This window comes from Microtus pennsylvanicus, chromosome 2, assembly GCF_037038515.1.
Source record: "Microtus pennsylvanicus isolate mMicPen1 chromosome 2, mMicPen1.hap1, whole genome shotgun sequence".
Taxonomy (NCBI): Eukaryota; Metazoa; Chordata; class Mammalia; order Rodentia; family Cricetidae; genus Microtus; species Microtus pennsylvanicus.
The window spans coordinates 56,352,841-56,641,198 of record NC_134580.1 but is presented as its reverse complement, the minus strand read 5'-3'; the positions used below and the strand labels follow the sequence as shown (position 1 = coordinate 56,641,198).

At 35.4% G+C, this 288,358-nt stretch overlaps 1 pseudogene; it reads right to left on the bottom strand.

The window, feature by feature from the left end:
• Positions 1-115,330: 115,330 nt before the first annotated feature.
• Positions 115,331-124,458, bottom strand: LOC142844218 (ataxin-2 pseudogene; annotated as a pseudogene).
• Positions 124,459-288,358: the final 163,900 nt, after the last annotated feature.

Here is a 288,358-nt window from a genome sequence, read left to right as displayed (position 1 = left end):
CTTTCATTACAACATTGCAAACCTGGAAATATGTATGATCACAACCTACACAGAATTAGTGTTAAATGTACTGAGCAGGTCATATTTCAGAATATGTGCGTGCACACGTGTGTGTGTGTGTGTGTGTGTGTGTGTATGTGTGTGTGTGTGTGTGTGTGTGTGCAATAGCAATTAGTGAGAAAAGAGAAAATGATTTGAAGACAAGTGGGGATGAGTATCTGGAAGGGATGGAGGAGGAAAGGAAAGAGAAATGTGGTAATTAAATTTTAATCTCAGAAAGTGTTTATGATGACTTTTTTCAATCCAGTTTATCTTGAGATGGCTGTGTTGTAATAAGAAAGGAAATGAAGATACTAAATCATAATCAGACCTTACATTCAACAGATGAACGGACATTAATAATACCTGACTATATAAGTAACTGATAACTTAGAAGTACATAGAAAGAGAATTTAGAGATTATTTGATTTTCTTTTTGCATTTTTAAATCGCAGTGAGTGAAATTAAGACTGAGTGATTGCTCAATATAACATAACTAACTTGTGATGGCTAAATTCATTCTGTAGTTTTTTCCTTATTTTGTAATTAATCATTAGCCATCTAATGAATTATATATGGTATGAATATTCTTAAGTTCCCTCAAGTAAAGTGGAAGTTATTACACATATGAAATACACTTTTTTCTGTATGCAATAGGTACTGCCAGCCAAAGAGTATTCATAAGTTATCTTTGCTATTTTTGTATTACATTTTTCTCCCCAATGATATTTTATTTGTTTGTATTCAATGAACTAAGAGGCATTTTATATAAAAGATAGAATGAGGAAGAAAATTCCATTTCTCATCATGGAAACACTCCATTTACCCAATAAAGTGAATCAAGAGCTGGAACCCTGGTTTTGTAAGCTCTGGAGTAGTCCCACATAGATTCGTTGGGTTTGGAAATGTCAGGTCAGAAAGAGATTGTGGATTTGCCTTGTGACATGAAAAAGAATGTTGTAGCTGTAGCTCCTGTAGATGGAATTCAGGTGGGAAAAAGAGAAGGAACAAAAAAAAAGTTACTACAGTTTTGCTGTTTAACATGAATACATACATTCGAGTTTTGAAAAGGACAAGATATTCAAATGTGCGGCATATATCAAAATTAAAGGGAAATATGTGTAATGAAGAGCAGGATTTGTGTCTAATTGTACAAATTATATAAAAGCCTGACACTCAATTTTGCATAATTAAAAAAAATTGATGAGGAAAATACCCATTAAGATATCTCATCAATTCACCTAATGGTGCAGGATTATTACCTATGGTATATTTTTGAGTGTTTTAGTAAGCTAAATTTTCCTCATCAAAATGCCTGCTTTTCTGGTGCTTTTGTCAATACACTGAGATTTTTCCAGTACTCTACCCAACTCTGACTTCCTTTTATTTCACATCCTTCGACACTCAGCAGCTTTAATTAAAGTAAAATCAGAAATTTCTCAGCAAAGGGGAGAGTTCACTGCGGTTACCTGTGTTTATTTCTAGCCTTGTGACATACTTGTTATCTGTCTGAAAGAAGATAAAGTGTTGTCCAATGACTTTTCAAACTGGGGGAAAGTCACTGTTATATTTTTTAATTTTGGTTTGTTACACTTTTGACCATCAAATTGAAAGGCTATATGTCACTCTTTAAATAATTTTGTAATATAGATGGCAAAAATGGAAAAGGTGGTCACAGACGGTCAAGCTAAAGTATCAGTTTTGTATAATGCCATCTGTTGGGAAATCAATGTTTTTCGCAAATTTCCAACTATAGTAACTATAATTAAAGATAAAATATCTTAAAAAGCACTCACCCCCAAGGGCACCAAATTGCGAATATATCAAGAAAAATAGATCGATGTAAGGTAATTTCCAACATCATTCTTGTTAATCAAGTACAATTAATTACTTAAAGTGGAACTCAGTTTTAAAATGTTCTGTATCACTGCCAATGTGAAATGCATGCTATTTTTATACGTCTATAAATATTTTAAAACTTGATTTTGTTCATTCTAATTTCATCTCAATAACCTAGCCTTCTCTTACCATTATTTAAAAAAAGTTTGATACATAGTTTATAAAGCATGTAAGTAAATTAGTATAAAATTTTTATTAAAGTAATATTACCCAAAGTAAATTTAAATCATCAAATTTTGATGTGGCAGCCGTAAGATTATTATAGTCTTACTCTAAATGTAGGAGGAATTTCAGAAAAAAACAGAATTATGACCTCGAGTTTTGTAATTACAAAGTATGCTTTTAAAGATAAGGATTTTTTTCTATCTACCACCCATAAAATATTAGCAAAATTTGATTGCTTGTACTTCTATCTTTATTTTTGTAGCTCATCACGCCTGTCGGTGCTCTATGCACTACTATACAGTTCATGAACTGGGCAAGGGGCTGGAGATTGAAACACACAAAGACGCACACAGAGAGAGATACAGACATGGGTCATCCTTGTGCAGGAATGCCCCCTTTATTGTGTACCAGAGCCACTTATATAAAGATCCTTAACTCATAGCCACTCCCCAGCGAAACCCACCAGAAACCACTCTCCTGCCATTAGGAACTTCTGAGGGTCTCGTGCTCAGAGCAGCTGTAAGCATTAGAAATTGTTTACCAGAAATTCAGGATCTGGGGGGTTCACAGCTCACAACAATTTTATCAATATTTATTTGATGTGGCCACATATAACAGTCTTTTTAAGTAATATTTTTATGAATTCTTGGAGAATTTCCTACTTTCAATTGTGCTTATAACTCCCAGATCTTCACCCACTCCATATCCACCCACACTCTCGTTCTTTCTATTTCTACTTAAAAAAAATTAGTCTAACTTGTTTTGTTCAAGAACTCTTGGGTATACGGTCTGCCCTGGACCATGATGGATCTACCATGGTACACATCATCAACCTCTTTCCTTGGTAGCCCATAGCTCCACAGCTAAGCTAAGGGTGGGACTTCATGACCACCTCCCTACCTTCATTTCTGTCACCTTTGTGCTTCTGCAGATCTTCCACAAGCTGTCTCAGTCACTGAATGCTCACATGTGCATCTGCCCTGATGTGTCGAGAAAACACTGTTTGGCAGTAGTTACTCACCTCCCCTAGCCTTTTTTTTTTTAAAAAAAAATATTTATTTATTTATATAGTATGTATACAATAGTCTGTCTGTGTGTATGCCTGCAGGCTAGAAGAGGGCACCAAACACCATTACAGATGGCTGTGAGCCACGATGTGGTTGCTGGAAATTGAACTCAGGACCTTAGGAAGAGCACGCAATGCTCTTAACCTCTAAGCCATCTCTCTAGCCCCCTCCCCTAGCCTTTTATATATTTCTCTTCCCTCTTCCTAAATACAGTTGAACCTTTAGGGCATGGATATGATATTATTGCCTTATGCAAGCTTGAACACTCCACAGTTGCTTATATCTACAGATTAGCTGTCAGTGGTCACAGAATGTGGCATTCTTAAGAAGTGTTCTTCATTTTAATTGCTGACTATTGAGGGAATATTTTCCCCTTAAAATCTATACTTACATAATTCCAAAATTACTCTGATAAAACCTATCTGTGCCTTTAACCCTTCAAATGAACATGGCATAATAATGTTGGTATTGACAAATGACAGATTTTGCAACTTTATATATAAAAAAGACAAGAAACTCCAAATTTCCAGTTAGATAGAATTAAAATATTTGCAATTAAGAGACACAACCATTCTCTTGTTTACTTTTATTTTTTTCATAAAAGTATCTACAATTTAAATAATTCCACAATATGGTGTGGGAAATTATACATGTTCTTTTTATTTTGTATATGTATGTGCCTTTGTGTTGAAGTGTACAAACACACATGCATATGGACATGTAGGCTCAGAGGTCACCCTTAGGAATCTTTCTCTGTTGCTCTCCATATTAATTTTTGAGACAGTTTCTCTCACTGAACCCAGAGATCACCTACTTAGCTAGACTAGCTGGCCACAATCAATAATTATCCTCCTGTCTCTTCCTCTATAGTACACGGATCACAGGCATACTGCAGTGTCTGCATCTATTATCTTGGGCTCTGGGTATCTAAACTCAAGTCCTCATTCCTGTACAGCAAGTGGTTTATTGACAGAGCATCTCTCTAGCACTGATGCATATTTGACTTCTAAAGGATGATAGTGAAATGACTTTCATTAATTTCAAGTAAATATATCTGTGCGAACAAATGCTGGAGTAAGAAAATAAAGTAGTAAAGTCAATTTGCTAACTTGGTAGGTCTGTTTTTTTTAAAACCCGTTCAAGAAGGGGAAAAGACTACTCTTCTAATAAGCAATTAAAATATAGGTTATTACTAAATGACAAACTTTGAAGATTGTAGGAACTACCTCTACTTAGAAGATTGTTAGAGCATATCCTAATAAATATTTACCTATGCAGATATAATTTATATGTGAAGTAGGGTTAAACCTGAATAGGAAAGCCAAGCTATTTATTCTAGAGAAAAAAATGAGATGCTGAATTATTCAATTACTATTGGTAAAAGCTGTACAATGAGTCTTTTATTGCTTACATAAGAACAATCCTACCTAGGCCTCTTTGATGGCATCATACATACCCACATACAAAATGAAATTGATATAGTAGAACCAAGAAATGAGGACCACTAACAACCCTGACATTGAGTGCAGATTCTGTCTATTCTTCTTTCTTGTTCAGAAACTAAGAAACCCCTTTTTGGGTATTGACAGCCTCAGTTGGGGGTGGTAGGGAAAAGAAGTTTTTTGTTTTTTTTTATGTTTTTCTTTTATCAAAAATAGATTCTTTTCTCATACTTATATTGTGATTACAGTTTCCCCTCCCTCTATCTACTCTTTCCAGTTTCTTCCCACATTGCCTCATATTTGGGTCTATTCCCATTATATTTCTCATTAGAAAAGAACATGCTTCTTCTATAACAACCAAACATGGCAAAAATAAACTATAATAAGATAAAATAGAACTATCACATCAAGAATGGACAGGCAATATGACAGAAGAAAAAGAACCCCTAAACCAGGATCAAAAAACCACCCATTCACACACTCAAGCCTCCCATAAAATACTAAACCAAACTAGAAGCTATAAAATATATGCAGAGGATCTGGCGTAGATCAATGCAAGCCCTGTGCTTGCTGCTTCTGTCTCTGTGAGTTAATATGAGTTTTGCTCAGTTGATAATTGATTCAGAGGGTCTTGTTCTGGTGCCTCACAGTAGTAACTCTGATATCTGCTTTGTGCAGGGTCTCCTCTTGCTAGCTGTCTCATCTTCCATGGGTTTTCTGAGCTCTGAGGAGAGAGATTTGATGGAGATATACCATTTGGAGCGATGTGTTCCAAAGACTCTCTGATAGTTTGACTGTAAGCATCTGCATCTTTTCTCATCTGGTACAGGAAGTAGTCTCTCTGATAAGTGATGTGGGATTTCCCTCTGTATGGTATGATTTCCATTAATGAATAAAGAAACTGCTTTGGACCTATAGCAGGGCAGAGCTTAGCTAGGTGGGAGAAACTAAACTGAATGCTAGGAGAAGGAAGGTGGAGTTTGGAGACGCCATGGAGTCCCACCAGAGACAGATGGCAGAACATTAGCTTAGAATATTATTTAAATAAACAAAAGTGCATTGCAAATAACTTCTAAAACCTCTAGAAATGGCAGAGACATCTCACTGCCTGGACAGTCACTCAGAGTTCCTTTGTAACTTTGGGGCATCCATCTTCAGCCTACAAGCACATCGTATCTAGCAGAATTTTCAATGGAGCAGGCAATTTGAAAACTGTCCTGCATGTATTGACAGTGTGTCAGTCACTTTCTCTGTGCCCTTCAGAATATCTGGCAGTTTCTTCTGTGACGCAAGAACCCTGGGTGACCATCCTGCTTTGTACGGACAAAGTTTACAACAGTAACTTTCTTGTGAGTCCTGCATGTCCAGTCTGCACAGCACATGGTCAGCAGTCAAAGGCAAGAGCAGTTTCTTTGCTCAGTGGCTAATCTTGCCACAGTGAAATCAAACTCCATAAGGAGTTTCTAAATGCCCATATCTTCTCTGAAGTAAATTGAACAGATGTATCTCATTGTCATAACAAACTTTAAGTTAGCAAAACATTTAAAATGCCATATTCTATAGGTTTTGAGGAATTTGAAGACTGTCTATCCAAAATATAATTCTATATGATCTGGAAAATATACCTAGCTAGCATATCTACAAATTTGATTGTTATATATGACTAATTACTGACCTGTGCTTCTTGATTATCCTAAAGAGTTCATAATAATACTTTTCAAAAACTAGAATTATACTTTACATTTTAAATAAAAAGAATAGGTACAATATCTCAAACAAGAGCAAAAACATATATAAAATATGTCGTGACAAAAACAACCTTAAATTGGTATCAATATACAAAATTCTTTAATGAAGAGTAAACATATATATGGTGATGTAACAAAAATTATCTTAAATTTAATTTATCAAGAGTAAAATCTTATATACAGTATAACAAAGTTGACTTTGAATTTGTACCCATATACCAAATTTCATGCCAATGCAAAATATCTGAGATTAATAGTTGTCTTTTTACCCTATATTCCTATAGCCTCCTAAATAAAACAAACATCTATACTCACAAAATAACCAAAGACCACCCACACCCCCTTTTCTCTAGGGAAGGTAGACGATGTGTTCTCTAGACATCTTCCTGCTGAATGTGGGCAAAGGTAACAGAGAAAATGGAAATAGTGGCCAAGCTCTGGAAAGAGCAGCTGTAACCTTTGTTGATAGATATCAGCTCTCAAGTTCTGGAGGTCTCCCCTGATCAACTAGATTCAAATCAGCCTGGAACTAATCCAGAGCCTGTGGTTTCCTGTGTAAACAAAAGCAACACTCTTTCTCTAAAGCATTTTTGATTTCAGTTTGACAAATACATTTTTTGACTTTTTTTTTCAAAGTTAAAGCATTCCTAAAATATCTAGGCTGGTTTATTCCAACAGTCCCTTTTTCAATTCTAGGTCTCTTAGCAGCCGTCCTTTGCTTTTCAGCAATCAACAAAAAAATTCAAAACCAACACGATACTATACAGAATTAATATTTCCTGTGTGTTTCCCATCTTTATATGACTTTTTATTATTATTCTTACTGTCTCTTTAAAGCCTTTACTTATTACTTTTAATATATTTCTTTCTATGGCAGCCAACAACTATTTTCTCTCTTTCTTAAGAGAGAAACACACTTGTAAAACACACTGAAACCTGTTTAGAGACTTTTTTCTGCCTGGGCCTCTTACTGCATATCTTTTAGCCTTTTTCACTTCAGACTGTTAAGCTACACCTGGATACTTTGCACGTTCTAGCAGCTGGCTCTGTTCACTTTCAGATAGGATTGTGAAACTCAAACTCAAAGCTTGGCCCTGGTTGGAGGTATGTGACCAGGAACTGCACTCAACTTTTCTAGCTATGGAACCTGGTACTTGCTTTGTCAAAAGTTGTTTTATTTAGCTTGTTATTTCCAGTTTCCATTTAGCTATACTGGCTGAGCAGTAGCTCCTCTTAAAGGAGCAGTGTCCTATTTTCTTTCTGTTGCTCTTTTGTTTGTTCATTACTCTCTTACTTCCTTTCTTCCTTTTTTAATTCTATCTTTATTCCTGCTTTCTTAGATCCTACATGGAAATTCAACCCCACATTAAAATGTCAAGTTGTTGTGTGGTGTTTAACTCATTTGGTTTTGTAAAGGGCCTACCATCCAGCTCCCACATAAATCACACAGAGGCTTATTCTTATTTATGAATGCCTAGCCTTAGTTTGGCTTGTTTCTGTCCAGTTTCTCTCTCTCTCTCTCTCTCTCTCTCTCTCTCTCTCTCTCTCTCTCTTCCTTTATTTCTTTCTTTTGTAGTGACTGGCTGGGTGGCTGGCCCCTGACACCCTTCTCTCCTTGTTCTCTTGCTGCTCCTCTTCCTCACTTCTTCTATTCACACTCTCTTCTGCCAGCCCCACCTATCCTTGCTCCTGCCTCACTATTGACTCTTTGGTGCTTTATTAAACCAAATGGTGTTTTAGACAGACACAGTAACATAGCTTCAGAGCTAAACAAATGCAGCGTAAACAAAAGTCACACACCTGAAAATAATATTTCCCAACATCAGAGCTGGCTCACCTGACAACAGAGCTTTAGTGTGCTGCGCTGGTAGGGTACAGGGTCCACTTTCCAGTGTGCTGCAGCTGGTGAGGGGCAGAGCTAGTTCTCCTGTTCTCATGACCTAGAGCCAACTTCCTAGCATGCTGCAGGCAGTAAGGAGACAAGAGGATGATATAGAAATGAATACTTTACATTGATATGGATTTTGGTTTATTGATACAAACTTAAGGTTAATTTTTATATGTATATTTCTACTCTTGTTTAAGGTATTAATGTTTATGTAGTTCATTTAAAATGTAATGCATAATTTAAAGATTAATGGTTAGTCATTTTTAATAGTCAAACTTGCAGTCATATTAGTTAGGTTTCCTAGAGATACAGAGATATATTTTAGTTAGATAATCTTCAACACTTCAAAGACCTACAGAATATGGCGTTTAAAATGTTTTAAGACTCCGTGACCCTTATTTATGGCTAGAAACCAATTATGAGTGAGTACATCCCATGTTCATCTTTTTGGGTCTGGGATACCTCACTCAGGATAGTGTTTTCTATTTCCATCCATTTGCATGCAAAATTCGAGAAGTCATTGTTTTTTACCGCTGAGTAGTACTCTAATGTGTATATATTCCATACTTTTTTCATCCATTCTTCCATTGAAGGGCATCTAGGTTGTTTCCAGGTTCTGGCTATTACAAATAATACTGGCACGGGGTTTTGATCCTACATAATGTGCTGGCTTTGTGGGAGCCTCGCCAGTTTGGATGTTCACCTTCCTAGATATGGACGGAGGGGGGAGGACCTAGGACTTACCACAGGGCAGAAAATCCTGACTTCTCTTTGGACTGGAGAGGGAGGGGGAAAGGAGTGGGGGGAGGGGGAGAAGGGTGGGAGGAGGGGAGAAGTGTGGGAGGAGGGGGAGGGAAATGGGAGGCTGGGAGGAGGTGGAAACTTGTTTTTTTTTCTCCTTTTCTCAATAAAAAAAATAAATAAATAAAAACAAATATAGGTTGGTACACAGGGCCCTGGGGTAGAAAGAAAATGGTATCTTTCAGGTGTTTGGTTGGTGAGGGAGAATTGTCTGTATTCTGTCAATCATGTTATAAATAAATGCTGATTGGCCAGGCAGGAAATATAGGCGGGAAACCAGACAGGAAGTAGAAATGATGTAATGAGAACAGGAGAATTCTGGGAAGGAGGAAGTTGATTCCTCCCACTCCTGCCCAGATCACCAAAGCAGCAGGATGTGATCTGCCCCGCTGAAAAAAGGTACGGAGCCACATGGCTAACATAGATCATAAAAATGGGTTAATCAAGATGTGAGAGTTAGCCAGTGAGAGGCTAGAGCTAATGGGCCAATCAGCTTATAATTAAAAAAAAATGTTTTAAGAACTTAGACTTTTCTCAACAATGAGACATGTCTTTTCCTGGAAACACCAATTACTTCAAGAGAAAGATGGGCTTCAAAGAGTCTCCTTATGGAGTTTGCTAGCAATTTAGGATAGAAAGTGCTCTTGCCTGGATTGCCTGAAGGTATGTTGTATGAACTGGACATGTAGGACCCACTGCTGAACTTGTCTAAAGGTTCATCAGAATTCCTATTTCATGAAAGAGTCTGCCAGACATTCTGCAGGCACAGAAGAAAGTGACTGACAAACTGCCAATATAGGCAAAACAGCCTTTCAAATTTCTTGCTTCATGAAAAAGTCTGCAGGATACCATGGGCCTGTAGGCTGAAGACAGATGCCCCAACATTACAGAAGAACTTTGGGTGACTGACCAGGCAGCGAGATGTCTTTGTCAATTTTAGAGTTTTAGAAGTTATAATGCATTTCCTGTTTACTTAGGTAATATTATATCCTTCTGGAGTCTTTGATGGAGTTGTTGAGTAGATAGTTACAATTATAGTTTTCCTTAGTTATGACAGAGGAAAAATTGGATATAAAACTTTAGACTCACAAAAATAAGATAAATGATAGAATTTTTCTTTAATTTTGCCAGATACAAATAGACTAAATATTTTAACTATAATTATTGCTTAATAACTGTTTTGTTGTATGTAATTAAAACCTTGCTTTCTATTTTTGACAGAAAAAAGATGATGTGGGATTCCCCTCTGTATGCTGTGAATATGTTTCATTACCATTGTTTAATAAAGCTGTTTCAGCCTGTGGCAGGGCAGAATAAAGTGAGGCAGGAAATCTGAACAGAGATATACATAGAGAGTAGGTGAAGTCAGGGAGATGCCTTTAGTGGCCAAAGGAGAGAGACACCGGAATCTTACTGGTAGCCCACAACTTTGTGGTGATTCACAGATTAATAGAAATTTAATACATAAGAGCTAGCTAGAAATACGTATAAATTATTGGACAATGTTGTAATTATTATAATTTCTGTATGATTATTCTGGTCTGGGTAGTTGGGAAATGAACAAGCATTCTCTATTTACAAGAAGAGGGCATCTTTCCTGCACCCATGTCACCACATGGCAGACAGGTGAGCAAGAAGGGGGGAGTGTCTTCAGTTTTATTCCACTTATCAACATATCTCTTTTTATGCCGATACCATATAGTTTTTACTACTATAGCTCTGTAATACAACTTGAAATCAGGGATGGTGATACCTCCAGCATTGTTTTTAGCTTTATTGGGACTTTGATGTCATTGTTGTTATTTCATTTTTCTGCATGAAGTTAGTTGATAAGTGTCCTTTCAACATCTGTGAAGAATTGTGTTGAGATTTTGATGGGGATTTCATTGAAGCAATAGATTGCTTTTGATGGGATGACCGTTTTTACTGTGTTAATACTACTGCTTCATAAGCATGGGAGAACTGTCCATCTTCTGATATCTTCTCCAATTTCTTTCTTCAAAGACGAATTTTTGTCATAAAAGACTTCCGTCTTTCCATGACTTTTATCATGACAGGGTGTTGGATTTTTCAAAGGTCTTTCTATATCTAATGAGATAACCATATCATTTTCCTTCAGTTTATTTATATGGTATATTTATTGATTTTTGTATATTAAACCATCTCTGCAAGTGTGGGATGAAGCTTACATGATCTGATGGATGATCTGTTTTATTCTTGGATTCATTTTGCCAGAATTTTATTAAAATTTTTTGCTTCTATATTCAAAAGGAAAATTCATCTGCAATTCTCTCTTTTTTTGATGAGTTTTTATAAGACTTGGATATCAGAGTAACTGTGACCACTTGAAATGATTTGAATAATGTTCCTTCTTTTTTGTGTTTTGTGGAATCATTTGAGAAGTATTGGTATTATCTCTTCTTTGGAAGTGTGGTAAAATTCTGTGCTAAAATCATCTGTCTCTGGTCTTTTTAAAATGTTGGACATCTTTTAATGATAGCTTCTATTCCACTAGGGGCTATAGATCAATTTAAATTGCTCATATAATCCCTATATAATTTTGGTAAGTGGTGTCTATGGAGAAAATTATCCATTTCTTTTTTTTTTTACATTTTCCCATTTGGTATAATACAGATTTTTAAGTGTTTCTCAGATGTGGATATGCAAAGAAGCCACAGGTCAGAGAGTTTGGGACTTGTTTTTAGTTCAGTCAAGGTTATTGTGCTCCAAACTCAAACAAAAAGGTTCCACTTAGTTGTAAATCAGAGCTCTGCTCTCTCAAGGCTATTGTCAACAGGTGTGGCTTGTTGCCAGACCCGCTTGTTCCTGCCTACAACAGAAGTCTAAGGACCCAACTAAGTCCAGTTCCCTTTATGGAAATAACTTGGGACTCTACCTAGGGAGAAGTTTCCCTACTGAGTGTTTGGTCTAGGGCGTAAGGTGTGAATGTAGCCTGTGACTTTAAATTTGTAGGTTATTTCAGTCTTTTGTTTACTCCTATGTTTTAGGGTCAGGGGTATATTAACCAGTTGGAAATTAAACATGGGTGAATTTTTAATACTCACTGAAATTCCTTCCTGATATTATCCTATATGTCTCTGTATTTTATTATTTTCATTCACGTCTTCATATTCTGTACTACATTTCTATTCTCGCGCCTCCTCTGGAAGGAAGGTATTGGCCCCCAACACTCACAATTTACTCTCTATCTCCTGTCATATTCCCCTTTCATTTCTGACTTTGTTAAATTTGATATTTTATCTTTGCTTTTTAGTTAGTTTGGATAAGGGTTTGTCTATCTTGTTGATTTTCTCAAAAAAAAAAAAAACAATTTATTTCATTGTTTCTTTGCATTGCTGTCTTTCCCCCCATTTCATTCATTTCAGCCCCCATTTTGATTGTTTCTTTCCATCTCTTCTCAGGTCTGATTATTTCCTTTTGTTCTTGAGCTTTCAGATGTGCTGTTAAGTTGCTAGGAAGAGATCTCAGTGTTTTCATGGAGGCACTTAGTGCTATAACCTTGCCTCCTAGTACTATCGTCATCGCGTTCTTTATATTTGGTTATGCTACATCCTCAATTTCATTGAATCTTGAAAGTCTTTAATTTCTATGTTTCTGTCTTGACACATGTTTCATTCAGTAGAGAGCTGTTCAGTTTCCAGGAGTTTGCAAGCTTAATGTTGTTTCTTTTGTTAATATCCAGCTTTAATCCTTGGCATTTTGATAAGATTCAGAGCATTATTTCAATTTTCTTGTGTTATTTTGACTTGCTTTGTATCTGACTATGTGGTTTTATTTGGAGAAAGTTTCATAAGTGCAGAAAAGGTAGGGGCATTGTTCTTGTGACCCTGCATTCTATATAAACAGAAAAACATATCTAATCTTTATTATTCTGGAATGTCTCCCTATATAAACACTGCCAAAATGCCTGTTCACACTTTTTTTTTTTTAGGAGGAACTGAACTAAAGAAATATCAAGTATGCATTGAGTTGTATTCAGGTGCCTAGAAATGGTCTCAGGGTTTTTCCAAGTTCATCACCAGTGTTTCCTCAAGAGTAATGTCTTTGGATGGTCTCCATGGCAAAGGCTTCTGATGTCTGATTTGCAGATTATATTTAGCAATGTGCTGATTTCTTTGTCCAGAAGTAAAGCCTGAAGTAGAAATTTTAGAGCAATTGCTTCCGCTTTTTCAAGTGTCTATTATTTTGTATTGTATTTTTTCCAGAGAACTTCAGAAAAAAGATGGCCTTCTTTTGTAGGTCAGATATAATTTACCTTTCGTTTTCTGTTTCTTTCTTTTTTTTTTTTTTACTAGGTACACACATTTAGGGGTACTGTGTGGTATTTAAACATATAATTATATTACACAGTAATAAAATTAGAATTATTAGCATTTCCATCTACTTTTTAAAAAATATTTGTAACATTCCAAATCTTTCTAGTTTTTCATAAACTATGTCGCATGCTATTGTGGCCTCTCATTATCCCACTGTGCTACGAACTCTAAACAGTTTTTTATCTGTAAGGATCCTTTTTAATCAACAAGTCCATTAATCAGTAGTTCTTCTATTAGTTAATATCAAGTGCCAGATATTATAAAGCTAATAATTATATAAAAATAAATTCATTACTGTCTCTGTTCCAAAGAGATAATAGTATATGGCATGGAAAGATCAACTCACACATTAATTATGATATGCTAAAAGTTTCTAGAGATTGAATCATGTGTGATGAATTTGATCATGCCACTTGGATGAGGAAGATTTCAATGAGAAAATTATCTCTGGAAGAAAAATACTTTTGATCTGGTATAAAGAATTAGGAATGGTGAAAAGAGACGTTCCAGGCAGAAAACCTATGTGACGTAAATCATGAAGGCCAAAATGCAGTGCAATAATAGGAAAATCATGAGAAACTCTGAATGTTGAAAAGGAGGATTTAAGCAGAAATTAGATATGAGGTAGTAACCTGGACATTAGTACGTACATGATTGTCAGGGTCTTAGGGCTCTCTATTTAATCCAATGGAAAGTAGTTTTATACCAGTTTGTCAGTGAGGAATTATCATTAAATCTTTAATTAAATCATCTCACAAAATAGAAACAGAAGGAACATTTCTCAATTCTTTTATGAGGCCATATTTATCCTGATACCTAAGCAATAAAAATAAACAAAGAGAAAAACAATTAGAGACCATCTTCCCTTGTGAGCACAGAAGCAAAAATTATCAATAAAATACTTTCAAACATCAAAAAGATCATCCAAAATGACTAAGTTGTCTTCATCCCAGGAATGGTTCAACATACATAATATCCACGTAATTTTCACAAAATTAATCTTGTCAAAATCTTACTTGGAATGGAATGGCCTCACAAAATGCCATTACTAACTGAGGGGCTACTGGACATTGAAGACAGTGAGAACAGGGAGAAATATTTTTGTTTTATAAATGTGGTCACTTGTAGTCTGCTTATGTTGGAGTGGATGGCCCATATTTATGTTTATTAATTTCAAAGTAGAATTATTTTATCAAGACTATTATAAAAATGTAAACTAATATGTAATGTATTCCCACAAATATTCATTATGCTAATAGAAATTTCATCAATTTGAATGTTCAACTTTTTAAATAAGATACTGATATTTATTCTAATTGCATAACATGTTGATAAATATTTAAGAGATGGAAGTATTTTTTACATTGATAAAAAGAACTGCTAAACAGAGATATTCAGTTTATGTATATAAAAAGGAACAGTAGTATATGTGTTAAAATATATCTTCCACTGATTTTCCAAATATTATTATGGTCCAGAAATTAATTTTATTAATATGTACACATATGTTTTTATGCTTATCCTTTTTGAATCAAAGTTTTAAGATATATCATGTTTATAAGGATGGATGTCTGTCTCCTAAACCTTCATGAAATGAAATTTCACTTTGTTTCCAAATCTAGAATATATTTTTAAAGAGAATTTACAAAATGCACTTTGTAAAATCCTTTGTTGGTGTCTCACCCTTCTGGTGTGTCAATAACGTTTTTTTTTCTTACTGAATTATATATTTCATAGTTCTATTGAAGAAATACATGAAGAGATTTCTGGACATTTTTAATCCTCTTTTTGATTACATATGTTTGCACTGTAGGTAATGTCTAATCTTTTCCAGTGCCATGGAGTATGATTTTATATAGAAATGTGTCTGCATGAAAAAATACAGGATTAAAGTAATTTGATCATAAATTGAACCTTTCAGTAACTATCAGATTTTTTCTTAAGGATTTCACCAGTAAATACAACTACTAGTAATGACTATAATTTTTTATGGTGACTAATGATTCTTACAAAAACTTTTGTAGTATTTTCAGTCCATTAAATAACAGATTGTACTTCATTCTTAATTTTTCTTGTAAAATATATTTTAATTTAATTTTAAAATGATTTGTCTTACATGCAATCAGTTTTCTTTGTTCCCAATTCTGAAGCTTGCCTTTGCATTTTCTTTTGTCCTGTAAAAGAACCAACAGGCATACACTCTAAATAAATGTTAAGCCAAAATTCCTATGTAAGCTTAATGCTTCATTGCACTTCTTCTTTAAGCAGGTTATTCTAAAACAGTATTTTGGAAGTGGTAAGGAGCAGCCTACAGTTCTGCTGTTCTGAATCTTTTGTGAAGATATGTGTAGATTCCATCTTACATGGTAACTGCTATCCTATAGAATAGAACTAAACAAACCTTTGCTTTCCATTCCTTCACATTGAATAGTTTATTATACTTACCTCCAAGGAGTAAAGCTGGAGCAGCCTGATAAGTGTGAACACCCTGAAAAATGCAAGCCTACACAGTATCCATTCAATTACACATCCTGGGAAGGGTGATATGTTATGAATAGTAATACCATGATCAACTTGAGTGCCATGAGATTGTATTACAAGGTTGGGATATAGGTCTTCCATAGGTTTTGAAAATGTTCTGCAATTTGTAGATTTAATTTTATATTAATTGTTACTGCATTGTCTGATCTCCATTCACTGCTGCCAAAATATTCACCACAGCTTTTCTTAAGCTTGGGTATTCAAAAACACACTTAGACAATTTTTATGTCCTACCCTCCCTCCATCATGCTCCTCTTCCTTACACCTTCATCTTTTACTTGTTTCAAGTAACAATAACACAATAACAACAATAAAAACATTAGTTTGTATGGATAATTAGCTGAAGAGACCATTGGGAATGACGTAATACCCAACTCATTTCTAGGTAAGAAACCAGTCACTCCCTAAGAGGGGGATGGTTGGCAACAGTCTCTATAGGTATACAATTTAAATGTTTAAACTGGCATAAAATCTGGGCAGATTGATTTTATCTCTGAGTTCATTTCACCAAACACGTGCTTGTTAATTTTTTTTAAATGGCCTTTTTCTATCTTTCATGAGCTATTGATCTAGACTTCTACTTAAGTATGAAAATATTGTTATAACAGAAATAGCTAATACCTGTACAGTATCGCTATGCATTAATGGTCTATCTGCAGTATGAATTCACTTTTTATACATAGTTAGATTAGTTTTGGTACTCTCCACACCATCCCAGGTGGAGAATTTGAAGAAGACACAGCAGCAGTAATCAAAGGTATTAAATACTTAATAGATGTTATTATTTATAGATAATGAGTCTATGAAGTGTGATTTTGTTTAATATGCTGATAAAATTATAACCATATCCCAGAAGGAACATTGAAGATCTCAATTACTTTTACATCAGTCATTGAAAAACCATTTATTTTATATACAGTCCTGCCAGCTATGGTACAGTAAATGTTGTAAATTGACTATGGAGACTTCATCAGAAAAACATAGGTGCAGACATGTTCGCCACACTGAACTGCTCTTGATTTCTGCTTATCAAATGAAAACTGAATTGTGTTTAAGATAAATATTTCTGTATTATGAAAAGTTAAGAAAAATCATACTTTCTCCAGATAATTAAAATATTTGCAATTTACTTAAGTACCGTAATGAATTCGCTATCCTAATTTTTATTAGTATGCAACATGATTTACGCCATCTGCCTTGGCTACACATGTAGTCATCTGATAGCTGCTCTCCCCTATGGCATGAAAGGCAGGATAACTAGAAGAATAAATTGAGTTTTATAAACTTGAAAAACTGTGAGATTTGCACATTGTTTTAATTAAAAAGTGCCTAGAAAGTCTAAAAGCAGTGAAATACACTTCATTAACCTTGCGATTTGTGCCTATTTTTATTGTTTGTTTAGATATTTTGTTCCTTTGCTCATGACCTCTGATCCTATAGGTCTGATAACAGTGTTTTTGTTGCTTTATTTTGTTTATATTTTTTTATGTTTTTATATTTTTTCTCTTCCCCAACTCCTCTGAGATCCTACCCACCTCCCTACTCACACAACTTCATGTTATTTCTCTCTTTCTCTAAACACAAAAACAAAACAAAATTTCCTCCTCCAATAAAACAATAGATAAAAAAATCGATGTGACAAAAATATGCAAACAAAATGAAACAGTTCCTCCATAAACTTCTGGTCTTTATTGTGTTGGTCAGCTACTACTCAGTGTGAAGTTTTCTTCTGAAGTGTGGTGGATATACCCCGTGTCTCTCCATTTTAACAAAACAGATATTTTTTTTCCTTTCCCAGGAGCAAATAATTGTGAATAAATTTTGTTTAGGGGTGGGCATTTATGTCTATCTTCCTTTCTCAGAGATGGGGTTTTGTCTTGTCTCAAACAGGGTGTCTAAATCACATTCCTCATCTCTAGGCTCAACAATGCATGCAGAAGAAGAGATGGAAAGATTGTCAGCGTTGGCGGTGCTGCATGACTCCAGGGAGACAATTTCTTCCAGACACAGCAACCTGATACACGTGTGAACTCATGGTGACTATGACGGCATGCACTGGACCCACACAGGTTCAAAACAAGCAAAGTTTTTTTTTAATATTTATTTTATTTTTTGAAAATTTTATACACTTACAAAATGTATTTTCCTTATGTCTGTCTATTATTACTGACCTCCAACTTGCCCTTGTGTGCCCCATTCTGTTTCCTTCTCAATTACATCTCCTCTAATTGTTTTGGTACTGATAACTCCTGAGTCCAATTAGTCTGCCTATAGGTAAACAGATGTGATTGATCATGATTCATTGATGTTTTTCTTCAAATTGCTCTTCTTTTTTTCACGGTGTTTTTATTAACCTAATGCCTAGAAAGATAAAAAATAAGACACCTATTATTTTAAAGGACTGTAAATAGAGACGATTGTTAAAATATGTGGTCAAATGACTTTCAACTATCACAAAAGAGAATGAGAGGTACTCAGTGGTAGTGAAAGACAGAGTCACCTCTTTCTTGGAATCTTGTGTTGATGGAGGGAGGATCACTCTTTTTCATTAAAGGTGAATCTCCACTTAAAAAAATGACAGCTAGAGACGCTTGACTAGTATATTTTTACATCAGTCATCAATCAATCCTATCTTAATCCATGGCGAAAGCAGTTAGAAGGGGATAGGAAAAGAATATGGAAAATGGGACTTGTCATAAACTGCTACTCTGATTGGAAGATACTAAAACACTTTAGGAAGTATGAAAACAATGGAATCGGAAACACATATACACAAAGTTTTAAAATGCATGTTCATAACATTAAATCTAACTGTCAAAAAGTGGAACTGACATTAATGTCCTGCAACTGCAATGAAAATAGAAAATTTAGCAATGAAAAAGGAAGACTTATAATCAGCATCATGACTGAACATATGTAATATTATGCTAAGTGAGTTACCCCAAACAAAAGGCTCCATATTGTATGATTTTGTTTATGTCACAAACGAAGCTCAGAGAACAGAAAAAGACGAGCAGTTTCTTGGAACTCAGACTATAACGGATAGCGCTAAGCGTAGAGAGGCAAGAAAGACTCAGTTTAAAGAAATGAAAACACCATAAATGTGATTTATGACAAGGATTCAGTGAAATTATCAATTGATTCATAAATCTGGAGTACAGTACTGTTATGATAATATATACAATGTATCTCAGGAGGTGGTGTTTATAGTTCTAAGGGTGCCATCTTGTCTTCACGGGCTTTTTTCCCAGATCTTGGTGATCCACATGCTTGTTAGGATGCTAAAGATTCTGGCCAATTTTATATATTGTTCAAATGATCCATGGAGTAGTTTAGTACTCTATGACATGAACAATCAATGCTTTGGGATCCTGGCCCCATGACTCCATCTAGTGATGAGTCATGAATTGAGAAAATTAGGGGCTCTAATTTATAGACCTTTAACACAAATTTGTCTAACATCTTTCCAGATAGATTACATCTATACTCTCTCTATTTTGATGAAAGTACATAAAGTTTTAAAACAAACTTTAGATAGTTCTAAAATGAGTAGCAATTAGATACTCTAATTTCTAAATCTATTCATGAGAGGAAAGCTAAGGAGCAGAATACACTCTTCTCATTCCCCTACCACTCAAGATTCAGGAAACTAAGCAAGGTCAATCTTTTGAAAAAGGAACAATTTTTATCACCAAACCCAAACAACACCAACAAAAAATATTATAAACAATGCTGAAGTTGTTTGAAAAATATTATAAGAATATTAAAGAACTATGTAGCTACTGTCTCCCCTTTAGTACTGTAAGGTAAATAGTTATATCTTGTGCTATAAAATGCTCAGTTAAAACTTGGTTATATTTAACAGGTATCAGTTTGGTCCTTATTCTTGAATAAGTGTTGTTTGATTATCCAAATGATGAAGAAGTTCATTAAAGCTATAATAACAAGTCATACTTTTAATATTTTTTCTTGAAAGAATCGCTATAAAACACTATCTTTAATTGGCTTGAGAACAAAAAGAAGGAAAATTACATAATTCACATTAAATCTAAAATACATGAGTACAATGTATTTGATAACATAAAAGAGTAAAAATGCATTGAACATGTGATCTAACTAGAAAGATCCTTGATTGTCCTCTCAAAAAATGTTTGGTCTTTAGGATGTGCGGCTGTGTGATTTGATGGCTGACTTGCTTGGATTGATGTCAAGCTGCAGTAATTACTGCGTTTGGGGGTTTTAGCATTCTCTTAAGTTTAGAAAAGTCCAGCAAGAGACTCTCTTGCAGATAAAAGAACTCTGGAGACACCGTTACTAAGGAGGATGTGCAACAGAGTAGCTTCATGGCTATTGTGAAGTGTATAAAGCACCTTTCAACAATCTCGTATTATAAAAGATCTGCTTGACTTCCTCACCTCTCGGTGCCAGAATCCAACAGCCTGGAACCTTCTCAAAGCACCTGCCGGGAATGACATCAGATTCTACTCAGAGAGTGCAGAAACACATGAACAGTGTGCATCTTGGTAGCCAAGAGACAAAATACTGAAAGACATAAATATAAATTTAGCAACTGTCTGAAAGGAAATATCCTGTTTGTCTCCTTGACTACAGCAGAAGAAAAGTGCGAAAGAGAATTGTATTGTTTCTCTATAGCACTATGTCAGGAAACCTTGTAGGCAAGGAAGCCACAGTACAAAATAATGAAAGGAAATTTAAACCAGCAGGAACATGTAGAGTATAAAGAAAATAATAATAATTTTGCAAATTAGTAATAATAAAAGCAAACCAGATTCATATGTCTTTTTATCCACTAAACCTTCCTGTGTTTTAATTTCTTAATGTGCAAAGGTCAAGATATTCTTAATTTGTTAATTCTGTTGATGGCAATGTGGTTAATTTTTGTGAAAGGTGAGAAACTTGTTTTAAAGAGAAATAAGATATGCACATTTATATATTTGTGCATATTGCTATGTTAATGCTCAAAAAGGGGATCAAACATGCATTAATAGGGTAGATGCTGGTTTAGTATGAATATATTTTACTAAATTAATTACACCTGCTTACTTCAGTAGATATTTATGTTTTTCATTGGTTGCTTTGGAGAAAAGAGAGACAGGTAAGAGGTGGTTGAAATAAATTACATATAATGTATCTTGTAAAAGATGAACTATCAGATGGCGTGACAGTGCATGCCTCCTTTATGATGGTTAAAGGGATAAGAAACAATGTTAGCACTGGGACACAGTGGCTCTTTAGGCCACTGGTGAGTGCAGAACAAATTGAGAAAGACTATATGACATCTATACAACGACTTCTGCTCCATCTATGTTGGTCAAATGGTAACATTGTATTTTTCATGGTAGAATAAGATTACAGTATTTATATCTAGCATATTTTCTGGTAACTAGTTATTCTGAGAAGTTTAAATTTGCCTGTTGTCTGTATATATATTTTTCTTTGAGAAATGTTTATCTGCTCATTTTAATAGAACCATTTGTTTTTATGCTGAATTATTATTATGCATGCATTATACATTCATATCATGTATATTAGTCCCTTGTCTGAAAAAGTACTCACTGTTCTATAGGCTATTTCTTTCTTCAAGTGAATATAATTGCCATGCTGAGGTAATTTGATAAATTCCCATTTTTCTGTATTTTCTTTTGCTTCCTGTGCATTAGATGTATTTGCTCTCAAAACCTCATCCATTCCATTACCCTAAAATGTTTCTGTTATATTTTCATTCCTTTTCATTAATTGTTTTAGCTCTTGCATTGAAAAATTTAGGTCCATTTTGACATTATACTAGGTAGGTCAGTTTTCACTCCTTTGCACTTGGATATGTACAGACTGTGATACGTGAGCAAGGCTTCATAGGTATGTAAACACACTCAAATACATTTAGGCTTTTAGACAAGCATTCCAGGACGATTCCATGCAGCACTCACAGTCTTCATTCTGTCTTTTCCTCAGTTCTTTCCACGGTGCTTCTGTCAGTCTAGAAGTGTCTGTTAATTAGGCTGCACAGATGTGTCTGGAAAGAGTTGCAATTTTAGAAAATCATATTCTAATATAAGTTCTGTCTCTGTCCTATTCCCTTCTGGAAGAAGGCTAACAATCAGAATTATTTTTTGTAATATAGAGTCAAAAATTAGTTTGTCAACAAGAGCTCTTCAAGGGAGGAAATGTGACACAGAGAGGCAATTATTTTGCAAATTCATGTTAATTACAACCCATTACTTTTTATCTTTTTGTCAGATGTTCTTAGTTTAGCAACTACAGGAGCTTGCTTTAACTCAATTGAGACAAAATACACTGTACTTTCATACCACTGTTGACTTTAATATAAAGCAATGATTTAAATCAGTGGCTGACCAGAATGCTGCTGTGTCTAGTCTTCTTAATTTAGAAAGTATATTAATGTTTCAAGCAGGTAATTTTTTGACATAAATCTAATATATAAAAATGTATAACATAGAAAACAAGGAAGCAATTGTTTGCCCTCTCTTTCCTTCCCTTTTTTCTTTTCCCTCCCTTTGTTCCTTCCTTCGTTCCTGCCTCCATTCCTTTGTTACTCCATTCATTGATTCTTTTCCTTCTTTCCCTTTCCTATCATCTGATCATTGACTAGTTTAGATCTTACATAAAAAATGAATTTTCATGTAGTAGCTAATGAAGAAATTACTTAAGTGATAGGAATTGTCATTTCTACTTTATAGGTATATAAACAAACTCAAATACATTTAGACATTTATGACTGGAGAGAATGCTCAACAATGAATAGAATGTCTTCTTCTAGAGAACTACATTTTGGTTCTGAGAATCCATACCACATGACATGCAGCTTCTTAGAAATCTAGCTCCAGGCAATTTAAGCCCTTTTATTTCACGTGTTGCCATCTCTCAACACACTGTGGATTTTCACATGTAAGTGGACATAACAAATAAACCTTAAAAATAAATAAATAAACAGATTCAGTTCTAATTCTCTTGCAATTCATTTCTCCACCTGATGTGGGGTTCCCTCTGGGAGCTGTGAATATGTTTTATTACCATTGAATAACAAGCTGCTTTGGGTCTATGACAGGGCAGAAAAGAGCAAGGTGGAAATTCTAAACAGTGATAGAGGGGAAAAGTAGGTGGAGTCGAGGAGGTGCCATGTAGCGGCCAAAGAAGAAAGACATTCTACTTTTGTTTCCATATAGGATGAGAACCTGTAAATTCCTTCCAGACTAATGTGGTTTGATGGACCAAGATCCCTTGGAAGGTCTCTGTGAATCCCCCAAAAACTACTTCACCCAACAAAAAGCAGAATCAGTTTTGAGAGAAGTATGCCTAAATTCCCAAATATTGTTTATAAATGTTTGTTTTCATTTAAGTGGGGATATGCCATAGAGATGGATATTTTGCATTGGTATGGATCTTGATTTATTGATACAAATCTAAGATAAATTTTGTAATATGTATACTTCTACTTTTGATTAAGTAAGGTATTGTGTTTGTGCAACTCAGTTAAAATGTAATGTATAATTAAAAATTACAGGTTAATAGAGAGTCATCTATAACAGTCAAGCTTGTGATGTTAGTTAGGCTTCCGAGGTGTACTGAAATATATTTCAGATGGATAGGTATTCTTCAAATCTTCCAAAGACTTACAGAATATGGCATTTAAAAGTTTTAAGAACTTAGACTTTTCTCAAAATTGAGACACACCTGCTCTGGTAGCACCAATATACTTTAAGAGGAGGATGGGCATCAAAGAGGCTCCTTATGGAGTTTTTTGGGCAAGAAACTGTTTTTGCCTGGACTGCATAATGGTATGTTGTATGAACTGGACAAACAGGACCCACAGAAACGTGACTGCTAAACTTTCAAAAGGATGAGATGGTCCTTCAGGGTTTCTGTTTCACAGAAGAAACTGCCAGATGTTCTGAAATATACAGAAGCAAGCAATTGATGAACTTTTCCATTACAAGGCAGAACATATTTTCAAATCCCCTGCTTGATGATAATGTCTGCCAGATACTATGGGCCTGTAGGCTGAAGATAGATGCCACAATAATACAGAAGAACTTTGGGTGGCTGTCCAGGAAGTAAGATGTCTCTGCCAATTCTAGAGATTTTGAAGTTGCTTAAAATGCACTTCTTGTTTACTCAGGTAATATTATATCCTTCTGGAGTCTTTGATAGGGTTGAAGAATAAATAGTTATAATTATAGTTTTCATTAGTTATGATAAAAGATAAAATAGATATAAATATTGTAACTGTAATTCTTGCTCAATAACTGTTTTGTTATATGTATTAAGTTTACTATGTTAAAGTTGAAACCTTCCTTTTTATTTAGACAGAAAAGGGGAGGTGATGTTGGATTTCCCTCTGTATGCTGTGAATATGCTTTATTACCATTTGCTAATAAGGAAGCTTCTTTGGCCTATGACAGGGCAGAATAGAGCAAGGTGGGAATTCTAAGCAGAGATAGAGGAGAAAGGTGTGAAGAGTTGGGAAGATGCCATGTAGGTGCTGAAGGAGAAATATTGTCTGCCATAGAACCATATGGGAAAAATAAGTCAACAAGCTGAGCGCACAAATATACAGTAAAGAGTTGGATTTTCCAGCCATAATATTCTTTGATTCCAAACACAGCAGTCTCATTTGTTTAGCTGAAGCAACTATGAGAAAGTCATGATGTTACAGAAACTCCAACTAGTGAAGAGTCAGCCATGAAATCTGATAAACAGGAAAAACTCCTCTTCATTCACACATGAGAATGACCCAGGCTAATGCCTCAAGCAGGTTAAGCAGTCCCCCACAGTTTCTTACAGATTTTCTAGGTCAATTTATCCACCTGAGGGTGACCTGAGTCCTAAACCAAGAATAAATATTAGGAATGTTTAGAGTAACATAAGTTTCGGGAACAAATAGTTATTTTTTAGGAAAATATTTGCATGTGATAATAGAAAATCATTTCTTAAAAAAATGGAACCTGCAATTTGATCATAGGATTGTGATAATCATTCCTTTAGGGAATTATTTGTTAAGGCTTGTCTAAGACAAGAAAGAGGAAGAGGGTTTAATAACCAGGAAAAACTTAGCATAGTTAAGTCAAACTTTAACTCATTCTATTTATACAATGTCCCATAGTTTAGTCAGGGATTTTAATTTCTATTTGGCAATTGTAACCTGGGATAGTGACAGGAAGCCATAATGTAGACTAGAATTCAGAAATATTCACTGGCACCAAGGGCTGCTGCAATAATGGTTTGAATGGGACCCAGATTTTCTTTGTCCTTTTACCTGAACATATTTTAGAGCACTTGCTTTTTTCTGTTTTCTTGTCTTTGGCCCTATGCTCCCTCTAACTTAGCCAGCTGTCTCCCTTGGGCCTCATGCTGTCTGACTAACACTTAAGACTTTTTCATTCCCATAGTTTGTTTCAGTTTTACTTCTGAATTTGTGGCAATAACTTTTCTGAGCTAAGTTTTGGGTTTGTTTATATTTCTTAGATCTTTAGCTTGGGAGTCCCATTCTTCAGGCTGAAAAAGTGTGGTTTGTTATGTTTATTGGGATGGGGGTCCGTAGTTTTCATTTTCAAAGCATAGAAAGGATGCATTCATAAGAAGAACTTCTCTTCACTGAAGAAAAATTTCCAAGGTTAATTGTGCTTTTTTTTTCCACTACAGAAGAAAAATAAAACGCTGTTAGTGTCAGAAAATGACTCATGACAGTTCCTACCATGTAACACTATGTCCAGCATAGTTATTAATATTTGAGGTCTCACCATCTCTATTTTCATCTCCAGAAAACTGTAGAGAGACTTTGACTCCCTGTAAATCTTAAGTAGCAACAAGTTTCGATAAAGCATTTTTTTGCTGTTGAACATTCGCGTGTCTGTTGTTTCTTAGATATGGTTGTTCTTTTCATTCAAACAACATGACCTACTATCAGGAACATAAGTCTAGCTCTTTAATGTGTCTCTGAGATTTGTGATTTTTACAGAGTCTGATGTGTTTTCTCAGGGAATCAATCACTTGTTTCACTGCTCATAAGGGTATCAACCATTTTTATGACTGATAGTTATGCCCGCCAGCTGATGAGTGTCCAGCCACTCTTCCTTTCTGGACATGTTGCTCATAATCCTGCCACACTAGACATAGGCACAAAGGAAGCTAAGGCATATAAGGATACTCACTGGGACTCTGTACTTCTGCATGGTTTGATGGTTCAGCGGGTCATAGAAAAAGTTGTGTTTTGGGAGGGGAACATTCCAGTGAGGTAGGTAACTGATTCTGTAAGTAATCTCTAGAAAAATCACCGAGAAAAAATGGTGGCTTTCTGAAGTAAGAAGAGCCCAAAAGCTGCCACAGCTTGTGTGTGTGTGTGTATGTGTGTGTGTGTGTGTGTGAGTGGTGTTTGCTAGTTCTTCCATAGTGGATATTTAAACACAATAGTGGATCTTTTTAGCACATGCTGTATGCATATATGTGAGTACTTGTGTAAGGCAACTATATAATAACAACAGGCTTAACTATGATAGAAGAGTTTTCAGCAGTCCTGGTTCTTGATTTATGTGATCAATTTATGCCTACCATTTGTAGAAAGGCGCACACCTAGTCTTTTCTGTAAGACATTAATCTAGATGTCAGTCTGGTTGTGTAACAACTCAGCTTACTCTCCCCAAAGAAGGCTTCCGTGACAGGGCTGCCTGCAGTGTGTTCTGGATCAGTGCTCACAGGGAACACGTTTCCTTGCCGCCCTCCTTCAGCACCATAATGACATAAACTGGGAGAGAATGTGTTGTTAGTGCAAATTATGGTGGCTTATAGAAACTTGGAACACTTTTGTGAATAATAGAACACTGTTTGGTAGAAACCCAAACCTCTATTTCTTAGTAGAAATACTGCTTCTTTCCCTTTTTTTCTTTTAAGGCATAAACACTATTTTATGTTTTTAAGTAACAGATATTTAAAATAGGAAATATATATAGAAGGTTTTTTGTGTAACTGTGTTGTCAAGCTTCCTATCCTTTTACAAAGGCAGAATTAAGGAAGCTGTGGAAATTAAGTCTGTGATTTTGAATAAACATTTTGGGTTATATACTAAAATTTAGCCTTTTTTGATATACCAGTTTTATGTGATTAGTTCTAGGAGGAGTTTATATCTTTATTAACTACTTTTTGACTCTGACAAAGGTAACATGTTAAATGTATAATCACAGCTCTGTGAAGAAAATCAATACAGGAAAAGGTTTATCTTAGTAAGGAAAAATCAAACCCTCTTTTGAGCTAGGGTTGGTATTACAGAAATGGGAAGATAATACCGCTAAAACCATATAAAACTTAAAGTAGAAACTTGGGTAATAAAAGACAGTAATCGCTTATTTTATGATGCAAGTAGTTCCTTTGTTTGATCACAGGAGAGCACTGTTCATCTATGAAACATTTTGTTCAAAGGGAATATGTAGAGCTTTTGTGGTCCAGAGTAGATTTGATGTGGCAAATTACACAGACCTTATTACAAAGTCATAACCATAAAAATGTTGCACATTCTTCTCATCGAAAAATTGATAGATATATACAAGATGCTGTAAGTTGTCAGTGCACACATCTTGAAATCAACTAGCAAGGGCACATGTATCTGACTATTTCTGGTATAGAATTGCAGGACTCTGAATGCTACCAATAATAGACAAAATGCATATTCTTTCAGAAACACAACTAGTTACATCAATATTTAGTTTTTAGGTGTTTTGTTTAGAAACAGATCTCAATTTATTTCAAGCCTATAAAAGCTAACTTAAATATTAAGCAAATGTAACGGTTAGTAAATCTCTAGTAGATCTCTGAGCTGACTTGTGTGTGTTACTTGAGTAACATTTTAGGAAGATGATTGAAAACTATGCTTTGCTTTCCAAGACTCAGGTGATTTTTGAAAAGATGGAATTACTTTTCTAGAGCATAATTAAAAAGAGATCTGATTGTCATCCTAACTGGTCAGAAACAAGCACTCTTATTCCTAGGTTTATTTATATTAATTATGTAAGGATGTTACATTCCTGCTATATCAATAAATCGGCAGGTGTAGTTCAAGCAGAAGTTTATTTATTGCTTTAAACTTATCCCACCAAACACTGTCAGTATACATTTGGTAGTCGAGTTCATTTTTATTAAGTTTTTCTAAAGTTTAATCCAAACGTGTCTGCTGTAGAGTTGGAGAGGGACAGAAAGATATCAGTCCTGTCCTCCCTCTTTCCCTTCTAAGATGTGTCTGACATTCTTCTTGCTTCTTTCTTAAGCCAGCATTTCAAGCCTTCATGGTATTTAAAAAGATGAATTCAATCTCTTAGTATTGGTGTATGTGTGCATATCTGTGTGAGTATCTGTCAATGAGTGCTGGTGGCCCCAGGGGTCAGAGGCTTGATGTTCTCCTGGAGTTGGAGTTAAGCTTCCTGATGTTGATTTTAAGCATCAACCTCAGATCCCCTGCAAGAGCAGTACCTGTCTTTAGCCACTAAGCCATTTCTACTGCCCCTGCTTTCATGGTTTTTTGCTTTTTTATATAAAAATATGCATTGATATTTATTGCAAAGTCAGCTAATTAGATAAAAATCCACATATTACCTCAATGACCTTCTTGTCTGGAAGCATGGAGGAGAAGGACGTTTCTTAGGTATGTTCAAACACGTGACTGCAAATAAGAAAATATTATCTGGTGCAAACAGAAAATATGAAGCTTCTTGCTAATTTACAGCAACCCTGCAGATGTCTCCACCGTTCCTGTCTTAGTCTTCATGACAATTTCAAGGTAATGTCCATCCTTGAAATAACAGGCAGTGAGCTTCAGGAAAGTTTGCTTCTAGTTGAATTTACTTCAAATACTCTATTAGTAGCATCCCACATATTTGTGAATTTGATTCACAGACCACATACTTGTGAATACCTAGAGTGTTAATTTTTATATTTTGTTGCAGCTGTCTCATCGTGGGTGGGTATAACCGGAAAGCAATAGATGAAAATGTTTTACCTAATAGATAAGTCACTTTACAGCTTTATACAAAATTAAGTAGAACAAGGGCAGACACTTTTTAAATAGCCTTGAATTCCCATTTTCCGAAAGAAGACCCAGTTCTTTTTGATGGAACAATGATAATAATGACTTTCCAGGCATGACTCTCCCCTGAATAAAACTATGACATTTGAATTTATTTTACTTCTGAAAATCTTCAAACTTTTGGCTTATAACAAATAATACTTTTTAATTTAGTATTCTCTTCTTTGTTTTCACCTTGATTTTCAAAAACAATGAAGACTGAGATCTTCTAAAAATATCTAATCATATGTGGATTGAGCTATTGGATGAAATCCCTCTTGGTAAAGTCTTCTACTTCCTTGATACTTTTCATTTAAGGCAAGATAGGAGTACTTTGTGTTAACCCTTGAACTAGAGGTTTAATGACTCTTTTACATTAAAGTGGCTTCTTTTTGCATCTCTTACACATGACACCTGTAGTTAATGATGTTTTTGTTTCATTTGTCTGTTTTTAAATGTTTGATGTTGATGTGTTTAAGTGCCATATTTGGTAACAGGCAGCGATGTTTATTGCTTGATTTGTAGTGTCTCAGATCCTTAGGCACTTAAAGTTCATAAACAGGATTTAATAATGGGTTCCCATTATAAATAGGATTTAATTAATGGGTTACTCAGTGGTAGAACAGTTGTGTTATGGGTTTCAGGGCCCAGATTCATTCCCCCAACTGTCCCATCCCTAAAATAATAACTACAGGCCATGTTTCTACATTTTTAAAATGATGTTGGTGCTCAAGGCTAAATAAATATGAATCTTGGAGATTTAAACTCAGAAATTTTCAACTGCAGAAAATATGTCCCAAATTATATGTCAGTCACTCTAAAGAAACACCAGCCGTTCCGATGACAAGTTAGTCACAAAATCCTGCGCTATCACCATGGTTAGTTCAGACTCTGGATAATATCACCATCTCCAGAGGCTCCATGACTTTTTCTTTTTCACTGTTTCCTCCTTTGAAGTTTGGCTGAGTCTATTTGATTAGTAGATCTAAGTCGGGCTTTTGAGCTTAAGCGCTTGAGCTAGCGGGAAGGTAAGCGTAGCTGTCCCCATTACAATCATGTGATGAACCAATGGTCTATGCCTTGTCAACACTTCTCTAACAGCCATCAGGGTGGGTCACTGGCAGATAGGGTGAGATAAGGAAGACTGAGCTACTCATGTAAAACACTACTGTGTGCACACTCTCCTCTTGTGAATCCCTAAGTATTAGTGTCAAATAACCATCTTTGTAATACTAATAGATGTTATCATACTCACTTTTAAAGATTACCATTTTCACCATGCAACATTTTATAAGTGAATGATCATACAATTGTCTAAAAAATTAACAAAAGGGAAAATCCTCAAATACTAAAGCAAAAGTAAACCTAAAAAAATGAAAAATAAATAGAAACATTACCAGAATATAAGCAAGATTTACAGAATATGGCAAAGCGTGTGCTTTTTGGGCATAAAATTTAAATGCAAGTTTTGTTAAGTAGAAGAAGATAGTGTCTTCCTACATTCAATGAGCTATCTCTGCTGAGCAAGATTCCATCCTTAAAATGTAAATGGACCTGGTTGCCCTTTTATGTCACTCACTGACACCCAGGTGTAAGATCTAAACTACTTTTAAAGCACTTGCAACTCCAGCATCAGTCTCTTTTCCTAAGTTGTGGGAGAAAATAGGAGAGGTAGGAGGTAAACAAGAGGAGAATTGCTGACTTCCTTAAGTCCTGTCCAGACCCAAAGTAGAGTTCTAGGTTGCCAGGCCACTGGCCAACATTTAGAATGTTTGACTTAGTTCTGAGTGTTTCAAAGTTATCATAGGATCATACTGAACACCAGGATAGGAGTGGTTTTAGAACTGTGGGGTTGCATTACTTTCTACAGTTTGAATCTGGAATATTCCTCAAGGCCTGTGCAGTAAAATTTTAGCCTCCAGTCTGGCACTGTTGGCTGGTGTAAACATTAGGCAAGGCGCCATTCTTGGGTAAAAAGGGCATGACCTAAAGGGAATGGCGAGCTTTCACTCCTTCCTCACTTTCTTTTGCTTGCTGACCATGAGCTGAATGGTTTCCTCCATGTCTCCCTCCATGATGGGCTGCATTGTAACAGCTCCCCAAACAATGGTATCATACAATTCACTGTCTAAATCATCAAAATGTTGGGCAAACATATCTCGCTATAGCATACAATCATTACTGTACTTATTTCAGTAATAGGAAGCTTCATAGTACAGGACTCTGTTTACATCAACTTTTTCCTTAAAGGCTTTAATGTGTTGGCGTATATGTGACCCTGAAAAACAGTGTCATATCCTAAGTTGGTGCGGTCTGCTTAGCACTCAGCATATTAAATCATGAGCCTGGGCATCCAAAAAGACTAGAACAGAGGATGGTAGAAGGTATAACTGAGTATATTTGCAATTCAGAGTTCGTCTCCCCCTACCATTTAAACTGTGTTTGAGTCACATTTATCCTAGCTGCCAGGACGCTACTGTTCTCACATTGTCAAAGAGTTCCCACAAGTCAATAAAAGATGCAGCTGTAAATCTCTGCAGACTGTGCACTTTATTGCTATAGACTTTTTTTTTTGCTAGTTTGATAATTCTGAAATACCAAGTAATACATTTCTCTGTTGATATTATAGTCGTGACTATCCAATCTGCTGCATTGGCGGTGACTGGCAGCAATGTGATCCATGCCATGGATAACTAGAACAGTGACTCCTGATGACAAACTTATTTTAAACTCTAGTTTAAAATAATTAATCTGACCTCTCATATCCTCTCAGGAGATCAGTGCAGATCAGCGACTTCTGGAGAACTGCATTTCTTTGACAATAGTGAATGTTTAACATTCACCACCTGCCTGTTTAGGGTTTAAAAGTTCCTCCCAGGGTTTCTCTCAAGCTGAATTCTATTTCAGAAGCTAAAGACCAAATCTACACTGCCAGCTTAAAGCAAATAGTTACAGCTTTGACATATATTAGAAATGATCTGATTTTTTTTTGATCTTCACTGTATTCCACTTAAATTAACTTTAAACCTTGGATAATATACTGAAAATATTTATAAATAAAAATATGAATAAAATATCAAAACAATGAAATGAAATTAAGATAGATTCTATTCAAGGAATTAGGTAATTTCTCTGAATCATTAAACCGAAATGGTTGACGTGAGTAGAAAGGTAATTAAGTAGATGAAAACAGCAGGTAGCCCAAGACCCAAGTATGTGGTAAGCTTTGTTATATGTAGGAAACTCCACCCCCATAGCCTCATGTCTTAGATGCAATGATAAGATAGACCTCATTGATATATTAGTATTTTTATTTTCGGTAGAAATTATACTTTTCATTATGGGCCATGAATGTGCTTGAATTCTTTACTGCCTAGAATGGAGTAATATGAAATTCACTTTTGCATTTAGTTCTGGATTTTATTTCCATAATATTTTTAAAACTTGTTTCACTTTAATGATACACCCAGGAAAAGCTTGCTCTCACGGTGTAATAAAATTTCAATTGATAAAGTAAATACAATGAAGGAAAATTCTCTGCTTTCCTTTACATGGGTCAAGTGGTTTCTTAAACAACCTTACTCCTATTATAAGTGACATTTTTTGAAAACTAAATGTCTGAACCAGTCATCAAAATCGAACTAGCGATAGATAACTCCTCTAAGTTTACTCAGGGTAATGTAGAAATGGAGATTTTTCTTTCATTTTAATAAAGTCATGAATTTCTACTATTCTCAGTAGGTGATCATAAATAATAACTGTAAGCTGGTTTCTGCTTTTTATTCTTTTGTAACAGGGGCTCACATCAGAGCTCTGGCTGGCCTGAACCTCACTGTATAGAACAGCCTGGGTTTGAACTCACAGAAATCTGGCTGTTTCTTCTACCTGAGTGCTAGGATTAAAAAGCAATACCACCACACCCAGCTCCACACACACATTTGTATGCATGGTTCAAAATTCCTCTTTCCATAAATAGACTGTACTAGATATTTTTATCAGTAATGTGACAAAATTCCTGAGAAAACAACTTGAGGAAGGAAGGGTTTATTTCCCTCACAGTGTGAGGATACAGTCATGGCAACAGGGGCACAGGCAATGAGTTCCATTGCATCAGCAGCTGTGGAGCAGATAAATGGGTGCTTATAGTCATTTCCAACTTCCCTCTGAGTCTCTCTTGGGGTCATCAGCTGCTATGAATGATGAAGCCCATTTTCAGGAAGTGCCCTTCCTCTTCAATAAAACATTTCTAGAAAAAAAAGTCCTCATATCCACATTTACAGAAACGTTTCCATAGTGATTCTATATTTAATCAAGTTGGCACAGAACATTAATCATCATATACACTGTACGTGTATAAGCATACATGCATATGTAAGCCCAAATATGCATGCATATATATAGCATATATAAATAATTGTTTCTAAGTCATTTGTCTAAGATGGAGTGTAGGATGTGTTCTTATTTGTTTAACATAAATATATATGTACAAAAATGTTCTTTAAATAACACATTTACATCTTGACAGATTATCACTCAACTTTCAAACAAATTTAATTTTAACAAGGAGCAAAGTGTAAACTATCAATATGCCATGATTTTAATGTGACTTCTGATATATTACTTGTCACTAAATTCTCTCCTTGGATAAAGTATCTTATAACTTACCATTCTTTATTGGAAGCATCACACCTACAAGACATGTACCTATTAAAATACATTTTTATGATGATAATGTTGACTGAAATGTTTCTGTTAAACCACTGTGCTATATATCACCAACCTTTACAGAACTCCCAAAATTTCTCTGTTAAGTTGGTCCTATCACTGTAGTTCTAAAAGACTGAAAACAAAAGTCTCTATTAATGTACTGACCTGTATGGTATCATGTATGTAGCAATGAGTGGAACCATGATTGAACCCCAAATATCTCTGGAGTAAGTTTCATATTCTGCCTGAATTCTCCAGGTTATGTCATTTATGGTTGAGATGTCAATGGTGTTTCTTGGTATTTATTTATGAATGAGACTTCAATGAACAGAGGAAACAATTACCAAGATTTCTAAGATTAATAGAATAATGCTACTGTATAATACATATTTTCAAGAGAAGAGTAATTTCAATTCTCACATCCTATCTCCGTATGTTAATAAATGTACATTGAGTAAATTTACTGACTACCTGATAGAGGAAGGAATATAAATTAGGATTCCCAATGGACCTTCCATTTACTTTATTTTCTTGCCTTTAAGAATTTGAGAGTTGTGAAGAGCTAGTCATGGTGATTTGCATAAAACAGTTGCTATAGTAACCTTTGAGCATGATACTAGAGGCAACCTACTAACAGTAACCTTTTTCTTTACGAGAGCAATATAATTTACAGGTTATGAGAATTGTGTGTCATTCTTAGCCTCAAGGTGTTTGGCTACATTATGAAGTCAGAATAGCTTAACTCTGAAACACAGCCTCTTATGAAAGACAAATTTTTCTGAGAAAATAAAAAATGGTGATTTCATCTTTACTTTAGACTGCTGGAGAATGAGATCTGAAATGACATTAATGGTATTTTATATGCCCTAAAAATTTACCATGGCAATAGATTTTCCATTTTGAATTTTTTACTTTTCCCACTTGAAATTACTCAAAACTGCCCTATTCCACTTTTCAATACTGTTCTCATAAAATTGGCAATGGAGAATCAAATTATAAAGCTTTATAATTCAAACAAAACAAATGTGCTTTACACATATACATGTATTTTATATTTCACTGTATTCTGGTGATGTATGATAGGTTTTAAATATAAAATCAGTCACTTAGGAAATGAATCTCTTAAAAATTTGTCTGATATTAGGTACTAATTGTTACTTTAATTCAGGATACTATCATTTAAAAATGAATAACCCAATGTAATATAACAATGCCCTCAGTGATGGAGCATGACTAAGCTTAAATCAAACTTTTCCTCTCCAAACTTGCTTTTTCCCCTGTCTTCATGTTTGTTAGACATGAAAGGAATATATTCCTCTCAGTTAGGAAGGATGATTTCTAATGTCCCTGCATCTTTGGTTATCATCTGTTTTCACATTGGAGTACCTTGATGTGTTGATTAGTTTTAAATAAACTTGATACAGGCTAGTGTTATTTTGGAAGAGGGACTCTCAGTAGAGAAAATACTCAGTAAGGTTTGCTATAGGTAATTCTGTAGTCCATTTTTTTGATTAATGACTGATGTGTGTGAGGGACCAGTGCAACCTCCGGAAAAGTGTTCGTTGGTGTTGAAAGAAAAACAGATTGAGCAAGCCATGAAGAACAATCAGTAAGCAGATCCCCCAGGTTTTCTGCTTTGGTTTCTGTCTCTGTGTTTGTGCCTTGACTACTAAAGTTGATTCCCTCAATGATGGAGTTGTAAACTTAAATCAAACTTATCCTCCCCCACCTTGCTTTTTAATCTAAGGTATTTTATCACAGTGGTAAAAACCTTAAGACAAAAATTGGTAGCAGAAGTGGAGAATTGCTGTAAACCTTACCCAATTGTTTTGGGGGAAGAATTGTGGAGAGATATTGAAAACTTGGGCTGGAAAAGTCATCAAGTTCTGAGAGCTTAATAAATGATTATTGTAGGAAAATAGAATATAATGCTGAGGGATATGCAGATGAGGGAGGGCGGCCTGGCTTGTGAAATTTCAGAGAGAAGTAACTACTCTCTCTGGAATTTTCTTATGTTGTTTGTATTAAGGTTTTATGGTGTCTGCACAGCTGCAGTTAACAAGAGACCCGAAGCACTAAAGTAAAATCTTTGCTTTGATGTGATAATCAGTATTGACCAACTTGAGCTGAAGAATCAGCTGTGGTTATGAAGAGACCAGCATCACCAAAACTAAGAGTTCTGATTAGGGTTTCTTCAGTATCACAGTATAGAAGTTGTAGTCTAGAGAGGGCTAAGGCTGTGATCCATGCTGGCCATTGAACTTGGTAATGTGTAAGAGTGTCCTAGGTCTTGCTGGTTTTGAAATCAAGAAGGGGTCTTGGAAAACTGCTGGGGTTTGGAACTGAGAAGTCAGGAGAAACCACTGATGAACAGTCTTAATTACATTAGAAGCTCTGGGATGGAAAAGGCCATTGTGAGAAGCTGAGGCTTGGTACCATGTGGTGTGGTCATTCTCTGAGGAAAACCCTGTAGAGCATATTGGTAAAGGTACAATCCAGCTGTAGTGGAGACCCCGGCATATTGGACAGCTACATGGTATGACCAACCAGGAAATCAGGTGTAGGCTCAAGCTTGCCCTAGTCCGAAGATAAGCTGCGTGTGCTGTGATTGGAATACCTGGAGAAGTGGACCTTTGTAGGCTCTTCGGAGCCCCAAAGATTCTGAATTCCAGTTGTTAAATACCGAACTTTTTGCACTGCTGAAGTTTTGTTTAACTTTATTTGATTGTAACTTAGTAAAGGAAAAAAAAAATCCAGAAAGGTGTTTAAACAATTTTCATCTGTTTTTCAAACAGAAGAAATATTAGATTCTAAAAATCAAGAAATGTACCAATGATTGTTTTAATGCATATTGTGGAAGACAGCAAGCCCCCCGTGATAAAATGTAGCTTCAAACTAAGTGCAGGTATTTTGGAAGGTACCTAGAAGGACTTCTAGTTCACCAAAGTCTTACTTGAACTAGTTATGTATCAAATTAACTCAAAATGATTAGCGATTGTTGAAAGTAATGGGTTGGCAAGATACCAAAGTAGTGACTCAATTAAAAGACATAATTTAAGTGTATGTTTTGGTTAATAATGGATTATTGGTCAAACAATCCACACGTCCACAGTTCAGAATAAAAAGAGTAGATGGCAGAATTGTTAAAAAGCAGAAGGTTTTCTGAAATTCTTGTACATTTGAAGAAACAAATCAGGCAAGAGACAGTTTATTAAGTAGAAGTTCATTTAGCAAAGAGAAGTACACACGAGACACTAGCAAGCCTGGACTAGTTTGCCTCAAACAGAAAGCAGAAAGCTCTTAGATTCATTATTTTACACAGAAGGTTCTCACAAATACTTATGTAATGTCTAGCATATTCATGAAGCAAGGTGACGTATTCCCTTCAACCAAAGCATGATAGATTGGATCTCTCTTTGGGGTTATATCTTGATCCTCCTGAAAATACAGCAAAGGAGTGGGGTCAAAACCACAATGCAAATGATGCCTGGCTTTCCATTCCACAATGTACTCTTTGCTAGGTTCCTTGTGTAACGGTTGAGAAAGTATACATTAATCTGTGCTACAACAGAAAGCGCTTAGCTATGGTCTTAAGTACATTTATCCATAAAGGGGCATTTTGATCACAAGTATACACAGCTATTATGTCACATCCCTGGTGTTTTTTGGTTATCTTGCAGTTAAGTCTCTGCTTATCCATTTCAGAATGAGATACAGGCAATAACCTGAGCATAGACCAAGAAAAGCCTTCTGAAATACTACTCTGAAGATGGTGGAGAATGTGTTTCAAGCATGGCTTTGTCATTTAAAATTATCGCATCCTTCAGGATTTGAGGCAGGTATGACATCAGGCAAGATTACTTAGAAAACTCTTTGAGTCATTTGGACTGGGAGAGAGTAAACTGAACTGAGAAAGCTGCGGCATGGTTGGAGAGAGGGGCTGTACTCTCATTGCGAATGCAGAATCACATTTTAGAGCTGATGGATGTGGGAATCCGGAAGGTAGGAAAGAAAGGGGTGGGTAAGATTTCTGGGCTTTGTGTTCCTTGGCAAAAGCATCAAGGGACTTGTGGTTAATGACGGGAAGTGCACACTAAAGTTACCTGTAAAGCTCAATATAAACCTCTAAGTTAGGCTATCAGTCTACTGAAAGAATAGTGATTGTTACAAAGATAGGAAACAATTTCCTAAATAAAATTGAATACTTACTGAGTACATGATACACTGATGACTGTAAATGCTATTCACTGGTAAGAAGAAACTGATATTACAATGTTCATGAAGAGGATAGTATATTAAATTTTATATGGATAGTAATACAACTAGAAAAATATGCAAACTAATAAAAAGGAAGAAAAGCAATTAAAATAATGATATTAGAACTTTGAGATGATATGTTCTATTCTTTATCATTGTTAGAATAATTTGGTCATATTTCTTCCATAGTTAGACAGCAGTATAAAATAAAATCACTGATTAACACGAAACCAATAAGGTAAGACATAAATATTAAATTGAATGACTGATTATTTGATAGTTTCTGGGCAAATAATAATTCTCACTATTTTGTTACATGATTTGAGAAACTCGTTTTGGTGGTTTTATAGTAGAGATAGTAAATTGGAAGCTACCTTGTGAGTCATTTCCATCATGATTTATTCAGGGAGTTAATATTCAGTGTTAATATGTGAGCTTGTGAAGAAATGGACCGCCCATATATCCAGGCTAAGGAATTAAATGACAGTTTTGCTCACACGCTTTGATGATAAATTACCAAAAATTCTTTAAGCGTTTTGGCTACACTTCTTGCAAAAAGACCTGTTGACAAAACCGGGCTCAAGAAATGCTGATTGAGACTTTCATTGTCTCTTTTGCTGTGAAACTGTTACTGTGTTCTGTGCAGTGTCCAGCTGATTCTCTTCAGTGACAACTGTAAATTTTATTGAGCATGAAATTTCATAAAATGGCTAATTGTTCGATCAAATTGCAGTTTCTAGATTCATGTTTTAATGTATGTGTACATTTCATTAGAACAGAGACAAAGGGATGAAGATTATTGCTCATTTTTTTTGTAAAATAATTACCACTAGGGTTTCATCAAACCACTTATTAGAGCATATATTTAAATGAACTATGTGGAACATACATTTTAATGTGGTTTATTTTAACCTAAATTTAAGTATATTAATTTATCTTGAAGATTTTCAGAAGAGAAAAAATATGAGAAGAGATCATATTTAAAGATGGCATAATATGTCATGACAGAAAGCTTTAAGATAGTGTCAGATAATTCAATCAAGAAATAATTTCCTCAATGAATATCTATCTAATTATACTAAACAGTTTAGATTTGGTTGAGGTTCAGTTTTTTTTCCATTATAAGATTTGTATATGTTCTCTACTGCCTATATTTACTTAAAGTTTTTCAAATGATAAATTGTGTTAAATCATAACAACACTTCTTGAAGTAGTTTGAAAGATACTTTAAATTTTATTTTGACATATAAATTTTTATTATGTTATGTATTAATACTAGTAAATTCTGATGGCCAGTCTCGTGCAAGGCACAATTTATTGCTTTTCCTACTTTATTTACATAGGCATGCTGTGCAGAGAATGGTGACATTATCTTCACATGGATATGTGCCATACATTAGAAAGATTCCAGGAAAACACTCAAAGGTTAAATTACCAGCACTAACTAATTAAGAAGTATACAGATAATACCTAAGAAATTCTTAGTGCTGATTTATTTGTTGAACAAGTAAACTGTAAGCTTTAGTTGTAAAAATTCAAAGACTATTTGTGCCTAATTTATATTTATTTCTTTTATAAAGGGGCCAATAAATTTGACAAATACATGTCTAAGAAAATAAGACTACAAACTGAACAACAGAAAGATTCTTAAGTATTCTGATTAAGTTTAGTGATTATAATTTATTTAAAAATATTCTTTAAATATGTTCAGCTTGTCTGTGTGTGTGTGTGTGTGTGTGTGTGTGTGTGTGTGTGTGTGTGTGCATATGTACATGTGTAGATGCCCATGCTGGACCACCTAAGTGGAGATCAAAGGAGAACTTGCAGGAGTTGGTTCTTTTTCTCTGTCATGTGGATTCTCATGCTTAAACTCAGGTCAGATGAACCATCCCATTGGCCCAAACCAGGAATTTTAACATAGATTCTGGGAAACAAACTCAAGTACTGTATTTGCAAGGCAAGCATTTTAGCAACTGAATTGTCTATCTAGCCCTGATTTCTGCTTTTATAATGCTCTATATTCAATTCAAGTCAAGCAATTTATATGACTAGCAATATATGCTTTATGTAATAAAATGGAATAATCTTTCAGTTTTAGGAATAATTCCACTAACTAATTGTGACTTATAAAACTCAAGTGCTTTAAAATTCTCTAGCTTGTTTGATGTTTTAGTTCCCCCAAAGTCACTGCTCCAGAAGTTTTTGCTCAGCTCTTGTTTTATCCTTATGTGAAAACCACTTTCAGCAGAGGGTAGCATCCAACTTGCTATAGATGTGTGAGGCCCGGGTATCTCTCAAAGGAAGTGGGATGTTTAACATGGACATTTGGTGAATATGGAATATACTCATAAGAGGTAGAAACCATGAAAGGAAGAGCAAAATATGTTTACATACTGTAGAGGATGTATGAATTAATCAAAGAATCTGTTTTTTTTTTTTTTGCTGTCTTTTTTTTTTTTATTTTAAATTTATTTATTTATTTATTAAGGATTTCTGCCTCCTCCCCGCAACCGCCTCCCATTTCCCTCCCCCTCCCCCGATCAAGTCACCCTCCCTAATCTGCTCGAAGAGCAATCAGGGTTCCCTGACCTGTGGGAAGCCCAAGGACCGCCCACCTCTATCCAGGTCTCCTAAGGTGAGCATCCAAACTGCCTAGGCTCCCCCAAAGCCAGTACGTGCAGTAGGATCAAAAACCCTCTGCGATTGTTCTTGAGTTCTCGGTATTCAGAGGAGCACGGGACAGAAATCTCAAGGTCCAAATCAGGAGCAGAAGGAGACGGAGCACGAGCAAGGAACTCAGGACCGCGAGGGGTGCACCCACACACTGAGACAATGGGGATGTTCTATCGGGAACTCACCAAGGCCAGCTGGCCTGGGTCTGAAAAAGCATGGGATAAATCCGGACTGGCTGAACATAGAGGACAAAGAATCTGTTAAAATCATGTATAATAGTGAGTCTTAGAGAAGACTATTGGGAGGCAGCATCTACCACAGGAATATATACTCTCATTAATTTAACACAAAACTCATTTATGTTTTTAAATTATTTCTCCTTAAAGCTTTTCCAGTATCAGAAAAAAAATTCTGTTACTCCTCAGACTACAGTCTAATGCTGTCGGCAGTCTTAATTTCAGTTTCAATGCACTTTTATACATGGATGTAACATAGAAAGCAGGGATCCTAGTAGGCTGTTTGAGTTCAGAACAACAGGATCAAGATTTATTATGTAATCATCAGTAAGCACATATTTACTCAGAAGTTTCTCAGGACAGATCAATTTAAACATAATTACTGAAAGGTACTATTAATTATCACTGAGAAAGCACAAAAGTGAGGTAGAAGGCATATCCAGATTCAGGGTACACAGGCCGGACTGAGTTCTACAACTATATTCTGACATCCAACATGGAGAAACATATCTTATGAACTGCATCTCAATGTTTGTCACAGGTGGTTTGTGATCACGTCCATGAACAATCCAGGTATCAAAATGCACCTGAGGTCAAAGCCCCTCTGCCTCGTTTCCTAGATCCTCTCTCACCGTTCCCAAAGGAATTGACCATGGGTCATTCTGTTGGCTATGTTCCGAGTTCCTACACTAGAGTTTTATCACAAAAAAGAAAAGTAACTAATCTTCCAGAATTAGAGAAAGTAATTTGTTTCTAGGGAATAAATCATATAAAACATGATGAATATAAATGCTTAATTGTTAGTCTAAAATTAATTCTTACATGCTAAGTTGGATAGTTTGGAAATCAGTTAATAGAAATTTTTATTTCTTGCTATTGGCAGCTTAAAATACAGTTAGATATATGCATATTTATTTATTTAAAACTTTTGCAGCAATAATTAAAAATTCTCTAATATGAATATCCCCACTTCTAAGAGAAAAGTCTTCATTCCAGGCTTTTCCAGTTCTTTCAAATTTTTGCCTGACTTTCTACTCAGTTCTTTTCATGTTTTTTCGATAGCTTCAGTTTCAGAAATATATCTGTTTTAGTTTCTAAAAGATGCTGTCTTCTCTCATTTTTTACAGAGTAACACATTCAGAGTTGTCCCTCACTTAATACTGACCTTGTATCACTTTCTGTATAATTTACTTTCTCATAAAAACACTTAGTAGCTCCTTCCTTCTGGCTTCTATTGACCCCATATATGTCTCCATCACAGTTCACAGTGCTTTATGTAGTAAATTTATTTGCATACATTTCTTCTGCAATAAACTTAAACTGCATGTCATACAGTCAACTCTAACATATACTTCATTTCTACCAATTATCCATAGGTGTATGGAATTATGTTGGCTACGTGTCTCCTTATTTAAATAACATAGATCAACATTTCTATTTTTATGCCCATAACATGCAGTCTTCATTACCCTGAGTCTACAGTAAAATTTGAAGTCAGGGAAGGTAATACCTCTAACAGTTATTATTATTATTATTATTATTACTATATAGGATTGTTCTAGCTTCCCTGGATTTTTTGTACATTATTATACGAATATAAAAATGGACATTTAATATTTGTGAAGAATTGTGTTAGAATTTTGATGGGCATTGTGTTGAATCTGTAACTTGCTTTAAGTAGGATAGCCAGTTTTATTATTACTCTGACTGGTGCTCTAAGCACTGGGACATAGCATGCATTTTGTCCAAACTGACTGTCCAGAAAATTCTACACTGGCCTTAGTTGCCTGGGACTAGACACCAAGTAAGGCTCATGAGTGAACATTGAGTGGAAGGAATGTTAATTATCATCTTACAGCTACCGAATCTCAATACTTTGGAATTCAAAAGGTAGGGCGTTTTCTAAGAACCGTGTCCTCCACAGCTTGACACGACTTCTTTACTCAAAAATCTGGTCTACAGGTTGATGCTTTCAGGCACAAACAAAAGAACTCATCCAATTCAAAGCTGAACAAACCCATATCTTAGGATGCATGAAACTCATTATCTCTATTTGTAAGCTGGTGTATTTACATTTGAAGTGTTTACAGGCTTTTACCATATGGATAAGCAGTGAGTTGTAGAGTAAGATCAAGCCTATAATGTATATTTACTTAATACATTTTTAAGGTGTGTCATTCCTTTATAAATTAATACTAATACAAAATTTTTCATAGTATTATAGGTATTAGTCTCGAAGTACTAGAACGTATGGATTCTAATATAATCCCAGTTAAATGAATTGAAAATGCAAATGCACTCTCATTTTTTTCTGATATCTTCTTCAATTTCTTTCTTCAGTATCTTAAAGTTTTTTTTCACCATTGTGATTAGAGTTATTTTATATTATTTGAGGTTATTGTGAAAGGTCTTGTTTCTCTGATTTCTTTCTCGTTCTGTTTTATATTTCTATACAGAATAGCTACTGATCTTTTTTTCATTGTTGTGACTAAAACTTGTATCCAGCTGTCTTGTTGAGAGTTTTTATCAGCTGTAAGAGTTTACCAGTGAAATTTTTAGGGTGACTTGTCTTCTGCAAATAAATATACTTTTACTTCTTTTGTTCTAATTTATATCACCTTTATTTCCTTCAGCTGTCTTTTTTTTTCTAGATAAGACTTCACGTATCAGTTGTCTTCTTCTCTAGATAAGACTTCACATAAGGTATCGAATAGGTATATAGAAGGTGAACAACTTTGCCTTCTTCATAACTTTAGTAGAATTGTTTTGAGATTCTTTCCATTTATCTTGATGTTAGCTATGGATTTTTGTAAACCGCCTGTATTATACGAGGTGCTGCCTACTTAAACTGTGTAGGACTTTTATTATGAAGGAATTTATCATGTTGGATTTCATCAAAGATCTTTTCTGAAGCTATAGAAATGATTATGTAGTTTTGGCTTTCGGTTTGATTATATGATAATTATGTTAACTAATTTATGTTTGTTGAACCATCCCTGAATATTTGAGATGAAGTCTACTTGATCATTGTGGATGATATTTTTCATGTGTTCTTGGATTTGGTTTTATGAGCAATTTATTGAGAATCATTGCATCTATGTTCATTAGGGAATTTCCTCTCTTACTCTCCTTTTGTTGTGTCTTTATGTGGTTTAGGTATTACAGTAACAGTGAAATCATAAAACAAATTGGGCATTATTTCTTTTCTTTCTATTTTGTGGAATAATTTGGGCAGCAGTGATAATACCCTCTCTTTGAACATCTGGTAGTTTTCCAAAACATAGGTTAAAATTGTGTTACCTTTGTCATTTTTGATTGTTAGATTTTTAATTACTCCTTATATTTTTCCAAAGTTTTGGGTCTGTTTACACTTTTTATTTGATTATCATTTAATGCTTAGATGGCGTGTATCTAGAAAATTATGTATCTTTTCAATTTTCGAATTCAATGGAGTACAGGGTTTAAAGGATACCTATATAATTTTGGTTACTTGATTCTCTGCATTGTATTAATTTTCTTTCTTATTTTTGTTTTAGAGACAAAGTTTCTCTTTGTGGTCTTGGTTGTCCTGGCACTCACTCTGCATACCATCTCAGCGATCTGTCTGTCTGTCTGTCTCTGTGCTAGGATTAAAGGCGTGTGCCACCACTGTTTTATTTTGGCTGAGTTTGATTATTTCTTGCCATCTACTTCTTTGTGGTGTAGTTTTTTCTTTTTGTTTTATTAGAGTTTTCACGTGTGCTGAAAAGATACTAGTATGGGATCTCAGCATTCTTTTTATAGGCACTTAGTGTATGAACTTGCCTCTTAGAACTGCTTTTAATGTGTTCCATAAGATCGGAAATGTGCTATCTTCATTTTCATTTAGTTCTAGAAAGTCTTTACTTTGTTTAGTTCATTTTGTCATGGCCCATTTTCAATTCAGCAGAGAGTTGTTTAGTTTCCACGAGTTTGTAAGCTTTCTCTTGTGTCTATTGTTGATATCCATCTTTAATCTGTGGAGGTGAGATAGCATGCAGTTGATACCCAGCTTTATTCTGTGGAAGGGAGATAGGATGTAGGACATTGTTTCCATTTTCTTGTATCTGTTGGTATTTGTTTTGTGTCCAAGGACATGATTAATTTTAGAGAAACTTCCATGAAGTTTGAGAAAATATTCTGTAAATATCTATTAAGTTCATTTGGTTTATAACCTCTGTTAGCACCAGCATTTCTCTGGTGAGATTTTGTGTGGATGATCTGTCCATTGGTAAGAGCAGGGTAATAAAATCTCCCACTATCACTGTGTGAGGTTCAGTTTGTGATTTAAGCTGTATCATTGATTCTTTTATGAACTTGGGTGCCTTTGTGTTTGGTGCATAGATGTTAGGAACTGAAATGTCCTCTTGATGTATTTTTCCTTTGATGAACATGTAGGGGCCTTCCCTATCTCTTCTGATTAGTTTTGGTTTGAAGTCTACTTTGTCAGATATTAAAATGGTTACACCAGTTTGTTTCTTAAGTCCATTTGCTTGGCATAACTTTTTCAATCTTTTCCCCCCTGAGATAATATCAAAGCTTGATAAAAGTTTATTTCTTGGATCCAGGAAAATAGATGCATATTTGCATATATTCTTTAAGTTGCTTTTTTTCTTCTTTTTTTTGTGAGGGGTAGCTGGTGATGATGTTGATACCATTCATGATGAGAGTCAAGAATGAGCAGTTTGGTTTTTGTTAATTTGTTGCTGTTCTTGCTGTTGTGGTGGTGGTCATAGTGATGATGATGATGATGATGTGTGTGTGTGTGTGTGTCTGTTTCTGTGTATTCATTTCCCTTTTGATTTCCTGGTGTGGGGTTGTTTTCCTTGTATTTTTGTGGTTGTAGTTAGCCTTTGTATGTTTAATTTTTCCTTTTACTTTACCTGTATGGTTATATTTTTAGATATATAGTTTAAATTGTGCTTTATCACAGAAAATCTTATTTTCTCTATGGGGATTGAAAGTTTTCCTAGGTATAGTATTCTGTGCTGTTATCTGTGGTCTCTTAGAATTGGCTGAATATCTTTCCAGACCCCTCTTTGCTTTTAAAGTTTTCATTGAGAAGCCAAGTGTTACTCCAATGGGAATGCCTTCATAAATTATTTGATCTTTTTCCCCCTTGCAGCGTTTAATATTTTTTCTTTGTGTTGTGCATTTAATATTTTGATTATTATGTGCCTATGAGGATTTCTGTTCTTATACAGTCTATTCGGTGTTCTCCATCTTTCTTGTGTCGTGTTAGGCATATCCTTCCTTAGGTTAGGCAAAATTTCTTCTATGATTTTTGGTGGAACATATTTTCTTTGCCTTTGGTCGGGGTGTCTTCCCTGTCATTCATACCTACTACGTTTAGCTTTGGTCTTTTTACAGTGTCCCAGGTTTCCTGTAAGTTTTGTGTCAGGATTATTTCAGGTTTCATATTTTTATTTAACTGAGGGATCCATTTCTATGATTGTGTGTTCAATGCTTGAGATTCTTCCTTCCCAAGCCTGAGGCTTGCCTATGAGGTTCCTAAAGTGTTTTGTAGCCACACTTCCCTTAGTTGGAGTTTTCCTTATTGGCTGTACTTCCACTGTCAAGTCCTGATTTCGTTCCATGGCTTCTTTGCATTTCTGTAGACTTATTCATTTTCTGTTTAAAGGTCTATCGTTTCTCTATCTACTCTTAAAGGCCATTTTAAGGTCTTTGTCTTGTGCTCCTGCTTTGCTGCTGTTCTCAGTGCCTGTTGTGGTCAATTTGCTGGGCTCTTGTGGAGACACATTGTTCTGGATATTGTTGATTGTGTTTTTATGCTGTCATCTAGGCTTCTGAGTTTGGGGTGATTGTATCTCTTAAGTGCGGATATTTGCTATTGTCTTTGTTGGGTCAGTATTTTGTTCCTTGATTTCTGTTTCCTCTCTTGTTCTTAGGATGGTGTGTTGATTCATAAAGAATTTTTCTGCAGTTCTCATAGGTGTGACCACTTGGGGTTCCAGGTAAAATATGTTTCTAGGACTTGGGATCTGACATCTAGAAATGGTGATAGTGTAGGAACAGCGGAACTGATGGGTCATGGGACAGAAGGAAGGAAAGCGTTCCACTTGTTTCTGCTTAGTCTTCTGGGAATAGGGGTAAAGTGAGGAGACGTTTGCTACAGAGTTTGGATGAATCTGGGGAATGGATTTGTAGGAAAGGAGGGAGAATAGATAACTGAAGCTTGCCTATCTGCTCTGTTGGCCTACTTGCTTCTCTGGCATGCTTGGCTGGAGGGTTGCCAGTTAATATCTATTGGGTTTGGGGACTGAGATAATAGGATGGGTGGGGAGGAAGTTATGAGGAGAAGACCTAAGTGATCATTTGAAAATGATGACAGGTAGTATAGAGGATCATGGTTCTTGTTCCCACAGAAAAGCATTAGGGAAACCAGGAATGTCAAGCATGCAGGCTTGTCTTTTCCTGGAGGAGATGTTTACCTATTTTTCCACCTGGAAGGCTAGGAATAGATGTAATTTATAACGGGATGATCTTTGCTATCTGTATGTTCAGACCTCACTCTAATCCCACAGACTATTATGTTTACCTTAGTCATTCTCCTTAGACCCTTATCTTGAACATTGTTTCTGGGTCAGTAGAACCCATCTTTGGCCATATGTACTTTGTAAAGAATTTCAGTGTAAACATACCTTAAGCTTTGTTGTACACACGGGATTGAGTTAATTAGCATCAGGAGATTTCTTCTAAAATTGTGCTGTGCTTAAATATGGCTAAAATAAACTACCCAGTGTCATGCTCTAGAAGTTTGCAACCAACATCAGCTCAGTCCCGTTGAGCTAGATTTCCTTCTTGTCTCAAGTGAATCATAATTCTACCTGCCCTGGTGTTCAGAGATTTCTTCAATAGAGGAGAAAGAAGTTGAAGAATGTTGTTTCTGCAGAACTGGAGGCAATAGTAGGGGATTGCATTTGGAGGAGAGGAGGAACACGTGAGGATCCACAGTTAGGGTATCTGCTTCCCTGTCTGTAACAGCCTGAGGGTTCCCAGGGAATGCTATCTGATTGGCAGCTGGGATAATGAGCTAGGTGGAGGATGGAGGAGTTGGAGGGGAAGCTCTGTGGGATCTGCTGAAAATGGGGGCAATTACGGAGGGGGTGTTAGAGCAAGTTGTCTGCTGTAGAGTGGGAGGCTGAGACTGGAGGATTGGATTTGGAGGAGAGGTGAAAATCTGCAGGTAAACTACCTGTTTCCCTCATCAGAGTAATTTTCTTTTTATAGCAACAACAACAGCAACAATAACTAATACAATGATTGTTTTTGATATACAGAAAGGGATTAAGTCTCGTTGATTATACCCCCAAAATGTTTTAAGGTTTTTTTTTTAAATAAGTATTTGAAAACTTCATCTATGTATTTAATGGATTATGATTACTATATTCCCACCAATGTCTTAAAATATTCTTTCCAACCCTACCATCTCTGCTTCCTCACACAATTCCCTTTCTCATGATTTTTTATTTTATTTAAAAATCCATTACTTTAACCAGGCAGGAATTCCAAGCATATAGAAGAGAAAAGAAGGCAGAGTCAGGGAGATACCATGTAGCTGACTAAGGAGACAGATGCCCTAGAAACCTTAGCAGTAAACCACAAGCCTTGCAGTAAAATATGAAATGATAGGAATGGATTGATTTAAGATATAAGACTTAGCCAGAAATATGTCTAAGTCATTGGCCAAACAGTGCTGTAATTAATATAATTTCTGTGTGATTATTTCGGGTCTGGGTGGCTGAGAGAAATGAATGAGCATTTTCTGACTACATTCCACCCTTTAGATTCTTTTAAAAAGATGCTTATTTTTTAATTTGAGTGTAAGATAGAAGGTTTCCACATGGCTTTTCATATGCCTTTCATTTTGTGTGACCGTCTTATAATCCCAATCTTCCCCATGCCCCCAAGCTCTTCTTGCTAAAATTTTGTGGTCCCAAATTTTTCACTATTTTATGTAAACTAGAACAAGAAATATTTCTTTCTTTAGTCTTAAGTTAACTCGGAGTTTTTCAAAAGTTTTAAAATTCTTTTCATACTGCTAGGCCTCAAGCTACTGTCGTTTGTTTCTTGGGTCACCCGTTGTTTTCCCAGTTTGATTTTCTTAGGTATTCTTTCTATTGTTTAGCGTAATTTTATCTTGCTATAATTCTAAAGTGTAGACTCTTTCCAACTGATCTGCCTTCACTTTAATTTCTTTACAGTAAATGAAGTAGCTAGGGTATTATTACATACTGAATCACTGTACTACCTAATTACCACCCTCAGCAACTCACAACTCAATCCTCATTTTTTGTAAAACAGCATTTTGTTCTTCACATATTGCTACACTAAAATAATGTAAGTCTTTTATACACTATATAAGGGGGACTATTTATTTACAAGTATAAACTGTCTTTGAAAGCAAGAACAAAATAAGCTTTTCAACGTAATACAACTCTTTATGAAAACCCCAGTTTTACCTGTCCCACAACCTTGTGCGTAGTCTGGTCCTGCCCTCTGCTGTTGGATTTACTCCAACTATGAGTGTCCTTTTTCCTCCCTTGCTGCTGTTTATTAGAAATCAATGGTAATAGGATGTTAACTCAAACACTTCTGTACATATTATCCATCTCATATGTGAATACTAAAACTATTCATTTGGAAGAGAAGATTAGACTTCTATCTTTCTAACACTGGAGAGTAAGAGAAAGGACGAGATGAGTATGTGTTGTCCAAAGGATAGACAACTTGCTGAGAAAAAAAGAATAATTTCAAGAAATTCAAAATCAGTTACATGTTGTTATCTCTTAAATATTCTCAAGAGTAGCTAAGTGACTTCACAAAGAAAAGGTAGTTGTTCCAGGCAATTCACTGGCTAATTATCCAGAATTAATTATCCCACAATATGACTATACTTCCTAAGATCATGTTGGTCAAGATACAAATACATCTCTTTGGGACAAGTTAAAAATGTTTGCTTTCTGTGTATGGATTGTAAACCCAAAGCCTTAATAGGTTAGCTTATTTAATTCCATAAACTTTACAACTTATATGGAGGATGAGTGGATTCAGACAGGAAAACAGTCATGCTCAAGGGAGGGCAACGAAGAAAACAGCAGCATAGAGTAAGCTATGGAGGCTCTACCTTCACGGATCTACTACCCCTCTTCACAAGGGATATATATATATATATATATATATATATATATATATATATATATATATATGAGAAAAAGATTCTGCTATTCTACCAACCTTGTGTTTGAGAACATTCTAATTTATCTATAATGATTTTAAATATCATTGATTGCAAATGTAATGGACTTGTTGTTAGAACTGAGGTAGTATCTAAAACCACATTCTTTTATTAAAAAGTTAATATTGCTTTGGCTTTGAGTGTTGTTGACTTAGATCTAGTACTATTGTAGTCCATATAAAGAAAATGTGATCACTGAGTGAGGTTGCTACATTACATGACATAGTTTCCTAATACATAATATACCTTCTGGTCTTGCATAGTATTTTCAAATTCAAAATAAAATAAAATAAAATGAAAAATCTTAACAATTTTTTTTCACAAATTAAAAGATATTGATACTTCAATTTCTGACATTGCCTTAATCTAAAATATCCTATTCTTTGGGCCACTTTATTTAAGAAAAAAGTGTTCACATGTTAAGAAAAATAAAGGACTTAAAATCAGATTAAACTACCATGCTGTATTAAAGTTATGTACGTTTTAACAAAATGTTGTAGTAAATTAATTAAGAATAACAAATTGTTTCTCTTTGCTTGCTGTTTTCACAGGAATATCTCCTATTACCAAAACTTGAGTGTAGTGTTGCTAGATAGTAAATAAAAATATATTTACACTTATTATGTCATTTCCATTTGAAAACATTCAAAATTTTTATTCACTTGCTAATGATTGCTAGAAGGTGGACAAATGATCATCTTGAAAGCTAAAGGTTTTCACTTTTAGACTGAAGAGAAGTTACAAAGACATCATTCTAATGTCACAAGTAATGGGAATCATTGCTAAACCTGGGGGAGATCAAACGCAGTTTTCAGTAAGAAAACTGCATTTGCTGAATCAAGCCTTTCAATATAATTAGTTTAAAGGCTCTAGGTCTACTTTATGACCTTTAGAACAGTTATCCATTTAAAATTTTTTTGCCCCTTAGACCTCTGTGAACTCTCTTAAGCATCTGACAGATTTAATATATAAATTCAGTCAAGAAGTCTGTTGTTTTTTATTAAATTTCTGTCTAAAATGATAGCACTTCATTTGGGAAGAATAGAACTAACCTAGGAATACAGCCTATATTTGGATAGTATCAAAATATTTTAAAAATCATTATATTCAGAGGAAAATGAGAAAAGATCATGGATCGGGCAATTGCAAAGAGGCTCAAAATCTTTAGTTCCAGTAGCTTAGGGATTTCTGAGTTGTTCAATAAATTTTTACCAAACTTAGACAGACATCAAAGCACAAAAACGAACCAAAACCAAACACAAGTAACACATCAGAAATGCCAAAAAATGCTCCTCTCTCTGTGTGTGTCTCTCTTTGTTTCTCTGTCTCTCTGCCTCTGTCTTTCTCTCTTTTTTCTCTGTCTCTGAGTCGAATATGTTCTAATACATTGATACAGAGCATAGCTAGACTCACTCTTTGGACTTTTTCACATTCATTCCCATGAGTACTCTTGGAAGCTACAAGGGGAAACAGGAGTACCTTGGGAAGAGGGATATGGGGAAAGGAATATCTCAAGGACAGACTTTGTTTAAAATGTCATTATAATATCTAACACATTATGTACTGTTTAGATATAAACATAGCTAGCAGTCTTCCTTCAAATATCTCCAAGGCACTAGGTTTGAAAAAATCACCTGAAATCATTTAACTTTCTTTTTGTGTGTGTGGGGGGGGCTTTTCTAAATCCCGTTGATGACAATATTTTGGAGCAACAATTTAGAATGCTAGACATATTGCCTAGATGTTTTAAAGAAAATGATTTCTGATAGAAAGCCTACAGTAGCACTGGAAGCGTTCATGTGAAAGTGTATTACTATAGTTCCTGAAAGCTGTGTGCATATCTCACATCTTCGGCTACCTTGCTGAATAGTCAAGATTGCTGTGAACGTAGGCCATATCTCTATGAATATGGAACACTTGTTTGTAATAAATTGGCTCTGTCTGGGAGATCCAGAAGTAATTAAAGCATTCATGGAATTGATTAAGCAGTACGCATCCCAACTGTGTTTATCCCTTTAACATGAATTAATTGATAATATATTAATCTATATGTATTGTCTTTCATCCATGCATTCATTACAAGCTTTCCTACCTCTGGTGCTCTCTGGATGAATGATACTAACATCTTCATGAGGCTGCACTAGAAAGACCAAGTTATTGATTTTATCTCAAAGAACTTTCAACAAGACCCAGACACTGAAAGGTCTTCACCACTCTCCATAATTGAATAGCTTTCAATAGAAAGCTTTCCTGAAAACAATTTTTTGAAGTCTATACAAAATATAAAGTCAACTCATTGAAAGATCAGAGAACAACCCAGGTAGCCAAAACAGGGCAGATTTTTTGAGGTTAGCTTCAAAAACTCTTCCATTCTCTGTGACTTCATTTTATTTTTTCACACGTACAAATGAGGCTGGAAGGAGTAGTCATGAATTGGCAAAGTTTAACTGGGCAGTGCAGCTAGGATTAGAACTAGCAATAACCCAGATAGGAGAGAAATGAGGTCTGGATTTCTCCCTGCTACTTCCTATCCTTGTGCCACTTCTTACCTGCTTTTACAGATTTGACTCTTAGAAGGAGATTAGGAAGCAGACGAATTAACTAAAGATTTAAATGTTGATGAAATGGGGAGGTAGGCTTCATCTCCGCAAGAGCCATAACTGGTCCAAACTGTCTGCTGAGAATCTAAAGATGCTGAAGATTATTTCACAGCTAATTTAAGTGCATTGCAATCAAAGTGCAGTAGAGTTCACAATAGAGAGATATTTTGGTTCTGATGAAATGTCACGTCAAATAATTTAATATCTATTGATCTGTGGATTTTTAGTGATTTTGCAAATATTTTCTTCATGTTTTGCTTTTTTTGTTACATTATGTGTTTATAAACACACACTTGTTCATGTGTGCAAGCATCTGTACAGCAGTGCATACACTTTTGTGTCTGTAACAGTGGAAATGAGAAGGTGATAGTGATGTCTTCTACCACTCTCCACCTTATTTTTCAATAAAGACTCACTGAACCTGGAACCCTGTGATGAAAGTGAACCAGATGAGTGAAAACTCCCAGCATTCCCTTTGCTTCTGCCTCCCTAGCACTGGTCTCACTGATACAGGCTGTCAGTTGTTTGTTGTTGTTGCTGTTGTTTGTAGGTCCTGGGGATCTGAACTCACGCTCAAATGCTTGTACAAGTGATATACCACGGATACATCTCCCCAGTCATTGAGAAATGAAAGGATAACTTGGCATAATCACGTGGACAAAGACTCAGTCACATTTGGATGATTTCAAAGCTGGGGAAAATACTTTGTTGTGTGTTGGTATAAGAATATGAAAACTGTGTTATCTGTGAGATAAAAGCAAAACAAAAACTTATGGGACCACATTAAAATAAAACAAAAACTTTTACACAGTAAGAGGAGTGACTAAAATAGAAATAAGAATATGACCAACTGAAGAAAATATTTGCAAACTATATGTCATATGAGTTACCAATATCCAAAATTTATAAATATGCATAAAACTGCATAGTAGATAAAATTAAAATGGGATAAGGATCCAAAGAGATCATCCTGTATAAAATACCTAATGAGTACACCATATTTTTGTTATTATGGAGACAATGAACCCATTATGAGAATTGAATTCAGGTTCATTAAAGTAGCTATTATCAAATGGTTGCCTAAACAACACCTGAACAGGTAGGAGACAGACATAAATGGAGCACTGAAGGGGGAAATCTCATAGAGTACCATACCTAGACAAAGTACTTCATGCAGTTAGGAATGCTAAGAGATGGAGGAATGGGCTTTCTCTGGGAGAAGCTCAATAATAGGTTATTGAATACCAGGTAATACAATTGAAATCATATACATATTTCATTATGTATATATTTCTCAAACTCTGCATAAAGGAAATCTTATATTTTACAATAAAATATTTATATGCTAGAGGACACTCTGCTAAATGAAAAGAAACATCCGGGCAAAAAATATTTCATAATTTCACACGTTGAATGCCAAAAAAAGTCAAGCATGTCAAGGTGCAGGATAAAGTAGTGATTCAGTGTGGAACATGAGTAGATGTAGGTCAGCTTTTAAAATGGTATTATTTAGGTAGGTTCACAAATCTGGGGTTTTCTATCAGCTTGGCAAGTATAGAGAATTGTGTTCTAGAGAATGCAAATGAAGTGAGTAGATTTTAAAGTGATATCCACAGGTAAATACACAAAAATTAGAGTGAACATGTATATTTGAGATCATGTAATTTTTTAATAGAGTGACCTTTTTATTTTCTGCATGCATTTTACTGTGCTGGATTCTTTAGATAGAACAGTAAAATTATTTCAGCAATATTTTGTTTGAAGAAACTGCATATATTTACTGGAAAAAATATGAATTTTGGAAGTAGATAATACATTGTGATTATATAACCTAAATAAAAAATATACATTTATCTCACATAATTATCAGCTTTTGTGATAGCACTTTTTATTCATGGTCTAGACATTTTACTAAATCACAGTGTGTACTTAACTATAATCATTATTTTATAGAACTTACATTGATCTAACTTCTCTCTGAGTCAAATTTTATATTATTCATCATTGTATTCCTAAATTCTCTTCCTTTTCTGCTCCATTCTTGATTGTTCTGTTCTTTCTTCTGGTTCTGTAAAAAGAACAATCTTTTGGAGGGGATTTCCTCTGAGTGAGATCAGGTGGCATTTAACCTCCTGTTTCTGGTTTATCTCATTAAGCACCAATTTTTCATATGTTTTCATGTGCAAACTATTTCTTTGTCGTATTTGAAAGATTTTATAGTTTCCCAACAAAACCAGAATTCTTACTGTTTCACACAACACAGCAAAGTTGTTCCATTTCTGTAGATTGTAATGTATGTTGAGAAAATATAACCCATAGCCTTTTGTCTCAACCATTTGTGTATTTTGCTCAAGGAGCTATTTCTCAAGAAAAAATCAAATCAATCAATAAATTGATAATAATAATTAATGATAGTTTGGATTTAAAATGTTCCCAGATTTATATCCATAGACTATTAAAGGACCAGTGTTATGGAGTCTGAAGTATGTATAATGGTGGTCTAAATTGCCTCACCTCTTACCACACATAACCTTCCTACCAACTGATAGATGGTCTTACCTGTCACTGTAGTGGTGCTGAACAGGGAGTTTAACTGGTCTGCAATGAAACTACTGCATCCACCCGCATTGAGAAGAAGCAGGTCCTCTCCTTTGCAAACATGCCTTTTCTGTCACATGAGGCTCCATCAGCCAGTTTCTTGCTGAAAGTTAATTTTAACAATTATCTTCTGCTGTCTTTTTGCCATACCATCTGGAGAAACATTGTACAGCATCACTTTGAAGACATAAGATGGATAAGGCATAAAATCCTTAATATTGAACAGAGCAGGAAAGGTTAAGGAAAACACATTTCTGTAGGGGTCAGAATCAGAGTCACACGTTTAGTGCTTTTCTTGGAAGACAGTATGCAAGGCTGCATTCTCCAGCTTTCCTGAGGTCACTACAGTCTGCCAGAGCTTTCGTCTTGAAGAATGTATAATTGTAGGTTAACATCTTTCATACAGAAACGTTTACAACGTACAAGTCAAACTGAAGAAATTTTTGATAAACAATTGCTTTATATTTTGTTTACCAAAGCCATCTTAAATTCATGCATGACCGTGTGCAATTTTAATAAGAATTTAAAAAATATTATCAGATCTCTGTAGCTGATATATTATCGCAATGTCTTGGCGTTGTAACAATTATTTTAGTGTATTTATCATCTTTATCAACCCTGCTGAAGAAAGATCAGATCTGACTATCAGATCAGGCCACATTTCACCATGTTTCTGATGTCAGGAAGTTAGATTTTTTTTTTTTTTTTGGTTTTTTCGAGACAGGGTTTCTCTGTGTCTTTGGAGCCTGTCCTGGAACTAGCTCTGTATACCAGGCTGGTCTCCAACTCCCAGAGATCCGCCTGCCTCTGCCTCCCGAGTGCTGGGATTAAAGGCCCAGCTCCAAATCGTAGTTTAACTGGAGGTTGCACTTAATGCGGAGAACAAGTTCAACCATACCCACAGTCCTCAGCTCTCTCTTATTGTTGAATCAGTAAGCACAATATCACCTCACACAACTAAAAAGAATAGAGAGAGGGTGATATGCCACAGAAAACACGAAAAGATGCTGTAAATTGGATTTCCATTTACTGTAATCCAACCTTTCTCTATATCCCTAAGTGCTGTTTACTCCTTTAGATTGTTCCTTAGCTCGGTAGCAGATTGTGATCTTTCCTTATCCCCATGACTCATTCATACAAAGAGCATTATTATGTCATAGCATTAGTCGTACTGATTCTCTTATCGGTCAGAGTGAGGTTTGTTTCGTGTGTGTGTGTGTGTGTGTGTGTATGTGTGTGTGTGTGTGTATTCGTTCACAGCTCAAGATTCTTGATTCTTGAAAGCTGTAAAATTTTTCTGTGTATTTGCACTGCAACACCGAGCTTTCTCTCATAGAGGCAGGTGCTGCCTGACAACTTTCCTGGCTTATTTGTGAAATAAAAGTGTAAGTCAGTGTTGTCTTTAGGAAAACTGAGGGAAGATCAATACTTGTTGAGGGCTATGTCTCTTGTCACATTACACAACTTTCATCCCAATTTCCTGTCTTGCCTTTACTCTCAAACTGATTCTAAGAAGCAACCCACATTGTTCTAGAAAATAAATCTGTCCCTTTGCCTTCACACAGATCGTTCCTGTGTCCTGGAATACCTTGATATGTGCTTGTGTACATGCATATGTGTGTATGCCTATCTGAATATTGGAAATATTAAAGAAAAGACCTTATTCTATAGTAAAACAAACATCTAACACTTATAGAATGTTGGCTCAATTCTTATATAGTCCTCACCAATTTATGATAAAATTTGATTCTCATATCAAACTTAGAGTATAGCTGCTAGGTTTATTTCCATTTAATAGGTATAAAAGCATGTGGGCAAGCAAGCTGTTATATTGTTCAAGATAATGCACTGTGTGGTTGGCAGTGTACAAGTTAGCAAAGACAGCAGCATCAGATTCTGACAGAGACCTGTATTACCTTAATCACGTGACAGGAAGTAGCAACCAGGCTAGTGTGGGCCTTCGTCATTCCTCTTGAACAAAGCACAGTCCACCGTTCTAGGTTTGTTGTCATACTTTGTAGCCCTTTCAAAACAGAAAATATTCAATATTTTCAAACCTAGGTCAGGTTGGAAAACATACTTTCGTTTTTATTTCTGGAGGAAAAGCAAAAATGACTATGTGTGCAAAGTGAAAATTAAAGAGCAAATAAACCTCCAAAAATATTTTCATGGAATTTATTTATTGAGAATATATATATATATATATATATATGTGTATATATATATGTATGCTTCTTTATTTTTTTAAATTTCTACAGAAATTTTAGGAAGTACTTATGTGAGTTATTGTTTCATCTTGGAATTTTATTTGATTTGCTTGCTTGCAAATGTGTTTTTATCAACTCTGTTAGATATAATTTATATAGAAATTTAAATATGTACAATTCAACAATGATTTTGGACTTAATCATTGGAGGATTATAAAATTTAACAAGTTGATATTTCAAAATCTCACTTTAGAAAAGATTTATAAAAACATATTGGAAAAGTCTTAAATGTAGATTATGGGGATCAACTACAAGCTTAACATTTCAATTTGGAAGTTCCCTAAATAACTGGGAAATTCCCATATTTCAGGGAATAAATGAAAGAATATGAAAATTTCACCAGTTTTGTCGATAGTATTTCATATAGAAAATCAAGATGTTTTAGTGAAGCATAAATTTTTAGTTAGCTAGTAGAAAACTAGCCAATACTTAATACTTAATCTATCAAGTAAAATTATGCTTTTATTTTAAACAGATCAATAACAATACTTCTTGCCTTTTTAAAACTTACTGATTTTTTTTTTAAATTTAAGACTAATTTCTATTTGAATTTTCTATTTTAGCTTCTTTTCTATTTCAGTTCCAGAAAGACCTTGGGCAAGCATAGTCTATAGTTATCTTGGTTTTGTAACTTTTGGAAAGCTTACACATATATTATATCTTAAAATGCACATTTAACATCTCTCCTTTTTCTCTGTCTAATAATGGCAATGCTAAAGATACAACATAAATAGATTAATCTTTCTGTTTGGTGTTTGAGGCATGTCTAAATCACTCCTCCACACCACCTGGTTTGCTAATTCAACTTGCTTATTATATTTGGATTCTGTTTGAATTTCTTTCCTAGAAGTCATGATCTGTAGATAAGTTTTTTTAAGTCCAGAATAAGCTGTGATGCTTAAGAAGTATTAGTTCCAGCTCAGTTATTGTGATTATTTCCATGTAATTAATTTTTCACTGACCCTCAAGGAGGGCTCCTGTCTCTTTGTAATATAAAATTTAAAGATTCATTTCCTCTGACTTTACCATCGGAAAGTCTATATTCTTTAAAATAATATGCACCATCTAAAGAATAAGTTCTCATCTAGCCTCAGCACCCACTGTTTTCTTTCATTTTTGGTTTTTGAATAGTATTATGATATGTATTCCATAAAAAGTGACTTATTTAATGTTAGAGAAATGGCTCAGCTGTAAAAAATATTTTCTGGGTGTGTTTTAGAGCTCTGATATGGGAGTTCACAGCCCTCTGTTATTCACGATCCACAGGATCCGATGATCAATTCTGACCTTATGGGTCATCAGGCATGAATGTCACAATACATGCATACATTCAGGCAAAACACACATGTGTGTGTTTGATATATATATATATATATATATATCATACACACACACATATATAATCTTTATATATCTAATGTATATTTTTAAAAGGTTTGACCTTTATATTTGCATATCTTGTCATGTTTCCTGCAACTTATTAACTCATGTTGTCTTATTATTGTCCTAGTAATTGTTTCAACTTCAGATTAAGCAATATCTTATAAGAAATTTAGCTAATTCTCTATATAATTGGTATTTTTTTTTGCTCTGCTGCCAGTATACCTTGTGTAAACTTGTATTTAAAAAATAATGCATAACAAATAATGAACTTATTTATGTAAGGATTTTATTTTCTTTACTTTTAATACAGTATCTCTTATGTATCAGTGCAATAATTCTGTAATTTCTATTCTACTTTTCTCAGATAACAGTATCAAGATTTTTTTCTGTGTGCATGTACATTATGTGTGCTGGTACACATGTGTGTATGGGGACACTGGAAATTGACATTGAGCATCTCTTTTCTTCCCTTTCTACCTTATTTTTAAATTATTTTTATTGAGTTATACAGTTTTTCCTCTCCTCTTCCTTCCTTCTCTCTTCCCTTTCACCCTTCCCTGCTCTCACACTCCCAATTTAAGGTTTTAGTGTCCTTAAACCTGGGAGACATATGAACTTCAGGTTATTATTAATCTCAATTTATTGATGGAAAATGTCACCATGCTAGACTTATTGGCCCAAGGTCACATTAAAGGGAGGAGTTGAGTCTCACCTTGAATCATGATCACGTGGCTCTTGACAGTCTCTTTCATTGCTCAACATGTTACAAGATCTGTTAGTTTGTTGGGCATTAATTTTCTAGAAGGATAAGCAAGACTTAGTGCATCAAATCATTAAAGTTATTAGATATATATCAACCATAGATCATATAAGATTGTCAGCGACCAAATGGTCTTTTCTGGAAAAGATTTTTTATCATGTTTTCCAATCTGGTACTGAATTCTCACACTTAGAGTGTCCTCCTACTTCACAGGCTTGTTATGCAAGGATTAACCAAACAATTTTTCTTCGGTTATGAATATTTTAAGATGGCTGATAATGTGGCATTTCCAGAAATAATGTGAACTTGATATTGCAACAGGAATTGGATGTATCTAGTTTTGATCCTAAAGACAAGAGAAAGGTCTTTGGAGTTTGCTGGAGTTATTGTAGTTACCACTGAAACATACAACTCATTTGTATTTAAACATGCAAAGGATGGATAAGGCTGTCCCAAGATTCTACTCACATCTCTCCAAGCATATTGAAGCTCAAAACTTACCAAAAATAAAACAGCAAAAACAAAACCCCTACTTGATGATTGATGATTAGTGATAAATTGATTCTTTGAAATCTTTTAAAGCTTATCAATCAAAATATCTTTATATATCCCAGTTTCCTATAGCATATATAGAAGTTGCAAATAGCAGTCATCAGTTCCATTTTCTGAAACTTAAAATTAATTTTCTACTAACTCTTTTTAATTGGTAGGAATAAGACAAAATGTTTTCTAGAATATATCTGCTAGTACAGAGAAATTTATAAGTATTCAGAGGCTGTTGTGGAGAAAAAAAACCAACAGAACCTTCAGATTCTGTAACATTGTCTCAAGCTAATTGACAATAGGAAGTGTCAATGCAATCATTTGCTGACTTTTATAAAACTTCATTGCTCTACCGTATTCAAAATAAAAAAAAAACTGCATCTGCTCACCATCAGCACCTATCTGAATGCAGAATGACTGTTACACCTATTTAAAATTTCTATCACGAACTAACTTAGACCATGGCTTTTGAATTCAGTCTCAACATTTCAGAATTTGGCCAGAAGATACAGAGCCAAGCATATAGGTTCTTACCTTATATGATAACCTTTAGTGAGACATTGAAAATAATTGTCAAGAAGCAAGATAGTAGCTAGTTGGGCTAAAGAGCAAAAGATCAAGGAGAGAGACATGGTGGGGTGATAAAAATATTACGGGACCAGACTGAGAAAGCAGTTAGAACTCATTGTGATTATGATAAATGCACATGAATTTCTTTACCTTCAAATCCCAAGAGGATATTTTTATAATATATATATATATATATATAAATAATAGTAAGGACTCCATTACTAAATTCGTTTTTAAGGAGACTGAGACATCAAAACTCTTCCAGCACATCCTCAGGTGGTGTTTTCCAGAGAAATTGTTTAAAACTTTCTTCGAGGTTGCTGCAGCTGTGGTCCAGGAAAGACAGGCTACATTTAAACCAAGCAGTAAGTTTGGCATTCAGACACTCTTGGTTTTGCAGTCTCTCACAATATTTAAAATTGAGTGGGGTATGGAAACTTTAGCCAAGAGTCCAGAAAACTGTGAGGCAAGGCAAGAGGCCTAGGATTGAATTCCCTGCATGAAGCTTCTGTGTGTGCTAAGAATGGAACGGGGAGGTGAAGTCTAAGTTGCAATGGAGAATTCAGAATGTGAGTGATGGAAGAAATGCAAGGCATTCACTGAGGAAAGTTGCAGGCATGATGTAGAGCTGGAGCATGAAAAAGGTCACCTGTGCTCTTGGCAATGGAGATAGAAGGGCATAATTAATCAACAGGCTACAATCCAGATGGTATCATCATGAGCGCTGAATCCTGGATGTGCCGCTGTAAGGTTTGGTATTTGCTTCACGAGGGTTTAGTTAGGCTTGGATCTTTTTTTCTTTCTTCTCATCTTTCTGTTCTCTCCTTTGGTAAGTGGGACTGTGTACTTGGTATCATTTTATAATGTAATTATATAAGTTGCTTTTGCATTATACATGAGATCACCGCTAAGAGTGTGTCTTAATCCCAGAAGAGATTTTGGACTGGAACTCTAAGACTGTCATGACTGTTGGAGTTGACCTAAATGCATTTTGCATTAGATGACAACAAACCCACAGGAACCAGGGGCAGAATGCAATGGACTTTATGTGAAATGCCCGTGACATCTTCTGTTTGAATGTTTGATCATCACATAGGTTTTTGTTTGTTTGTTTTGTTTGTTTGTTTTTTAAGAAAGTTTTTGAACTTTCAGGCAGTGGGTTGAAGCTGTAGGTACTAGGTTCTAGGGATATGGAGAATTAAGCCTTGAGTTCTGAACATTGGGTCTGTTATCTTTCTATTTTTAAGTTTTTTTTTAATTAATTAATTAATTAATTTGCTTTCTGATCTGCCCAGACATGTGCTCCCCTCACAGCAGCTATGAGCTCCCTTTACCGTGTTTTTCCCATCATGATGGATATATCTGTTTAAACTGTGAGCCAAATAAAAGAATCTTCCCTCCATTAAGTCGCTTTTCTAGGATTTTAAATCAGTGGTGAGAAAAGTCACGAAGACAAATGAGGATCATGCCGAGTGCTCTCTCATACCTCCTTATTTAACTCAATGATTAATAGTAACAGGTAGCTACAGATACCTGTATTTTAGATATAAAGAAATGGAAGAGAAATTCTGTAACTGCTGTATGATAACTTCCATTGTGAAGATGCTGGTGGAGAGTTTATAATAACTAGAATAATATAGCCGTGAAGCTGATGACGCAGCATCTGCACAGCATCTGTTCCATCTCCTGGTTCCCTCACAGTTACCTTGCAGTACAAGGTGACAGTTTCAACACTTGCTGTGTGTCTGGGTTTGTGAATGGAGTGGGAGAGGAAATAATGGCAGAGTACAATCCTTTCCTCCAAGGACCTAATCAGACATCGTATTCCATCATACTCTATTGCTCATAATAGAAATACAAGGTCCCACCCACTTGCAGGGGAACTGCAAGGATACTTTTTCATGGGTAGTTATCCTTTTATGCAAAACTATTTCTAGCGAAGGAAGGAGCTACATACTAAAGATGCCGCCCTATACCTTCTAAAGCAAGTTACTGTGTTCAGTCAAATGTTTACATATCCTTCTTCCAAAACCGAGAAGCCACTCACCTTTCTTTCAAGAAACAGTCCCTAATCTTTGGTTAATGTATCCAGGATCAAAGTTCATTAAGAAAGGACTTTCTATTATGTCAAACTATATTATCTGACTCACAATAAAATATGTCATCTAATGGCCCTTGCTACAGCCACCAGCATGCACTCAATATGGCCTAAGTATTTTAATAGGGCAGTTGCCATTGGGAAGAATAAGCTATAAACCCAGACATTAATCCGTCCTCCACCATAATCAGCAGTTCAGAAATCACTAAAACTTCCTTCCCGTTTTGCCATAGAAGTTGGATTATAGGCTTTCTTATCAGCTTTTAGGGTATCTGGATCTGTATCCCTAAGCCACAGTTCCCATTGTTAATGAATATGTCCTCTTCCCTTGTGTTTTAAGCTTCAAGATATTTTTATTTGCGAGACTGGGGAGATTGCTCACCAGTTACGAGTGCCTGTTGATCTTGCAGAAGAATTAAATTTGCTTCCCTTATCCTAGCTCCAGGATTTTTGATGACATTTCCATGCATGTGCAAAAACTATCCCATAAATATATGTATGTATGCAAATATATTTAAACCAAGAAATTTTTATTTGACTCTGAACTTGCCCATTGAACTTTCCTTTATTCTTGACGGAAGTGCGGAGCTTTAAATTTGCTTCTTATTGGCTCAGTTTTGTGACTTGGAGCTTGAGGTGACAGTGGCTTTAAATGCTTATACCTTGTAACTTTTGCAACAGATTATTTTTGCAAAATTGGGATATTTTCCTGTATTACTAAAAGGTTTCATGTGTACAAAAGTTTTCTTTTGCAGAAATGCTTCTCAGATCTGTTTTTAATTTTTGCTTGACACCTGATTTGAATACTGGGCAGCGTTCAGATGCATAGAAGCATCACATTCTATCTCAAAATAAAATAAAAACTTTAGTGTGGCAAAAAGTCCCCCTGGTTGTTGTTGTTTTTTGAAAGTGATTTAAAATCTTGATAACACCCTTTAGATGTAGATGTGTTTCTTCTTTAACTGTTAGCTCCAGGAACCTTCTAATACCCTATTTTTGTCTATCTTTTCCTTACATATACTTTCTCTTCACCCATTTACAGACACTTAAATTTCTTAATTTATTTCTTTTTCATTGAATACATGAAGTGTCTATTTATCACTAGTCGCAGTGTTATGTTAGGGAACAGAGAGATCATGATTAAAGATTCTATTCCTACTTTCATGAATCCTACATTTTCTGAGAAGACAATAAGCCAAGGGGTATTCTAACTTTTATTAAATATTATTTGAATAAATGCTACATGGAATATGTAGTGTAACCATTTGTTAGTGACTTTAATGTGTTGAGTATCCCTTTCAGGAAATCTTGGACAAAGGAAAACTTCAAAATTAGGGATAATTTAGCTTTTAAAATAGTCTACAAATATATTGAGATGACTTTGAAATGGAAAATGAGTCTAAATATCATACTAATGTGAAATATGTGTGTGTATGTGTGTGTGTGTGTAGAAAGTTATTTCACAGTTTATCAGCACTGATGGATGCATTCCTTAAACCACATATATATGAAAACAATGTATGTTTCTGATAATGGACTATTTGGGGGTTTGGGAGATAGGACTGCTAACTGGTAGTGCTTTTAACTACAGTTTATTTCTCGCCAATATAATGAATAAGTTATCTGACTTTAGCTTTATACCACACCTTGACCTCAGCAGTTTATTCATTATGTTCAGTTGATTTTCTAGTTGGAGACTTCGAATTCTCATTAATAAATACCAAAACTTCAAGGGCTGGAGAGGTGTATTGTAGTCATGAGTGGCTTCTGTTCTTAGAGTAGACCGGAGTTAGGTTCCTAGCATCTACCTAGGGGGCTCACAGCCAGGGCACAAACTTTAGTTCCTGGGCATCTGGCACTCTCTTTGGGCCACCTGGGTCCTGCACTCACATGCTCATACCACTCCCCTACACAAGCACACCTTTTAAAAATTAAAAGAATTATTAGAAAATGTGCTAGTCTATTTACTCACAAATTCAACAAAGCTCTTTGATTATTGACTAAAGACTGTAATATCCCTTTAAATTAAATTTAACTTGATTAAATTCTATGTGCCTTCTATCACATTCTTAGTGTCATGCTAAAAGACTACAATTACTGGTAGGTTTTTTTTTTCCTTCCTCTTTTTATCTTTGGAGCAGCACACTAAAATTTATGTCTTAGCAGGAATCGCCTTATGAGCTAGAATTACTGTCAAAGACTCTTGTGAACAATAGTCATACCTATACTTCAGTTTGACATCTACAGATATGTAGATGTTTTGTTATGCATTGTATATTCACTTGGTGTTTTTACACCTTAAGTGCCTTTTCCTTTAACTGCCTCATGCGGTTTCTATGGTTACATGCTCATTTCACTTCTATTTTTGCCTTAAGAGGCCAGACTGCTACACGTGGAAATAAAGCCAAGGACAAGCAGCTCAGCCTTAATGGTTCTCCTCCACCCAATGTTCTTGATCCACTAATCCTTAAGATGCAATTAAGTTCATGTTAATGAATATATTAATCATTATTAAATATAATCCACTTACACAGAAAATTTACATGCTTCTCTTTCTTCTGTTGTGAACATGGAGTATGTGCCTGGCCCTATTTATTCAGTAACATTCTATGTCTAACCTAAGATTCTTGCCAACAATGGGAAGTATCCTGAAAGCACAGTCAGGCGTCTACTGTTCTTTTTACTGTAAATCTGTCGCTTCTTATTTTGATAATACCAAACTTCAAAGTCATAGGTTTTCACTGCTTCATTCTTTGTGACCCCAATCACATATTTATCAAATAATTTGAATCTATTGTCTGATATATATCACTTTAGCTTGAGGCATGAAAGTAAACAAAAGTAGTACAGGTTTCGTGGGATAGATTCCTAGTGTTCCCCTCTCTGCCTTGCTTGTAGAGGAAGATTGTGCTCTCAACTACTGTTCAGGTGCCGTGCCTGTTTGCCTACTGCTATGATCCCTGCTATAATGCTCATGGTCTCTAACTATAAGCCCCAAATAAATTCTTCCTTTATTAAAAAAAAAGAAAATAACAGTAAAAGCAAGCCAAATTAGAATGCTGATGCAGTAGGTCCTAACAATAGGAGTTCAAGTTTATGGAAAGCAAGCAGTGCAATGAGGGGGAATTACATTTTGTAGTCAGGTATATGCTGCAGATGGCTAAATGTGGCAGACTCAAAAGAGCAGTTTAATATTTCAGCTTGTGTTTGATAGTTGGTAGCAACGGTACATCTCTGACAATAAGTTGACAACTTTTTGATGTGTGTATTTTCTTTTTAGTATGTGTCAGCTTCTTTGAATTCTTTGAACAAGACACCAAAAGCCTTAAAAACACAGTTCCCACAGAGACCCTGTTTAGGAAGGCTTCCCATATTTTTGGAACTCATTCCACAGCACCACGTTCATGGGATGACAAATCTGGGCTATAAGACTTTATATTTGATTTGCTGGTGCACAGTATTGGTTTGGCTATGCATTTTTTCCATGTTTATACCCCTCCCCTCTGGGATGGGGATGCTCATTCTACACCATTGGATCTTGTAAGTAAATAGTCTTTTTATTTTTATTTTACAAAGGTTCATAACCAATTGCTTGAATCTGAATAGAGACTCAGGACTTTAACCTTTGGCAACAGTGGATTTATGTTAAAGCTTGGTATGTAGATTTGAGATGCTCATGTGACTCTAAGAGTCAGGGAGTAAAATTAAGTTTTGAATATGATAAGAAGTGTTTCCTATAAGTTCAAGTTTCAGTGCTGGTTCCCAGGTGATAGTGATATTTTGGGAGGTTTGGAAATTTTAGGAGATGATGCTTAGCTGGAGGAAATAGCTATGGATAGGTGCTTGGGGGCATCTTTTTCCTTTTCTTGTCTCTATCTCACTGTCTGTCTGGATCTGTCTATCTGTCTACTTTTTTGTCATGATCTCATGACAGCCTCTTGTGCTACACATCCCTGTCAACCTTGCATCCTAAGTAAGCACATGATTTGAATCATCAGAGCTTCAACTCTCTGAAAAGAGTTATTTTGACCAAAATAAACCTTTGGTGCTGCTTTTTCTGTCTAATTTTAGGCTGTATTTATGCAAAAGTAAGTAACTGTTGAGCTTGGCAGGCTTGTCCAGCAACTGTCTTTGTTCATTTCCTTCTTTCCTATTGATCTTCTGTCTCACTCTTCTTTCCTTTTTTAAAAGTGGGGTGTTGAAGTTTGCTCAGTTGCTGGATACCTTTGACTGCTTTCCAGACTTTTGACAAAGTTGGTTCAGTTTGTACCTGTTTCTTGACATTTCTGTGAAGAGCTGGTGTTTGGTGCTGCTACGTCTGACATTGTGCTGATTCACTGCCTAGAATTCTTTTGAAAAGTTTCGCTGTGTATCTCACAAAGGGTTCACAGAAATGCCTAGGGGAACATTTATAACACTTTAGCAGATGAGGAATTATAGTGTATGATGAAAATCAAATAAAGGCACTGCATATGAGAGCAAACCTTCATTGGTGAGCATGGTTTTCCCTTTATGATACATTCTAAATAAAAGCCTCTTTTGCTTTTCATGAAAAGATATTTTATTTGATTGACAGAACAGATAACAAATAAAAAACACACCATTCAATTAACTCTGTGATGGATGGTTGTAAAGCTTGTGTAGAGGATTTTTGCTGATTTTTGTGTAAAATACAATCCAAACACAGGAGAAATGTTCAAAGAAATAAAGATTTTCAAAAATGACTAACACCAAGAAAATGACTAATAATTCCTACTCCTATATTCTCATAAACCTATTACTAACACCAAAGTGGAAATGAGTTACAGAAAGCTAGAAAGTAAGTTCAATATATTGTGTTTCCTAGTTAGAGTCTTAAAGTTGAATAAGGAAACATGGGATTTGAGCATTATTTTGAATTTGAAAGTTTAAGTGAGCACAATATTTTACATAATCTTATAAGGAAGAGGTCCTAATAACACTCTACTGTGACGTAAGCGTTCTTGAGAAGTGTCTGCTTCATGAGTAAAGAAATGGATGAATACACTATGGTTTTTTCATGCTGACCCCATAGGTCACTTGCTTCTTCATAGCAGGCTGAAAGATTTTACCCAACATGCTTGCTACTACCAACTTTATGCAAACATTTTTTTAGACATAGTGCAAATGAGAGAATAATTAGTGATTTATCACTGTTGAATTTTTGTGCCTAGTGAAACTCTGCCTACCATTTAATATCTATGGATTTAATAAATGTCATGGGTATACACATTCAAACCACTGCTGCTCTTCAGCTCGTTGAAGACCAGAAATTCCGGCTAAGGCAACATGATGTAGAGATGTCAAAGTTCTTTCTAAGAACCCTCTTTTCCTTAGTAGATATCTTTCTTTTTCCCTTGTATGGTATTCCCCTCTATTATAAAACATAATCAGTGACCAGCATCTCTCTGGAAAGTGGCCTTTTCCTGCATTCAAATCTGTCAAAGTGTCACCAAAATAAAAATGGCATGTGTTACTGCCTCTCCATATATATCTCTGTTATATGACCAGCCATATTCTGCAATGCCGTATTCCATTTTCTATTACATAGAGACTTCACATAGCCAGTTTGACGTTACAAAAGACAGGTACACAAGGAGTTCATGTTTGGGGTGCATGTTTATATATGTGCACATGCATGTTTGCATCAGGGATCAGCCACTTATCATTGCTTGGCCGCTGTCCACCTTGTTTTCTGATAAAAGATGGCACTCACAGTGCTGGAACTTGACAAGTGTGCTATGGCTGGTGGCCAGTGAACTTAAGACATCTGTCTCCACCTCACTTGCATCGAAGTTACAGGCACGGGAAATCACTTGAAGCTTTCCTATGTGAGCTCTGAGGATGGAGTTAAGGTCATCACATTGCACAGAAAACTCTACAGTTTTTCTGCTCTCTCTGCAGCACTTTTATCTAAAATGTTTCACACAGATACATCACTTGAAATTCTGCATCAAAAAGTGGCAAAATCTCTTAGAATCATGCTTCCTACCTAATTTCTCTGGGGTTCTGTATTATAGTCTGATTATCCTTTGCTTTTCATATAATAACCACTTATGAGTTAGTACTTGCTGTGTTTGTCTTTCTGGGTCTGGGTATCTCACTCAGGATGTTTTTTTTTCCTAGTTCTATCCATTTGCCTGCAAATTTAAAGACGTCATTTTTTTTAACCGCTGACTAATACTCCATTGTAAACACATCACATTTTCTTTATCCATTCTTCGGTTGGGAGGTATCTATGTTGTTTCTAGTTTCTTGGGTGCATGAATTGGCTTTGTGGAGTCCATGCCCTAGGATATGTTACTCAGCCTTGATACAGGGAGGAGAGGCTTGGTCCTGCCTCAACTTTGTATGTCAGACTTTGTTGACTCCCTATGGGATGCCTTATCCTTTCTGAGAAAAGGATGGACATGGGAATTGGGGAAGTGGGAGAAGGGGAGGGAGGGGAAACTGGGGCTGGTATGTAAAATGAAAAAGTTAAATAAAAATATTTAAAAAGTGGTGGTAATTCTAGAGCTTTGAGATATGACACTGTAGCTATATCAGAATTAGAGGCACTTGTGATTTTAGATATGACTAGCGTGTAAAGGCTAGACGATATCCTAAAATAGCATGATAAAGATGTTGTATGTGCCACAGGAAGCTAAAGAATGTTTTACTAATGAGGTAGCACAGTCTAATGATGGTATAATAGCCTGTCAGTGATGGTTTTCAAAACAACAAAAATTATCTATTTACAACAAACTAAGTAAGCTAAATACATCATGCTCAGACTAGTTGATCATAGTATGCAGGACAATACAGGCCCAGACTCAAGAGGCAATTAGAAGAGAGAAACAATGGGCTGTATAAGTTAAGATGATGAATTTGATGGAATTTGGTAGATGGCTTTGCAACGTTCAGAATTGCAAACGCTTGTGGAAACATCTTATTCCAGTCAGATCAGTTTTTGAAGTTTTAAGGTTGTCAGGCCTTAAGACACTCAAGTGGTGGTGCTGAGGAATGTGTTAAGTATAAAAATATTTCTTATTAGTGTAAAAACTTTTCTATAGAAGAGATTCCTCACAATACATATATTTGTTCTTGATTAAATGTCCCAGGAATGGAGATTTAAAATTTAAGATGTACATAATTGTAAATAAGTCACAGAAAATATTTTTTAAACAGAAGATAAAAATATTAAATTCTATAATAAAGAACTGGAAGTTTTATTGCAGGGAACAGGAAGCTACTGAATATTTGTGTAGGATTTGCCATATCAAGTTAGTAATTGATTCATGAATATGGGTCAGCATGTATTGAATGGCTTAAAAAGAAAACTGAAAATTAATTTCTATTGTTCTGTGGTTTTTGTGTTCAGAAAAAGGTAAGTAGCTTTCAAAGTCTAATTATTGCTTCGCATTGTTATTTGCAAGGTATATTAGTAAGGGTTGTAATAAGAAAGCAAAGAAGCTCATAAGATCCTGAAGCATGGGTAAATCCTGCACAAAACCATTGTATTTTAAATAGTAGAAATACAGTAGATTGCCAAACAAATGAAACAATATAGGTACCTAAAATAGTACTTTGGGACTATTAAAACCTCTGTGCATTTATTATGAAGAAAATACAGTAAATAAGGTGCTAAATAAAACTGAAGATTATTTATTTAATGGTAAAATTAAACTGGAAAAAATGATGTAGTGAGATTAAGAATGTGAGCCATGCATGGAAAGCAGCATAGTGAGATTAATGAGGTTTCTTTTCCCATTCTAGATTTTCAGTGTTAAAATAATGAGCAAAGATAATTAGCATATATATCACTTTAAATTTTCATCATTTATTTATGGGTTTTCTAATTAATCTAATTTACCATTATTCTATGTATATAAGAATCAAAACATCCTATTGTAACTCATAAATGTTCACACATACTGCATTTCTCAAAAATAAAATTAATGATCAAAATAATGACTACAGAAAATAAAAGTAAGTCACTTCTGAAAAGAAAAGGAAACTCATCATGGTGATGCATGACTGTAATCTCAGGCTTCAAGAAGCCGAGGCAGGGGAATTTTGACTATGTTGAGTGATCTCTGGGGAACATGGAGTGCAGTGACAAATAAAAATGATTAATTTTAGGGAAGCTGCTATGATGGTTAATTTCAGGGACTCACTTGTCTAGATTAAAGAATTCATAGCAACACTGGCTCTAGTTGGTGGACTGACTGAATAGGGAAAATCCACTCTCAGTGGATGGATACTAGTTAATTGTTGAGGACTCAGATAAAGAAGAAAAACAATGTTGGGGATACTGTGATGCCTCTGTCTTGCTCCTGGTGTAGACACATCTGTGCTTCTCCACTAGCTCCTCAGAATCCCAAGCTCAGGAAAAAGTACTTGTTTCAAGTATTACTAATACAATAGCCAAAATATCCATTTTGATTAGCTGATGAATAGAAAAAAATGTTTTTCCATCTTTCAAATTCTGTTAACTATGTCACAAGGGTAGCATTTAATGTTTAGCCATCATAAATTATATTTGATCAGTCCAGAAGAGGCTAAGTAAATATGACTACATTAACAAGGTTTCTGCTTATTGTAGAATGTCTACACATTTTTATAGCTATGCATGTGTCAAGGATATGAACTCTCTAAATATGGTGATATTCCTGTAGAGAGCACTTAAAAGCACAATGTATTTCATTCTTTCAGATCTTGTTATAAAAATTTCAAAATCTTCCTCTCAAAGAATCTCCTGTAGCCTAGGCTGGCCTTTAAACTTGTGAAATAGCTGAAGATAGCCTGTAATTCCTGACCTTCCCTGATTCCTTGGCCTCCCATGGCTGTCATCACAGCTGCACCGTCCACACTCAGATAAATGCATTTAAAATTGCAGTATAATTAACATATTTACTGAAGATCTTTTGTACATAGAAGGATTTTATTTTCTTTCTAACAAAAAAATTTTTGCCGCCTATCAAGAACACTGTACCCTCTTTGGTTCATTGTTTCCATGTTATTTAACTTTGCTCATTGCTTTATCAAAGAACTAACAATGGAACTGAAGGAATAAAAGAGGTTTTTTTGTGGTTCACAGTTCAAGAGTACAGTTCATAATGGTGAGAAACTCATTGTGGCAGGAAGCTTGGTAGCTGGTCACAATGTGTATTCATTCAGGAAACAGAGAGAGGTAAATTCAGGGCATCTACTTGCTCTCTGTTTTTCTCTGTCTGTCTCTACCTCTCAACCCTTTCTCTGTCCCGTGTCCCCCTTTTTTTCAGTAAAGGACTCTAGCTCATGAAATGAAACCACCCAAAGTTAGTCTTTCCACCTCAAATAACTTCCTAGAGATAATTCCTCACAGAAACTCTGAGTCTAGCCTATTATAGATAATCCTTTACAGCTGTGCAGTGAAGTTGTCAACCAACATTAAGTCTCATGTATCAATTGTTATATAATAATTGTTTCATAATATTTTACTCATCAATTAGGCATTATTTAGAAGCAAGAGGATGCTATCTGAGTTCATAGGGTTGAGTGTATTTATTTTATGTAGAGGATTAGTAATAAAATATACTTCCTGTGCAAAAATTTAGAGAACGTTGTCACTGGACAAAGGGAAAACAAGGGGGAAGTGATGCCTAGAAAATTCTTTAAAAATAACCATATCCCTTACACCTTTAATTTATTTGAGGGTGTGTTGGTATTGAGGGATAGTAAGTGCTCTACCGTTATCTTTCCTTTCAGTTTCTTTGTGGATGGTAATAAAGTTACATAACAGACACTTAAAAAACACAAATTTTTCAATGCCTAGAAGAGTGCAAAGTCAAAGATCTAAGCAGTTTAATGCCTAGGATTGGTTTAATCCTCTTCATCAAAATTTTCCTTAAAACAGAGGAATAAAATCAAACCAAAATAAGTAATTCATAAAATAAAACATCTGAGTTTTACTAATATACCACAGAGTCTTTATGCATGATGAATATATATAATCTTTGGTCATCCTGAGAAGATTTTGGAGTCTACTAATTTTGTTGTCTTTGGAGAACATGTGCCTCATAATAAGAAGCATGCCATTTTTTTTTATCACAGTAAGGTGGAAAATAAGTGTTTGTTTCCATGTATACAGTGTTCTGGGTTGTCAAATGATACTTAGTAGAATTACTGCATTTAAGGTTAGGAGCATCACAGTTCAAGTCCTTGCGTGATTATGAAATAGTCTTTGCTTATGTGGCTTGATGTGGGATGGATTCTCCTCTGTATGCTGTGAACGTTTTATTACCATTGGTTAATGAACAAAGCTGTTTCGGCCAATGACTTAGTAGAGCAAAGCCAGGTGGGAAATCTGAACAGAGATATAGAGAGAAAGTAGGTGAGTCAAGGATATGTCATGTAGCTGCCAAAGGAAAAAGATGGAAGCTTACCAGTAGGCCCACAGCCTTGTGGCAATACACAGCCTGACAGAAATGGGTTAATTTTTAGTTGATTTTATTGAGCTATACATATTTCTCTGCTCCCCTCCTTTCCTCTTCCCTCCCCTTCTACCCTTTCCCATGGTCCCCATGCTCCCAATTTACTCAGCAGATCTTGTTGTTTTCTACTCTGATGTAGAATAGATCCATGTATGTCTCTCTTATGGTCCTCATTGTTTTCTAGGTTCTCTGGGATTGTGAATTGTAGGCTGGTTTTCTTTGCTTTATGTCTAAAAGCCACTTATGGGACTTCTTGAAACTGAAAAGCTACTTTAAAGCAAAGGTACGGTCAACAAGACAAAATGGTAAACTACAGAAGGGGAAAAAAATCTTCACCAACCCCACATCTGACAGAGGGCTTATCTCCAAAATATACAAAGAACTCAAGAAATTGGTCATCAAAAGATCAAATAATCCAATAAAAAACTGGGGTATATACCAAAACAGAGAACTCTCAACAGAGGAATTTAAAATGGCAGAAATGGGTTAATTTAAGATGTAAGGAATATTCTAGAGTAATTGGCCAAATAGTATTGTAATTAATATAGTTTTTGTGTGATTATTTGGGTCTGAACAGTTGGAAAATGAACTAGCAGTTTTGCCTATAGTAGCTTGTGCCCAAATTTATCTTTTGAAAAATAAGCAATTAAACAATAAATTAAAAACTCAATAAACTGTTCTTTAAGGAGCTTAAACATTCTTAAAATATATTCTTTTTGTATATAAAATTGGTTAAAAGTTCTAAATTGTTTCTTAACATTCTAATTACTATGCATATCAGAATGTCAAAGAGGATGTAATTGTCTTGAGGGTGAAATTTCATTTAGCTAATGTAAATACTTATAAATCTCTTTGTAACTTCCTGATAATTAAAAATAAATCACCAAGGGCGCTATACAAAAACTTAGAAAATATTTGCATAGATTTTACATCCAAGAATGTTTCAAACTATCAAGCAGTGAGAAATGAATTTATCTCATAGAACTCTGCAGTTTAATCTTATTAGCCAATTTATTTATTTAGTTCTTCGTGGCTATTTCTGAGTATATTTGAATGTGTGTGTGTGTGTGTGTGTGTGTGTATAATGACAGTCCATAGGTTATTTTTGGTCAACATCCCAAATGCCAATTTTAAGTTTGAGTAACAGATATAACTCTAGGGGTTCATGGTGGAATGGTGGATGCTACCTATTGAGTTGCTAGTATAGTTTTTATTTTTATAATAATAAATGTGGCCACATGGGTACATATATTAGAACGTTAGTGAAGGTAAAACTTGGCTCAGTGAAGCATTTAATTTGTCCTCAAATTCATTTTACTTTATCTATAAAAATATTTCCACACAGTATTTTCTGTACATATGAGGAATGCAAATGAAGTGGATGAGATTTGTTCTTCCTAGGTGTTTGTGTTTGCAAGTCTGAGACTCGGGCCTGAGCTGAGCCACATAGACACTATAAACGAACATTCTATCTATTCAGCACTTTTTATGTACCTAACTCGACATTTTTCTTTTATTCTAAGGAAAACCATTCAGAGAGCTGAGATTTAAATCTGGAAAATGTCTTCAAAGAGAACCATGAATAGGTTCAAATTACTATTGCATCTTCTCATAAGTTATCTGAGTCATGAAAACCAGGGTCTTTCAAGGTAATTGATAAGTAAGTGACTGACATGATCATCTTACTTCTATGGAATTTGAAAATAATAAATTTAAAAACATAAAGGTCAGAAACTTTCATCATATTGACATTTGTATCTATGTCTGATACAAAATTACATTGAAATTCAATATGTATGTGATATCTCTGCATCTAATAAAACTCTCTTCCCACTTTGTTCCTTAATTATTCTCTGTATGATATTCTTTAGAGCTCTATCTCAATCATGCCAATATCATGAATGTGTGTTTTCACATCTTTCTTAGTATAAACCACCATTTCTACAATATGTCCCCAGAATACCTTCATAGACACAAACCACGGTTTTCGGTCCCTCCACCATGCAAACTGATTTCTTTTTAAGAAACTTCTCATTTCTGTTTTCTTTGGTTCATGTTTCTCTGGCTCACATACTCTGTCTTAGGGCTTGATAAATAATTACTCATTTTTTTCATTAAAAACCATTGCACGATTACAGAGCAGCAAATAATTTCAGCAGATTATCACATAAAGGTCAGAACAAAGTCAATGGAAAAGAAACAAAAGTTATGAACAACTTGTGAAAATGAATCGCTGGTTGAAGGACCAGCTATGCAGTTTAAACAATACTTCTTGATTAGGAATATGTGTCCACTTCCTTCTCACAGTGCTGGAACACTCTCTGGCTAGCTTGAACTTGTGCAGGTCCTGTGCACAGCCTCTGTGAGATGGTGTGTGCATCAGTCCTATTGTGTCTGGAAGACGGTTTCCTTGGTATTTTATATACCTCTGTCTGTTTCAATCTTTCTGCCTCCTCTTCTACCTAGCTTCTTGAGACCTGAAAAAAGAGGTTAAAAAAAACATCCTATTTAGAAGTGAGTGTTTCAAAAAGCCTTTCACTCTCTGTATGTTTTCCAGTTATGGGTTTCTGTGTTAGTTTCATCTATTGCAGTAGGAAGCTGTAGTACAACTAATAAAATCCCAGAGACAGATATTGGGGTTCAAGCAGAAGATCGGAAAAGCAAAACAGACAAGTCATTAGAGAGTTCTTAGCTCTACCAAGGCTCAGACAAACAAAGGCAATCCAGTCCTCAGAGTGACTGCAGACTGCAATGCTCTCCACCAAACCTCAGACTTCAATGAGCTTCTATTGCCTTATATACCTCTCTCAGCCCAGTCATACCACTCCTGTCTCCATCTGCCTACTGTTGGGATTAAAGGCCTGTGATTCCTGAGTGCTGGGAGCACCTCTGTATGAGTTCTATTTCTCTTTTTAGACAAATTCAATCTCATGTAGTTCAGGGTAGCCTTGAGTCCTGGGGTTAAAAGTGTGTGTTGCCACTGCCTGCTCTCCAGTGGTTTAGCTCTTCACTCTGATATTCAGCCAAGCTTATTTATTAAAACACAAATAAAATATCACTTAGGTAGCTTCTTTGATGATGGCAGAGGTAGATGCTGTTTTATGGGCATAACAGAATATAATTTGTTATTTTATATGTTCCTTTAGCAGAAAAAATAGCATTTGAATTCCTCCTCGGTCCCTTCCCTATCTCATCTCAGGTTCTGGCCTACCCAGTAGTGTAAGAGATGAGTTCAATCTCATAGAGTGGACCTTAAATACAACTAGAGAGTAATCTGTTACTCCCACAACATATGTGCCAAGTTGTACCAGCATATCATACAGACAGGTCATCATTGTAGATGAAAGGGCTTGTTGCTGGTTTGGTGCTCTGGCAGCATGGAGTGTACTTCCCAGTGCCAAGAACAGTAGGGGTGAGGAACCTAGCTAGCCACCACCCAACTTTTCCATGCTCAATGAGATATGTGCTTTTCTTTAATAATAGGGCCTTACCAGTAGATTTGTCAATACCTTTGACAATAGCCTGAGTTGTTTGGGATGGAGTTGATGGAGGGGGAACCATGATCAGAATATATTGCATGAAAAAAATCAATTTCAGAGAAAATTGCAAGTATATGAGAAAAAATGGAGCATAGATTTTTTTTTTTTTTTTGGTTTTTTCGAGACAAGGTTTCTCTGTGGTTTTGGAGCCTGTCCTGGAACTAGCTCTTGTAGACCAGGCTGGTCTCGAACTCACAGAGATCCGCCTGCCTCTGCCTCCCTAGTGCTGGGATTAAAGGCGTGCGCCACCACCGCCCGGCCCTGGAGCATAGATTTTGATATCTAAACTATTTGCCTTCATTTTGACTTTCACCTAGTATAACATACATAGGAACTATCATTGATTGCATGTTTCTATGTACTTAAACAATGTATGAGAAATGTTTATTGCCTTCTTTCCACTAGTAGTCACACCTGAATGTAATCCCTAGCCCATTAACTTATTTTGAAATATTTGCATATTGTAATAGTTTGAATTAGACTGCTCCCAATAGGCTCAGGCATTTTAATTCTTGGTCTGTAATTGGTTGCAATATTTGGTAAGTCTTAGCAAGTGTAACTTTGCTGTAGGAAGTGCATCACCCTAGGGCAAGTTTTAGGTTTAAAAGCATTACTTCATTTCCAGTTTGTTCTCTGCATTTTACTTGCAGTTTAAGAGGTGCACTCCAGCTGGGTGTGATGGTGCACCACTTTGATCCCAGCATTGGGTAGTCAGAGGCAGTTAGAACTCTGTGATTTGAGGGCAGCCTGGGTTACATAGTAACTTACACGAGGGGCAAGACTGCATAGAGAAATCCTGTCTCAGTCTCCTTCTGCTCCATACAACAGGATACACCTGGTGCCACACTTATCCATTGTGGTGGTGATGACACTTATTCCTCTGGGACCAAAGACCTGAATAAACCCTTCCTCTGTAAGTTTCCTGGGTTACAGTATTTAATCACAACAATAGAAAAGTAGCTAATACGTATATAAGCTTTTCTCTACCTGTACCTGGGCAATTTTTATATATATTCCTGGTGAGTAATCCAATGGGTTGTGTAATAATTTCATTTGTTGAGATAAAATATTTGTAATTTGAGTCTGAAGCGTGTCACAAAACAAATAATTAGCAATTCTAAGTGATTGAGGATATAGTTTAGTTGACAGAAAATTTGACTTAACAAAAAGCTCTGAGTTTGATGACAGTTCTTTATAAAGTGGTCATGGCGATAAATACCTCTAAACCTGGCATTTGGGAGTTGGTGACAGGAAGATCAAAAGTTCAGGCTCATTCTTGAATATGTGGGCTGTTAGAGTTCAGTCTATACTCAAGACCTTGCCTCAAAAAGTAGCTAATATTGAGTATTGTAGATTATTATTACAGGTGTCAAAAATAATCTGTTTTTAGCTATTCTAGGAATAGAGCAATAACGAACTGGAGCAAAGAAATCAAGATACAGGGCTTTAGTAGAACCACAAGGACAGAGAATAAAAAAAGTAATCTAGTGACTTCTAAATGAGAGTTAATGAGTGAATCTGATTGAGGGCGAAATGGGGAAGACGCAGAGAGAAATTCGAAGAAGAATAAACTGCATAGTCCTATGAGTAAGTACATAAGAGAGAGCTAATTAGAGCGAGATAAGTAATATTGATGGCACTGCTGTGTGCCTCCTTGGTATTCTAAAACCAAGCTGCCTTATCTTTATAAGCATACCCTGAAGGCGTCCCTTTTCTTGCGATTTAGAAATATTTTAAAATGAGGACTTAATACATTATTCTGAGCATTTTCTCATCAAGTAAAATTTGATTTTACAGTTGACTTGAGGATGGATAACTTATAATTCAAACCTAACATGTAAAAAAATAGTTTCAGACACAAAAACTTTGACAATATTAATAGTACTTTAACAGTCAATGGCCTCATAAAAGATGAGATATCTTAGTCATCAGAGGGTAATGTCGTGGACTTGATTCTGTGTCTTATAACCTGTGCTTTACTCATAAATGTTTAAAATCTTGATGTCAAATAAAAATAGAGGGGGGGCAACTTTTGTAGTTTGTTTTAATTTACATGCTGTAAATTTTGAGACACTAACATGATATTGGTGACCTGGACTTGGGACGAAGTGTACAATTAATTCTAAAAGCATATAACTCATAAAAACTAATTTCTTGGTATTTGGATATGTGCTAATTATTCACTTCCCTCCTTGTGTCTTTTTTTTTGTCTGTGGTATGCATCTGTTACCTGTTTGTGTTGCTTTTCTGTTATGAGTGTCTGACATCAATGTCCCCGAAGCCTGTCTGTCCCTGCCATATGGGTTTACTTTATCTTCAACGAATGACTTCAAAAACAGGGCATAAGAAAAGAATGACGAAGGCTTTACAGGAGCCTTTAACAGACTTCTGCAATTGAAGAACTTATTTTTCTGAACTAGTTGATCCAGACTATCACCCAAAACCACCCCCAAATGTTATCAAGATCTATCCACAAATCATTGTCAACATTTATGGGATATAATTCTTTTGTTTATGTAGCTTTTAAACCTTTCAGAAAATGTTTATCACAACATGAACACACACCCTCACAACCTCATGATATTCTAGGTGAAGGGAATAGAAAATTGTTGTCTTGAGTTTTCTGTTCTGCCTAGTTCCTGCAGTCGTTAAGTCCCAAAGAAATCACACGGAGGTCTACATTAATTATAAACTGACTGGCCCATTAGCTCAGACTCCTTATTAACTCTTACAAATTATATTAGCCCATTATACTTGTCTATGTTAGCCATGTGGCTCAGTACCTTATTTGACGAGGCAGTCACATCTTTCTTCTTCTGTGGCTGGGTTACAATTGCGGACTAGGACTTCCTTCTTCCCAGAATTCTTCTGTTCTCATTGACCTGCTTTTACTTTCTGTCTGTTTGTTCTGCCTATACTTCCTTCCTGGCTACTGGCCAATCAGTGTCTTATTAAAATACAATTGAAAGGGTATAAACCATTGTACCACACCAGAAGAATACCTATTGGAGAACAAATGATACATTTAACATACAATGTAAAAGCTGATTAAATGAGAGTACAAGGCATACTACCAAGGTTGGTTGCATGGCCTTAAAAGCAAGTAAAACTTAAGCCAGATGAGTACATAGTAGGATATTGAGTATGTGCTTTAAATGATCTCAAGGTATTTACACCTTGGTTGTAACGTCTGGCGTAAGTTCAGTCTCTTCAGAGTTCAGGATAGAACAACAGTAAGTTGTAGTGGTTCCTCTGTAGGCTTTATAGTCTGTAGGGGAAAGATCAAGGTGAGATAAGGATGAAACTCAGGTAAGCCCAATTTTATTGTAATAGGTGCTGGCCAAAAAAATCGAGTCTTTCCAGATGATTTTACTTTAGTCATATTTAAGCACAGCACAATTTAGAAAAGAAAATGTATTTGTATAGCAATTAACTCAGTTCCAAGTGCAAAACAATTTAAGACACCTTTTACATTGAAGCTCTTTTCAAAGTACATATGACTTCATCATCAAAATGGTTTCTTGTTGACTAAAAAAGAAACCCATAAAATAAAAATCAGAGAAGAAATTGTTCTTTAGAACACATGAGAATTAGATATAGCTAATGTTGTAAGTAATAGAGTAAATCTCCACATTTGTGAAAATTGCTGTATGTTATATATAAATGTTTATAAAGACACAGTACAAGACAAACAATTGAAAGTAAAAATATTCAAAGAAATTACAATGAATATTAAATCTTAGTCATGGAATAAACTGAGGGTATTGGGTCCCTGCATAGCTCAGCTTTTCTAGGCATTAATGTGACTAATCTACAGGTTCCTAAGTATTCTAAAGGGAGAAATAAAGGCTTAATAGAGTATTACCCTGGAGTCATTAATGTAATCCTTTAAAATGTATAGGTGTTTGATTTTTGTAGCAATCACTGAATATTTCAACAGTAATGTAAGAAATTTGCCTCTGGGTATCTTCTAATGACTTTTTATGTGACAGGATTGGCTATTGGCTTAGAAAATAAATTAAAAATCACAAGAACATTGTGAATATATTTTCCATACTAGTTGGCTTTCAGGCTATTCTCCAAATGCAACTGCCTTTTAAAGTTCTTTATGGGAAGAGAGAGAGAGAGAGAGAGAGAGAGAGAGAGAGAGAGAGAGAGAGAGAGAGAGATTTCAAAAGACCAGACTTGTTCAATATGTTCTAGCCTCTGTAAAGATCTCAAACATCATATTTTATATGTAATTTTCTCTAGTCCAGCTTGATGATTATTCAGAGAAGGAAAAAGGAGACAGAGACAGACAAACAAATGCGTGTGCGCACACACACAAATGTAGAGACAGAAAGAGAAAGAGACAAAGATAAATTGACACAGACAGCAGTCATACAGATACAGAGAGAGAGAGAGAGAGAGAGAGAGAGAGAGAGAGAGAGAGAGAGAGAATCCATCCAAACACTTTATCTCTTCTACAAGTGTAAAACAACTCTACAATGTTCATGGTTTTGTTTTTCATTTGTTTTGGTGTTTCATGTGTGCATTAATAGTAAATAGGCAGGGTATTGCTGGGCTATGCCACAGCTGCATTGCTTTGTCACTGACTTGAAGAAATATTCCCCTTTCAATTGAGGTGCTAGCACTACATTTTCAGGCTATGTCTTCATACCTTCCTCAAATATGTTAAGGCAGAAGTTCACAAAATGTCCCTGTCCAAGGAGACAAGCTGCCTTGCTGTGTGTGAAATGCAGGGAACTTGTGGAGGTGGCAAGACTGAGTTTTAGAACTAAGTCTTTCCCTTCCCCTCAGGCCTTGGATCAAAATCTAAAGGAGTTTTCTGATCATGATGTCAATTTCTGACCAATGGGAATACTAAAAGCCTCCAAATCAGAGAGGGGGGCCTATGAATTCATAGAGGAGTAAATATATAATGAGCACAAGGGTTGGCATTGGAAATAAAACTGAGTACTTTTTATTATTCTCATTATGGGTGTTCTTTGGAGATAAAGATGTTCATACAGTGAAACCCACTATTCCCAGGTGAGTTCCAATAAATGGAATCAATTCAGCTATGTTCAGTGACTTTCAGACAGCCAGTTTCAAAAGGCAATATGGGATAGTGAACAATGGGTGCTCCTCCTGTGTGCTTCATGCTCTAGTTTTACACAGAAGAAAAACACAACCTTACTGTCTAGCTTGAACAGCATTTCTATAGCAACTTCAATCAAAAATAAACTAAGTATCACAGGACCAAAGGGAGTTGAAAATAATGCTGTATTTCATTAAATGAAGTCACTTTTAAGGGTGATTTTCTAAGATCTAAAAATAGTGAATTTCTTTTTGTTGTGCCCTCATGGGTTTGCAGCACATTTTGTGAAATGCCAAGATTTGATATTGCTTTGAACAGATTTTCAAGTGCACCAAATACATAGCAAATTTGATCTCTCCTCTTTTTAAAATACCCCCATAAAATACACACACAGAAAGCATGTCCTACTTGTATTAAATAGTTGAAGACACACACAAGATTAATTTTGAAGAGCATAAGAAATGAATTGTAGATAAATTAATTGAAACTATTTGTTGAAAATAATAGGTTATATGAAATTTTTCTGCTGGCTCCATACTGTGTGTATCTTTAATTTGCAACTTTATTAATTCTTGGTGTCTGGGGTAATTACAGCACAGAGTATGTGGGAGGGGATAACTGATGTTTGGTTTAACTTGAGGCCCACAGCACAAGTGATATCCCATGCCCTATACAATCTGTGTGTCCAGGAACCAGAAACTGGATAGTCCAAAATCCTAGGGTAGAACCAAACATGCCTGATATACTTACATACCCAAATAAATAAATAAATAAACAAGCAAATAAATATTCTTCATGATATTCTGCTATACCCATAGATCAGTGTCTTATCTACTCATCATCAGACAGGCTTCCTTAGGCAGCAGATCAGAATGGGTGCAAAGACCCACATTTAGACATTGTGCACAGAGAGTGAGTCTAAATTATAGATCCCCATTAGGTCTTCATGCCACTCCCTCAGAGATCAGAGAACCTTGTGGAAGATGGGGAGGAAAGACTGTAGGAATCAGAGGCGATGGAGGACATGAGATCATGGTCCACCAAATCAAATAAGTCGGTCTCTCATGACTCATAGAGACTGGAGTGACAAGTCCAAGGCCTGTTGCATATATTATGGTCTTTACTAGGTACTTTGCATATATATTATGTCTGTACCTTGGTGTTCTTTTGAGACTCCTAATAGGGTGAGTTATTGTATCTGTATTTTTTATTTTTCTTCTTTTATACATCCTAAGCACAGTTTTCCTTCCCTCCTCTTATCCCAGTCCCTCCCTCCACTTCCCATCTACCCAAGAGATCCTCTTCTCCCCCATTTCCCTTCTTAAAAAGGCAGATCTCCCAGGAATATCAACCAAACATGGCATAACAAGTCGCACTGAGACTAGGCACATCCCTCATGTTAAGGCTGGATGAGACAACCAAGTGAGGGTAAAAGAAACAGAGACAGACATACTTCCACTGTTAGGGATCCCACAAGTACCTTGCTACACAAGAAGAAAGTCTTCAGAGTACTTACTACCATACAAGGTCCGTCATTGTTGCTTAAGTGTCTGTGATCCCCTACAAGCTCTGCTTAGTTGATTCTATGTGCTATGTTCTTGTGGGATTCTTGACCCCTCTGACTCCTACCCTTCTTCCTTCCTTCCACTCTTGCACAGAGTAGCGCAGCCTAGAGTTTTCCTTTGCGTGTCTGCATCTGCTCCTATCATTTGCTGGTGGCAACCTCTCTGATGACAATTGGGCTGGGAAAAAAATCTGAGTATAGCAGAATATAAGAGAGTATCATTAGGAATTCTTTAATTGACTTGTTTTGTGGGGGTGGGGCATAGAGATCTTGTTTGGTTCTATCCTGGGTCTCTGGGCTGTCCAACCTGCAATTCCTGATCCTCCCGGTAGTGTCAGGATGGGTTCTCTTTTGTAGCATGGGTTCAAAGTTGGACCAGTCATTGGTTGGGCATTCCTGTGAGTTCTCTGCTAGCTTTTGCCCCAGCACATCTTGCAGGCAGGACAAATTGTAGGTCAAAACTTTTGTCCCCCAATTGAAGAATTATTAAAAAATATGTGGTACATTTACATAATGGAGTATTATTCAGCTTGATAAAAAAAAGAGAACATGAAATTTGCAGGCAAATAGGTGGAACTAGAAAAAAAGCCACCACAAGTGAGGTAAGTCAGACCCAGAAACACAAACATGGTATGTTCTCATTTATAAGTGAGTATTGCTGCGGGAAGGTTTACAGCTTGTAACTACCCGCGTACTAAGGCGTGGCCTCATAGACTATTTATCCTAATGCTGAAGCATGCCCTGCCTTTTCTCTCCTCCCCCTGGATCCTGCTTGGTTAGATTGTTTTCGATCTCATCTCCATCCTCCGTTCAAGCAGAGAATCCTGGTTTTGTAAGTTTTCCCCTAAATAAATAAAGGTCTATTTTTCAATTCTGAGCCAGTGTGAGATTTCTTCTAAGCGCCCGATTTCTTCGCCCACCGGGGTATTAGCTGTTAATTAAAGGATAATCATGAACAATCCACCCACCTAGAGAGGCTAAGTTACAATGAGGACTCAAGCAGGAAAGCATGTGTCTTCATGGAAAGGGGAAATAGAATAGATTTAGTGGGTGAACTGGAGGACAGGAAGGTGAGGATCAGGTGGGGAGGGGGATGGAAGTTGAGTATACTGGGAGAGGCTACTGGAATTGGGGACCAATTGGAGGTTGGGGTAGAAATCTAGTGCAACGTTAAGTCCCTGGAATTTACAAGAATGACCCTAATGAAAACTCCTAGCAACAGGGGACCCAAGCCAGAATGGGTCAACTCCTGTGACCAGTCAAAGCTTCAGTGGAGGAATTGGGACAATAAGCCAGCCACAAAACCTTTGACCTACAATTTGTCTCTGACTCTTTGACTGCTACTGGGCCTCCTTTGCTCCTATTGGGTAGCAACATGAGGGCTTGGCCTTCTCTTGTTGTATGTTGTTTTGTTATATTTGGTTGTTGTCTCTTAGAGACCTGCTCTTTTCTAAAGAGGAAATTAAACAGGGAGGCAGTGGATCTGGGGAAGGGAAGAAGTGTGGCAGGGAGAAGTGGAGGGAGGGATGTGCTTTATGAGAGAAGAATATATTTTAAATATAAACAAAGCAAAGAAAATCCATTCACATTCTGTGCTTTTTTTAGATTTTTCCATGCTCTGTCTTACCATTACTAGAGATACTAATAATAACCAGAGGTGGCAGTTGAGAAAGTCTTTGAAAAATGCAAAAAAAAAAAAAAAAACCCAAAACAAAAAACAAAAAAAAAAAAAAAAAAGCTCTGTCATGGCAGAAAGCCCAGTCCTTAAGAACACCCATGTTCCAGAAATTTTAAAGCCCTGTTTTAAATGTTCTTGTAGTGGTTATTTCTGACCGATTTTTGGTGGATTCGCCTTAAGGATCAAAACTGTGATAATGTTTATCTTCCCATCTAGACTCAAGAATTGAAAAACTCTTGGAAGAGGCTACTCAAGCAAAGTCTGCACATCCTTTCTGAAATGGGCTCACTTCAAGAGCAAATGAAAACACAACTGCAGGAGCCAGGAAGAGAGTTTTTATCTTCGGTAGTGAGAGCCACTTGTGAAGCCCCAGAAGATGTTGTTGATGTCAGACATTTAGTTCAAGGGGAAGCAGGTGAAAGAGAATTTATTAACTAAATGGGTAATGGTGTTACTTACATTCACACCGAGTTTGGCAGAATAAAATCATTTAGTTTAAAATTAACAAACCTCATACAAATCTGATTTTTTTCCTGAATAGATAGCACTTCAACTTATATAAAAATGATTACATTGAATATATTCTTTTATACCATTTACACATCTTAATTTTGTTATTTTCATTTCTACTTTATGGACTCCATTGAGAATGGAAAAGAATAGGGAGAGGACATGAGAAGACATGGCTTTTTATTTTGCTTTTGTTTTTGTACTATCCTGGCTCTCATTGCTGGTACTGATGTTTCCCAAGAGGAACACCTTGCTTCTAAGGTTGATATTCCTGTGAATTTACATGGTACTAGAGGTGGTAATATTTCAGGACATGCTTTCTGAAAAATCATCTATAACGTAAAGCTACCTGAGGAAAAGACTTGTTTATATCATTTTCAGTAAAGAAGCTTCATCACCTCTGTAGATTATGCTGTGACTTTTAACTAAATAATTATTAAGGATTTAATTGCAAAAAAAAAACCCCAAAAAGACATATGTAGATTTAGAATATTCATTGGATTTGCATACAAGTAAAGGTTATAAGACTGAGTTTCTGTTTTTATCTGTGAAATTGGCATATGATTGATGGGAACACAGGGTCAGAGTTGAAGACTGAAATAAATTCTAAACTACCCCGGAAGAAATACCTTTTGTTCCAGCACAAATCCTGGCAAAATATATAATGCCTTTGATGACTTCTTATTCAGTGTTGTATGGTAGTTTAAAAAAAAATCTCAAAATGTTGACTTTTTCTTTATTCACTATATTTAATCTCTTTGTTTCCCATTTCATACACATTATCATCTTATCAGTAAATATTTGAACATTACCCAGCATAGTATGCATTGACAACACATGGTAATATGTCAATATGCACAGGTTTTATTTTATAATAAAATATTTATCAATCAAAATGATGGAGTCACTTAGGACAACTGGATCTAATCTTTTATAATCATCTTCTGTTTCCTCACTGATATACTTTCCCTACTTCTTTCAGGTCTGTTTAAATAAAGTGAACATCACCTTATCTCATAGCTCAAACTATTATTGAGGAGTCCTTTTATATCTGCCTTTTCTTAAGCAAGATCTTCTCTGTTCATGATTTTCAAGTGCCTTGGCTCACACTATTTTTAATTTAGTTTTCAATAGACCTTTTGGTGGACTGCACCTTTAGGAATGTTTTCCTTTAATATGTACACTACAGAGTGTCTTTCAATAAGCAAGAAATGACAGCCCTTCCCTAGCAGGGAAGGGTCATCAGGGTTGTTTGAATGTTGGCTGTAAGTGCAAAGCATTCTGGCTGGTCACCACCTGAGAAAGCGTTCCCTGCTGGTAGAAGTCAATATGTGTCGGACACATATTGTGAACATACTCTTGGACAGTCCTCTCATATGCAGGAGCTCATGATGTGTTTATTCTAAGTACAGTGTATTCAGGCTGTAGAAATGCTTTGAAATCTCCAAGATGCTCCTTACGGAAATAGAATGTGTTAATACTACCATTGCTGCTGTCATCATTTATAGTCTTTTGTAATTTTCTTTAGTTCGAGTGGGATTGACACAGGATGGCTGTCTTTCACTTCCTCTCAAGTTAGTCTTTGGACTTGTAATCCCTCATACCATAATAGATGTATGATATTGTTTGCCAATTTGCATTTCCATTAGTTCAACAACATGCTGCTAAACTACTATTACTCAGTGAACATATTCTGTGTGTTGAGAGATGCTGCATTAAAATGAATTGTATTTATCTACTTTTACAGTGACTACAAAATACCAAGTGGTTCTATTACCCTTTAATGACTAAACTTGAACGAGCACGTAAACGTTTTAAAGCTGTGTTTTCCAGAAATGGTTCTTAGACTAGCAGTGCCAACATTATCTGAGAGCCTGCCAGAAATGCTCCCATATGCATCAGACCTTTTCAGGAGGCTCAAAGATATGTGTTTTAACAAGGGCTCGGGGGATTCAGTTGATACTGGAACTTGAGATCCACGTTTTTATAGGATGCATGTTAGAGAGGTCAGTTGACTCTGGAGGGAACTGACGACAGGATTGTTGAGCTATAATAATATAAGTAGAAGATGAGAATGAAGTGATTGTTTTCACATTGAAATGAGGAGTCAGACAAGAACAACTCAATATGGGGATAAGAAAAAAAAAGGATTTTATTTAACATCTGAAAAGTGCACATACAAATATAAAGAGATAACAGCAATTAAAAGATGGGTTAAAAGCTATTGAAGTCATGCTGGTTCCCCCTGTAAACACTGAATTCAGGAATGTGAAGCCAAAGGACTTGAGAGAGTTCGAGGCTATTCTAGGCTATAGTGTGAAACCTGTAGGAAATGAGAGAGAGAGAGAGAGAGAGAGAGAGAGAGAGAGAGAGAGAGAGAGAGAGAGAGGAAGCAAACACAATGCAACTGAATACTAAGCTTACTTGTGTCATTCTTTTGTTCAGTAGTTGCTTCAGCAGTCAAGGTAGATGGCATCTATTCAAAACATTGCAGCACCCATGGTGCTTGCTACAATGTGTTCACTGTGGATGCTTTGGTGTCTTTCTGTAGATCAAACCTCCCCACAGCGGGCTTTTTTCTGAAATTTCTATTGTTGGATATCTTGTCTCACTGAAGATGCCACTTGCAGTATTTCCATACTACAAATAAAAAAATAGAGGTTGTTTTCTAGTTTTCTTTCCTTGAATTTATTCTCTGATCAAATGTTCCTTTAGGAATCTTCCCTGTTGCCACTTATTGAAGTATGTATGGTTGTGCTCAATTCATGCAACTATTACTCATTTTTCTAGCCTACCAGTATATTATGTGTTTATCATTTCTGTAAACATAACTTTGTGTTTAAAAAGTGACTGCTACACAGTACATGTTCATTAAATTGTTACTAAATGAAAAGAATTGGAGCAAAAATATATAATTGAGCAGCTATTTATTGTGAAATTATATAGTATGAATACATTTTAATTAGTACATAATCAGGACATAAATGACATCTTATAAAAGGTATGAGAAGGAAGATGACCGAGTAGTAGATGTGTTAGGAAAACTCTATCCAAGTTTCTTAACAAAATGCTAGAACATACACAAATTAGTGAATGGAACCTCATGAAACTGAAAAGTTGCTGTAAGGCAAAGGATACCATCATTCAGACAAAGTGGCACATCAACCCAGACTTAATAGGGGGTTATATCATGTTGTCGAGTATTTTGATCACACTTGGACACACCTAAGACTCCCAATGAAGCTAAACCTTGAATCAAAGAGCAGAGCCACTGACTGACCAGATTTGGCAGTAGAGAAACCAATAATTTGAGTAAAAAAACCCACAAGAAGGAAAGGGCAGAGACTTAAATTTGGTGCTTTTTTTTTTTTTTTGGTTCTGAAACAAGGAGAGAGGCATGTTTCTTATAGTGTCTCTGGCCAAATAGCAAGGTCAACTAGTTACTGCTCACCCTTTCTGAGTAGCAGGGTTTCACCCCAGTCTTTGACTCCTGAGTCTTATTGATAACCGAATGATAGAGACTTAATTTAAACCTACATATAGTATGTAGTTGACCATAAACCCTGTCAGTTCTCAATATGAGTGGCTGGTGGAGTGCAGATGTTGAGGGCATAGGGCTGCAGATAATAATTAAAATATCTATAGATTCATATGGAACCACTAAACTGACTGAAAACATCCATTTTTGGAATATATAAAGAACTCAAAAAATTCGGTACCAAAACCCAAAAACTTAATTTGTAAATGGGGTGCTAATATAAGTCGTGAATTCTCAAAAGAAAATATTTGGTTACCCTGAGAAACAGTTTGATAGCATTCAATATCATTATCATAAGGGAAGTGCAAATCAAAACTACTCTGAGATATCATCATATACCTGTCTGAGTGGCTAAGATTAATTCAATATATGGTAGTTCATGCTGGTGAGAATTTGGAGAAAGGAGATCATTCTTCAATTGCCGGTAGAGGTGAAAACTTGTACAGTTACTGTTGAAATTAGTGTGGTGGTTCCTCAGGAAAATGAACATTGATTTAACTCAAGATCCAGAGATAGGACTCGTGCAAAAACCCAAAGGAAGCTTCATCCTGACACAGAGATACTTGCTAAACAATATTAATTGTTACTTTCCTCATAAAAAACATAATTGGAAACAATCTAGATGTGCTTCAACATGAGACTGGATAAAGAATATGTGGTAATTGACACAATGGAGTACCACTCAGACATTAAAAATTAAATCATGAAATTTGATGTAAATGGATGGAACTAATAAAAAAAATCCCCAGTGAAGTAACACCAACCCACGCAGAGAAATATGTTATATATTTGTGTATATGTGGATGTTAGTTGCTAAGTGAATGACAACGACACTGCAATTCATAGAACCACAGTGGCTAGGTATATACTAAGTTATGAGGAAGGTTAGATAGGTCTCCTATGGAAAGGAAAATAGAGTCAATAATTATGGATGGGCTGGATTGATGGGGTCTGGAATGGTAGGATCAAGTGGGGAGGGACAGAGGAGAGGTGGACAAGAGAGAAAATACTGGAAGAAACAGGTAAGTTTTTTTTTTTTTTTATTGAGAAAAGGAGGGAAAAAAAACAAGTTTCCACCTCCTCCCAGGCTCCCATTTCCCTCCCCCTCCTCCCACCCTTCTCCCCATCCCCCCACTTTTTCCCCCTCCCTCTCCAGTCCAAAGAGCAGTCAGGGTTCCCTGCCCTGTGGTAAGTCCTAGGTCCTCCCCCCTCCGTCCATATCTAGGAAGGTGAACATCCAAACTGGCTAGGCTCCCACAAAGCCAGCACATTACGTAGGATCAAAACCCCGTGCCATTGTCCTTGGTGTCTCATTAGCCCTCATTGTTCGTCATGTTCAGAGAGTCCTGTTTTATCCCATGCTTTTTCAGTCACAGTCCAGCTGGCCTTGGTGAGCTCCCAGTAAATCAGCTCCACTGTCTCAGTGGGTGGGTGCACCCCTCGTGGTCCCGACTTCTTTGCTCATGTTCTCCCTCCTTCCGCTCCTCATTGGGACCTTGGGAGCTCAGTCCAGTGCTCCAGTGTGGGTCTCTGTCTCTATCTCTATCCATCACCAGATGAAGGTTCTATGATGATATGCAAGATATTCGTCAGTATTGGTATAGGCTAGGGTCATTTCAGGTTCCCTATCCTCAGCTGCCCAAGGAACTAACTGGGGACGTCGGCTTGGGCACCTGGGAGCCCCTCTAGGGTCAAGTCTCTTGCCAACCCTAAAGTGGCTCCCTTAACTAAGAATTGTGCTTCTGTGCTCCCCTATCCAACCTTCCTTTATCCCAATCCTCCTGTTTCCCCAAGTCCCCCCCTCCTTCCCTTCTAACTTTTCTCTCCGCATCTCCCCTTACCCCCATCCCACCCCACCCCCAAGATCCCAATTTTCTCCCCGGCAATTTTGTCTACTTCCCTTAGCCAAGAGGATAACTATATGTTGTTCCTTGGGTTCACCTTCTTGCTTAGCTTCTTTAGGTTCACCTATTGTAGACTCCGTGACCCTTATTTATGGCTAGAAACCAATTATGAGTGAGTACATCCCATGTTCATCTTTTTGGGTCTGGGATACCTCACTCAGGATAGTGTTTTCTATTTCCATCCATTTGCATGCAAAATTCGAGAAGTCATTGTTTTTTACCGCAGCATAGTACTCTAACGTGTATATATTCCATACTTTCTTCATCCATTCTTCCATTGACGGGCATCTAGGTTGTTTCCAGGTTCTGGCTATTACAAATAATACTGCTATGAACATAGTTGAACAAATGCTTTTGTCATATGATAGGGCATCTCTTGGGTATATTCCCAAGAGTGGTATTGCTGGGTCCAGGGGTAGGTTGATCCCGAATTTCCTGAGAAACCGAAACACTGACTTCCACAGTGGTTGCTCAAGATTGCATTCCCACCAGCAATGGATGAGGGTACCCCTTCCTCCACAGCCTCTCCAGCAAAGGATATCCTTGGTGTTTTTGACTTTAGCCATTCTGACAGGTGTAAGATGATATCTCAAAGTTGTTTTGATTTGCATTTCCCTGATTGCTAAGGAGGTTGAGCATGACCTTAAGTGTCTTTTGGCCATTTGAACTTCTTCTGTTGAGAATTCTCTGTTCAGTTCAGTGCCCCATTTTTTAATTGGGTTAATTAGCATTTTAAAGTCTAGTTTCTTGAGTTCTCTATATATTTTGGAGATCAGACCTTTGTCTGTTGCGGGGTTGGTGAAGATCTTCTCCCAGTCAGTAGGTTGCCTTTGTGTCTTAGTGACAGTGTCCTTTGCTTTACAGAAGCTTCTCAGTTTAAGTATGTCCCATTTATTCAATGTTGCCCTTAATGTCTGTGCTTCTGGGGTTATACATAGGAAGCGATCTCCTGTGCCCATCTGTTGTAGGGTATTGCCCACTTTCTCTTCTATCAGGTTCAGTGTGTTTGGGCTGATATTGAGGTCTTTAATCCATTTGGACTTGAGTTTTGTGCACGGTGATAGTTATGGGTCTATTTTCATTCTTCTACAGGTTGACATCCAGTTGTGCCAGCACCATTTGTTGAAGATGCTTTCTTTCTTCCATTGTATACTTTTACCTCCTTTATCAAAAATGAGGTGTTCATAGGTTTGTGGGTTAAAATCCGGGTCTTGTATACGATTCCATTGGTCGACTTCTCTGTTTTTATGCCAGTACCACACTGTTTTCATTACTGTAGCTCTGTAATAGAGTTTGAAGTCAGGGATGGTAATACCTCCAGAAGATCCTTTATTGTATAGGATTGTTTTGGCTATCCTGGGTTTTTTGTTTTTCCATATAAAGTTGATTATTATCCTCTCCAGATCTGTGAATAATTTTGATGGGATCTTGATGGGGATTGCATTGAATCTATAAATTGCCTTTGGTAGAATTGCCATTTTTACTATGTTGATCCTCTCAATCCAAGAACAAGGGAGGTCCATCCATTTTTTGGTATCCTCTTTAATTTCTTTCTTCAATGCCTTAAAGTTCTTGTCAAATAGATCTTTCACTTTCTTGGTTAGATTTACCCCAAGATATTTTATGCTGTTTGTGGCTATCGTGAATGGTGAAGCTTCTCTGATTTCCCTCTCTGCTTCCATATCCTTGTGTATAAGAGGGCGACTGATTTTTTGGAGTTGATCTTGTATCCTGCCACATTACTAAAGCTGTTTATCAGCTGTCAAAGTTCTTTGGTGGAGTTTTGGGGGTCGCTTATGTACACATATCATAGCATTGTTGTTGAATTCTATCTTTAATCCATGGTGATCTGATAAGACACAGGTGGTTACTAATATTTTTTTGTAACTGTGTAAGTTAGCTTTGCTACCGAGTTTGTGGTCAATTTTCGAGAAGGTTCCATGAACTGCAGAGAAGAAGGTATATTCTTTCCTATTTGGGTGGAATAATCTATAGATGTCTGTTATATCTATTTGCTTCATTACCTCCATTAATTCTCTAATTTCTCTGTTAGGTTTCTGTTTGATTGACCTGTCCATTGGTGAGAGAGGAGTGTTGAAGTCTCCTACTATTAGTGTGTGTGGTTTGATGGCTGCCTTGAGTTTTAGTAATGTTTCTTTTACGTACGCGTGCGCTTTTATATTAGGGGCGTAGATATTCAGGATTGAGACTTCATCCTGATGAATTGTTCCTGTTATGAGTATAAAATGTCCCTCTCCATCTCTTCTGATTGATTTAAGTTTGAAGTCAACTTTGTTAGAGATTAGTATGGCCACACCTGCTTGTTTCTTAGGTCCATTTGCTTGATAAGCCTTTTCCCAGCCCTTTACTCTGAGTAGGTGCCTGTCTTTGTGGTTGAGGTGTGTTTCTTGCAAAGAGCAGAATGTTGGATCCTGTTTTCGTATCCAATCTCTTAGCCTGTGCCTATTTATAGGTGAGTTGAGCCCATTAACATTAAGTGATATTAATGACCAGTGGTTGTTAACTCCGGTCACTTTTTTAGTAGTAGGGTTTGTGTGTTTCCCTTCTTTGAGTTGCGCTGGTGAAGGGTCTCTAGATGTCTGAGTTATTGTGGTCATTGTTGGACTCCTTGTTTAGTGATTTTCCTTCTATTATTTTCTGTAAGGCTGAATTTGTGGCTACGTATTTTTTAAATTTGTTTTTATCCTGGAAAATTTTGTTTTTGTTTTTGTTTTTTTGTTTTTGGTTTTTTTGAGACAGGGTTTCTCTGTGGCTTTGGAGCCTGTCCTGGAACTAGCTCTGTAGACCAGGCTGGTCTCGAACTCACAGAGATCTGCCTGCCTCTGCCTCCTGAGTGCTTGGATTAAAGGCATGCGCCACCATCGTCCAGCTAGAAACAGCTAAAATTAAGGACAATTAAAAGGGTAGTATGGAAGCATAATACAGTAGAAGTTTCCAAATAATATACTTGCATGAAGGGGATCTAAATAAAATTATCAAATAATAGAAGTCCCAATATGCCATTTCTTATCATCATCATAGGACATTTATTGCACTGGGATTGGTTTATATAAAATTATATTGTTGACCAAAATAGTCCTATAAGAATCCCCCAACACCTGAGGTTTTAACAAAGTCTATACTTTGCTCTCCATAAAATAACAGCAAGGCACCATTGCTAAAGATAACACCTGCACAACTATTTAAACATGGAGAAGTTAAATTAAGGCCTACATGTAGTCTTCACTCCTACATGCTAGTGATTGATACAGGAATGTAATTTACATACCACTAAAAAATGTTAACAGCAACCCAACCACAAACTTTTTGATCTACAATGGTGTATTGCTAGCAAATTATGCTAGTGAAAGGCAAAGTTTAAGGAATAACTAACCAATATCTGATTTGACTTAAGACCAACCTCAGGAGATGGAAACCACACGAGATAGTGCTTGTGTGACCAAAAACCTACAAAAAGATAATCCAGGGACCTAGAGTAAAACCTTTAGAAAAAAAAACAGTACAATTATGAAGAACAATTAATAAATCTCAAAGTCAGAAGTTGGGGTTCAATCTAAAGATCTAATAAGCAAAGCAACCAGCCCCTGGCTCTTACCTCAACCTCAGTCTGAAATGGTGGTCCTGCCCCCAGGAATATCAGAATAAGACTAAGACTGTGAGCTATCTTCTTCGGTTTTATATTGCTCTCTAAGGCTGGGATTGAAGGTGTGCACAACTGGGATTAATGGCATGAACTGCCCTGTTTCTGAGGCAGCTAGTGTTTCTTCTGGGAATAAAAGTGTGTGCTACCAGTGCCTGGTTTGTAAGGCTGACCAGTGGAGCTGTTTTACACTTTGCTCTTCAGGAAAGCATTATTTATTATAATACAAACGAAGCGGCACTACAAACTGACTCCTAATGATATTGTACTATGCTCACAGATCAGTACCTTGCTCAGTCATCATCAGAGAAACTTCCTTCTGAAGCAGATAGAAATAAATACAGAGACCCACTACAAGCCATGATACATAAAGTGAGAGACATCAGAACATTCAGCTACAAGCAGAATGTCTCTATGAAATCCCTCCTCTCAGGGCTGCAGTGAAGACTAAGTGTACGAGATAGAGCTCATGGAAGGACACCAAGAATACATGACCCCTCTAAGTCAACAGGATCAAATCTCATATGAGTTCACAGAGACAGAGACAGCGTGAACAGGACCTGCATGTGTGTATACCAGGTTCTCTGTGTGTTATACGATACTGTATTTATTATGTATAGCAATATCAATGCATATATATATGTGTGTGTATGATATATACTATCATATATTATAACTTCCAGTTTAGTGGCTTCTCTATGGGATTTCTTGAGTGTGTGAATTAGTGGATCTCTCTGGTGCCTGCTCCTTCTGTTGTTTGATTTGTATAATTTTGATGTGTTACATTTTGTTTTATTTTAGTAATATTTTTCATTTTCCCTAAGAAGCCTGTTTGTTTTCTAATGAGAGACAGAAAGTGAGCCGATAAGGATGAGATGGAATTTGGGAGAAAATAGGAAGGGTAGAGGGAGGAGAAACAGTAATCAGAACATTATCTATGAAAAAAATCTATTTTCAATAAAATGGAATAAAACGTTATAAGGGAAAAGGAAAAAATTTATATCTTAAAGTCAAAACATCTAATCTTTAATTTGGCAGTGAAAAACATTTCTTTTGATGTTGAAAATATAGATAATCACTGCTACAATGGAGGGGAACAGAGAATATTTGTTCTAAGTCTTGAATTTAAATATACCACCGAAAGTTTAGTGTGAGAACAAACACAGGGACATTATGTACGTGTATACATATTCCTTATTTATGCATATACACATATATAATAAAGATATTTTTAGGTATATAATATATTATTAAATACATATTGTATAATATGTAGTAGACATATGATAAATACATGTGTAATATATCTTTGTTATATATACATATATTTATACATATTTATTTATATATAGTGTAAAATAATCAAACAAACTAAAAATGAAATTCTGATCCGTGAGGTCCATTCTCAATGAGATAGCGGTGAGTATTTTCACAGAAGATCAAGTAGCCTGTCTTGACTTTCACAGGATTATGTGCTGCTGTTAAATCTTATTAACACAGAGCTTGGCAAGAGCAAGGAAAACAAACGCTGGCTCTCTCAGGTAAGAATTTCCCTGTAGGCTTTGTGTATCAGTTATTTTCTGTAAAGCACCAATAAGTGGAAGATTTATCTTTCATGTACCTGCTCTCAAAAGATTGGCAGAAACCATGGTTGTTTTAAGAGGAGCTTTATCTTCCTTGTTTGGAGATGCCTATGCATTCTTTGTATCGGCAGTTTTGAATGCTGGAGCAGCTTGTTTTCTGCGATTTCTGGAGATGTCATGACATCTAAAATGCTCTTTTACTCTGATTAGATCGCCCTACGTCCAAGTCCCCAGTAACTGAGGGATTCCTATTTCCATAAATTCAATCAAATCATCTTCAGAATTTGCCCAGCCCTAGAGTCTAGCAATATACAATCAAGTCTGTTTTTTTAACTACTCAATCTTGTTTAGCAAAACCTGATTAGATTTTATCATCCTACTCATTAAAGATTCCATCTGTTTAAAACCTCCTTTCTGTTGGAATAGAACTCATTTCTTTATCTATGCTTTCTTGATGGCTTATTCATTTGGGGATGGTGCAATTCAAACTGGGAGCTGCTTGTATTTTTATTTCATTTTAGCTTATTTAAATACATGATTTATCTTTTTTCATTTGGAGAAATTAATAATATTATTCCTTTAAATACAAAATTCTAGACAGTTTGTTTCAGTTTTAAACAGTATGCTGTGTCCAGTGAAATGAAATCTAAGGTCTCTACAACACAGGAGTTAACAGACTTAGTTAAACACACAAGAATAGTACAAGGACATTTGAGATGGGTGATGCATATGCTTAGTGTCATTGCTTCAGTGACATGTCATAAAGATGTGCATATGTCCAACCACATTAAGATGTGCGTATTAAATGTGTACATTTTACATGTTTCTATTACAGTTTAATATAACTTAGAAAATTACAACTAGTTTCAGATGTGTTGATTATGATAATTAGTACTAAAATACGTGCTAAGGGGAAATCTCTAAATTTAAGTAAAACACTTATCTGGAGGACAGATATTTTTAGGAAAGATTATGTCATAAAGGGAGAATAAAATATTCCTTAAAACAGTGTTTTTTAACTTGTGGCTTATAATCATTTTGTGGGTTGAAGTAGCAAAGATTTAGTGTTTGGGCTCACCATGCTTTGATGACCTGTATTACAATTCATAGCATTTGGAAGGTTGAGAGCTACTGCCTTAAAAGGAGGTGTGCAGGGAAACCTGAAGCGTTGTTAAGGGAGGCTTCTGAAATTTGTAAACAAATCCCACACTTTCAAAAATAGTTCTTAAGTCAAGTTAACCAATTATTTGGATTTTAAATAGCTTTTTTATGAAATAGAAATATTAATACAACTAGCTACTTCTGGGTTTAATTGTATAGTATGGAAACTCTTATTCAGTGGACTATAATGCAGCTTTAGGTAAACCGTCTGCAGTTGTCTGCAGTTTCTCACTCCTGACTCTATCCCATTCCTATATCACTTGCTCTCAGTGATTCGTATTTCAGCTGTATTGTATTTGCTTCTTGAGGGCGTTTCAGTTCCTTAACCTAAAATCTTTCCCATGTCACATGACCAACCTTATCAACCATTTTTTAGCACACAGCCCTCTCTAAAAACTCCCTTCTTTTGTAACAACATGATAAAATTTCTAGTTTCTATTCTTCAATCATCCATCACTATTTGAAATTATAGTATTCGTTTGTAGACATAGGTATTATCTTCCCCACCAAAATGACAGTGTACTGACAAGGTAAGCTAATTCTATTCCTATCCTAGTATGCCCTTAAGTCCAAATAAATCTTTTTAACAAAGTAAGCAATGGATAATTATTGAAATAACAACTAGCTTAATGAATATGTATAAATAATTTAACACTTATTTTATATATTATTAATGAGTCTCTGAAATGAAACATCAATCTAAGAAGAATATCAATCTTTTAAATATCAAGACAATTTTATTTGTATTACTCAGATTTGCAGTATTCAAACATATTGAAGATGCAAAAGAAGAAAAAATTCCTGGCCATTCCAGTAGATGAGTAAGAAAAATATAATATTAAGAAGTGATTGGAAAATATTATTAGAAGATACACATCATTTAAATGCTACTCTTCTTTATAATTTCATGAGAGTAGTACTATATAAGTTATTCTGATAAATCTGTTAAGAAAATAGTAGATAATGCAGTTCAATTCACAGACATGTTTTATATCAATGAAAAAATTAAAACCAGTAAGTTTATGTTGATCCACAGTTATATGCATAGAATATAGAATGCAAAATTTGTTAACTTTTTCTTTATTCTTATAAAGCACACAACCTAGTAGAGAAAAAAAGTACAAACAGTTGTAAAGGTGTTGGTGCCGTTGATTAAGAGACAGTAATTACTACTTGGGCTAAGGAATAGGCATGCTAAATGCAAGCACTCACCTCTTCTCCAAACTCATTCCCCCAGTTTGTCTCATCCCCAGCTTTGAAGCAGACTGCCTGCTGCAACCTCCCCTCCTCTTTGTCCCCATGAACCATGCTCATCAAATTTTTTTATTCCAAACTTCCTCTCCCCCATTCATCCTCTTATTGAAGCCTTCAGATCCAGTGTTTCCCAAAAGATACTCCACTCCAAACATCCCTCCCTCAACTCATCACTTTATAGTAGCCTCCAATCCAAGAGATAGTTCATGGGAAAGCAAAGGCCTCTCCTGTCAGGGAAGAAGGTAGCCTAACTGGTGATTTTCACATCTCCCTCTTTAACTCAAAATATAATCCCCACTCTCACTCCACACTCTGTAACAGACTCTGCTACAACCTCCCCATCCTATCTTCCGACTTCCAGTGGTTGATAAAGAGCAGTCTTTCCCCCCTGTCGTAATTAGGGATTTTATTGCAGTGAAGGGGCACCACGTCCATGGTAACTCTTATAAAGGAAAACATTTAATTGAAGATGATCTACATTTACACTGTCACAGGTTTATTCCTTTATCATCATGGTGGGAAACATGGCAGCATGCAGGCTGACATGGTGCAAGAGAAGGAGCTGAGGGTTCTACGGCTTGATCCATAGACAATAGGTAGCAAACTGTTTACCAAACGGAGCATAGCTTGAGTAAGAAGACCTAAAATCCCATCCCCACAGTAGCATACTTCCTCCAACAAGGACACACCTACTCCAACAAAGCCAAACATCCTAATCGTGCCACTCTCTTTGGGGGACTATTTTCTTTCAGACCATCACAACCCCAAATATCCTCCTCACTTTCCTGTTATCCCATTTCTCAATCACAACAGGTATTCCTTGGAAACCTACCAGCCACAACTTTCAGAGAAGTAAGGAGGCCAGAAAAGCAGGAAGACAAGCTTTAAATCATTCTTCCTCCTCTAGTTCTTATCCAATTTTTCCTGTCTCATCCTCAGGTCTTTAGCAGGATACGTGTTTTCTCTTCTCACTCTCTGTGTTCCTTGCCAGGGGACTAGGTACAATCTGGTGGGACATACTGTTTTTCTTCTATTTATGGACATATAAGGACATGGAAAATTTAAAAAAAGTTTGCAAGATCAAGAGCTGATTAGGACACCGAGTTCAAGTAAAAACCATAAAATGTTCCAAGATATTGCCACCCATCAATACCCAGATTTGTGGTCTAGACAGAAGCAGTAGTAACTGTTCAGGGGAGGGTGGGGGCACAAACAGAAGCAGAAGTAGCCGCTTAAAGAAGGAAGGGGGTATGCATAAGTAGCTCACACCCTTCGTCAACAAGACCAAATCCCTTTACCCAAATAAACCTGTCTTGCGATTTGTACCCATATACGTCAACCCCAAATGAGAAATGAGCTAGCTCTCCCTACTACACTGCATCTTATGTAAAGGATGAGCTCCCAGGATGGCTGGAGAATAAACCTTGTTCTTGCATTCTGGACTTGAATGGATTCCGGTGGTGTCTCTCTGGGCGACTCAACTTGGGCACAGCATTTTGTGCGTTGACTGGAAAGGTCTAGAGATTTATTCTAATGATGGTAAGATATGTGTATACATGTGCTAATTGTTTGAAACATTATCCCCATCCTTAAGTGGCAGCCACCAATATCTAGAAACACATTTTAAGGGAAGTCCCAGTAGTCTGATCTAGCAGATTCTAGAGAAATCCCCTGAAAAATAACACACAAACACATTACTCATCCCTGCAAGAAGCATAGAGGGTAAGAGAAACCAAGAAATAAAGCACCTGGTCAACAAGTACAAGAAAAGTATCAGAATCTAGAATTACAATCTTTGGAAACCCAGATGTCTAGGAAGCAGCTTGAAACACAATCAGTGTCAGAAAAACAGTATGTCTCTACCTGAGCTCAGGAACCATAGCAGAATCTAACCATTCCAATGTAGTTGAAGCTTAGAAAATACACTTTGAAACAATTTGAATGAACATAATAGATGTCTATAAAAAGAGAAAGAATAAATTGTCTTTCTGTATTAGCTCACTCAATATGATGTTTTGTAGCTCCATCCATTTGCCTGCAAATTTCAAGATGCCATTATTTTTCTCTGATGTGTATAATACTCCATTGTGTAAATGTATCACATTTTCTTTATTCATTTTTCAGTCCAGGGCATTTAGGTTGTTTTCAGGTTCTGGCTATGACAAACAATGCTGCTATGAACATAGTTGGACACATGTCCTTGTGGTATAATTGAGCATCCTTTGGATATATATACTGAAAAGTGGTATTGCTGGGTTTGAGGCAGGTTGCTCCCTAATTTTTTTTTTGAGAAATCTCCACACTTATATCCAAAGGAACTGTACCAACTTTCACTCCCACAAGCAATGCAGGAGTGTTTCCTTTACTCCACAACCTCTCCAGCATCAGCGTTTTTGCTTTTGGCATTTCTTATAGGTATAAGATAAAATCTCAGAGTTGTTTTGATTTGCATTTCTCTGATGACTAAAAATGTTGAGCATTTCCTTAAGTGTCTTTCAGGCATTTTAGATCATATGTACTCACTCATGAGTGGTTTTTAAACATAAAGCAAAGAAAACCAGCCTACAAATCACAATCTCAGATAACCTTGACCATAATGAAGACCCAAAGAGAGACATACATATATCTAATCTACATGGGAAGTAGAAAAAGACAAGATCTTTGAGTAAATTGAGAGCATGGGGACCAAGGATGAGGGTTGAATGGAGGGGAATATGCAGGGAGGCGGGCATAGAAAAATGTATATTTCAAAATCAATTAAAAATAAATAAAATAAGAGCACATATCAATTTTAAAAACAGAGAAAGAAATTTCTTAATGAAGGCACATGGGGACAGGTGTCAACAGAAAAGTGTGCAGGATTATATAGATCTATAGTGGTTGTGAACCACCACACAGAAGCAGCAAAATGAGACCATGCTTAAACAGTAAATAAAGAAGCAAGAAGAGTAAGATGGCATATAGGGTAAGAGCAAACACTTGCTGCCAACCCAAAAGACCTGAGTTCCATCCCTGGTGCCCAGTGGTAGAAGAAGAAAACTGACTTCATACAAGCTATTGTCTAATCCCACATACGTTCATGGCAAATGTTTGTGAATCTGGGCACAAACAATGAATAAATGTAAAATAGCCTACCATGACAAAAAAGAAGCATTTTAAGGCTTCTAACCCAAGGAATTTCAAAAAAATTGTTTCCATTTCCCAAATTTTGCCTTATTAATATGACTTATTTAGTATAAGAGCAATCAATTTTTTTCTTTTAGCATATTAGGAATATATATCTTCTCTGAAATTAATCTTTGTGCTTATGGAGAATAGTAGTTGTTATAGCCTCTTCTCAACACTACCACTAATTTATATTAATTTCCCTGTGAATTACAAAACATCCCTTTATATTATTATTTCAACTCTTCTAAGAGAGAGAATGCAATGTGAAGCCAACTGTGGCTCATCTATTTTCGGTGACAGGTTCTGGACATTATGACAAGTGTGCATAGATGACGCCTTTAGACATTCCTGTAAGAACAAATTGCACACCTATCAAATAACTTTATTGAGCCAAGCCAAAGAAAGATCAAACAGAACAAGATTTGCAAGATGTGAACAAAGGAAAATATTCATGGGAACCTTTTTTAGACTATTCCCATCTGGCCCCTGATACAGCAGAAAGGCATCAGAGACTGTAGCACTGTTTGGGGCATATTTTGTTGGCAGGCACCTCACACTTGGGGAATTTTATTTTATTTAACGGATGTCAGAAATAAAAGGGTCTGCATTATCACATTTTACAGAAGTGTAATTTGGAGCAACAGCTGCTAGCCTCTGCACACTGTTGGTAATTCTGCTTTTTCCAAGGTCCGCTAGGCGCTCATCTTTGATTCCTAGGATTTTATTACATGTGCTAAGTAGATTATGGGAGACGTGCAAAATGGAGGTGTAGTTTTTGTAGAGAAGCATTTTACTCAGAATAGCACTTGAATCTCAGGATTGTTACATTTCCATAGCTGTTTTTAAGAACTATATAACTGATGTGTTACGTTAAATTTTAGTTACTGCCTTGTTGCCAATTATGAAGAACATGTTTCAGATTGCTATTGTCTATTTTAAAACTCTTAAAGTATTTTATAAATTAATTGGCTTTTTATTTCTTGTTTTAACTGCCTCTGACAACCTGTTATACAAATTAGTAGATATGTGTTCAAGAAAAGATTGAAGAAACTTTTCAGCTTCCACTTTATAAGATTTCTTCTTTTAGTGTCTCCCTTTCTGCTTGCTTTTAGAGGGAAATCAAAGAGTAAGTTTACCTGGGGAAGTTGACCTGAAATTTAGACTGGTTGAAATATCCTCCAGTAAAAAGAAAAAGTTCATTTTATATTTTTATTCCATATTCTGTAAAATGAATTGTCTAAAATATGCTTAAAAAATCTAAATTTAATTTACATTGCATAATCACCCAAGTGGCTGAGAAGGGTTTCAATATTGTTCAGGTAAATTAAGATTTCAGGACTTTTGATTCTTTGGAATTGTATCCTGCATCTATAATTTTCTTCTTTAGTTTATGTATTTCTTTTATTTTTTGCCAATTATTTTCTCAGACAAAATGACCTGAAATTCTAACACTGCAATGGAGAATTCAACTATGAACTTTATTTCCTTTTCTCATGAAAGAGGTGAGGAACAGAGGAACATTTAGAGCGGAGTAACTTATTTCAAGTGAGACATTCATTGGAACATGAAACACACACTTTGTTCTGCCTTTGAGTGTATAGTTCAAAAAGAGATGCTAAGATCACAGATTTTCTAGATGCATAGAGTTACATCTGTGGAATACAGAGAGACATTAGAGTCTGTCCAGCATTGTCTTTGCATCTTGTCCATACATTGCCTGTTCATTCTTAGCATCTTTACCTATTAATAATATATAATAAATAAGCAAAAATTGAGAACTAAATCTTCAAACCATCTTACCATTTTGTATAGAACTTTGTTATTATATTAGCAACTAGTCTTCTGAATTAAAAAGAAATTTGTATAAACGTGTATGTTTTCATGAAGTCTAAACTCTTGACTGATGTATAGACTAACCTTTTCATTCCAAATTTAAATTTGAATAATTGAATTATTTCTATATCTTTATTATACACACTTTATAAAGAAATTTTCTAGAGTACTGTGGTTTTACCTCAAGGTCATGAACAACTCATACATTTGCTAGTGAGCTTTGTGCATAGCAATTATTAACATATGATTTCATTCTCTCAGTGACTCATTTTTAACATTTGTTCAGTTGGAGAAAATGTTGACAGTGTTGTAAATTAACTAATTAATCAATTAATTTTAAAACAAAATAGATGTATTTGTCATATGCTGCATGTTCATTTGAAATACATACATTGTGTTTTAAAGAAACGAAATGTAGTTCATTCATATATAGCATTATCCGTCTTTCTGGAAAATGTTTTTGTTTGGATGTGCATTCAGAAGTGTAGTACGGATGCACAAGAGATTTTTATGTGCCTACAAAAAAGAAGGAAATCCTGTCCTTTGTAATATAAATGTACTAGGAAGACACTGATGGTTGAAATAGAAATTTTATTTTTGTCTTCATTTTCATCATGGCATTTGATGAAATGTATCTAAGTACAGGAAGTTAAATTTAGTGGTAGGTCTTGTGACGATTATGGTCTTTATATTTTTGATAAAGTACAAAAAACATGAACATTGTATGTATTTACCTATCAATTTTGCATTGAATTTGTATTTTTTCCCTAGTAAATTGTAAGAAATGTCCAGTTTCTCAGAAGTAAGTCAAGTGTGATTAATTTGAGATCTGAAAAAATTGACTCCAACAGACTCCTCCTAAGAGTGACTGACTTCCAGAAATAGAACAATGTCAGTGGTGAAATAATCAGTAATAATTACAGTGTTGATAAGTCCAATAGCTTCTATTAAGCTTTTTTTACATTTTAGACTATATTAAATATGCTCTCTAAATTATATGATTTGACTTTTATTTCTTTTTTTCCCACTGAAATGGCTGTAACAATTAGACACACTAAGGAAATAGTATATGCAGAAGTTAAGCCATAAAAATCAACAGTAACCATATCTACCCATCCACACTTATAACTATCTGTTTCCTTAAATGTTAAAAAAATGGAGGGCAGGATAATATCTCTGTACCTAATGAGTTGTGGCCAAGCCTGAGGTTAGGAGTTTGGTCATCACTTCCTACTTGGTCATAGGAGAAAACCAATTTTCTCAAGATTTCCTATGACCTCCTCAAGCACACACAATAAATAATAAACAGATATTTTAAAAGGCACTGTAAATTAAATTAATTATAAAATATATCAAACCATAAAAAGTAAAGAATAAAAGAAAAACATATATATCTTAGCTACTGTTCTATTTCTGTGGCAAAATACCATGACTCAGGCACTTTTTAGAAGAAATCATGTATCCGGGACTTCCTTACTGTTTCTGAGAGTTAATCCATGCTCACCAGGACATGTCATTTCCTTCATTTCCTCACCATGCAAGTAGCTGGGAGCAGTAACTGAAAGCTTACATCTGATTGACAAGATGCAGGGAGAGAGAGAGAAAAAGATTGGTCCTGGCTAAGGCTTTTGAAACCTCAGAGTCAAAGCCTAGTGACACACTTCCTCCAACAAGGCAGCACCTCAAAATGCTTTGCAAAGAGTTCTATTGATTAGGGCTATGCATTCAAGCCTGTGAACCTATGGGGGCATTCTCATTCAAACCATCACAAGAGAAGTTAAAATCTATGAAATATATAAGTAAGTATTTGCTATTTAATAATGAAGATAAAACAAATTGATTTCCATGAAAAATAAAAAAAGACTGACCAGATTAGGCAGTGCATAGAAATGCAGACTCTAAATATAATATATAGCAACAAGAAAAAAAAAGGCAGTGCTTTCAAGAATGGGTTGAAAAGATTGCAAAGCACAACTGCCATAGTCTTCTACCTATTGGTTATTCTATACTCAAACATTTTTAAATGAAGAGACGAAGGACGTTTTTAAATGATGAGAGAAGTTGTTAGTTGTACCTAGAGTTGGCAAATTATTATTTCCTAAAAATAAATAGAAAACTAGATGTAAATCCCATTAGAAAAGTGGGTAGAGGATGAACAGAATAAAATCATAGATGGCAAACTGCAAAGTCATCAATGTCTATTCAGGTATGTTAAATGGTTAGTATTATCATTTGCCTTTACCCACTATTAGCCATAAAGGTAGCAAAGGAAGTTATTACACAAATAGTGCTTCTATTATAAAGAGCTAGAAATCTCACAGGTTTCTCTGAGAATAAAAATACTCAGGAGCATTTGTTAGTAATTATAGTCTCACCAACATTGAGAAAAATAGCTACAAGCTCCAACCTGTATAGAGGAGAGTCGAAGGCAGCTTCCATCACTGCCAGCATCTGTAGGCAATGATCGGCTTACTAGATTTTCTTTCAGTGAAATTTATTTTTCCATGTACCAAGAGAGCAGTTATTAGCTATCCATCACACTTACAGCTTCAGGCCATCCCATGATGCATAAAATTATCTAGCTTAACCTATTCCTGGACAAGCCTTATCCAGTAAATGATTAATGTAGATGAAGGAAACTCTGGGCAGTTTGTCCAATTAACCAAAGCACTGAAGATCCATTTCAGCTCCAGAATTATCTAAGGGGTTGCTTTGGAGTGATAGTGGCCTGCATTGTGGCTTGGTGTTTTTTCATTGTTTATGCTTCCTTTCCCTCCACTCATACCTTAATACATTGCCTGCATGTTAAATTGTGTAACTGAAATAAATTATAGGGATACTCAACCAGTCTGAGAGCAGTGTCCATAAGTGATCTGAGCATGCTGCATAGCCAAAAGTACAGAATTGGTCCTGAGTATAGTTGTTAATCCTGGCAGACTGTAACAAAGAGACACCAGAGTGGTTTGCTCATGCATGTATCATTGGATACATGAGCTGCTATTCTCAGTTAGGTACTCAAAAGCATTCATAAAGTACATGAAAAATATGATGATATAGGCAATGGTGAGAGCCGGCTCTCTGAAAATTGATAAAACTATGGGCCTATTTATAGATTTTTTTTTACTTCTAGTCCTTGACATTGTAGTCTAAACTAGTTTAGGTAGCATAATTTGCCTGGGAGGGATGATTCCATTCGAAGCACAAAACATCCACTGATTCTTCAAGGATTTAACACTTCTTACACACTCAAAGTTGATGAAAAAAGTAAGAGTCACTCAGTTGTTACCATGAACAAATAAAAATCCTTTAAAATAATGTGGGTAGAAAGTATAAGCCAGTGCTACCTTCAAAGGTTAATAGTCAAGTTAAATTACCTTGGACTACAAAGAGTTAGTTTACGATCCTCAGAGATGTAATTCTGGGTGTTCATGCCTTTGGTAGATAAGCTGCCACGGGTCTCGAATTAATTCAGTTCAGGAAATAACCAGGCTAGCTAAAAGATAAAACAATTATATTTTTTATTTATTACAAGGGGAAAATTCATGAAACAGGAATGAGAAGTCCAAACTCAGCTGTGTTGCAAGGGAACCACAAAGAAAGAATGCACATGGGCCATACACTGTTTTTCTCCAGCTCCCAGAAAGCCACACCATAACTTGGTCCCACCTCTTAAAGATATTTGGTTGACAAAGACTCTCCATCACCTTCCCCTTTGTCTAAATAAGAGCTACCCAAACCCAGTACAAAACTATATACAATAAGAACAGATATCAAGTATAAAATTACAATCAACACATGGAAATGTTTTAATAAATATTATATTCCAAAAGTCTAAGTCTTGCATCGGAAGTAGGCTTGACTAAATCGTAAGAGGAAGGTAACTGTAATTATCTAATCTCCAACCCCATCGAAGGCCAGAGAAGGGAGATATTACTTGAGTCAAGCAGTATATGATGGAGACAATTGGCTACGTAAGCAATTACCCGAAGTAATTTGCAATAGTGAAGCAACTAACATTAGTTAAAGACTAGCATAACTGACAGACCATTTTTAGAGCCAGGACAAATTTTAGAACCGTCTTACCCTGTCTTATCAAGGTTTGGCAGTTCTTTTCCTTGAGTCCCGCATATCCAGTCTGGATACCATGTACTTTTGTCAGTGGTTGAGGCATGAGCAGTTCCTTGCCCAAAGGCCAATTGTGCCAAAAAAAAAAACCTAACCAAAACAACAACAACAACAACGACAAAACTCCAAGTGGAGTGCCTTTGGTGCTAAACACTTTCTCAGGAATAGATTTGTGCTGTCAGGAGCAATCATGTCTCATATTAACAGAACCCTAAGTTATTTAAATGCCATGTTCTAGAGGTCCTTGAAATTTCTGAAGATTACCTATCTAGGCAGAATACAATCTCTATATATCTAGAGATCCTAATTTATCTGACTCTATGTATAATAGACATGCATAACTATTGACCTATAGTATTTAATACCTGTATAATTTAAAGATTAAGACTTTATTTCATAATATTTAATAGTCTGTAAACAAATGTGCAGCAAATGAAGACAATGACCTCAAAATGTAAACAATGTATAGGTATCTTGATCGGAGGTAAGAACGGTATATAATGCAATACGAAAATATATTCTAAAAGTTGTATCAAAATACAAAGTGTCCTAAAGAGAGGTAGAAACATGCATGTATACAATCTGAAAGAATAACTTTGCATAGGTGTACAAATATTGTAAACAGGAATAACAAATATAATTTGAACTTGTATAAATATATAAAAACTATACCAATGTAATTTATCAATAAATAATAACTCACAAGCATTCACTCTATTACCCACTGTTATTATTAGTGTGAATAAATTCACACTAAATTAACTATTATCCTATTCAATGTTTTTTGAGCCTATATAGTTTCATCCCAACCCCTCTACCTTGTATAAGTAATAATCAAAACCCTTCACATTGGGGGGTCAACTGTTGAATTAACTCGGTTTGGGGTAGCTAAAAGATAAAATAATTATATTTTTTATTTATTATAAGAGGAAAACTGACAAAACAGGAATGAAAAGTCCAAGCTCAGCTGCGCTGTGAGGAAACCACACAGAGAGAGGACACCAGGGCCGCTTGCTGATTTTTTTCCACGTCCCGGAAAGCCATACCCTAACTTGGTCCCACCTTTTAAAGACAATTGGTTGACAAAGATTCCCCATCCTGTGGGGACATCAATGTTCTTTCCCCGTGCTTTTTCTGAAAAAGAAGCTTCACTAAAACCATGGAGTAACTGTAGGAGAAATAAAGCAGCGGAAAGGATGAACTGACAGTGTGTATCAAAGAAATATGTGAGAGTACTGTCACAGGTGCTCGCAGAACACAGCTGAAGCTGGCATTGTCTGGAAAGATTACCCAGGTTACCCTTGTATATTGGGAAATGACCCCTACCTACCACATTAAGGACATAAAATTATAAAACTCTGACTAAATTGTCATGTGTTACTTAATACAAAGAAGACTTAAATATGTATAAATACTGGTGAAAATAATTGGCTAGATAGAAATTTCACACACCAGAGTTTCATACCATAGAAGATTTGGGCCATGGGCCAGTGAGGTACTGGAAAGGGCAAAGGCAATGGTCACCCAACAATGTAACATTTGAGTACAATCCTCGCAACACATATCAAGTTTGAAGTAAAGAACTGTCTCCACAAAGTTGTCCTCTGCCCTCTACATGTGTATTATGTTACACATGCACACACTCACACAGTAATAACAACAACAACAATAACAATAACAATAATAACAATAATAGTTGTTTCCTATTGGACCATATAAATAGAAAGATAAAGTGGAATATTTTTTAAAAATAATTACCATTTTCATAACAGAATTTCTAAAATAGCATCTGTAATAGAATAATTTCATTATAATTATTTAATATCATTATTTGAATTCTTTGACTATCACAGTAATTTGATATTACCATTATGTATTCAGTAGGATCATACTGCCCTCAAATTCAGATATCTGCAATATAAAACATGACTAGGAAAGTCCTTGTATTTTTTAAACAAAATTTCATTGTGAAATTTTGACTGATCTAGGTCATGGTTACTGACAGAACCTTTAATTGACTCAGGGATTTATAGAAAATGCAATTTCTTTATGCTGTCTGAAAACAAAGGTTCTTCTATCTGGATCACTGGGGAATGGGGCTGATTTGGATATGTGGGGATCCTGAATACCTGGCTCTCTTCCCAGCCACTTGTTCTCCTCCCTTCTGGTTAGCCCCGTTTCTGGTTTGGGAACTGATCCCATCACTGTTTCATGCCAATTCCTCCTCGGGTCCAGCTGGCCCTGTCGTGGCTCTAGCTGTTCCAAATTCGCCTGCCAGATTAACTCTTCTCTTCCAGTGTGGTTGGTCACAGGGTTATTTCACCTATTAGACTACACTGAAATTCACACAAACTAGAAATCTGAGCGTAGCTGAGCAGAAGTGGGATGGGTAACTGGGTGTGGACTTTAATCCATCAAATCATGTGGTACATTCATAATAATATAGCAGATAGCCTGCCTTTCCTGAAAAATTTTTGCCATTTGTTTCCATTATTCTACGTTCATTTTCACTGCCAAATGTGTGTGTTCAAATGATCTTGGGTCCCTTCAGGCAGACTGGCATCACATAATATTCCCAGTATTATATATTTGCAATTTCTGGAACGTACTATGGTAGACAGCATTTTTTTGAGTGCTAGTTTATTATCGAAGTAAATAAAAAATGCTAATTTGTAATTGAGAAAGCATCTAGTGCTTATTTTTCTTACATCAGGAAGTCCTAAACTCCAATCGTAAGCAGGCATTCTTTTTTTATTAAATAAAGAACAAAGCAGTAGATAGAATGACACCCGAATTTCTTATTTTCTATTGGTATTGAAACTATTTAACCAGAATAAATCAGTTTTGGACATATGGTATCATTTATCAAAACACAATAATTGTACAAATACAGTTATTCATTTCAATTATTCTAAAAATTCACATTGGAACACAAAGCTTATTTCTGTGACATAATTATAATGAAAAACAAAAAAAACACATAAGTTAAGTCAAATGATTTTATCTAAATATACTGTATTAGTTTAAAAAAGCAGCTTTTTCAGGACAGTCTAAAATAGATTAAATATAACTGTATCTATCAATTTGTAAAATGAATATATTTTTGCCCTCCTTGAAGCCAGGATGAATGCAAAAACAACAAACTCTAGCAAATACCAAAGCAAGAATTTTCACCAGCCATTTCTAAACTGCACAGTTGGTCACAAATTTGTCGATTGTAAAAGAATAATGCCTACTGTGATGTCCACAGTGTTCCTTAATAAGTGTCCGCTAAATCAATTGACAGCTATTATTTGCAGTAAATTCAGCTACATAGAAGTGATATCAATCAGACCTGATGAAGGATGTTTTCAACTCCAGCACTTTGGAGATAGAGGTAGAATTGATGAAAATTCAAAGCCAGACTGGGTACCATCATGAAACCTTGTCTCAAAACCCACAACCACAAATAAACTAACAAATTATAAAAAAATAAAGAAGTATTTTAAGAACTCACTAATCCACTCAGAATCTCAGCCTGAACTGAGTCAACTCAGGATGGGCTTATGCAATGTTTCTTGCAAAATATCAAAAATCTCATTGTATATTTTTGTTTATGATATCACAATTGAAACATGTTTTGTGTTAAAATTGTGATATCACATACCTGATCTACTAATATGGCATAGAAGTTAAATTTTTGTTAGTAATACAGTTATCTGTTAAGCTGTCCTATTACTAGATGACAGTGAAACCTAGTATTGGTTGGGGAGATGGAAGGAGGCCAGGGTCAGTCTGTAATAAAAATTGCAAGGCCACATTCTGTTACACATAATAGTTGTTATAAGTATGTCAGAAATCAGAAAATAGGTCTATAAGAGTTGCTGTGGTCATGGTGTCTCTTCCCAGGGATAAGCCATTTGACTAAGGCAGAAATTGGTGCCAAGGACTAGGGTATTAGTGAGATAGGCCTGACTATGTTTTGTTTAAAGGAATGTGGAGCAATTGGTGATTTTAGAGAGGAAAAGTATTGAAAACTTTAAGATGGTTAATGGGCTACCTAGTAGGAGAATGGAAGACAGTGATGCGAAGTGTGATTGAAACTGTGGAGTTTCAGATGGATCAAATATTAGTATGTGGCTTAGAGAAAGTTCTTGAAATATTTTAACGAAGAATGTGTCTCCTTTTTGTTCCTGTCAGAAAAGTATGCCAGGAATAAATTGAAGTTTTGGATTAATGGCTTTGGCAGAGGATATTTCAGAACAGCCCAGTAATGACTGTGTTGCCCTGGGTGTTAGTGATCAGCCTTATGCAGATCTACAATGAAAAAGAACGAACCGAGAAAGAAAAAATAAAAAATACAGAGTTTGAGGAGAAATGGGACACTGGGAAATGTAATACAGCTATGTCTTGTTTTCAAAAAGATAAAAACATTAAGGAAAAGCCTGATGCTAAAAGGAATAAAGAGAGTGGTGACATCAGGGCAAGACACTACCCAATTAAACTTCCAGCTTTTAAAAAGGAATTAAAGAAAAGCTTAAGGCCAGGTGTTTCCTCTCTCTATTCTAAGCACTGCAGAGGCAGACACATTTCTGAGGTCAAGACCAGCTTCGACTACAGATAGAGTTGGAGGTCTAAGCTTAGGCAGTGAAAGAAACCACCAAAAACCAGAAAGCTGATTAAAATACATTAGAAACTTGGGGGCCATGTTCAAGCCCTAGCAAACAAAATACCTTGACAGCTTCAGCCATGCGGTTCAGGTTTCAAGGGAAGGATACAAGAAGGGACTTATGGAATCTTCCTCTTAACCTAAGGAACACTACTGAGACTAAGCACATGTCAGTGAATGCCCTGCATGGAGGTCTAGAGGAGGCATTGCATGAAGTTCTGAAGGCAATATTTGGATTGCTTTAGAGACCCCAAGGTGTTGGAGAGGCCAGAGCTGTGAAATACCTGCCAAGGAAAGCTGCAGAGCACCTTAGAACCAGAACAAGAGATAGAAGTGTGTTGCGATTAACACAGCTGAAAGGAGTTGGTGATCTTAAGAGTGTTTTGATTTCAGACATGAAAATGGAGAGTTTGAAATTTGTCTCTCTAGTTTTCAGACTCATTTCAGTCCAGCATTTCCTCATTATGCTTCTTCTGCTCCCTTTTGCAATGGCTATGTGTGTCCTGTTCCATTGTATCCTAGAAATATGTGGTCTGAGTTTTGATTTTGAATTTTACAGGGGTTAGAATCAAGAGACTTCTTTGAATCTCAGAACAGACAATGAAATTTGGACTTTTAAACAGTGTGGAGATGATGTGGGAAGGTCATTTGTCAATCTGTTGTTTCATTGGTTAATCAATAAAGAAAACTGCCTTGGCCCATTTGATAAGCCAACCCTTAGGTGGGTGGAGTATACAGAACAGAATGCTGGAGAGAAGGGAAGTGAAGCAGATGTTATGCCTCTCCTCTCTAGGACAGAGGCGAAGAAGCTCCGACCCAAGATGGACATAGGCTAGAATCTTCCTGGTAAGCTACTACCTCATGGTGCTAACACAGATACTAGATATGGGTTAAAGCAAGTTATGAGAGTTAGCCAGTAAGAGGATAGAGTTAATGGGCCAAGCAGTGTTTAAATGAATACAGTTTGTGTGTTGTTATTTCAGGGCAAAAGCTAGCCGGAGCTGGGCAGGACGAAAAGCAGGCCTGCTTTCTCCTCACTACATGGAGACAGTGATAAACTATGGAGAATTTTGAGGATACACTGAATTCATTTCTGCATTATAAAATGGCTTTAAGACTATGAGGGCCAGAAGTGGAATATAGTGGTTTAAATTAGAATCCCCCATAAGCTAGCTTTTGGAGTGGCTTTAGGAATTGTGATATTGGAACCTCGGAGCAGTGTGGTCCTGGTCAAGGAAGTTGTCACTAGGGATGGGATGTGAGGTTTCAAATACTCATCAGAGGGTTAATCTCATACTGCCTGTTATCTTTGGATCTGAATGCAGAACTCGTGATTATTCTCCAACAACACGAGTGCCTATGTGCTGCCATGCTTTCCACCATGATAGTAGAGAACTAATCCTTTGAAACTATAATCAAGCCCCAGTGAGATGCTTTTAATTTTAAGCATTGTCATGGCCATGTTGTCTCTTCAAAGCAAGAGGACACCGACTAAGACAAGGTCTATGAGTGAAAATTGTCTGGTAAGTTTGACAGAGTTTTATGTCTATTGCTCCATTGGGAATCTGCTTCCCCAAATCAGCCAAGATTTTGAAAGTTTCATGTCATGAAAATCAGGTGCATTTTAGTCTTAGGAATTGATGAACATGTGCTTTTTTCTGGGGGAATTTAGGTCCTCAAAAATAGACAAATGACATTCAATCCTATAAGGTAATGCCTGTTTAATTTTCTCTAAACTTAGGGATCTTTGGTATTGGTAGAGTCTTATATCAATATAAGAAATGACCTTCCTATATTTTAGTCAGCCCAATTTTCTTTAACAACTTTTATTAAATATTTTAAAAATACAGAATATTGTTTTACTATATATAATAATAGTGATTCATTTATATTTTATCAAATATTTGCGTTTTTTGAGATAGGGTCTCACCGTGTAGCTCTGAGTGCCTAGGATCTGGCTAAATAGACCAGGTTTGCCTCTATTGCACAAATAATTTTTCAATTGTTATAGTGCTGGTTTTAAAGGCATTTGCCACCATTCCCAGCATTTCTATAATGTTTCTGGTGGGTTTAATAAAACTTCTGGTGATAACATTCAGTTTGGGGAAAACCTTCCTTTTTCCATTTATTACCACATGTGTATAAATTTCTGGTTGAAATCACTTATCCCTTGAGGGCCCAAGGCACACTGTGCATGTCTACTCTGTATATAGTGAATCTCATGCATATTAGAACTAGTTTTTCTGTCTTGGATTCCTATCAATTGGTATACCTCATACCTTTTCAAATAGTGACACACCTTGATTTTGATTTTTCCTGCTCTTTTCTGCTGTTGTTTATATTAAACACTGATAGATGAAAAGTTTCAACTTATTCTTGCAAGTTTTTGTGCTTCCTCAGAAAGTTTTCTACACTCTACCCAAACCTTAGCAAAGAAATAGAAGGCTAAAAGGTCATTCTAGTTACAAGGCTACCCTCATTATGTTTTCTCAGCTTCTGAGAATTTCATCTGCAAAACATTATGGAAATGCGATTGGGTTCAATTATTCTTCTTTGGCTTGTGTAATAAATGCATTATTTCATTCCTCTCCATAACACTAATAAAAGGACTTGGATTTTCAGCTAATAATTTTTTTTTTCAGTTTTTAAAACTTTTTTTATTTTTTAATTTTTTTTTTTAGTTTTTATTTTATATTATCTACAAAGTAAAAGTTTTCCCTTAACTTAAAAGTTGAACCACTGTAGACAGTGATTGCCTCATCAAACTTGATTTATAAATAATAATCCGTCAGTTTGGCGGTAAGAATTTACTGAACTTCGGTCAAGTTTAGTAAAAGGGCGTTCCAAGTCTTGATTTTTTTTTTTTTTAAAGCGGTAATAGCAGCAAGAATCACTCTTGTTACTTCTTTTGCTAGCTGATGTGTTCATGACTCTCAAGGGCCATTAAAAAATAAATAACTTCCAGTTTCAGCAAGCAGAGCTGGGTACTTGCGGGACCCTGCAACAGCACATGGAATTATGGAACAGCCACAGTCCCTACATGCCTCTACTCGGTCCAGAACATCCTCCACTGCAAGTGAACTGTTAGCATTCCTATCGGATGTTAAATCAGTGTATCTTTTTAAAAAACAAAATAAATGAAGTTCTAGTTTTCTGTGCTTCCAGTTGGCAGAAGCAGTAGAAGGGAGGAAGGAATTTGGCCTTTCGGTTCCTCCAGGGCAGCCTTACAACTGCTGTTGGTGGTGGGCTTGTACTGAGGTACGTGGGCCATGTGCGGAGGGGTGGTATATGCCGGCTGAACATGAGAAGGATGGATGGTGAAGACTGTTTGTTGTGCTGCTGGGAAACTGCTCTGTGGAGACTGTGTATTAGAGGCAGGTGTCATGGAAGGTGGGGTTGGTGCCAGCCCAGCGTGGTAAATGGCTGACTGCTGCTGTGGACTGGCCAGATGAAGCGCTTGGGCGGCCTGGTGCTGATGGTGCTGAACAGGACTGGGTGCAGGATGACTTCCACCATGCTGGCTTTGTTGCTGTCCAGTGGGAGTGGCCGAAGGCTGAGGGTGGGGCGTGTGTGGATGCAGGGTGGCACTAGGATGCGCATACTGCTGAGCAAGGGAGCCCGTGGAAATGGCAAAGTAGAAAGAAGGGCTTGTCTCCTTGTTGTATGGTAATTTGAGACATGCATACATGGCATGCGTCTGCTCATGGGCCCCGAACTCATGATATACATCCATGGTGCCTCTTTGAGAACATTTCCAGATAAATTGATCTGGGGAAAGAAGATTCATTCTGAATGAGGATGGCACTACGTAAGTTCTGGAATAAATAAAAAGAAAGCAAAAAGAAATACAAGCTATGTAGTACACTGACATTCATCTCTGTATTTCCAGAATTGCAGAAAATGTGACCAAGGGCCTCATGCTCCCATGACTATGCCTTCTCAAACTGATGTTCTGTGATCTTAATAAAAATAAATCCTTTCTTCTTTTGTTTGATATTTTTACAGGAGAGAGCAAAATAAATAGAATCTGTAATTTATAGAATCATCTGTAACTTATTGAATAACTAATTTTCAAAAGGAAGAATGTTTGCAGAGTGGTATAATAGACGATTTTCAGCTTATGAGAGAAGCAGTTAAATTGTCAGTATGATCACTTTTGTCTTTGTACTTCAACTCTGCTGCTCTACTGCACTGAAACATGCAAAATTCTTAGATTGTGCAGCAGGTTGCTTCTGTTCAATGTTGAGATTAAATATACACCATCCACAAGTATAGGAATGTTAAGTAATAATTATGGATCATATAATATATGTAATATTGATATGTAAAATTAATTTATATTTATTGATATAATATTGGTGTTTCTTCACATCAGCTGCAATGAATAAAGAAATCTGGAAAGTGACAATAAAGAAGCCACAAAATGTTTTTTTTTTTATTTTTTAACTTTAAGTAAAAGTTAAGTAGAAAAAAATGGTTAAAAATTATTAGCTGAGTTGCCGAGGAAGATACTAAACCAGGCTGTGCATGTGCTGGTGGTGCCATCATTCTGGCATTACCCTGTGTGACAGGGCTGTACACATGAGGATGCTGAGACTGATAATGCGGCACATGCTGAACTAGAGGCTGACTGGGAAACTGCTGAGGGCTGTAGGCAACGTACTGAGTGGAGTAAGCGGGCGGGGTGGCTACAATGGGTGGGCCTGCTGCTGAGGCAGGATGCATCATGGTGCTTTGATGATGCTGGTCTTGTCGCTGTTGGGGCATATTTGGTACTGCTCTATATGTCTTGGCTTGGTTCACTGGCATGGGCATCATAGGTATTGGGTATAAAGGCTGCACGCCTGGGCTCACTGGGACCGGATACATCATATTTGGTGCAAAACAAACAGGCTGTGTATACACTGGAGCTGGCTGCTGATGACCCACCATTGATGGGCTCGGCTGTGCTTGTGGCCGAGGCGACGTTGGGGTAGTAGAAGGTTTTGGCTGAGAAAAAGAACGCGGGTTGAACTCCTTTGCATTGGGATTCAATGTTGATTTCCTAACTTGCTCAGTTGCATCTTTTTTCTCTTCTCGGTCATCCTTCTCTTGTTTGCAGGCTGGACTAGAAGTCTGCACCCCTTGGGATATGACCTCAGGCCCCCTCTTATGCTCTGTGTTACTAAGTACAGAAGGGGAGATGCTAGGGCTGTTGGTCTTGCTGCTGCCACTGGTACAGTTGCTGCTGCTGTTGTCAATGAAAGCATCCTTAGCACTTGCTTCAATTTTGTCTTTAATCAAATCTCGTGACTTTTCTCCCTCTCTATTTTTGCTTAGAAGTTGATCCATAGATTCAGATGTAGAACTTGGCTGTAACCTAAAATCATTCTTAAACTTCTTTAAATCATCAATCTGTTTTCTATGTTCAGAAACAACTGGTGACATACCTTTGTTTTCAACTTTTGAAAAGCTAGGTGATGTTTCATTTGCTTTAATAGTTTCCTTATTCCCTGCAGGAGAGTTCTGCCTCTGATCTTGAAGCCTGGACTCTTTAGCCTCAATAGATGGGGTCAGAGCTCTGTTGGATGCAGGGCTGGCAGGAGTAGGAGATGCAGCTGGAACAGGCATGGAAACTGCTTCAGTAGGGATGATACCAGCTTGGGGAGAAGCAAGCACAGGCCCACTGGGAGTGTTTCCAATACTGTTCTGCCTGGGAGACCTGGGTCTGTGAGTTTTTGGAGATAACCTTGGAACCCCACTGACAACTGAGGACCACGTTCCCCCTGCAGGACTGGTCCTTGCCACTGGAGGAGCAGCTGCTTCACTTGGGGGGTTGTGGGATACAAATTCTAGGCCGCTAGACATGGAGCCTCTCCCAGCAGAGACTCTGTGATTCCGAGGGTGCCGCTGTGCCTTTGGAGACATCCTTGGAGGGCCTTCTGAAGACATGCGTTTAGGCACAGTAGAGACAGGAGCTGGAGAACCATGAGCAGAGGGGTGAGACGGGGGTCTGGATGGCCTCGAGGGGGGCCTGGAGGGCGGCCTTGTAGGGGTGGCTGCCCGAGGTGGAAGAGAGTTGGGACCTGACTGGTAGCGAGAAGGTGGGCGAGAGGAAGGAGATGGGCAAGGCGATGGCCAGGGAACACCTCCATTAACTACTCTTTGGTCTGAATGTGGTCTCTTATTTTCCAAATTTTAGGTTTTCACACCTGGACTGATATATGAATACATATTGATTTCCCAAACAGTAAGTATTCTGAGACATCAGAGAGCTATTTGAAGGAAAATAACACCATAAGTTGATATAATAGCATGTACAAAGACAAACACTATATTTTGAGAGAGTTTTGTGTTCAAGGTCTCCAAAGATAAAACGAACTTAGTTATAAGCTGATGTGTTGCAATTTTGGTGTACCAAAAGATCCCAAGCTGGCATTCCTACTTTCTTTTCTCACATGTTGGTAAAACACAGAAAAACAGAAGTATAAAAAATAATGTATAGAATCTAAAGTTCTCACTGTAGCATTGAAACAAAAGGATAAAAATTGCTTCTGAATATGCTGAGATGAGTATTCATGATTATAAAGCTTCTCTGGTAAGCTTTAAAAATCTATGCAAGGATATACGTTATGAAGAATTTATACCAAGATGTTAAAAGTGATTTAAAAATCCCAGTAAAGGAAATGACCCTAATAATCCACAATAACACTGCATTAATTATTGATAAATCTAATCAGTAGTCTGAAATTGCTCACATTTAATATTAATCAGAATAGGGAGATGAATTCCTAGCATGCTGACATGCTCTCTGTGCCTCTGACAACCTTTATAATGTTATTATTTACAGGTTTCTGAGTTGTTGGCTGAGTCAAAACCAGAAAGATCAGATCTTTCAAAAAAATGTCTTCATTGAGATTGGGTTTAACTCGCAAAATAATTTCATCAGATCATAAAATCTTATACTTTTAATAGATTTTCTTCTAGAATTCTTCTTTTTTGATATCAAATTATGTGTAATTTTCTAATATTTTCTCTATAGTTATGTGCAGAAATAGTCATACATTCAGAAAAGTATAAAGGCATTTGAATATTTATTTTCTATGTTTATTTTATTTTATTTCTATGTTTGCATTTCTGAATTCACTTCTATAAGCTAGTTTGCAAAAGGGAAGAGAATACATAAATTTTGTGTATGCATCTGATATGAAAATCAAGGAGACAGAATTACATTCTGAAGAGTAGTATAAAATATTAACATAATTCAGCTTAAGATAAGTCACTTAAATCCGAGAGCATTTCCAAAATCTTCCTTTGTTAGTCTCCCCATTTAAAACTGCAGCCTACTATTAGCTGGAATTTTCTTAGTGTTAAACAACACAACATAAATGTATACATATACATATATGCACATATACATTCACAGGCATATATGCATATATACACATCCTATATTTATTCTTTTATTTTTATTTTTAACTATACAAATTTTATTCATAATAATGTTGTCTTTTAGAAATAATTTATTGCTATAGAATGTTCTAATGTATACTTATGCATATTATAAAATCCGTCATTTAATTTGATGGTGGAAATTAATTTCCAAATTCCTGAAATATCAAATACTTCTATTTTAGGTATTCTCATGCATGTCCATAAGATAAGACATTCCAATGTTTCTCCAGGACAAAAAAAATCTAGAAAAAAGTATATTTTGTAACACTGTCTCAGTGTCACTAATTCACTCTTAAAAGCCATGGTACTGAAGTGTGCTCCCATTATCAAACCATGGTGCTGAAGTGTGCTCCCTTTACAAAGCCATGATGCTAACATGTGCTTCCATTATAAATACATGTGTTAAAGTGTGCTCTCATTATAAAGCCACGTGCTAAAGTGTGCTCCCATTATAAAGACATGGTGCTCAATATGCTCCCATTTTTAATCTGTGGTGCTAAAGTGTGTTTCCATTATAAAGGGATGGTGATAAAGTGTGCTCCCATTATAAAGCCGTGTGCTAAAGTGTGCTCCCATTATAAAGCCATGGGTAAAGTGTGCTCCCATTATAAAGCCATGGGTAAAGTGTGCTCCCATTATAAAGCCATGGGTAAAGTGTGCTCCCATTATAAAGCCATGGGCTAAAGTGTGCTCCCATTAAAAAGCCATGGGTAAAGTGTGCTCCCATTATAAAGTGATGGTGATTAAGTGTGCTCCCATTATAAATACTTAAAATTTTCAGTTTCTTTGTTTTCTTTCAGCATGGCTTTTTCTAGTCTGACAAATTTAAACAAGAATGAAAGGGAAAGAAAATCATCAGAGTAATCAATTAGACACAAGTTTAGTTCCATTCATAAATGTCAGCTTCTTCCTTGCCTCTTGCCTCTCTTCTTTCACTGAGAGTTTTCTTTGGAAGTAGTACCAATGTAAAAAAAAATAGAATAGAATTTAAGAATCTACCCCATTGGCCTTCCTTTTGAATGGCAGAAAGTAAAGCAAAGCATGGCCTTTTCTTCTTTTTTCTTATTATGCTTATGGCCTCCTTATAATGTACTATAATCTATCATCGAAAGTATCTGGGTTCCTGTTAGACAGTTAAACTAACTAAAATAAAAAATAACAATCAATCAAATTTCATGGTGCCTGAGAATGAGTATAATTAAAAGTTTTTATGTGTCTAAATATAGTTTCAGTTGCTTTTATCTTATATTTAAGCACTTGGCACACACTGGAATTGCTACAAAGAGATCATGTTATGAAGCCTGTTGGTAAGATATCATGGGTGTCTAAATGGAGTTCTCCGATTCACACACATTCATAGTAAATAAAAGGATATAGTAAAGGTATCAGTCTTTTTGCTTCCCTTCTATAAATGTCTCTGCTGTCTTAGATGAACAAGCTGGAAGCTCAAGATACAGTTGGATTGTGTGATTAGGTTTGCTTTTTAATTGTTCAGTGAAAAATTTCAGAGAGCCATGCAAATTTGAAAAGAGGCATTACAAAAGAGAGTTTACTTGAATTGTATCTGTCACAGAGAGAACGGTTGAAACATGAATAATGCGTGGATGTCCATGGTGTCTTTGAGTTAATTGCCTAGTGTCTCCTCTTTAGAAATACGTGTAGCTTAGGTTTCTAAGCTAAAAGTTGTTAGATTTGGGGGTTATTTAATAAAATTATTTTCATTGTCTTTCCATATAGTCACCCTCCCTTGATAAGGGAGCACAGTTAGAGAGAGAGAGAGAGAGAGAGAGAGAGAGAGAGAGAGAGAGAGAGAGAGAGGCTAATTGATTTTCCTATGACACTTTCTTGATTACTAGATACATATTAGCATTCTGGAAAATTTATAACTAAATCTTCAATGCCTGAAATATGATTCTTTTTAATGTTCATCTTTTCCTACCCCCAAAAGAAACCTGCTAAACATTGCAGAGCATAAAACAGATAGCCACTTTATTACCAACTTCTTCAACAGTCTTTATGAAAATTCTGGGCAGATCAGAAACCTTGGGTGGAGAACTACAGGAGATTCTAAAGGAACAACGTTTTACTTTTCTGGGTTCACAATCCTAAGGAAGACCTAAGAAAGGAGAGCTAACTTCACTGAGCCAAGGGACATAAAAGGAAATAACTGTCTCCCCTTTCTGAGTAATTGGTCCCTTTGAGCCTAACTCTGCACAAACCAGATATAATTTCAAAAGAAGGTACAAAACTCAGTGGGATACTTCTGTAGGTGATGTGAAGGGAAGGGTAGGGTGATAGTGGGCTGTATTCCTTGGAGAATTGCCTGTCATTGACACGGGGGCTCTACTTAGTTCCAGGGACATTTTGAACTCTTTTAAAGTCTTTTATATAGACATTTTACTACTGACTCCAGTTTATATAGAACCCAATTGAACAACTACCTGGAGGATAAATTCCAAACCTCATGTCTCATTACCAATACTAACAAGCAAGTATAAGATGCTACTGTGCCTAAAATATAAGGTATAGAGTTACTCAGAAATGTAAATCTATCTACTGTCTAGTTGTTCATTATAGAAAAAGAATGAATTTTTAATTTGAACACTTTATTTGAAATTTACGTATTGCTCTCCCCCAATAATGAAAAGAAAGGAAATACTTGTTAAGTATTAATCTAATATAGAGTAACATGCTGACTAATATGAAGGATACAATCACAAATCAGTGATTCATGCTTATGATAACCCTCAATTTCAATGACATAGGTACAATGACTGGAATACTCTGGCATAAATGTGTAAGTGCCACAATATGGTAACTCTAAGAGTATAATATTGATTTAGTGTGGTGTTTCAGGTAGTAACATAGGCATTAGACTAAAGTCTAGAACCTTATTTTTTAGAAATAATCAGATTCTTCACTTTCTAAAATAGACTTTGTATATATCCCTAACTACATTATGCTTGTACATTTACCCACAGATATTTATTTATGTAGGCCTTACTGCTCTTTAAATAATCCCTTAGAACAGATGGAGAATATTACCAGAAACTACAGTTAGTCAAACTACAGAGTTGTTTCTCAGTCTCAGTAGATACATCTACAAAACAACACCCACATTTAAGGTTCAGGGAACGTTACAGAAGAAGGGCAGAAGGGTTGCAAGAACCAGCAGATAGAAGACTTTCTTGTAAGACTTCATGTCTACTACTACTACTATCAGAAGGAACACCCATAAAGTCTCAGCACCCTGATTGTTTAAGCATTAGCTGAAGAACAACTGAAATACTGAAGTGGATGGTCGAAGGACTAGATGTCTTAAGCCCACATAAGAAATTACAGGAATCAGAGGAATTCTGAAAGTGGGAGGATTCATCCTCCTCATGAAATATATTACCAATTGATTATCCAAATATCAAATAGTTAGCCCTTAAAACATACATACATGCATACATACTTACATACATACAAAATACATACATCTCTAATCAGTTTATTTAGTGTCTCTCTTATATACCTGTATTTAGGGCTCTAGTTAGGATTGGATAATCTCTTACAAGGCTCGTCCCTGGAGGAGACTGATTGCCCCTCCTTCAGTAGTTGTACTTTGCTTATAGCTCCCTATCTAAAGGTAGAGCCTTGTGAATTTTTTTTTCATCTCTGTCACCATGTTGATTGATTTAAAGATACTGTCTAGGAGAAGGTATCCTGGTTCTCTGGAACTTTCTATCTCCCTACCCAGTCCAGTTCTGCAATGTTCCCTAAGCCTTAAGTGTAGGGCTGCTTGCAAATACACCAGTTGGGTTTGAACACACCATTATCACTTTTCCTCCGTACTTTAACCAGTTTGGATCTCTGTAATATTCTCCCTCTGCTACAACAAGAAGCATCTTCAATGAAGAATGAGAACTATATTTATATATTGAAAAATACTTTTATTTAATAAGATGTTATTTAACTCCCAAATAACAGTGCCACTATTGTTTCATTGGGGATATCTTGCCAGAACAATCATGGTCCATGGACTTTAAAATAAGGTAGGATTATGGTCTAACTTTCTCCTTTAGGAGTTTGTATAATACCTTTGGAAACTAAGAGACCTCATCCCCTTAAAAGAGACTTTCATGTCACTTCAGCTTGATTACTCCATGTTCTGTATCAGAAGGGCCTTGTTTCTTTAGAAACAGGGTCTTATTTTCAAATTCTATAAGGTACCAAAGGCAATGAGAATACCTTATATTCTTGTTTTTCTTCATTACTATTACTTTGTCTTTTTGCCATGCACTGCTTTTCATCCAAATTTTTACAAATGCCTTTGGTCATTGTGTTTATCACAGCAACAGAACACAAACTACTTAAGTGTGAAATAAACAGTAACACACAACAAAGAAGGCAAAATTAGTGCCCATGTCTTTCATTATTATGTAAACTGCTCTATACATTATGTTTGGTCCTGGCTACATCTTCAATTTTATCTAATTTCAATATTCACTGTTACTTTTCTACTGTACCTTTTTTTCCTGATTCTCATGTAGTGACGTAGTCTTATTCCATTATTATGAATCCCATCTGTGCTAATTTTTTGAATTTGTAAATACGGAACTGTCTTTTCGTGTTATGTGTACCACAGATCAAACTTTCACTTTGTGGGCTCAGAAATGTGGTAGTAGTCATTTTTCCCTAGGTGGTTCCAATGAGACTCTTCCCCAGTGCTGGATTGCATTTATCCATCCGGATCCTGCTTTGATTCCTCCTAAGACTATTCCCCGTAGAAGCAAAGCTTCCTTTTATACACTGCATTACCTCGACTTCCAAGCCCTGCGGTTTGGGAAGCAGAGTGCAACTTCCTGAAAGTCTGCAGAGGAAAATGTATTTGAGACTCAATATCATAATTTTCTAGATGAGAAAACTGTGTCATGTTTTTGCATTTTATTACATATGCATTAAAAGTGCTATATCTGTGAATTTCCTTGTATGCCATATAACTCATATAGAGAAATTCTGAACCTATCATTCCAAAAGGGCTTCCTGACTTTATAAGTCAAAATACATTGTTATCTGTTTCCTAGAGGTAAGAAAGAACAAAACACTACAGATGTGTCTTTAGCGAATTTCCCCTTTTGCTTAAAACTTTCTCATGCATATGGTTAGGGATATGATCTACTTTATGATATTAAGATGGCCAAATTGAAGCTAGATGTGTGAACATCCCCATTAAACTCGAGCAATCCACACTCTTTCCACAAAGCTATCTATAGCAGCAGAGTCTTTTTCGGTGTAGAATTCCATAGAAATTACCCACCTGTATCAGAATTGGAACTCAAGAAGAAAATTATATTCATCTTAAAAGTGGAAAAAGAGACAAGTCTGTGGCTAGCCATTAAGCAATTTATCTTATCTAGCTAGTAACAAACGGAATGTGTATGAATTTGTAACTATGATACTCATAAATAACACTCTTATCCTTTTCTATATCTTTGGGAAAATAGTAGGTTAAGTTAAGTTAAATTGTCAAAATGAAGTTTGAGAGAGCTCTAGATGCAGTAGCAATATACACTGCTTATCTTCCACCAACGAGAAAAGTCATAGGTTGAATTAATCAGAGTTATTTTTGTTATAGGTTAGAGAAATTAAACAGGAATGAGTTTAAATAAGAGGTCAAAATTCAACTTAAAGACATCAAACTCCAGAAATTCATGGCAATGTTCCAAATTCATTCAAACAACTAATTGAACCAAGGAAAAGAAAGACACGATGACTTTTGGTACCTTATTTATGCTTTTTTTCTACTTACTAGTTTCTTTCTGTAGCTCTCAAAAGGGCCTCTTCACAGGGCATGGAACATTCCACTAACATTTCCAAATCAGCACCCTGAAGTTTTTCAACAGAGACTGAATCTTTTAAGTTTCCTTTTAGTCCAACTAAACAATAAAACCCATAAAGCTTTAAAAGGCTTGGATTGGAACACGCCTTGTGTTTGGATATATTATTTGTTTAATTCTTCGATTAGTGTGAATAATGCTTGCAAATCAAGTGCTTTCGAAAATAGTAAATATTATTGAACAGATAATATTGACAAGACAGTAACCAATCTTCTAAATATTCTTTAGACAATACCAGCTTATTCTAAAGGTAACATTCTCTATTTGAATTCTAAGGAGATCAGTTACTTGGTATTCTGATCTTTTTCAATATTGTTATATAGCCAAACACAGTAAGGTTTCTATATTTACTCAAACAAAGTCCCTTTCCTGATTAGGTACTTGTTTCTTTTATTATTTTTATATGTCATTAACTGTCTTTGTATAGCACTTTCTTATATTCAACCACAAATTTTAGGAATAATCAGCTCCTTTGATTTCAGGATATATGCTGCTGATAGTCATTTTTTTATTTCCAAAGTTTCCAAAGGTATGCAACTTTAAAATTACTTAATAGACATTAATTAGCAACATTTGGATAATCATGAGTGGATGTGTGTCTTTAATACATGCTCTGAGTGTCTGTGGATGACATTTGGGGTATGTAATTCATTGAACACATTTTTATTATAAATGAAAAAGAAACTAGTCATTAGTTAAGAGCATTTATGAGATTTAAAATGGTCTGCATATTGTCCATCCTGGTTAAGAATAGTATCATGACCAATTGTGCGCAGTAATTCTATTTTGTGTGGACATCGAAATTCCATTCCATAATAGCTCGCTCTGCCATAGCTGAAATATAAAACACGTTCATTAAAATTGTGCATCATTTATTTCAGTTTCATTATCTTTAGTTTTGTTTGGAAAAATGTTTATTTTTTACTTAACCACTGGTTTCTCTTATTAAGCATGTCACTCCCTTCCGTGCTTCCAATATTAAAATCTCAGAGTTGTTTTGATTTGCATTTCCCTGATGACTAAAGATGTTGAGCATTTCCTTAATGTGTCTTTCACCTCTGTTTACATCTGCACTCCATTTTTAATTGGATTATTTTATATTTGGATATTTAGTTTCTTGAGTTCTTATTTTATTTTGGATATCAGCCCTCTGTCAGATGTGGGATTGAAGATCTTTCTCCATTTTTCAGTCTGCCATTTTGTCCTAGTGACCATGTCTTTTGCCTTACAGAGGCTATTAAGTTTCAGAAGGTTCCATTTATTCATTGTTAATCTCAGTGTCTGTGCTACTGGTGTTATATTTAGGAAGTGGTTTCCAGTGCCAATTCGTTCAAGGATGTTTACCACTTTCTCTTTTATCTTGTTCAGTGTAGTTGGGTTTATATTGATGCTTTTGATCCATTTGGACTTGAGTTTTGTGCATGGCGATAGATATGCATCTATACGCATTCTTCTATATATTGACATCCAGTTATGCCAGCACCATTTGTTAAAGATACTTTCTTTTTTCCATTTTATAATTTTAGTTTTTTTGACAACAATCAAATATTCATAGATGTGTGGATTAATACCAGGGACTTCAATTTGATTCCATTGGTCCATCTGTCTATTTTTATCCCAGTATCATGTTGTTTTCATTACAAGAGCTCTATAGTATAGCAGCTCTAAGGCAATAATGGTGATGCCTCCAGAAGTTTCTTTGTTAAAAAGAATTGTTTTGGCTATCCTTTTTCTATATGAAGCCAAGTACTGTTCTTTCAAGGTCTGTGAACAACTGTACTGAGATTTAGATAGATTGCATTGAATTTGTAGTTTGCTTTTAGTAAGATTGCTATTTTTACTGTGTTGCTCTTACCTACCCAAGAAAATAAAAGATCTTTCCATTTTTCTGGTGTCTTCTTCACTTTCTTTTTTCAAAGACTTAAAGTTTTTGTCATACATGTCTTTCATTTGTTTGTTTAGAGTTACCCCAAGATACTTTATGTTGTTTGTGGCAATTGTGAAGGGTGATGTTTCTCTAATATCTTTTTAGTTGTAATTATGCAAATAGATTAAGTTTTAATAATGTGTCAATTATTACTTTATGTTCTAATTGAAAAACACCCGAACATGTTGGTGATGTAAATAAATTGTAGTCTAATGTGCTATTATGTGAATTTGGCAAAGAGACAAGGAATCTTGGCTAGATGTGAAGTTTCCACACTCAAGATGATTCTGTTTTCTCCTTTTTCTACCATGGCTTACATGAGTTCTATTTTTATTGTTTTTATTGATCTCAGGCACCAATTCTAAGGAAAGAGTCACAAACAAACATCCCTTCATGGAAATACCCTTCATTGTCTGATTGTCTTATATTAGCTTTTAGTTGACAAGATGAAATTGTATTGGCATTTCTATATAATATGATATTTTGAAATTTGCATAAATTATAAGACAACAATATCAGGTTAGCTTTCTTGTGCCTTTCCATAGCCCCAAATTCATATTTTTATTAATTATTTGGAAATTTCATAAATGCTCACTGATTAAACTTGCTTCTTTTTCCATCTAGATTTACCTTTCCACTATTGAATAACCCCCTCAAAATGCCAAAGCAAAGAAATGATTCAAAGATATTATACTATTACACTATATTATATATTATTGCATTATCTTCACAGCAAAACCAATTAAACACAGGACAAAATACCTAATTTTGATAACAGAATCAACTTGACTTTAAAAAATTTCAATATCCTGTTCTGATCATTGAGACAATAGTATTGCCTCAATTCTGTACAGTGCAAACTCTATTATAAACTAAATAATAATTGTTCTCAAAATTTCATAATATTAAAGTTCAGATTATGACATTCTATTGTATTCAATATTCAAATATTGGAATTGCTGAAGTATTGATATGTTCTAAAAGATGTGATGTAAGGGAGAGATCCTTCCATTTTCTTCCATAAGAACATTGTCTCTCATCAAGCATAATGCAGGATGCCTTGATGTTCCTACGACCCCCTGTCCTTGCATCTACATACGCTGAATATAATACAGTGGTTTCTTTTTGTTATTACTCATAGAAGGTGGCATTTGAACCATATGTACAGTTATATTTCTCAGCTGTGTAAAAAATTTTCAAGAATTCTCTATTTGCTTTTAAAAGACAAATGTGTGTTATTGAGCTTAGTATATTAACTACTTCCCATGTTGCTCTAACCCAATACCTGATACAAAGCAGCTTTGGGGAGAACATGTTTATTTTTACTTATATTACAAAGGGATATTAGCAATCGCAGCAAAGAAAGCATTGTCAGAGAAGGAAAAGGTAGCTCTTCTCTTTGTGGCCACAGTTAGAAAGCAAGGATTAGATAGTATGCAGAACTCTGTATTAAAGTGTCCAAATCTGTACCCTTGGTGACTCACAGTGACCCACTTCCTCCACAAACATTCACAACCTTCTAAAAGAGGACCACCAGATCAGGACTAAATGTTCAAATAAGTGAGCATTTGTGGACTATTTTATATTGAATCATAATACTTACAAAATACTAAATCATTTGACTCCTGAGGAACAGTGGATTTTAAAACACGGTTTAAATAACTAGACTCAGAAACATGTATTTCTAACTTAAAATATTTTGTAAAACCATAGTAGTAATAACATAGCCTATAAAGAACATAGAAAACAAAATCATGAATGAAAAGTTAATTAAAGGGTAAGAAAAACATTGCACATGTGTATGAGTTTGAGAAAACATAAAATGTTGGGAATCTACAGTCTATAAATTATACAATATAGATATTTCTTGACCGAGGTTTCTGTCCTGCCAGGTCCCGTAGATTTTCAGCACCACAGAAACATACAAACATCTACATTAATTATAAACGGGTTGGCCTATTATCTCAGGCTACTCATTAACTCTTATAACTTACATTAGCACATAATTCTTGTTTGTACTAACCATGTGACTTGGTACCTTTTATCAGCGAGCTATTTTCATCTTGCTTCCTCTGTGTCTGGATGATGACTGAAGACTGAACCTTTCCTCTCCCCAGAACTCTTCTGTCCTCATTGACCTGCCTATTCTTCCTGCCTGGCAACTGGTGTTTTTATAAAAATACAAGTAACAAATCTTTACAGGGTACAAGACCATTGTCCCACAGCAGATATTCACAAATATATGAGAATTGTCTACAATGAAATATAATTTAAAATCTTAAAGCTAAAGGCTTAAGGGACTCCTTGTCTATTTTCCCCTCTCAGTTTCAAAACCAATTGAGAAGGACCCTGTGTAGCCCATGTTCATGTTGCCTCAGTCTCTGTGAGTTCATATTGCATCAATTCTGATGTATTTGTTTGCTGTTTTTAGGTAGAACAAGAAAAGGGCATACATTTGGGTAGGTAAGGAGATGAAATTTTCTTTGCAAAATAGGATTATTATTTTTAAGATTCAACAGTACTGCTCTTTCCTACTGATGAAAATTCACCTAAGCCCCTCTGCACATTCAGCAAATGTCAGGGGTATCTGATAAATATTCATAGTCTGCAAGGTTGAGAGGTAGGGATTCTATTTTCTTTGTTTTATACCCTTAAACCAGTAGTATGTATCAAACAAAAAATGCTAATATAAAGATATTTAAAAAGCATTCATTAGAGGGTCACATAGCAAGTTGTTAACTTATCTGAATAACTCTTTGTTTTAGACTTTCTCATGGGTATGTTGCTTGAAGTTATGACATAAAATTTTACAATATCAATTAGTTAAATGAGAAATATAGCCACTCTACATTGAGTTTGGGATTGTGGCCACAACTTAAGTTCTAGCTGCTGTATTCCCTGAACCCTTGTCTTTAGGTCTTACATTTAGGTTTCCTGTCAAAGAACAGGAAGCAGCCTCATGAGGAAACAAAGTTTCTATATAATGGATATAGAAAAGAACACACCTTAATAAATAAAGTGCTTTCTAAATTTTTGCTTATAACACTCACAGAAATAGTCTATTGACTAAAACACATTACCAAGTTGACTATGAAAAGGTGACAGCTGTACCCCATCTCTCTCATCAGAAAACTGAAATTAGTGCTAAAAGGTTTCTATGAAAGAAGAAGTAGAAAATTACAGTCATAAAAAACAAATGACATCAAAGATCAAAAGGGTTTTAGTTTTCAAGTGGTCTAGATATTGCTTTCAACAGAATTATAACTACTTGAAAAACAAAGCCACTAATATCACTAAATGGATGCTTCCTAAAAATACTTTACCAGAAAATAATTTTTTATAAAATCTCTTGTTGAATATACTCTCTGTAGTATTTTAATACTGATATCTGATATGCAGTTCTTTGGAGTACTGGTCCCATGTTCAGGCTATGCAATTCTGTCAAGATAACTTCTCCTTTCTGTTAATGGATTTTGCTGGATGGTCTATGACTCTTGCAGGGAGTATTATCAGCAAAATGAATTCTTAAACAAATTCTAACATTTGACATCCCATTGAAGATTAGGAAAATTTCCCTGGGCCCAACCCTTAAAAGTAGTCAACAATTTCTGAGAAAGAAAAAATTAGTCTCCCCTTACAATGAGCCCTTAATTTATTTTCCAACCCCAACACATTTGTCTGTCCTAAAAGCGTATCCATGAAGGCAAAATCACATGGACAGAGCAAGTTGTGTTTATAAAGTGAATCTCTTGTGTGTTTATGTAAGAACACAATAGCTAAAGAAGAGAAAAATATGAATTGGAGGGAGCCTATATATGGGAAGTGTAGAAAGAAGGAGGGGGCAATTTATTTTAAATTTAAGTAAAATTTATGAATGGTTACTACTTTTGCTATGACTTCTTTCCCATTTTTCCCTTCATTTTTGTTTGTTTCCTTTTATCATTGCAGGGTATTAAAGTCAGCATCCTTAACAAAGTAGTTAGAAGATTCACCAATGAGTTATACTCCAGGATTTTAAACTAGAGTTTTTAAAGTGTATTGCATGCAGGAGATAATAAGATGAAGCCATTGGTGCTGTAGAGGTCTCCTTCCTTTGTTTAATGAAAACAATTATAAATATAAATTATAAATGCTGTGTGAGGAGAAATCAGACTGATTAGTTATCAGAACCAAGTAGAATCGTGACCAGTGCTCACTAAACTGCTCAGTTTCTTATCTCACTTACCTTCTTATATCTGGCATTAGCCATTTCTGAAATTAACAAAACTTGACCATTATCAGTTGATTAAAAAATACTATTTTATAAATTGTAGGAATATTTTAAGAATGGATAGAAGGTTGGGTTAGCATTACATAACATTTACTTTTACTAAGAATTTTATCCTGGTGAAAAAACAAAATTAGGATTCCAGCCAGCTAGCCTCAGTTCAAAAATGTTAGAAGCACACATTTCCAGGAATAAGTGACACTCTACTGTAATTCTCAGTAAGAGAAATCAAAGTTGAATAATATCCACAAGAGCATTGCTCTTCTAATGCTTCCTGGTGTTGGTATGGGAGACCAAGGAAGCAGAACATGCAAGAAAAGTTAATTGCCTATGAGGCTTACAAGGAAACTTTAAGCAAGAGGGAAATCATTGCATTAGAATTCAAATATAAAGTTAAGACAGGAAATTAGTGCATGAATATAAGGTCAAATGTAGCAAAAGATCAATGAAATTCTACTCAAAAGTTATCACTTGAAATGGTTATACATGTATGAAATGCATGCTGTCGGGTTATTGACTTATTTATTAATAAATTACCCCCAGTGAAAATGAGGCTAATGTTGTTTAAACAATGAAGACAATGAACAAAGAGAACTTTAGAACTTATAGGTATAAATATCAAATCATAAAATACCAAAATTTCTGTAAGAAAAGACATCTATTGTGTGATAATTATTTAGTTATTAAAGAAATAGATAATGATTTGACATAGAAAAATTAAAACACACTGTATAAAAATTTTAATAGAAATTCTGAGAAGTTTTTCTTGAGTTTTATGTATATTTCAAATTTATATCTTAATTTTATGTCTTAAAATCTTTATGTATTAATAGTATAACTTATATAATCATTGAAAAATTATTTTTACATTTTTAACTTCATTCTTTTCTTATATAATCCTGCCCATATAAGCTTCTCCTCCTTCCAGTCCTCCCAGCCCATCCCCCCTCCAACATTTCAAGTCTCCCCCAGATTCATTGTTTCTCCATTTCCCTTCAGAAAAGAGCAGGCCTCCCAGGAATATTAACCAAACATGGGATAACAAGATGTACTAATACTAGGCACACATACTCATATCAAGGCTAGGCAAAGACAACCTAGCAGTAGGAAAAATGTCCCAAGAGCAGACAAAAGAGAGTTCCTACTCCCACTGTTAGGAATCCCCAAAATTCTTAGGCTAAAGAACTATAGAATGTGTGCAAAAGACCTAGCACAGACCAATGTAGACTCAATGATTGTCACCAGTCTGTGAGGTTTTGTGATCCTATGAATGCTGTTCTCCTGGTAGCCTCAGTCCCTCTGGCTCTGACAATCCTTTTAATAACAATTTAATTATCTCACTCCTCCCTTTCTGTGTCTTCTCTTCAATTCTATTACTATTATTATTACATATATAAGAATGTATATAAATAAATACATAAATACAATCTGTTAAGTCCATTTTGTATGGCTGTTTTTATATTATTTAGACCTGATCACTTCTTATTGGATATCCAATAAGGGAGCTTATATCCCTGTGATAGCCAATTCTTTCTGTCTCTTCAGTCATTACTTGCCTTTAGTTCTTTGTCTATAGGTAGGGGTCCAAGAGATCCTCTGATCTTCATTACTGTGCCTAATGATATTACTATTAAGTTCTTGTTTAGGTGGTCATAATGTTGAAAGATCAAGAATGAAGCATTCCTGTAATTGCTAGGAAATACAATTTTGTGCAGACTTTCTGGGTTTTTTTTCCATCCTCTCTTCCCCAGTATTCCTTGAGGCAGACAGCAGTATGATTACTCCCCATCGTAGCTTTTATGACATTCTGGTACTATTAAAGTTGGAACAAAGGAAGGAGGCTTTCAGGTTAGCTTTCAATTTTGATCTTCTAATCCTTTGCCCGACTTGTAGTGTCTTTAATAATAGGAACATGCCCTTAACCCATGAGACGCAACCCAGTGTCTCAACAATAGCCTATATTGTTTTTGAAGTCACTCCATTTATCCTGACCATGCCCTAACACTGGTTTATAATGCTGGATACTGGGAACTGTGTTGGATAGGTAACCTCAGCAAATCACACTTTAGTTTTTACTCTGCTTTAACTTTCTTAAAATCTTGCATCACTATGTGAAATTCAATTTGCTTTTTGATTGTTTACTTCCGTTCTTGGTTGTCGCACACCACTTCATAGATGGCAAAGAGAGCAAAGGGTGTGTATATTACTTCAACATCATTTGCTCACAGTTGTGCTGGTTAGCTGTTATTGTCAACTTTAAACAACCTAAAATCACCTGGGAAACAGGGACATCAATTCTAGAACTCTTTTGATCAGATTAGCCTATGGCCATGACTGTAGAGTATTGTTTGATTGATGAGTACGGTTAGAGGGCGCAACCCATTGTGGGTAGTACCTGGGTTCTTTAAGAAAGCTAGTTGATTCTGTGGGTTTTCATGTGATGTCCTTGGCTTCTCTGGTTTCCAGAATCCTTCCACCCCCACTTTCACAGGTTTACCCAAGCTCCTTCTAAAGTTTGGCTAAGTCTGCCCATCTGTTTCCCTTAGTTACTGAGTGAAACCTCACTGATGATAATTGGGCTAGGCAACAATACATGAGTGACTATGTTGCCTGCTTTGGGGACCCTTTCCTCCTACTGAGCAACCTCATCTAGCCTTCATAGGAGAGGAGCAGCTTAGTCTTACTGCAACTTGATTTGCTATGGGAGGACTGCACTTTTCTGCAGAGACAGAGCAAGACTAGACAGGGATTTGTGGGGATAGCCTGAAAGAAAATGAGGGAGGGAAAACTATGATTGGGATGGAAAAATTAATTAATTTAATCAATAATAAATTTTACAAAAGGCAAACTAGCTGAAAGAAACTAAGGAATAATGCAGGAAGCACACTTATTCCTTTGTTTCTGATCCTAAATCTTACTATCTCTTGACATTACTTCCCACAATGATGGGTTGTGGTCTACCAGTATAAACCACGTAACCCTTTCTTGCATCCAAGTTGTGACTGATCATTTTGCTTATCACAGTAACAGACAGCAAACTAGAAACAGATGGTATGAAAAAATGCTAAAATGACAAAATGACTAAATTGAATATAAATATACTTAGATGGGTGAATTAATTTTAGTGTTATATCATTGTGGGGTATTTGTTTACTCTGTAAAGATGTGTCTCTGCCTAAGGCTCCTTCAGATTGGTTTGAAAAAGAGTTGAATGGCCAATAACTAGGCAGGAGAGCACAGATGGGACTTCCAGGAAAAGAGAGAACGCTGGGAAGAAGAAAGGCAGATTTGCCAAGAGATCCCAGGGAAACACCGAAGATGTCAGATATATTGTATCGCAATTAATTTAGTTTCTGTGTTGTTATTTCAGTTCTAGGAGGGCGGGAATGAATGAGCAGCCTCTGAACAAAGGGGGGAAATAGTAGGTAGGGAGATGGGGCAAAGGATTGGGGAGAACGATTTACTAAACATTAAAGTCAGTTGATATAGTTTTCCTTGGACCTGTTTTGCCTGCATGGCCCTCATTCTGCCAGCTACCAAATAAGTTGGATATGTTGTAGATAGTGATGGCCATGGTGCCCACATCCAGAGAGTTTTCTGGACACTATCGAAAAGCTCAGTATTTTTCACTTTCTTTGTGTTTTATTGAAACAATTTGGACAAGCTTATATTAAATAAAGGCTCCATCACTTAGCTCTTTATTATTTGTAGATATAAAGATGTACATTTAAAATATTCACTGGGTTACATCTGCAGGGTATGCTGAAATTAAAAAGAGAAGATCATTGCTTTGCAACATGCGGTACAATTATCACTGATATATTTTTTTAAACAAGAACTTTTTATCAGCATGAAAGTCCAATGTTCTTTAGACAAATATTTTTCATGTGCAGTATACTAAAAACTTGCAATACCCTTTTTATTTGGCTCTATTTATTTAGACTGTTTTCCATTATGAAGGCAAGCTTGCCTGAACTAAATTACAGAGATGATATGTAAAGGAGTCTAGAAAGAACAATCCCACCTCAATAAAGCGGAAGTAAGTTTACACATTATGAGTGAGAGTCAATATCCTAGCAGTTTTTTTTATGCAGTTTGATTGTTGCTAAGCAACAAACAAAGGGTGGGAGGTTAAACTTCCAGAATCACTTACAAATTAATTACAAACCAGTAACATTAGAATAATACAATCTTTAGTTGTGACAGATATTATGTATATAGTCATACTATGCAATCTTTTTTCTACCCAAGAAAAGAAAGACCTGTGTGCTACCCGTCATGTTGAAATGGCATTTTATTAGGACTTGAAGGTACCAAGGGAGTATTTTTAGAAAGAAACAATTAGGCATTTTATAGCTATCTTTCCCTTTCTTCAAGGTTTCCTTTCCTAATTGCTATTGACTTTGCATTCTTTGAACTACTGAAGCTAACAATAGTTTAAGTAGGTATTAAGTTCCCTAGTTAAGTCTTCGTTAAAGGGTTTTGATGACCGATGACTGCATGATTGCCAAAGTATTTCAGATGCAATGGAATTAAATACCATGAAATGCAGGGAAATTAAAGTGTACATATTATTCCCTATACTTAATCTTTATCAGAACTTAATTTTCCCACCAGGAAATGTAGCATTCAGACATCAGGGCTTCTCAATCTCTTTTTTCAAAGAATTGGTATTACTCTGTACAGTAACTCCCGGGTGGAATTGAATTGGCGTATGCTACTCCTTTCCTTTCAAAAGAAAAAGCCTGAGATGTCTTAGCTCCAGCAAACACCCTTCTCTTTATCTTGTGTTAGTATATCAATATTTGGCAGTAAAGTGGCCTGTGCGATATTGGAAATGACGAGTGCAGTGAGCTGCTGAAAGTCTTATCTTTACAGAGTAGAAAAGCCTTGGCTGCTGGTCATGCACTCTGCGCTTCTCCGTCAGCAAATCTTATGAATGATTTTCGGTGTATTGTGGCCATGGGCTCCAGTCTATTAGAGAAGTGCTATGCCAACAGTGCTTTTGCCTTTGCACGTAGAAAAATCCTTTATAGACTGCAATAGTGGAATATGATAATATATTATATAAAAACTGACTCTGATTTCAGCTCTAGTGTTTAATATCTGTTTGGTTACAGATTACTATTTAACTGTTACCTACACTAAAGGAGTGCGGGAGGGTAGACAGTGACCTACTGCGCGCGCAGTTCGTGAGCTTCGGGCAAGGGGCTGGAGGTTGAGGAAACACACGCAGAGACAGACCAACACACGGACCTCTAATCGCTGGTACAAAAGCCCTTCTTTAATCGCACCATGGAGGTTTAAATGGCCAACAGGTGAAAATCCCATTCTCTGATCCCCCAGGCAAAGCACAGCGTTTAGCAACTTCAATGAGAATGCTGTAGCAGGGAAGAGTAGCTGAAGGCCAGGAATCAATTAGTCCCAACAACCTACTTCAAAGAATCACTGTGTGTCACAAGATGGACCCCTTTTCTTATTATCCACACCCATTGTTTGGAATCACTCACTTTATTTTTTATCAGAGTATTTATTATTGCCTGCTATGTACATGTTCATGAATACATGTTCTTGTATGCTTACCTGTGTATTTGTATACCTCTGTCTGGAGAAAAAAAAAACGTCAGGAGTGAATAAATGTAAATTGTAGAAAAGCAAAGAACATAAAATATAATCTGGCCGGGCGGTGGTGGCACACACTTTTAATCCCAGCACTCGGGAGGCAGAGGCAGGCGGATCTCTGTTAGTTCGAGGCCAGCCTGGTCTGCAAGAACTAGTTCCAGGACAGGAACCAAAAGCTACGGAGAAACCCTGTCTCGAAAAATCAAAAAAAAAAAAAAAAAAAAACAACCCATAACAACAACAACAACAACAAAAAATAATCTGAATTATCAATGAGAAACTATGGTTCTTTGGTGAAATACAAATTCTTGTGAAAATATTAAAATTACCTTCCTTTGTGTTATTATTACAATGAGACATTAAAGTTTGGAAAAACTTATATTTATCAAATATGCTGCAGTTTAAACTTACATGCTTCTGAATAAGTTGTTTGTTCCTTCACAGAAACACATCAAGCCTAGTTTGAAGTTTGCGTATCTGATGCACTTTCTTCTTTTATTTTGCAGATCAAACTCACGTTTGACATCTTGTCTTTCACTTACAGTTAATGCTCCTCTCTATATTTGGATGAGCTTTAGATATTCTCTCCATTCTGACTTTAATATCATGGAACATCTCCAACAGTCCTTGCCGAAAAAGAGGCGATGCCCTACGCTAAGTTACTCTTTATTGTGTAAAGCAGTACTTTCTCAGGCTGTGTTCTTCCCTGAGACTCCATTTTACACTCAGTTCTTGACTCTATTTTGATAATGGAGAATGTCAGTGATCCTGGGAAGCACCTTTCTGACAACATCCCTGTAGCAGATGCATAAATGATTGTTTTAAGAGAGGAGAAAGAGCATCACCCTATAAATGTTATCAGGGTGAATTGGGACAAAGCATGTAGCATATTATACTGATATCACAGAATTTAGGACCAAGACATAACAGGTGTGGATGCCTAGCACTGCAGTGGTGAGAACCCCTAATCACTTATCACCAGCCTAATTTCTGTGTCACAGATTGAGAGCCAAGGAACTCCTGACTGTCCTTAGAAATTTAGGTCTGCTTCAGCCCTGCTTTGACATGAATTACTTGATGTGTGCCCTCTGCTCATCTACTTGTTAACCTGTCTAGACTTTCCTCAGGCCACATGTATGCTTGTTCCTGCCTCGGCAGCTATGCTCAATTCCATAGCTCCCCATTCAAACCCGTGACACCAAGCGGCCTTCCTCATAGTAGTCACTTCTTAGCTGCGGTGGCTTTTGCTTTATTATTTTATCAATATAGATGTTATTACATTTTTATTAATGTACTCTGACACTTCTTGAACTGTGACTCATCCTCTAAATTTTTGTAAACATTTTGTAATAAATAATTATGTATGTTTAACAAATATATTACTATGTACATATATAAAATAATTTTAATATATATCTCATCTATCATATATAATATGATATAATATATATATGATATGACAGATGACAGGTATATACATATATAATATATGCACAACTATAGATTTCTTGTGTGACATGATATGAGTGTTAATATTTGTAATTAACATTTACAAAGAAGCTGCGGCTTAGGCAAGTTGCCAGAGAAAGAAGGATAATCTGGCAAATGGCTATCATTGAAATCACCTTATTTTGTAAATTGTCATTAATCAATAAATTCTGACACAAGCATTTCCCTCTCTTAGAAAGTGCTCAGTAGAAGGGTGTTTCTGTCCTGCCCAGTCCCACAGATATTCAGTCCCAAATAAACACACAGAGGCTGATATTAATTATAAACTATAAGGCCTATTGCTCAGGCTTATTACTACCTAGCTCGTAGAACTTAAACCAATCCATGATTCTTATCTGTGTTTAGCTATGTGGCTTGGTACCTTTTCTTTGTATGGCATTCTCATTTTGCTTCCTCTGTGCCTGCCTTGCCACTGCATCTCTGCTTTTCATCTTTCCAGAATTCTCCTCTTCTAGTTAGTGTGAGTGACACATTTTTACATTGTACAAGAGAATTATCCCATGGCGGTGCTCCCATGACATGATTCCATTTACATAAAAGGTTCTTTGTTTCACTTTCTTTTGTTCATCACTTACTGTCTGATCTTTATATAATTTTCTTCAAAGTCACTTTTCTCTTCAGGCCGATAGATTTGAACTGATTAGGTTCACCAGCACTATGTCTACAATATTGAAGGAAGCAGCGTCAACATGTCTGTAGTTGAGACTGTTTTATAGCATTTCACATTTAATTGGAATCTCATGGTTAGCATTATTATGTAATAGTAGATGGTAACATCCCTCCTTCAGATACTAAATTATAAAATGCTGATGTCAGTGTATAAAGAACCAGGCATGAAGTCATTAGTCACTGACAGAGGAAAGGGTATGTAATAGGTTACATGTCTGTGCATCAATTTTTTATGTAGACTTATCAGCTGGAGAGAATTTCAGATTGTAGAAAGAACCACAAGGTCCGAGGTGATCAGATCTATAAGGTGAAAATATGAACAACTGTGTGTTAGTGGTAGAATAAATAGTCAGGTTTCAAGTCCTAAGAAACAATGTTTTATTTTCTTTTTTTTTTTACTAGGATAGATAGTCTAGCATGATAATTTAAGGAGTTAGTAGGAATTTGTCGAAACATATAAAATGTTTATAATTTAGAAAAGTAGATATATGGCAACTTAGGATTCATCACTGTGGGAAGGACATAAGTCAAAATTGACAAATATCTTTGATATTCCTCTTGTTCTCATCCTAGAGATATTGACATAAATTAATAAGTACCTGTGGCTCTCTTTTTTCTAGGTCATATTCAGCTAGTCACAATAGTTATAAATTATAAATCATATGATTCATCGCAATTTTGACTGTGAGTACATTTTTATATGTCTTTACTTAAAAAGTATTATAAAATGTAAAATGGTAAATGATAACTTAAAATATTATTAAGTATTATATTAAAATGCAATACTTTATAAAGTATTGTATTATAAGAATATTATATTACATATAAAAGACTTATTATTGATATATTAATGAGTAGAAGTTAACTTCCACAAATATAAAGACATGAGTTGTTCATTAATAGCAGAAAGAATGTAAGAACTACACTCAATTAAATCCAGATTCAGTCTTTGTGAAATATATTGATTTGAGATACTTTTAACATGTAAAAATAGAACATGATAATAGTAACATTAAGAAAAGCATAGAAAGAAATATTCACAATTGTCTAAGAGAGTCTTAGCATAGTGACATGCCACTTGGCTTTTTGAAAATAGATTATATGAATTCAAATTTCAGTTATGTCACTTAATATATAATCATACAATAAATTTTGAACTTCTCTAGTCTTGACTCTTTTCTGAAAATGAGTAATAACATGATGTCTTAGTTAGGTTTCTATTGGCATAATAAAGCTCTGTGACCAAAAGCAACTGAGCAGGAAGGGCTTATTGCAGCTCAACAGTTGGGGCACACTTCATCACTCAGGGAACTGGGGGACAACCAAATAATACTGCTCTTTAAAAAAAAAGTAATGACAGAATGACTTCTAATAATATTCTGCTCTACTCATAGATCAGGACACTGTTCAGCTATCACTAGAGAAGCTTCCTCCTGCAGCAGATGGGAACAGATACAGAAACCCTAAATCAGACCTTATCTATACAGCGAGAGACCTTGGAACACTCAGTCTCCTTGGGATTTAATAATTCCACACTTCATGGCTGTATTTTGTGTGTATTCGTATGTGTATGCTTTTATTGGAAATAGGGTTTTTTAAAATTTTATTTTGCTTATTTTAGGGTGTAGTTTTACTTTGCTTTCTGGGGTTTGGAGGTTTTGTTGTTGTATTGGATATATATTTTGAGAAAGCAATTGAATTTGGGGGATAGGGAGGATCAGTAAGAACTCATGGGAAGTGAAGACTAAATACAAACAAAAGTGCTAATTTTTTTAAAAAAAAGTTAAAAATAATCCTTCTTCTTAGATATATCCAGGTTTGTGACAAGTTGGGAAAACCAACCAAAACATCTAGTAATAGCACAATAGCAACAACTTCCTGATGTAGATTTTGTAAACTTAATTAAATTAAAGCATTTATGAAACAATATTTAATGGATAGTAATTGTGACTATCTTTCCATATATGTCAAATCATGTTGAGGGAGCAAGTTGTATGTGTAATTACAACAGTCAAATTAGCAAACTCATGCTAGTGTTAGAAGTAACTTCTAAATCATAACCAAAAATATTATCTTTCCCTTTATAAATTGTAAAACTACAAAGATACTGTAGTTTTTTTATAAGGGTCGCAGGAATTATTTACTTGCAAATATACATAGCAACATCTTTGACATAATAAAATTTTTACAAATTTCTAACAAAATATCAACAAATGACTTAGCATACTGTTCCTTTATGTGTTCCAAAGATAAAATTCCAGAGAAGATTTTGATTCACATATTAGGCTTCTCCAAATATCAGCTAAGAATAGTGCCTAGGAAGGGCAGAGGTTAATATTGGCTCTGCACTTCCATGGCTTTAGAAACAGAAGAAGCTTTTTATTCAAAGCAAGTTGCTGTGGCTTCATTCTATGGTTGAAGAGGTAATCTCAGCTTCCTGCTCCAGACACCAGCTGGCCTTCCATTCTTTTCTATTATGGATTCTCTGTCTGGAACCATAAGTCAGAATAAATTCTTTCTTCCAGAATTTGGTTTTGGCCATTTTATCACCACAACAAAAGGTGTCGGTTGCAATGTACAGTTGCATTATTCAGCTAAATCATATTTAAAAAAATAACTGTCACTAGGTAGGTGAGAGTATTGACTATTGATAACAGTTGGGATAATAAAGGTTCTTTTTTTCTTTAAGAATAGCATACTGGTAGTTTGATAACACTCTAGTGGTCAATGAAGGTTTTGTTTTGTTTATTTGTTGTTTTTTTTTGTGAGAATGTAGTAGTTGGTAGATGGGAAATTGGAAGTAGATTTGGGATGAGTTGGTGAAGGGTAAATAAAATCAAATGCACTGTTTGAAATTTTAAAGTAATTAATTCTAAAATATTTGGCGTGTAGAAGTGATGCTAAGTGATACTGGGGCACATCCAACATCCCAGTGAATTTTACACTCACAGTTTGTCATGATAGTAGGCATGTTGTCATCCTCTATTACACTTTGTCAAGATGTTAACAAAGGTTGGATGGAATGACAAGGAAAAATTGATGTTTTGCTAAATGTGTTAATGATTCTGTTGCCTTACACATAGAGTCTGTCAACAGCTGCCTTCAAGCCAAATCCAGGCAACATTTTTGGCTGCAAAATTTTATTAGCATACAGTCAAGGGTATTTGGTATACATGTTCTGCTGTTGATTTTGTGTTACATGACCATAGATGAAGAGTTTTGACAGTGACTTTACAGCTCTCAGAAACTAAATTAATAACTACTTAGTAGATTGCAGAAGTTTTCTTACCTATTTTTTACATACTAGTGATGATGGGGCCTAGAATTAAATAGTTTCAACGCCTCCCCCTTAAGAGTCTGTCAATATGTCAATGTGTATCCCAGTAATTATATTTTTATTCTGTTGAAATGGTCACTTTTCTATTCATATATTTAAATGAAAATCATTTTTGTGAGAGATATTACAAATGATTTTTACTTAATTTCTGATTGTTAATTTCATTTTCTTTATGTTTTGATGACATTGAATGCTTAATAGTATCGAAACTTCAGTCTTTCGACATTATTATAAATTTTGAGATGTCAAACAGCCATGAGATGCAACATAAATTAATGAAAGTAATATGTCAGAAAGTACAAAGTAAATATTTTTATTTTATTTTATTAGGGAATGCAAACTGGTACAACCCCTTTGGATATCAGTGTTGTGATTTCTGAGAAAATTAGAAAACAATCTTCCTCAAGATTCAGCAATACCACTTTTAGGTATATATCCAAAGGATGTTCAATCATACCACATGTGCTTAGTAATGTTCATAGAGGCATTGTTTGTCATATCCAAAACCTGGAAACAATCTAAATGCCCCTCAACCAAAGAAGGATAAGTAAGATGCAGTCCATTTACACAATGGAGTACTACACAGCAGAAAAAATGACATCTTAAAATTTGCAGGCAAACTGATGGATCAAAACATCATATTGAGTGAGGTAACATAGACCCAGAAAGGCAAATATCATATGTACTCACTCATAAGTGTCTTTTAGACATAAAACAAAGAAAACCAGCCTACAATTCACAATGCCAAAGAAACTAGACAACAATGAAGACTTTAAGAGAAACATACATGGATCTAATCTACATGGGAAGTAGAAAAAGACAAGATCTCCTGAGTAAATGGGAAGTATGGGAACCATGGGAGAGGGTAGAAGAGGAGTGGAGAAGAAGAGATGGGAGCAGAAAAAAATACAGCTCAATGAAATCAATAAGAAAATTAAATTAATATTTACTCATCTTTTGAAAAGCAAACAAACTAGAATTGGAGCAATGTTTCAGTGGTTAAGAGAACTTTTGGCATTTCCAAAAACAAACAAACAAACAAACAAAAAAAAACAGACTTCAGTTAAGAGCATCTACATCATGTAGATCACAATGAACTGCCTGTATCTTCAGCTCCAAAAAAATGTGATGTGCAACTTTGCCTCCAGCTGCAAGTATATCTGTGACAAATTCACAAAGATATGCAAACACACAGACATACACACACAGAGACAGACAGGTAGACAATATAACACACGGCTACCCCATTCTTTCCCATACACATGCCAATTTAAGGCTCTGAAACCTATGAGTACTTACTCCTCATTGAGGTTCATGGGCTTTTCACAGTTTATTCCCCTAAAAAGTGGGATATATGTACCATATTCTGTCTATTTTAACATAAATTATCTGAGAGAAATTATTTTCTTCTCTTGAGTCCTCTAGTCAGCAAACTAAATAAAAACATACTATCTGCACATTTTTTGACTTTATGAATTTCTTTTCTTCCAGTCTGTTTATACATGCCAGGCACAAATTTATCTTTCTATCACCCACTTGCTTGTCTACATAATTATCTACATATCTACCAAATATTGAATGATTTGCATAATATTAGTTTCAGATACAAACTAATATTAGAAACTCTTCTTTTATGTTACCTCAACATCACATGCTAACTAACACTACAGCAATCTCAGAAAAATACTGTCTCAAGCTCAGTAAAATTATTCAGTAAAGTATCACTCAACTTTTTTATAATACAGTTCACATAATTGTTGAAATTTCAGGTAACTTAAATTGTTCTATTATTTTGTCTTTCCAAGTATAAACTCAATGGACCAATAATGGTAACATCAATTGTTTTGTGTTTTTTTTCCAGAAAAGCATTTTAATATGTTGATATTGTTGAAATATCATACTTTATTTGGAAAAGAAAAATGACCCTATTTATCATGCTAACTTCTAGGGTTCATTCTTGTCTCATGTAATCTGCGTGTGGTCAATCAAATCCTCTTTCTTCCCTAGCAATAAGTACAGGGATTTGAAATTATGGATTGTTCAGTAAGACATTGTAAAGATTATGTAACATCACAGAAGAGATGAAGGAATGTGGTAAGAATAGTAGAATGTGGAAGAATATTGTGAAATGGTTTTCAGGACAAGTCTTCACCTTTGTAGTAATGACTTACAACAGCTGTGATAACCTGCAAAAAACCTATAGCTGTATAAGATTAAGTAAGACATAATTCCAGCTTGTTTAAGACCAAAGTGTTAGAAGAGGTCAGTTGTTTGTTCCCCGCTGCTAAGCCCCGAAATAGTCACACAGGAACTGTATTAATTAAATCACTGTTTGGCCCATTAGCTCTATCTTTTTATTGGCTAATTCTTATATGTTGTATTAGGCTGCTTGTTTGTCCCAGCCACCCAGAACCAAAATAATCACACAGATACTAAATTATTTAAAATAGTGCTCGGCCCATTAGTTCTAACTTCTTATTGGCTAACTCTTATATCTTAATTTAACCCATTTCCATTAATTTGTGCATCACCACGAGGTCATGGCCTACTTGCAAAATTTCAGCATGTCTATCTGCAGCAGCGGCTCCATGGCTTCTCTCTGACTCTGCCTCCTTTCTCCCAGCATGCCACTTAGTTTTCCCCGTCTACCTAAATTCTGCCCTATTAACAGGCCAAGGCAGTTTCTTTATTCATTAATGGTAATCACAGCATACAGAGGGAAATCCCACATCACATATTAATTGAACCCATTTTTATTAATATGTATATCATCATGTGGCTGTGCCTTGCTGGCTAAAGTTTTGGCATCTGCAAATTTATTGGAAGTTAAGGGCTTCTTTGGGTGGGAGAATCATTTTACTTTCGTGCTTTAGCTACAAGTAAAGTTCTTTCAGTCCCCCCCCCACATATACATATATAGCTCTCATAGAAATCAATGATTTTTCTCCTTTCTTTCATAAGGAATATTCAAACTTGGGAGGCAGATGTGCTAGATGTGGTACATGAAGAGTTGGCAGGTGACATGGGAATGGGTTTAATCAAGTTAATTTATATACCTGTATGAAATTTTCAAATAATAAATAAAATATTTTAAAGAAAATTTGTAGTGATACAGTGATGGAGGAAGGTCATTGGTTAAAAAATAAAGAAACTGCTTGGCCCTCATAGGTTAGAACATAGGTGGGTGGAGTAAACAGAACAGAATGCTGGGAGGAAGAGGAAGTGAGATAAGATGCCTCAGACAGACACCATGCAGCTCATCGCCAGGGCAGATACTATGAAGCTCCGACCCACGATGGACATAGGCTAGAATCTTCCTGGTAAGCACACCTTGGGGTGTTACACACATTATTAGAAATGGGCTAGTCCAGGTGCGAGAGTTATCTGAGAAGAGGCTAGATATAATGGGCCAAGCAGTGTTTAAAAGAATACAGTTTGGATTAAAGGCGTGCGCCACCATCGCCTGGCACTCGGGAGGCAGAGGCAGGCGGATCTCTGTGAGTTCGAGACCAGCCTGGTCTACAGAGCTAGTTCCAGGACAGGCTCCAAAGCCACAGAGAAACCCTGTCTCGAAAAAGCAAAAAAAAAAAAAAAAAAAAAAAAAGAATACAGTTTGTGTGTTGTTATTTCTGGGCATAAGCTAGCCAGGCGGGCAGCAGGAACGCAACCCTCAGCTCCCACAACAATACAGTGTTTGTGATCTAACAAATAAAGCTTGCACAAAGAACAGAGTGCGGAGCTATCCACTAGTTAGCCATAGAGGTCAAGCAGTGGTAGTATACACCTTTAATCCCAGCACTCAGTTGGCAGAGGTAGACAGATCTCCATGAGTTCAAGGCCACCTTGGGATACACTAGATTGATCTAGTCCCAAAAAGAAACAGAGCCAGACAGTGGTGCCTCACACCTTTAATCCCAGTATTTGGGAATTATATGCCTTTAATCCCAGCACTGGGAAGGCAGAGACAGGAAAAGATATGGCTGGGCAGAGAGAGGAATATAAGACAGGAGGAGACAGGAGCTCAAAGCATTCATTCTGAAGACTTGTAGAGAGAAGATACCCTATTTGCTCTGAGTATTTCATAGAGGAGAGAACTAGTGTCTGGTTGTTCTGCCTCTCTGATCTTTCAGCTTTCACCCTCTAATATCTAACTTCAGGTTTTTTATTAGTAAGACAAATTAGAATTTATGCTACAGAAGTTATATATTTTCAACTGAAATTATTATCCAAGTAGTATAAATAAATAAGAATTACTGAGGCCTAAAGACTGAAGAATCAATTAATAGAGTTTGGTAATAGAGACAGAAAAGTGGATAGAGGGGAAGAAAGATTTATAATAGAATATTTTTTCCTAGTGGATCAGGGCGCCAGGCATATCTCTCCACCAACTCTTTTATGTAATATAAACTGCTTAATTTCCACTCTTAGAAAATGGAAACATTTGTCTGAGCAGTCTTATTGTAGAAAATACATTGAGTCTGGATTTAAGCCTTGTCACTAATTTTAATTCAACTCCTACTAGAACTGGAATGTGTTGCTTAATAAAAATAAGAAAAACAATGGTTGTCCAAGAGTGAAAAGATTGCTTTTGTTCTTTTTTTTTATTTTTAAGATGAACTTATTTTGCATAACAAAACCGGTTTCTTTTCTTTCCCTTTCTCCCTCTCCTCCCATCTTCTCCCTACTGCACCCCCATCTACTCCTCAGGCCTCCCATGGGGAGTTAACAAAGTCTGTCACCTCACTTGAGGCAGGAACAAGGTCCTCCACACCTGCTGTAGGTTAAGCAAGGTATTTTTTCAATAGGAATGGACTCCAAAGAGCCAGATTATGACTAGAGATAAATACTGGTTCAACTGCTAGTGTCCCCACAAACTTCCCATGCCACAGGACTGTCACCCACATTCAGAGGTTCTAGTTCAGTCTTATGCTGGTTCCCCAGCTGTCAGGCTCAGGTCAGTGAGTTATCTCACCCATAAGCAGCCAGTGCAACTGGAGGAAACCAATTTTTTGAGTTCCTCATAAGCAACTGCAATGCAAGCAAATTCTTATTGACACTGACATAAAATAGTATAAGCTGGATCTAATTCCTACAAGTATATTAAAAGTGGTGACCCCATTTCAGGTTTAATGAATGAAAAACGATGTTTAAGAATCTTTTTCAAAAGATGTTATACTCTTGGTTTTATTGTTTTATTAAAAATCCTATGATCAAAGAAATGATTACACACTTGATTTTTAGGTATAAAGTATGTAGAAATAAACACCTCTCAATTTTTAAAGGACTAAATATATTATCCAGTAAATTTCAAAATTTTCTTATATTTGGCCTAGTTAGGAGGTGTTAATTATAATCTTTAAAATCATTACTACTCAATAATAGACATATCGAGGAAGGAAATTTATCATTTAATAAATAATTATAATAAAATCTTCTGGCAAGCAGAGGTATGATAATTATATTTGTACTCCAGATACTTTCACCTGAAAATGCTGTTTATGCTAAGCATGGTGGTGCATGCCTTTAATCCTAGACTCTGAGGGGCAGAGGCAGTAGGTTGTCTGTGAGATCAGAACCTGCCTGGTCTCTATAGAAAGTTTCAGGCCAACATGCCCTCATGGTAGGGACCTATACATATGTATGAATTTGTGCATTTATGTGTGTATCTGCAAAAAACTGACGTGAGCTCTTCCCTGAAAGGCTCCTGGCTGATTTTCTCAAGCTAAGTCTCTTGACTGCCAGAAGACAGTGTGAAGATATAGAAATTTAAAAATCAACAATTTCAATATTCTAAATACTAGTAGCACTATATGAAAGAGTCCTACTCAGGCTGATTTTTTCCCCTAGCTCCATCCATTTGGCTTCAGATCTTCTGTCGTCTTTGTTTTTAACAGCTGAGTAATACTCCATTGTGTAAATACACCACTTTTTTTTTTATCTATTTCTCAGTTGAGGGACATCTGGAATGTTCTTAGGTTCTGGCTATTACAAATAAAGCTTCAATGAACATAGTTGAGCATGTGTCCTCGTGGTATGATTGAGTATCCTTTGGGTTTATGCCCAAGAGGGGTATTGTAGGGTCTTGTAGTAGGTTGAGTTGAATTATGGAGAAACTGCCACACTGACTTCTACAGTGGCTCTACAAGTTTTTGATCCCACATGAAAAGGATGAGCATTCCCTTTACTCCAGATGCTCTCCCAGTATAAGCTGTCATTGTGTTTTTGATCTTAGTCATTCTGACAGCTGTAAGTTGGAATCTCAGAGGCATTTTCACTGGCATTTGCTTGATGGCTAAGGATGTTGAACATATTCTTAAGTGTTTCTTGGCCATTTGATAGTCTTCTGTTGAGAATTCTCTATTTAGATCCATACTCCAATTTTTAATTGGATCGTTTGCTTTGTGGATATGTAGTTCTTGAGTTCTTTATATAATTTGGAAATCAGCCCTCTGTCAGATTTAGAGTTGGTAAAGATTGTTTCTCATTCTGTAGACTGCCGTTTTCTTCCTATTGACAGTGTCCTTTGCCTTATAGAAACTTTTCAATTTCATAAGATCCCAATTATTAATTATTGCTCTTAGTGCCTGTGCTATTGGTGTTCTGTTTAGGAAGTTGTCTCCTATACCAATGCATTATAGATTATTTTTTACTTTATTTTCTATCAGGTTCAATGTATCTGCATTTATAGTGTGGCCTTTGATCTGTTTGATGAGTTTGTTGAAGGGTGATAGATAAGTATTGATTTATATTATTCAACATGCCAATATCCAGTTAGATCAGCACCATTTGTGGGTGATGTTTTCCCCCCATTGTAAAATCTTAGCTTTTCTGTTGAAAATCAGATGTTCATAAGTATATGGATTTATATCTGGGTCATTGATTTGATTCCATTGATCCACCTGTCTGACTTTGTGCCAATACCATATAGTTTTTGATACTATAGCTCTTTAGTAGAGCATGAAATCATAGATAGTGATACCTCCGTAAATTCTTTTATCTTACAGCATTGCTTCATGTATCCTGGATGTTTTGTTTTTTCATATGAAGCTGAGTGTTGTTCTTTCAAGGTCTGCAAAGAATTGGGTTGGAATTTTAAGGGTATTGCATTGAATCTGTAGATTGCTTTGGTGAAATGGCCATTTTTGTGATGTGAATACTACCAATACTTGGGAATATAATTTCTGATATCTTTTTAAATTTTCTTTCTTTAAAGACTTGAAGTTCTTCTCACACAGTTCTTTTACTTGCTTGGTTAAAGTTACACAAAATATATTATTTGATGTTTTTGTAAAAGGTTATTGATTCTCTGATTTCATTCACAGCCCATTTATCATTTGTCTATAGGAGGACTATTGGTTTTTCTCTTTAATTGATCTCGTGTCCAGCCACTTGACTAAAGGTGTTTATCAGCTGTAGGAGTCCTGTAGCAGAATTTTGAGGTCACTTAAATATAATATCCCATCATCTGCAAATAATGATGAATAATCAAACCCAGTTGAAGCACAAGAAAATGACCTTAAAAGTAAAGTATGAAGATGCTAGAGGATATGAGCAAATTCCTTAAAGAAATTCAGGAAAAGACAAATAAAGAATTTGAAGAAATGAACAAATCCCCCTGCCCACCCCCCCAAAAAACAAACAAACAAAAAAGCCAAGACAAACAAGCAAACTGATAAAGGAAACTACTCAAGATCTGAAAACTTAAATATAAATAATAAAAAAAAATACAAATGGAAGAAATCCTGGAACTCAAAACAATATTTTAAAATGTATTTGTGCATAAGATGTTAATTGACACTTAAAACTGTCATAAAACTTGAGCAAAGATGTTTTACATGAAATAAACTCACAAATTCATGGAGATTTACAAGCACAAAGACTGGTACTGAACAGTGGAACTAGTTGTCATTATCTTCATTCAGATGCAGAAATTCATGTTGTCAAATCCTATTAATTTATCTTGAAGTTTGAGCATAATAGCCCATCGTGCCCTCTAAGTGTCTTATTTGAAAATAAAAGAATTCATTTCTCATCAAGAGAATGTACTTTGACAGGAAAAATGAAATTTCAAGAAAGAGAATAAAAGCAAGTCAAATTCTTTAATTTCATAATCTTAACTAATACAATTTTGCCATGGTTCTCTTTGATAGAAACTGCTGTATTTCGCCTACCCCTGTTTTCCTTATAAGTCTCTATCTGCCTGAAATTGAGCCAGAAGAATCACATAATCTTGGCCCTACTTTCTAAGACAGTGACAGATCTTTCTGGGTTCTGCTGTACAAAGATAAAATGTGTTCTACTAATGTCAGTAGAAAGAAAGTCAGTTTTCTTCTTTAAGTACCAGAACATTGTGGTTGAGCCTCATTCCTTCCTTTCATCTCCTGTGGACTGTGAAATCAAAATACTGACACAATGAAATGCCGACATTGAGAAACAGAATGACACGTCACTGGGCTGAGTGGAAAATGTAGATATTTTCTCTCCAATGTGAAATCTGATTTCTTTCAGTTAGTGGATAAATATAGCTGATGTTATCAATCTGATAGCTGAACATTTGCTTTAGCTACTCAAATGTCCAAGATTTCAGTGAAACTCTTCAAGCAGGGTTTTTCTTTTAAACAATTTGAAATCAATGCACCTAGAAAAATCACAAGACATACTAAAGTTACTAAGATGTATTGCTAAATTGCACTGAATTAATATAATATAGTCACAGTGACAAGTACATAAGTAAATCTTAGCAAATTTTTCAATCCTAGACCATTTGGTTCAGCTTTTTATTGAACTAATACACATTATTTATCTTAAGTATAACAATGCCTTTGTGTGGATATTTTCATTGCACCATAGAGCTGGTTTTCCATTAATTACCTACTTTTAGTGTAAAGAAAGATTATTTCTACTTGTAATCACTGAGCATTCTATAAGCTCTTGAACCTTTAATTAGGAAATTACTTTTTTCTAGGAAATATAGTCATTGAGTATGAATTTTCACCACCATGCAGATATTATCATGCAGTTTCTATCAATGGATATTCAATTTGTATGTGAGGTGTGCTTGGGAATATTGTTATAACTTTTAAACTTCATTTGCCCACAACGATGCAGATGTTTTGAATTACCCTTTTATTTCCGGCATGTGAAAGGACTAATGTCATGGCAGAGGCTTGCTGGAAGGGAGCTGTCATGTTTTCCATGTTTCAGCCAGTGGGATTCTCCTCCTACCTTCCTCAGGAGACCCAGGCATACCCACTCTCTTTTCTCACGGTGACTATTGGATGACTCCTACGAGGGGAAAAGAAATTGTAAAAGCTGACAAGATTAGAGATGAAAACATTGGCATCTTTAAAGTGCTTAAAAAGCAATGCAGGAAAAGAATAAATACCCCTTAGTTTCTTGTTGCCATTTATGTCACTAAGTTTTGACCAAATATGTTTGCATATCACTGACATCTTCTATCTGTATTTTTTTAATTACAGCACTTACTTAAATGTTCTTTTTGACAAGGTATCAAACCTTGAATTCAAGTTCTGTCTCATTTGCTGTATGGCTTTCACAGACTAACATGACTCTATTTTGTCAATAGTAAACCTTGCAATTCTTATGTCACACGAAAATTGTCAGAAACAACCTGCATAGAGCCTGGGATAAGTTCCCACTGAGTGCTTTATCAACTCTGAAAGTGTGCGCTTTTTAAGTTGCAATGCTCACACACCCAAAGTACATAAATCTAGTATGAATCATTAGGCATCAAATTTTCAAACAGATACATTTGTTCAGTTGAAGCATTGGTAGACTTTCTTGAACTACTATCTTTACATCTTGAATCATTCATCTTCCTAATAATGTTACTAAGAGTTATTCATTTCCCAATTTTCTGACTAAAATGAATATGGTCAAAAAGGTTTTTTTTAGTTTTAAACCTGATAGATGAATATTATTTACTCATAGTTTTATATTTCATTTATTTGAGAGGTTTGCTTCTTTTCAAACAAACATTATCAAATTTTCCCTCGAATCATGCCTTTGACCTGTTTTTATGGTGTAATTTTTCTGAGAGGTTTAAAAAGGAACTAAGAAATTCATGTAGGAAGGGAAAGATGGGGCATTTTTTAACTTGTGTATGCTAAAATCCTCTAAGGCTCAGTCTTTTCCTTGGTGCAATGAGGCTTACAGCCTTAAAGAGACTTCCCCCTTTCACAAATGGGCTAAGAATGGTCTGGAGACACACGATGAAACTGCAGGGAAACTGTGTCAAAAGCTGCTTTAGATTCTTCTTTCTACTGCTTCATTCAGTTTTTATTTTAAACGGAATGGTGTTGTAATAGGAGCGGCAGGGCTGCGTCCCCAGCACCCTGGCCGCCTGGCTAGCTTATGCTCTGAAATAACAACACACAAACTGTATTCTTTTAAACACTGTTTGGCCCATTTCTAATCATCTGCATAGCACTGCTAGGTGCGTTTACGGGGAAGATTATAGCCTACGTCCATCCAGGGTCGGACCTTCATCCTGTGTGCCTCAGAGAGCAGAGCTATCCCCGTGTCTGCCCAGGAGACCAGAGCATGGCGTCTCTCTCCATAGAGCAGATCTGTCGAGTCTGAGCTCACTTACTCTTCCTCCCAGCATTCTGTTCTGTTTACTCCACCCACCTATGTTTTAACCTATGAGAGTCAAGCAGTTTCTTTATTATAATTAACCAATGACCTTCCTCCATCAGAATGGAGTGGTCCCTAACAAATCTTAGGCTACAAGGACAGGCGGAAGATGCAGAGACGTTGGCCAAACGAATAAGGTGTGAATTATTCAGTCCCTATTGATATGAATGATGGTGGCAGTAATAAAATATTGAATCTAAAAAAACTGCTAATGTAAAATGTTTAATCATTTGATACATTGATGAAATGATGCAAATATCCAGTGTTCACCTTAAGGCAGGTAAGAGATAGCTCATTTTTGAGCCATATATGAGTGACCGTGGCCTGAGAACAGAAGTTTAATTCAACCCAAATATTATTAACCAACATGGTAACAGGTCAATAAAATTTTATAGTAATGGAAAAAACAAAATCGTATATCAAAACATTGTTCAGTTATGTTGATAGAAACTTGTAGTGGTCCGTTCTTTCCACCACATCCCTGAAACTGCTACTTAGTCTTACAGAAGGTTCAATGTAGGAAGTGGTTCTTTTCTTTAATGCCTTCATTTTTTTATATTATAATATGATTCCAACATTGCCTCCTTCCTTTTCTTTCCTACAAGCCTTTTCATAATATCCCTTTCTCTCTTTCAAATTCATGGCTATTTTAAAGTTTTTATTACATGTATGTGTGCGTGTGTATATACATATATTACACATTTACCCACATATTACAAATAATACTAAATACAGAAATAAACAGATCAGTTTGCATACTATTACTTGTATTTATGTGTTTTCAGGGCTGACCATTAAGTACTGGATAACCAACTGGTGTGCTCTTCCCCAGGGAAGACTATTTTCCCCTCATCCAAGGTTATTTAGTTGCATGAGCTACTTATAGTTTTTTCCTATGGTTGAGGTTTCAGAGCCTTCGCATCATCACAGAAACATATCTATCAATGTCCTCCTTGTTCAGGTCATTCTTTGGCAGCCATGTTGGTGGGACTTCATGTGTATGGGTCCTGACACTTCTACAAAGCTCAGTCTTAGAGCAAATTCTCCATTCTTCAGCTCTCACAATCTTTCCATCCCCTTTTCCACAACGTTCTCTGAGCCTTAGCTGCAGGAGTAGAATTAAATATATCAGTTGGGACTGACCTCCACAAATCTGTAATTTGATTGTAAATTTCATGGCCTTCCTCTATGGTAAAAAGAAGTTGCCTTAGTGAGGGCTGAGATCTATATATACATACTTGTGGCTTTAAGTACAAATATGAGAAAGCAGTTAGAGATTATGTTTCCTTAGCAAAGTGGGGGTTATACAATCTCCTCTAATGGCCATGATTTCACTGTATACATAAATTAGACAATATGTTATTGCCTATAAATACACCCCCAATATTTTGTCACTTATTATTTTCAAAAACACATACATAATTTAACAGTTTATAATGTCCAGAATTTATTCAATAACCAATACAACTCAATTTATTGAACATTACACTCTATGTGTAATAGTTTGATTTTTACTTAATTTTATTTATATAGGAATTTTGCCTGAATGTATGTTTTTATGCCACGTGCTTTCATGCTACCACCTAAGGGCAGAGATGTCGTAAATCACCAGGAAGTGCAGTGAAAAATGGTTGTTAAGTATAATGGGTGACAGAAATCTAATCTGTGTCCACCAGAAAAGTACCTGATGCTCTGAACTACTAAGCATCTTTCCAGCCCCAATTGTCTCATTTCATTATAATTAGTAACATGGACAGAATATATAATGTACCATTAATAAAACACATGGAAGAGTAAATGTTCCTCATAAGCATGCACTTCTTGCTTAGTGAATTCTATTGAATCTGACACAACCAGTTTTCAGATATCATTTCAACAAGGAGAAAATAGAGACTACTGATATCTAACTCTGTATTTACATTATTAAGTAATTCCATCCATTTATTTATATGGCCTTCAATCACATTAATAGATACAGATAATAGCAAAAGACTAAAATACAGATTATTGTTGCAAGAAAGACATATAATCCAAACTATATCTTCCCTAAAGATATGGTGAAAAATTATTTAGTCTATATAGGATTCTGAACAATTAATAATGATTAGACAGAACAATATGAAAAGTTAGATAAAACTAATTAATCATCAAATGTCGACAAAGACCATCATTACAGAAACATTTTCACTGAATAGCTGTCCATGTCCACAATATTCACATTGTCTTATGTTAAAGAAAGTTCATAAGTAGGTAAAATATGTGAAGGTCACCTCTATTATCTTTAGAAATAATTGTCAAGAGTTCTGCGTAGATGTTGAACTGTGTGGGCTGCAGATATTCTTAACTCTTTTTCTATTTGGCAACTTTGTCCTACTTTCTTTTAATGAAGAATGGCAAATTCATGCTCCTTAAAGTTTCATGTATTAATTGGTTATGAAAAATGCTCAGGGACTTGCCTTAGACTTTACAGTGACCTAGAGTGGTAATCACAGGCTGTCCTAACTGCATCCCTACAACTAAAAACTGGGTCTCCCTAGCATGTTCCATGTAGAGATCACTGTGAGGGCTCATGGTTAGCAGACATTATAACAACATAAAACCATTCCTGAAGACATTTACTTTTCAGTGCCAGAGATTATTTTGATAAAAGGCTTTAGAAAATATCAGAAAAGCATTGTTTTGAAAGTCATAAGTGATATCAATGGTAAAAGAAAAAATGGCCCTCTAAAGATGAAAAGGAACAATGACTTTTGTCATGGTGTATATTTAACAATACTTTATACATTAAGGATGGCCCAGAAAGTTAAAAGGAATACAAGTCTGTATAAGATTATTAGGAAAATTATTCTCAGTTTTAAAGTTCTTTTATAGCTATATATGAAATATTATTATTACTTAGAAAATATTCACCAATGTATATTTCCATAATATTAAATTAGAAAATAAATACTTTGTCACTGAAGAATATTTTAAAATCTTATTATAAAAAGCATGATGTAAAGAAAAAGACCAATGTCATGCATTTAAAAAATGCTTTAGACACATTAATCACTTTAAACTCTACAGTTCTACTAACATGAGCTTTATAAAATGTAAATCTCCTTTTTAATACTTTAATGGATTGCCTTTCAACATTCATTGAACCTTTAACAACAAAGCAGTCTTTATGTGCAGCTGCGTAATGATGCCATCTCCTCTAGTATTAGCCCTTGCCATTCTCCAAACGTCTTTGTTCTCTAAACGTTCTTGTCATGACTTAATCTCAATATTCTTTTTGAAAAATAGTATTTTATTAACTTTTTTTTAGAATTTCATGCAGTGTATCTTTGTTACTTTAATCCCTTCCCTATCTTCTTCAAAATCCACCATACCTCCCTGACCTAGGAAACTTTGCTCTCTCCCTTTTAAAAAAAATATTAAGTATAATATCTGTCTTTAAAGATGCTTCTGTGGAGGGCTTGTTTTAGAGAACAGTTGATTTACCATAGGTCACAGTATTAAAGAAAATTGCTCTCTCTCTCTCTCTCTCTCTCTCTCTCTCTCTCTCTCTCTCTCTCTCTCTCTCTCTCTCTCTCTGTCTCTCTCTCTCTCTCTCTCTCTCTCTCTCCCCCTGTGTGTGTGTATGTGTGTGTGTGTGTGTCTTTCTCTCTCCCTCTCTCTTTCTCGGCTTCTCTCTCTCTTCTCCCCCTCCTTCTTCCCTCTCTTTCTTTCCTTCTCAAAGAAGATTCCTGTGCCTTGAGTCCTAGAATGTGATACAGAAGTCTCTTATTTTCTGCATCTTGGCCAGTTGTGGGTCTCTGGGTTAGTTGCTTCAGTAGGCTCCATTTTATTATTCTTACTTCCTGTATAAATGCATATCCTATGTCAATATTCACTTTCATTTATCAGCTCATATATTATAGTTGATTTAGCCTTTGATAACATCTGATATGTTTTATATTTCAGCACTATACTATTATTCATGTGAAGGAAACATATTGTCTGTTCCTGGTCATGCTGTGTGATATAGCATAAAGCGGCATGAACAAAGTAGGATATTGAGAAAATGATGGCTCTGCACAATGCCATTTTATAAAAAAAGTTCATTTTTATAGGTGAATTTTTAGTTCAAGAATATTCCTGTGTCAGAAGGAAACAAGTCGATTGCTCAATATTCAATTCTTTTATTTAGATAAATCTGTGTTCCTTTGCATGTAGAGAAGTACTTCTTGATTTCTTTTCATCCAGCTTCTTTTTCAACTCTCAAACTCTCAAATAATTCAGTATTAGCAACTCCCATTCACCCGGATATACTTGATTATTTGAGTCCATGTATGGAAATATTAAAATCACAAAATCCAGAAAATGTTTATGTTCATCTATTCTATTCTAAAGTACTTTATAAAGCACATATAAAGTGCTTTGTTGGAAGATTATTATTTTAAAAAATAAAAATCTTAAAATTAAATGGCAGATAATAACAGAATAATCATTATTACATAATATATAAATTTGGCTTCTTACATAATTATGATGTATGTGTTTACCTTGCATTACACATATTTTCATAAAGGATTGTAAAGTGTAATGTGCATGTAATCTCATAAGCATTGATTTTTATATGAATATCATTAAAGACAATATTACAAATGTCACAAATTTTTGCATGAATACACTATGTGTGTGTGTGTGTGTGTGTGTGTGTGTGTATGCATTTGGTGTGCAACCACCCAGGTGTGTCTACATGTGGAGACCAGATTTGTGTTGGGTATTCTCCATTTATCTCTGTGTTATTGTTAAGAATGTTACTGTTTTCAACACTTGTAGCTTCTAAATTTAGCTAGACAAGTTAACAAGCAAATTGCTAGAATCCTTCTGTCTCTGTCCTAAAGTTCTGAGGTTATAGACATATGCCTCCTTTCCTGAAATTTATTTAAGTGATGGGGATCCAAACATAGGTCTTCATGTTTGTGTGGCAAGCACTTTACAGGAGATATTTATCATCACTGCTTCCCCACAATGTTTTAAATAAGTTAAGGAAATAAAACACATATTTATGTCTCCCCAGAAAAAATGGTACAGATTTGATTTTGTCTTTTTATATTAAACATCCATTTTTTTTTTAACCTCTGTGGATGAAACCACTGTCTTGTTACCAGTCTTTCTCAATCCTAAACATGATTCTGAGTTTGGGAAACCACAATATTTTTCTTTAGTTATTAAAGGTTTTTGAGCAGTTTTGCTTCCAAGTAATGCCTGCTATTTCATGAGATCAGATTGTGAAGTATGTTATCCAGATGGAAGAAATAGAATTTGAAATTGTGCTGTGGTGGCAAACATCTGTAATCCCCTGGCAATAGGAAGGGAGGGAAGAAAAATCAGAAGATCAAAGTTGTTCCAGCTATGAGGTGAGCTGAGGCCAGCATAGACTTAAGATACTTTGTACCAAATATACCAATGCCCTAAAGAAACTAAAACAAAAAGGAATGAAAACATATATTTCAACTTACCTTTGATTATGCTTGAATTGATGGTTATACTCATAGTCTTATTTCCTAGGAAATTTTAAGTATATCATTTATTTCAAGTATTTTATTTCTATGGATGTGAGCTGAAATTTGAAGTTTTCATATGATAGCCATATCATTCTTGTCATCAGCAAAATGAAGAAACAGTTTGTTAAACAAGAGAAACTATCGCCAACTTTCCATTTCACAGGGAATTAACACTCGGAATATATGCAAAACTCAAAGGTTTCAACAAAAAACCTGAAGAGCAACCACTCAGGGAAGAGAAACAAAAAGTTCCCAAAATAAGAACTGTAACTGGTCAAAAATCATATAAAGAATATTAAACATTCTTTGTCACCAGGAAAAGGTTAATTATAGCTATATTGTGAGATTTTCTCACTCCAGTAAAATGATTGGCTTATTATGGCAACAACAACAACAATCACAGTGAAGTAACACTATGAACACAGTGGCCTGTTATCCACTGTGAACATCTGTATGGAGGCACCTCAAATAGGAAAACAAGAACTTTTCTGATACATAAAATCATGTACTTATGTTGGGAGCAATGAGACCCCAGATCCTGAATTTCTTATAATCTACTGATCTGAGTGCCTACAGCTGCTCTGAGCACGAGACCTTCAGGAGTTCCTGATGGCAGGAGAGTGGTTTCTGGTGGGTTTGCCTGGGGTGTGGTTATTCTATATAATCTGCCCCTGAACACAATAAAGGGGGCATTCTTGGGGAATTCAAGGATGACCCGTGTCGCTGTCTCTCTGTCTGTGCGTGTTTGTGTATTTTAACCTCCAGCCCCTAGCACGAAACTTGGTAACTGGGTGCCAGAGCACAGAACGCAGACAACAGGGGCACGGTGCACGGCATACTTACACCCATGTCCTAAGTATGCAGGCTTGCGCATTCATACATGTATATTACACACACACACACACACACACACACACACACACACACACACACACACATACACACACACACCACCACCACCACCACCACCATGAATGTGAAGAAGAGCAGAAGAATTACCTAGGGAAGGGAGAAAGGAGAAATGAGAAAAGGAAATAGTGAGGGAGTGGTAAAGGATGCCACAGAGGAGTAAAACTTTTATAACCCCACATGCAAGCACACACCAGTAGTAAAGTTGAGTTCAATGATTGTAAAACAACATAAATTTGGGAGAGATATGGGAGGTATGCCCATTAATAATTCTGTGATTTTATTTATAGCAAGTTCTAAAAAGTGCATGGGTCTGGAGTTACAGATAACTAAAAGGATAAAGAAGAAAGATGTTGCAGAAGAGATATATGATTTCATGGTTGTTTAAATATGTCAACATTAATATACTTTATATTTTAAATATCTGCTGCCCAACTATGCCAATTATAACCTAACAAGTTTTCATATGTTTTCTAGAAATACATATTCAGATTTGACAGCCACAATTTAGATGCTAGTCATACTACTTTATGAAAAAGGACGAAGAAAAATAACCCACAGGCAAAATTTCATTACTTCTCGAATGCAAATATATGGAGTCACACTTACACAAAATGAAATTTTCCTCTGCTAAAATCCTCATAAAACTAGACTATATCAACAGCACAAGTGTGATCAATGTAATCACACATTTGATCTTGTGAATAGCTATTTATATATTTTTAAAGTATCTAATTAAGTGTTTGTATGTTTATAAGTTGGCTTGGTATGCTAAGTGTATATAGGAAAATTAACATAATATGATGACAAATGTGTTAATATAATAGATAAGTGTGTTCTAGCGACTATTCTAAATGGAGAAATATTTCTTTTTAGTCAGCAACTTGTGATTCCATTAAATATAGAATTTGTGATGAAAAAGGTCTCCTGGGGTGAGTATAGCACTATTAGTGGTGGTAAGAGCAAGATGAGCAATTAGTGACATAGTGTTGACGATGAGAACATAGAGATTTGACAAGGGTGGCAATAAGTTCAAGTGAAATAGAAAATCACTAAACATAATGTAGAGGGATTCTAAGTAGACTTGGCTATATAAAACAGGAAAAGAGCCGGGTGAATAAGATTTTCTAATTCCTAATATTTGAATAGTTAGATATAATGTCCACTCAATACATGGATGAACAAGTGTACTTCATGAAACCAAAACAATAGAAACAAGAACATCAAATGCTGTTGTCTATCATGTGTTTTGCACATTATTGTTCATTGAAATCTGAATAGGATTTGCTGATGTCTAAAACTTTAAAAACAGTGCTGGAACTAACTTGTGAAATATTGGGTCTAAGTTCACACTGTTTTAGTCTAACCTGAGAATGTCTGCCCATTCTCTACCTACAATTTGTAACTGAATCTTTGGTAACATACTCATTCTCAATATATAATTCTGACTACTTTATTCTGGTTAGTTTAGACCTCCAAAACAATGATTTTTAAATTTACTACTTTCCCTTAACGTTGTAGATCTTGCTCAAATTTCATCTTTAAAAAAAAACTTTGATAATATAAATAGTAACATTTAATATTTTTAATACAATCTAAAGCAAATGTCATATTATGGAACTAAAAAATAGCAATTAAAACAAATACCTACATCGACGTGTTGACTAAGAGTTCACATTTAGTCCAGCTGTGACTTGAATGTATTATGCCAGCAGGTGCCAGTCTTTCCTCACAGAAGTGAGACTGAAGGAGTTGTCCAATAGTAAATTCTATTAGAAGGACTTCAAGTTTTAAAATGTAGATTATGTCAAGAAAAATGTCAGTTAATGATGTAACAAATATGCACTAACTTAAAGAAAGCTGTCAACAAAGAACTCCAAATCTCTCGACCAGAAATGAGTTAATAACAGACACTCAATTTTAATAGTGTAACTTACTCTAGGGACACCCTCCGTCCTGGAAATAGACCATGTTCCCTGAATTTGACAGTAACTTTTGAGTAAAATTCTTTAAAATTATATTTTTTTTCTGTACTTTACTGAAACAACAGTTTTGTCCTTGGTTTCCTTTGGGGAAAGTAAGTAGTTTTGGGTTTTTTTTTTATATTATATTTCTGAGAATTTTTTCTGTGAATATAATATATTTTTATTATTATTGATTTTATTGAGCTCTACATTTTTCTCTGCTTTCCTCCCTTTTTCTTCCCTCCCCTTCAACTCTCGCCCATGGTCCCCATGCTCCCAATTTACTCAGATCTTCTTTTCTTCTACTTCCCACATACAATAGGTCCATGGATGTCTTTCTTAGGGTCCTCGTTGTTGTCTAGGTTTTCTGGGATTGTGATTTATAGGTTGGGTTTCTTTGTTTTTGGTTTAAAAACTACTTATGAGCGAATACATATAATAATTGTCCTTCTTGGCCCGGGTTACCTCACTCAATATGTTTTCTAGATCCATCCATTTGCCTGCAAATTTCAAGGTGTCATTTTATTTTTTTGGTGTGTAGTACTTCATTGTGTAAATGTACCACACTTTCCTTATCCATTCTTCAGTCGAGGGGCATTTAGGTTGTTTTGATGTTCTGGCTATGACAAAAAATTCTGCTATGAACATAATTGAGCAAATGTCCTGGTGGTATGATTAAGCATCCTTTTGATATATACCCAAAAGTGGTAACCTATCAGAGGCTTTGCTCTGGAGAAGACTGATGCTCCTTTTATTAGCTGCCAACAGTTTCCTATAATTTTCCTTTATGGATTATAAGATTTTCTTGATCCCATATCCTAAGGGGGATGTTAATAGTTGTTGTAATTGTGCAAATCTTGTTTGGGGGACATATTATTAAGATTTCAGGGGTGCAACTCTGTCATATGTAAAAATGCAATTACTGGGCTGTGACTCTAGTCTTGTGGTTCTTAAAAAATTTTCTCAAAACCACTTACAAAACCTAACCCTAAGGATCAAGAAACAATGTAACAAAGAAGGGCTGGGTTACTGGAGGGAAAACCATAATGATTGGTATAGATTTTGTTGACATAGTCAGACCTGTTTTTATTTATCTGTCGCAAGACTATCATCCATCCCTTTCAGCTCCAGGTGTGGCTCACGTAACTGATATGATCACATGTGTCATCTGGGTGCTGGTTTTCCCTGTAGGATAACATTCTATCATGGAGACCATTTCTTACAGTCCTGTGTCCATGACTGTTTTGTTAGAGAATGCTGAGAAGATGTAAGGGAAAATGTGAGCAGAGTTTTTTCCACTTGAACCCACTTGAATGTTGCTGTGGTAACTTTCCTCTGAATTTAAACTTTTTTCTTTAATCTTCAAATGCCTCAAAGAAATTGAAGGGATATTAAGAAAGCATGAAAAATAATCAAAATTCTGATATATAAAAGTAAATTTAACTCTAATGAAATTGTGTATCTTATGAAAATATTATGAGAGTATGAGAGCTATGCAGATAAATATGACAAAATGAAGCCTCATTCTGTGTTTGTAAATTCACTGTCTTTGGCAAAATCTCAGATCAAAAATTTAAATTTTGAAATGGTTATGAGAAATTTTTGCAGGAACCACAGGGTCAGGATTGCTACTGAGTAAAAGAGTTTCCTACTATGACAGGGAACTGAACCCTTGAAATCTTAGCAAGATGGCTATCAAAATAAGATATGTACAATGACCACAACATTTGAAATTTCCATATAGACCATGAAATCTCACAAGAACCACTCGTAGATGAGCTATATGATGAGATATAAATATATGCACACACACATGCATATATATATATATATATATATATATATATATATATATATATATATATATATATATATATATATAAAATTGAAAAGGTATCTCAATGTGAAATTGTCCAGATCAGGTTGACCTGTGAGTTTGTCTATTGGGAATGCTTTGTTTATATAATTGATACAGGAAACTTCAGCACACTGTGGGTGACATCATTCCTCAGATGGCCTGTCTTGGAGTGGAGAAAATGAGTGTACATGAATTCCTCTCTTCTGCTTGCATGTGAGGTGACTAGATGCTTTAACATTTCTGGTGCCTAAACTTCCTTTCTCTGATGGAATTGTGAGGAAAAATAAAACATTTTTCTCCTAGGTTGCTTTTTTTCCAGGGTATTTTATTGCAGCAACAGAATTAAAACTAGGGCATTGTATCGCTGACATTATGGCTGGGAGTATTTTTAGCTTCTTCCCCATGGAATAAGCTCCTGCCATCACTAACCCGTGTGAACACTTCCCATTACCTGTTTTTGAGCGCACATTCATGTGGAGCACCATCAATGATTGCAGTCTTGATGTTCTCACAAAACCTACCACAGAGCTGCGTCTTTATTTGTAAATTTGAATAAGACTAACTCTTTCAATGATTTCTCCACTGCTTTCTAATAAAATGTAAGCCCATGACATGCATATCAGCCATGGCAAAGTCTTGGTTCTGGTGTCAACCTGTGGCTCTTCATAAGTGTCCCTTCCTACTCATGTCTTACCAGGTGTTTCATAATGCGGAGTTAATAGAGATTGTTTGTTCCTTTAATATTTTAAATTATTTTTTGTTCGTCTAGAGTGGTTATGAACTTTTTTTTATCTACCTGTAAAACAACCTTTCAAAATATGTGTACCATCCACAAAAGAGAGAGAGAGAGAAAGAGAGAGAGAGAGAGAGAGAGAGAAAGAGAGAGAGAGAAAGAGAGAGAGTTCACAGTGGGCATACTGGGACTGGCATGCCTATGAGTATGTGAATTCTTCCATATGTGTGTGTGTGTGTGTAGAAGGGTTACAAAACAGTAGTTATTCTTATCCATATTAAATGTGACATTTCTTCCCTTTTCTATTTAATTATAATAATTAGTCTATTTGTTTTGCTGCAAATAATGCATCCTTTATATTTAATGGAGGGGTTATTTCATATGGAAAATTTAGAAAATAATGGTTTAATTTATTCAGGAACTTTAATTATTATTACTTTATTTGTCACTTTAATCAATAAAGTATGCATATCAATTGTTCTTCCCCATGATGTTTTGACATATGTATATATTATACAATACTTTCTAAAAGTTTGATATATTATTTCACAGAATTCACTTTTTCTTTATTATGAAAACTTTCAAAATCTTTTCTTTTACCTTTTCCACCTAATAGCTATTGTGTAACATTTTTTTTCATAATAGAACATACATTTCAAGTTAGGCAATCAAGAGAGCAGCTAAGTGACTTCTTTTCCAAAAGTTTCATACTAGGAGTGATATAATTAAATTATCCATGCTAGAATAGAAGAACCATGAAAAGGTGTATAAGGGAAGGGAATGGCAATACTTCTTTCTTTACAGATTCATGTCACTGCATGAACTATGATTCTCTTTGACTATTATCTTCAAGGAGAAATTCATACAATCAAAAGGTCTAAAGCAATACATATTACATATAATATGTACTATATTATACATATAATTAATATATTATTAATATCATGTTATACATATGTAATATATGCATAGCATATAATATTATTAGATAATATTAATATATTAAAGAAATACTTGATGTACACATTACAAACACAAACTTTATTTAGTTCTTTGTTTTGATATTTGCATTATAGACAATTGTACCTAATCTTTTCCTAAGCAACAAATGATATTTTATTTGCTGTACCACATATAAAATTTACCCCCAATTTATTCTGTAATGACAACCTCACCATATTCTTATGCATGCATGCATGCATACATACATACATACATACATAAACTTCAGATACATTTTAATTCGAATTTATCTTTTCTAGAGCTATTCATTTCCTACTCTTATTCAGCTCTCACATAAACTTGGTTTTGCTATACTTATAGTTTATTATTTTCTTGAACATATTCTTTTTCTAGCTTTTATTGTGACTTTGGTCATCACCTAAATCAGAGTCAGCAGTTAATCTTGCATTTTTATCATGTTTCGTCTCTAAATTGCTATGATGTGGAGCACATTTTAATTAATATAGTAATCTGTAAGAGGGTATGGCAAGGAATTTTGATTTTAATATCAGCTGCTAGTTACAGCTGCTGTGATTAAAAGACAGTTTGTCCACATGGGTGTAAAAATAACTTAGATCTGTCATACAAATTCATTTTTATGATCATTCCTTGATCCCTCATTTAATTGTCTGTCAACCTAATTTAGCCTGTTGCTTAAGCTCATAAATACCCAACTCTAATTAATATGCTCCATGGTTCTAATTATAGACATATCACATGTATCACACAAGCATTTCTTCCCACATTTCCATAAACCAACCATTGGTTCATTGGTAAGTCTTTGGATGATACTTAATTAAGAGGATATTTGAATTTTTCCCTATATGTATCAGCTTGTCAACTAGTATTGTCTTTATCTAGGCCTATTTTAGGAAACTGTCATGTTGAAGTATCATGGGCACATAATATATGTCAAATCTAGAATAAACTATGCTATGGAACATGTGTGTTTTGATCAATGCTGATGAACTAAATGCCAGCTTTCCAGTATAGTTCATTTTATTTTGCAATTTATTTCCTATCTTATATCTTATTTGTATGATCATTTTGTCTGAGATACTTGGGTATACAGTGTCTGAACCCTAATGAAGAAAAGCACGCACAAAAGTAGGTGGTTTCTTACAACATAGGCAGAAGCCATCTTAAAGACAGGTAGCCTTCTGGGGTGTATGCTATATCAGTAGGAGAGTGCTTGTCCAACATAATTAAAGCACTGGATTTCATTCTAAGAGTTTTAATAAAGATATATGTTGTATAAATTTACCTTGAACACAATAAAGGCCCCACATTTTATTAATTAAAATTATTCATTTATCTTATATCTCGACCACAGTTTATCTTCCCTACTTTCCTCCCATTACCTACCTCCAATGCTCCTCCACCCCACCCCACAATTTATTCCTCCTCTGTTACTGTTCAGAAAGGGGCGGACTTCTCATGGGTATTGGCAAAACATGACACATCAAGTTGAAGTAAGACTAAGTTCCTCCCCTTGTATTAGACTGGGCAGGGCAACACATTATGAGGAACAGGTTCCTAAAAGTCAGCCAAAGTGTTAGGAACGGTCTCTGCTCCCACTTCTAGGAATCCCACAAGTAGAACAACCTATGCAACTGTCAGACATATGTGTGAATACAATTGTTAAAATATGTTAGGAACACAACCAGAAAACAAAAACAAAAAACCAAACAAAAACATTTTCCAAATTTCTAATAGATTCAACATCTTAAAATTATAATTGACTGTTAAACAATAGAACATTTCATCTAGAATGAAAATGAAACCTAGTTTATTAAGCAAAGCATAGAAATTTAAATGTATGGAAATTAAATCGTTGTTTTCATGATGCTGGATATCAAACTCACAGCCTCAATGAGCTACATTCCCAGCTCTGAATATTATGCCTAGCATTTTAAACAGGTTAGATTGTGTAAGCGCCAGCACTTAGCTACCCAGCCAGGGTTACCTGGTTATGGTCAGAGGGAATGCCAATCAGGCCAGGTCAGAGGGGTCACAGCAAGAGTGAGGCTGAAACAGGTTTATTGCAAGCAATTAGACATTTAGAATTCAGGGATGGTTGTCAGGAAGAATGCAAATGATAATTGCCAGGATACAATGAGGATTGCAAGCTATACAGGGTCCATAAGATTAATGTCTAAGACTAATTGTTCTTCCAAGCTCTGTGTGCTTTACTGACTGCTAGCGAACACCAAGATAAACAGGTGGCCTAAATGCTTCACAGCCTGAAGAATTATCTCAGTTTCTCAGGAACTAAAAGGCAACCCGTGCTCCAGGTGTCAAGGAATCTAACCTGAAAACACTATGACACATATCTCTCAAGGCAGCTAGATCAGACCAGCTCTGTGATTCTCAATTATGTATCCCTTGCATGAATATATTTAAAAGGCTACACATTTTTGTTTCAGCCAATTTCCTTTAAGGCAATATATGGTGCTCAATGTAAAACTTATATTGTTTTTTTAAATTTAATTTATCAATTTATTTTACATCCTGATTGCAGTTTCTTCTCCCTCCTCTCCCATTCCCTACTTCTACCTTACATCTGTCCCTCACTCAAATTTGTCTACTCCTCTTTTGTTTCTTTTCAGAAGGGGCAGACCTCCCATGGGTGTCAACAAAAGGTGGCATATCAAGTTGAAGTAAGACTAACTAAGCAAATTCAGTTGTCTTAAAACTGGGCAATGAATATGAGGGATAGATTCCCAAGAGCCAGCCAAAGCATTAGGGACAGGCTCTGCTCCCACTCTTAGAAGTCCCACAAATAGATCAAGCTACATAACTGTCACATATCTCTAGAGGGCTTAGCTTGGTCCCACTGCAACTGGTTTAGACTCTGTGAGTTCCTATGAGCCAGGTTAGTTGTTTCTTTGGGTTTCTTGTGATGTCCTCGATTCCTCTGCCTCCTACAAATCTTTCCTCCCTCTCTTCAGCAGGATTCCCAGAGTTTGGCCTACTGGTTGGTTTTGGGTCTCTGCATCTGTTTTTATCAGTTACTGGATGAAGATAAAGCCTAAATTTTCTGTGCAATAAATTAATATGATTTGCTAATGTGATGAACAATAACAAACTATTTTATTATGTAATATTAAACTAACATCAAAAAGTCATATCAGAAATATTAGTATATACGTGGTATTTGTTTTTCCTTAAGAGATATGAGCATATAATATAGGATTATTAAGAATTTTCATATTAATACCATATTGTATTTATACATTTAACAATAGTAATTAAACAATAAGAGAACTTGAATTTGAAATGCTGAGGAATGGGATTTGTTGGATGGAGAAAAGAAGAGGGAAAATGATATAATTACATTTTAAATGAAACAAATTATAAAGAATGCATTAATTGTCATATTTGTGTGTATTTTATGAAGCTTTTTGTAAGCCTTCAAAATGCCTGCTTTCAATGAATGACATTTTGAGTAATCTGCCTTGTGTTATTCCGATTATTATTTATAGGTATAACAATTGCCTCTTAACAATAGAAAAGGTTCCATGTGCTTATAATAACCTTTTATCTGTGGTTTTGCTTCTGGTTGAATCTTTCACTCGTGTTAGTTAAAGCAAAATCTGAATATATTAAGTGAAGAATCACAAAAATAATTCACAATTTTACACTGTGAACTATTCTAAGCAATATAAAAAAAATTTCTGGGCTATGCTCCTTCTTCTATCCCAGAACATGAAACTTCTTTTTGTCCTGTATATACATCATTTGCCTATTTGTTAGTCTCTATCTCGAGCATCAGGTCAGCTTCCTTCATGGTGCTTTGCTGGTTTTCAGATCACTTTATCACTTAGGTATTGTAGCATCTTCCATTATCTTAAAGAGAAGAGTATGGCCGTGATGTCAACGGGTTAGCATATAACAAAAAATGCAGCCCTTGTACAAAATTGAGTTTCACTCAACAATGAATTTATGTTTTTCTAAGAAGATGGGTACAATTGGGGGACTCTATGTTAAGTGAAGTAAGCCAGTCTTACAAATACACATGCTGTGGAATATTAGTTTAGATGTGTTACATTTATGGTGTGGAATATTTATTTAATGATTCAAAGATGTGTTGCATTCCTTTATGTTGCATTTGTTTAATTGGGTAATGCTGTGCTACTTTGCCTATCTAAAACGCTTGATTGGTTTGTTAATGATCTGAATGGCCAACAGCCAAGCAGGAGACAGAAATAGGTGGGGCTGGCAGGCAGAGAGAATAAGTAGGAGGAGAAATTTAGAGAAGGGGGAAAGAGAAGAAGTGAGAAAAGGAGGAGAGGAGGAATCCAGGGGCCAGCCTTCCAGCTATACAACAAGCCATGGAGTAAGAAGCAAAGAGAGGTATATAATATAGAAAGGTAGAAGCCGGGAGGCAAAAGATAGGGTTATCATTTTTTTAAAAAACCTGGCAAGAAACAAGCCAAGCTGTAAGAACACATTTCCATGTATTTATTTTGGGAGCAGGGTGGTGGGCCTCCAAAGAGCAAAAGTGTTAAATAAATAAAACCCACATATTGTTTGATTCTGATATGTGGTCACTGAGTAGTGTTGTTGGAAAAGAGATTAAAGTATCATGAGAACTACCAGACTATGAGAAGAGAAGGGGAAAGAAGAACCATAAATGTTAATATCTGAATGGGTAAAACTGAATAATGTATCTTATATACATTGATGGAAATGCCATAAAGTAAGCTATGTGTACAATATGTGTTAAACTTTGCAATGATATGTGTTAAAATGAATAAAATAAATATACAAATAATGAATAAAGGCAAAAATTGAAAAAAGAAGAGTGAAAAAATACAATAATATATTTTGTGATAGAAAATATCTATAACTTTTTTTTTTGAGACAGGGTTTCTCTATGTAGCCTTTGTTGTTCTGGAACTCCCTGTGAAGACCAGGCTGGTCTTGAACTTCTAGAGATTTGCCTGACTTAAAGGCATGTGCCACCACTGTCTGGCTGTCTTTTATTAAACTATATTATCATAATAGTTTATGCATTATTAGTTTCTGTTGCTAACATATTATTGTTACTGATTTATAAAATTTAAGTTTATAATACATTAATGTAGGGAATAACATTGCATATACATGATTCAGAGTTAAACATAGTTTTAAACATCTACTGAGAGTCTAAAGATTCTCTACAAAACATTAAACTTCTAAAGGACATGTTTCCAATTGTCCTGATACTCCACCCTCCATTAAAAAGAACACTAGTCGTTCCTTAAACTCTAAACTATGCTTAAAATAGCTAATTGGCTTGGTTTCATGTTGTAAATGTGATATTGTAAAAGGGAAGTTGATTGGGAAATTAATGATATGAATTACAAATTTACTCTTTCAGGTGATGTGAGAAAAATGGTAACAATAACCTGAGCTAAGGAACAGAGTCATTTAGCTCAGGTCATTTCTGAACAGCAGCTCCTGGAGAGAAATGACTATAGCCCTGCAGCCTACCACACAAGTTGCTCTGACCTCATTGGAACTGCATCGTCAGCACCAGGCTGTGAGCTTTACTATTTCTCTCTCGTGTTCTGCTTAAGCTTGCAATATATCTACTGCCTAGGAAACAGGAAAAAAAAACTGATATGGCTTCAATTAGGACAGACTGACTATAATAAAATCATATGTAGTATATATTTACTATTATCCCGCCAACTATGCTAAATAAATTCTCAACTACCTTTCAGTATTTCACCATGAGGAAGAAATTTATTCATTCATTTTATTTTATTTTTATTTGAAGACAATAACCATAAAATACTTGTTTCAGCAAGCCAATTCCAATCTTACTTAAAATGACATTTTTAAGTTTCCCACGAATATGTGTAGCTGGTTGTTCTCAACATTGTAGAGTTGTTGACAAATAGCAAAATATCCTGTAGAAAATCATTTTTAATTACAAAGTGAAGTGAACACCTTCTTCATTGTTTTCTGATTGTTTCTTTGTAATTTTGAGGCAGAATGACTGTGTGTCTACTGCTCTCCAACTTCTGATTCTCCTGCCTCTGTGCCCAACCATTGGAGATCCCACATGTGAACCTTGCTTCCTTCAGAATAACTTCCTTTGGGGAGATCACCTGTGTTTCTGAAGAAATGTGTCCCTGAAGATATCAGGCACAGCACGCAGAGCTCAGTTCCCTTTTACTGCTCTCTGCTCCTTCCAACTCACAGATAGTAGACGTGGTGAAATTTCAGTCTGACTAAAGCAAGAAGACTCCAGCTCTGGCCTCTTGGGAGAAAAACTGTACATTGTGTGGGGAAAAATTCTTTTTAAATTTTGAGTGTAATGTATTATCATATACTAATCGGTATGCTAGGCATCTATAGTTAGACATTGCAACTACCTTATCTTCCCTAGAGTATATATTTATTTATGATTTTTTTGTGAATGTTTTAACCAAGAAAATGACTCATAGAAAGTGGAAAGCTATGTTTTTCCCTGTGCATTTCTTTCCCCAGTGGCATATCATTCTTATGTCTCTGTATTACATGGCATTGTCCTTCACATCTCTTGAATTCATGTTTTGAGACATATAAAATATGTATAAATATATGCATAAAATATACATCCTTGCTACAATTTCCCTTTCTCTCAGTCCCTCTCCTCCATGTCTGCTCTGTTCTCATGCCCAATCCACTCCTCCTCCTCTTCTGTTCAGGGAAGGGCAGGTCTCCCATGGAGATCAACAAAACATACTATATCAATGTGCAGTAAGACTAAGCACCTCCCCATACCTTAAGACTGGATAAGATGACACAGTATGAGGTGCAGAGTCCCAAAAGCCTGGAAATAGTTGGAGACAGCCCCAGTTCCCACTGTTAGGATTCCAACAGCAGTCCAAGCTACACAACTGTAGAGTACATATATCTACATATATGCAGAGTTCTAAGTCAGGTCCATGAAGGCGGCCTGGTTGATGTATCATTTTCTGGAGTCCTATGATACTAGGTTAGTTGATTTTGTGGGTTTTCTTGAGGTGCCCTTGACACTTCTGGCCACTACAATTCATTCTCCCCGTTTCTGCAGGATTCCTTAATCTCTTCCTAAAGTTTGGCTGTGGGTGTGCATCTTCTCTGATGACAATTGTGTTAGGCACCAGTCTATGAGCACAGCAGAATATCCCTAGGCACCATTACATTGTCTAAGCGGTCTTCTCAAATTGGACAGTTCTTTTCCTCGAGAGGCCATAGGTAAAATTTTATGATGGAGAGGGATAGAGGAAGACATCTAACAACAACTTCTGAGATCCACAAGCAACCTACTGCCATGTGTGTAGATATATACACACATAAGCATGCATACATTTATACATATAAATGTACACATAGAAAGACTCTACTGTCATAATGGCTGTCTCTCACCCACAATATATGCTTACCTCATGCCATTCATTGCTTATCACAGTGCTAGCCACATGTGAAGACTTGGTGGATTACTAAACTTTAAAAGTTAAAAAGAACATTAATTTGAGAAAGAAATGTTTTGATGGGTCCGAAGGAAAACTAGAAGAAAGTTTTTGGGGTAAGTACAGTCAAAATACATTTGTTGAAAAGACACATACACACATACAGTTAAACACACAGACACATACATGAAATTTTCAATGACTAAATAAAAATACTTTAAACACAACCATATTTCAAATTAATGCTTGTATAAATAAATGAGGAATTTGCTATATTTGAATAGATATTCTTATTCCATTGAAGGAAATGTTCCATTTGATATAGCTAGAGAAAATTAGATCAATTTGTGATCTACGTATTAATATAAAAATAAATTTTGATTATTTATTGTTAGATATTTATAGCTACATTATGTTAAATTAGAATGCATTATCGGTTGGGTGGTAGGTGTCATGTCTCAAAAAATGATCTATTAAATTATTTTAATAAGGTAAGCATGTTTTACTTCGTACTCATAGGCCAAACTATTAAAATGAGTACATAGGCAATTGAGAAACAAAACATACATCAGAAGGAAGAGTTATATCAGGTAGTTTATTTGCCTATGGGTATGTGACTGATTATAAACTCTAAAGGATAAAAAAGGAAAATGAGATACATTTTTGACTACTATCACAACTGGTTTCAAAGCTTTTTATAAATAGCTTTTCTGCGGTGTTCTTAGTTACATGCTTTATAAAGAATGTATGGAAGTTCCAATGTGCCCCACAAAGGGTTATATTTAAATAAAGACCCAAGAGCCTTCTAAGCAAGAGAGAACCCATGGTCATTGTTGCACTGTTTCTCTTGTGCCAAAGCTTGGTTCTGAAACTTTCTAAAGCAGCTTCTGTGCCTTAGTTTTAAAATTTGAAACATATTCACTTATTTCATTGCCTGGTCTTATCTATTCCTGATGACAGATGGGAGACTGTGCATTTCTTCTTAGGATGAATATTTAAAACAAACACAAATACAGCATTTTCTCCAAGAGCAGCTAAAATGGGACACAAACCACTCTTTCTCACTTCCCCTTTCCTTTTCCAAGTCCAGTCTGACTTTCCTCCTTCTATCGCAAGAGGTTTTGACCTATTATCACAGAAGTTTAGGATAATGCACACATCCCATTTGAAGATGACATTTCTGACACGTTGAGTTCCAATCCATATGAATGCCCCGTAAGACTGATACTCAGCCTGTAGTCCTTTGCGCAATGATTATAATGGTAGAATCTGTCCTTTTCATAGTTCCTGCAGCTGTTGCTTCTAGCCCTAAACTCTACTGGTTTTGAAAATAGAATAATTGTTTCTTTATAAAGAACGTCTGGGTGATTTTGAAAGTTCTGACAAATTTCCATTTTCCCATATCCAAATTCTGGGTTATTTTGGAAAAACTTCATTTTCTTAAACAGCATGATTTTTTTTGGTATGGTTTAAAAATTGCCACTATAACTTTTATTCCACTTGTTTTCATATTTAAATGTAGTAATGTGGTTAATGAGGTACACTCTTTTGGAGTTAGAGGTAACTTTTTGAGTATTTGAGTTTGACAGGCAATGGGGCCCTGGAGTGGGTGGCATCACTAGAGGAGATAATGAGATTCAGGGCATTATTGAAGTGCTCAGTCTGGCCTAAAATTTCTTCCAAAATCACAATGCTGTCTGGGAATTGTCTAATCCCAGTTTAGATTTGTGATGACTTTTCCTTTAGAAGCAGCCCAAAAGAGCAAGTAACCAACTGTGTCTGGCTATTCATTCTCTGGATCTAAGTGCTTCCAGAAATCAACAGATTCTGTTTACTCTCTGTCCTATTTATTCCCACTCACCTATTCTCCTCAGTGCAAACCTGCAAACAAGGACAGGTTTGACCAACTAAGCAGAGTCAGTTTCCGTCAAAGCTATCCCAACCATCTGAAGCTTTCCCTTAGCCATTGAAATCATGAGAAATAACTGAGAATCTTGTTCATTTGTTTGCTCTTGTTTTGCTTTGGGTATACTTATATCTATTAAAAATTAAATAAGAAGCTCCTTTCCGGGAGGGATCAATTCTCTCTCCCAGCAGTCATTTAGCTACCTTTAGCTCACTGTCTAAGGGCGGGTCCCTCAGCTTTTCCTCCTGCCATGTCCATATGCTCACTCCTTGAGACAATGCAGGACCTGTGATATAGATTAACCACTCCCAGGGGTGAGCCCCATCATTGACTGCCCAAAGAAGAGTGGTCAGCCTTGAAACTAGAAGCATACAAACAGCAAAGATTAACTTTAGGTTGTATTTATAGATTTGGTACATAATTGTATACATATGAATGTTTATGTAAATGTGTGCTTAACAACGTTAATCAAAGAAGAGTCCATATGTTTGGATGGCGGAGAACATGGGAGGAATTCAAAAGGAATTAACTTGGGAAGTTTAAGTGAGGAGAAGGTGAAGAAACGTTATGTAACTATGTTAACTAAAACATATTTGAAAATTAATAATAAATTAAATAGGAAAAGAATACATCAACTCTTTGTACCTAGACAGTAAAGCAAAACACAGCATTCAGCTCCTTCATTACAACCTGCTAAGTTTTTAAAACTCCGATGAAGGCATTAGTAGAATACTTCTCTCAAGAAGCCGAACGGGACTAGGTTATCCCTCACAGTGCTGGGAATGCAACTCTTCATCTTTCACATGCTCGTTAGGCCCTCAATCACTGAATTACAGACACACACTTTAATATCATGACAGTGGACTCGCCTTCAGTTTTATTTTTGCTCTTAGTAATGTTTGGAGAGGAAAGATACTTCTTTTTTTTTTTTTTTATTGAGAAAAGGAGAAAAAAAAACAAGTTTCCACCTCCTCCCAGCCTCCCATTTCCCTCCCCCTCCTCCCACCCTTCTCCCCCTCCTCCTACCCTTCTCCCCCTCCACCCACTCCTCTCCCCCTCCCTCTCCAGTCCAAAGAGCAGTCAGGGTTCCCTGCCCTGTGGTAAGTCCTAGGTCCTCCCCCCTCCGTCCATATCTAGGAAGGTGAACATCCAAACTGGCTAGGCTTCCACAAAGCCAGCACATTACGTAGGATCAAAACCCCGTGCCATTGTCCTTGGCGTCTCATCAGCCCTCATTGTTCGCCATGTTCAGAGAGTCCAGTTTTAACCCATGCTTTTTCAGTCACAGTCCAGCTGGCCTACCTAGATGCCCTTCAATGAAAGAATGGATGAAGAAAGTGTGGAATATCTACACATTAGAGTACTACGCTGCGGTAAAAAAACAATGACTTCTCGAATTTTGCATGCAAATGGATGGAAATAGAAAACACTATCCTGAGTGAGGTATCCCAGACCCAAAAAGATGAATATGGGATGTACTCACTCATAATTGGTTTCTAGCCATAAATAAGGGACACGGAGTCTACAGTTGGTGATCCTAAAGAAGCTAAGTAATAAGGTGAAACAAAGGAAAAACATATAGTTATCCTCTTGGCTATGGGAAGTAGACAAAGTTGCCGGGGAGAAAATTGAGATCTTGGGGGTGGGGTGGGATGGGGGTAAGGGGAGATGGGGAGAGAAAAGGGAGAAGGGGAGGAAGGGGGAACTTGGGGAAAAAGGAGGATTGGGATAAAGGAGGTTGGATATGGGAGCACGGAAGCACAATTCTTAGTTAAGGGAGCCACCTTAGGGTTGGCAAGAGACTTGAACCTAGAGTGGCTCCCAGGTGCCCAAGCCGAGGTCCCCAGTTAGTTCCTTGGGCAGCTGAGGATAGGGAACCTGAAATGACCCTACCGACAAATATCTTGCATATCATCATAGAACCTTCATCTGGTGATGGATGGAGATAGAGACAGAGACCCACACTGGAGCACTGGACTGAGCTCCCAAGGTCCCAATGAGGAGCAGAAGGAGGGAGAACATGAGCAAAGAAGTCGGGACCACGAGGGGTGCACCCACCCACTGAGACAGTGGAACTGATCTATTAGGAAAGATATTTTTTTACCCATGATTTTTCCATAGAATCAGTTGAAGCCCAAGTGGTTAACTTTGTCTGACTTCTCAAATGGAAGATTACAGGGTCAATTGTTAAATGAAGATGCTCTGATCATTTAAGATCAATGCATTTAATGCAGAGATATAACATGTTTTATGTTTTATATTTCATATTTGGTACACATGGAAGAGAAGGAGACAGGGACACACTTCATCTGGAATAATGCCAGACTCTGTTAAGAGAGTTAGATCATGCAGCTTTCTGTGTAGCTGGTTTAGGGATATTCCCTTTATGTGGGTGAGGTTTTTATCCCTACTTTTTCCCTCCCGTGTCTCTTATGAGAAATTAGCTGTATTTTTCATGAATTCTTCTCCATAAAATAAAAAGGTTTCTCTTCTTTTGTATGTACCCTTGCATATATATCTTCTACAGCATCTTCCTTAGAAACTGTAAAATCAATTCCACGCATTTTAAAATTTTATGTCATTTTCCTTTTGTAACACAGACCTTAGATTCATGTATGCACTGTAAAACTGAAGAAGTTATTTGTTATAACATGTAACATCAAACCTTCAAATGACCTGGAGATAGGGACGATCTTTTCTACGGGGCTGTGTGTTGCCATGCATTTCCTTGACAAGATTGCTATGTTCAGTCCCAGGTGCTACCTGAGCCTTGCAGCACATTCATAGCCCCTCTGGTTTCAAGGATTTTGTGAGAATTGTGAACCCTTAATTCTTCTCCTCCTCCTCTTCTTCCAAAGTTTATTATTCTTGTTCTGATCTATGGTTGTTAATTGCAAGGTTTGTGTTAATATTTAATTTTTCACTTGTTAATATTGCATCCCTATAACACCACGAGTATTTTCCCCCTTTTTGACCTATGGGAAGAAGTATGGAGAGCCACCTGTTTAAAGGAGGAAGCAGGAGGAGGCCTCACTTGATGTAGCAAAAATTGTCTGAACCTGAGCACTCAGCTTTGACATTTAAGTTCTGCATTTTGAAAGCTGACCCGAGGACAAAAAAGTTGCCTTAATCATGTGTTATTTCATAATTTAGATAGCAAAAGGATTTGTCATTTTTTTTCGTTACAGTCCCTTCATTTCTGACATTTCTGTCCTTCTGCTCAAACAGCGAATACACAGCCATGAAAAGCACTCACACTTACTTGAAAACCCCAGCTATATTTCTGCTATTATAATTGATTTTGGTGAAGAGTTTAATGAACATTCTCATCCTAATGTAATTAAAAATGATTATTCCCAATAAAAGAAGGGGAAAGGTTATTTAGGTTTCTTCTAGTGAGAGAATTTGTGGAGGATTAGTACCTATTATATGAGCCTACATGTTGTTTCATTGTACAATATAAGAAAACACACCTCATATTTGAATAAAAATTACCATGATCTTGAATGTCCTGGTAAGTTTCTATGTATCAGTGTACAAACTGATATTACCTCATTTATAAAATTGTATATTTTCATTAGCAAGCATTAATAATAAAACATTTGCCCATTATATGACAGAGAGTAAAATCAATTTTTATTAAAATGTTGAAATATATAATTAAAATAGTTTTATTTTTAAGTGCTCTGAAAAATTATTTGCCGATTTCAATGACACAGTTATCAATTTTAAGAGATATATTTTATTTTTAATTTTTTATTTAAAAATTTTTGCATTAAAAACAGTGTTTCTTAATGCAGTCGATAGGCACTTCATGTGAATAAGTGTTTAGCACTTAACATTTTAAAAACCTCAGGTTATCTTTGTAATTATATTTTAAAATTTCTATTAATTTAATTTTATAGTTATAAGTTTCATGGCATCAAGTAACTTTTCTGGAATCACATTATTGGTAGAAAAGGAGCATTGATATAATACATATTCTTTTTATTGTTATTGTCATTGTTTTTTATTGTTTTTATTTTTTTCTCCACTACCCTTCCTTCCTGCCCCTCCCCTTCTACCCTCTCCTGTAAAAACCATACTCCTAATATTCTCAGAAGATCTTGTCTTTTTCTCCTTCCTATGTAGATCTTTGTATGTCTCTCTTAGGGTCCTCTTTGTTGTCTAGGTTATCTGGGGTTGTGGGCTGTAGGTAGTTTTTTTCTTTGCTTTATGTCTAGAATCCAATTATTATCGAGTACATATTATATTTGTCTTTCTGGGTCTGGGCTACCTAATCCAACATGTTTTTTTTTCCTAGATTCATCCATTTGCATGCAAATTTTAAGATGCCATTATTTTCTACCGCTATGTAATACTCCATTGTGTAAATGCACCACATTTTCTGTATCCATTCTTCAATTGAGAGGCATCTAGGTTGTTTCCAGGTTCTGGCTATTACAAATAATGCTGCTATGAACATAGTTGAACACATGTCCTTGTATGATTCTTAGTTGTGCATACAGGACTATCTATTTTGGAGTCTTGTCACTTTGAAATACAAGTGTTAATTTTCTAACCCTGATATTTTTACGCATATTGATATCACAAGGAAGTGGAAAATTATCACTGAGATAGGCGCTGGCAGGTTGGGTCACCTTTGGATCATGCTATATCCCTAATAACTTTATTAAAGTAAATACTTTATGACTATGAGCTGTAAGTATGGTACTCCAAGGGAGGTTCTGATCCAATTATTTTTCATTTTCAGACAGTACACACTTGGTAGGTTGGTTTATTTAGTGGAATCTAAAATAATAGTTTAGTCACACAAAGGAAGCTAAAAATTTTGGATGTGTGTATATTGCTTCTGAATTGTTTCAGAATCTAAAAACACATCGCCTCATGAATCAAATATTTAATAACTAGTGCTCACGCCTTTGTAAAAGGCTCATTCGTCACAGTATCCAGAGCATTTGATTTAACCAAAAGCGTAGACAAAATCTATTCCCCGTGTCTGTCGTGTCGCATACACCATCTCTCGAATCACTAAAACACATACACATAAAACTTGGGCTTCGAAAAACCAAATTACTTCCCACGGCATGTTAAATATTCTTTCCAACATACCATTTGTAAATAAGTCCTTGCTCTATTATATAGATTCAGGGAGGTTTCTTTTTAAAAGAAGTGCTACAGGAATTTTTAGCAGCTCTTTGGATTATTCTCAGAGGACAGACAGAGAAAGAAGACATGGGTTCATTCTTTATAAATCATTCAACTTGTTCGTTACAGGTGGAGCCAGACAGACACCTCCGTCGAAAGAGCTTGAGTACAAATTTTATAAAACATTAGTTTTCTTTTTGTTGTAGCTTTCTCCGGGTTGTCTCAATGAATATATTTTTCATTTCTAAAATATATGTTCTTGCATTTTCCTATATGTGGGAGATAATAACTTTAATTAAAGGCAAACAGATTCTAGGTCCATAGTTATACACAAACTCATGCTTGCTTTATACATTTCTGAAAAGAATAACTTCTAAATATTAGTTATCATTACTTCCTCTGGACTGTGTGTGACTTGTCAGAAGATAAAATTTTTAAATTTTTACTTCAAAGTTAAAAATTTTTTTAAATATAATTTTGAAAATTTTTCATGGTTTAGATCTTGACTGTCTCTAGAAAGGCCCAAGGGTTTAACTTGCATCTCAAGAGATGTATTGGGAGTTTTTCTAGATTTAGGGGGTGGGCCTAATGGAACGTCTTTGGGTCACCCTAGGAGGATACATAAAACATCAGCTCCTTCTTACTTCTTGTTAGATCATTGCTCATTTGGAGAGCTGCATGCCTCACTGAAAACTCTCTGCAGTACCCTCTGACAATTTCACCAAAGGCTTAACAGCAATGGGCCCTATGATTATGAATTTGACTGCCTAAAATGTGAGTATAGTTATTTTATTTTTTTTAAATGTTGATTATGTGTGGGACACTGTTATAATAACGAAGAGTTACCTAACACAGTCACCGTGTTAATGACATAATGATAATTGTAGTCGTAGAAATAGAGGCTACTTATACGATAAATTGTTATAGGTTCTCAATCACAAACATTCATTCATACACTAACCTTGCTGAATATCTACTTCACGATCCACAGAGGCTCATCATAAGCCTGTAATTGAAAGCTTACCTTAAAAAGACAATAGAGTTATTTGACTGTATCAGACTGTGTCCTATGGGAATTGATACATAGCTCAGTTATGGATTTGTTTGTCTTACAATAAGGTTTCAGGCAGCAATTGTCCATTTATTTAAAGAGCATGTGATATACTGACATATGATGTGTCTTAAGATTGCTTATGACAAAGAAATTCATTTTTCAGCAAAGGATCTGTGACTGAGTGTTTCTCACAGAGAATACATGAATACTTTCAAAAATTCCACCACTCAGGAACTGTTGTCCTCGATGGTATTGCCTAGCTGACTTAGTTATACTGTTCTATTGCTCTCAAGAATATGACAACCATGGCAATTCTTATTACAGAGAGCTTTTAACTGAAGATTTTCTCACAGTGAAACTATCATGGGTGTTAGTCAATGACAGACACGACAAGAACCGGGGAGTTACGGTGCTATAGCAATAGCAGAGAGGGTTACATCCTGTTCATCATGCATCAGAGAAAGAGAGAAACACCAGTGCATATTCCATCCAATAAGACCATGCATTTTCTCACAAGCCACACCTTTCCAAAATAGTTCATCAAATGGGAGTAAAAGTGCAAATTTCTCATTCAAACCACCATCCTAGTCAATAAAAGGTAGAATGCATTCTTTATATGATGTTTATACTCTGCAGGGATTTATGCCATTTTCTGTGACACAAGATTCACTATTCAGAGTGAACTGGTATATAATACACTCACTGTCCTTCATAGATGTGAGACCAATCACAGAGTTTCAAGGAGCAGTAGCAATCAACAGTCCTAATGTCTGAGGCTTACATTTTTAATGCTTTCTAAGTTATCATATTAAAATTCACTATCATATTAAATTATCCTTCCTTATCATATTAAAATATCCATAAATTAGGGGATATTTGCAAAGTGTACAATATGAAGTTATTGCCCGTGTGTCACCCTGTGCATCTTTCTATGTTTGATGATGAAGAAGGGGCTGTATTCTGTGTAACAAGTGTAAAATAACATCACCTGTACTTGATGAGATGCTCTATGAATTGTTTCCCCAATTCTTTCCTATGGTTTTCAGTGTGGTGGTTTGAATGAAAACATCTCTCATAGGCTTATACATTTGAATGTTTGGTCCCCAGTTATTGGAACTCTTGGGAAGAATTATTATAAAAATGTGGCCTTGCTGGAATTGATTTGATCTTATTGGAAGAAGTATGTGCTGGGGATGAGCTTTGAGGTTTCGAAGTCCATTCCAGTTCAAGTCTTAGTCTTTCTGCCTGCTGCCTGTGGGTCAGGATGTAAACTCTCTACTGCTGCTCAGGCAAAATGCCTGTGTGATTCTCACCATGATGGTCATGGACAAGATCTATAAAACCATTAACAAGCAATTAAAGGTTTCATTTTATATGTTGCCTTTGGAATGGTGTCTCCTCACAGACATAGAACAGGAACTAAAGCATCAACTATACCGCAGAATAAGAATAAAAAAATTCCCGCCTATTTATTTTACTAATTCTTCTACTGGAGGTCACAAGAACTCACTTGCTCTATGACAGGCACTCTGGATGAGCTTGGGACTCAAGGTGTAGACATAGGAACCTCCACTTACTACAGCTTTCCGGCATCCATTTGCTGCTGGGCATTCTTTTCTCTTAGTTCTAGGCTCTGTTGGGCTACAGACAATAATTCTAAAAGAAGGAATACCAAGGCAGGCAGAAAACAATAAAACACATAGGAACACCACAAAGAAAGAATATGAAACCACCCTGGGATTTCAAAATCTCAAATCTGTGATATAGCATAATTTCTAGGAACTATTAGGCCAATCTCTTAACATAATTTTGTTTCTGCTTTTATACTTCAATAAACATTACATTATTTTTAAATAATACTGATTTTTACTTGTTGCTAGAATGTTGCATTGCTTTTGAACTGATGGATATAGGTTTAAATTATATTTTTATTTGAAATCAAACTACTAAAGGAAATAAATTTAAATATTTATTCTAAGACAGGAGAAACTTGAGAATGAAGATCCATTCTCTCTCTGTATGACATTCCTTCCTTTTACTATAGTCAATTTCTTAAAACCTTAATATATGTTTGCTGACTTGTATTAATTCAATTAACGAACTATTGCTCATTGATTTACCAAAGCAATCAAAATCATTATGGAAACTACTATTGATAAGCTATTTATAGACAAATCAATATATATATATATATATATATGTTTATACAAATTTATATGTTTATAAAAACGAAACAAATGTTTAAGAGTTTGGCTCCTGTATTTCTAGCTTAAAATAAATAATTCAAGGGAAACACCTCTAAGCAGCAATGATCTATCACTTTATTATTAAAATAAATCATTATGGCCTGACAACTGCATGAAAAACTTGGTCAAAACCAACAGAGAATATAAGTGGATGTCTTGCCAAAATCACAGGATTGTGAAATGAGAATTGGAATTATCCAAGAGAAATATGGCATGGATTATCAGATGGACAAACAGCACTTCAACGTGAAGTTTCCCTCAGTCTTGATGTTAGGGAGTTATGTACATAAGAATATAAACACTCTCTTCTATCTTACCCTCTGCACAACAAAGCAGAACTAAGACCCATAAAATCCTTTATCATGTTTATGCTTGACCTATGTTCTACCCAACTGTTTCCAGCCACATAATGTAGTGCATTCAAGCTTTACTTGGGATGTATAATGTCACTTGAAATCAAAAGCATCTTATTTATGGCCATTTAGCATATCAACAATATTAAAATAGTAGTAAAATCAAGATTGAACTCAATATTTTAATTTTTAGTAAGCAACTATTTTACTTTAGTGCTTATCCAAATAGAAGGTGAGAATACATAGGTCAGAAATATACATGTATCCATAGTCACCTTGTATAGGTTATAATATTTTTATCTCAAATCTGAGAGGCTGTTAATATTATGAATACAAACATTTGTGAATAAAATATGGGAACAAAGTTTCTAAAGAATAAAACTTTAAATTCAACTCTCTGATGATGTTTTGTTTGTGATGTAACAAAGAAAGCCTGCCTGAAGCTCAGAGTGCAGAGCTAAGCCACTATTTAGTCTTAGAGACCAGGCAGAGGTGCTACACAACTTTAATTCCAGAACTCAGGAGGGAGAGGCAGATGTGAAATCCCCAAAGAATTAATAAAAATTATGCTTACAATTTAAAAAATAAAAATTCAGAAGGAGCAATGCATTTTATAAAGAAGACAGAAGATTAATTGTGAAATATAACATCCAAGCTAAAAATGGGGCTGAAAAATTTAATATGTTAAAATAATATATGGTTCAGTATTATGGATTATTAACACTAAACTGTTTAAATTTAACTAACTGCTTATATTTACTGCTTATGAATTGATGTTGCTCTCCACATGAAAAGTTGTAACTTATAAAAATATATGAATGATGGTCAAAAAACAAAGCTTCATTTATACACATAGAAGGCAGTGGATGCTACTTTCCTTGGCAGCCAGCTAAGTTTATCAAGTTTTATCAAGACAATTATGTTATACTGGAAGAATGTACTTAAATTATTGCAAATTGTATTCATTAAGTTCTTGCTAGTCATATAAACATGAAACAGATCACAATATGCACTAATCGAGTACTCAGTAGCAACTGTTTTACTGCATGTATGCAATGTGCATTTGCTCCAAAACATACTATATACTTTAGATGTATCATATAATTAAAAGAATGAGCACTTAATCAGCTAATGCTAAGATTAGAATTTGCAATACTGTGTAGGCTAAACATTGTACATTTCAATAACTAGAATAGTAGCTAAAATTCTACTCCTTTAATTTATCAGTGTTTTATTTTCATCTGATAGTGGAGTTAGTACGAATAATATTTAAAATGTGAATGCAATACAGAGAAAAAATAATGATATTCTATTTTAACTTCATCTTGGAACAGCTTGATCCTCTAGAGTATACACTCACATTATGCTTTGAAAAAGAATCAGTCATGTCCTGAAAGAGGTTATTTGCCAAGTTCATTTAAGTGATACTTCTATGGAGTGAAGTTGGGATTTATCGCTAGGCCTACAAATTATATAAATTTTCTCAAATGTTATTTCAAGCATGTAGCCCTAGAGGTCACTCAATTTAACTGTCTCATGAAGTTATAATAATTGATTATAGTGGAAGTCAAATGGCTAGCACTTGGAACTCATAGCCATAACTGAAAGCCATTAAATACATTCACAATGTCAGAGTCAATTGCTTTTGGAGGTGCTATTCCCGTTATCATGTTGATCAAAAGGTAATGGGAAGTGACAAGCAATATCACAGACACTCCATCGTAAACAAAATATTCTTCAAACACTTAAGTGAGCATGGTGAAATCCCGCTTTCATAACCCACCAATCCTTTACCGCTTTCAGAAGCATCGCTATTTTATAGAAGCAAATCTTCCCCTAAGGATTTTTGAATCAAAACTGATAAACTGCCTGAAGAATAAAAGCAAAAAAAAAATATTAGTCTAAAAACCAGTGTACGGAGCCTACTTTCAAATGCAGCTTTCATTTTTTTCTAGTTGCTTTTTAAATATAAATAAGAATATCTGTGATGTGAATATAGAATCTTCTTCTTGATAGTATCATATATTTTCTGGGCCATAAGAATTTATTATTTTTTCCTTGCCTGGAATGACTACCTTCTGCTTCTTGTCCCTGAACAGCACCATTCCATATTTCATAATTTCTCTTGAATATTACATTCCTTTAGTTGCTTTATCTAAACTCCTTTACTCCTTAATGGTGGGTTTTATTTAAATTCTATACTATAACAAATCATGTAACTCATTTCCCACATATACAGCTTGCTCTGCAAGAACAGAATTAAACTAATATTTCTTTTTTCTCAAGGCCATTTGCCAATTCCTCAATCCACTTTCTGTTTGATCAATTTGCAAGTGATTATACCACTTTATATGTGTGGATGATGACTACAGACTGAACTTTTCTCCTCCCAGAATTCTCTTGTTCTCTGGCCATTCAGCATTTTATTAAAATACAATTGAGAGGGTACAGACTATTGTCCGACAGCACTATATCACTCCAACTTCTAGCTTCTATGTGTCTAACCTAACATTCTTCTGGCTGTTCCCTGTAGACAACTCTGCATAGACATTAATGTTATATTTATGTAATACAGAATTATCTCTTCTTAAGGTCTGTGATGAGAAGATCTGCAAAACAATGACGGTATACAATAACACCCACAGGTTCTTAGTATCAGGAGCATGATCTTTGGAACTGTCATTCTGCCACGCAAATCTAAATATCTTATACTAAGTGGAAGAGGGACTCAGAGTCTTGCATATAATTTCTAATATAACCCAAAAGAATCAGCTTCTGGGCTGCTAGTAGGGTTCAGAGAAAAACATCCACAGAGTCACAAACTTAGAACTTTTTAATATGAGGGATGTTCAACGTTTATGGTACCCCTAGTGCTTATTTGTGACGATAATGACCTTCTTGTTCCACACCTGATGACATGGGTTTGATTTTTAAGATCATACATCACATTCATAAACACGTTAATAATAAGGGAAATTAAAATATTTTGAATCAAATAACAAAGTTAGGTGTTAATGTTCTTCGAATTTAAATGTGAATATCATTAACTACTATTTAGCATATATACAGTACATGTTGGGTGCGAGTTGCTAGGCTTCCTGGAGCCCCCTTATTTCCCAGAAAAAAGGTGAGTGCACTATCTTTCCATTCTTTAGCCCCACAGCAGAGGACAATCCAACCTCACCACGCAGGACAATCAGATGTGATAGGGAGTTGAGTCAAACCAGGACCTCAGTTTATTACTGTGAGCATCTGCTTATAAAAGTTAAGCAATGTTCTGTGATGTGCAGGTACCTCCAGCCAATGAGAGGCGACTAAACCCTCCCTTTGGCTGGAGGGGAAGCTACCTAGATTTTGCTATCTCATCCTCATTCAAACTCAAGCCAGGTTTTTCTCTGTCCTACAGGCCTTGAAGTATATATAGGCCCTTAACTCGAACCAGGCTTTTCTCTGTCCTATAGGCCTTGATGTAAAGGCCCTGAGATAATTTTGGCCCAACATCTCCCCCTGTTGTTTTTTATCCCACCCTCTACCCCAGTCACCAAACCAAAATAGCCTCCAGAAAAAGAATATGGGTCAAGGTCAACCTTATCCAGAATTTTGGCCTGGACACCTCAAATTGAGAGTTCATCCATGGAGTGAGTTGTATTGAGCCCATCATAATGTACTCGAAGGGCCATGAGTTGTACCTGTTGTATCTGTTTTTTAAATGCTTGTTTCAGTCTTTAGAAACCACATGGGACAAAAAGACAGATCAATAAACAAATAGCCACCAGTCCAAGTAGGGAAGAGCCATGGGGAACAATTAAACTAGGTCTCATAGGGGGTCCTTGACTTAAATGAATAATATTTTTTCTTAACTCATCCAGGGTTCTTGTAACTATCCCAGAAGCAATATTTTTCCCCAAGTGTGCTGCAAATTTCTCCCTGTTCCATAAACAGCAAGTTTAAGCCTTTCCCATTTTGTGAGGTTACCCTTGGTGAGGAATTCAAAGACTATTGTAAATATTGTAATGCAGTCTCTGTCTTTTCTATTTATGTCCAGCCTAGTCTGCTCAAATCCCCAGGAAGAACAATAGTAATCAAGAGACCCCTCAGAATTTCTGATAGTGGAGGCAGTCCAGTTGCTTCCTGAGCATACATAAAAAGGTGTCTGCAGGAAGGCTTGTCTCCTAAGGACATGAGAACACCCAGGCTTATTAGGGTAAGATGCCTGGGGTAAGGTGTACCCCTGAGAGCCTCCACATTCAGGTCTATCTTTGATCCCCTAAATCCATTCTCCCATACCCATCTCCCATGCACCAAACTATAGAGGTCAAACATCAGATCAGGCCACCACGTCCAGGGTGTCATCATCCGAAAAGTCTGGTTTAGAATCTTTCCAGTGCCAACACTCAACAAGATCCATGTCAGGTTTGTGGTTGGTGGAGGCTTGCTGCCTGGACCTTGGTCCTCATGAGAATAATTTACATGATTGTCACTGGGAGGGCCATCTGAAAGAGATAAACAGGCAACCCTCTTCTCAAGAGTTAATCTCCCGGCTTCTATGTGTAGTTTTGGAGCCTGTCTTGATACTCAATCTGTAGACCAGTCTGGCCTCAAACTCACCAAGGTCTGCCTGCCTCTACCTTCTGTGTGCTGTAATTAAAGGAATGAGCCATAACCACCTGGCAAGCATTGAATTTTTAAGTACACTCAAATTTAGCTTATATTAGTTTTAGAAATCTAGAGAATCTGAAATTTCTTATATAAAATGTTCTTCAAAGATGAGTGGAAGAATGAAATCTGTGATGTTAACAATGCAAATTCACAACACCTTTTATAATTTCTGCAATTTTGTGAAGATATACTTGATCAAATTAACATAAATTATTTTGAATACAAGTTTTTAACACAATATTACAAAATTATGCAAACAGTTGATTGTGCCTCAAATGTATTATATTGTACTTATATGAAGTAAAATATGTTACTCTTCCAAAGGTACTGTTAAATGTATGCTGAGGTGTTATAGAGTTCTAATTAAATTAAAAATACATGCTCTAACCCTTAAGACAGCTCTTGTCCTACAAGCAAGAAAACAATCTGCACAAATTTGCTCATTTAATGATCATTTATTAATAAGTCTAAGCTTTCAATATTATTTTACATCATTAGCAGTTATAGATTATGATAGAAGACTTATTTTTTAGTCTCAGAGTTAGCTAAACCTAGAATGTATACCTACGCTAACAAACAAAATTGTAATGTCAGCTTTATATACAGCTTTATCCACAATTAAGGACATAATACTTATAAATCACTGGGTTGATTATCTACAGTCTAATACATATGTTTTACTACTATCATTTTTAGTGGTTAAGATATGGCAGAAGGAAATTACTTTAATGGAGTTAAATTACAGCAATGCAAAGCATAGCTCATCATGCCTTATCCAACTTGAGTATAGATACCAGAGGAAGCTTAATGGAGGTTGTGAAATGTCAGATTTTTTTGTGATAAGTGCCCAGCTATGGCTTTCTAAATTATCTTTCTGTTTTCAGTGATTACATGCATGCCTATCTTTGCTAGATTCTTTGTCATATGTAAATTTTGTATTGCAAAGAAATATGGAGAATTGTTTTAATTTGCAGATTCCAGGAAAACAAGTTATGAAAAACTTTCAAATTTATACCAAATGAACTAGTTTGACATCTTCACAGTGTGTAGTTTCTGGTATCCATACATAAACCCAGATCTGACAACCCACTCTGACTTTAATAAATGAGCAAAACTGACATTATCACGTGTCAGGTACATTCACATGCTGTAAAGGAAATCATGAACATTCATCAAGAAATAAAACTCCAAATTTATCAACCACAGCGAACATCTTAACATGATTGCCACTTCTTTGACATAATAAATATTTCAATAGCCTGTAGTCTATACAAGAAACTATATGCATATATACTTCCAATCCAATATGTGAATTACAAAGCAAAATGTAATACAATTAAAAATTAATAAAGTGTAAAATAGAACCAAGTAGAAAATAGAATGACTTTATGTTCCCTTTTAATATTATAATTGATCTATTGGTACCTTTTCGGTTTTCCTCTATTATGTTTTACATTTTCTTTTCTCTTTTTAGCTCATGTGATCATGACCCTATATATGATGGAGAAATAGAAACTTTGTCTGGATTATTACCCTGTATGGAGTTCACCTGTTTTAGTTGCTGAACCAATTTATCATTGGTGACCACTGCCTATGACATTACAGGAAGAGTATCAGAGAAGATCCTAGGTTTTATGTATATTCTTTGTGTACTCTACCTGTTTTTGTGTGAAATTATGCATTCCAGGTTGCACATAAATTTTTCAGATTCCTGTGTTCTACTGAAATAATAGGTCAAAAAGTCACAAAGTGGGGTTAATTATCAGTAGAGTCCAACTCTCACCGCTCCTTTGTTGTGACTTCTTATTCCTTGAGACAGAAGTTGAGTGAACCAGCACTCTCAGTTGAGAAAATAAATAAAATCAAACTAAAGGGAAAAATAAATAAATTCTAGGTGTGTAATCCCTTGCAGCACATGTCAAAACATTTCTTGCCACATTCATCTGGATTTATAAGTTTTGGTTGTCAACAAGTAAAAGACAAAATATATTTATTTTTGATGACAAAAAATGACATTTTGTACCAAAATACTAACATGAGAAACTCTATGAAAGATGAGGGAAGACTAGCTGGAGCAGAGTCTTTCTCACAATGGTGATGGCTGAGACTAATTTGTTTTTGAAGAAGCTTTGGTGTGTGTTGTATGGTGTGTATATTTGTTTATGTGCATATGACAAGGAAATCATTAAATAGCATTTATAACCTTTTCTGTGCTAAGTAAATATGAATTAGCACCTCCAATGTTACTGAAAAGATTTACAGATGATAACTAAGTGGCTGTCTCATCAAAGTTGTATACAAACACACACGGTCACAGAGACATCTCTCACCAAATTTGAGTAGTTTTACATAGCAATTTTAAGATTCTATTTTCTTTTTAATATTAGAATAATACATTATTATTGCTTACTGACATCCATCAGTTAAGGAGACATTAGAGACTCTATTATGACCATAGATGGACAAATTCCTAAAATGCTTCTGTAAAATGAAACTTGAAGATGTCTTGAGAGTATAAGAAATTTAAAAATATTTATGTTTGAGATCAATGTCTAAGAAATATGTAATATTAAAATGTACCAGTAATATTCTGGAGATAGAGTAACTGTTTTCAGATATGAATTCACCACGAATAGTGATTTTATTTTAAATAAAGAAGGACATAAAAGTATTTGCAAAGAGTTCAATACTATATCATCCAATCTACCTCTGACCTCTATTTTATTTCCTCCCCCTTAATTATCACCTTCCCATCTTCATTAGTTCATTTATTTTTCCCATTGAGACTCACTAGATTTATCCAGAAATGTCTATGCAACCACAAGAAAGGAAATATTAGCTCCTCACTGGGTAGGAAATTGAAAATAATGCTGCTCTTTCAGGATACATCAGTAGTTAATAATTCAGGAAGAAGAAATAACATTTGAAGCTCCTCCCTAATTCATGATGGAATGTTGATAAGCTCAGTTTTGTGTAGCCCATTGCAGTAAATAATAACTGTTGTGAGATCAAGACTTCATTAGTAATGACATGTTCAAAAGAGAGTATGTCAAAGTCCTTCTGTCTAGTTTCGACACATTGCACTCTGTTCTACTCTCTCTTGAAGAACCTGAATGGTATAAACATTCTGAATAGTTCTGAGAACTCAGGGGTCAGCTATTCTCAGGAGACCAGTTAAACTTTAACATCAATACTTCGAACCAATGTATAGGGGTTATTGCTCCATTTATTTGTCTCTATTTTTATCTCTTTCATCAGCACTAAAGTTTTCTTCCCCATGACTCACCACCACAAGCTAATGGATCCAAGTTCAGAACTCAGGGTATTTATGACATTTACTGATTATATAATAAATGTTTTATGAATGGTTTTCTGATCTTTGATAGAACAGTGACAGCTACAATAGGAAGATGAATCTAAAAACTTCTGGAGGTGGATTATGATAAAATGTGAAGGTGATGTTGAACATAGGGGGAAAAGAAAAGAAAAACACTGGAAAGACAGACCAGTGTTGGTTATGATCCCGCATTGCAGAGGCTAGCCACTGTTATTACCTTACCTTACAGATACATTTGTTATCTAATTTCTTTCTGTGTTGTTCTAACAAGACACAGTGGCAGTCTCGCTCTTCTACAAAAAGAGATTCTAGTCTTAGATTTTTAAGTCTCTAAGTCACCATATCTTGTGCTTGATCATGTTTCAGCTCAACTGTTCCTTCTGTAGTAAACTTTTTCTACCTGGGCACGTCCAAGCCACTTGAGCTGAATTTCTAAATAAATGAATGAGCATTAAAATAATTAACATTACATTGTATTATTCCTTTGACTGACCTTTAGTGGCCTTCATTCCCTTTACTAGCCTTTGAAAATCATTCATATCTACAAATATTCTTGCTTCTAATACCTACTAAATGGTATTCTAAATTCTCACTCATGGATGAAAGCGCAGCGGCAGCTTCCATGTGAAAATCTCCTTATTTTATGCAACTGTGAATCATTTTAAGCCATATATTTTCTCATTATAGGTTGTCAGATGATAAACATTTGTGCTGGCTAATCTTATGTCAAGGTGGGTCACCTGAAAGGAGGGAAGCTAAATTGAGAAAAATGACTCCATTGTATTCAGTTGTCAGGCATTTTCTTAATTATTGATCGATGGGGCAGGGCCAAGCCCATTTTAGGTGGTACAATGCCTTTCCTGGTGGTCTTGGGTTCTATGAGAAACAATAATGAGCAAGTGGTGGGAAGAAAGCCAGTTATCAGCACCCTTCCAATGCCTCCTCATCAGCTTGTGCTCCAGGTTCCTGCCCTGTTTGAATTCCTTTTCTGACTTACTTTGATGTTGATCACCAATATAGATGTATAATCCAAATAAATCTTTTGTTTCTAAACTTGCTTTGTGTTCACGGTGTTTTGTCACAGCAATAGAAACCCTAACTCAGATACCACCTCTCCTAAGTCCTGGTGATTACCATCACATGACTTGTAATCTTCTGCTTTCCTTAGTTCAAGTTATCCTTACTTTGCAGGGATGCTTCCTGCTTTTTTTAATGAAATATTTACTGATAAATATTTTATACACAAAAATGTGCATTTATACTAAATTAATTGTTTTTGATACAGTTAATATATAGGCTTGTAAAGCCATTATAATTTTAGAATTCAAAACATCTTTTTACAGTAGGCAGTCCTCTCGACTATCCAGAGAATGCTGCAGAAAAGGAAGCAGAAAGATTGTAAGACTTGAAATTAAGGATGGGGTCTTATGAGACTTTGTCTTCTGGGGAGGAAAGATTATAGGAGAGAGAGGGGTCAAGGACACTAGGAATCTTGTTATGCCCAGTTGGGTTGATATCACTGGGCCTGCTTTTTTTGTTGGGAAACAGAATCAGTAGTCTAGGTGGAGAGGGAAGGTAGAGGGAATTGGGAGGAGTGGATGAAGCAGAAATTGTGGTTGGAATGTATTTTGTGAGAGAAGAGTAAATGAATAAAATAAGAAGAAATGGGAAAATAACATATTTGAGGAATTCTACTTGACAACAAATTCAGAGTGGAGTGACATATTTGTGTTTGAGGTCTCCCAGGCATGTTCTGTACATATCTCACTTTGTAATTTTTAAGGGCAGCTTGAGGTCAGTGTGTATTTTTTTGGAAAATCCCTGTGGAGTTCCACATCCTGGGATGTATATAGTAATTCACATGCAAAGTCTCTTGAACTCCTAGACTTTGTCATACACAATTTGTCAGCAAACAAATAAGCAGAAGGCAGTAAGGCTGAGAGGTTGAGCTTCACTATGTATTGTTCATAAGAAAAGACAGAACAGAAGCTCGAGAGCAGTGCTGGACCTTTTTAAAACAAACAACTCTAGAGCAGCGGGAGTGGATCGTTTAGTATATGCTTTTCATCCCTTCAAATAGCTTACAAGTTACTGTTATAGAAGGCAAGAGTCAGAGAAAACACATGAATTCTGATCTCTTTTTGTAGGGAATGAGACATGAGTTAATCGCCAGAATCTCAAGGAAAAATTACTGAAAGACAATCCATAGGTTTTCCTAGGCCTGGATAGTTTAAAAATAATTCTAACACTTAAAACCACTTCTTTCAGGCCAAATCTAAATGGAAATCACAAAAAAAATCATCACAAATTAATGCATTCTTTGTTTTAAGCTTTCTGAGTAAAATTCGTTAGACACTTGAGATTCCCATGGAATGTCACTTTTCCCAAAATATTTATTTGAGGATTTTATCAGAAAAATACTGTTTCTGTTACTATGGAAAGCTAAATTGAACTTAAATTCCCAGAGTTGAGATCTCTTGTATATTCTCATGATAGCTGTTACTGGAAAAGAGTTTTCTTATAGAGAAGCTCAGCTCCTATGCCAGCTTTTATAGTCTTGACTAAAGCCATCTAAAAAAGAAAGAATAAAGAAATAATATGGTTTTCCTCTTTAAACCAAGAATATTTAAAAATATAAAGACAGTGTATGTCAAAAAGAAAGGCAAATATCTATAAATGTAGTATATTCTAAGTGTTGATTTCGAGTATTTATCTGAGCCTCCTCACGTACTCAAATTTTTATTTGAAACCTCCATATGCAATCACAGATTCATTGTGGATACACTGTGATTCAAGCATGCGAATTCCTCGATTTCATTGATACAATTCTGAATTTAAAATGATAACCTAAAATAGCATTTCAAATTTCTCATGTACTTTAAATTTACATGCTTTCGTTGCTACGAATCAGCAAACACCCATGTACTGAGAATGGACTTAGCATTTAGAATTTTAAATATGTCTACATAGAAAGTAAGCAGTGTGGAATTTACTTAAAGAACACAGAAACACTAGTGCACAATTATGGTTATTATTATAATGTCTTCACATTATCTTATTAATCTCTTATTTCTGTGACAAAACACCATGATCAAGGCAACTTATAAAAGACGGCACTAATTTGGGGCCTTGGTGACAGTTTGAGAGGGTTAGTCCATGACCACCATGGCAAGAAACATGGCGGCAGGTTAGTCTCTAAGCAGTGCTCAGAGCTTACGTCCAGATCCACAGGTAGGAGGCAGAGAGAAGTGAGAATAGGTCTAGTGTGGGATTTTGAAACCCCAGTGTGCACCTCCAGTGACACAACTCCTCTAGAAAGACCACACATCCTAGTTCTTCCCATGCAGTCCATGAACTGGGAACTAAATATTCAAATACATGATCTTTTTGAGGGCATTTTCATCCAATCTACCACATTGTATTACTATATCAAGACCAAAGAATGCTAAAAATGTATAATTGTTTTGCCTGACTGAAAACATGAGGCTTATCTTTCTCTCTGTGTAAAAGGCAAATTATCAAGATCATGAATAATATTACTTAATAGAAAATAAGTTAAATCACTAAAAATAAAGAAATATAGACGCAAAAAGACTCAAATAGGATGCTACTTTAATATAAAATAAACTTTATAATTTATGAGGTGATTAACAGTGCATTCTTTGGTCTATGTACATATAATTAGTCAAACAGAAATTTATTAATAGACAAGAAAAGCTACCAAGCAATACCCAAACTTTGATATTTTTATATTTTGACAAATACGCTCAAATGGGATCTTCAGTGTGTATTTTTGTTTTTATTGCCATCTTTCAAATGAATGGCAGGATAGTTTCCATAAAGCTTTATGAGGAAGCTTTGTCTACATATTCCCTAGTGATTATCAACATAAAACCTTGTCAAATAATTCTGTATAGAGGTTCTTGAGATTTAAGTTGTGACAGTCAGAGACATTGCTAATATTTAAGATGAGAGTCAAGATTCTCATAAATTTTAAAAACATGGCTCCAAACTTGACCCTGTCCAATTACTTTTCAGCATTGGAAGTGATTGCAATTCTAGGTCATGTCTAGACTGTTCAGTGTAGGTAAAATCTAAAAGACATTTTGCTTTAAAAATAAAATATGTTGCCTTTCCAGGATAAATAAAAAGTGTGATCATTTCTTTCCAATTGTTTGAAGGCACATTTAATCAGTATTGAAATAGAAGAAATGAAATATTCTACTTTCTTATTTTTAAGAGCCAAAAAACAATAAATATTAGATCTTGTATCATCAGAATGAAAATTATTTTAGAGCTGATCTCTTTACATAATAACAGATGTATCAGAAATAGTATTTTGGGTGAATATTTCTTAAACAGTCAGATTGTAATAAAAGGGAAATATACGAAATATTTTGGTTATTAATATAAACCTTGGGCAATAGCAAAAGATGCCAATGTGGACATTCATGCAAAATGAAAATAATAGCTGACTACCAATTAGACACATAAATCAAAGACAGTATGAATCAAGAACTTCTAATTGTGGTATTATAAATGTAGCTCAAGAGTTAAGAAAGCTTAGTGATGTCAGATGTTCCAGACTTATTTCCCAACAACTACACAGCAGAGCACTTTGTTTTTTTTTTAAGTATTTATTTATTTATTATATACACCGTGTTCAGCCTCCATGTATGCTCGCACACCAGAAGAGGGCACCAGATCTCATTACTGATGGTTGTGAGCCACCATGTGGTTGCTGGGAATTGAACTCAGGACCTTTGGAAGAGCAGTTGGTGCTCTTAACCTCTGAGCCATCTCTCCAGCCCTCAGCAGAGCACTTTGTAACTCCAGGGGACCAGACACACTCTACTGGCTTCCATTGTCATGAACTTGTTGCATATACCTATATGTGGATATGCCCATATACATAAAATAAAAATATCTTTTAAAATTGAATCTTTAATTATAATTAAAACCCTTTTTTTCAATAAATTCTGATTAGTTTCCCCTCCCTCAACTCTTCTCAGTTCCTCCCACTACCCTCCCATCAGGATCCACTTTTTTCTCTGTCTCTCATTAGAAACAAATAGGCTTCTAAGAGATAACAATAGAATACAAAAAAAATTAAATACAGTAAGATAAAACCGTCACATAGAATTTGAACAAGGCAAACCAACAAACAGAAGGAAAAAGCCCCAAGCCGACCAAGAGGAGTAACAAGAATCAGAGACCCACTTGACTACACATTCAGGAGTCTTCTGAAAATATTAAACTGAAAGCTATTATATATATATATATATATATATATATATATATATATATATATATTACACACACACAGAGAGAGAGAGAGAGGGAGAGAGAGAGAGAGAGAGAGAGAGAGAGAGAGAGAGAGAGAGAGAGAGAGAGAGAGAGAGAGAGGACCTGATGCTGATCTGTGTTTGCCCTGTAAGTACATAGGCACCTTGGTTAGTTGATTCAGAAGGCCCTTTTCTACTGGTGTCTTCTGTCTTCTCTGATTCTTACACTCTTTCCTTCTCCTGTTCTGAGCGGTGTCTTAAGCTCTGAGGAGGGGGATTTGAGGAGAAATCCCACCTACAGCTGTCTGTTCTAAGGTCTCACCTGTTGTCTGGTTGTGGGTCTCTGTATTTGTTCCCATTTGCTGCAGGAGGGAGTTTTCTAGTTATATATTTAAGCTAATAGACTGTCATATACCATGTGTATCATAAAAGAATTTGCTACAAAATTCTGATAATCGTCACCAAATATGTTGTAAGTGATGTTAAAGAATAGCAGTTGTTTGCCATAGTCATTAATCTTTGATAATTATCACACCAAATGTGCAGTCATAAAAAGCAAAATCGGGCAAAATATGATTAATTGCTGTCACAGAAATCTTTACTCATATGCCAAAAATCAATGAATTTTTTTCCTGTTTAAATTAAAGTTTCACTTTATAGGAAGAAATCTTAAGATTTATAGCTGTAACAAATATAGAATGTTTCCTCCTTAAACAGTGTTTTATATTTTCATCAGTATAAAACCACACAAACACATACTCTCATTAATCTGATAAAATGATATATGTATGAAAAATAATTTTTAAATTACAGCATCTTAGTAAGAGTTCATATTGCTGTAGTGAAACACCATGACCTAAAGCAAGTTGATGAGGAAAATGTTTGTTTGACTTACATGCCCAGATCCTAGTCCACTATTTTAGGCAATACGCAGGACTGGAATATGGAGGCTGGAGCTGATGCAGAAGCCACAGAGGTGTGCCACTCACTGGCTTGCTCAGCCTGGTTACTTTGAGAATTCAGAACCAACAGCCCGGAGATGGCATCAGCTACAATGTGCTGGTCTCTCCTTCATCAATCACTGAGAAAATGCCTTAAGGCTGAATTTTATGGAGGCATTGTTCTAGCCCAGTTTATCTGCTTTGAGAAAGCTCCAGCTGTGTCAAGTTGACATAAGACACACATAAGCTAGCACAAGCAGTGAGTCACTATGCTGGAGAGCACAAAGTGTTCACAGATGGCACTGCTCTATTAGAATACAGTGACATAAGAGAGTACCGGTGATTAGTCTTCATTAGTAAAGTGCCACGTCCAAAAGTATAGGATGGATTCTCAAACTGTTATTAGAAAGCTGTCTCTTTCATTTCTTCAGAGATTCCAGAGAAAACCTCAGATTCCAGATATCTACAGCAGAATAAAACACTGAAACATGGAAGTTTCATATTTTATATGACTCAGTACAACCCAGATTGAAATAAACCAATGGATATATATTTTTCATTTAAGGAGAAAATAAATAGGTTAGTGGCTCCATGGTGAATATCATAATCCCTTATGACTAAAAGAATGTTCTGCTATGGAGACATTTGCACATCCCTGTTCCTTGTCACTCTAATCACAGTAGCTAAGAAACTGAGTTGTCTTCAGTATTCATAACTGATGAATGGTAGTAAAAGTGTGGTACATATTCACAATAGAATATTATGTAACTGTAAAGAAAAATGAAACCACGAAATTTAAAGTTAAATGGATATAACTGGAAAAAATATTGAGTGTGGTCACCCAGTCCCCAAAAGAAAAACACTACCTATTATTAATCTACATCAGAGTCCTATCTTCTAGTCTTTCTTGTGGGCTTGTCGTGGAGTAAATATGGAATCAAAGAAACTAAAAATGACACATTTAGAAGGGAAACAGCAAAATACAGGTGAAATAAAAGTTCAGAGATATGAAATACTGGGGTAGAAGCACTTAAGTAGGTTTTGGAGTGATGGACGGGCGTAAAGGTAGTGTCAGGAAAAGGGTTAGACAAGATATAGTATATATGAAGAGGTTACTGAGGAACTGGAGATCTTTCAATTGGAGTAAAAATATAGAACATAAAGGGACAGTGGGGTAGATGAAAGAACAGTGGCAGAATACTGGGAGCTAAAAGTTTAAACTTGATAAGAAGGGAAGAAAGGGAAAGGAAGGGGAGGACTATGCTAACCCCAACGAAGGATGTATGAAGGAGCCTTAGAAAACCCAAATAGTTTGCAAGCTCATTAAAAATCTGTTTTTCCTAAAATTATGAGTTTGAACAGAAATATACCACATTAGAGAATGGCATTGCTCCCCGAAGACAGAGATTATTAAATGAACTTCTCCATGATAGGTATGGATTACTTCCTTATGAATTATGGATTAGAGAGGTGCTAGAGGAAGCCAAAACAGGCTATTCTAAATGCTATAACCCTTACATATAAGACGACTCTAATATGCTGAAGACACTACACTATTTGATTCCAGGTTATAAAGAAGTAACTTCAGAAATGACCAAGAAAATTTTCATGATGCTTATCTTTCATAGTGCTGGAAAATGCTGTATGCACTCTGAGCAGAGAAAAGACACTGGATGCTACATTTCCCACCTGTTAGATAAATTGAACGTATTCATACAACAGTGGCAAGACTACTTATAGAGGCAAACAATTCTTCTCTTTATTGGATTTGCTGCCTCCTCTAGAGAAGATAATTCTTATCTGGGACAGTGAACCTATTTAAAAATATAAAAGAAAAAACATGGCCCAGAAAATCTTAGGCCACACGGAGAAACTAATGGTGCTGTATTTTGCAATGGTCAAAAAGCCTCTGTAATGTATTTATGTATATTTACTGCTCGTAGACTCAGCGAGTGAGGTGTCTTTGTGCAGTTTACAATGGTTAATGCAGAAATATGTTACTGTTTGAAAGGCTGAGTAGAAGCCGCTGAGAATGCACAGCAGTAGATGGGACACCTGTATCACCACCCCCAAAAGTTTTTTTCTTCTCAGGCACATATAACACCTAGGCAGAGGGGACAGAAAAATAATTTAAAGGGTCAGGGGATGAAGGAGAATGTTATAAAATCTGTCCTTTGGTTAGATTATGACTATTTCACATTAGAATTTACAGTAGCTATTCAAGGTCTGCCTAAGATCAAGGTAGGTAAAATTTCCAGGTCTGAGTATGAGGGAATGCCTAGGCTCTACCCCTAGCTTAGGAGCTGCTGGTAGTAAGTGGGTTCAATTAGTGGAAGCTACTTATGTTTTCAAGCGTGGCACTGAAGATTCTCATGCACTAGTGGATGATAGCATTCCTATGCATAATGGACAGAACTAGTTAGACTCAGTTTGTAACTAATAAATAATATTATGAAAGAATTTGTGGTTGACAAATTCCATTAAATATATTGTCTACTACCACTGAAATAATTAAACATTTCAGGGCTATAATGACTAAATATGTTACATTAATTATTTAATATTTACTGTAAATCTGATAATGTGTTTCTGTAACAAAACAAACTTGATCATGATATTTTATATATTGCTTAATATTTAATTATGAATAGCTGACACATCACTTTACAACATCAGTATCTTGTCAGTTCATGTTCTCTTATTTCATATATAACAAAAACAGAATATATGAGTAGGTAGAACTATTGCAGCATGCTATTTGCTATTTGTTTAATTATAACATGTTATTTTTACTTTCCCACATAAGATACTTTGATTATTTTTAATGTGATCTTTGTTTACATTTGACTGCATATTCAATATTTTTTGTCTTACTTTTCTGTTTTTTACATTACAAGTTTAAACTATGGTCATTTTATAGCTTCAAGAAATTTATTCTCAAGAGTTTCCTTTAAAGATGCATTGGTGGTAAGTTCTGTTTCTTTTTCAATTAAAAATACTTCCATTGTTTATATATCTAAAAGCTGTGTTTTCTGGTCCACAAATAAAATTTCACCAGTTTCTCTTTGTATAAAATAACTCACAGAGCTTCTGCTAATTCTTCCTACTTCCCTTCTATTTCTTCTTTCTTTCTGTCCCAATTAGGGTTTTCTCACAAGGCGGCAGTTGCCTCAAACTACAGTAGAAATATGCTTAGTACTCTGTGGATAGAAGTCCCAGGCTTCACTTGCTGCTGGAAAATACACAGATTAGTTCATTAGCTCATAAACGTAAGAGTGCATTTAATCTGAAATTTATATGCATGTCAGTAAAATGACTTTATAAAAGTAATTCATTTTCTATACATCAAGAAAAAACTTATTAAAGTTTAAATATCACTAAAAGCAACATTATAAAAAACAAAATATTTTAAAAATGGAGCAATGTTAAATGTCTACAAGACTAGTTAGTTCGTTTTTTAAACATTTATGTCAAAGTATTTCTATAGATCTTAAACTTCCACAGATGTTGGTATATCTAGAAAGTTCCAGGATATGCACATATTGTGTAAAATGATAAATATCTGTAGAGCTTAATTATACAAAGAAGTGGCCATTTGGGATCATCTTCTTTGTCTATTGTGATAAGAAAATAATCTCTCTCATCAAATTATTAGACTTAGAATCACAGTAGTTTTGACTTAATGTTCAAAATGGGGCTAGCAAAAAACCTGGCTCTAAAGAAATTTCCAGAAATCCACAAGGATGAAACCAGCTAAAACCCTAAGCAATAGAGAAGATGGGGCCCGAGCTAACCTTGCCCTGTGTCAGATTGATGAATATCTTAAATATCACAATGGAACCTTCATCCAGACACTGATGGGAACAGAGGCAGAGACCCGCATGAAAGCACTGGACTGAGCTCACAAAGTCCAGTTAAGAGTGGGAAGAATGAGAATATGAGCAAAGAGGTCAAGACCATGATGGGTACAGCCACAAAACAGTCTACCTAACCTAATGGGAGCTCACCAACACCAGCCAGACTGAAAAGAACCAAGCATAGGACCAAACTAGTCCCTCTGAATGTGGTTGACAATTGCATGGCTGCGAAAGACTGCAGAGCCACTGGCCATGGAGCCAGGATTTATCCCCGCTGCTTGTACTGGCTTTTTGAGAACCTATTCTTTTTGGAGGGATACCTTGCTCAGTTAGTAAGGAGTAAGGAGGAGGGCATTGGACCTTCCACAATACAGTGTGGCTTACCCTATCTGAAGAGTGAATAGTGGTAGGGAGGGGTATGTGGAGGTAATGGAAGGAGAGGAGGGAGTGGGAACTAGATCGGTATGTATAATGAAAAAGAGATTGTTTTCTTTTTTAAAAATAAAATAAAGTAAAAAGATAATGCAGAAAAAAGGTGTCAATGTAATACCCTCAATGAATTTTGTGCAGTATAGGGAAAGTTTACTCATCTTATAATTTCTATTAATCATGGAGTCATTATGTATTTCCAGCTGTGAATAGAAGAACAGCATAGTAATACAAGCATTTCAAAACTGTGAACAATGGTTTAAGCCTTGCTTTTTATTTTGTGAGTTCATAAAGATGCACATTGTGATATCTCATTTGGCGGTGGGCCTAGGCATTCACTTGTCCTTCTTTTTCTAGTGAAGAGCCCTTGGTAGATTCTGCTTCCTTCTTTTCTGTATAATATCTTTTTATCCCAGCTTAGCTGTAGCTGCAAGAAAATGTAAACCTTCTATACTCTGGGTGCATATCAGAAAATATAAATATAGAAATTAGTATGACTGGTGACTTATGTGTATTTTAAGTACATATAAGACATCTTCCCAAGTTACTTACAATATTGGACAAATCTAAAAGATGGATTTTATGATTTCAGGGATTTCATTTAAATGAAGCTATAAGTCCTTCTAAGCTCAGCTGGACTGATGCAATATGAACTCAGAGACTGTGACAGCATGCAGAGGTCTGCATGGATCTGAGCACAAAGAGGTGCTGTATGTACAGAAAAAAGGGGACACAAGTCCCATCCTTAACCCAGAAGCTAACTATAATTGGTAGTTCTTGAAAATGAAAATTAGTTTTCTGTAACAGAATCCATCTGGATATATAAACCATTCTTATTTACTTGTTTATTTATTTTATGTATTTATTTATTAAATTTATTTATTAAAAATTTCCACCTTTTCCCCTCCTCCAATTTCCCTCCTACCACCCCCACTCCACCTCGCCCCTCCCTCTCCAGTTCTAAGAGAAGTCAGGGTGCTCTGCCCTGTGGGAGGTCCAAGGCCCGCCCCCCTCCATCCAGGTCTAGGAAGGTGTGCATCCAAATAGACAAGACTCCCAAAACCCAGGATGTGCAGTAGAATCAAAACCCAGTGCCATTAGTATTGGCTTCTCAGTCAGCCCCCAATCCAGCAATTCCACTCTTGGGAATATACCCAAGAGATGCCCAATCATACTACAAAAGCATTTGTTCAACTATGTTCATAGCAGTATTATTTGTAATAGCCAGAACCTGGAAACAACCTAGGTGCCCCTCAATGGAAGAATGGATAAAGACAGTGCGGCACATATACATATTAGAGTTTTACTCAGTGGTGAAAATAATGACATCTTGAATTTTGCATGCAAATGGATGGGAATAGAAAACACTATACTGAGGTAGGTAACCATTTTAGTTGAATTTATATATTTATTACTATAGACTATGTATCAATTTACAAAATGGTCACTGGCAGTATTAAATTAAATTACTCCCCAAACTGTTATGCATTTTTAAGTTTATAATTCTAAAAATTAAGACAGTAATTGGTGGGAGGTGAAGTTGAGTTTGGTCCAAATTAAGATTTCTTAATTATTGAGTGATGAAATCAGTTTCTGGAACTCACATTGACTTTCAAAAATAATGATTATTTCATACTGACTTAGCCATTATATTCAATGGATAGTTTTCTCTCTGATTTTAAATTAAGGAATATTCTAACTCTGAAAATGTTTGCTGATTATACTGCTTTATGTGGTACTTGTTTGATTGATTTAGGTAAAATTTGTTGGAACAGCTTTAATAATATTCACAACAAAAAACGCAAAACAAAATTCTACAGACTTGATGAACTTGATAACTTGCTATAGCTTTTTTAAAAAGTCATAAGTGAAAGAATAGACTAAATTATCAATGTTTCTCTCGTGCTCTACTCTCGATGGGCTCCGGGAGTAGTGGCACCGAGTCTCTCATTGGAATCTGATGAGCCCTCATTTTTGCTAGTACAACAGTTTGAAGTAGTTTTCCCCTTGCACATATGAAGCAGAAATCTAGGAAATTTCTTTTCCTTTGTTTCTCAGATATTATTTCTGTACAAAGCTGAGGTTATTATTCTCCATAAATTAAAACAAAAGTATAGAAATATAGTTTAATTATATTAATTTTAAAGAATTTCTGAGATCATTCTATTTTGACACTAATTTTACTATTAAGGATATTACCCATATGATCCATAGTCATATCATGTCTGGATTAAAACCCCAAATATAGTAAATCAAAAACAGATTTACATTCTCTTAACTACTACCCACATTCTTCTGGTTTTGGCCATTATAGATAAAGGTAATGAGTCTAAACTATTATCAAATTCTTAAATTGAATACAAATGTAAATGTATGAAATATATGTATATTCATATGTTAAATTAGCAAATCAAACCATCACATGTAGTAATTTGTTAATTTATCTGTTTCCTTAAATAAAACAATAATTCCTGAATGGCAGAACTATTTCTACTGTTTATTTTAGATTACTTATTAGAAAATATCTGTTTAATATAAGTTATTCAAGTCAATATGCAACAAAATATCTCTTTTGCCCTATAGCAGCCATAAAGAAAGAAGCTACTTCAAAATACAAGCTAACGAAAATTAAAACTTGTCCAGGGGGCTAGTTTAAAAACATGAAAATTGATTGTGCTATCTTTGCTTTAGAAAACTATGAACATGTTGGGACATAAAAAGGTTTCTTGCTCTCTGTAATCTCCTTTATATAGGAACTGAACTCAATCCTCAAGGCTTTGCCCTTGTGGACTAATTATGTTCCAAAGGGCTCATCTTTTAATATCATTTCCTTGAGGTTTAACAATTCAGAAAGTGATGGGGGCAGACAGGGCACAGGCATGCATGTCATTTTGCCTCCTAAGAAAAATGTAAAATTTTTCTACAGTGTACATAGTGATATTCAATTAGTGTACAATATTAAAGTTCATTTGAGTCTATAATACTTTTCCTTTTTAGTCATTATTTTTTCATACTTTGTGTTGTACTTATATTGTGAAAAAATGCTAGGTATAGATTTGATCATGCAGTTATATCATCAGCCATGTTAAAACCTTTTAGTTGAGACAAGATTTTGTGAAATGTCTCATGCTGCCTTGCACTCCATCCGTTGTGCATTTAGGCCTTGAACTTGCAGTACCAATTCCATGGCTACATAAGCAGATGAGATTACAAATCTGTACCACTAGTTTTGTCTTCTGTAACTCTGTTACCAATTTGATATTGAGCCTTCTATTGTATTCAACAATTTTCCCTCCTAAGTGGCTTCCTCAAATTTAAATACATAAAATACAATAAGCATAGGGTTGAAAGATAAAAATGAAAATCTTATTTATAGTCCAATGCAAAAACAAAAAAAATTGAGCAAAGGAGTAAGGACGTACTGTTGGTACTGCACAGTGCACAAAGAAATTCTACAGTCTGTGAATTTGACTTCTCCAAATGTTTGAGAGTCATGTCCATCTCATTGGCTCTTTGCAGAAAATGAGAGTTGTGAGCATGTTGGTACATCCATTACTATGAAGATGGTAATGGTTTATTGGTTGATTTTTCTGCCAAATAAAGTTGATAAAGATGTTTCTTTTGCTTTGGTTTGTTTTTGTTTTGGTGCTCTGGGAAATTTTTCTGTAGTAGAAACTTCTTGGAATCTCTGAGGGTGAATTTAGTAAGGTCTCCTAGTAATAGTGGACATTGAGTCTGAATTGATAATCTTTTATAGTCAGCCAAGGCTTCCAGTGGTGGGACTGGGTTACATTTGGTTGAGATTTTGACTGACTGGTTTCCGTGTGGACCTCTAAGCCACCAGACCTGATGCTAGGACAGAAGCTTGCTCTCTGCAAGCTGACAGCCTGGCACCACAGCTGAGGCCAATATCCACTCAGTTAACAAAGAGAGATCAAGCTGGTGCCTGGATGGAGCTTTCACCCTCAAGATCTAGTCTCCTTGTGTTGAAAAGACTCTGCTGGCTACTGAGAGAGAAACCTGAACACTACCCAGGTACAAAACCTTTGACCTACAATCTGCACAAAGTTCTGAGGTAATAATAGTGCATAACTTATTGGAGAGGCCAACTAATAGTTGGTTTAACCTGAGGTTCATACCACTGGGAGGGAGTCATGCCCTACCCAGCCAGGATAGCCAGAAACTAGAGACTGGATAGCTCAAGGTAAAAGCAAACATGACTGGCTAAATACATAATACATACATACATACATGCATACATAAATGGAAACACCAATGAAATTATTTCTGACGATATTCTCCTATACTTATAGAATGGGGCCTTATCCGAGAAGACTTCTCAGGCAGCAGTTAGAAGTAGGCACAGAGACCCAAACCAGACATTGTGCATTGAGAAAATCTAAACATGAGATCTCTATCTTGTCCCTCCCCTAGGGGATCACAAACCCTACCAAAGAAGGGGAGGAAACATTGCAGAAGCCAGAGAACTTATTCTTTGAGAATTCTTTGTTTAGAACTTACCCTAGTTTTTTTTTAAATCTTTTATTTTATATTATTTATTTATTAGTTAATCAATAGACATTTGACTATTTTCTTAACTTTGTCATTAAGAATAGATATGAAATACATTTGAAAATATAGTTAGTTCTTCTATGTAGTAACTTCATTATATATATACATATTTATGTACACATGCATGTATATACATATATTGTTTGTATGTATTATATGTACATATATTTGCATTTGTATATGCATGTAAAATTACTGATCCATGTATTTCTGAGTCTTCTGGAAAATAGAGCCTGACAAGACACCAAAAATGTTGGTGATTTGATCTCTGTTCTTTTAGCTTCTAGGTTATAAAGATTCAAGTTTTATTGTTGACAAACTATCCAGTATAATATATTCTGTCTTGATTAGTGAAACAGTAGAAAGATAATGAATCAAATAAATTTTAATACTTTTCATTCTGTTATTCAAATAAATGAAATATTCCAATTTGTTACATATTAAAATAAAATGTATAGAATTGCTTACACTAAGAAATGTCAACATTAAATACATTATTGAATACTTTTGTTCCTCATTTTGCATATCTTTATTTCATTTTTTCTATAGCATGATGATTAATTGCCATGGTGTACTCAACCATGTTATTAATCTTTAATTTCAGTGTCTGACCATAACGTATGGAGTAGTATGTAGGTGCTTCTATTTTATCTCCATACTTTTATAATTAAATTAGAGTTACATCCCATCTTTCATTCCCGTTATTTTTTCTTTCATTGATAGTAATTTATTTAGATGTCTATGTCTGTGTGTGCTTGCACAAATGTACAAATACAGGTTACTGAGTCTATTCTGCTGATTATGTGTATATGGTTTTATGACTGATCATTCATATTAGATGACCATAATGGGTCCTTCAAAATCATTTTGAATATATGTATTCCTCAGTCTAATTAATTAATATTTATTATATGACTATTTTCCCATTTGGAAAAAAGTTGATAAGAAGAAAGAAATGCTGTAATTTTCCTGAGAAGGGTTAAATATGATATACAAACAGATGCTTAAATTAGGTAGAAAATATTATTAAATAGTGAAGTTTTAAAAACAAGTCAAAAGAAATCATTCACTGAGTATGGGCATAGCAGGTTGGGATGATTTCAGGTAACCCACATTATTTAATAAAGTTTTTGAAAGTAAGTTAATAGTGTAAGTTAAGTTTAACCAATTACGTACCCTAAATATAATTCTATGTTCTTCTACTTAACAGAGGAAATGTTGTACAAAAGAAAATGTCCCTAGCCATTTTTTTTTGTTACAAAGGGTTATTTTTTCTTACTTAATTACTAGACATTTAAATTTTTAGTTTAATGTAAAACCAGCCTGTCTCACTATTGTAAAGGAGTAGTATTGTAAAGAAAATTGCTAATCAGGGATTTTTTCCTCCAGAAAATATAATTATAGTGATTTTTGCCTTTAAATGAATGCCTTCATTTTCCTATATTTACTTATCACCCTAGATTATAATATCGATATTCTTTCAAAATTGAACATTTTTAAATCAGCATGGTGAAATGCAGTTTTTAGCACAATAAATGCATGAAGAGAATAATAACTTCCATGCTATTAATTTTGAGTCTGCTATTTTGCTATTCACTGTGTAAGCTTTCATTGCTAGTTGGGGATATAATTCCTTTCACTGTTCAGAGAAGCCAAAGTGTAGAAAAAGTATGGTACTGGTCCAACCTGATCTTTAATTCGTGTTAAAGAGTATGTACATATTCTGACCCTCCTGTCGTCTCCTGTGCTTTCTGAACAAAAATGGTATCATGGATATTCAAAGTAGACAAAACCAACTTGGTGGTCCCAAACATTTGTAACTCTCTGACTTGAAGGTACCTCCTTGTTTCCTCATGCTAGACCAATGTAACTCTAAAAGCTCCTTTAGTTATGCACGTTTTTTCTGTTCAGTGTATAAGTACAAGTATATTTGTATATTGTATATATGTCTTTCTATGTTTAGTAATATAAGTATAGTTACACATATAACACTATACTTATGTCTCTTTTAGGTCAAAACATAATATACATATATTTTTTCTTTTACTTTTTGTGCGATTTCAAAGCAAGGCATTTGAACCCATCAATGGCACAGCAAAAGTTATATATGTTGGATGTAGTCATTAGTTTTATCTTACAGTGTGGGTATCCAATGTGCAAAAGGAAAATGAAGTCCTGCATAAATGAGTGGTGTGTACACTATTGATCTCTTAGACCATGGGAATTTGACAAAAGCTGCTGGCAGGTTTGAGCCCCAGAGAGATGGGAACCCTTCCCTTTTTCTGAGAGTGAGTGTTCCCATTACTTGGAATATTCTCAGTCATCTTGAAAAGAATGTGTATACCATTTTCACTGTTTAATTATAGCAGCACTTCCCTCAGAAGATTTCCTAGCTGCTGTGTGCAAAATGTGCTTTTAAGATACCATCTGTCACTCTGGAGACAAATCTTTCTTCGTGAAAAATTTTTTTCATTCTCTATTAATTGTATATATTTGTATAGTAGAATATCTTATACATATATAAAAATGTGTATTGATAAAATAGAAGGAGTTCCATTTCTCAAAACAAGTAATTTTTTAATCTTATTTTTATTTTTGGATATTGCTCCTTGGAGAAGAAATCGTATCTGGATGACTTTGACAGCTAGGATCTTTGGAAGAACATAGGTGGCTAGCTGACCAATGTACAAGTAACACTACAGATTTTTTGCTTTCAAAATTTGAAAACAGTAGATCACACACATAATTGGCAAGAAAAGATTTCATTAGACATAAAATTTATTATAATGACTAATTATCTCAGATGAGGCATCCAGGAACTTTTGTGTAAGCAATGTTATAAAAAGAAATGTTTTTCATCATACGATTCCTAATTTGACAATCATTTTGATGGGCCTTGTTTGTGTATTTGTATAGACTAAGTTACAGCAATTTACTTTGAACTCACTGTACTTTATTTCTGTGGATTCCTGGACCCCCAGGGAAGGCAGGGAAGAGAGGCATGCTTCAAATTCTATAAGAACTTTTTATCTCTAGGATTTGAATGCATTTTAAAGGTCATCATTATTTTAACTGAAAAAATTCCACAGATAATTATGCTTTAGATGTACCACGATAATCATTAGCAATGTGCACATCTTTTCCCACCATCATCTAAAGAATATGTTTGTAAGATATGGAGATATAATCAATGGTTTTGATACTTTGGTAAAGTTGCAAATCTCCAGGAAGCAATGTATGGCTTTAATGTTTTAGATGCTTCATGACACAAAAATCACCTCTGCTGATACACAGTTCTATGATGATTCCCATCCAGCTGGGTTACAGCTCTCCTTGGAGCCCTGATCTGCTCCTGCTGAGAGTGCCAGCCAATTGCTTTCTTAAAGACATCTTAGTGTTGATCACAACTTAGGCTAGTGTGTTATTAATTTTCTTGGCAACTTGACTTGGTGATGCCTTTGTGTCAGGCTTTTTAAAACTCTCTCTAGAATTTGCATAAGGAGAGTTAAATGAAGGATGACAAAAACATCTTGAGCAATAACTCCACAGGCGGTTTTGTTGAGTAACTATCTTTAGGACTCTCTGGGAAATTATATCATTTTCAGTGAGTGAAAGTTATTTTCTCAAATTGAGTTATTTCAATGGATATGACTGTTTTCTTGAACAAATAAGATTACATCTGTACATGGTCCAACATAGCATTCAATTCCAAAAATATAAATTACATTATGGCTCATTGTCTGCTTCAATATAATCTATAAAGCAAACAAATATTTGTGTTTGGATTCTTGTCTAAGAACATTATGTGTATTTTATTGCTAAAGATAAAACATTTTTCTCCTTATTTTATTTGGAAGTGAAGCATAATGACAAAGTTTAATTCCATGATCAGTAAAAATTGTTAAGGTAATCCACCCAATACTAAAAAGCTAGTTGAAGCTTATTCAAGGCCATTTTTTTTACAGTTTGCAACTCTCCAGCTTTTCTGTTATTGTTTCCCATTTATCCATCAAATTGTTTATTTGCATTACATTAAAAACTGAAGAATTATAGCATACAGATGAATTATTTCTCAATAAGACAGTATGCTGACATACCTAATATTTCCATGTATATAGTCATTTCCAAGCAATTAAGATAAAGCTGAGAAATAAAAGGGACCACTACCAAAAGCTGTCTAATTTCCAATGTGTTTGAAAAATCACTAGGTTCTTTAAACCACAGTTTTGATGTCTTAAAGGGGGATATTGTAGAGTAAGGAGTTATGAAGAGTAAGGTGTCCTGAAGGAATTTTACATGCTAAACTTTCTATGTAAATCTGACCTATTTTTATTTTACGTTTGCTTTTGCTCATAAATCTTTTCTCTTATAAACAGTAATAAGGCCTAAGCCCCTAAGTTATGTGATCAAACTCAGTTCTATTCTATCATTTATGCATAGACAAATGTACCACCAGGTAGTAAGAGAATTTTCACAATACCTATGCAAGTTAATATGCTGACATTTTTAAGAATTTCAAAAGAATTATGTATTCTACTTTAACTGTTGTTTTCTTAAAAATCATTTGACCACAGAGAAAAAATATGGCTTAATCATGACTATGGAGACATTTACAATATCAAACATTTTAGTAATCAATTTGCTGAGTTTAGTATATTACTGCTAACGGGAATGAGTTTTCTTTTCTTTTATAAAAATTAATATTCACTTCTCATCATAATTCATTTTGTGACAAATTTGGAATGATAACTATTAATACTTAGTGACACTAGGAAACCTAGAATTTAATACTTTCAAGAAAAAATAAATCATTGCTCATGCATTTATTTTTTTAGGTAGCTAGTATGCTAGTATTTATTGAAGATATTGCCTATCACACTTTGATTAGTTAATGGTTGGATTATTGTTCCAGTTAGTGTTTTGTAGAAAATATTGATTACTCTTTGCCAAAGGATAGTGGTATTTATCATATAGTGTAATAAACTTCTGCCTTCTATTTGAATAAGAAAAATAAATTATATTCAGAAAATCCACTATATACCATCTGTCTCAGTTAAGGTTTCTATTGGTGTGAAGAGATGCCATGGCAATTCTTATAAAGAAAGTGATTAATTGGGGTGGCTTTTTTATAGTTTCAGATGCTCAGTTCCTTATCATCATGGTGAGGAGCATGGCAAGCTGTTGGCTACATCTTGATATGAGAGCCACAGGAAGTCGATCGACACATATAGGAAACCTTAAATACTGTCCCCACAGTGACTTACCAATTCCAACAAGGCCATACCCACTCTAATAAAGCCTCAACTCCTAGTTGTGCCATTCCTTATGAATTATGAAGGCCAAATACATTCAAACTACCATGCCATCATACGAAATGACTCAAAGCAATGTGGTAAATATTTCCCTCAAGATTAAACTGAAACTTACTATTTAAACCCCTTCTAAGAACACATTTTCTCGGTAGTGTCTACGAGCAACATCTGAATTTGAAGTCATGTAGCCCTGAGAGTTAGAAGCTTTTGTTCAGATTCTGACGTGGCTTATTTGAGGACTCAAAAAGTGCTGCTCCGCACTTCATTTATCTTTGTAGATATCACTCCGCTTAGGGAAAGAAAGACACAACAGACTTTGGGGAGTTGTTCTAAGAATTCCACTTAATGCACATTCTTAAAATTTCTCTCATATTTCAGTAGAGAAACTGAAGACCAAAATTTCTAATTTTTATAAAGAATCTCTGTCCTCGATGCTTTTTTTTTGATGATGTATAAACAGTTCTCTGGGTGGCCTTAAAGTAACTAATTTCATTTGACTTTTTATTAATAAATATATATAATATATATCATACAATATATATATTTATTTTTTTGAATTTTGCACATGGATATATATCATATTTACTCTCCATTTCCCGACTCGAACTCTCCTATATGCCCTCAGTGTACCTATAAATGATCTTCTCCATTTATGAATTTTAGCTGGTGTGATCATGTGTATATCTTGTGTGAATAACACTGGTGGTGTGAGTTTGTGGTTACAGTAGCCATGTTATGTCCAACAGACAATATATCCTAGAACTTCCCCATAACCTTTAGCTCTTATATTGTTTCTGGATGCTCTCTTATAGACTCTTCTGTGCATTGGTGGTTGAGGAATAAGTACAAAAACAATAAATTTGGGACCGACCATTCAGTTTCTCATCTGTATAATTCTGACCAATTAAGCATCAGTTCATTGAATGTTGTGCACTGCAAAAGGAAGCTTCTCTGACCAACTTTGAGTGCATCCCAGGTCTATTGTTATAGAATAATATTTATTATTAGTATAAATATTTAGAAGGTAAGTTGACTGCATAATCATTTAGAAAAATAATACCAGCAGATTTTCCTAGTGACTTCCTCCTCTGTGCTCATTCAACCAGGATTATAGCTCCAGTCATGAACTTGTCTTTTGTACAGCAGGCCTCCAAGCTGATCTCATTCAAACACTGTTGTGTAACCATTGTTCCAATAAACAAATTTTGCCTGGCAGTTTGGTGTTACAGTTTGCAGGGTTTAGCCTGACTAAGACCACTGATGTCTTCTCTCTCCTAGAGGAGGCCTGAACATCACTTTCTGGAAACCACCATGAAGGGAGTTTCTTGAGCAAATTTTGATTGATTTTCCTATGTACTGCAGTTAAAAGCTGTGGTTTCTACAGAAGTAGGGTCCTACCATGTACCTCTGGATGTTATATCTATTAGTCACTTTCCCAGTGCTGTAATAGAACATTGTGAATCAGGTGACATACTGAAAAAAGAGTTTACTCTGGCTGTGTTCCATAGGGAGCATGCACAATGACGGGAAAGCCGAGCCCTGAGAACGCCTGCAGTATCAGGACTATGTGTGGAAGATATGATGGGAGATCGGATCTTCGGTTGTTGAAATAACAATAGTCTGTTTTGTTTTAGAAACCTCTGGAGTCTACCTGAAAAATAAATTATAAGGAGACATCTCAAGCATTGTACTGAAGTTTTCATCTGATAATCTATGTCTTTGAGAGTGATATCCACCCATGTAGAGTTGTTCCTTTCTGCTTATTTTAAATATGCATTTTAAAATTGTTTAATTAACTGGTGGTTTGACATGAGGTTTGTTCAAACATACTTAGTATGGTTAATTCACCACAACCTATTATGCACTAAGCTAATAAATTGGTGTCAATCTATTATACATGTGCAAATACGAATCTAAACAAAAAAGCTACAAGAAGGAAAAAATAAACAGTATCTTGTGTACAAGAAATATTTCTCTAATGATCAAACATAAAAAAGTTTTCTTAAAAAAATTTAAGTAAAATAGCATTTTTATATTTTTATATACTTATTTTTATATTTTACTGAAAAATACAATGGTAAAGAAAATACTTTAGTGCTGATCTCACAGAGATAAATACTCAATCAAATAATAAGACATTTTTGGAAATTAGGGTATAGAGAAGACAAATAAAGGACATTTTATTTAGAGGTGATGGAAAGAAAAGACTTAGGGATAAACAGAGACCTGAAGTACAGTGAAATCTTAGTGTATCCTAAACATGGAGATGAAATACCAGAAGAGTGACATTTATATGGAAAATCCTGAAGGTAAAATTAAAAATGGCAATCAAGAAGTAGAGTAATCTAAAACTTCTGAGCAAAACATTAAGGTCATATGGCAATGCACCTACTGTGGGACAATGGTCTTCTATCCTGTAAAGTCTGTCATTTAATAAAATGCTGAGTGGCCAGTAGCCAGGAAGGAAGTATAGGTGGGGTGACCAGGCAGGAAGTATAGGCAGGGAGACCAGAACGGGAGAATTCTGGGAAGAGGAAAGACTTGGTCCACAGTCATCACCCAGACTCAGAGGAAGCAAAATAAGAATACTTCACTGATAAAAGTTACCAAGCCACATGACTGACACAGATAAGAATTATGGATTAATGTAAGTTAAAAGAGTTAATAAGAAGCCTGCACTAATAGGCCAAGCAGTTTATAATTAATGCAGACCTCTGTGTGTTTCTTTGGGACTGAATGGCTGCAGGACCAGGTGGGACAGAAAACTCTCCTAACATACACTGGTTCATTAATAAGCACTTTTAGCCAGGCATAATGCCTTTTTTTTTTTGATTTTTTGAGACAGGGTTTCTCCGAAGCTTTTGGTTCCTGTCCTGGAACTAGCTCTTGTAGACCAGGCTGGCCTCGAACTCACAGAGATCCGCCTGCCTCTGCCTCCCGAGTGCTGGGATTAAAGGCGTGCGCCACCAACACCCGGCTCAGGCATAATGCCTTTAAGCCTAGTACTTGGGATGGAGAGGCAGGTGGATCTCTGTGAGTTCAAGATCAGCTGGTTTATAATGAGTTCCAGAACAACCAAGACTGTTGTTACATAGAGAAAGCCCATCTTGAAAAACCACACAAACACACAAAAAGAACTTCCAGATGCCTTAATTTTGCATGTTATTGAGTCTGTAAGATTTGGTGATTAATTACTCATAGATAAGGTAAATATAGTGAAATTAGCTTATTTGTCATCATCACAGAATAAAAATAACATTATGAGCAGTACATTCTAAGTACTTTCTTAGTTCTAAGAATCATGGGATCCCCATGACATTGTTTATTTTAACAACCAAAGATACCAAATACATTTCATTTATAAGCAAAGTAGAGGAAATAATTAGAACTGTGAATTTTTCTATCACATTAGCTATGCAGAACATTTGTACCATTATCTGGAAATACCAATTACAATGAGGAAATAATATCACACAGCTAAGTTCCCAAACACCCAAAGCATCCTCTTTATAACACAAGATGAACTTGGTCCAAGAGAAAATCACACAGGAGAGGAATTCAGTAACAACCTATGATCAGCACTAATGCGAGTATATTATGTGTTTCTATTTGTGCTTTTCAGGTACCAGTAAGCAACAATTTCCTGGAAAATAATCTGCCAGCAGTAGGCAATCATTTGTCTTGTCTCTCTTTCTGTGTGTGTCTCTGTCTCTGTCTCTTCCTTTAGCCCTCTCTCTAACTCTTGCTCTGTCTCTCTCTTTCTCTAGCCCTCCCTCTAACTCTTGCTCTGTCTCTCTCTCTCTCTTTAGCCCTCTCTCTAAGTCTTGCTCTGTCTCTCTCTCTGTCTCTGTCTCTCTCTCTTTAGCCCTCTCTCTAACTCTTGCTCTGTCTCTTTTGCTCTCTCATTCTTGTTCTTGCTTTAAATCTTTTATATCATTATTCATTGATACATTTCCTTTTCTTTCCAGGCTTTCTTCAGTAGCATATAAATAAATAAATCTGCCTCACAGATTTGATCTGGCAAGTGACTGTGCCAATATGGCATATTGACAAAGTTCTTGTGATTTGCATTGGCTTAGGTAATACTGTTGACATTTTATTAGAAGCCAAGGTTGATGTACTATCTCAAAAATGCCTAAAAGCCCTCTCTACACATCCATGCATCTATTGACATTTTATGATAGACACCATCTGGTTAGAAAACAGCTAGTGTGACTTCAGGTATCATGCCATCCAAAAAAAAAAATAAACACAGAGAATGGAAAGAGAGCAGAGAATGTCGATGTCATCCAGAGTGACTGCTGGACTGAGGATATACTCTTTCAGCAGTGTTCTTGCCTCAGGATCAGGACATAAGTTAGGATACCAGCATTCATGCAAAACGCTGGACGCAGATAGCACGCATTAACGATGCAAAATCTTTACAATTTTAGGCTTGCCTGCTAGCCAGTCAATTTGTATAGGTAGGATAAGGTTCAGTAAAAACTTGTTTCCAAAAATATGAAATAGTTTGAAGAAGAAACTTTATAATGATCTCTGGCCTCTATACGTTGGTACACAAACATGCAAAACTCACCCCATACACAAAAGAAACTGAAGTTCAGCAAGGAATCTCACACAAACACAATGTCCAGCAGAATTTTCATATATATATATATATCAATACCTAATGCAGTTTTTTATTAAGCCCAAATTGAATAAAAATATAGAGTTATCAGGTGATAATTATGATTGAACACCCTGCACCTAGGTAAGGTTACTCACCCATGAAGACTGGCCAACTATAATTCATTGTTTGCTGCAAAAAAAACTTGGTTATAGAAATAAAGTTTATAAAATTTTGTATGCTTGTACAAGGAAATATGGGAATTTGGGAGGAAATATGGGAATTTGGGGAGGAATTAAATAGAGGAAATAAATAAACAAAGAACGAAATGAGCAGAAATATCAGAACTAAGAACATTAAAAATATATTTCAGGAAGGTTTCATGATAGTGCTTTAAAAATGTAAATCAGAAAAAGGTTATAAAATTTATATTTTTTAACTTCTGATAATGGCTGGGAGTTTAATCTTGTATTCAGTGTTAGAATTATATTTTTATTAGTAAATGGAAAGTATTTAATGGATATATAACTGAAACATTCCTTGTAGGCTTTCAATCATCTTTGAATGGCTTTGTGAATCTATGAAACGCAGTAGAATAATTTGGAGAAAGTATATCATGGGCTTAACTTACCATTGGTTTTAAAGTAAACCATAGGTAAAGATTCTTTCTCTTCTTAAAAACTATGTTGTGGATCTAATATTAAAATATACTCATATTATGATTAATATACATGGCATAAAACCACTTATAAAATAAATGCAATCATACACTTGTCAAATACCACCTAACACATATAACAGGCACCATTTATTATGGATATATAAGCTAAATTTTGAGAAAACTTGTGTTTTTCTCATAGCATTATAGCATAGTGATATTGTGTATGGTTATATTTAGTACCCCATTTGTAATTAAGGAAGGATATACAAGAAAACCTAAAAATAAAGGCTTATACCTGTGGAAAAAAATTTCAGAAGAGAACACCTACAGAAGAGACGTGACAAGGCTTAAGTCACAAGGGCGCGTGCACACACACATATTTAAAAAATAACTGGTTTAAGTAGAATCAAAACCCAGTGCCTTTGTCCTTGGCTTCTCAGTCAGCCCTCCAAAGGCACTGGGTTTTGATTCTACTCCATGTATTGGATTTGTGGGAACCTAGTCTGTTTGGATCCTCAACTTCCTAGACCTGGATGGAGGGGGGAGGACCTTGGACTTCCAGCAGGGCAGAGAACTCTGACTGCTCTTTGGACTGGAGAGGGAGGGGGAGGGGGAGTGGGGTGAGGGGGGAGGGAAATAGGAGAAGGGGAGGAGGTGAAACTTTGTAATAATAATAATAATAATAATAAAAAGAAAAAATAACTGGTTTAAACACATTCATTTATATTTGCTTTCTTTCTGTCTATCAATAGAGAAAACACGAGGCCTATCCATGATGCTAAGGTATGTTTCCTGGAGGCAGAAACAGAATGGATTCTGCTTTAGAATATATTGTGTTAGTCTGTTTTTTTTTAATTTATTTATTTATTAAAGATTTCTGTCTCTTCCCCGCCACCTCCTCCCATTTCCCTCCCCCTCCCCCAATTAAGTCTCCCCCCAGCCCGAAAAGCAATCAGGGTTCCCTGTCCTGTGGGAAGTCCAAGGAACCCCCACCTCCATCCAGGTCTAGTAAGTTGAGCATCCAACCTGCCTAGGCTCCCACAAAGCCAGTGCGTGCAGTAGGATCAGAAACCCATTGCCATTGTTCTTGAGTTCTCAGTAGTCCTCATTGTCCGCTATGTTCAGAGAGTCCGGTTTTATCCCAGGCTTTTCCAGACCCAGGCCAGCTGGCCTTGGTGAGTTCCCAATAGAACATCCCCATTGTTTCAGTGTGTGGGTGCACCCCTCGCGGTCCTGAGTTCCATGCTCGTGCTCTCTCTCCTTCTGCTCCTGATTTGGACCTTGAGATTTCAGTCCTGTGCTCCAATTTGGGTCTCTGTCTCTGTCTCCTTTCATCGCTTGCTGAAGGTTAATATTCAGGAGGATGCCTATATGTTTTTCTTTGGGTTCTCCTTATTTAGCTTCTCTAGGATCACTAATTATAAGCTCAATGTCCTTGGTTTATGGCTAGAAACCAAATATGAGTGAGTACATCCCATGTTCCTCTTTTTGGGTCTGGCTTACCTCACTCAGGATAGTGTTTTCTATTTCCATCCATTTGTATGCAAAATTCATGAAGTCCTTGTTTTTTATTGCTGAGTAGTACTCTAATATGTATAAATTCCATACTTTCTTCATCCATTCTTCCATTGAAGGGCATCTAGGTTGTTTCCAGGTTCTGGCTATCACAAACAATGCTGCTATGAACATTGTAGAGCATATACTTTTGTTGTATGATAAGGCCTCTCTTGGGTATATTCCCAAGAGTGGTATTGCTGGGTCCAAGGGTAAGTTGATCACAAATTTCCTGAGAAACCACCATACTGCCTTCCAAAGTGGTTGCACAAGTTTGCATTCCAACCAGCAATGGATGAGTGTACCCCTTTCTCCACAACTTCTCCAACAAAGGCTATCATTGGTATTTTTGATTTTAGCCATTCTGACAGGTGTAAGATGGTATCTTAAAGTTGTCTTGATTTGCATTTCCCTGATCGCTAAGGAAGTTGAGCATGACCTTAAGTGTCTTTTGGCCATTTGAAGTTCTTCTGTTGAGAATTCTCTGTTCAGCTCAATGCCCCATTTTAGAATTGGGTTGATTAGCCTTTTACGGTCTAGTTTCTTGAGTTCTTTATATATTTTGGAGATCAGACCTTTGTCAGTTGCGGGGTTGGTGAAGATCTTCTCCCAGTTGGTGGGTTGCCTTTGTGTCTTAGTGACAGTGTCCTTTGCTTTACAGAAGCTTCTCAGTCTCAGGAGGTCCCATTTATTCAATGAGGTCCTTAATGTCTGTGCTGCTGGGGTTATACGTAAGAAGTGGTCTCCTGTGCCCATGTGTTGTAGAGTACTTCCCATTTTCTCTTCTATCAGGTTCACTGTGTTCAAACTGATATTGAGGTCTTTAATCCATTTGGACTTGAGTTTTGTGCATGGTGATAGATATGGATCTATTTTCATTCTTCTACAGGTTGACATCCAGTTTTGCCAGCACAATTTGTTGAAGATGCTCTCTTTTTTCCATTGTATACTTTTAGCTCCTTTATCAAAAATCAGGTGTTCATAGGTTTGTGGGTTAATGTCAGGGTCTTCTATTCGATTCCATTGGTCGACTTCTCTGTTTTTATGCCAATACCAAGCTGTTTTCAATACTGTAGCTCTGTAGTAGAGTTTGAAGTCAGGGATGGTAATGCCTCCAGATGCTCCTTTGTTGTATAAGATTGTTTTGGCTATCCTGGGTTTTTTGTTTTTCCATATAAAGTTGATTATTGTCTTCTCCAGATCTGTGAAGAATTTTGATGGGATTTTGATGGGGATTGCATTGAATCTATAGATTGCTTTTGGTAGAATTGCCATTTTTACTATGTTGATCCTCCCAATCCAGGAGCAAGGAAGATCTTTCCATTTTCTGGTGTCCTCTTCAATTTCTTTCTTCAAAGACTTAAAGTTCTTGTCAAATAGATCTTTCACATCCTTGGTCAGAGTTACCCCAAGATATTTTATGCTATTTGTGGCTATCGTGAAAGGTGATGCTTCTCTAATTTCCCTCTCTGTTTCCCTATCCTTAGTGTATAGGAAGGCCACTGATTTTTTGGAGTTGATTTTGTATCCTGCCACATTACTAAAGGTGTTTATCAGCTGTAGGAGTTCTTTGGTAGAGTTTTTGGGGTCGCTTATGTATACTATCATATCATCTGCAAATAACGAGAGCTTAACTTCTTCTTTTCCGATATGAATCCCCTTGATCCCTTTATGTTGTCTTATTGCCATTGCTAGAACTTCAAGCACTATATTGAAGAGGTATGGAGAGAGTGGACAGCCTTGTCGTGTTCCTGATTTTAGTGGGATGGCTTTGAGTTTTTCTCCATTTAATTTAATGTTAGCTGACGGCTTGCTGTAAATAGATTTTATTATATTTAGGTATGACCCTTGTATCCCTAATCTCTCCAAGACTTTTATCATAAAGGGGTGTTGAATTTTGTCAAATGCTTTTTCAGCATCTAATAAAATGATCATATGGCTTTTTTTTTTCAGTTTATTTATATGGTGGATTACATTGATAGATTTGCGTATGTTGAACCAGCCCTGCATCTCTGGGATGAAGCCTACTTGATCATAATGGATAATTTTTCTAATGTGTTCTTGGATTCGGTTTGCCAGTATTTTATTGAGAATTTTTGCATTGATATTCATGAGTGAGATCGGCCTGTAATTTTCTTTCTTGTTTGGGTCTTTGTGTGGTTTTGGTATCAGGGTAACTGTAGCTTCATAAAAGGAATTTGGCAATGACTCTTCTGTTTCTATATTGTGAAATACATTAAGGAGTATAGGTATTAGCTCTTCTTGGAAGTTCTGGTAGAATTCTGCATTGAAACCATCTGGTCCTGGGCTTTTTTTGGAAGGTAGATTTTTGATAACGGTTTCTAGCTCTTCGCGACTAACAGGTCTATTTAGATCGTTCACCTGGTCTTGGTTTAGCTTTGGTATGTGGTACTTATCTAAAAAAATGTCCATTTCTTTTGCATTTTCTAGTTTTGTGGCATACAGGCTTTTGTAGTAAGATCTAATGAGTCTCTGAATTTCCTCTGTGTCTGTGGTTATGTCCCCCTTTTTATTTCTGATCTTATTTATTTGCGTGTTCTCTCTCTGTCGTTTAATTAGTTTGGATAGGGGTTTGTCGATCTTGTTGATTTTCTCCAAGAACCAACTTTTTGTTTCATTGATTCTTTGGACTGTTTTCTGCATTTCTATTTTGTTGATTTCCGCCCTCAGTTTGATTATTTCCAGTCTTCTACTCCTCCTGGGCGCATCTGCTTCTTTTTTTTCTAAAGCTTTCAGGTGTGCTGTTAAGTCTCCGGTGTATGCTTTCTCTGTTTTCTTTAAGTGGGCACTTAGTGCTATGAACTTTCCTCTTAGCACTGTTTCATAGTGTCCCATAGGTTTGAGTATGTTGTCCCTTTATTTTCATTAAATTCAAGGAAGACTTTAATTTCTTTCTTGATTTCTTCCTTGACCCAGGTGTGGTTCAGTAGTTGACTGTTTTGTTTCCATGAGTTTGTCGGCTTTCTGGAGGTAGGATTGTTGTTGAATTCTAACTTTAATCCGTGGTGATCTGATAAGACACAGGTGGACACTGATATTTTTTTGTATCTGTGGAGGTTTCCTTTGTTTCCGAGTATGTGGTCAATTTTCGATAAGGTTCCATGGGCTGCAGAGAAGAAGGTATATTCTTTCCTATTTGGGTGGAATGTTCTATAGATGTCTGTTAAGTCCATTTGCTTCATTACCTCCAGTAGTTCTCTTACATCTCTATTAGGTTTCTGTCTGATTGACCTGTCCATTGCTGAGAGAGGTGTATTGAAGTCTCCTACTACTAGTGTGTGTGGTTTGATGTCTGCCTTGAGTTTTAGTAATATTTCTTTTACATACGTGGGTGCTTTTATATTAGGGGCGTAAATATTCAGGATTGAGACTTCATCCTGACCAATTGTTCCTGTTATGAGTATAAAGTGTCCATCTCGATCTCTTCTGATTGATTTTAGTTTGAAGTCAGTTTTGTTAGAAATTAATATGGCCACACCTGCTTTTTTCTTAGGACCATTTGCTTGAAAGATCTTTTCCCAGCCCTTTACTCTGAGTAGATGCCTGTCTTTGTGGTTGAGATGTGTTTCTTGCAAACAGCAGAATGTTGGATCCTGTTTTCGTATCCAGTCTCTTAGCCTGTGCCTTTTTATAGGTGAATTGAGACCATTAATATTAAGTGATATTAATGACCAGTGGTTGTTTACGCCAGATATTCTTATTGTTTTTGGAAGAAGAATTTGTGTGTCTCCCTTCTTTGAGTTGTGCTAGTGAAGGGTCGCTAGATGCCTGAGTTATTGTAAGCAGTGTTGGCAATGTTGGATTCCTTGGGTTGCGATTTTCCTTCTATTACTTTCTGTAGGGCTGGATTCGTGGCTACGTATTGTTTAAATTTGTTTTTATCCTGGAATGTCTTGATTTCTCCATTTATAGTGAACGAAAGCTTGGATGGGTATAGTAGTCTGGGCTTGCATCCATGGTCTCTTAGCTTCTGCAGTACTTCTATCCAGGACCTTCTGGCTTTCATTGTTTCCATAGAGAAATCAGGTGTAAGTCTGATCGGTTTACCTTTATAAGTTACTTGGCCTTTTTCCTTTGCAGCTCTTAGTATTCTTTCTTTAACCTGTATATTTTGTGTTTTGATTATTATATGGCGAGGGGATGTTTTCCTTTGATCCAGTCTGTTTGGTGTTTTATATGCTTCTTGAATATTCAAAGGAATATCTTTCTTTATGTTGGGAAAGTTTTCTTCCATAATTTTGTTCAAAATATTTTCTGGGCCTTTGAGCTGTGACTCTTCTCCTTCTTCTATTCCTTTTATTCTTAGATTTGGTCTTTTTATTGTGTCCCATATTTCCTGAATGTTTTGTGATGAGAATTTGTTGTCTTTGCAGTTTTCTTTGATCAGAGCGTTTATTTTCTCTATGTTGTCCTCAGAATCTGAGATTCTTTCTTCTATTTCTTGTATTCTATTGATTATGCTTGTTTCTGTAGGCTCTGCTCGTTGACCTAGATTTTCCATATCCAGCTGGTCCTCAGTTTGTGTTTTCTTCCTTGCTTCCATTTCAGTTTTCAATTCTTGAACTGTTTCCATTACCTGTTTGATCGTTCTTTCTTGGTTTCCCAGGGCATTATGTACGTATTTACTCATTTCTTCAAATTTTTGGTTATACTTCTCATCCATTTCTATAAGGGCATTTTTCACATGTTGTTTAAGGGACTCTACAGCTTTCATAAAGTCAATTTTTTCCACTTCTTCTGTGTTATGGTGTTGGAGACCTTCTGTTGTAAGATCGTTGGGTTCTGGTGTTTTCATGTTGTTTTTCAGATTATTGGGTGAATTCTTTCCTTAGCGCCTACCCATCTCCTCCTATCGATGCTATCTAAGGGGTCTTTTAAAACTGGTTCAGGTTTCCCTGCTGGCCAGGGGCTCCTCTTACAAAATGCCCTTGCTCTGTTTCCTGGTTCCTGCCGGGGGGGCCAAGATCCCTCTCACCCCTCAGAAAGGTCTTCAGGAATAGGACCCGGCTCCTCCTTTTCCAGGGACCTCCCCAACCAAAGGCCTACCTCTTTGGTTTAATTGTATTGGGGCGATCTGTTCTTGGTGTTGCGCTAGGTCCCTGTAGCCTGCTTCTGCTGCTGGGACGGTTCCCGCCGCCAGCAGCCTGTGTCCTCTGCTGCCGCTGTGGTCCCAGTGGGTCCCCGCCGGCTGTGCTGGGCGTCCTCCGGCCGCATTCCGCCACCCGGTGTTCCGGCCGCGTTGTGTTCCGCCGCCCGGTGTTCTGGCCACGTTGCGTTCCGCCGCCCGGTGTTCTGCCGCCCTAGTCTGTTTTTTTATTGGAAAATTGAGACCATAGATGTTGAGAGATCTTAATGAGCAGCACTTGATTCTGTTATTTTGTTATTGTTGCTTTTGTGGTAGTGGAGATGGTAGTGGTGGTGTTGGTGCTGCTGCTGGTGTGCGTGTGTGTGTGTGTGTGTGTGCATGAGCGTGTGTTTGTGCGTATGTGTATGTGTTTCTCTGGTATGTAATTATTTATTCCTTTTGTTTTCCTTGGTGTGGGTAAATTCTTAGTTATGCTGGGTATAGATGTCTGGGCTGACAGCTGTGACTGCTTACAGTCTAGAGCACATCTAAACAGGCCCCTCTGGCTTTGAGAGCCCACATGGAGAAGTCAGGTTTTTATTCTAGTAAGTCTGCCTTTATATGCTAATTGGTCTTTTTCCTCTGCAGTCCTTAATATTCTTTTTTTGTTTTAATTATTATTAAGTGGAGGAGAATTAACTTTTCTGGTCCAATCTATTTGTTGTTTTGCATAACCCTTGTGCTTTGATAGATATCTCTTTCTTTAGGTTAGGACATTTTCTTTTATAATTTTGTTGAAAATATTTTCTAAGTTTTTGACCTGGGTTTTGTTTCCTTCCAATATTCCTATCTTCTTAGTTTTGTTCTTTTCATAGTGTTCCAGATTTTCACACGCATGCACACACACACAAGCACCACCAGCAGCACCAATACAACCACTACCATCTCCACTACCACAAAAGCAACAATAATAAAACATAAAGCCTGTCACAGATTGTTCATACTTCTAATTAATGGATTTTGTTCACAGATTAGATTAGAATTACAAATATCTTCAATTAAAACAAGACATTCTTACTCTCCTGTATTTTGTTTCCAGTATTTCCTTTTAAATATGCCACTTCTTTCTCCTCTAGATAATGTGGCTATTTGTTGAAGGCTCAGTGTAATTCTTGTCCCCTTTCTTCTGTTGTTATGGTGTGCATTTGTTTTCCTGATGTCTTTCAATGTACTTTCTTTTCTTTTATGCTGGTTGAAAATGATATATAGAGACATGGATCCTTTTCAGTCTTCACAGTGTTTTCTGAGCTCATGTAATTTGTGATTTAGGGTTTGATATTAGTTCTAAACGTTTCTCAAACATTATTGCTTAGATATCATTCCTTGCTTTTTCTCTCTTCTCCTTCTGTGTGTTGATTTTATGACTTTAGACCTTTTATAATTGCCCCATCATTCTTAGACAGTCTGTCCTCAAATCGCTCACTTTTATTTTCTTTCATATTTCAGTCTGGAAAGTTTCTACTGACACAGTTTGTTTACTTGCACTCCGTTTATACTTTCCTTCCTTTGTTATTTTTGCAATGTCTTCTGGCATGCTTTCTACTTTTTCATACCCTTTAGTGTGTTCATCATGGTTATCTTAAATTTATAGATATGCAAAATTTCCACCACTGGGACATCCAGTGTGAGTGAATACTTTTCACAATATTTTATCTTTAGCATGACTCAAAATTTTTATTGTTGTCGAAAATTATTTTATTTTGAATACAATGAAAAAAAGGGACTTCAAAAAGAGCTGTAATTTAAGTAATTGGAACTCAGTGTGTGTTTCCTGTTTGCAGTAACTGCAGCATCAGGTGCTCAACTTTCCTTTAGTGCACTCCCACTACAGTTTGCCCTTTATTTAGATTTCCTTTATGGATGTGAACAGGATAAGAGCCTGCAGTTCTCTAGGACTCTATCTATTTGTGGGCAGTCAAGAACAACTGTGTAGTCTTATGATTAAAGATTTTGTCTTTCAGTGAGCCAGAATTAGCTGTTTTTCTTTGCCTAAGTTAAAGGATAATTGACTTAAGGTATAATGTATGTACATCAAATGTACATACATGTATGTACATCAAATTGATAATATTTTTGTAAAAACTGTATTGTTTAGTGTCTAAGGAAATAATTCCCCTTGAAGGAAAGCCCTGATAAAGAAAAGTGATTTCTTTTGATGTTTTTCAAGGTAACTATTTCTTTAAATTTTATATATTCTCTCTATTTTTAGTTTGGTCTTGCCTCAATCTCTCTCTCTCTCTCTCTCTCTCTCTCTCTCTCTCTCTCTCTCCTCTCTCTATGTGTCTCTATCTGTCTTTATCTCTATCTGTTGTCCTCTGTGTGTTTGAATGTGTGTGCGTTTGTGTGCATGCACGTGTGTATGTGTTCCTGTATAAGTATCCATATGAGTGCAATTCTGTGCATGCCGGTGCAAGGATAAACATAGAAGTGAACATCTGGTGTTTTTCTCAATCTCTTTATATTCTAGTTTTGAGGTGGGATCTTTCAATTAACCCAAAACTCATGTATTTTCTGAACTGCCCTGATCAAGCCCAAGGAAATCACCCTTTTCCATCTTCTGGGACCAGAATTATGGATGCCTGCCACTGGAAATAACACAACATTTTTGTGCATGATGGATATCTGAATTCAAATCCTCAGGCTTACATGTATTTAATGTTTATGAGGCAAAATATTTCATAAAGACAACTAAAGGGTAGGTTTACTTTCTTGAAGTTCCAGGAGTTATTAGTGAGAAGCCTGTGCTAAGACTGCTTTCACCTTTTATTTTGTGTTAGATATCCCAACATCTAGAATGATACTTAGCCATATTTTGGTGAGAAGAGACACTGTCACTTTGTTTGTGGTGCTTCTTAACCCACAAAATACATAATCAAAATTCACCGTCACAAAGTGTAGGCACTATTAACTGAAGCCATCTCCCACCTTCCATACTCTTTCTATTTGTCCTGTGAGTACCTACACTTTTCTTCACAAACTGGCCTTTGAAAACTCTATGATAGTTATTATAGTACATGTGAATTTTTTGTTTGTTCTTCCAGTTCCTGTACATTCCAGAATAGAAACTGAAAACCTGTGTTTTGCTATTTTTTACATATGTATATTGCAGTATGTGTGTTCATATATGGGTAGGTACTCCTCACTCTTTCTTTCTGAGGACCTACTGGACATTCTGGTAATGAAGCAAAGTATTTTAATATCTTTTCTCAGGATCATGTCTACAAATCCAAAAATGGTTATTGTCTCAGTTATGAATAAAAATTCTTGGATATTTGAATAAGTTGACATTATAAATGTCCTTTTAAAATGCTGAACTTTCTCTTCCTGACATCATCAGTAGAATTTAAAAAACACTCATCCATTTTTTATTGGTGTGTGTGATCCCCTCCATGCATCGTGAGGTATTTTGAAGGTAGTAAATATTTGAAAGATACATAAGGAATAGAAGCATGAGATACTTTTTAAATTTTCTTTTTCAAGAAGTAAAGCATGAAATTTCATAGTATATAATAATTATTATTTAAAATTTGGAGAAATTAAAATGGTTTTCCAGAAAATTATCTCTATAAGAAGATAATATTATATAATTTTGAAATAACAAAAGTATGTATTTGTTTCTTTCCATGAAAGAAATTGTTAAATATTGCCAAATATATATATTTGATAATAGTATATTATTAATTCTACCAGCATTTGTACACAGTGAATAAAGGAAATACTCAGCAGACTGTGTCTGAGAAATTGTCCCCTTTTGTTAATGAATTACCCAAACTGGATTTTTTTTTATTTTGTAACTATTAGAGAAAATTCTACAATAAAAATGGAACAAGGAGAGTATCATGGATCCAAGGCAATAATTTACTTTTATTTAATGGGTTCCCAAACCCACTTCAACAATTAGTAGAACTTAGGTAAAAAACTTCAAAAACTTATAAAAGTGTTTTAATAGCTCATACATAATGAGGATAACAATATTTGTGAGGTGATGTGATGGTCTATTGACTTTCAGAGACTGTCTCTTAACTGCATGGCATGGATGTCTTTCTACTAGAAAGTATTTCTTCATTAACATCTCTAAGGTAGAATATGAAACCAGTGTTTACTTACCAGGATTGTTGTATACTGAGGGAGAGCTAAATATGATTTGAATTTTTACATAATATGTTACATTGAAACTTGATAACCTTTATATAGTAAGTAAATCATCACTTGAAAAATTCCCATTTTGTAATTTGAAGAGAATTTAGGAAAAGAGGTGTCCAAATGCCATGTTCCATTGTCCTCAATCATTCCTACTTTCCCTATCCCTAACTTACAACTGATTCTCCCTGAGGGCTTTTTTTTTCTGCCTCTAGTGCAGTTCCAGTTTCTTTTATATCTTCCACATCTCCCTCCTTTGATTCTGTCTTTTGATCTTTAAATGTCTTCACAATTCTCTTATCTGTGCACATCCTTCTAAACTAAACAAAAGAAAACAATACTTTTGCACTACACCCAATCTCCTTTTCTTTGGTTATACAATAAAAAAGGCTGGAGTGTTGATAGATTTTGAATCCTTGTTTTTTCTTGATAATTTTTTAAATAATACATATTATAGTGAATCTTAACTTTAATATTTTATTCAAATTAGGCATTGACATAGCTTACATGTACTAAAAAAGAGGAAAAATTTTCTGATCCTAGGAATAACCAGATATGTGTTAGAGAAAAAGAGATTGGGTCGTTTGGGAGAACAGTAAGCACTAATCCAGAAATGTATTCCTAAATATTGTACAATTTGGGGGAGAAATAACATGTTATAAATTATCAAAATTGTTATTGAGAGCAGACATATGTAGAATTTGCTGAAATAAAGGTCCATTTCAAATGCCATGCTTTGGGCTATTTTAATCATTTGAACTCTAGAATTTTGTAAAGACTCTCATTTGCAATTTAAACTAAATTATAAGAACAATAGAAAATAAAAACATATTTGGATCAGTTTTCTGTTCTCTCTGTTATAAATTCTACTTCCCACTTAGACCCTTTCCTTACTAATCAAATGAAGACAAAACATTAAGAAATAATAAATATTTTTATCTCCCAGAAATACTGTTTCACCACTATCTTTGCTAACAACATATAACATTACTGCATGTTTTTAATCTAATAATATCACAAGTGCTCTGCATGTGGCCACATTTCAGCATTTGTCTCAATTTTATACAACATTATATATGTATATCTTAAAATATGCAAATATGCAAATAAGGAAAACAATTATCTGTAATAAAATAAAATGTATGTTTGTAACTTAGCATAATATATGTATAGCTACTTAGGACTCGGTCGATTCCCAGAAGAAAAAAGAAGGTAAAAAGTTGATGCCAAGTCTGTAGGTAATAAAGCATGTCTAGAAATGCTAAAATAAATCACCACAGGAAGATGGATTGCTGAATGAAAGGTGAAAGAACTGTTCCTTGTACAACAATCAGGAATTCACTGAACAAAACAAATGATTCCCTGTCAGCCATTTAAATAGTGGCCTCAGAGAAATGAAAGGCTTTTTAAATATAAAACTCACCTACAAAATGTGTACAGCATTTTGCACATCAGATAACATGATAATAAATCTCATACTTCTTAATCTCGCTTCAAATAACATTCTGCTTTGCCTATTTTATTAAAATAAAAAAAAGATGCAGGAGCCCTTTCTCCCCAGTGATAGCATTTCTGTGAATTTGTTTGTCCTTGAATAAATAGACATTGCTTGGAAGTTTCAAGTTATTACTGCATCAAGGCAATTGCAAGATGAGCCACCCAAAAGTTACTGCAAACAAAAAGTGACATACCTTTTACCCATAGCTGTTATTTTGGGATAAAATAAATTTGTAAATAATCTGTCATAAAGTAAAGTTATGAAAAGATATTCTAGAAATAATTTGCATGGCTATGTTTTTATATTTCCAGTAAAATAGAGCCGCAAAAAGCAATATTGCAAGATTCTGTGTACTGTAAAATCAGTGTCTTTTTTTCTGCTTCTAGTTTCAAATGGCTAGTAATGGGAGTCTTCATGCTTAATGTCTTATATTTCATTTCAGCATTAGGTGGCTGCTAACCTGTTTCTGTGTTCTAGTAAAGGACAGATATAAGTCCTACTTGATTCATACACTTAACTCCCTGATGTAATAGATTCTCCCAGATGGGTTTGAATATGCCTCTGCTGTTCTAGGCATTCAGTCACTGCAAAATTGATTTGGGTTTTCTGCCTCAGACTTAGACTGACCTTGGGTTCTGGAGGACTCGGGAATTGACAAATCAATTACACTGCTCCAAAATCACCTTGGCTCCCTCTCACTTTTTCCTCTTGTTTATGCCAAAATACTTACAGACAGCAAGAGAGCGTGCCTTGAAACACCAGACAGGGTGTCAGGCGGCCATGACTCTTTCGAATTAGACATTCTAAACTCAAATGAAAGAAGTTCTGTCTCGAGAATAGTGTCCTCTCCTCCTTGAGATACACAGTGACACTTAGGACAGCACTTGTGACTATTTCAAAAAATAGAACACATATATAACACATAAGTAATATATAACACTTAAATGCATAATATTTGCCCTTTCAAGGCCATAAAAAAGTGTTACATATGTTTTAAATATTTTATATATAGAATTTTCTAAAATATATTATTGAGCATATTCTATACATGTATGTATATTCAAACATTCTATGTATATTTTGAATAATTTTTAATGCAGTTATAATTGGTACCATTTTACATCATTTATTAACAGAGCTATAATTGTTTTCTCTAAAGAGTGTTACATGGATAATACTATTTTAAAAATCAGTGAAATCTATATTATTGCTAAGCAAAATTCTTTCAGAAATAGTTATCCTCTCTTTTTCTACACTTTCCAATGAAAGTTTCTGATAAATGCCTTCACTGAGTGGTCATGAAATTTACACCTTTGATCCTTCTATCAAAACTGATTATATACTGTGTAGTATTCAGAACAATTTCCGTGCAATTATTACACTGACATTTATCAGAGTAATGTTCCTTGACATTTACCACAAATTGTACTATTTAGAATCTGTTCTTTGAATCCTTCTTTGAAAGTAGCCTCAAAGTATTTGCTGTCAGAACAAATTGCATATACTGTATATGTTCTTTGATTAGCTTTGCAATTTTTCCTTGATTTTGAGTTTGATAACATCTTATAGTACAAGATTAGTGAGAATTTTTATTAAACCTGACATTCTTCTGATAAGCTCTATAGCTTAGACTATGGTCAACTTTCCCACATACATTAATTGCATGATGTCTTTGAACTTACCTTGTCATTGAAACACACAGACCAGATGAAACATCAGAATTCTCTCTCAACAGCTGTCAGGGAGAAATAATGAGAATCATTCCCTCAGTCCATACATTTTTCTGACAGGATTTTAGGATTTGTTGATTTGAGTTGTGCAGTTACCTTTTAAAATTGCACTAGGTCTCTGTTTAGCAGTTTTATTATAGTAATATACTCTGTATGGTGGCATTTTGAACACTTTGTAAATGTACGTTTGACAATAGCAACATTTAAGCCTCTCTTAGAGGTTAAAAAATATTTCTCTCCAGATAACAAGAAACTACAGAAACAGATAAAAGCCAGAGAGTTCTTGGAAAAATGACAGAAGACCATGACACCTGGATTCCAGACATGGCATTGCTTCTACTAAATAAATTTTATTTGAAAACTGAAATTGTTCATATATTCACTATATTGATTAAAACTTTAAGTTATAAGAGAGCTGAATATGGTGAAATAACAAAAAAGGGCTAATATCAGTTGTTTTGCTTTTTAAATTATGATTTTATTAATTCTTGGAGAGTTTTGTTAATGAATAGCATATGTTTTCATTATACTTAAGTTCACCCAACACCTCTCCTAAATCATCCCACAGTTTTCCCTTTTAAAGCGAAATGAAAAGGCAACAGTTCCAGAATGAATTATAAGCCATTCAATGGATATAGTAATATCATTCCATTTGACATAGGAATATTTATTATCTCCTGTGAAATGATAATAATGGAAGATGCTAAATTTTGGGGGCTGTGCCACCCTAGAACTTGTAGATTATTTTAAAGACAGTTTTGTTTTGATAATTTCACATCTCAAAGATTAAAGAGAAATATCCAACTAATTGCCCCACAGGGCCACAGAGACACTTCAAATGAATGGCCTAGGAAATAAAGTTTGAAGTGCATATTGATCCACTGTGAAGAAGTAAAAAATTACAACAGTTTTGCTCTCTATAAAGTACCAAAAAATAAAAATTCTCATTGTTGGTTTCCTTGAAGAAATATGTTAAAACATTACAGAATTTGATTTAAGATCATATATGAAGCCCAGCAAGATATCTCTAGATTAGGGTGCTTCAAAAATTGATGGCCTGTGCTCATTCAGGACTCACCTACTTAAATGAGAGAGCCAACTCCTGGCAACTTGTCACCTAACGTTTATAAGCATGCTGTGGACCTATGTCCCCTCCTCCACACAAAAGACTAAAAAATAAATGTAGATTATACAATTAATGACCCACATGAATGGTCTAAACTCACCATTTTTCTTCAATGCGCCTTCACAACTTACTTCATTGGAATTACAGTTCTTTCACCTCTAGTTATCACAAATAAAATGTCCTCATCACATGTGAGAACATAAAAATCAGTGTTGGGCTTGTGAATGATAGGAAGTAAGCATTCTATGTCCTCACATTTGCCTTCAGACTCATAGCAGGAGATTTTTAAAATGTGTTCCAATCCAAAAGGTGATAGTCAGGCTATCACGTATCTATTGAAATTTTAGGGAATTATAAAGAAAATTCATACTCTTAGTAATCTGTTCTAGAGTAACCACTGCAGCATGCAACTCTCAGAAGTCTCTTAACATACTGAATGTATACCAAGGAGATCATGCTATATTTCTGCCTTGTCCTCAATTTGCCGCATCTCATTTTATAATGTTTGATTTTATTTGCCTATAGATACCCTCATGAACACAATCTTTTTAGTAAATAGTTGAGTCTTAACACGTTTAAAAAGAAATAAAGATGGAGCATAAGTATTATTCACTATTGATTTCAGTCTTTATTTGTTTTTTGCCATTCCAAATTTACCACCTTAATTTTATTGTTCTCAGGCTAATACTGAAATTAGGTCTCACTCTCAGAGCATTATTATAAAGGAAGAAAGGCAGTTTATTTGAATGATGCTTTACTGAAAAGTACCTGCAACTCAGTTACAAGACATGTATGGGAAAAATGGAGCTGCCCATAATCCCCACATTCAACTGCCAGGATGTAACATGTGAGGTCAATAAAATATATGCTACTCTACTTACTTACCTCTAGAATTCAGCACGAAGTTCACATGATTCCATGCTCATTCTGTTGTGATTAAAGTATCAATCTCCAGAGCAAAACTAGCTCTCTAATTCAACAGATGGCAGTATTAGCTGCATACAAGCTTGCCTCATTGCCGAGCTTGTTTGACACTGAATATCCTATGTGGCCACAGCATCAGCACTGAGCTTGGATATACAAGTCGTTGTAATACTCTTGGAAAGGCTCTAAACTGGTGAGTGGGAGGAAAAAGCAATTTAACACCTAAAATGGAATGGATAGGTGGATGATTCAAGTGTTGAAGATTTCAGCATGAAAAATTTGGTTAGAACAAGTAGCAATGTGATAATGTGCTGAGTAATGTGCTGAGTTAGCGGAAACTAAACTTCACTGTGCTGCTCATTGTCATGCATGCCCCTCCACAGTGAGCTGGTCAATTAGATCAACACAACACAGAGAGAAAGCAAAACATACTTCTAATTCTAGGATCCTCTTAGTTGGATTTGTTTCGCCTGGAATACAAAATGAATTGTTGTTCCCCTGTCAACTTTCATTGTTCTTTGCTGAATTGTGCTGATTTTATGGTGGTGCCCTGGAAGGCTTATTCTTTGGCTTTTAGCTCTCACCTTAATTCTTCTCAAGTGCATTTCAGCAAATAATCACATTGAAGCATGAATAGTAAAGTGAGCACTGTTTGTCAGCATGAAAAGTCAGTGTGTACAGCACAGACCACAGGTTTCTTTGGCTCTCCGAGCAGCAGAGATCAGCGCTTGTTCTGTTGACTTAACTACTGGACAGAATGCTTGTGTGAAAGCTGGAAAGATAACAATTTAATCATATTCTTACCAGAATGTTATAAAATTCACTCATTATGAATTCTGAATTCAGTCTTTGATTCACTCAGTGTTCAATAATGCAACTGGACAAGACATGGATAAAATTCCATTTCTCTCTCTCTCTCTCTCTCTCTCTCTCTCTCTCTGTCTTCCTCTGTCTCTCTCTCTCTTTCTCTCTCCTTTCTTTCTCCCTCCTCTCTCTGTATCCCCCTATTTTCTCTAAATTTCATTTATTTTTGGAGCACCATTTTATGCATATGAAACATTATGGAATTAGGTCAGAAAAAAATCAGATGGCATTTGAGATGTTTAGCTCTTTCCAAATCAGTGAACTGTTGAAATGTCCTTTCCACAGAAGAGACTCCTCAGCCCGCAGGAACATGCAAATTGAACTTACTTTAAGATTCTTTCTGACTAGAGTCAGATGGCTAGCATCAAGAAGTTCTCAAGAGAAGGAATTTGAATAGCTAGTAAATACGTTAAAAAGTATCCAAAATTCGTACTCATCTTGAAACCCATAAAAATAGAAAAACAAAACTCATAATATATACACAAAGGACGTTTAAGGGTTTAAAGATGCTCTGACTCATCACTGTGAGTCAAAGAACCTCTGAAGTTGCATTTGTTTTGTGTTATCCATAAACTGTTGTGATTAGGGCTTGGCCTTAAGAGTGGTTTGTATCATCAGCAAAACTCTACTGGGGAAAGCTAAATTGTGATTTGTTAGTGGTTATCAATTGGAGGTAGCTTCTGGGTTAGGAATAGGGTTTGTCCTAGATTCTGGGATCCATCTAACCCAGACCTGGGCTGCTTTTTGCATGATGCCACACTTTCTGTAAGTTCAGAGGGCCTTGTTTGTTTGCTTTTATTTTTTGTGTATGTGTGTGTGTCCTCCATCTCCTCTGGCTTTTACAGTTTTTCTGTGTGCTCTTCTTCAAGGTACGGTAAACGTCGACGTGAAGAATTTGATGGGAATATCCTATTTAGGACTGAATATTCTAAGATCTCTACTGTTCTGCACATTATCTTGCTGTGGGTCTCTGTATTTGTTTCCAGCTACTGCAGGAAGGTGAGTCTCTGATGATGTCTGAGAAAGACAACACTCAGCGAGTATAAGAGAATATTGTTACGAATTGTTTTATGGCTATTTTTTTAAGGCCCCTGGTCTGCAGGTCTCAGGTCTTAGACACCTGATCTTTATCAGGACAGGTTCCATATAATGAATAAAGCCTTAAATCTAATCAGATAGAAGATATTCATTTGTTACTCCCCCAGGCTTTGTGCTTCTATTGCACTGGAACATTTTTCAGGCAAGTTATCACTGTAGCTCAAAGACAATGTAGCTGCTGGAGTTTTTTCTGTATAAAGTAAACATAGTCATCTCCAGTACCATGAACGCTAGTCTGTAGGTTTCAAGGCTCTAGGTGGGTACCAGGATTACTTCTCAATGTCCCGGGAGCTGTAGAGTTGTATTTTGGCCTTACATCTTTTTATAGAGAGCAACCACTCATGAGGAGTCGAGACAAATGTGTATTCTTTTATGATTGAGAAAACTGTCCTGTCAACATGTTTTATGTCCATTTGGTTTATGAAATGTTAGTTCCAGAATTTTTCTATTAATTTTTTTGTCTAGATGACTTGCATGCTGGTAAGAGTGGGAATTGGAGTCACCTGCTGTCATTGTGTAAGAGTCAATCTGTTGTCCAGGCAATGGTGGCGCACGCCTTTCATACCAGCCCTCAGGAGACAGAGGCAGGAGGAGCTCTGTGATTTTGTGGCCAGCCTGGTCTACAAGAGCTAGTTCCAGGACAGGCTCCAAAGCTACAGAGAAACCTTATCTCAAACAAACAAACAAACAAACAAAAAACAAAATAAAGGAGTCAATGTGCCAATTTTGTTGTAATAGTTTTTCTTTTATGAATTGTGTTCCCTTGTATTTGGTACATAGATATCGGACACTGCAATGTCCTCTTGGTAGCTTTTTTATGTTATTTGTTTCTTTGTCTGTCTTTTGATGAGTATATAGACTCTTTTCTGATTATTTTTGGTTGAAGTTCATCATGTTACATACTAAATTGGTTGTACTGACTTGCTTCTGGTGTCATTTTCTTGGAATATATATTTTTACTTTTTTATTTTGATGTGATATATATTCTTGATATTAAGATATGTTTCTTGGATGCTGCAGAAGGATGCATCCTGTTTTTGTAATCCAACCCGTTAGTCTGTGTCTTTTTAAAAGAATTGTGATCATAAAGGTTAAGAGTTAAAAATGATCCTTGCTTATTGGGTCTCATTATTTTGTTATTTTGATGTGTGGGCTTTGTCTGTACCTTTGGAATTTCCCATCTAAGATTATTTGTTCTAAGATACTTTCTTGGGTATGATTAATATCTTCAAGTTGTAGTTTTCCTTCCAGCAACTCTATAGAACTAGATTTTACATATACTGTTTAAGTATAGTTTTGAAAAACAAGAAATGTGTTTCGCCATATATTGGATGTACTAGCTGGTTGTATGTCAACATGACACAAGCTAAAGTCATCAGAGAGAAAGGAGCATCAATTGTGAAAATGTCTACATAAGATCTAACTGTAAGGTATTTTTCAATCAGTGATCAGTGGGGGAGGGCCCAGTCCATTGTGGGTGGTGCTATCCCTGGGCTGGTGTTCCTAGCAGTATAAGAAAACAAGCTTAGAAAGTCTTGTGGAGCAAACCAATAATCAGCACTCGCCCACTGGCCTCAGAATCAACTCCTGCCTCAAGGTTCAAGCCTTGCATTATTAGTTCTGTTCCTGACTTCCTTTGGTGATGAACACTAGTGTGGAAGTATAAACAAAATAAATCCTTTCCTCCTCAACTTTTTTTTTTCATATTGTTCATTGCAGACATAGAAACTCTCACTAAAACACTGAGATTAAATGTCTTCTCTGGTATAGTTTCCTGGCCTGGTGTTTATGGTATTTTTGAGTTTGTAGGACATATGTCCTGAATCTACTGGCTTTGTAGAGTCTCCATTAAAAAGTCAGGTGTTATACTAATGTGTCTGACTTTATGTGTTAACTGTTTCTTTTCTTTTGAAGCTTTCAGCATTTTTCTTTGTTCTGTATATGTATTGCTTTGATCATTATGTGCTAAGAGGTCATTTATTAATAGTCCAGTATATTTGTTGTTCTGGATATTCTTTTACCTTGATAATTATATTCTTCTTTAGGTCAGGGAAATCTTCATCTAATATTTCTTTGAAAGTATTTTAGTGCATTTGTTCTGATTTTCTTCTCCTTTCTCTGTTAGTAACATTTGTAGCTTTGGTTTTTTTATACTGGCCATGATTTCCTGGATAATTTTGCTTCACTTTTATTAGATTTTATTTTTTTTTGACTGAGGTATCCAATGTTTCTATCTTGTCAACAATGAGGGAGACTCCCTTTTCTATCCCTTATATTCTGTTGGTAAAGCTTTCCTCTGAAGTTTCTCTTTAAATTTCTAAAATTTTCATTTTGTTGTCCCATGGTTTGGGCTTTCCTTCCTGTTTCTATTTAAACTTTCATCTCTTGATCAACTTTCTTTCTAGCGTTGCACTTGTTGTTTGCATATTCATATATTTAATTAATTGATTTATTCCTATCCTCTTAAAGATCCTTAAGTATATTCATCACATCTGTTTTAAAGACCTGTGTTGTATTTCTTCAATATTTCATTTCTCAGGGCCTATTGTAGTATGAGTGTAGTATGAGTCGGGACAGTAATTGACAGTGTTTTTACACTGAGATCTAGGCAATGAGTTGTGGGATAGTTATAATTCTAGGCACTGGTATTTGGTCTTGTCTTTTTTCCGTGTGTGTGTGTGGGGGGGGTGATTTTAGTCGCCCTCTTGTTCATAGGAGAGTGTAGTTACTGTGAGTTACTGGAAGAAGTGCTCTGGAGACCCTGCCATATGTGTAAACTAGAGGTCCGTGGTTGGATTTGTTTCCAAATGCTCACAATTGAAAATAATGAATGTGGATGAGCTAAAGGGAGCAGCTGAGAAGGTCCACAGGAATAAGGAAAACTGCATGTACCATCACAATTTGCCAAGACCTCTGGGAATGGAGGAAGAGAGGAAGAAGAGGCCACATTAGGTGGTCTGAAGCACAATTTAAGCTAAGACTGAAAACTGGATTTGGAGAGCAGAATGTAGAATGATGATAGTCTATCTGATTCTGTGACCTGAGTTGCTAGCAGATTCTCATGGAGGACCTTAACGGCACAATAATTTGAAGTCTTACTAACTGTGTGTTTGTTAGTTGCAACAACGAAGAAATCTGTTTTAAATCAGTTATATTTGGAGAAAGTCATATTGTCTAGAACCCCAGGTACCAAATAGTTAGATAAGAATAACAGTATTTTGGGGGGAGGGGGGTTTGATATAGGGTTTCTCAACAGTATCTTTCTTAAATACACTTATAGTATCTCTGAGAAATATAATATAATCACAACATTTGAGAATACATCCTGTTTGGGTGGTGATGGCACATGCCTTTAATACCAGCACTATGGAGCCAGAGGCAGGCAGATCTGCGTGAGTTTGAGGCCAGTATGGTCTGCAGAGCAAGTTCCAGGACAGATTCCAAAGGTACAGAGAAATTCTGTATGGAAAACGCAGACAGAGATGGATAGATAGATGGATAAGTAGATAGATAGATAGATAGATAGATAGATAGATAGATGATAGATAGATAGAAATATATCCCTTTAGAATAGTCTATATGGCGGTAAAGTTTGACTATGACATAAGAAAAGGACTAGAAATTTTGTTTCTATTCTATTTATTCTCAGTGAGAAATATACCAAATGTCTTCGCAAACTCTAAATTATGTGTCTGACTTTGATGCATAAAAATCAATTCTTACTGTTTAATACATACTTTATAATCCAATTGAACAGCAAACACAGTGGAAGAATGAATGATAATTTCTTGAATCTTCAGTAAGTATAATAGGTCTGCGAACAGCAGAAACTATTTAAATCTTTTAAGCAGGTTATATAGTTAACTAATACAATACGAATACTAATTATATGTCACTCAGGGCCATATGCATTTATCATACTCCTACCATTACCACAGGCATAAGTGCTGGCTGATATTCTCAAGCTTGAAGAATTTATTTACTTACGATCAACATTGATGGCTGTGACTAGTTTCCATTCATCAGGACCATTTTCATTATGTTTGAATTGCCGATAAATCTGATTTTAGATCAGTAGCCTACGGCAGTTTCTCTGACATGAAGGAAGATGAAAATGGAAAGATGAAAAATTGAACTGACAAGTTGTATGGAAAGTTAGTGATGTACAGTCACTAAACTCTCTGCTCAATTTCATGATCAGCTCACAGAAGAGCTGTGGATTAGAAGACACAGCCTATACTCAAGAGATAATTTCAAAATACACTTCTTTAGAGAAATTCAAAGTATATTCACCTCAGAACATTTTAGATGTCTTAAGATAGTAAATACAAACATAAAATATGTCTTATATGCCATTTGTAAGTCAGAAGGTCATAAATAATAAACTTGTAAAGGGCAATCATTAGAATTCATAAAATAACTAGCTGTACAAAAAAAACACATTTCATTTAAGAATGTGTGCATGTTGAGATGGGAAACCTTAATGTATTGAAAACCAGAAAATTTTATTTGTTCGCATGCTCAACTGTTATTTATGGATTGACATTGATCTGATTCAATAATGAACCGTATCTACACAGCCTTTGTCACACTGAGCTTACAATGTAATGGCTATTGTAGAAATCGAGCTATCAGTGTGTCAAAGACATACACAGAGAGGTCTTTGGTGTGCTAGAAAAATATTTGTGCCGTCAGCCACCCATGTTTCTGGCTTGGGTGGGATCAGGGTTATACTCATTTAGACATGATTTGTAGACTGACACCAGAATACAAATATTTATTTACTAGAATAATCAGAGGATGAAATTCATCGGGAAGAAGAATCCAGATCTTAAGGTCTTTATGAAACACTTCATTACTTTTATTTTACCGAGAAGACTTGGTCATTAAGGTATTTAATTCAATAAGTACTCATACTATTTTACTGAACAGTGTAATCTACAGCATAGAATGAGGATAGGCATGGTTCTAATCTGTCTGCATAGAGATGACCTCATAAGCTCTTAGAGGTTGATACCTATTTACTTGACCTTACAAAAAATACAGGGAATAGTAAAAGTTGAAAAAGAAGAATGACAAACAGATTAGAACTTTTATTTACTTGAAATTAAATCTGTGTCCTGTTTGTAATGATGTTCACCAAAGGCAAATATATTTAGTTATCAAATTTGAAACAAGGATTGAGCTGTGAACTATGTTACTAAAATTAAAAATAAACTATCATATATATATATATATATATATATAGTGTTTTAAAAATTAAATTCTTCTGTCTTAAATTTAATAACAAAACAAAAATAAAAAACCCTGATGTATTCTTCGCCGAAACAAATTTCTCAGTTTGATTCAAAAGCATTGTTAAAGGTGAGTCCTGCAGACTTGGCAGTGCACATATTTCCTCATATCTCAGCTTTTTGTGTATGACAGGATCATTGGACTTTATGCCATAATATAAGGAAATTGCCTATTCTTAACCACACAACACACCAAATATCCTGACATAAACGAACTGTACTGTATGCATGTTGATTTTCTGATCGTCATTTAAGTACTTGTGTTTATGTAGAAAAATAAGCACCAATATCTACAAAATGTTTCTACTTAGATTTTTAACAAGTTTTACAAAGAAAAACTTGTCTTTCCTGTAGTCTTTTATCTAAGATATTATATTTTTATTTCCAATCATTTTATTGTTAAGCTTGTCAATCAAATCCAGGTCATGTTAATTATAAGAAATCTGTAACACTGAATCACGACCTGTAACTCCATCTACTGTGGGTCTAACATCCTTTGACCTCAAGAGCATCTGTCCACATGCCTGTTTTCATGGAAACATCGCACATGACACACGCATACATACATGCACAAAAATACTAATAGTAATAAAATCAAATGGAAAATTCTTAAATAATGAGTTTAACACTACAGGTACTGAAAACAAAACACCTGTCAAGGCAGTTTATTTAAGAAAGATGTTTTTGCTGTATTAATCAATGTTTGAGAAAAAGTGCAGTTGTTTTCCATGTTGCAAATACTCTTAATTCATTGTTTTAGATGAAATCTAAATAATAAAGAAACACTAGATTTTGCATATTTTCCATGTAACCATGTAATTGCTTATTGTCACATTAGTCATTATTGAGTTTATCTACAGATAAACAGTATTCGACAGATACAAGTTATTTATGTTGAATTTCATTTCAGCTATTATTTCTTATTATTTATAAAGAAGAGACTTGTTTGACATAATTGCAAAGGTTTTGCTTTTGCTGTTGAAAGTTGATATTGTCTACCATGTTCACAAGTGAATATAAAAAAAATCTCCACATCAAAGTTATTTTACATGCATACACAGACACACATATATTCATGTACACATGCTATATAATTTCCAGATTTGTATATCAACATGGCCATCTAAGGATCTATTATTGGAGCCGGGCGGTGGTGGCGCACGCCTTTAATCCCAGCACTCGGGAGGCAGAGGCAGGCGGATCTCTGTGAGTTCGAGACCAGCCTGGTCTACAGAGCTAGTTCCAGGACAGTCTCCAAAGCCACAGAGAAACCCTGTCTCGAAAAAACCAAAAAAAAAAAAAAAAAAAAGGATCTTTTATTGGTACCTTTCTGGCAGGAAGCACTAATATCTCTTTCAAAAAGATCTCTCCTTTATTCCTCTATATATGCTGGAGCCCATTCACTCTATAGCTGCTATGTTCATTTTCTTTTGAAATTTAAATCATTGTGGCAGATTACTGTTTCAAAATCTCTAATGGCTTCTTGTCTAAGTGGGAAAGCCAATGTGTTTATGTATATAGTTTTCAAATTTGGCTCTGTACCAGGCTTACCTGGGTAGATTTTTAAAATTGTCCAAGACTGGATGTTTGCCCAGATCAATTGAATGAGAATGTCTGGAATTACTGACCAGGCAAGAATACGATTTGACTGACAATCTTAATGGGCAACTGGGGCCCATTAGACAATTATGTCTAGCTCTTAGTTTCTCCTGACTTCATCTTTTTATTTTCCTTAAATTCTTCCACCCATAATGGCCTCCTGGCTAGTTATCAAATGGTTATAGCCGTAAGACTTAGGATTTCAGATCTCCTGCTCAGAGTTGGGTAATTTCTGTGATCAAATTTTGGCCTTCTTCCAATTGCACAATTTCCATAAATGGGGGATTGTAAAGACAGGAAGGAGAGTACACATGCATTTTTATAATAATTACAAAGTAAAAGAAGACTCACCTCTCATCTCTAGAACCTTTCCATGCCTCTTCCATGAGCCATCACCCCAAATGTAGTTCATCCCACAGCATGTCCACTAACTTCTTTAAAGAACAGGTTTAGCAATAAATTTATGGAGAAATGGAAAAGTTCTGAATGTTTAAGCTAAATATGAAAATATTCAGAGCTGTTTGTGGAATGAGAAAAACTTGAGATTATGAGAACGGGTGAGCAACAAGCTGATGGGTGCCATAATTTATGAGCTTGCTCTCTCAGAATATCTATGTTCAGTGTGGAAATCTAGAGTACTGGATAACTTAAAAGAGTTATTTGCCAAACATATATATTAATGTTAGCCTGATTTACGCTTTTAAATTATTAAACATGTGCTTTGTAAATGACAGAGTTTATTCATTTGTCAAAGACAGTTAAGCATATGTGTGTCTATGCATTCTTTGGGATGCAAAGACAAATTATCTTTCTTTATGAGCAAACTAGTGTAACTGTATAATTATTCTTAGGATTGCATCACTTCTGACAGATAAAAATGTAAGATAATAGTTATAATCACATAGTAACGATATTATAAAGAAAATCCCATAAACATAGTAATATAATTATAAAGCTACATATCTATACAAATATGTATCTATGTATCACAAATTTTTTATGTCTGTTGACTGTGTTAAATTTAATATTCATAAAATAATCAAGTCTCATGCATTTTTTATTTTTCTAAAAGTAGAGTTAATACAAAATATAATAATTCAGTTTTACATTATTTAATTTAAATTATTCCTTTATTGCAACTTTTGTATCACAATAACAGAAGAACAATAAGAATGATTGATAAAGTATTTCACAAGCCTGTAGATTGTGGATCAGTTCAGTTTTTAATTCCTCCAGCATCCACATTCCTGGAGGAAAGAAAAGATCAATAAAGGAGAGAACTATGACAAATTAGAATACGAGGAAAAAAGCTATAGGTCTTAAGTAAAAACAGCAATACTAACCTACCTTGTTGATAGTTTAAGAGACCAATGAAAAACATTAATAATATTGATCATGAAGGTATATGCACATCATAATACAACATGGGGAAGCAGATAAAAAATATTGGGTAGGAAGTATGTAATGTATCCATTTCCTAAGGTCTACAAAAATTAAAATCTCAATCTCTACTAAATTTATACTCCAAAAACTCTTTACTGTACTCCCTATTAATGAGGTGGCCCTTATTTCACCTTGTATTATTTAGAATTTCTATTGCTTACATCAGCATTAACCTAGACCTATTCGTGGAAGGCAATTACAGAAATAAGAACCAAGATTAGCTAAATCAATAAGCTTCAAAGTTCACATCTTCCATTTGTTGCCATTTTGTTCTAAAAAATGCAAAACTTCCAAGAAGTGTTAATAGCAACGTGATGTGGTAATATAACGGGAATAATGCAACTGTGTATTATGCAGTTGAAAGCAATAATATCCTGTTCTCTGAAAGAGGATCTGAAAGTCGCTTCTGCATCGTTGTGTGCTGTTTACTCTGCTACTATAGAAAACACTTTTCTCACAGTTTCATTTGGTTCAAATGCTGAGCTCCCTCATCAGTTTCTATTAAAATGTTTAATTACTTATGCATATGAGAAGAAATAGCTGTGTGTATATCCCAATGCGGTCACAATAGTAAAAGGAAAAAGGTTTAAATGAATATTGCTCTTGTTTCTGAAGCAGTTATAGGATAACAGTAGTATCTTTAAAAATAGGATTGTATTCCATAGTGGTATAAGAAAGATTTAGTTGAAATCTAGATGATTCTTTTGAAGGGTTTTTAAAAAGCACCATATCTGTACCTATAATTAGATAAAAGCTACAAAACTCAAGACTCAGAGATTGCTGGAAAGAAGTTTGGCTCTACCGATTAGATAAGAACATATACACAGCCACAGAGACAACCAATGGCAAAAAGTGAAACATATAGAATAAAACAGCTCTAACTGTTATCCTATAACTGCTTCAGAAACAAGAGCAATATTCATTTAAACCTTTTTCATCCCATCTTTTTTTATTTTTTTAATTTATTTATTTATTAAAGATTTCTGTCTCTTCCCCCCCACCGCCTCCCATTCCCTCCCCCTCCCCCAATTAGCCCCCCCCCCATCAGCCCGAAGAGCAATCAGGGTTCCCTGCCCTGTGGGAAGTCCAAGGAACCCCCACCTCCATCCAGGTCTAGTAAGTTGAGCATCCAAACTGCCTAGGCTCCCTCAAAGCCAGTACGTGCAGTAGGATCAGAAACCCATTGCCATTGTTCTTGAGTTCTCTGTAGTCCTCATTGTCCGCTATATTCAGAGAGTCCTGTTTTATCCAAGGCTTTTTCAGCCCCAGGCCAGCTGGAAGAATGGATGAAGAAAGTATGGAATATATACATATTAGAGTATTACTCAGCAGTAAAAAACAAGGACTTCTTGAATTTTGCATACAAATGGATGGAAATAGAAAACACTATCCTGAGTGAGGTAAGCCAGACCCAAAAAGAGGAACATGGGATGTACTCACTCATATTTGGTTTCTAGCCATAAATAAAGGACATTGAGTTTATAATTTGCTATCCTAGAGAAGCTAAATAAGAAGGTGAATCCAAAGACAAACATATACGCATCCTCCTGAATATTAACCTTCATCAGGCGATGAAAGGAGACAGAGACAGAGACCCACATTGGAGCACCAGACATAAATCTCAAGGTCCAAATCAGGAGCAGAAGGAGAGAGAGCACGAGCAAGGAACTCAGGACCGCGAGGGGTGCACCCACACGCTGAGACAATGGAGATGTTCTATTGGGAACTCATCCCATCTTTATTGTAGAAACTATGTTTGGCCATTAATTCATTAGCATTATGCAACTCAAGTGGTGAAAAAGTCAATTCAAATTCTAATTCATTCAAGTCTTGTGCGCTGTACATGTGTGCTATAAAATGAATTTCATGTTTAGAAGCAATGCCTCAATGAATACTCCAAGTACTGTTAACCTGTTCTATAAATCTATGGATGAGAGATTTTACTAAAGAATGTTTGAGGAGGTAAATAATCATCCACAATTAAGTGCCTACTCCAGAGAATACAGATCATTCCCTGTCCATGATGAAACTCTTCACTATGATTATTGTGCCAGCAGAAGAGTTGTTGGTCTTCCAGAAAATGACATAATGTTAGATCGTACTATTGATTTCTGGTTTTGGCAGGTTAGTCACTCAGTCATAGTTGTTTGTCAGCCAAATTCTGTAATAGAAAACTCAATATTGCATCAACCAACTGCAATAATCACTAAATTTGTATGTTCAGTGGGACACAACAGGAATATCTGAGGAGACAGAATTACATCTGGAGAATAGATAATTCTTTCCACACAGTTTTGGCAATTTCCTGTTTTAAGCTGTCCTTTTTCTCCCTCTATCATACAAACCACGAAGTCTTCATACTTCATGCTCATTCAGAAAAAAAAATATTCTGTCCACATCCACATAATTCTTTCCTAAAATGTTTTATCACCAATTTTCTAATGATGTTCTTTCCCTGTCCTTGGTTGATCAACCAACCAAATAATTTACCACTTGTCATGAATCAATTTAGATAATTATATCTCACACTTTCTCTTTTGTGGTAAAATTAACAGCTTCATTCTCTTCTCAAATTCCTAACTTCATAAATGACTTTATTTAATTTTCTGTAAGGTATTTTCTAGAAGGAAGCTATAATTCTAAAATTTTCCATTTATATATTCTATAATTTAACAGTTCCTTAATTTTGCACATAGTGATTGATGAATGTCTTGAGATAATTTTTCAGTCTAGTGGGCAATAGAGCCACATCATGACTGAAAAGAAGTAGGAAGTGCAATAGACATTTGAGAAGAGAACTGAACATGAATAAGGGATACAAAATAGTGAATGAGATTGGAGCTTGACACAGAATGTTGTAAAGGTCTTTTTCAAAGGCTACAGAACATGGCCATTCATTTAAATGTGATAAAAAAGATTGTTTTTTCTTAGGGTATTTATGGGTATAGCATAAACTTAATAACCTTTTGAAAGTCACCCTGTTTTAGGTAAAAAGAACGGACCAATTTTAATTCAAAAATACCAGTGGAGACACAACAATAGTATCCATTTTTTAAATTATTGTGAAATAAAAGTGATTTTTATTCTTATACTGAAAACTTAAAACTTCAAAGCCTGAAATTATATAAACAGTATATTAATATATTAAAAGTCATGTGTGAGGGGAAAGTTTTTTCCTGGTTTTAAGTATTAACAACAATAGGAAATGGTTACAAGACTGTGTAGATGCCACTATAACATTATCAGTACAAGAAACAACCATGCCACCACCATTTCTCCATACCATTACAGGGCTCCTAACTGCAATTTCATGGATTCTCTATTTCTCCTTAGGTATCTCTGAGTCTCCTTTAACATTTATTCTGAAATAAAATATGATTCATTATCTCACGCACAAATCTCCCTGTGCATAGGACAGACCTGTCTTCTGTCTAGATATGCCATCACCATGTGTTTTCTCAAAGTGTGCTTGTGTAGTGTCATGTGTTTGAGTGTTTGATTTTCATCTGGTAGAGACTGTTACATGGGTTTTGGAGCCTTTAGGATACAAGACTTAACTCAAGGAAATAGGTCATCATGGAACTGACCTCGATGTCTACATCGCAGGCCACCTCTAGTATCTCTGTTTCACGGTACACTGAGATGTGAGTAAACAACACAGATTCAAGGCACTTTTTGCATCATAAATCTTCATAATAATGGAGTGTATTTCTTCAAACAGCAAGCCAAACTGAAGACTTCTCTTAAGAGTCTTCCATTTGGCACTCATTACATAGAAAGGAAAAGGAACTACCACACAAAGAAGAAATGGTAAATATTTAACAAATGACAAATAGGTGTGTGTGTGTGTAATATTATTTAATTATTTAAAGATATATTTGTTTATGATGCATTTGTTTAATCATGTAAAGCTGTGTTACATTTTATTTTGCCTTGCCTGTCTAAGGCACCTTATTGTTCTAATAAAAAGCCAAACAGCTAATTGTTAGGCAGTAGAGAGATATACATGGCTGGCAGGCAGAGATACTAAGTAGTAGGAAGAATCAAGGCTTGCGAGAGAGCGAGAAGAAAGCCAGAGAAAGAAAAAAAAATGCCAGTCAGGGAACTGCCAGACAGAGTAGGACATGCAGAATGAGAGAAAGGTAAAAAGCCACAAAGGAAAATGAAGGTAAAGAGAAACAGGATAAATTAAGTTCTAAGAGCTAGCGGGACAAGCATAAGATAAGGCCGAGCATTCATAACAAATATTAAGTTTCTGTGTCATGACTTGGGAGCTGGTTGGTGGCCCAGAGAAAGCCGACTACAAAGGTGCATAATCACTTTCTGTCTAGGAATTGTTTATGTTAACAAATAAGTGATGATGAATTAAATCAAGCAAATAAAAAATGTAATATTCATAGCCTGAGATGGAACAGCAGATTGTCTAGCTCTTGTGTTAATGTGAAGTGAGATAAAAGTCTTGTGGAGTGGCATTTTCCTTCAAGTATATCATAGGCTATTGCACTTGTCACCCATCAAACTCTATCACCTTCCGCCATCTTGTTCTGGGCTTCAGGTGGTCCATTTCAAATATTTTAACTGACTTCAGGATGATGTAGGATTATCGTTATTTAAATAATTGTCATCAACTCTTTTAAGCTTTATTTATTTATTTATTTGGGTGGAGGTAGGGGGTGGGCAGAAATGGAAAGGAATTAGCCTAAAATGCAGAGTGGATTCTAAAATGTTAATTTGTGACATTTCTACTTAGAAAATGTCTTAATAGTTATAACATACCACTTGAGGAATATATAAGCTTCTGTCTGACCTAGAAAGTATATTAGTCATAAAATGCCTGAAATAATCTGTTTCATATCTGGTAAGTCTCTAAATCATTCCTCTGTGTTAATTCAAGCACACGTTTGCACTCATGTGTGGTGTACTAATGACTTGAAAGGTCATTTTTTGTAGGAAGAGTTTGTTTTGTAGACAATTTTATGTGTGTTTTAAAAGCCAGGTTAGAGTGGAGTATCTCTGGGTTATGGCAAACATCAAAGTCTACAACAACTTGGTGCAAGTAGCAAGAGATGTGTGATTGTTCATGGGTATTACACATTGATTGAAAAATTATTATAGGTTTTACATGATGGAAGTAGATGAAAATAAAAGTCCCTGGGTAGATTTTAATAAACAATTTAGAAACATATAGAAGAATTCAGTCATATTTCCAACAAATTTGTCTTCAGCTAAATGTAGTTTGGCACTAGTTGGACAATTAGGCTAGAAGGTGTGCTTGGAAAATGAAACAAGCAAAGCAACGCACACCTCTGTTCTTTTCCTAGTCCTTGTCTTTGAAGGATATTATTGGGAAGTTTGTGATTTTTACAAATTATTATAGAAATGTAATCATTATAGTATTGTAACCATGTGACAAGGATAGCCACCAGATATTTGGAAGAAGTTTGGTTTTGTATTAACTAATTAACATAATTAATTAATCATGCAATGGCATTCTACCTGTGAGAAACTGTAGTGCTATAGCTCAAAGTATTGTCTCATATTTTAATGTTTTGACTGTGCAGAATTAACTTCAGGTTCTATTTACTTGCTATCAGGGTTTCAGAAATAGGCTTAGTGAGTTATTTTGTTTCTTTTTTTTTTTAAATTAGAACACCTGCGTCTAGAATCTTACGTGATTTTGCTATGCTAAATATATTTAAGCTCTGCAGGCTTCTGCACATGCACTGTAGTGAACATTCTATGGCAAATAGCAGTGAGACAGGTGTCTTGAGTCAACCCGTTCAGTTTTTCAAGCTGAAAACAAAACAAAATACAGTGCCTGTTTTGCATTTTAAATATCAGAGAAATACCACATACAAGGTTACTAAATCTAAGAAGCTATTTTAAGCATTGCTTGAGTCTTCTGTGAAAACCCTTCCCTAGTTTCTATTATATTTAGTTTCTATTATATTGGTGTACCCCTTGTGTGAGTATCTAAGAGTGGTTTATTATTTAATAACAGACTTCTGTTATTAAACTATGTATTCTACTCAAGCATATTTAAATGTTTTCACCTATTTGCTGATTCTTATATTAATAGTAAAACATTGATCCTTAAAGTAGTAAAAGTTTGAAAATTTCTGTATAACACAGAATTTTCTATTTACTGAAACTAGCTTAATTAACTCTCTCTCACTTGCTCTCTCTCTCTCTCTCTCTCTCTCTCTCTCTCTCTCTCTCTCTCACTTCTTTCCCTTTCTCTCATTACCTTTCTTTCATCAACATTTTTTAGTGTTCTTTATATTTTATTTTCATTTTCAGATAGCATTTGTTTACATATCCATAGATGCATTCTGTATATTTTTAATATTTATGCTTATAATTTTCTACAACAGGCAAAATTTGAATAAGACACTTTAGTTTTTAATATCATTCAAACATTATTGTAAATGACAAGAAAACTATTGTAATGAGAACTTGGCTATTCTCAGTTTAAATGGTGGACATGATTCCTAAGTGTCTTAATGTTGGTTTATAGCAGTACAACTCAGTGAAATCCTAGTTGGAAGAAACAGAAGTTACAAATACTTAACTCTGAGATATTGAAAGTCTGACATTTGTATCTCTGACACCTTTCAGTGGCTGTAACACTCAGCTATAAATATTTTTAAAAAATTATTCCCAAGTCATACTTCTATTCAAGTTAATTCAGTTAAGTGGCACAATATTTTTGAAACTTTAAACACTTAATGAAGTTATAAAAGTGCAAAATCAATGAAATTAGGAGGTAAAATTAAGAATTTTTTCTAAAAGTCAAGAAAAACAGAAAGTAAATTTGACTTCGAGGAAGAGACTATAAACAAGACTTTCTACTTTACTTTCCACCTTCTTGAAAACAAAAGGAAAAACATTAAGAAAGCAGGTGTTTGATTAGACAAGGAGGTGGGGAAAAACCTTGGAAGCATGAGACTATTGCTGATTTTAACCATACATGAAAGCTTCGATAAATTGGGAGTCCAGCCAAATGGAACAGAACAAGGCAACAGAAACGAACCATGCTGTGCTTCACTGAGGGTATTAGCAGCTTGATAATTGTGCTTGAAAATGCCTTCCTTTGTTTCTGTCTAATTGCCATTAAATCCATCATTTCACACAGAAGGTAGAGCCAGAACTCAAGGAACAATCTGAGCCATATCAGTTCAGTTTAGGGTTTGTTGGTCTGTTTAAAATCAAGCCAATTTTCCACCTTAAAAGTCTTTCATATAAAAGAAATGATTATAAATGACCTGAAAAAAATTATAGGATAGTTGCTACAAGATCAGTCAAGCCTAGTTTTCTACTACCTTTCTGTCACTAATAAGAATTAAAGGCATATTTCCCCATTTTAATGATGAAAGTTTATTTTGGTAATTTGTAACAATCCATAGCTAGGAAATGACCATTAAACTAAAGATTCTGAATCTTGGTGACATAGATTTTTTTTAACCAATCAATGTTACTGAGAAAATAAATCTCCCATACATTTAGGTTTTTAAAAATTACAGTGGAATTAAAGTCCAATAGCATTTCCTAAGTTGAAAGATGATATTTCTTCTTAAGGAAAGTACAACAAAAAGGATGTTTCTGTACTCATAAAGTCCATGATTACATGTAATATAAAAGCCATGTCCCTGGGCAAAGGAAGTGGAGTCAGAGAGCTACAGAAATACATAACATTATTATTTTTAATGCCAGGTCAGCTCTTGTTTCCTTGAAACGTGATGAATGTAGGTTTGAAAGCAACCTGAGTTATGATGGATGGTTCTACCTGGTACCAATTCAAGGTATGAAATCCCTTCCTTTTTATGAATAAAGTCAAGCAAGTACCTAAATTGAGATTTTTTTTATTGAGAATTATATCACCTGGCACAAAGAAAATTCAGCTCTAATGTGTCCTCTCACTATAGCAGTGGGAATCCTATATGTTGGCAATGGAAAATAAGAACTTGTCAGTTATGTACTTACCAAAAGAGGTAACTACTCTAACACTCTTCCAACAAGGAACAGCTACACGAGAAAAGATCACAATTGAGATATAGATTTATTTTCCCTACGTTCTTGAAAAATCTCATTATTTCCCTTTTCTTGTATATCACTAATATAAAGCATAATCCCAATATTGCAATCTATATTAAAAAGAAAAATAATTCAAATTGAATAATTCAAATTCAACCTAAGCTCCCATAATCTGTTTTTCTCATTGCACGGTCTATATTAAACGTTAGATTGTAAACAAAAGTAGGGAATAACCCAAAAGTAGCTCTTGGTAACTCAGATCAAAAAGAGAAGGTCCAGAGAGCTTAGGTAAAGTTCTCAAATTACCTGAAAAAAAGTACATTTTATAGCATGGGGGGGGGAGGCTAACCAGACCTCTATAGTTCATTAATGAAAGCTTCATGCTTTTTATTACATAATAAATGTATTTCAAAATGTTTTTGTATATACAAATTGAAGAGATTCATGGATAATATGAAACTCAATCATGAACCATATCTAAATTTATGTACTTTATGAAGACTCTAAACATTGTAATACAAATGGTTTGAATAAAAGAATAATAGAGTATTCTTAAAATATTGTCACTGAAAACGTACAAAATAAAGAATCCAAGGTGTTTTTTGTTTAGTTGGTTTTTTATAACAACTGTACATGTTGGTAGCCAAGTCTTATCTCTCAAAATCTTTAGGTCATGATTCTTCTTGGAAGACTCTGCTTCCAATAGTGGGTAACTTGGATCTGCCCAGCTTGCTTGCGAAGACTATTTAATATTAAATCTATCCATTATAAAGTTACCCATGGGATCTTCTGTGACTGTTTTATAGTATATCTTACTGTCTACCCAACCCACAGGCCGCTACCTACTAAACTTCTAGTCTTCTTGCTTTTATGATCCAATGAAAATACCCTTTAGTGTAAAACAAAAACATACCTTATTAGAAAAAGAATATTTGGGAACTATTAAAATATATGTAACAACTTTTAATATCTTTTAATATTTTGATCATAACTCACTCTAATTCAGTGTTTCTATCACCACATGATAAACATATAAATAAAATTACATAAATAAATATAATAAAAATTTTAAAATATAAAGCTCTAAAAATAAGATTCATTTTATTCTTTCATCAAGAAAGGTAAACTGGTTATCAGTAGTTCCAAACTCCAGTTCTGGAGCTAACCTCTAGTCTTCTAACCTCCAGCACAGTGTCTGATTCTGGGGATCTACCCTATATTCTAATTTAAAAAGTTTTCTGAGGAATCATTGAGTTTATGCTCGCTGCATGCTATTCATGTCTGGACATTCATATTTATTTTCCAAAGTTGCAGAAAAACACTGAAAGTTATATAGTAATTAAGAGTGGACATAAGTCTGAGCTAAACGTTTCACAGTACATTCCAGGTGTCTTACTCAAAAGCTGATAAACTTACACTATTTTTAGATTTAATATTTCAGGATCCAGACAATACAGAAAAACATAAAATATTAAATTTATTCTGAAATATTTTTATGTTATAAAACTATAGCTGCAAATGCTTAAGTCATCAATCAGTGATTTTATTTATTTTATTTGTCATCCAAACAAGTACAATGCACAAAGTGAATGGAGCCCAGTTACCAATCAACTCAACAGTCATAATCCAGAACTATATCAGACAAACAGTATTGCTTTTTCCTTCCCTCAATGTACCTTTCTAGTGACAAGATATATACTCAATTGTTACTACATGTCATTTCACAATAACTGATCAACAATAATAATTCTCACCCATTTTAGAGGCCGGTAATCTTAAATTTAACATATACAGAATTAAATTTATTTCAAGTTGTTCCATGGGGATATTAATAATAGATTAAAATTGAAATATACTTAGTGTATAAATAATTATCCTGATTTAATTCCACAGAAAAATAGTCATTTTGGACATGTAATTTTACTATGTGTGGGTTTGATTTGACCTTTTCACATATTTCTAAGTATATAAGCACACACATTTATATATTTCAATACCATTTATATATTGTTTTGATTCTTTTTTATTTTGTTTTTCAAGGCTGGGTTTTTCTGTGTAGCTCTGGGTGTCTGGGAACTTCCTCTGTAGTTCTGGAAATCTTCAAACTCAGAGATCTTCCTACCTGTCCTTTGCAGGTGATAGGATTACAATCATATATCATTACTGTCTGATTGTTACATTTATTTCATTTACACACACAAACACACACACACACACATACACACACACACACACACACATTAGATTTGAGGTGAAGCCCAGAATTTCTGCATTTACAACTAGCTTCTGGTAGCAATAATGCTGTTTGCCAGTATACATCTTTGAGTGCCAAGAGTCATAGTAAATTCTAGAAATACTCATCCTTTTAATGCTTTTTACAACAGTTAAATCAGTCATTACATGGAACCGTAGTCCATTGGTTTCAACAGAAGAATTCACAATACCTCTGCATTACTTCAAAAGTGAGACACAATCAGAGAGTGGCAAAGGCATCAACCAAATAATCAGTCTGTTGGTGCGGATTTCCCTCTGTATGGTGTGACTATGTTTTATTACCATTGGTTAATAAAGAAAGCTTCCTTGAGCATATGACAGCACAGAATATAGCAAAGCAGGAACTCTAAGCAGAAATGGAGGAGGAAAATGGCAGAGTCAGAAGACACTATATAGCCACTGTAGGTGACAGACACTGAACAGAATCTTACTGGAAGGCCACAGATAAATAGAAATGGGTTAATTTTAGATGTAAGAGTTAGATAATAAGAAGCCTTAGCTAATAGGCCAGCAGTTGTTTAATTAATACAGTTTCTTTATGAATATTTTGGGTCTGGACAGCTAGAAACTGAATGAGTGGCCTCTGTCTACAGTCTGTTCCAGTTTTGTTTCCACCATAACTACCTATACAGACTTTTATTTTTTCTTTCTTTTATTTTCTTCTTTTTTTAAAATCATTATACTAATGTCAGCTTTTCTTAACTAAACCTTTCTTTTTGAGCAGCAACATTTTCTTTTCCAAAGCTGGGCAAAGATCCAAATAAAGAGGGTTCACAGTGACCTTTCTTGCAATGTGGTAAGTTTCTTTTATTGTCAGAAAGTCGAAGCGTGACATACAGATGATGCCTATTTTATACAATTTGGCATTAGACTCATTTAGATGTAAGCTGTCCGACACCATTTTGAACTTGACCGGAGTTGGTTTGGACCCAATCATTTTAATTTTACAAGAGATCTTGGAAGACTCTTCTGTAAAAATATTGAGAGAGAGCAATGACATCATAAGTACACAGTGCCTCACTCAAAGTAATGACTTCAAATATAAGTAGAAAATTCTTCTTTTTCTATTTTTTCCTACTTCCTTCCATTATTGAATATTTTATGAGTTATTTACTACAGGGAGTCAAGATATAGATTTTTCTTTTAGAAGACATAAAAATTATCTAAGAGGATGAATCAAAAATTAGGTGTTCATATTATACAAATAAAAATTTTCAACAGTGATAGTCACTACAGGGATGTGTTTTCTTGTTATAATGTGGAGATGTTTGGAAAAGTTTAATTTTCCTGAGAAAATAATGGAGTGTTCTCTTAAGTAGCATTCAATTTAACAGTTAATGAGGGATGCATGAACAGATTCTTCCAGTAGAAGAGACAGGGGCATGAGAACAAGGCAAGCTGAAGCAGTGAGTTGAAAGAATATCGAGAAATGTTGAGATATAAAATATGAGGTAGTAAATGCAACAGCAAACAGCTCATACCAACACAGGAAGAATTAGTAGATGAGCCAAAAAGCAAGAAACTGTTCTTGACTCATGGGACATCAATAAAATGTCATCTTATTATGGTAGAAATTTTTCTTACTTTAATATTATTTTATTGGAATTACATGACTAACACTTAATAGATTTAGTGTTATAGACATTTAGTAATTGTCTAAAATATGTATCCTACCAACCGATTTGTTAATTCATCTGTGAAAAATGAAGAATATGATCCGAATAAGCAATTTCTTTTGCAAACTCTGATGAGCCAGCACATTTGCAATAGCAGACAGTTAAAATACATTACCTAATGCTTAACTACCATTAGCCAAACTTAATTAGAGACACAATACATATTGTTTAGCTGGGTATTTTGCAAGTCACTGAACATATTCATCATCTAATGACTTGTGTTCTATTCACAGATGTATTCAAGAGTGCAGAGAGGTGAAATTCTGCTCAAATTCATTAGCCTTGCCTGGGACTCACAGTCTGCCTTGAAAGAACATTAGTCAGGAAAATGGATGGGAAGCAAAATGGGTAATGACAAAAAGGGTGACTTCTCATCAACCTGATCTAAACTATTAGAAAGTGCTATAACTGACAGGCAGCCTCCCTCATAACCAAGAAAAGATTCTAGAACAGTAGACTCACACTAGAAAACTCCATATACAAGTCTTTTAGGACACTGTACTTATTGTGAATGAACATATGAACCAAACTTTGACACTTCTCTCTCTCTGTTACTTTTATTTCCACTGTTCCTTCTTCTCTTGCTTGCTCAGAGTCTTGTAGTATTACAACAAGCTTGCTTATACTGATATTATATTGAATTGTAGGGAAGGTTTTAGAAGATTCTCAAAGAAGGTAAGTAATAAATATAGATTTTAGGTTATTTTACTAATCCAGAGATAATTATCAAATGCCAAAGCCAGAAATTCTCAAATAACTTTTTTTGTATCAAGGGTACAAAATTTGAAAGATATCTACATGGAAAATTTGAGAGTTGAAAGCAGTATGATATTAGATAACAAGAATAATCATTAGTAATTTTAGCAATTCTCATGCATTTGTTAAGCAATACTGATTATTTTTCCTAATTTAATTAAACACTGGGTGAGTGTGGGCTATAGATGAAGTACTGAGTGGATATTTATTATTGACATAGCCATTGTGATGTGATTGTACCTCTGTCCCATAAGAATGGCAGAGCCTTGTAATAGAGTTTGAAGTCAGGGATGGTACTTGATTTTTGATAAAGGAGCTAAAAGTATTCAATGGAGGAAAGAAAGCATCTTCAACAAATGGTCCTGGCAGAACTGGTTGTCAACCTGTAGAAAAATGAAAATAGATCCATATCTATCGCCATGCACAGAACTCAAGTCCAAATGGATTGAAGACCTCAATATCAGGCTAAACATACTGAACCTGATAGAAGAGAAAGTGGGAAGTACTCTACAACATATGGGCACAGGAGATATCCTTAGCAGCACAGACATTAAGGACAACATTGAATAAATGGGACCTCCTGAAACTGAGAAGTTTCTGTAAAGCAAAGAACACTGTCACTAAGACAAAAAGGCAACCCATTGACTGGGAGAAGATCTTCACCAACCCTGCAACAGACAAAGGTCTGATCTCCAAAATATATAAAGAACTCAAGAAACTAGATTTTAAAATGCTAATTAACCCAATCAAAAAACGTGGCACTGAACTGAACAGAGAATTCTCAACAGAAGAAATTCAAATTGCCAAAAGACACTTAAGGTCATGCTCAACCTCCTTAGCGATCAGGGAAATGCAAATTAAAACTACTTTGAGATACCATCTTACACCGGTCAGAATGGCTAAAATCAAAAAAAAAAAAAAAAAAAACAGAAAAAAAACAATGATAGCCATTGCTGGAGAGGTGGTAGAGTAAGGGGCACACTCATCCATTGCTGGTGGGAATGCAAACTTGTGCAACCACTTTGGAAATCAGTGTGGCGATTTCTCAGGAAATTCGGGATCAACCTACCCCAAGATCCAGTAATACCACTCTTGGGAATATACCCAAGAGATGCCCTATCATATGACAAAAGCATTTGTTCAACTATGTTCATAGCAGTATTATTTGTAATAGCCAGAACCTGGAAAAAACCTAGATGCCCTTCAATGGAAGAATGGATGAAGAAAGTGTGGAATATATACATATTAGAGTACTACTCAGCAGTAAAAAAAAATGACTTCGTGAATTTTGCATGCAAATGGATGGAAATAGAAAACACTATCCTGAGTGAGGTATCCCAGACCCAAAAAGATGAACATGGGATGTACTCACTCATAATTGGTTTCTAGCCATACATAAAGGACATTGAGCATATAATTTGTGATCCTAGAGAAGCTAAATAAGAAGGTGAACCCAAAGAAAAACATATAGTCATCCGCCGGGATATGAACCTTCATCTGGGGATGGATCGAGATAGAGACAGAGACCCAAATTGGAGCACGGGACTGAGCTCAAGATCCAAATGAGGAGCAACAGGAGGGAGAACATGAGGAAGGAAATCTGGACCACGAGGGGTGCACCCACCCACTGTGACAGTGGAACTGATCTATTGGGAGCTCACCAAGGCTAGCTGGACTGGGACTGAATAAGCATGGGATGAAACCGGACTTTCTGAACATGGCGGACAATGTAGGCTGATGAGAAGCCAAGGATAATGGCACTAGGTTTCGATCCTAATACATGAACTGGCTTTGTGGGAGCCTAGCCTGTTTGGATGCTCACCTTCCTGGTCCTGGATAGAAGTGGGAGGACTTTGGACTTCCCACAGGGCAGGGAATCTGGACTGCTCTTCATTCTAGAGAGGGAGGGGGAATGGAGTAGGGAGGAGGGCGAGAGGGGGAGGAGAGTAGGGGGAGGGAGCGATGTGTGGGAGGAGGGGGAGGGAAATGGGAAACGGGGAGGAGGCGAAAATTTTTTTCAACAACTTAAATAATAATAATAATAATAATAATAATAATAATAATAATAATAAAAAGAATGGCAGAGCCTTCCACAAGGCAGGTCTAAAGAAATGGCAAAGCCTTCCTCTGGTCCAAGTACAGATACTACGGGTGATTTACCGCTAGTAAAATCCAGCATATGCAGAAAATATTAACAGTAATGTCCTCCTTCCTGGTGCCTGCAAATAGAAACTTCTCACCTACAAAGACCTCCCATGGATATTAGATAATGCATCTCTTCATTCAACTACAAATAATAAACCCAGTTCCTCTTTTAGCTCTTTAAAGTAAAACCATCATCTCACTCTCCATTGTATGTGTTTCTGGACTGCTAGTGTGTCTTTATCAGATCATATGGAACACCTGATCTAAACCTCCCCCTCTCTCTCTTCTCTTTATCTCTGTCTGTCTGTCTGTCTGTCTGTCTGACTCTCTCTCTCTCTCTCTCTCTCTCTCTCTGTGTGTGTGTGTGTGTGTGTGTGTGTGTGTGTGTGTGTGTGTGTGTGCGTGTGCGTGTGTGTGTTTGTATTTAGTGCCCCATTCAGGTCAGTTTCAAAACAGTTTAGGTCATGCTATCTGATAACCATAAAATAAACAATGTCTGGAACCATAAGGAAATCACTTTAATGCTATCTTTATCATAGTTCACTCAGAAAGTAATATTGATAGTAACACTGAAAATATTTTTTTTTGAAAAATTTGTTTTTTTTTCTTCTTTTTATCAACACCATAACTATGACCATTCTGGAAGCTATTATGAAATTCTTGGAAACATCTAATCTATCCCTATTTGTAACGTGTTTTTAAACAACTGATTTTTGTTTTTCATAATCATAAATTGTAGAATTTATATTAGCCCTGTACTTAATGTTTCAATAATGTTTTTTTATAAATAAAATAAAAACTTGATTATTGCATCACATCTGTCGCTCTCCAGGCCTCATTTCAAACTATCATATCCTTGATGACTGAGGTCAAATTACATTGGTTTATTATCCCGCTATTGAACACATCACACTCTCCATATACTCTTTGCTCTGACCAGTGTCTATGAGTGAAGTTATTTTAGGGACCCTCCTCCCTAAGATAGGCACTTCAATGCCTATGTCCATGTGTGTGGCACTGAATCCCTCAGCACATGTCCACCTATATTCATGCATGTGTGTGTGTGTGTGTGTGTGTGTGTGTCACTGCTTCCTTCTTCTGTGCACATCTGCTTATATTCATGTGTATGATACCAAAAGTTTCAGTAGACGGGCTGCTTCACATAAGAAGCAAAATGCTTTCATTATCAACTCACTATTGTGTCCTCAGGATGCAACACATAGCATATGTTCCAAATGCATTTTAAACAATTAAAACTTCTTTTGTAACTTTTGAAATATTAACTTAGTGAGCAATATCTGAGAAAATTATGCTGATGTATTCCTCTGATAACTTATATATAAAGGAGGTGTTGTATATAAAACACACACACGTATGTATATACATATGTGTATGTATATATATATATTTATCCAAATTCTGAGAAAATATAACTCATGAACAACTTATTTTTGCTTATAATAAGGAATCAAAAGTAATGCCATATTTTATATAATAAAAGAAAAATCCTTAAAAGTGAGTTTTTTGTAAAGATTTTGTAGCAGAAGAATAGGAAAATAGTATTAAGGAAAATAAAATTAATTCAATTGCTTCTTTTGCTTAGAAAACAATTTGATAGCATATCTGGTAATTAATTCTATTGTGTATTGCTTCTCATAGATATTCAGTCATCTAAATAAAGAATGTTAAAATTCATTGTTAATACCCAGATATTGTGGATTTTTCAGTATTAAAATACTTGCAGAGCTTTTTAAACTTTTTTATTTATTCTTTGTTTCTTTCACATCATGCATCTTCTTTCCATAATTAAATTTTGTTACTGCATACTTTCACACGTGTAAGCAATAGAAACTGAATACTCTTTTGTTTTAGTTTTTTTATCTGCTGCTTTTGTTTTTTCAGGACGGGGTTTCTTTGTGAAGTTCTCACCATCTTGAAACTCTCTTTGTTGACCAGACTGGCCTCAAAGTCCCAGAGAGACTCCTATTTTGGCCTTTTGAGGGCTTGGATTAAAGTCATGTGCTTCCACCATCCAGCAGTTACAAACAGTTGTGAGCTGCCACGTGGCTGCTGGGATTCTAGAAGAGAAGCCGGTGCTCTTAACCACTGAATCATCTCTCCATCCCCCATCACCACTCTTATTTCCCACCCTTTCCCGTCTTTCTATAAACACTGTTGACTGTTGTTCCTCCATACAAATAACCTCTCTCTCTCGCACACTCTTCTCTCATTCTTTCTTGCACTCTTTCTCTCACTCTGATTTTCATACCTATTAATTTTGTGCTGTCATCTCTGGGTTCCACCATTTGTGAAATCACGTGTTTGGAGCTTTCTTTTGGCACCTTATATTATCAACAGTGGGTACACAACAGGAAACCACCATTCCTCCTCTCCAGAATCTGTAAGTTTGCAATAGTTCAGACATAAAGGGCAGTCCCTTGTGAGACACCCCACTCCATAACTTGTAAGTTCTTTGTGAACACAGTATGGGTAACCATTATTGTTGTGAGTTAATGGACCTTCCTGATTCTCTGCATTCAGTGCCATTAAAAGTAAAGAGAGGAACTATGACTAAGGCTTAGAGAGGCTGTTGTCTATTAAGATAAGCATAGATATTTATAGGACCATTTCATAATGTGTGGATTTAGTTAAACCATAGTGATAATTCTCTTACTTGAGCCTACGATCTAAATTGTTAGCCGGCCTGATAGTAGTATTCGTGGGTTTCTCTCTGTACAGCGGGCTTCAAATCTAAAGAAACACAGTTCATAATCTCCACAACAGTCATGCCACTATTGCACAAGTCTGCCTATCTTAAGAGCAAATTGGTGTTTTCTTTAGTAGGATTTATGTATAAGCAAAAACAATAGTATCCTTTCTTACCTAGAATGCCTGCACATTTCTCTGATACTTTGAAAACTGTGTAGCAGGAAAAATTTCCCACTCAGTACTACTTAGAAGCTTTCTTACACTTAACAAATTATATTAAAATGATTGTAATGAGGAATAGAATCTTATTTAATAACAAATACTATAGCTAGCTTAATAATATATTTCCAATATTTAATATATGTATATAGGAGTGTATTTCAAAGATTTATCCAACTTCTGTCTTCCTCTACGGAAAAATTAGGATTTCCTTTAAGGCTGTATCTGGGAAAATTATCTGTTTTTTTTATTCTATGACACATGGACATTTCGTCTAATTCTATTCACTTTTAATGAAATGACTATTTTCTATTTCTGTCCCCTTTGTGGCCTCTGGCATTGAAATCCTAGAAACACATTGAAATGCAGGGCTTTCTCAATCAGCAATTTGACTTAGGGTAATTATTTTATCTCTATATACTCTTTCACACACATAAACACATAAATACTACTGCTGTTTTCAGAATTTCTAAGAAACTGAATTTGCCTCCTATGTTTATATGTATAGACAATGCTTGTCAGTAATATTAATTTAGAACTTCTATATTTATTTTTTAAAGAGTAGGATAAACTATCTTATAAATCACACATGCTAATTAAAATATAAAGCAACAGTATAACTCATAGAAAGGGTAGATCCCTGATCCAAATCCACTTGAAGGGATTCTAAGTCCAAGCTAGAATTAAAACGTCCTGCTGGACAGCATAACAACATATCTGGTGGGGTCTTGACTAGTTTATAATGATTCACCTGTTGGTTCATTCAACTCCCACAAACACATTGATATCCTTAGGGAATGAAAATGATTCCACTTATGGATATAGCAGCTCTTCTGGTGCTTTGGAGATGTTAAGACAAAAATACCAGCAGCCCAGAGGGTCATGTGCAACAGAATGCTTATTTTTCAGAGTTCTGAAGATCAAGATAAAGATCAAATGAAGGAGTAAACAGATTCTGTATTTGTTGAAAGCTCTCCATCTGGTCCCTAAAGGATAACTTCTCCTCCTGATCATTTATTGAGAGTCCTCTTTCCTCCCTTCTTTTATAAGGGGAGAAATTCTTCCCTAAAAGATTTTTTGGTTTATTTTACCTTTGATTTAAAATAGATTTTTTCTCATATAATATGTTCTGATTATGGTACTGCTTCCTTCTACTTTTCTTAGCTCCTCTCTTCTACCCCTCCCATCCAGATATACCCCTTTTCTGACGCTCATTGTAAAACAAATGGGCATGTTAGGGATCACAATGAAAAGTAATAATATTATAATATATAAAGATAAAAGCAAACGCTAACTCTCTAGAACTGAACAAAACCAACTAAAGGGAAAACATCCCAAGCACAAGAAAGAGAGACTCACTCGTTAGCCCTCGGGAATCCTATCAAAACCCTAAACTGGATGTGAGACAGGGACCCCTTAAGGATACCACTATTGACTGAATTTTGATTGGCCATATACTGCTACTGCCTTCATAATTTAACCACTCCCCTAATACCTCATTACTAATTGCTGTCACACTGTGTATGTCATCACACAGACAGAATCTGTGTGATGTAAACATTCAGACTGTAGCAACAGCTGTGTAAGTGACACAGCAAAGGTGGAAACCATCTACCAGAACCCAATTCACAACCAATGAGCATAGAAAAAATAAACTTTTATGAGTAAATCATCAGTAATAAGATAAAACAGGTATTGCTTATAAGATATAAAGATATGGTGAGGAAATGAGACTATTAAAAATTATTAACAATCTTAAGCTATGTTGTTCATGAAAATATAATTATGCTAACCAGAACAATAAAGGATCATAAGTTTAATTCAAATGTTGTGCTCTTAAATTAAGTATTAATTAATAAAAGGAGTCATTAGTGCATGTGGTTCCAGACATAGGAACACACATACATACCCCTGGCTGCATTAGGTAAGGTGTGATAGGGAAGTGATCTAAAGGAAAGGTAGGACTGACAGGGAGAAGTCAGAGGTATAGAAAGGATATCAGAATGCATTGTTTGCCTCTTTGATATTGTCCATTTCTTATGCTCCAATGTTGACGAGGTAGTTTTGGAACACTTAGATATTTACTTTTGTTCATTTTAAATACATTTCTTTCTTATTTCTGTGTTTATTCTGTTCATGCCCCTTCAGTTATGCATATAGCTTGTAAATAATACTATAAATTCTGGAGCTCAGTGTAAAGGGAAGATTAAATTATTGAGTGGTTGCTGTAAGTTCACCCTCACACTATGCAGTAATTCCTTAGAAGCTAGTCTTCATTAATTCCAACCAGAGTATTTGGCATCCAGTCCTGAAGATGCCTTTTACAAAGATGAAGGAGACACCTTACAGAGACCACAGTGTGGTCAGAGTTCAGGGGTGGACAGAACACAGCTCATTCTTTCAAATAATTCGGCCTATCACATAGACCGTGTCTGAAATGATTTATTGTTTTCTATTAAGTATTAATATTAAGTTCGGGAGGCATGTAGTATGCCACAGACTCTGTTCTAGGTTATTATTACCACTACTGTTTCACCACACTGCCTTCCAGTGGATAGGTATTAAAATGTGACAACAAGAGGTGTTCAATGGGAGACACAAAGATATCACACACCATTCAGGTTGCTGTTTGACGGTATGTGATTTAATGAGACTTTTGTAGATTCAGAGTTCTGTAACCATCACCGGAAATCAATGTTTGAACATTTCTGTCGCCCTAAGAGGAAATCCCATAACAAGTTCCACTGTGACCCCACAGTAGCTTCCTACTGCTTTAAAAATTCTTCACTGGGAGCGATTTCCCACAGATATAGCTGTAGTGTTTCTTCTTACATTAATGGCTTTACTGAATTTTATAGATAATACAAGGACATTATTATTATTATTTTATTTATTTATTTATTTATTTATTTATTTTTGGTTTTTGGAGACAGGGTTTCTCTGTGGCTTTGGAGCCTGTCCTGGAACTTGCTCTATAGACCAGGCTGATCTCAAACTCACAGAGATCCGCCTGCCTCTGCCTCCCGAGTGCTGGGATTAAAGGCGTGCGCCACCACCGCCTGGCTAGTATTTTATATACTTCTGTAACACTGAACAATCACAGAAGTATCTACTAAAACTTAAATATTTTACAGTTGATGTAATTCTTTTGATAACACTAAATACAGCATGAAAAGTTTAATACTTTTTCCTGTAAAATGACTCCCAATCATTTCTGAAACAATCATATGCATATCTAATGATGAAGATTAGTTTAATTAATTAAACTTTTAAATGTTATTTACCACGGAGTGTGATTTGTCAAAACAATTAGCAACTTACCTAATAATGTTTGTTTTTTTTTTTTAATGAAAGAAATGACATGAGCCTATAATCTGGGCACAGAATCAACTGGCTTCATATAGTGTTTCAAATCAACAGGAAAAAGAAACTGAGAAAATAAAATTTCACACGAATGGATACCAGTCTTATAAACTGTTTAAACTTATAAGTGTAAGTGTCTTTATTGTAGTGATAAACAGCCACTCACAGAGAACTTCACCCCACTCACCAACCCCCATTTCCGTGGAAGCAAAGTCATCTTCTGAGTAAAGCGTTCTGCCAGAGAAAGTTATTTCTTTTCTTTTATATGTGGGAGAAAGCTGATTCCAGGGTGAATTTTTTAAATTCACATTAAATACCTGTGCCTCCAAAAAAAGTGTCTTTATAATAGTAACTTTATAATGAAAAAAATACAGGGGTGGGCATTTCCAGAGGAAATTGGTGTATTTTATAAGTATGGCTATTTTATACTAATGAGCCCAGGAGAGGAGGGTCAGTACATCCAGTAGCAATGAGCCTTCACACTTACAAGTGTTGGTTAGGATTCCCAGAATGACAATTAGAGTCTTACAAAGCATGCAGTGCTCATGGGAGATGGATGACTGATAACACATCTTGTTAATGGCCTCACTCAATTATTACCTGGGTTGTTTTAGAGACCAGATAACCAATTTAAATTTTATTGGGGCTGCAAATCACTCTTAAAGAGACAAACAAATGCCTGCACAAATATCGCTGCAGTGTGGATTATTTTCCAGACATTTGCCCATAAGACATTATGATGGGATGATAAGCACTCACTCTCTGTGCATTAAAATGATGTTTCTCGATAGTAGGAGTCTCCAAATTACTTTGATTTAACAACTCATCTAGGATTAAACTTGAAGCTTGCACCATGCTTCTGAAACAGATGCTGACTCCAGGATGTAATTTCCTGTGAAAGCAGCCAAGTAATGTTGCCTCTAGTCCAAGGCTTAGCTATCACGGTGGATAATGGACTGCCAGGAAAGCAGAAACCTACTTGGAAATGGAGCTTATAGATTTTTCCTTAAATGGGAGCAATTGGCTGGTAATATAAGAGTGTATATCTTGCTCTAATGTCACATTTGTCCAGACGTTGCATTATCAATGAAAAGACTCAATGTTTACTATGTCTTCATAATTTTAAACACGTCTCATATATTATATGCATTGTTTTATGTGATAGCTATAATGTCTTTTACAAAATATACAAGTGGGAAGCACTGTTAGCATTTATTGATGTTCCAGTTTATCTTTAAGCATGAAAGAAGAATTAATTTTAACTAAAATTGTTTCTAGATTATTTTATTTGGAAATGTTATATGGAAGATCATGGTGTGATCTTTCAGTGGATAATTATGGAATGAAAACATATTTAAATAGTATTTGCTTAATCATACAAAAGTAAATCAACTTTTAAAACATAGATAATAGATATAGAAAAAGAGTCTCAGAAGACAAAATATGTATGCTAACCAAAACTATAAATTAAATTATACTCCATTAATGACATGAGAATGTGATTGAACTAGGCTAAAAGAGACTTGATAATGACTAGTTAGGCCATAGCCAAAGCGTAAGCAAAATGAAGAAAACAGAAGTTTAAAGAATTCCTAAGAGAAGTGCAGTTTGCAGCACCCACTTGAGAAATAATTTGAACTTGCTGAAAATGATTGAACATGGAAACAATGTAGGATCAGTGGTATTGCATGTTCCAGAGGGAGAGCTGCAGATTGCTCAGACAGAATAAATTACAGAAAAAGAAAAAAAAAAGGAGAAAAAGAAGTAGGAACATTGTAAGCATCTAGTAACAGGAAGAGTATGAACAACATGCCACAGACACAAAATATAATAAAACTACCATGGTATTTTCATAAATAATATAAGTAAATAAATATAATGAATGTTTTTATGATCTCATATGTGTAACTTCTCTGAGCATGGTTATAAAAAAATTAAATTCAAAATAGTTTTGTCTCCAGGGCAATCGTAAAGAACGTGTTAAAATTTACAGTGGTGCATTTTAATTTATACCTCCTGAATTTTATATGTGGTATTTTTATATTTATCTATCATTGCATGAATGAGTATAATGGCCTATCTACAAAAATATTATCAAGAAATATATAAATGTTGGTTCCTTGTATATATATATATGTGTATAATGTATATATACGTATATATATACATGTGTATATATATACATGTATATATACGTATATATATATGTACTTAAAAATTACAAATTCATTATTTTCAATGTCTGACTTCTGGGGTGGGATCTGATTCCATTGACATGTGCCACTATATGTAAATTATTGTCACTTATTTCTGTATAAGTGATTGAGCTTATTTAGAAAAAATATATTTGCAGTCTGGTTTCTTATCTTATATTTTGTATATATTTATGAAGTGGAATGTCTTATTAAATAAAATCTTGTACCTTAATATTGTATGCATTATTTATTTGAGTTGGTCATTTTAAGAAATAATTATGGATTGCTGTCAATTTTTTTATTGAAGAATTTATTCTTACAAATACTAGAAAAATAAATTTGGAAGCTCATATAATTATAGAAAGCTGTAGCCATCATTTTATGACCTTCTCTTCACCAGGAAAGTTACAATGATTTCTAATTTGCATTTTGGAATGGCTCTTGTGTTCTTCTTTTCGCTAGGCTACTGTCATTACAGATGTCAGTATGTAGTTTGCCAGCTTATTTAGTGATGTGTTAAAAATAAATCTAAGCTCTTACCAGGTGCCTTTTGTTGTCTTTGTCAAATTTTCACAAAATAATTAATCCTTCTTATAGTAAATAAATAAAATGTTGCATAAATTAAACAAAATTGTAAGGTTATCACACTTTATTAGGTTACTTATAAGCTATAGGCATATTCTAAAGTTTTATTAAATTATTACTGTGCAGATATTTTTTAATGGATTATTCTATTTAAATTTAAAATTTGCATTGCAATGTCACTGAAGGGATCAAAATATTTTCTATTTTGTGTGTACTTCTCTTTTACATGCTGTTTGTCTTCATCATTGTTCTATTGCTGTGAAAATACCATGAACAAGGCCAGCTCTCATTTAAAAAGGAAGTTAATGGGGGTTGCTTGCAGTTTCAGAGATTTAATCCATTATCTTCATGGCAGGAAGTGTGGCAGCACAGATGGTCCTGAAGCAGTAACAAAACATACATCTATCTCAGGCAGAGAGAGAGATGAGAGACAGAGATATGCAGAGGAGCCCGATCCTGGCATGGGATTTGTAAACCTCAAAGCCCACCCCCCATGCACAAACTACAAGAAGGCCATACCTCTTCATACTTCTAATCTATCTCAAAGAGTGCTACTCCATTCAAATACATTCAAGTATATTGGGGACATTTTTATTCAACTTAATTTAGTATTCAAAGACAACTTTGAAAAAGTTAATGTAGAGATATGATAGTATTGTGACTAGTAAGTGAATATTATGTGTTTAAGCATAAAAGCATAAATATTAAATATATTTATAAAGTATAGTTTTTAAAAACTGCTGTATCATTTAAGGTTATTGAATAATTCTGATAACTTCTCAGAAAAATGAAGAAAGGGGAGTTTGCAAAGCAATATTACATGATGGCCATAGATACAGCTTGTTTTTAATTGAAAAAAAAAAGAAAATTTAATTTAAGCAAGATTCTACCAAGATGGTTTCATTTTCTAATTTTATTTTTAAATAAATATGAGATATGAGAATCAATCTATTGCCAGGACTGTGCATGGGACACACAGATATTTTGTTTTTATGTGCCCTATTGCTGAAGGACATGGAAGGGAAATGTGCCTACTGTAATTATCTATCATAGCATGGCAAATGGGAGTGAAGCCTGGGGACACAGTCATTATAATCTTTGCTTTGCATCCATTGAACCTGATTTAGAGTTGGACCATTTCTTAGCCAGTCCACCAACAGGCAATGGTCAGCAGGAAGCTCAAACAGTGAAGCGTCAGTTCGGTCCCCACTCCTATTGCTTGCATTTTGTTTCACTTGAGAAGTCCATGCTTCAGCCTGTGTTTTGTGCCTCTTTAATTAATATAACAAAATAGTGGATACTACGTGGTTTACAAGTAATAGGAAATAATTACTTTTCATTTTCAATGAAGGGAATTCTGTGATCCTGTTGCCGTCAGATTACATGTCAACAAAACTACTAGGTTTAAAAAATGAAGAGTGATAGTTATATTGCTAAGAAGAAGTAACTTGTAGTGTGGGGTTTCATTTTTAGTTCACCTATGATTTACATAACAAAATTAAATACTTATAATAGTTTATGAAGCTTACCAGATATTGGATTAAAATTCCTGTGATGAAATTCTTGTATGAGCAGAAATGAAGTCAGTATTAGTTAATAAATATTTTTTAGTTATAAACTGATTGCCATAGTAGCTCAAGATTCTTAGTAACTTTTATAACTTATATTAGCCCATAATTCTTGTCTGTGTTAGCCACATGACTCGGTACCGTTCAGCGAGTTATTAACATCTTGTTTGCTCTGTGTCTGGCTTCTCTATATCTGGTTGATGACTCCAGACAGAAACTTCCTTCTTCCCAGAATTTTCATTGTCCTGCCTTTACTTCCTGCCTGGATACTGGCCAATCAGCATTTTATTAAAAATAATACAATTAATGGGATGAAAGACCTATATCCCACAGCACCCGACTTTAATTAAAAAAACTCTGAATCTAATATCTCTTGTTTAGCATTTTTTCCTGACCATTATCCATAACAACTTGTAACCAATATTTTAAAGAAAGGAAAATATCCATAGTCCAATTAGTTTCCTAGGCTACATCCTGCTAATTGAGGGTGCTGATAATCTTATGGGACCTAAAGAAAATTTAGAATTATGATCTTGTCCTGACTGGAGTAGCCTATGAAGCTTGATCATCTTAGGCAGCAGTCTTTGAACTGTTCTGGATGTAGAACTCAGACATTTTGGCCATTCCTACTATCAGAGATTTCTCAGGGGCTCTTCCTTGGTCAAAACATAATTCTTAATGCAAAATGAATCTATAGTCCTTCATTTCCTGTGGATAAAAAAAGCAAAAGCTCTTCTCCAAAGTAACATATCTTTTGACTTAAATTTTAAAGTCAAAGCATTATATATATATATATATATATATATATATATATATATATATATGCTTGATTAATCCAGCAGAATTTATAATCAAATGTCTTCCAGTAATTTTACTTCTTCCTCATCATCAGACAATTTAAAGAAAACACAATATCATAGAGTATTCAGTCTCTTTGTGTATTTTTCACCTTTACATGGCTTTATTTTAAACTCTATTTCTTTTGTTTTTATTTTTAATTTAATAAGATAATATTTTAAAGAGTCTAGGTAGATTTGAATTTGTCTAATTAAGTATGGTTATTCTAAAGGAAAATGCATGCAATTTTAAAATTCATGGATTAAAAAGTAAGATAATACCACTATAGAATGAGTATGTTGACAATAACCTTAGAAAGTGACAGCTCACAGTATCTCCTTCTTCTCCTGACTGATGACTAGACAGTAACAATGTTCCGGAACTAGAAAGTTAAATGACAGTTTCATTTCTGTCATCATAATATTTTTTTAACCTTGGAAAATACAGAATTTCATTTTTCTTTGACGTTTCTAACTTTAGCCAGTGTTATTCTCTGTGTTCCTTGTCTTTCTCACTTAGGCTTCTACGAATCATTTCACGTTTTTGTCTTCCTTTGGAGTAGATGGACTATAAGATATAAATATTAATAGTGATAATGGCCTCGGGGTAAAATGTTAATTATGGATCTGCCAGCAAAATATGGTACCAGGGTCAAGTTCATGTCTAGGTTGTCATAGCAGTTATGCTCATTAGGACCTGCAAGAAAATCGGGGCCTTGTAAAACAAAAAAAGGTTAAGGATCCTAAGACTTGGTGGCCTGGATTGATTTGTTCTCCTGGTCAGAAAATCTAAGAGTTTTAAGGGCATTTTTCCTCATCTCACCCTAATTATCAGCAAGCAGAATCTTATTTACCTAACTTTACCTTGATATTCTTGCCCAATATGGCAGAACCCATTTAGAAGTATAAAAACCCAGCAATATGGTTAAAAGAATCATCATTTTGGAAATAATTTGGTAGATTATGATAGATAATAATAACACAAACAAAAATTTATTACATAACTATAAATTTAAAGGATGCATGTAGCTTTAAATCAGTCATGTACTGGAAATCATAAAGTTAAAATCATGAGAGCAGAGCTGATTTTGTTCTGTCCTCATATTTGTTTTTTTTTTTCACTCTGACAAAATGCCTAGATGAGACAACAAAAGGGAGAAGAGATTTACTCCCTCTCATTTCTAATGAGATTAAGTCCATCATGGTGCGTAGGAAGTTACATACTGGGAGCATGCTTTGAAGAATTAGACATCACAGCAGTTCAGAAGCTGGGGCAAGAGACGACACAAAGGTAGATACTGCTTTCAAAAGCCCACAGCTGTTAGTTTAGACATAGTCATCTCCTCAAAGTTCTACAGCTTCCCCAAACAGCACAAAACAGCAAGTGAAGTGCTCAAAACAAGCTGTGTAAAATATTTAATACCTAACTTACAACAGTAACTGTGCTAGCATGACCTTTAAATGTGCATAAAAGAGATGGTCTGTATGTATATATGTTTGTGTGTGTGTGTGTGTGTGTGTGTGTGTGTGTGTGTGTGTGTGTGTGTGATGCATAGTTATGTGGAGCCCTGGGTCTATAATTTGTTGAATACAAACCATTTGTACAATGTGAAAATCTGAGAGTATGAATGTGAATGATATGCATTTTAGTTGAAGAAGTCTGAGAGCTAGAGGTTTTGGGAGTAGTCAATCAATGCTTTAGCTCAAGCAGTTGGGATACAAGTTAACTCAACCTTCTTCTTTCATGACAATTTAGAGTTCAAGGGACTAGATGATTTCTGTCCCCACTGGAAGTACCATTCTTACTGGGAGAATCATAGGTTTGGCCTGTTCAATAGATAATCTCTTCTCCTTACACTGTCACAAACAAATCTGTAAAAAAAATTCTTAGCCAGATATTGAGGATTTCTTTGTCCCTACGGTTTGGTTGTTTATCTCTGTGTCTGCTCCCATCAGTTTCTGGATGAAGCCTCTCTGATTAAAATTAGGTTAGGCACCAATTTATAAATACAACAGGATATCATTAGAAATCATTTCCTTGAATTGTTTTTTGTGATTTTGCCCAGACATGTTTGGTTTTACTCTAGGTCTCTGGGCTTTTGAGTTTCGGGTTCCTGGCTGTCCAGGCAGTGTCAGGCCTGGGATCCCCTTTATGGTTTGGTGCGGCACACTGCACCCCCGTGTCTGCACTCTGTGTGCTGGCACCCAGTTTGGGAACTTCGGTCAAGGGCGCTGGAGGTTAAAATACACAGACACACACACAGAAAGAGAGACAGCGACACGGGTCATCCTTGAATTCCCCAAGAATGCCCCTTTATTGTGTTCAGGGGCAGATTATATAGAGATAGCCACGCCCCAGCCAAAACCACCAGAAACCACTCTCCTGCCTTCAGGAACTCCTGAAGATCTCGTGCTCAGAGCAGCTGTAGGCACTCAAATCAGGATCTGGGGTCTCACTGCTCCCAACAGTTTGGGCCTCAAGTTAGACTAGTCATTGGTTGGCCACTCCTACAAGTTCTATGCCACCATTTCTCCTGCGCATCTTGCAGGCAGGGAAAACAGTAGGATGGAGGTTTTGTGGAAGGGTTGATGCCACAATCTCCCCACTAAAATATTTGCCTGGTTACAGAAGACGGCCAGTTAAGGCTCCCCACCCCATCATTAGGAGTCTTTGCTATGCTCACAGAGATTCCAGGAAGTTCTCACTGAACTCCCTGTGCCCAAACATGTGCCCCCACCACCAGTTCCAGTTTCTCTTCTGATATCTAGCCCTCTATCTCTCACCACCCCCCTTTATCTGATCCCTTTTGTTTCCATCTCTATTCATCCTCACTCCACCTGCAAAATCTATTCAATTTCCTATTCCCAGGGAGATCCATGTTTCCCGCCTTGGGCCCTCCTTAATACTTAATGTCTCTGGACCTGTAAATGATTATCCATACCTTAGCAACTAATATATACTTATGAGGAGTACATACCATGCTTTTCTTTCTAACTCTAGGTTATCTAAATCAGGATGATTTTTCTAGTTCCGTTCATATAGTTTCAATTTTCAACGTTACTTTTTTTAAACATATGAGCAATACTCCATTGTGCAAATGTATCAAGTTATCTCTATCCATTCTTTATTAGATGAACATCTAGGTTGTTGTCAGGTTCTGAGTATTATGAATAAAACTGTTATGAACATAATGGAGCAAGCATCCCTTACTAAGATGGAGCATCTTTTGGGTTATATGCCTAGGAGCGTGATAGCTGGGTCTTGAAGTAGATCAATTCCCAATATTCTGAATAACCACTACATTGAGTTTTATAGGGACTGTACATATTTGCACTCCCACCAGCACTCCCCACATCCTCAATATCATGAATTTCCATTTATGATTATGATCTTAGCCAATCTGACAGGTGTAATGTAGAATCTCAGGATAGTTTGATTTTTCATTTCCCTTATAGTTGAGGATGTTGAATATTTCTTTGTTTCTCAGCCATTTGAGATTCCTCTGTTGAGAATTCTCTGTTTAAATCTGTACCCCATATTTAATTGGATTATTTGGTTTGTTGATGTCTAGTTTCTGGAGCTCATCATATTTTGCAGATATTTGTTATCTGTCAAATGTGGACTTAGTGGAAATATTTACCCACTTTGTAAGCTACTATTGTCTACTGTCGATAATGTCCTTTGACTTAAAGAAATTTTACAAATTTATGCGGTGCCACTTACTGTTTATACGAGTCCTCGCAATACTGCTTCTCTGTTTAGGAAGTTGTCTCCCAAGCCAGTATCTTCAAGGCTATTTCCCCATTTCTCTTCTATTAGATTTAGTTTATCTGGATTTATGTTGAGGTCTTTGATCCACTTGGATTTGAGTTTTGAACAGGTTACTGGATATGGATTGATTTGCATTCCTTAACAAACCAACATCCTGTTATGACAGCACCATTTGTTCAAGGTGCTTTTTCTACCTAGTGTGTCTTTCTATCTTCTTTATCAAAAATCAGGTGTCCATAGGTGTGTGGAATTAAGTCTTGTCTTCAATTTTATTCCAAACCTTTGTGTGTTTATGCAAATATCATGTGGATCTTATTACTATAACTCTGTAAAATAACCTGAAATCAGAGAAGGTGAAATCTTCAGAAGTTCTTTTCTTGTACAGGATTGTTATAGCTATGCTGGGTTATTGTTGTTTTCACATATGAAGTTGAATACTGCCCTTTCAATGTCTGTGAAGAATTGTGTTAGAATTTGGTGGTGAATACATTGAATCAGTAGATTGCTTTAGGTAAGATGGCCATATTTACTTTGTTTATCCTACCAATTCATGAACATGGGAGATCTTTCCATCTTCTGATACCTTATTTTCTCTTCAAAGGTTTTATATTGAACACTAATCTCATTAAATAAAAGGTTACATCCTAATATATTTATTAAGCTAATAGATATGTTAGATTTCTTTAATTTATTTTTTCAACTTTTGCATAGTGTTATTTTTCTTGGATAGGTCTGATATATATTTTGTTAGAATGTTTCCAAAGTATTTTCTGTAATTTTGGCTTCATTTCAGATATGTGTTAGAAAATATATATATAATAAAATTTTATAATTTTGAATTTTATTATTTATCAAAATATATTGAGAAAATTAATTATTTTTAATTCCAAATTTGCATCTTTGCTGACATTTATTAGTAATCACTTTAGATATATTATAACTTTTTCTTTAGATCATGTCTTTGATCAATAGAGACAACTATAATTGCTTTCAAGTTTATTAAGACTGTTTCAGTGCAGCGCATATTTTTGTAACAAGGTAATCATGAATATATATTTACATATCTCACTTAGTATCATAGACCTCTTGATTACCATTAATAAGAACCTGTTCACTGTTTATAATCTAACTGATTTAAAACAAACAGTTAATACACCTTCTTTTATTTTTCCTAGAATATATCATGCCTTATTTTTTAAAAAGTAAAAATAATTAAGATCCCCTTGTAAGATTATTTTTCCCTTCTTAAAACAGCATCTATTTTAATATTTACACTATTGTTATAACTTATAAGCTTGTGTGCTTGTGTGTGATAACAAAACATTAAGATTAAGAGAACCTGAGTAACTTCCAAGTTCACATGATTCTTTCCAGTGAATGAACTTGTCTATGATGTATTCTAGTGCATGTGCAGTTTCCTGTACAGCTCAATAAATTTCACTGAAATGATCATTCCCCTAAATGTCTTCCTGCTCCAAACATATCCCTTAATATAATCAAATGATTAACATCTGAAGATAAGAAGGATGTGCCACGTGACAGAAAATCTGAGTACAAAACTACCCAGTTCACAGGTTTTTCATTACAATTGCCTATCATATGATGATTAGAGGTCAAACTTGAGTCCTTTAAATTTAATTGATTTCTTTGTGCTAGTAAAGATGCAGGAAGTTCATTACTGTTAATTCCGTAGTACTAGTTACATTTACAATTATAATTTAAAAAATATTTCCATTATATCTATAGGGTCTTTTAAAATGTGGCAAAGGAAAGAATAAGTTTTAGAAAGTAAGTTAAAATTCAGACACATAAAAAATAAACAGAGAAAAATATTGCATCCTTCGTGTTTCCTAGTTTATCTTGCAGATTTATACAAACATAATCAAAATAATTTATCAACATAGTGATAACACATACACAGTTAAAGCCCAAAATAAAACAAAGTAAAATAAAACAAAAATGTTTTTGTAGGATCATAGGCCAGGATAAGACTGGAGTGAAGACAGTGAATGTAATAATCTACTTAGGTAGATTAATGGATATAGCATCTCTATTTTTCTGTGCTTTTTGAATGGGAGAGATCAATAGTAGAGCATCAAATATGTTGAGAAATCTGTCCAGCACATACTACTTCTACCAAATTGCCAGGGTTTGGTGTGTGAACTGGTCAAGTTCAAAAAAGTTAACAAAGATTGGAGTAAGATCAGACTACTTACCATGCAACACTTAAATGGGAAATATCCTACACAACAGAAAAGAAATTAAACATTTATGCAGATACTGTGACTACACATCACAGAAACAAGTCCAAACTTGTAGTCTGAACTTAACTAGGTTAGCACTGGTTAAGACATATACATTAATAGACTATATTAAAAGGCCAACTCAGCTTCCTCCTGCTTTAATAATTTAAGTTGTATTTGTACCTACCTGTGCACATTTATTATTATATTATCTACAGCTATGCATAGGGCAAAATGGTAGATTTTACTGTCATATAGGACCTATGTTATGGAAAGTTTAAAATATTGTTGTAAAAGTTTACATAAACGTCTTGCTAGTGGACATTGGGTGGTAAAATGCCAGACTAAAGGTAGCCTCTGTGAGATCTGGTAGAGTCGGAAATAAACTTTCTCCTAAAACAATTTAAAAATGAGCAGGAAAATGCTTTGCAAAGGACAACATTGAATTTCTATTACAATTGGCAAAGAAATGCCTTTGTAACTAAGGTCTTGCAAGAAACCCCAGCAGGAGGCCAGTCTTATCTACCAGGATAACAGTGAAGAGGTGCGGTGGGAGACATCCTTCTCTACAAACCTGGTAGCAGTCCTAGCATCTGCAAATACAGCTACAGACCAAAACATTGATATTCTTGTCAGTGTCAACAACACTAATCCAGTACCTAAAGGTAATCTCATTTTGTAAGATATCAGGAAAGATCTAACTTCCCTCCAGCCTTAGTAACCTAACCATCCTGTGCACACCCCTCTCAAGACAGCAGAAGCCATGTGTACACAACTCCAACAAGAAATACAGTGAGCAAGACATTATAATCACTGTGAAGCTGATTGTTTTTATTAGTAATACTTTTCACAACTTCACATGTACATTTGTAATTCAGAACATGCAAAGAAAAATAATGTAAGTAAAAACAAAGATCAAAAAATGCAATGTTAAAAGACAAATGACTGCAGTAAGAGAAAAAAACAGGAAAATTAAACAAAAAGGCAATTACAAAAAAAAAACCTTCAGAGAAAAATGTTTTAAGAATCATGACATATTCTACAAACAATTATATTTATAATCATGAACCTAAACCTTTCACTAAGTTAAGTATTTATCAGTTATAATGAAGTTATCTTAATGCAAGTTTTTATTGTTTAGCTAAGAATTACTATAATAGATTTGTGTTAATGGATTAAGGACGACTTTAATTATCATTAGAATAACAATCCAAATAATTATTTTATGCTAATGAAAGAATCTAAACAAGGAGAAATTAAGTATTCTGAGTGATGGATAACAAAAATGAAACAGTTTGTGAGAATATTCACTTTATCTTGTCTTATTCTAATTATAAAATTTCAGAAGTTAGAGGCTTGAGATAGAAACTATCATCAAAGGTTATTTATCAAAAATTAGATGTCCAATTTCCGCCTGCACATTTAAGTTAGAATGGGTATTATAAAATAGTAGATAGAAACCAAAAATGGAGTAGCATTGTGAACAGTATATTAGAAGCTTCTAATATATTTCTAATATATTATGATGTCATGGATTAAAATTAATTTGAAAATAAATGCTGCCATTGATCATTTATCTTTCTAGATTCTTTACAAATAGGTAGATAATCATGAATGAGCATATTATCAATTTACAGTGGTGAGAAAAACCTATCTCCATGCCTCAGTAATCATGTTAATTAGATATAATATTTAACAGTGATTAATACATGGCTAAGAAATTAGTTCAGTTAGAAATTACTTTCATTGCACATATGAGGACCTGAGGTCAATTTCCAAAATCATGTAAAAGAAATAGATGCAGACACACACACACACACATACACACACACACACACACACTTGCATTAGAACACACTTGCATCCATATAGGTGACATAAAACACACAAAAACACACTTGGACACATGCATGGGTACGCTGCATAACTGAGTCAAAGACCATAGAGAAATCCAGTTGGTTTCATTCTGTAGTAGGAAAGGGGCTGCTTATTGGTTCCTGGCCGATTACCTCAAAATAATCACACAGAAACCATATTAATTAAAACACTGTTTGGCCCATTACCTCTAGTTTCTTATAGGCTAACTCTTACATATTAATTTAACCCATCTCCATTAATCTGTGTATCACCACGTGGCTGTGGCTTACTGGCTAAAGATCCCAGCGTCTGTCTCTGGCAGACTACCTGGCTTCTCTCTGACTCCACCTTCTTTCTGCCTTGCTATTGGCCAAGGCTGTTTCTTTATTCATTAACTAATAAAAGGAGCACATAGAATGACCTCCCACACCACCGTTCTTGAGGATGCATTCTTACTAGATACCTTTTGTGGTGATGAAAGCGACCATGTATGCTATGATGGGATAAACATCATCATCATCCCTACCCATCTGTAATGTCCTGATACCAGCTATATATGGCACACTAGTGAAAAATGCTTTATAATATTGCAGTTTTATGGTATATAAGTATATTTATATAATATTTAATGAAACAACACAGGGATATGGATAGAAAGCTGTATGGTGATTAACAACATAGCAACATTTAGGTTAGATGCTGCTAGCTTTCTTCTCAAACATTAACAAATTTAGAAAATATTTGACTTTTCTGTAATGAATAAACTAAGCTCATATAATAAATTAGTTACAGAAAATGTTTATTCTACTTTGTAACTACTTTTATAACATATAATTACATTATACAGACCAATTAGAAACATCAACTTTGCCCAAATATTTTTAAAGTAAGTTAATTTTATGGATATTATTTTTAAAAATTAACTTAAGTAGAAAAACAATTGCATTGTGTACCCATTCCCATATATCCAGTACTATTTTATAAATTATTTGTGAGGATTTTTTTTAATTTTCACTAGTGCTTTGGATATTTTGGTATATGTTAAGAGTGTTTGCTTAATAACATGTTCATTATTCATTCTAATGCAAATTGCACATGAAGAATTATTTTTTCTGGGGAATCTGTGGATTTTCATTAGTAAATTTCTGGCATGTGTTTGTGTTGTTTTAAGTAACCTTCATAAACTTCAGACATTCAGCTGTAATGATCATATAGCTTTTCTTTTTTCATCACTTTGGAACACGGGATTTCAACCTTCTTTTCACCTCTCCTTTTGCTTTCTGTGAAGTGTAGAAGTCTGGACAGCCTGCTCATTGATGTCTCTGCACTATTCCCATCAAGTGAGACTATTTGGGAATGTTTAATAATGCATGACTGAATACATCAGCATTTTGAAGAGGGTCATATTTTAGTGATTTAACAAATTTACAAATGACCACATATGTTATTACAAAATCCTGCACTTGCAAATGATTACTCATTCCACAATTTACCAATAGAAATTAAGAAGAAAGTACAAGGAAGTGATTTCAGGGACTGTGCTTCAAACTGTAACTTGAGAAATTATAAGTACCTATACAATGTATAAAGAAAATCTACAGAAAGTTTTTAATTTATTCTTTCTAAACTATAAATCTATATGTAGCTGAATTTTCTTTATGTGCTATCATTGCCCTGAAGAACAAAGAGAAGGTTGAATGAGGAGACAGAGATGGCATGTTTGCTGTAACCTATTGACTCCAACATCAATGGTAGGTACAAAATGGTGAACAAAGCACCATTCTTCTCACTGACTAGTGGTTATTTTTTTTAATGAAACATCCTATTACTGATAGGCTTAAATGATCCTCCACTGCCTCTTTCAAATTATTTAATAAAAATTTTTGTTGTATCTTTGAAATTTAGATAAAGCTGTATGGAAACCACTTCCATCGTATGTCTGTTCATATGTGTATGTGTGTACATGTGTGTATGTACGTGTGTGTATGTGTTTGTATAAATGTGTGTACATGTGTGTGCATGTGGCCCATGAGTTTAATTCAGATTGATGCCATGAAAAAGTATAGAATGGTTATATATAGGATCATCTACTCTAAACAGTGATTATACCACTGAAGAGAGTTACTTAACATTCCCTGAGTAGCTACAACTTTCAAAGGTATTCCAGATACAGGTCAGGGGTAGAACACAGCCAGTACCTAACATATTCACCACAGAATACTGATGAATTCCATAGATAAACACAGATGGTAGTATTTATAATCTTTTTCTCTTTCTCTCCCTCTCCCTATGTGTATGTGTGTGTGTGTGTGTGTGTGTGTGTGTGACAGAGGGATGGAGAAAGGGAGGAAGAGAGAGAGAGAGAGATTTCATGCGTGTATGAAAACTCCTTTATCTTTGAGTAGTTTTTTAACCATTAATTTATTATGTGTATGGCTGAGGTATTGACATGGCCGTACACACATATAAAGACTTATCTCAGTGATTAATGAAAACCTGCCCTCACAAGTGGGTGTCCAAGACCCATAACCTCAGTGCTGGTGGAAACTATCTTCCATAAGTAGAATCAACCATCTCTCAGAGGAGCCTGGCACACTTATATTATTATATTACAGACTCAGTTTGACAAATCGTGTTACCTCATAACAGTGTCTGTCTCTTAACATCAGGTGAATAGGTGATGGATGGATTTGCGCTGAAAAGCACAGCACAACATCCACATGGTTATAGGACTAAGCAACTGGACAGTTGTAGTCTGAGTAAACTAACTAATCCAAATATGTTCTTCGACACAAATGAGACATTTACTTGAGTTCCTCAGCAACCTTAAAATACAGTGATCCTGGTCTAACAATTGATTGTAAGACTAGGTATAGAATTTCTGACTAAAAGTGGACCTGAAGGTTATTTCAGTTCTTTTCATACTTCAATATTCACTGGTGATGATTCTGGTGCCAATTAGATTTCCGACCTATGTGGGAAACTGTATTTGTCTTTCTGTCACGTTTTTTTTTTTGAAAGTATGTTTTCATGGATCTGAAACTTCTCATTGTATTTAATATGGGTGGATAATTTATCCACTTATTTCTTTAAAAAATTTATTATTTTGCTATGTTATAGAAAAGTAATTTGGAAAGTCATCTCTCCAACTTCTGCAAATTACTTTTTCCTCCCTTTGGCAACAGTCTCTTTTCCGTTACCACCATTACCTCCATTATCGTTCTCTGGAACTGCTAGTAATTGAATGTTTTATATCTTGAATGGACAGTTACATTTTTCATCTGAATCTTCTATATTCTCTTCAACAGCTTTATCCTCCCTTTGTTAATCTTGATAATTTATTTAATTTTACTTTCTAAGATTTTTCTTTTGCCTATCACTTTTACTATCTGAGTGTATTTTTGTATGGTGGTTAGTACTTTATTTTAGTACCTCTGTGTCAAACTTTCAAATTATTGTAAATCTTTGTGTGAGTGTGTGTATATGAGAGAGAGAAATTAGATATAATCTTGCTGCTGTTATAACTATTATCTTGACAGTATACCCTCAGAGAACTTTTAAAGACCTATTTTGTTTGTAAATAACATTTATTTATATTCAGTTTCATGTAATGATCACCTAGATTGCTCTAGCTAGTTTGCACTCTTGATAATGTCTTGAAAATCTATGGGACACTATAGGAACAAGCATATATAATATATTCAACACTTTGGGAATCTTCAGGCTGACTTCTAACATTCTTTCCCACTTTTGCCCCTGTGTGCTCTCTTTTAATTTTGGCATTAGTAAAACTACTTTCCCATGTATAGGTTTTGTTTCATTTAAAGAATTTTACATAAATGTAAACATAGAATACCTAATGCATTGAGATTAGTCTCCCAACAAGTTCTGTTATTTAAGATGTGCATAACACTAGCCAGTTCCTTTATGGCTTTGTGTCAGTTTGTTATACATGCTGTTTAAGAGTTTCTTTTGCTGTGAAGAGACACCATGATCACAGCAACTCTTACAAAGGAAAACATTTAATTGGGACCAGCTTATAGTTTTAGAGGTTTAGTCCTTTATCATCATTGTGGAACATGTACTTCACAGGCAAACATGATTCTGGAGAAGCATCTGAGAGTTCTACACCTTGATTGGAAAGCAACAGGAAGTGAATTAGTGAGACACTGTGTGTATCTTGAGCATAAGAGATCTCAAAGCCCACTTCCACAGTGACACTTCCTTCAACAAGGCAATACCTACTCCAAAAAAAGTCACATTTCCTAATAGAATAGTGTCACTCCCTATGGGGCCATTACCTCTCAAACAACCACAGATGCCATTAAAAACAAACAAACAAACAAAAATCACAGTCTAGCTAATTTAAATGATTTATATTTACTTTTTTAGATTTAGATGCTAAAATTTGAAGTTCATTTTTTTTTCTAATTTTGACATTTTTTTTTTAGGATTCTCTCATTTGCTTGCAAATACTTACTGTGTCTTCATTTGGTATTTCTTCTATGAGCATGTATACATCATCTCTTTGCTAGTTGAAAGGTCCTCTTCCATGGCTGAAGAAATGGCTTGGAAGAGAAGAACACTTACTTTCATGGAATTCATCTCTTTCTTGTGGCCTCCATGGTTACCCGCATATATGTGCTATACACAAACTAATACAGGTATACACGCACACACACACACACACACACACACACGCACATGCACATGCACACACACAGTTTCTCGTCTAAAATCATCAGACAGATTTCAGTATTTCCTCACATAAACAGCTTTAAGCCCAGCCTTTATTACTTTCCTTTTGCTGTGATAAATTATCATAATCAAGGTGACTAATAAAAGAAAGTGTTTAAGTTCTGTGTTATGGTTTCAGATGTTTCGAGTATATGATCACAGAATAAAGCCATGATGGTAGGAGTAACTGAGTACTTACATTAAGGCAGAGAAACATTGAGAATGATATTGTTTCCTGAAACTTCAAAGTCCACTCTCCAGTCACACAGCTCCTCTAACAAGACAGCACTTTTGAATCCTCCCCAAGCAACCACCAACTGAGAATCTAGTACTCAAATGCCACAGACAAATGGCATATCTCATTCAAATGATAGCATTCTACTCCCTGACCCCCATAGTCTTGTGGCCATATTAGAATTCAAAACGCATTTAATGTATTTTTTTTAAAAAAATAACACTTCACAGATCAATATTATTTAAAAGTCCAAGTTTTTTCAGAGATCAAAGTAAATACCATGGTCAAAACAAGATATATGGAACCTTTTAATTTGGAGCATATATCAGAGGGTTAGTGTTCATGATGGTAATGCAAAGAATGGCAGAAGTAACTGGCAGCTTATATATTTATCTTCAAATAGAAAAGAGATCAGTACTGGGAATGTTGCCGAGACTTTTGAAACCTCAAAGTCCACCGCTTGTGACGCACCCCTTCAAAAACTACCTATTGATTCCTTCCCAAGCAATCACCAACTGTGATCAAGTATTCAAATGCCCAAATCTTGTGAGGGATATTATCCACAAATCAACATATGTGAAAATTTAGTAGTTTCTCAAAAGTCAAGCTTTTCCTACAGGAAAAGTACTTAAGAAACAATACTTTGAGTAATAATGGGACAAGTGTGGCAAAAATCAAAACATTCTGAAGACTGGCTTTGATCTCTCAGTGAGTCTGATTATCAGACTACTGACACAATGGTAAGTTCCTAAGAAATCTCCTCCTGGAAGAAGGGAAAGGCCTGAGCCAGCTGGGGACCTTTTCTCATTGATTTCACACAGTTTCAACAATTTGTCAGACTGCCCTTAATAATAGGTCAAATAGTGTGCAAGAGTACACCTCGAGCTCGGCTGCTTAATTGTGTACCCTTGGCCTTATATTGCAACTCAGTCTAATTCGAGACCCTCAAGGAGGTCTTTAGGGTATTCTCTAGATCTGTTTGACTCTTTTCCTACTGTGGCCATAATAACTTCCTTTTTGTGCTTTCCTCTTTTAATTTAACTCTTTTAATTTTCTCATTGAGGACTGGCCAAAGAGATACAGACTAGGGGTTTTTTCTTTGCAAGTTAAAAAATTACAGAAGATGAGGGAAAAGTCTTAAGTGCAATGCATAGCACCTGAGAAATCTCAGAAAACACATGAAGCAGTTAAACAAATCAGAATTTGAAGAAAGTCATTTATTGGAGGGAAGAAATGCCTACAGAAAGCACATGTATAAAGAGACTCTCTATGTTGTTCTTTTGGTCCCTGCCCTAGCCACGCCCACTCCTTTTAACTCCTGACCTCCGCCCCACCATCACTCTCTTCCTGCTTTTCCTCTCACATGGGGCTTTGCCTCTCTCCTCCTCTCTCTCTCTCTCCTTCTCTCTCTCTCTCTCTCTCTCTCTCTCTTTCTCTCTCTCTCTCTCTCCCTCTCTCTCTCTCTTTCCCTTTATTTCTCTCCTTGCTAATAAATTCTTATATGGCTATTTCCTGTGTTTATATGTCTGACCCGCCGCCACCGCCGCCGACTGTAGACTGCTGGGACCTGCTGGAGTTTGCTGCCGGGCGGGGGGACCCCAAAGATATTTTTTAAGAATAAGATTGGTGCCGTGACTCAGATTGATTTGTCTGCCCCGGACTTTCACCTGGGGCTGGAGTTCCGGCTTTCGGCGCCATCCGAGACTCAGCTCCCTCGGGGCAGAATCAGGACCTGAGTATGACCACGTGTTCCATATGCCTGGATGCAGTTCCTCCAAACAACAAATCAACTAATCGTGAGTGTCCCCATCTCGGCCAGCTTAACCATCTCTTTTAACCCAAGGGATTGACCGTTGAGCTCCCGGCAACCCTTCACGGTTTTTAGGGATGGGGGGACCTCCAACCACGGGCTTTCAGGGCCTCGGTTGTTCCCTTTGATGGCATTCAATCCTGCTTGTCTCCTGTGCTAAGCCTGTGCCTCAGCCCACCCGTTCCTGGAGGCCCGGGGCCTCCAGTCTTTCTCTTTTTCTTTTTTCATTCCTTTTCTTCCTTCTTTTCGGTGTAACTGCTGCTACGGTGCAGCCTGACCTAGGCTGGATCCCTCTTGCCTGTGAGTCGATTCAGCTAGGTTATAGCCCCCCCCCCCCATGGAATCGGACGCCTTTTCATAGGGCCCGGAGGTTCGTGCCATCTGCATCTCACCTTAACAGGGAGCCGTTCTCGTTGTAGGCTTGAGGTGCCACGGGTGTTTGCACGGCCTTTACCATGGGAGCCAGGCTATCCAGACCTATCACTCCGGCCTCATGCTTTAATGCCTTACACTTACACAGCCGTTTTTCGGTGCCAGCCTTTTGCCCCTTCCCTGTGCGGCTTTTATTGTGGCATGGTGGGTGGGCTCTCTAACAGAGCAGACTACACGTGGCGGTCGCCATCTTGGCTGAAGACCAGATGGGTCAGGTGACTTTTTCCACCATCTTGGCTGAGGGCCAGACCACGTGACCACACTCTCCCGGTTTTACTCCCAGTTTTACCCTGCCTTCTCACCCGGTTTTCACTAAAATCCTCCTGTTAACTCTGTTGCATGTGTTTTGAGCAATGGCATGTCTCTGATAGGGCCCATCAGAGTTGTCCACTTGCCCAATTCCTGTACCCTTTTCTATACATAATAATACATATATTTCAAACTGGAGTGTCTAATTTGCTTTTTATTAAAAGCAAGATGTGGGAATGTTGTTCTTTTGGTCCCTGTCCTAGCCACGCCCACTCCTTTTAACTCCTGACCTCAGCCCCACCATCGCTCTCTTCCTGCTTTTCCTCTTACATGGGGCTTTGCCTCTCTCCTCCCCTCGCTGGAGTTTGCTGCCGGGTGGGGGGACCCCAAAAATATTTTTTAAGAATAACACTCTATAAAAGAGGGGTACTAAGAAAGTTAAAAAAATCCAGTGTCCTTTTACAATTTTTGTTTTAGCTCTCTGATGAGTTCTTTCTCTCTTAATATAGGGTTCATTGGTTTGAAGAAATATCAGATAGTTGGTCGGCCTATGACTTACATAACACACAACACTCTTACATTTAGCTTTTTGAGAAATCCATCAGCAGGGGATCTACTGCTTGGAGACAAAAGACAAGGTCATTTCTGTAAGCAGCCAGGATTTTCTCAGATCAAAAGAGTGAAGAAGAATCTGACCATCTTGGAAATTTGTCACCTTTATCATATAGCCATGGCCCCTCTATCTTTCTGCATATCTTTCTTTTTTCTACAAAGAAGTCTTTTAAACTCCTAGTGACTGTGGATGTGATATGACTATTTGTCAAGGTTCCTGCATCTTGACATCCTTGCAATGATAGACTGTAACCTAAAATTGTAGACCAAATAAACTCTTTCTCCATTAATTTGTGATTATCGGGGTACATTAATCACAACCTCAATAAACGAAATGGAGACAACAAGCTTCATTTCTTTTCTTGTTTGAGGAGAAGGCAGGTTGAAGCTGGCTCTAGGCAATGAAACCTGTATATTTCTGTTCCACATATCTGATTTTGTAGTAAAGGTGCTTTCCTTGTAGAATGGTCCACATAGAGATTGAAACTGAAATCAACTGTCAAATGATATCTAAAGTCTCTATTTGCAACTCAGTATTGAACATTATTTAGTGCAGGTCTGCTACATGATCAAATGTATCATGATACCATGAAGCATTATATGTCTGCTATAAATACAAGGACTAAAATATTAATCTGTAAAGATCTAAATATAGATATTTTAAAAACATGGGAAGGATGAAAATTGGGGAAAATGGAGCAGTTCCTTTAAGTATAGCATTATGAGTAGAAGTGGGGAAATCATGATTATTGGTGTTTAATCACCTAAAACAGGAAAAAGTACAATTTTAAGAAACACTAAGCTGTTATTCACATGCAAGTTAATATGGATCTTAAGTTTAAAACCAAAAAGTAAACATATATATAAAAGCATTTAATATTATATCTAATAACATCTTTTAAATTATATTTAGGGCACTGGTGGTAATCAAGGTTTTACAATATTCACAAGAACACCTAATGCTTAATGCTCAAACTGCTAAAGCCAGCACTATTGAATTGTAATACAATTAAATGGAAATTTGTCAATTACCCAGCTTGACTAATTACACTTATGAAACTTACATTAACTGCCTACTTCCTAACACTTCACTTCACTTACTGAGAAAACCCAAATGTGACACATTCTATTTTAAAAGGCAAAGAAAAGTCACACTACGTCAAATAGCTTCTTAAAGAAATAGTCCAAGCATGTATTGACACACAGATAATGGAGCAGAAAATTAAGATAATTATTTAAGTAAATCAAGTGAAAAAATAATACTAACCCATGCCCCAATTAGTTGAAATTTGGACAATTAAAACAGTGCCTATAAAGACAGAACAAATGGTTCAAAAGTCTTAGCCAATTCCAAAACAACTTTGTGTGACCATTTGTTGTTATTTAGAAGGAAAAGCACAGTAGGAGTTTGCAAACCTTATATGTTAAATATCTTCCTTCTTTCCTATTTGCTTTCATTGAATTGAGAACATATTTACTGCACAAAAATTCTATACTTTCAGTTTTAAATCTTCTGAACCTAGAATGTCCACCACTGAATGAAAGACAGCTAAAGTTTGTGAAATGTCTTTTTTTTTATATGAGTTTGGACTATGGAAATACATGAAATATGATGCACAGAGTTCTATCTCGCTATGAATTAGTGAAATACTCATTAATTTTAGAGCCAATCCTGTCACAATAAACCATACTTAGAAAAAACTGACATGCTGCATTCTGAAAGGTATAAAAGCTGCTAGCAAAATGATGATCAGATTACAATTTTTCCAGAGAGACTGCATATTATAGGAATAAATCAGACTTTGTATCCATCTTACCATTTGCTTGAAACTGAA